Source organism: Hemiscyllium ocellatum, chromosome 36, assembly GCF_020745735.1.
Source record: "Hemiscyllium ocellatum isolate sHemOce1 chromosome 36, sHemOce1.pat.X.cur, whole genome shotgun sequence".
NCBI classification, from domain to species: Eukaryota; Metazoa; Chordata; class Chondrichthyes; order Orectolobiformes; family Hemiscylliidae; genus Hemiscyllium; species Hemiscyllium ocellatum.
The window spans coordinates 7,927,949-8,158,282 of record NC_083436.1 but is presented as its reverse complement, the minus strand read 5'-3'; the positions used below and the strand labels follow the sequence as shown (position 1 = coordinate 8,158,282).

At 42.4% G+C, this 230,334-nt stretch overlaps 3 protein-coding genes across 3 annotated transcripts; 2 read left to right on the top strand and 1 right to left on the bottom strand.

Annotated features, from left to right (window-relative positions):
* Window positions 1-46,587: 46,587 nt before the first annotated feature.
* Window positions 46,588-83,484, top strand: ccna2 (cyclin A2). The gene is made up of 8 exons (XM_060851325.1): window positions 46,588-47,015; window positions 54,122-54,356; window positions 65,219-65,331; window positions 68,486-68,709; window positions 71,342-71,546; window positions 72,278-72,391; window positions 78,871-79,004; window positions 82,279-83,484. The coding sequence occupies exons 1-8, from the start codon at window positions 46,818-46,820 to the stop codon at window positions 82,340-82,342; spliced, it is 1,287 nt and encodes a 428-aa protein (XP_060707308.1). The 5' UTR covers window positions 46,588-46,817; the 3' UTR covers window positions 82,343-83,484.
* Window positions 83,485-94,226: 10,742 nt separating this feature from the next.
* exosc9 (exosome component 9) lies at window positions 94,227-167,249 on the bottom strand. The gene is made up of 12 exons (XM_060851366.1): window positions 167,133-167,249; window positions 159,054-159,148; window positions 150,615-150,734; window positions 143,874-143,976; window positions 140,612-140,749; window positions 123,221-123,303; window positions 119,690-119,822; window positions 108,196-108,288; window positions 104,603-104,745; window positions 102,516-102,691; window positions 102,356-102,434; window positions 94,227-96,104 (listed from the first exon to the last, which is right to left on the bottom strand). Exons 1-12 carry the CDS (start codon window positions 167,196-167,198, stop codon window positions 96,005-96,007), a joined length of 1,329 nt encoding a protein of 442 aa, XP_060707349.1. The 5' UTR covers window positions 167,199-167,249; the 3' UTR covers window positions 94,227-96,004.
* A 46,413-nt stretch (window positions 167,250-213,662) lies between these two features.
* On the top strand, window positions 213,663-213,989 carry LOC132833279 (small integral membrane protein 43-like). Its single transcript, XM_060851442.1, has one exon. The coding sequence runs from the start codon at window positions 213,663-213,665 to the stop codon at window positions 213,987-213,989; it is 327 nt and encodes a 108-aa protein (XP_060707425.1).
* The last annotated feature ends 16,345 nt before the right edge of the window (window positions 213,990-230,334 follow it).

The following is a 230,334-nucleotide window of genomic DNA, read 5'->3' as shown; positions in this document are numbered from 1 at the left end:
TAGGACCAGGAGTGGAGGCCGTGATACAAAACTGTGCCTGCCTGGTGCAAGGTTATCTCTCAGATTAAAACAGTCGTGGCATTTGAAGGAAGCAGGTCAATGTCCTCCCTGCTCTGCCATTGTAATCGCCACCGTTTTGTCTCCATTACCTCATACACGCTATCTCTCCTCCTGTTCCAGATTCCAAGGTTCATGCTCTACCACTCTCGCAACTGCCTGCAACATCTTCCCTCACTCTGTCACCCACCCAACCTCCAACTAACCCTGCATAAAGTTAAAAAGGTTATAGTCCAACAGGTTTAATTGGAAGCATTAGCTTTCAGAGCGCCACTCCTTCATCAGGTGGTTGTGACAAACATCTGATGAAGGAGTGGCGCTCCAAAAGCTAGTGCTTCCAATTAAACGTGTTGGATTATAACCCTGGTGTTGTGATTTTTAACTTTGTACACCCCAGTCCAACACCGGCACCTTCAAATCATAACCCTGCATACCCTCAACACTGTCTAATCACTTGTCTGAGACACACCTCCCCAACAATAATAGCTCTGCCATCCACCACTTCTCCTGTAATACCTGTGTCTCTCTTGTACTAGGAGAAAAACAGTCCCTAGTGGGACAGGAAGATTAAAGACAGTGGTGGGCTGCCTGACATTCAGCTGCTTATATGAATAGCATTTGGACTCTGACAACCCCGAGAAGCTGACTGACAGTTTCCAAGCCTTCTGTTATCAGAGTCCACCTTCTACCTACTGTGCCAGAGACACCACCCCCCTCCCCCCAACCTTCCGAAAAAAAAGCAAAAGCTGTTCGCCTTGTCCTGATTGGGTCCTGCTGACAGCTATGACTAACTTAATTCCAACAAGGCAAGGCTGAAGTAATATGAACTTCATATTGCGGCATAGGGCAAAAAGGTAAGGCAATTCAAGGCAGGATGTGGCAGGCATTCAGGTAGACACAGAATAACACAAGTGATGAGTCTGAGATGCAGCCTGGTTGAATAAAAGTGACCAGTTTGTAGCATTTAAAAGTTTTTCTTTAAGTAATGATTCCACATTGAATAATAAGATGCTGGACATTGGAGAAAGTAGCAGTGACGTGGAGTTGTAAGATGGGGTATAGCGAAGGACATGTAAGCATGTATGGCTTGGTATTTAAAACAAGGCTAAACTTAGTAATGTACAGTTGTATGTGCAAGCAAGTGCCAGATATGCTACCTATGTGCTCTGAGAAACATACTTTGTGTTTACTGTCCCATTATGTTCATGATGAAAGGCATCTCAATGTCCAGTACATAAGCTGGGTGCTTGTCCCTGAGCACACTTGCTGTAGCATTACATCAGTGCAACCTAAGGTGCAGAAACGTCCTATAAGGTGGATCTGAGATGTTCCATGAGCGTTCTTCAAGGCTCGCATGTATCAAAGACCAGGTTTGTTGATGTAGGGCATGTGTGGGCAGTGTCCATGGAGCATGTTCTGAGATGGTGGTGCACAATGTCATTTTCAAAGAACAGCAAGAAGAATTGTTGGGTACCCATTCTGCTTTCCATTTTCTTGACATCTGACTTGTTTGGTATGTTTGGTAAGACAAAGCTTAAAATTAATGAAACTAGTTGAGTCATTAGGATTGTTAACAAATCACTTAACAAGTAATAATTCCCTTTTAATTGGTAACTCATTATTACCTACTGAGAACTTCCCCATGTTGTTTTTGAAAATCATAAAAAAAAGAGTGAGATGCTCCCAATGTCAAAATCAGCCTCCCAAGACTTTTCATTTAATATGCTGTCGCTCAGGTTTTGTGCAATGTGCTATATTGTATGCTTTAAATTAACACCGCTACCAACATAACTAGATACTTCTCAGTACTTCTTGACTGTGGACCCGTGCACATGCATTGTGTTTGAAGCCTGATCTGTAAGTAAGGCTTTTCCACTCCTATGCACCATAACATGCTTTCATTTACATATGTGCATTGCGGTTAATGAAATAAATGTTTCGTGTAATCTGTCTTCTTTTGATCTCTTGATGTTGGAATTAAACTTGTATAATGCATATTGTGATAGTGTGTTTTTAAAATTATATAACTATTTGTGTATTACGTATGTATTACATTATAAGTGTTATTTCTGGATGTATATACTGATCTGATTCATTTTCTTCCTCAATGTGAAGGCAAGTGGCAATGATGATACAAAGAGTGTACATGGATATATAAAAACAAAATAGACAAAATAAGGATACAAACTGGTGAATAACTGGGCAAAAATCTTAGATGGGAATAATGTGAGAAAATGTGAGGTTATGCACTTTGTTAGGGAAAAAGAAAAGAGCTGAACATGTTTAAACAGGGAAAGACAGCAGAAAGCTGTTATATAGAGGCATTGAGAGACTGGCATACCTGCTCAATCAGGTAATAGGGAAGACAAATTAAATGATAGCCTTTACTTCAATGAGAATGGAGTACAAAAAGTTATACAAGGAATCAGATGGACCACACTTAGAATAGTGTGAACAGTTTTAGCTCCCTTGCAGAATACTGAATGACCTGGACAGAGTGGATGTTGGAAAGATGTTTCCATTGGTAGGAGAGACTAGGACCTGAGGGCATAGCCTTAGACTAAAGGGAAGACCTTTTCGAGTGGAGATAAGGCAAAACTACTATAGCCGGACAGTGGTGAATCTATGGAATTCACTGCCTCCGAAGGCTATGGAGGCCAGATCATTCAAATATCTAAGACTGAGATAGATAGGTTCCTGATTGTCAAAGATTACAGGGAGAATGGAATTGAGAAATTTATCAGCCATGATTGAATGGCAGAGCACTCGATGGGCTGAATGATCTAATTTCTTCTCCTATGTGTTATGGTTTTACCTTCAGAAGGATGGACTGGCATTAAGGCGGTCCAGAGAAGATTTGCTAGGTTGTTCCTGGTATGGAGGAATTGGGTAGGCCGAGCCTGTCCTCAGTGTCATAGAGATATTCAATAAGGAAACAGACCCTTCGGTCCAATTAGTCCATGTTGACAATATATGTTCCTAATAGTCCTAGAGATGGAGAAGAAAGGATTGCGAGGATGATTCAGGAGAGGAGTGAAAGTAATAGGGTGGTTGTTATGGGGGACTTTAACTTTCCAGATATTGACTGGGCAAGCTATAGCTCGAGTACGTTAGATGGGTCGGTGTTTGTCCAATGTGTGCAGGAGGGTTTCCTGACACAATATGTAGACAGGCCAAGAAGAGGTGAGGCCATACTGGATTTGGGTCTGGGTAACGAACCAGGCCAAGTGTTAGAGAATTGGAGGTAGGTGAGCACTTTGGGGACAGTGACCACAATTCGGTGACTTTTACTCTAGTGATGGAGAGGGATAAGTGTGCACTACAGGGCAAGAGTTATAGCTGGGGGCAGGGAAATTATGATGCGGTGAGGCATGACTTAGGATGCGTGGTTTGAAAAAGTCGGCTTCAAGGGAAGGGTGCAATCGATATGTGGAGCTTGTTCAAGGAGCAACTACTGAGTGTCCTTGATAAGTATGTACCTGTCAGACAGGGAGGAAAGGGTCGTGTGAGGGAGCCATGGTTTAATAAGGAATTGGAATCCCTTGTTAAAGGGAAGAGGGCGGACTATGTATAAATGAGGCGTGAAGGTTCAATTGGGCCGATTGAGAGTTATAAGGTAGCCAGGAAGGATCTAAAGAGGGAGCTAAGAGCAGCAAGGAGGGGACATGAAAAGTCCTTGGTTGGTAGGATTAGGGAAAACCCAAAGGCTTTCTATAGGTATGTCAGGAATAAAAGGATGACTAGGGTAGGAATAGGTCCAGTCAAGGATAGTAGTGGGAAGTTGCGTGTGGAGGCTGAAGAAATTGGGGAGACACTGAATGAATACTTTTCGTCAGTATTCACTCGGGAACAGGACATTGTTGCTGATGTGAATATTGAGTCACAATTAATTAGAATGGGTGGCTTTGAGATATGTAGGGAAGAGGTGTTGGAAATTCTGGAAAGGGTGAATATAGATAAGTCCCCTGGGCCTGATGGCATTTATCCTAGGATTCTCTGGGAAGCAAGGCAGGAGATTGCAGAGCCATCTCGATTTTTATGTCCTTGTTGTCGACAGGAATAGTACCAGAAGACTGGAGGATAGCAAATGTGGTTCCCTTGTTCAAGAAGGGGAGTAGGGATAACCCTAGTAACTATAGGCCGGTGAGTCTTACCTCTGTTGTGGGCAAAGTCTTAGAGAGAATTGTAAGGGATAGGATTTATGAACATCTGGATAGGAATAATGTGATCAAGGATAGTCAGCATGGTTTTGTGAAGGGCAGGTCGTGCCTCACAAACCTTATTGAATTCTTTGAGAAGGTGACTAAGGAGGTGGACGAAGGTAAAGCGGTAGATGTGGTGTATATGGATTTTTGTAAGGCGTTTGATAAGGTTCCCCATGGTAGGCTTCTGCAAAATATAGGGAGGTATGGCATTGAGGGTGAGTTCGAGGTTTGGATTAGGAATTGGCTGGCTGGAAGAAGACAGAGGGTAGTAGTTGATGGTAAAGGTTCATCTTGGAGTGCAGTTACTATGGTTTTCCACAAGGATCTGTTTTGGGACCATTGCTGTTTGTCATTTTTATAAATGACCTGGAGGAGGGGCTAGAAGGTTGGGTGAGCAAGTTTGCGGATGATACGAAAGTCGGTGGAGTTGTTGACAGTGAGGAAGGATGTGGCAGGTTACAGCGACATATAGATAAGCTGCAGAGCTGGGCAGAAAGGTGGCAAATGGATTTCAATGTGGGTAAGTGTGAAGTGATTCACTTTGGTAAGAGTAACAAGAAGATGGAGTACTGGGCTAATGGTGGGATACTTGGTAGTGTGGATGAGCAGAGGGATCTTGGTGTCCATGTACACAGATCTCTGAAAGTTGCCACCCAGGTAAATAGTGCTGTGAAGAAGGCATATGGCGTACTGACTTTTACTGGTAGAGGAATTGAGTTCCAGAGTCCTGAGGTCATGTTGCAGTTGTATAAGACTCTGGTGCGGCCGCAGCTGGAGTATTGTGTGCAGTTTTGGTCGCTGTACTATAGGAAGGATGTGGAGGTACTGGAACGTGTGCAAAGGAGGTTTACCAGGATGTTGCCTGGTATGGTAGGAAGATCGTAGGAGGAAAGGCTGAGGCACTTGGGGCTGTTTTCATTGGAGAAAAGAAGGTTGAGGGGTGACTTGATAGAGGTGTACAAGATGATTAGGAGTTTAGAAAGGGTTGACCATGAGAATCTTTTTCCACGTATGGAGTCAGATATTACGAGGGGGCATAGCTTTAAATTAAGGGGTGGTAGGTATAGGACTGATATTAGGGGTAGATTCTTTACTCAGTGAGTCGTGAGTTCATGGAATGCCCTGCCAGTAACAGTGGTGGACTCTCCCTCTTTATGGGCATTTAAACAGGCATTGGATAAGCAAATGGAGGAAAGTGGGCTAGTGTAGGTTAGGTGGGCTTGGATCGGCGCAACATTGAGGGCTGAAGGGCCTGTACTGCGCTGTATTTTTCTATGTTCTATATCATAAATTACTCTTGACCCATTTGCCAGCATTTGGCCTATAGCCCTCCAAACCCTTCCTATTCATCTACCCATCCATATCACTTCCAAATATTGTAATTGTACCAGCCTCCACCACTTCCTCTGGTAGCTCATTCCATACATGCATTACCCTCTGTGTGAAAAGGTTGCTGTTTAGATCCCTTTTAAATCTATCACCTCTCACCTTAAACCTATACCCCCTTGTTTTGGAATCCCCCACCTTAAGAAAGACCTTGTCTACTTACCTTATCCATGCCCCTTCTGATTTTATAAATGTAAATAAAGTCACCCCTCTGTCTCTGATGCTCCAGGGAAAACAGCCCCAGTCTACTTAGTCTCTTCCTGTAGCTCAAACCCTCCAACCTTGGCAACATCCTTGTAACTCTTTTCTGAACCCTTTCAAGTTTCATAACATCCTTCCTATAGCAGGGAGACCAGAATTGCACACAATACTCCAAAAGTGGCCTAACGAATGTCCTCTACAGCTGTAAAATGATGTCCCAGCTCCTAAAGTCAGTACACTGACCAATAAAGGCAAGCATACCAAATGTCATCTATACTGTCCTATCAACTAGTGACTCCACTTTCAAGGAACTATGAACCTGCACTCCAAGGTCACTTTATTCAGCAACACTGTCCTGATAAAGGAGCAGCGCTCCGAAAGCTAGTACTTCCAAATAAACCTGTTGGACTATAACCCATCCCAGTCCAACACCGACACCTCCATCTTATGCATACCAGACATAAGCTTCCTTCGTATTAACCAAAACCTCAATTTCTTCAATCACCCTGAATTCCCTACACCCAACAGCCTTGCCCCTTCACCCTTACAGTATTGAGGGATTGAGAGACCTTGTGCATGATTCACAAAAGCTAGCATACATGTTTGTCAGGTAATAGGGAAGACTGATGGCCTTTATTTCAAAGAGAATGGGGTATAAAAAATTGTACAAGAAATCAGTTGGACCAAACTTAGAATAGTGTGAACAGTTTTAGCTCCCTTTACCTTTTGAAAGACGGACTGGCATCGAAGGCATCCAGAGAAGGTTCACTAGGTTAGAGCTGGAATGGAAGGATTGGTTTGGAAGGTTGGGTAGGCTAGGCCTGTAGTCATTGGAGTTTAGAAGAATAAAAGGCGATGTTATTGAAGCAGGGTCCTTGGTAGGATAGATACTGAGAGATTGTTTCCCGTTGTAGGAAAGTGTGCGGCCAGAGGACATAATCTCAGAGTAAAGGGTCACCCAGTTAGGACAGAGAAGGAGGAGTACAACTTCTCTCAGAGAATAGTGAATCTGTGGAATTCTTTCCACAGAGTTTTGAGGCAGTTTCAGAATTCTGAAGAAGGGTCACTGGACCCAAAATATTAATTCTTTCTCTCCACAGAAACTACCAGACTTGCTGAGTTTTTCTAGCAATTTCTGATTTTGTTACAGAGAAATTGTTGCCTGCCAACAACTGTGTGATTGGTTCTCAGGTACCTCAACTACTTAGAAACAGGTAAAAGATACATAGAGAGCAAGAAGTGTTCAGTTCTTCCCCAGCCCTCAAGAATGATCTGCTTGTTCTCAGCACTGAAAACTCACTGAAAGAAACCAAATTATCTTTCCTACACCAATCATATGCTGTGACTTTTAACTGATAAGCAAGAGATTTGTTATAAGTGAATTACCACCTTGTTTCTCTCAAAAACCAGTGGAAACATCTGGAGAAAGATGATTGAACTGTCCAATCTTTCCCCTGTCATGACTTAGCACAAGGATGACTTAGTTTATCCCTACTTGTTTGTGTGTGTAAGAAAAATTTATAAAGGAATTAAACTTTCAGTTGATAGCATATGCAGATAGTTTATAATTATTTACCTGTAGCTAAAGTCAATCACTTGTAATAAATAGTCATTCTTGTTCAGTACAGAAACCTGGTCTAATCTTTCTATCAATCTGGGTCTGAAAGTCAGGTACTTTGGACAAATTTGTGTACTTTATAAAACCTTTAACTGTGGTGATGATGCTGGGACTAGTAGGGTGTGGTTTCCAACATTGCTACACCAGTGAATGGTAACATTGTGAGGTTGAAGATGGTCTCAATATGACAATGACCATGTAGATGGTTGGAGTCAAGCCAAGAGTGTATTAAAACAATCAAGTCTGCAGATAACAAAGGTATGGATGAGGTTTTCAGCAGAAGGCGAACTAAGGTCTGGGTGAAATCAAATGATGTACAGGATGTCTTCACTGATGTTAATGTTTCTTTATTATGTACATGGCTGGAGGACCTGTCTGAAGTGTTGCTGTGACAGCTGGGTGTGACAGTGGCTTTCCAAGGGATGCTACTGATTGTGAAGGTCAGGGACTACTAGCAAGTACTTTCTTGCTTTTATGTTGCATTTTCAACATTTTACCAGACTTTGTACTGAGCAAATGAGTTTCCACATTATAGAGCAGAGACCGGTGCAAGTGGCACAGAGACCAGGAACAGCAGATGGTGGTACTGTGAAAATCTGTCACACAGTTCACTTGTGATTTCTGAACGCAGTAATGTCTTCCTGCAGATATTCTCAATAACCTACACATGACTTAAACAAAAGATATCCTTACTGACCAACATAATTTTTTTGTCAAATTGCTGGGTGTGGGGTATGGTTCTCATTCTCTAATGATCGAATGATGCAGGAAAGAGGCAGCATGCAGCATTGTGGATTACCACCCCTTCTTATTAGTTATTACTAGCAAGAGAAATGAGGCACTTAGAATTTATACTTCATCTGTTTACTTTGACACATCTCATAAAAGTTAACACCTAATTGTTGATTTTCCTTTTCCCAGCAAACTGAAAAACTAACAAGGTGACAGATGTTTCCTGTGTTGCTAAAAAAAAACTTCAGGAGGAAGCTGAAGTGGGTCATCCACTCAGCGCTTAGGGTTGACGTTGGTTGCAAATACTTTGACTATAGTCTTTTGCACTTATGTCCTGGCTCCCCCATTATTGAAGATGGTAATATTTGAAAACCTTCCTTCTCCAGTGTGTTGTATAATTGTCCACCCGTATTCATAATTCAAATCATTAGATTTGATGCAATGATTATGTAATTGCTTAGCTCTATTTATCACTTTGTTGCTTATGCTGTTTGGCAGACACATGATCCTTCATTGTAGCTTCACCAGGTTACACTTAATTTCTCGATAGTAAATGAAAAAAATCCAAAAAAACTGCAGATTCTGGAAATCAGAAACAAAAACAGAAATTGCTGGAAAAACTCAGCAGGTCTGACAGCATCTGTATAAAGAAAGCAGAGTTACCATTTTGGGTTCAGTGACACTTCAAGACTGATTGTAGCTAGGAAATGATTGGTAAGTATGCTGGAGAAGGGATGGGCCGAGGAGTAAACAATAGGTGGAAATGGAGCCCAGAGAGAGAGAAACACAGTTGGATGGGCAAAAGAATGGGTAAAGGTCAGCCTGGGAGAATCAATAGCAACATCCACTAATGGGGACCATTTGTGACAGACAATGGATACTTTGTGGTAGCAGTCCATGTGGTGACCAGGCTAGTGTGTGGAGGTTAGTGTAAGGACATGGGAGAAGTCAGGCCCTAAAATTATTGAACTCGGTATTGAGTCTAGAAGGTTCCGATGTAGAAAATGTGGTGCTGTTCTTCCAGCTTGCACTGGCTTCTTTGGAGCACTGTAGCAAACCCAAAACAAAGATGGGAGTATTGTGATGTGTTGAAGTGGCAGGCAACTGGAGGCTCAGGGTCATTTTAGGGACAGGACATAGGTGGCTGCCCAGTCTGTGCTTTGTCTCCCTGATGTAGAGTAGGTCATATTATGAGCAGCATATCTACTGGTTATGGATTGTGGTAGAGTACAGTTTTGCTTCTACTCATGGCTCACAGCACCTCATGAATGCCCAGTCTAGAGCTGCATGATCTGTTTGAAATCTGTCCCGTATAGTATGCTGGTAGTGCCACCTGAAACAATGGAAGATATCATCAATGTAAAGATGGGACTTTGTGTCCACAAGGACTGTGCAGTGGTCATTCTTACACATACTGTCCTGGACAAAGACAACTGCAGCAGGCAGATTGGTAAGGATGAAGTCAAGTATGTTTCTCCCTCTTGTTAGTTCCCTAGTCTAGCAGCTATGTCATTTAGGACTCAGTAACTTAATTAGAAGTGGTGCTACCAAGCCACTCTTTGTGATGGACATTAAAGTCTTTCATCCAGAGTACACTCTGAGCCCCATCCTTCGTCCAAGTGGTGTTCATCATGGCATAATACTGATTTAGCAGTTGACGTTATAGGGGTCTATGTGGTAGCTGGTAATTGGGAGGTTTTCTTGTTCGTGTGTGGCCTGATATCATGAGATTTCAATGTTGAGGACTCCTTTCAACTGAGTGCCAGTGGGACAGGACATAGCCAGGGTTGCTGATACTGTTGTCTGGGACAACATCTGGTGGTATGATATCGTGAGTATGACTAGGTCTGACTATGGCAGGAAACTCCCTGATAATTACTACTTACTACCTCCATCTCACCTTAGCTGATAACTCAGTAAGCCTCCATGTTGAACACCTCTTGGAGAAAGCAATAAGTATGACTTCATATCTATCTACCCTTTAAGAAATTTATAAATGTCAATCTGACTGCCTCTCATTGCTCCTTGGGCAGTCCTGCCATCCTAGGAATTCATATAGTGAATTCTTGTTGCACTTCTGCTATGGGAAGTGTATATCCTTCCCAGTATAAGGGGACTATACCTCAGGTATAGTCTCAGAAATGTCATACAATTGAAGCAAGATATCTTTTACTTCTGTTCTCATACCTCCTCTAATTTCCTATCACTATCATATTAGATTAGATTCCCTACAGTGTGGAAACATGCTCTTCGGCCCAACAGGTCCACACTGGCCCTCCGAAGAGTAACCCACCCAGACCCATTCCCTACTCGACACTTACCCCTGACTAATGTACCTAACACTATGGGACAATTTAGCATGGCCAATTCACCTGACCTGCACATCTTTGATTTGTGGGAGGAAACCGGAGCAAACCCCGCAAACACTGGGAGAATGTGCAAACTCCATGCAGACAGTCACTTGAAGCGGGAATCGAACCTGAGTCCCTGCCGCTGTCAGGCAGCAGTGCTAGTCACTGAGCCACTGTAACTTTTAGTGACTTATGAACAGGGGCATCCAAGATCCCTGTGAAAAACTACCAACACTTCAGATCTCTGACCACTTAAGAAATAGACTGCACCTCTATTCCTTATGCCAAATTGAAATGGATTTTACATCTCAATCAGATGTGTAATGATCAACATTATTGAGACAAACTTTTTGTTCCATCTTTATTAATTTATTCATATTTCAATTCCTCCCATAGCTGTGGTGTAATTTGATCTCACTTCTGGCACATTTGGTCAGGTATCTGGATTGCACCTATGTCTCACCTCCCCTTCACTAGGTCTCCTTGCCCTCCTCTTCCCATTATCTCTGACAAAAAGCAGTCCTCCAACCAAACCCTACTTAATCTTCTCACTTCCATCTCTCCCCCCACACATTAAGTTCTCATATTCATCATCAAACAGGTTAGAATGCCACTTAGCCAAGAGTGCCTAAGACGAGAAAGTGATGAAGAATTGTTTTTGTATAGTCTAAATAACAAAACTTTTCATGTTTTTACCCTTGTGTAAATACAAAGCCAAATGTTCCCTTTCTCTGCTACGTCTTAATGGTGAGATCCTTGACAAGCCAGTTTCTGGCTCGCCACAAAATGGAAATCTGAGAAGTTTAACTTTCTGGAGATGGCATTTTAATTCAGTTTACTAAGGTGCGTATTGATTTGTCTCTTTTCTTTGCCCTCTCTGCTTCTTTATCTTATTGAATGGAGGGACAGAGTTGTTTCTCTCTCTCTCTCCACAGATGTTTCTCTCTCTCTCCACAGATCTTGCCTGAGCTTCGTGTTTCTAGTTTAAATTTCACATTTCCAGCATCCAGTGTTTTGCTTTTGTTATCAATGCAATTTTGTTGTTTCTTTCTTTTCTCCTTGTGTTGTGAATTACATTGGCATTACTATTGGGGTAGGCTTTTATTTAGTGTCTCTGCATTGGATTGCAGCTGAGATTGAAAGTTCAGTGTAAGAGTAGGTCAAACCTCTGCCCTCAAGTGTGGTTTGGTGTTCCAAGTCATTGCAGATGAAGACTGTCCATAATGGATTGTCAGACCTGGGCCAAAATAACAGGCCAGAAAGCAATGGGCAACCTCAAATGAGTCATTTAGGGAACTGCAAGCTGAATGCTTTGCCTGTCTTGCAGTAATCAGCTGCTATCAAGGGTCACATCTCTTTAAGGAATGGCAGCCTGCTGCCAAGACATGTCGGCAAAATGGACGTGTGACAACTCTTCAGTCTCAGGACTGCCACTGGGCGCCACTGCCTGATCTCTCCTTGAGCCCTCAGAAAGGCCACCAGTGTTCACCAGGCAATCTTGCTATATCCTGGAAGGTCCAGCCACAGCTAGTAAAATGACCACCTAGGTGGAATAATTTACATCTGGGCCCCCCAGCAATAGAATACCACAATAGTGGAAGATTACATATGTCCATACCCTTCCCTCCTGTTTCCCACCCCCACGATCTCCTTTCCTGCATATGGTGATCATGTAAAATTCAATTCAACAAGGGAGATAAAAGTTGAATGAGAGGGAACCCCACCACAATCCTGTGAACCTTTATTTTTGAGCTGGTAAGTGTACAGTTTTCCCATATGAAATAGCTGGCAGAAAACCTCTATCATAAGCATTCTTAAAATGCTGATGACACACATGAAGAACAAACCACTTCAAAAGAACAGTCATAATTGGAAGCTACAGCTTCTTCTTTTAAGCCGCTTACATAAACAATGAAGAGAATAAGTAGACCATGTGACCCCTCAGCCTACACCACCATTTAATATGGTCATGGATAATTATTGAGCTCAATACCCTCATTCCACCATCCCTCATATCACATAATCCATTTAGCCGTAACTATATTTAATTCCTTCTTGAAAACACAATGTTTTAGCGTCAACCACTTTCTTATGATAGTGCATTTTACAGATTAACCTCACTCTCTGGGTGAAGAAACTTCTCATCTCAGTCCTAAGAGATTTATCCCTGTCCTTTAAAAACTATGAACTGGCCTCCCCCACCATCTAGAACGTTCTTCATGCATCAAACCTGTCTAATCTTTGTTGGAATTTTATAGATTTCTATGAGATCCAGCCCCCTTCATTCTTCTAAACTCTAGTGAATACAATCCTAACTGACTCAATTCTCCTCTTAAGTCAGTCATAGAGATGTACAGCACAGAAACAACTCAGCCATGCTGACCGCATGTCCAAATCTAATCTGGTCCCATTTGCCAGCATTTGGCCTACTTCCCTCTAAACCCTTCCTATTCATATGCCCATCCAGATGGCTTTTAAATGTTGTAATTGTACCAGCCTCCACAACTTTCTCTGGCAGTGCATTCCATACAAGCACCACCCTCTGTGAAAAAGTTGCCCCTCAGGTCCCTTTTAAATATTTCCCCTGTCACCCAAAACTTATGCCCTCCATTTCTGGACTTGCCCACGTCTATTTACGTTATCCGTTCTCCTCATGATTTCATAAACCTCTATAAGGTCACCCCTCAGCCTCCGATGCTCCAGGGAAAGCAGACCCAGCCTACTGAACCACCCTGACAGCTCAAATCCTCCAACCCTGGCACCATCCTAGTAAATCTTTTGTAAACCCTTTCAAGTTTCACAACATCCTTTCAATAGGAGGGAGACCAAGATTGTACACAATATTCCAAAAGTGACCTAACCAATGTCCTGTACAGCCGCAACATGACCTCCCAACTCCTGTACTCAATGCTTTGTCCAATAAAGGAAAACATACCAAACGCTTGCTTCACTATCCTATCTACCTCTGACTCTACTTTCAAGGAAATGTGAACCTGCACTTCAAAGTCTCTTTGTTCAGCAACACTCCCTAGGACTTTAACATTTAGTGTATCAGCCCTGTTCTGATTTGCCTTTCTAAAATGCCTTTATCACATTTATTTAAATTAAATTCCATCTGCCATTCCTCAGCCCACTGGAGATCCTGTTGTACTCTGAGGTAACCTTCTTCGCTGTCTATTACACTTCCAATTTTGGTGTCATCTGCAAACTTACCAACCATACCTCCTGTATTCACATCCAAATCATTTATATAAATGATGAAAAGCAGTGCATCCAGCACCAATCCTTATGACACACCACTGTTCACTGGTCACAGTCTGAAAAGCAACCCTCCACCACCACCCTCTGGACTTCTACCATTTCAGGAATCAATTTGGTAAACCATCACTGCACTCCCTCTGTGGCAAGAACATCATTTTTCAGATAAGGAGATGAAAACTGTACATAATATTCCAGGTATGGCCTCGCCAATTATTCCTGTACTTGAATGCTGTTGCAATGAAAACCATCATATAGTTTGCCGCCTTTACTGTCTGCTGCACCTACATGCTTACTTTCAGTGACGTGATTCAGTGGTGCATGAGAATACCCAGGTCTCGTTGAATATTCCCCTCTCTTAATAATAATCTGTCCCCGGTTTGCTGCTGACTTCTGTTCTTGCACTCTCAAGTCCTGGGCTCTATCTAGTGGCAGGGGTTGGTCTGTGCAGGGACTGTAGCTGATAACTGTACCAACCAACTTCTGCCATTAGATGAAGCCTGGTCAATCCAAATGTACACTAATGTGGGTGAGGACATCTTAACAGTTGTACAAAATTATGCTAGAATTGTACTTCTTTTACTACATATTCAGTGATGCATTTTACATCCTAACTTATTTCAGTTAGGAATGCAAAGTGCTGCCATGTTGCTACATTTTTGAATTTGTATTATTAATAGTTTTATTCTGAGTGAGAAATGCCTTGAGGAACCTAATCCCAGCTTTAACAATTTTGCAATAAGAACCTGTGATTCACCTAAAGTTGTTTCACCTAAAGTCTCAATTTTTAGCTATGCAATCTCTATTTTAAGTGAAGTCTTACTGGAGTGTACATGAGCAAAAGTCACACTGAGTTAGTTTAATTCTGTGATCTTGGTGAGTTATACATGTAGACAGAGTTCAAAGATTTAGGACTGCAGTCTCTCTGACTCATACCCCGTGTGAATGTAGTTCCCAGCTGGGAATACAGGATTGTGGAGTTAGTCCTGTTGAGTGCATTTCTGACATCAAGGTTTGGACATCATGCCTAAATAATACACTTGCCCCTCATGAATGATTTCAATTCTTCTGGGCACTGTGTTCTCCCAATAGAACATTCACATTGAAAGAATGAAGATTGAGCACAATAGTGATGAAGATGTTCTCAGGCTGCATTCTGATATTGATCAGCTGGTAAATTAGGCAGAACAATAGCAGATGGAATTTAGTCACATTATCAGGATGTGATGTATTTTGGGAGGTCTAATAAGGGAAAGATATACACAATGAATGGTAGGTCACTCAGGAGTAGTGAAGAAAAAGGAAATTTGGTGTAAAAGTCCATAGACCCCTGAAAGTGTCAGCACAAGTAGACAGGGTGGTGAAGAAAGGCACATGGGATGCTTCCTTTCATTAGCCAGTGTGTAGACTATAGAGCAAGGAAGTATTGTTACAACTTCATAAACATTGGTTAGGCCACAGATGGAATGCTGTGTGCAGCTCTGGTTGCTGCATTATCAGAAGGACATGATTATATTGGAGAGGGTGCAAAGAAGATTCACCTGCCTGGGATGGAAAGTCTCAGGTATGAGGAGAGACTGGATAGAGACTGTTCTCCCTCGAGCACAGGAGGCTGTCAGTGATAAAGCACCTATTCAAGACGGCTCAGGGATTCCCAGATGGACTCGACCTGTAAGCCTCTCTTGGTTTGTCCCAGAGATCGTACTCTGTGGTAGTCTGGAATATAAAACTTTTACAAACAGTTTAGTTTAAATTATTACCTTTATTTACCAATGGCATCAATGTTACACTATAACATAGATACCAACAAGGTTCTAAAGCCATTAGCAGAGTCGTGGTGCCAGCTCTTACCCCGAAGAGCTCTCTCAGGCTATTCCCCTTATTGCTGCAAACCAACTATTTATGAAGGTGGTTCACCACCCCCTACGCAAGAGCAATAAATGTTGACCTTACCAGCAATACCCGTGAATCATAAAAGATCTGTAATTATAAAATGCTTTCTGTGACCACAGAACATCACAAAGTACTTCACAGTAAATGAAGTGTAGTCCCTGTTGTAATGTAAGAACGTACGCACAGGAAACTCCCTCAACCACAAATGTGGTAATGACCAGATCATTTTTTTTTTGTGATGTTGATTGAGGAATAAAAATGCATCAATTTTAAAGAAGAATGACACTTCTCTGTGATGAAAAGGTCACAGTAGCAAACCTACTGTCCAGACATGAGAGGAAGAAACTTGCTGTTGACTAAATGTGCAATGTGATGGCCCACAAGCTCAGCAGCAGGAGCACTGTTCCATGCTCATGGATTCACTGTAAGAAATAAGCTAACCACATCATGAATGGTGAATACAGTTGTACATTTATGGCACAGATAGGTGGCATGGTGGCTCAGTGCTTAGCACTGCTGCCTCTCAGTGCCAGGGACCCAGGTTCGATTACAGCCTTGGGTGACTGTGTGGAGTTTGCACATTCTCTCCGTATCTGCGTGGGTTTCTTCTGGGTGCTTTGGTTGCAGGTTGGGTGAATTGGCCATACTAAATTGCCCATTGTGTTCAGGGATGTGTAGGTTAGATCCTTTAGTCAGGGGAAATGTAGAGCAATAGGGTAGGGGCAATGGGTCTGGGTGGGATATTCTTTGGAGGCTCTGTGTAGACTTGTTGAGCCAAATAGCCTGTTTCCACACTATAGAGATTCTGTGATTCTATGGTTTTGCTGTGCTAATCATCCCACACTTCGCTGTGTCTTCTATAGCTGACTCCATCACATCACATTGCTCTTCACAACCCCATCTTTTTCTTTAAGCGCATTTCTTAATATCTTCGAGTATCCATTCACCACTGCTATTCATTTATGCTTTAAAAATATACACAATTGTATGCTGTCTGTGATAGTCACTCTCTAAAAGCACTGCTTCCGTCAGGTTAATGCATGCTATTCTGGCACTGACAGGTTCAGTTATTTTCCTAAAGAGGACCCAACATAGAATTCCAAGGTATAGGACCACATGCTGAGTAACACACTGAAGCCTGGGGGAAAAAAACACCATTGAAGGGCTTTCTTCATAATGTTTTGAACCCCTTGTAGCTTGTTTTGGAAAGGTTGTAGTTTCTGGTCATATTTGGGAAATACTCAAATTTTGCATTTGAACGGAGGAAACATGATTTTTAACTGTATTTCCTGTAATGTTTGACTTTGTAAAGTACTTAGAGATAATTTAGAGTTAAAGTATACTCTTCCAAAAAGGGATAGGATATGGAAAAATATTGGTTGGTAAAATTAAGGAAAATGTAAAGATGTTTTATTAGTACATTAGAGGAAGAGGATGACTAAGAAAAGAGTTGGTTCTATCAGAGATGTATATGGTAACTTGTGTGAGTATGTTGAAGAAGTGAGCAGAGTTCATAATGAAAGCTTGTTGGCTTTCAAAGTGTAAATGGTTGTGGATAAAACATGTAGACTCAGTTGACTACCATGTTGGCCACTCCATCAAAAAAAATCATAGAAATGATATAGCACAGTCTGGGTCCTTTTTTGTTTGTTATTTATATAAATGACTTAGATGAGAATATAGAAGGCATGGTTAATAAGTTTGCAGATGACACCAAAATTGGTGGCATAGCACAGTGAAAATGATTTCTAAGATTACAAGGGGATCTTGATCAAATGGGTCAATGAGTTGAAAAATAGCAGATGGACTTCAATCTGAATAAATACGAGGTATTGCATTTTGGTACAACAAACAAGGGTAGGGCTTACACAATTATTTGAGTAATGTTGTAGAGCAGAAGGACCCAGAAGTACAGGTACATAATTCTTTGAGGTTTGTGTCACATATAGGTGGTTAAAAAGGTGTTTGGTATGCTTGCCTTCATTGCTGAGTCTTTTGAGTACAGGAGTTGGGAAGTCATGTTAAGATTGTACAGGATATTGGTGAGGGCCATTATGGAATACTGTGTCCACTTCTGATTGCCCAGTTATAGGAAGGGTATTAAGCTGGAGAGGATCCAGAAGAGATTTACCGGGATATTGCCGGGTATGGAAAGTTTGAGTTATAAAGAAAGGCTGGATAGGCTGAGACTTTTTTTTACTGGAGGATAGGAGGTTGAGAGGTGACCTTTTAGATGTTTATAAGAATATGAGGAGAATAGATAGAGTTCATGGTAGTTGTCGTTTCCCTAGGATGGGGGATTTCAAGGCGAAAGGAGAAAGAATTAAAAAAAGACGCGAGGGGTATTTTCTTTTAACAGAGGGTGGTTTGCATGTGGCATGAACTTCCTGAGGAGTGGATATGGGTATACCTGCAACATTTAAAAGACATTTGGATAGGAAAGGTTTGGGGGGGTTTGGGCCAGGAGCAGGCAGGTGGGACTAGTTTAGTCTGGGCTTATGTTCAACATAGACCAATTGGACCAAAGGTTCTGTTTCCGTGCTGTATGGCTCCATCATTTAGACATAGTGCTTATAAAGTACCTGGAAGAGTGGCCGTTGCATGTAGTTTTGCTATTAGTCCATTAGTGAAATCTAAGTGAACTTTAGATTAATAAGGGCATTCCTGGAATTGACAAAAGCAACTGGTGTTACATTTCCCTTATCATCTTCCTCTGCTCATTTGCCTCCACATAATTGTCTGCAGTCAAGATGTATAAAGTATCTTATTCCTCCTATGAGTCTGAACTATGGTGTGCATTGTTATGTAGTAATAGTGACCACAACATTTTATGTTGTTATGGAAAAGGAAAAGGACAATTTGCAAAAAATGGTTTTTGATAAAGGTAAGGCAGAATCCAGCCAAAATAGACTGGGAACAGCTACTTGACAGTAAATCTAGAGCAGAACAGTCAGAGATGTTCAAAAAGGTACTAGGGGGAATACAGGCCCAATATGTCCCCTTTGTAGAAGCCCAGAGAACCCTGGATGTCCAGCTATATTCAGGTGAGAATAAAAAGGAAAAGAGATTTATAATAGGTACAAATGGAGCAAAACAAAGGCGATCGTAATGGATTACAGAAAGTGCAAGGAGTAACTCAAGGAAGTAAGTAGGAGAGCAAAGAGGGGGCAAGTAGGAGAGCAAAGAGGGGGCAGGAGAAAATGCTGGCAGGCAAGTTCAGGGAAAATTCAAAGATATTCTACAAGTATATCAAGTGCACAGAATAACCAGGGAAAGGGACCAAGGGGACAATCCGAGTGTGAAGTTAGAGGACATTGGTAGTGTGTTAAATGAGTACTCTGCATCTATCTTTACTTGGAGAAGGAGTATGCAAATACATAATTCAAGAAAATGAACTGTGAAGTTTTTGAGCAGATTGGAGGTATTAGAACTTTTGGTAGATTGAAAAGTGGACAAGTCCCCAGGTCCAGATGAGTTGTATCCCATGCTATTGTAGGAAAGGAAGGAGGAAATTATAGGGAATCAGACCCAAATTTTACATCAACTCTGGCCACAGGACTGGAGGAAAGCTCGGTTCACTTTATAAAGGTGTTAGAAATAGACATGGAAACGAGTCAGCCAGTGAGTCTAACATCAGTGGTAAGGAAAGTAATGCAGAAAATAGTGAAGGAGGAAATTAATCTCCATTTAGAAAGGAAAGGTTTGATCAGGGATAGTGAGCATGGCTTTGTCAGAGAAAGGTGATGCCTAACAAATCTGGTGCAATTTTCCAAGGTGACCAAGCGCTTGAGTGAGGCTAAAGCAGTTGATGTTTATATGGATTTCAAAAGTCATCTGACAAGGTCCCACATGGAAAACTGACAAAGCAGGTAAAAACTCATGGAATCCATGGTAACTTAGCAAGATCGATCAATGATTGGCTTAGTGATGGAATACAGAGGGTCACTGTATAAGGCTATTTGTGTGACTGGAGCCTGGTATGCAGTGGTGTACCAGAGGGATCAGTGCTAGGTCCCTTATTGTTTATTGTATTCATAAATGATATCAATGGGAATATGGGAGAGATGATAAGTAAGATTGTAGGTGACAAAAATATTGGCTGGGTGGTTGACAGTGAGGAAGAAACTGTCAGGCTTGAGAGGATATAAATGGATTGGTCGGATGGGTAAATCAATAGCAGATTGAATTTAACCCTGACAAATGTGACGTGATGTGCCTTGGTAGAAGGAGCAAATTAAAGGAGTCCTTAATGAATGGCAAAATAATAGTAAGCTTAGAGGAACAACGGGATCTTTGGGTGTTTGTTCAGATATCCCTAAAGGTGGAGAACATGTTAATAAGGTAGGTAAGAAGGAAAACAGGACACTTGCCTTTATCAATCATGACATAGAATATCAGCAGGGGGTCATGTTGGAGCTGTACAGAACTTTGTTAGGCCACAGCTGTAGTACTGTGTGTAGTTATGGTCATCACAGCATGTGATTGCACTGGAAGGGATGCAAAGGAGATTCACCAGCATGTTGTTTGAGGAAGAACATTTCAGCTATGAAGCTCAGATAAGCTTGTGTTGTTTTCTTTGGAGCAGAAATGGTTGCGGGGGGAACTGATCAGGCGTATAAAGTTATGAGGGGCATGGATAGGGTGAAAAGAGAGCAGCTGTTCCTTTCAATTGAAAGAAAATAATAAAGGTGCATCATTTTAAAGTGAAAGTCATTTAAGGGGATTTGAGGAAAAACTTTTCACCCAGAGAGTGGTGTGTGGCTGGAACATACTGCTTATGTGTTTTGGGATGTGCACTTGCTGTATCGTAATATTCAAGGCTATGGGCCTAATGCAGGAACATAGAACTAATGTAGAACTAATATTTTTGGTAATACAAATTTAATAGGTCGAAAAGCCTCTTCTGTACTTTGAGAACATAGTACACTAAAATCATGCTGAACACTGACAGAATCATCGAATCCCTGGAGTGCAGAAAGAGGCTATTTGGCCCATCAAGTCTGCACTGACCCTCTGAAGAGCATCCCAACCAAACCCATCACCTCCTCCACCCCAACCCATAACTCATTTTTACCACAGTCATTCTACCTAACGTGCACATCCTTATATGCTACGGGGCAATTTTTAGCAAGGTCAATCCACCTACCCTGCACATCTTGGGACTGTGGGAGAGAACTGGAGCACCCAGAGGAAGCCCATGCAGATAAAGGGAGAAGGTACAAACTCCACACACAGTCACCCAAGGCTGGAATCAAAACAAGGTCCTGGTGCTGTGAGGCAGCAATGCTAACCATGTGCCACTGTGACCCTCTAGGCTATTGTACATGGAACTATACTGATAACTAGACATTGGGTCATCATATGGTATTCATGTAGCACTGTGAGCTTTATTAGTCAAGTTCCTTAGGCTATCGGCCAGGTTTGGAATTAGTATTTTTGTTATCTCTGATCAAGTCCTTACTTGTGTTTAGAGGTCCAAAAAGTGACCTTGGATTGTCACAGCACAAAAGCATTGTTATAGCTACCTGGTAACTTTCTACATATCCATAGAACTGTACTTTTGTGTATACATGCCACCTGTATATTTTTGCAGCTCTAGCAGTTCCTAAAATTCCTAAAATTCTTGTATATTGATGTGGGTTTTGTTGGCGAAGCCAGCAGTAATTGCCCATTACTAAACCTTCAGAACAGGATGATGAGCTGGTTTCTTGAACTGCTGCACTCCATTAGGTATAGATATTCTCTTGCAGTGCTATTGAGAATGATGTTCCAGGAATTTGACTGCATAATGTGAATTAAGGATAATTTTGCTCCATATTTGGATGGTGTATGGGTTAGAGGGGAACTCACCAAATGGTGGTATTCCTATACATCTGTTGCTCTTATCCTACAAGGTGGTAGAGGTAATGGATTCGGAAGGTGCTGATGAATTGTTCTGGATTAGAGTGGTACTGGAAAAGCACAGCAGTTCAGGCAGCATCCGAGGAGCAGGAATATTGACTTTTCGGGCAAAAGTCCTTCATCAGGAATCGAGGCGTGTATTTCTGAAGGGCTTTTGTCCGAAACGTCGATTTTTCTGCTCCTCGGATGCTGCCTGAACTGCTGTGCTTTTCCAGTACCACACTAATCTAGAATCTGGTTTGCAGCAACTGCAGTCATTATTTTCACCATGTTGGTGAATTTGTTGCATCCTTATGAATTTTTAAAGAGGAAGATTCCCGCCTCAGGCGACAGACTGTGTGGAGTTTGCACGTTCTCCCCGTGTCTGCGTGGGTTTCCTCCGGGTGCTCCTGTTTCCTCCCACAGTCCAAAGATGTGCAGGTCAGGTGAATTGGCTATGTTAAAATTGCCCGTAGTGTTAGGTAATGGGGTAAATGTAGGAGTAAGGGTGGGTTGCGCTTCGGCAGGTCAGTGTGGACTTGTTGGGCCGAAGGACCGTTTCCACACTGTAAGTAATCTAATCTAATCTAAAGATGGGCACAAATTTAGTGTGCTGCTTTGTCATTTTCTTCAATATTCATTCAAAGAGTATGGGCCACACCAGCATTTACTACCCAGAAAGCAGTTAAGATTCAACCCAATGTTGTGGATCTGATGTCATATGCAGGCCACACCATATAAGGATAGCAGATTTCCTTTTTTAGTTCACTTATGTCCTTTAGATGAGTTTTCCAACAATTAACAGTGGTTAATTAGGTTAGTCTTATCTATTACACATACTTTAAAATCAAATTAAACTGTCACCATTTGCTATGATGGGATTCAAGCCATGTCTCCAGAACACACGACTGGAGTTCTGGATTATTAATCATGTGATTTTAGCACACCTCCCCTGCTGGATTAGATTACTTACAGTGTGGAAACAGGCCCTTTGGCTCAACAAGTCCACACTGACCCTCTGAAGAGCAACCCACCCAGATCCATTCCCCTACATTTACCCCTTCACCTAACACTATGGGCAATTTAGCATGGCCAACTCACCTAACCTGCACATTTTTGGACTGTCGGAGGAAACCCACGCAGACACACGGAGAATATGTAAACTCCACACGGACAGTTGGCCGAGGTGGGAATTGAACCCGAGTCTCTGGCTAACCACTGTGTCACCATGCCGCCCAGTAGATGGTGCTAACCTTCTTGAACACTGTTGGAAATGTACTCATTCAGGCAAGCGGAGAATACACCAGCACTTTATAGACTGACTTGTGCTTTATAGATGGTGGAGTCGAAAGGTGAATTACTCACTGAGAATTCCAAGTAGGTTGATTCAGGTATGTGGATTCCTACTTGGGTGCAGTTGATGACCTACTAAGCCTACTAAAGAAGTAAACCTGAATACCTGCTCACTCTGACTGACTTCATTATAGACAAGCAGGAGGCTGGAAGAACACAGTAAGCCGGGCAGCATCCCCGAAGTGGAGAAGTCAATATTTCGGGTGTAACCCTTCAGGACCCTTCATTTAAGGCAAAGTTCCATGTCTGCTATGTCTCAATGGTAGAGGACAATATACAACTCTAAGGGATCACAGGGCCCTGTTTGTGGTGTATGTTCATGACTTGAACTTAAATGTAGGGTGTATGGTCAAGAAATTCATGGCTGACACAAAAATTGGTAAGATGGTAAATAATGAGGAAGATAGCCATAAACTGCAGGAGGTTATCAATGGACTGGTCAGCTAGACAGAGCATTGGCAAATGGAATTCCACCCAGAAAAAGTCTGGAGGCACTAACAAGATACTACACTATGAATGGTAGGGCCCTGCAAAGTATTGAAGATCAGAAGTACCTATATACATATCCGCAGATTCCAGAAGGAAGAAGAAAGGTAGATAAAGGAAGCTTGCAAAACATAAGCAGTATTTAGCTATTTACTTGGGTTGCCATAGCCTCCAGTGCAATGGGTCTGAAGCTAGAATATGGAATTAGTGTAATCAGATGTTGACCACATGGACAGGAGGATCCAAATGTCTCAGTCTAAGCTGAGTCCAGTCTGAACTGGAAGGCGACCAATGTCCCATGTGGAAGGTTTGCTCGAGTAGTTCGAGGGGGTTTAAACTAGTATGGCAGAGGGGTGGGAACCTGAGTTGTATACCAGAGGTGAGAGTTGATGCAGATGAGGCAATAGCAAGAGGTAGACCAGCTAGTGGGAAGGATTTTCCTGGGAAGGAACCAAGGGATCAGTTAAAGTGTGTTTGCTTTAACGCAAGGAGTATCAGGAATAAAAGTGATGAACTTAAGAGCATGGATCAGTACCTGGTGCTATGATGTTGTGGCATAACAGAGACATGGGTTTCTCAGGGGCAGGAATGGTTGCTGAATGTTCCAGGGTTTAGAGCATTTAAAAAGAATAGGGAGGGGGGGAAAAAGAAGAGGGGGTGTAGCACTACTAATTAGAGAGGGTATCACAGCTACAGAAGTTACCATTGTCGAGGAGGGTCTGCCTACTGAGTCAGTATGGGTGGAAATTAGGAACAGCAAGGAGCAGTCACCTCGTTAGGGATTTACTACAGGCCCCCCAATAGCAGCAGGGAGATGGAAGAAAGCATAGGTCGGCAGATTTTGGAACAGTGCCAATGTAGTAGGGTTGTTGTAATGGGTGACTTTAACTTTCCCAATATTGATTGGAACCTCTTTCAGGCAGAAAATTTGAATGGAGCTGTTTTTGTAAGCTGTGTTCAGGAGGGCTTCCTAATTCAGTACATTGACAGGCCGATGAGGGGAGAGGCCATTCTAGACTTGGTGCTAGGAAACGAGCTGGGGCAGGTATCAGATCTTGTGGTGGGATAGCATTTTGGTGATAGTGACCACAACTGCCTCACATTCTACATAGCTATGGAGAAGGAGAGGATGAGGCAAAATGGGAGGATATTTAATTGGGGAAGAGGAAACTATGATGCATTTAGACATGAGTTAGAAAGCATGGACTGGGAGCAAATGTTCCATGGTAAAGTCACTATAGACATGTGGAGACTGTTTAAGGAACAGTTGTTGCGAGTGATGAATAAATATGTCCCTCTGAGACAGGCAAGAAGGGGTCAGATAAAGGAACCTTGGATGACAAGAGTGGTGGAGCTTCTTGTCAAAAGGAAGAAGGTAGCTTACATAAGGTGGAGGAAGCTATGGTCAAGCTCAGCTCTAAAGGATTACAGACAGGCGAGGAAGCAGTTCAAAAATGGTCTGAGGAGAGCCAGGAGGGGGCATGAGAAAGGCTTGGCAGAACGGATTAGGGAGAACACAAAGGCATTTTACATTTATGTGAGAAATAAGAGAATGGTCAAAGAAAGAGTCGGGCTGATCAGGGATAGCAGAGGGAACTTATATGTGGAGTCTGAGGAGGTAGGGGAAGCCCTAAATGAGTTTTTTGCTTCTGTCTTTACGAAAGAAACGAACTTTGTAGTGAATGAAACCTTTGAAGAGCAGGTGTGCATGCTCGAATGGATAGAGATAGAGGAGGCTGATGTGCTGAAAATTTTGTCAAACATTAAGATTGACAAGTCGCCAGGCCTGGACCAGATTTGTCCTCGGCTGCTTTGGGAAACAAGAAATGCGATTGCTTCGCCACTTGCGAAGATCTTTGCATCCTCGCTCTCCACTGGAGTCGTACCTGAGGACTGGAGCGAGGCAAATGTAATTCCTCTCTTCATGAAAGGAAATAGGAAATCTCCAGCAATTACAGACCAGTAAGTCTCACGTCTGTCGTCTGCAAGGTGTTAGAAAGGATTCTGAGGGATAGGATTTATGACCATCTGGAAGAGCATGGCTTGATTAAATGCAGCCAACACGGCTTTGTGAGGGGCGGGTCATATCTCACCAACCTTATCGAGTTCTTTGAGGATGTGACTAGAAAAGTTGATGAGGGTCGAGCTGTGGATGTGGTGTATATGGACTTCAGCAAGGCATTTGATAAGGTTCCCCATGGTATGCTCATTCAGAAGGTCAGGAGGAATGGGATACAGGGGAACTTAGCTGTCTGGATATAGAATTGGCTGGCCAACAGAAGACAGTGAGTGGTAGTAGAAGGAAAATATTCTGCCTGGAAGTCAGTGGTGAATGATGTTCCACAGAGCTCTGTCTTTGGGCCTCTACTGTTTGTAATTTTTATTAATGACTTGGATGAGGGGATCGAAGGATGGGTCAGCAAGTTTGCAGATGACACAAAGGTTGGAGGTGTCGTTGACAGTATCGAGGGCTGTTGTAGACTGCAGCAGGACATTGACAGAATGCAGAGATGGGCTAAGAGGTGGCAGATGGAGTTCAACCTAGATAAATGTGAGGTGATGCATTTTGGAAGGTCGAATTTGAAAGCTGAGAACAGGATTAGGGATAGGATTCTTGGCAGTGTGGAGGAACAGAGGGATCTTGGTGTGCAGGTACATAGATCCCTTAAAATGGCCACCCAATTGGACAGGGTTGTTAAGAAAGCATATGGTGTTTTGGCTTTCATTAACAGGGGGATTGAGTTTAAGAGTTGTGAGATCTTGTTGCAGCTCTATCAAACTTTGGTTAGACCGCACTTGGAATACTGCATCCAGTTCTGGTCGCCCTATTTATAGCAGAGATGTGGATGCTTTGGAGAGGGTTCAGAGGAGGTTTACCAGGATGCTGCCTGGACTGGAGGGCTTATCTTATGAAGAGAGGTTGACTGAGCTTGGACCTTTTTCATTGGAGAAAAGGAGGAGGAGAGGGGACCTAATTGAGGTATACAAGATAATGAGAGGCATAGATAGAGTCGATAGCCAGAGACTATTTCCCAGGGCAGAAATGGCTAACACGAGGGGTCATAGTTTTAAGCTGGTTGGAGGAAAGTATAGAGGGGATGTCAGAGGCGGGTTCTTTACACAGAGAGTAGTGAGAGCATGGAATGCGTTGCCAGCAGCAGTTGTGGAAGTGAGGTCATTGGGGATATTTAAAAGACTGCTGGACATGCATATGGTCACAGAAATTTGAGGGTGCATACATGAGGATCAGTGGTCGGCACAACATTGTGGGCTGAAGGGCCTGTTCTGTGCTGTACTGTTCTATGTTCTATAACCAGTAAATCTCTTCACCCCCTACCCAAAACTTACTTTCACACGGCCATCTTTCATTCCCTCACCACCCACTAGCTCAGGATTTGGCAACTCTCATATCAATATGGGGTCACAATGAAAAAACTTTGGGAAGCACTGTTCTAGCAAGCTGGGGATGTCTGCCATCATCTGACAACCCAGGTTTCCTGAAGCACTGGTGCCTGGCAAGTCAAGGAAACCCAATCTCTGGCTCCAAGTTCTAAAGTGAGTACTGTCTTCTGTTCTCTTTCCGCTGTCAAGCCATAGGTCTCTGATTGCTAGGCAGTTGTTTCCATCTCTGACATCTTGTTGCAAGTCTGAACTGCAACTTGTTGCTACTGATTAAATTGCTCCTTATCTAAAGCAGCCAGAGCACCAACCTAACCTCACTTGATTTACAGAACCTCCAAAGTGTAGAAAGTAAATTCTCATCAGCATCGGTTCAAGAAGGCAGCTAAGCACCACCTTCTGAAGGGGTAACTAGAAATGAGCAATAAATACTGGCCAGCCAGTGACACCAAGTCCCATGAGTGACTAAAACAAAAGCACTGTAAAAAACCTTTTCCCCGCTAAATACCTAAGAAGTGTGCACAAAGAAGCTGTTTACAGTATTTTCATGACATTTCATTAACCCTATCAATTGCTATTATGTTCTTACCTTGCTTTCAATTGAAAGTTTCGGGAAGGTCAGGAAGCCTGTGGAGGAAATGTTAAGTTGAACAATTACCATGTTAATGGGAAATATGCCACCCCTAACAGTTTTGCATAACTAGCCTAACTTGCTCGTGTTAACTGCAGATGTTGGCAAATTGAAGGAAGCTTCCTGACATGATCACAATTCTTGTTAAAGCTCTGTCATCCCTCCTCCAACGTGTACCCAAACCCATGCACTCCACCAGCTTAAGCAGCCCTCAGTTATGTTGGAACTCCAATGAGCTATGCGACGACACCATTTGCCTCCTGCTATTATGGCAATGCAGGTTCAATTAATGGAAATACTAATTTTTGACTTATCACTTGTCTTATCACCTTATATGTATTTAATATGATTAGGATGACCAAAAGGTTATTTAACGTATATGAATGAGGTATTAGTTACACAGGTGTATTTTCCAGTTTGCAAGAGAAAAGGATACTAAACAGTGGATTTTGCGTGTTGAGTAAAAATATGAAATTTTGTAAGCCTTTTGTACAAGAGATAAACAGATGTTTGCCTCAATTAAAACAGGCCCGAATTATTTTTTATTTTGAACAATTACCCAGTATCTAGACCAAACCCCAGAAGAGCTCTGCTTATTTACCTTAGCTGTCTGTTGGTTCCATCTGGCTCTGGCTTGTTTCTGACAATTAGGTAGGTAAACAATACGTACCTCTTTATTTCAGATTGTTGATTACTTTAAAAACAGATGGAGGCAATAGTTTTAATGAATAGGCACAGATGTAACTTGTATTCACGTCAAAATGTTCAAAATATAATTTTCTGAGAGATGTGGTTGTAAAATAATTCACAAACTGTATCAAAACCCATTTACAATTGGACTGATTAACATCGCTCTGCAGTATTCTGAAACATTACTAACTTATTTTACATAATCTCACTTCTCAAGGTTTCTATAGAAAGGTACACTGTGCTTCTACAAACTTTCCTTTTAAGCTGTTCAAATAAATGTTTTTTCTAAAATACCCTGGATATTCTGAGTATAATTTCACTGTACTCTCAATGTACACGGAAATGTCAGAAAATCTCAGAAAATAATCTCGATTTTGAAATAGAGAATACATCCTACATTTCTTGTTGAAAACCATTCTTATTCTTAAGCAACTCAATTAGGTTTTATTTTAAATGTCTTGTATATGCGGAATAAATGATGGTGTAGAATTTAAGAAGAAAGTGAGGACTGCAGGTAACTGGAGGTCAGAGTCGAAAAGTGTGGTGCTGGAAAAGCACAGCATCCGAGGAGCAGGAGAATTAACATTTCGAGCATAAGCACTTTAGACATTGCTAAAAAAGACCTGAAGTCAAAACTTTTATTCTTCACTCATCAGAACTGAATCACAAGAAAACTAACTTTAAAAAGGAAAGTATAATTTATGAATCACACAACATGAGGTTGTAATCCAACAGGTTTATTTGGAATCACTAGCTTTCAGAGTGCTGCTTGTTTATCAGGTGGTTGTGGAGTGTAAGATTGTAAGACACAGAATTTATAGCAAACGTTTAGTGTGATGTAACTGAAATTATATTTTGAAGAAGATCTGGATTGCTTGTTAAGTCTCTGATCTTTTAGAATGACCATGTTGGCTTCAGTTCTTTCATATGTAAATTGCAAAACTTCTTTAAAAGTTACATTCTCAAGTGAAGATACAGAAAGCCTACATACCAGGATGTCCCATAGTATAAGGGACCCTGTGTGAGAACCTCTGGCTATGTTGAAGGCATCTTGAAACCCATTGTACAGGGGACCCCAGCTTCTGTCACAACACTACAGATTTCTTGCAGAAACCTAGCACCCATGGACCGGTCGAACCGGGAACATTCCTCGTCACAATAGATGTGTCAGCACTCTACACCAGCATCCCCCACAATGATGGCATCATAGCAACAGCATCACTACTCAACTGCCAATCTCCAAGCACCATCCTACAACTCATCCGCTTTATCTTCGACCACATTTTTACCTTTGACAACCAGTTCTTCATCCAAACACACAACAGCCATGGGGATGAAATTTGCACCCCAATATGCCAATATTTTCATGCACAGGTTCAAACAAGACTTCTTATCTATGCAGGACCTCCAACTGACACTATACATCAGGTACATTGACAACATTTTCTTCCTCTAGACCCATGGTGAAGAATTACTGAAAAACTACACAGTGATATCAACGAGTTTCATCCCACCATCAAACTCACCATGGACTACTCTCTACTATCTGTCTCATTCTTGGACACATGCATCAATATCAAGGATGGGTACCTCAGCACCACACTCTACCACAAACCCATGGGTAACCTCACAATGCTACACTTGTCCAGCTTCTACCCAAAACATATTAAACAGCCATCCCCTATGGACAAACCCTATGCATACACAGGATCTGTTCAGATGAGGAGGAACGTAATGGGTACCTGGAAGTACTCAAGGATGCCCTCATAAGAATGGGGTACGATGCTCAACTCATCCACCGCCAGTTCTGACATGCCACAGCAAGGAAACATAATGATCTCCTCAGGAGACAGACACGTGCTGCAACCGACAGAGTACCCTTTATTGTCCAGTATTTCCCAGGAGCCGAAAAACTACGCCATGTTCTTCACATCCTGCAACACATTATCAATGAAGATGAGCACCTTGCCAACACCTTCCCCACACCTCTACTTCTTGCCTTTAAAAACCGCCAAACCTCAAACAGATTATTGTTCGTAGCAAACTGCGTGGTTTTCAGGACAATACCATACAACACCAGAATGTTGACATTGATACCTCCATTATGCGTGGCATCATTTCCCACCATATACGTGGCAGGTACTCATGCAACTCAGCCAACGTTGCCTATCTCATAGACTGCAGGCAAGGATGCCCTGAGGCATGGTACATTGGCGAGACCAAGCAGAGGCTACAGCAACGGATGAATGGACACCACAGAACAATCAACAGCCAGAAGTGTTCCCTCCCAGTCAGAGAACACTTCAGCAGTCTGGAACATTCAATCTTGGACCTTCTGGTGACTGTCCTCCAAGGCAGACTTTGGGACAGGCAACAACGAAAAGTGGCCTGAGCAGAGGCGGATTGCCAAGTTCGGTACCCACGGGGATGGCCTCAACCAGAGCCTTGGGTTCATGTCACATTACAGGTGAGCCCGTTGCACTATGTACATACACACATGCACAGACACTCACAAACACACACACACACACACACTCCTACAGACCCATACACTCTCGCAGGCCCTCTCTCATACGCTCGTACATACACTCCCACTTTCACTTCTGCACCCTCTCACAGACTGAATGCGGAGTGAATTTGTACTTGCAGAATTACATTTTACTTTGTTCAAACACAGCATTAATCCATGTAAGATTCTATAAATCTTTTTTTAGATTAGAATCAGTCTGACCATTGTGGCACAGAGGGCAGCTCACACCTTCGATACATTATCTGGGCCAACATAACACCAATTGTTAAAGTTCACTTGAGAATGTAACTCTTAAAAAAGGTTTTGTGATTTACATATGAAAGAATTGAAACCAACATGATCATTCTAAAAGATGAGAGACATAACAAACAATCCAGGTCTTTTTCAATATATAATTTCAGTTACATCGCATTGTAAACTTTTGCTATAAATTCCATGTCTTACGATTCAATCAATAAGCACATCGACCTGGACCCAATATACCGACCACTGAAACGGACAGCTGGAACTGACAACCGGAAACGGCAGATTCAAACCACTACAAATGCCGGAGGAAAGATCGCAGAAGCGCTTCACAGGAGGGTCCCAAGCACTGAGGATGTCACCTAGACAGGGGACGAAACGTCTGCAACACAAATTCCCAGCTCAGCGAACAGAACCACAACAACGCGCACCCGAGTTACAAATCTTCTCACAAACTTTGAGTGTATGTTTGTTTCTGGGGAATTCTTTTGTAGACTCAGTCAGGATGTAACAGGGTGAGATGCTACTGGACTGGCTTCATTGTTCATTTCCAAGTTCAGCACCATGTTGGCTAATATTACCTTGGAAAGTTTCCAGGAGGCATTTTTTTTATTTTTGTTTAAAATCTATTTCCAGATTCTTTACATAGTGAAAACTGATTTGACTTGGTCAAGTCCTGTTCTGTTCAGCATAATAGAGACTTTTTGCATATTTCTTACTGGGGCACTTTGAAGAAGTATCATAAAATGGAGCAGCCCTGCTCCTCAGTCCAGCCATAGTCTCTGTTGTACATTGTAACATTCATATGGGTCTCTGTAATTAGTATCAACAGCTATCAAAGGCTATGTTGTGGACTATTTGTTTCACCCATTCTATTAGCAGGCTCTGAACACCACTCAATGCAGCAAAACACCTTATAAATATTTAGTAAGCTTAATTATGGAAATACTGCATGCATGGACTCACTCTATTGGAATAGAATAGAATCTCTACAGATTTGTTACTTTGGCACTCTTTAGTTTGGCACAAGACCTCAAAACTCACCCTGCTAAATTTGGGTTTGAAAATCTTACTGACTGGGAAACTTGTTTCTGTTTTGTTTAAGTAGTACTTTAATGAACCTCTCATATGGCCTTTATAAGTTTCTGCTGACCAGATGTCGAGTCACAAGAATTATTTTCTTTTGTATTGTAACTGCTTTGGAATCCTTTGGGGGCAGTTGCAGCTAGGGAGTTGCCATGGCTACAGTTGGCACTTACTAATGCAGAAAGTGAAGCCCACAGCTGTTTGACCTATTATGCTTGTCAGATGATATTTCAGTTCGTGTTGTTATTTCATCTCAAATGATAAATCTCATAAAAAGAACTGACAATTGGATCACCTTTGATGAGAGCTAGTAAGATTGTCTTGCCACAACCATATACCTTGAGCCGGAACGTGTTGTAAAAGATTTCTAAATCTCTAGCAATAACTATTCTTTGCTGATACTACTTTATTACCTCCGGATTCACCTGGAGAATATTTTCTTTAGGCCTCTCCCTATTGTCATCTGCATGTTGTCCCTTAGTGGCAGTCTGTACAGATTCAGGTTGTTCTCTATATTTATTGTACAATTATGATATCTATTGTACAACTCTACATCCGTTACATCTGTTGGATCCTATGACAACATTTGTCCTGTCAGATTGTCTGACACAAGGGAAATTTCCTGGAGGTTTCTCCTGCTTCACAGCAATCATTTTGGTGGAGGTGCATCAAAAAGCATATTTGCATATGGCAAGGTCCCAATCACAAGGCATCTGACCATCAAGGCCACGACTGAGTTAAAATTTCCTCCAGTTGGATATTGAAAAAACTGAATTTATAAAACAGTATTTCCCCCAGAGGTGACAGGAAGGGCAAATAACCTGACAATTGGCCCTAGCAAGATAGCTTCCACCATCACCTTCAGCAATCATGTTCTATGCAGAAAGATGCTTGGGTGACCTTCCTCAAGTGGTCAATCCACTATTGACCCAATTCACCTGCCTTCCTGGTATTTGAAAAGGTAGCTGCTTTCCCAACAGTGTCCCAAGCTCGGGATAATTAGGTCTCTGGTGTAAGCAGGGGCTGGGAGTGTGACAGGGAGACCACCAAAAACCAATCCCTTGCCCTTAGCCTGTGATACCCTCCCCCTTCCTACAACCCTCACTCTGCAATCCTTCCAAAATCTCCCACACACCACCATCCCAACCCCTGGACGTGTCCTGCCATCAGCAGGACAGGTCTAACAAAGATAGCAGCACAATGGCATGAAGTAGTGAGGGAATTGCCCTCAGAGTCCTTAACATTGATCCCAGACACCGTGAATTTTTTTTGCACAGGTCAAAGATGGCCAAGGTAACCTCCTGCTGATTACCATATGCTGCTCACCTTGTCTGATGAATCAAGGCTCCGCCATGTTGAACATCATTTGGATAAAGCACTGAGGGTGGCAAGGGTACAGAATGTACTTGGGTGGGGGTTTTCAGTGTCCACCACCAACAATGGCTCTGCAGCAGCTCTACTGATTGAACTGGTCAGGTCCTAAAGAACATTGGATGTGCGGCAGGTGGTGAGGGAAATAACAAGGCAGTAAAAGGTACTTGACCTTATCCTCACCAATCTGCCTGCCACAGATGCATCTGCCATAACATGGCAATGGACCCCCAAAGGACAGTAAGGTATCAACCTCCAGCAAGAAAACAAATGAAAGGAACTGAGAAGGAGGGACAGGCAAAAGAGGAGGAAAATGTCACTGGCGCAGTGGCACAACAACCGACTCAACCTCTACTTGGATGGACAGAACCAATGGAGGAGGAGGAAGGGGCGTTGGAAATGCGATAGGTGGAAGGAGGTCAAGGTGAGGGTGATAGGCCAGAGTGGAGGAAGGGGCGGAGAGGTCAGGAAGAAGATTGCAAGTTAGGAAGGCGGTGCTGAGTTCGAGGGATTTGACTGAGACAAGGTGGGGGGAGGGGAAATGACGAAACTGGAGAAATCTAGGTTCATCCTTTATGGTTGGAGGGTTCCTAGGCGGAAGATGAGGCGCTCTTCCTCCAGCCGTCGTGTTGCCATGGTCTGGCGATGGAGGAGTCCAAGGACCTGCATGTCCTTGGTGGAGTGGGAGAGGGAGTTGAAGTGTTGAGCCACGGGGTGGTTGGGTTAGTTGGTCCGGGTGTCCCAGAGGTGTTCCCTAAAACGTTCTGCAAGTAGGCGGCCTGACTCCCCAATATAGAGGAGGCCACATCAGGTACATTGGGTGGTGCAGGTGAATTTGTGGCGGATATGGAAGGATCCCTTGGGGCCTTGGAGGGAAGTGAGGGGGGAGGTGTGGGCGCAAGTTTTGCATTTCTTGCGGTTGCAGGGGAAGGTGCCGGGAGTGGAAGTTGGTTTGGTGGGGGGGTGTGGACCTGACGAGGGAGTCACGGAGGGAATGGTCTTTTCGGAACGCTGATAGGGGAGGGGAGGGAGGGGAGGTCCTCCTGGCAGCAGAGAAGGACCATTTCCAATACAGTACAACCCAAATGGCCTCCTTCTTCAAAGACCGCAATTTCCCCCAGACGTGAACGACAATGCACTCCACTGCATCTCCTCGACTTCCCGCTCCTCCGTCTTTGAGCCCCGCCCCTCCAATCGCCACCAGGACAGAACCCCACTGGTCCTCACCTACCACCCCACCAACCTCCACATACATCGTATCATTCGCCATCATTTCTGCCACCTCCAAACGGACCCCACCACCAGAGATATATTTCCCTCCCCTCCCCTATCAGCATTCCGAAAAGACCACTCCCTCCGTGATTCCCTCGTTAGGTCCACACCCCCCACCAAACCAACTTCCACTCCCGGCACCTTCTCCTGCAACCACAAGAAATGCAAAACTTGTGCCCACACCTCCCCCCTTACTTCCCTCCAAGGCCCCAAGGGATCCTTCCATATCCGCCACAAATTCACCTGCACCTCCACACACATCATTTACTGCATCCGCTGCACCCGATGTGGCCTCCTCTACATTGGGGAGACAGGCCGCCTACTTGCAGAACGTTTTAGGAACACCTCTGGGACACCCGGACCAACCAACCCAACCACCACGTGGCTCAACACTTCAACTCCCTCTCCCGCTCCACCAAGGACATGCAGGTACTTGGACTCCTCCATCGTCAGACCATAGCAACACGATGGCTGAAGGAAGAGCTCGTCATCTTCCGCCTAGGAACCCTCCAACCACAAAGGATGAACCTAGATTTCTCCAGTTTCCTCATTTCCCCTCCCCCCAACTTGTCTCAGTCAAATCCCTCGAACTCAGCACCGCCTTCCTAACCTGCAATCTTCTTCCTGACCTCTCCGTCCCCACCCCCACTCTGGCCTATCACCATCATCTTGACCTCCTTCCACATATCGCATTTTCAACGCCCCTTCCCCAAGTCCCTCCTCCCTACCTTTTATCTTGGCCTGCTGGACAGTTTCCTCATTCCTGAAGAAGGGCTCATGTCCGAAATGTCGATTCTCCTGCTCTTTGGATGCTGCCTGACCTTTTGCGCTTTTCCAGCAACACATTTTTCAGCCAAGGTGCAAAACTTGACCTACTCTTGGGAAATAAGGCAGGGCAGATGACTGAGGTGTCAGTGGGGGAGCACTTTAGGACCAGTGACCATAATTTTTTTGGTTTTAAACTAGTGATGGAAAAGGATAGACCAGAACTAAAAGTTGAAGGTCTAAATTGGAGGAAGGCCAATTTTGGTGGTAATAGGCAAGAACTTTCAAAAGCTGATTGGGCACAGATGTTCACAAGTAAAGTGATGGCTCGAAAATGAGAAGCCTTCAGAAATGAGATAATGAGAGTCCAGTGAAAGTATATTCCTGTCAGTATAGGGAATGCTGGTGACAAAAAGAAATTGAGGGTTTGGTTAAGAAAAAGAAGGAAGCGCATGTCAGCTACAGACAGGATAGATAGAGTGAATCCTGAGAAGAGTATAAAGGCAGTAGGAGTGTACTTAAGAGAGAAGTCAGGAGGGCAAAAAGGGGACATGAGATAACTTTGGCAAATAGAATTAAAGAGAATCCAAAGGATTTTTACAAATATATTAAGGACAAAAGGGTAACTAGGGAGAGAATAGGGCCCCTCAAAGATCAGCAAGATGGCCTTTGTATGGAGCCGCAGGAGATGGGGGAGATACTAAATGAGTATTTTGCATCAGTATTTACTGTGGAAAAAGACATGGAAGATATAGAATGTAGGGAACTAGATGGTGACATCTTGAAAAATGTCCATATTACAGAGGAGGAAGTGCTGGATGTCTTGAAACGCATGAAATTGGATAAATCCCCAGGACCTGATTAGGTGTACCCTCGAACTCTGTGGGAAGCTAGGGAAGTGATTGTTGGGCCTCTTATATATTTGTATCATCAATAGTCACAGGTGAGGTGCCGGAAGACTGGAGGTTGGCTAACGTGGTGCCACTGTTTAAGAAGGGTGGTAAGGACAAGCCAGGGAACTACAGACAAGTGAGCCTGACGTCGGTGGTGGGCAAGTTGTTGGAGGGAATCCTGAGGGACAGGATGTACACGTATTTGGAAAGTCAAGGACTGATTAGGGATATCAACATGGCTTTGTGCGTGGGAAATTATTTCTCACAAACTTGATTGAGTTTTTTGAAGAAGTAACAAAGAGGATTGATGAGGGCAGAATGGTGGACGTGATCTATATGGACTTCAGTAAGGCATTCGACAAGGTTCCCCATGGGAGACTGGTTAGCAAAGTTAGATCTCATGGAATATAGGGAGAACTAGCCATTTGGATACAGAACTAGCTCAAAGGTAGAAGACAGAGGATGGTGGTGGAGGGTTGTTTTTCAGACTGGAGGCCTGTGACCAGTGGAGTGCCACAGGGATCAGTGCTGGGTCCTCTACTTTTCGTCATTTATATAAAAGATTCGGATGTGAGCATAAGAGGTACAGTTAGTAAGTTTGCAGATGACACCAAAATTGGAAGTGTAGTGGACAGCGAAGAAGGTTATCTCAGATTACAACGAGATCTTGAGAAGTGGCAGATGGAGTTTAATTTAGATAAATGCAAGGTGCATTTTGGGAAAGCAAATCTTAGCAGGACATGTACACTTAATGATAAGATTCTTGGGTGTGTTGCTGAACAAAGAGACCTTGGAGCGCAGGTTCATAGCTCCTTCAAAGTGGTGTCACAGGTGGATAGGATAGTGAAAAAGGTGTGTGATATGCTTTCCTTTATTGATCATTGTATTGAGTACAGGAGTTGGGAGGTCATGTTGTGGCTGAACAGGACATTAGTTAGGCCACTGTTGGAATATTGCGTGCAATTCTGGTCTCCTTCCTATCAGAAAGACGTGGAACTTGAAAGGTTTCAGAAAAGATTTACAAGGATGTTGCCAGGATTGGAGGATTTGAGCTATAGGGAGAGGTTTAATAGGCTAGGGCTGTTTTCCCTGGAGCGTCGGAAACTGAGGGGTGACCATATAGAGGTTTACAAAATCATGAGGGGCATGGATAGGATAAATAGATAAAGTCCATTCCCTGAGGTGGGGGGAGTCCAGAACTAGGGCATAGGTTTAGGGTGAGAGGGGAAAGATATAAAAGAGACCTAAGGACAACTTTTTCATGCAGAGGGTGGTGCATGGAATGAGGAAGTGGTGGAGGCTGGTACATATGCAACATTTTAAAGGCATCTGGATGGGTATATGAATAGGAAGGGTTGGGAGTGATATGGGCCAGGTGCTGGCAGGTGGGACTAGATTGAGTTGGGATATCTGGTCGGCGTGGACAAGTTGGACTGAAGGGTCTGTTTCCGTGCTGTACATCTTTATGATTCTATGCTCTATACCAACATGATTAGTGAAGTGCCAATCAACGGGTGGGAATCAAAAAATCTCCCGATCAGATCTGGAATCAGGCAGGACTGCCCACTCTCTACTGGCTTCTTTGTGTGCTGTGTAGAAGTCCATCAGGAAGGATGCGAGTCTAGGCAACGGAGGCCTGCAGATCGAAGGACCTCTAAACATGGATGACATTGCCATTTTTTGTTCGGATCTGCTGTCAGTGCGCAGACTCATGAGCATCTATAAGTGAGACAGAAACTGGGCTTTTGGGAGGACCGCCCCCTCGCCAGTGTGGGTAAAAATCTAGTCATTAGGTGTGAGGCACTTTCTCTGATGCTGTACCGGCCCATTCCCAGAACCTGTGTCGGTGCAGTCACCGAAGCAATCGCCCACTTTGTGTGGAGGTCTAAGATAGACCATGTCTGCAGGGAGACCATGTATTGCTTGGCTGGTGGTGAGAAGGTCACTACCTGTGAGATCCTTTCTGTATTCCCAGACCTTCTGCGCCACTGCAGGCTGTCCTCAAATTTGGGGGGGTGGTTTTTTTTGGATAGAGACAGTTACACATCTTCTGGAATGTGCTTTTGCAAAAGAAGTCTGGAGAGAAATGCAGTGGTTTTTGACACAGTTGGTCACAGACGGAGACTCCACATGTATCCTCAACCTCAATGACCCGGGAGCCCAGCATACCTATGTAAGAGATAACACTGAAGTATTTGAAACAATCTTCATTCAGAAATGCCAAGAGGATGATCCAACTTGGCCTCCTCCAGACATCCCCAGTGTCAGAGATGCCAGTCATCAATTTTTCAATTCATCCACATGATACCAAGAAATGGCTGGAGACATTGAATACTGCAAAGGCTGAAGATATATGTTCCAGAAGTTGCCACACTTCCAATGTTTCAGTACAACTACCAAACAATGTGGAAAATTGCCCAGGTTATGTGCTGTCCACAAAAAACAGGACAAATCCAACCCAGCCAAATACCAGCCCAGCAGTCTCCTCTCAATCATCAAATTATGAAAGGTATCATAAATTAGAGGACCATAGAGCTGCTCTCTCATTGTAGAGAGATGTGTGGTTGATTTTAACCTGAGGGTCATTATGCCTCGGGCGAGGGGCAAGGTTGAGAAGTTGGGGCCGTCATGGTGAATCCACACTATTTGTGTCTCTCTGCATCTTAAAACTAGCAGTCCAGCCAGCTGAGTTTGTGTTGTGCACATTTTATGCCTATAAAAGAAACACAATGGGTAACAATTTTTATTTTAAAACTGCAAAACCGAGTTGGTGACATGCTCTGAAAACAGTGATATGATGAATAGAGTGTTTCTGATCAAATGAGCAAGGGAAGAAACTGGAAAAAGGTTAGAGGCTACAAGAATCCTTTGCAGAATAACAGGTAGATTATTTACATTCTGCAATCAAAAAAATTATCTTCTTGGTAAGTGTTCTCGTTAACCCTTAACAATAAATGTAAGTGGTAATGCCTCCAGCCATTTTCATTTCAGTAAAAACATTACTGGAAATTTCTCAAGCCCTGTGTTGCCTTCGGCAAATGGTTAATACTGTAAGACGAATGTATCTTATGGATACTAACAGTATTAAGAACTGGTTTTATAAGTTACCATTAGTTTTGTTGAATGTAGGCTTTATGTTTAAGTTGTTTATTAGTTGTAATCCTTAAAAAGGGGCAAGTAGAACTTATTTTCTCCATTTGCTTCCGTCATAACATTTCACTCTTTTTAAGTATTTAATGTATAAAATATAGAGAAAATAGTTTTTTTGCAACAACTTACAAAGTAAAAAGTTTAGTCCCATTTGAATTCAATATCGTGCTGAGAAAAACTGGAATACCAAACAGATTCGTTGAACTTTCGATTCCCCGGCCCCCAATATCTCATCTTCACCATGGACATCCAGTCCCTATACAGATCTATTCCCCATGGCAAATGCCTACAAACCCTCCATTTCTTCCTCTCCTGTTGATTTAACCAGTCCCCCTACATTGACACACTCATTGGTTGGCGGAAAAGGTCCTCACCCTCAACAACTTCTCCTTTGAATCCTCCGACTTCTATCAGACCAGAGTGGTAACCATGGGTACCTGCATGGGCTCCAGCTGTGCCTGTCTCTTCATAGGGTACATGGAACAGTCCATCTTCCGTAGTTACACAGGCACCATTCCCACCTTTTCCTCCACTACATCAATGATTGTATTGGCGCTGCCTCATGCTCCCACGAGGAAGGTGAACGGTTCATCAACTCACCAATACCTTCCACCCTGACCTCAAGTGCACATGGATTATCTCCGACACCTTCCACCCCTTCCTGGACCTATCCATCTCCATCTTCGGCAACCGACTCAGCGCGGACATCTATTTCAAATCCAAAGACTCCCACAGCTACCTTGACTACACTTCCTTCCACCCCACTAATCTCTGGATATAACGTATTATCCACCGCTATCTACTTTCAGACCCCACCGCCAAAGATATATTTTCCTCCCCATCCCTATTTGTGTTCCGCAGAGACCACTACCTCCACAACTCCCTTGTTAGGTCCACACCCGGCACCTTACCTTGCCACTGCACCCACACCTCCCCTCTCACCTCTGTCCAAGGCCCCAGAGGATCACTTCACGTCCAGTGGAGATTTTCCTGCATATCCACCCACGTTATCTACTACATCCATTGCTCTTGATGTGCTCTCCTCTATATTGGGGAGATAGGAGGCCAACTCGCGGCGTATTTCTGGGTCACATGCACCAAATAACCCCACCACCCTGTGGCTGATCACTTCAACTCACCTTCCCACTCCCCCAAGGACTTGCATGTGCTGGGCCACTTCCACCGCCAAATCAAAGCCACCTGCCAACTGGAGGAAGAATGCCTCATCTTCTGCCTTGAGACTCGTCAACCACATGGCATCAACCTCGATTTCACTAGTTTCCAAATCTCCACTCTGCCCACCTCATTGCAGATCCAACCCTCCAACACAGCACTGCCCTCTTGACCTGCCCTACATATCCATCTTCCTTCCCACCAATGCACTCCACCCTCAGCACTGACCTATCACAATTACCACCCCCCCTCACCTGCTTCCAGGTATCGCATTTCCACCTATCTTACCCCCCCCAGCCCCACCCCCACTACCCTATTTAACTCTCATTCCCCTTCCTCCTCCACATTCCTGACGAAGGGCTTCTGCCTGAAACATCGACTCTCCTGTTCCTCTGATACTGCCTGATCTGCTGTGCTTTTCTAGCACCACCCTTTTCGACTCTGACTCTCTAGCATCTGCAGTCCTCACTTTCTCCAAAATTCATTGCAATGTAAAAATAATCTGGTTACTTTAGATTAATTGATTCAATCAATATAATATTGTTGGTGACAATGCTTATTTTTGCAATGAAATAACGTTAACAGTGTTTAAGTTTGATTTTATTGGCTTCAACAACTGTGATGCAGCTATTAGTTTTCTGCTGAATGTCAATTTCAATGTTTCCTATTGCTGCTCTATATTATTATTAGGAGCATAAGAGCATTAGCCCATTTAACCTCTGAAACCTGTTCCATTGTTCAATTATCTGCAACCTTATCTGTGTTAGTTGCACATCCTTTAACACATTTAGCCAAGAAAATCCATCAATCACATTTAAAGTTTATGATTGATCTCAATTTTGTCATTTGCAGAAAAAAATTTCATTATTTATTGTAGAATGGTTTCCTAATTTCACTCCTGGAAAGTCTAGTTCTAATACTTAGATTAAACTTTGTTTAATGGAAGCATGTCTTCACTCCCTTGCAGTCTAGTGCTCTAAACATAAAAGCCAGGTTTCAGCATTTTTTCATGAAATTTTAATAATCTATTTACCTGAATCACTAACATGGTCATAGAGATATACACAGGAGGCTCCCAAGCACTGAGGATGTCACCTAGACAGGGGACGAAACGTGTGCAACACAAATTCTCAGTTCGGCGAACAGAACCACAACATAGAGATATACAGCACGGAAGGGACTCTTCGGTCTAACTCATCTATGCTGACCAGATATCCCAACCCAATCTAGTCCCACCTGCCATCACCCAGCCCATATCCCTCCAAACCCTTCTTATTCATATATCCATCCAGATGCCTTTTAAGTGTTGCACTTGTACTAGCCTCCACCACTTCCTCTGGCAGCTCATTCCATACATGTATCACCCCGCATCAAACATTTGCCCCTTAGATCCCTTTTATATCTTTCCCCTCTCACTCTAAACCTATGCCCTCTAGTTCTGGACATCCCCCACCCAAGGGAAAAGACTTTTTATCTATTTATCCTATCCATTCTGCTCATAATTTTATAAATCTCTATAAGGTCACCACTCAGCGTCCGAAGCTCCAGGGAAAACAGCCCCAACCTATTCAACCTCTCCCTATAGCTCAAATTCTCCAACCCTAGCAACACTCCTGTAAATCTTTCCTGAACCCTTTCAAGTTTCACAACATCTCTATGGATATCCATCATTTCTAGATTTTAATGTTTAGAAAGTACTGTGGGGCTAACCCAGCACTGCAGCCGCAGATATGCTTATTTGTATTAGTGCCAATCCCCAACAGATAAATTGCTAAAATTTGTGGTAGCAAGGTCATCTGGCTGTAAAATCACCCATCATATCCAAAATTTACATTTAAGGAAGGTGATCAATCAGCATTGTGATGACCCCACATTTCACGGGAAAACCCAAAAGAGGAAGCAAGTAAGTACCCTCTTCTGTCCTCTTTGAGTGAAAAGTAAATGATTTGCATACATTGAAATCCATTTTTGCTTACTTAAGGTGAGGAGGCAAGGATCAGAGAGGGCTTTAGAGGGTTACAAGGTAGCCAGGAAGGAACTGAAGAATGGATTTACGAGAGCTAGAAGGGGGCATGAAAAAGCCTTAGTGGGTAAGATTAAGGAAAAGCCTAAGACATTCTACACTTATGTGAGGAACAAGAAGATGACCGGAGTGAGGGGCAGAGCCGATCAGGAATAGTGGAGGGAACTTGTGCTTGGAGTCAGAGGAAGTAGGGGAAGTCCTTACTGAATACTTTGCTTCAGTACTCACTGCTGAGAGGGACATTGATGTTTCTGAGGACAGCGTGAAACAGAATGATATACTAGAACAGGTTGGTGTTAGGAAGGAGGATGTGTTGAAAATTTTAAAAAACATAAGGATAGGTAAATCCCCTGAGCCAGATGGGATATATTCTAGTCGAGAGTGTGGTGCTAGAAAAGCACATCCGGTCAGGCAGCATCCGAGGAGCAGAAGAATCGATATTTCGGGCATTAGCCCAGATCCTAGGTTACTACAGGAAGCGAGGGAAGAGATTGATGATAATCTTTGCATTCTCACTGTTTGCTGGAGTACTGCCAGATGTTTGGAGTTTGGCAAATGTTATTCCCTTGTTTAAGAAAAGGAATAGGGATAATCTTAGGAATTACACACCAGTCAGTCTTACGTCAGTGGTGGGCAAAGTATTGGAGAGGTTTCTGAGAGACAGGATGGTTACTTGGAAAACTATAGTTTGATTAGAGATAAAAAGTGAGGTCTGCAGATGCTGGAGATCAGAGCTGAAAATGTGTTGCTGGTTAAAGCACAGCAGATCAGGCAGCATCTGAGGAGCAGGAAAATCAACGTTTCAGGCAAAAGCTGAAGAAGCTTTTCCAACACCACTCTAATCAGGGCTGATAAGTGGCAGATGGAGTTCAACCTGAAAAAGTGTGAAGTCATTCACTTTAAAAGGTCAAATTTAAAAGAAGAATACAGGGTTAAAGACAGGATTCTTGGGGTCCATGTCCATAGGTCCCTCAAAGTTGCCACCATTTTGATAGGGTTGTTAAGAAGATGCATCGGGAGTTGGTTTTCATTAGCGGGGGACAGAGTTTAAGAGCGCGAGGTTATGCTGTAGCTCTATAGAGCCCTGGTTAGACCACACTTGGAATATTGTGTTCTGTTCTGGTCACCTCATTATAGGAAGAATGTAAAAGGTTTAGAGAGGGTGTGAGGAGATTTACCAAGATGCTGCCTCATGGAGTACATGTCGCATGAAGAAAGGTTGAGGGAGCTAGGGCTTTTCTCATTTGGGCGAAGAAGGATGAGAGGTGACTTGACAGAGGTGGACAAGATGTTGGAGAGGCATAGATAGAGAAGATAGCCAGAGATGTTTTCTGATGACGGAAATGTCTATCACTGGGGCCATAATTTTAAGGTAATTGAAGGAAGGTTTAGGGGTGATGTCAGAAGTAGGTTCTTTACTCAGAGAGTGTTAGATGCGTGGAATGCACTGCCCAGCAGTGGTAGTAGAGTCAGATACATGAGGGACATTTAAGCGACTCTTGGGTAGGCACATGGAAGTTAGTACAATGAAGGGTATGCAGGTTAGTCTGAACTTAGAGTAGGATAGAAGACTGGCACAAAATTGAGGGCTCAATGGCCTGTACTGTGCTGTGCTGTTACATGTTCTATTATTTTGCCCTTTCACTTAATCTATCAACTTTTTGGTTCTATTATTGCAGAAAATAATCCCAACACATTCAAGAAATTAACCTTTCTGAGACAGGTCTCATGCTATATGAAGCTTAAAAAGCCTTTTTAAAATCAATCTGCCTTGACTGTATGCTTGTTTTAACTATATTTGTGCAAATACCATTTCACAGCTGTTCTTAAGGTAACTATACACAACTTCCACTACAGATTTAAATATCTTTATATTTCTTAATTCTACCCACAAAGTCTCCAATATCTACTTATTTCTTGTTCTATCCATTCTTACTGAAGTAATTTCATCCTTAATCACCAAAAGTACACTTCTGCCTTTACCATTTTCCTTTCTTTCTTATGCATTTTCCATCCTGCTATCGTTAGTTTGTAGTATAGTGGACAGTGGATAAGATTATATAAGATTACAATGAGATTTGCTCAATTGGGTCAATGGGTTGAAGAATGGATAAATGTGACCTATTGCATTTTGGTAAAACAAACAAAGGCAATAGTTATACAAGTGAAAGCAGGGTATGATGTACATGATGCAACAAAATCATGACAATGGGACTTTCCTCCTTGTTTTGGAAAATCTCCTCTCCAGCCACCTCAAGTCTTACTTTATCTTGGCTATATTCCCTCTCTTCTCCCATTCACAGCTGTATAGGATGCTAATTCTCTAGCTGCTAATTATTGAATCCCCAATTGAGTTATTGAATTGTCTAGATTATACACATCGTGTTGTTCTCGAGCCAACATTTGAAGCTTCCCGGCTGATCTTCTCTCAAAATCACCTCACTCAGCACATTAGTGCTGCCTTCCACAGAGTCATCTAGCACATAAACAGACCCTTTGGTCCAACTTATCCATGCTGACCACATGAAATAGTCCCATTTGCCTGCATTTGGCCCATTTTCCTCTAAATATTCTTATTCATGTACCTGTCCAAATGTCTTTTAAATGTTGTAACTATAACTCCATCTACCATTTCCCCGGCAGTTCATTCCACATACAAACCACCTTCTGTTACAAAATTGCCCCTCAAGTTCAATTTAAGTCTTTCTCCTCTGACTTTAAAACTATGTTTTTAAGTGTTTAAGTAATTTTTAACTCCTCAATCCTAGCGAAAAGACCTTTGTTTTTCACCTTATCTCTGCCCCCTCATGATTTTATAAACCCCTCCAAGGTCACCCATCAACCTTCTAAGCTCCAGTGAAATAACTCCCAGTTTATCCAACCTCTCCTTATAACTCAAAATACTCCAATCCTCGTCCCATCCTTGTAATTTTTTTCTGCATCCTCTCCAGATTTCAAATAATCCTGTTGTACTATAACTTAGTGTCATGTGACTTCTGACTTTATCCACCCAGCCCAACACTGGCACCTCCTTATCATTATATCTGGTAATTACTGGACAATCCTGACACTGGCTGTGAACTGTTGAGTTTGCCTGTGATATGATTTGTGGTAGAGCAAAATCGCTAATACTTGTGATAAAAAAAAGTTTTTTAAATGAAAGGTCACCCTTTTCAGACACATGTTGGAATCTTGCCTCAAGGCAGTGGAGGTGGAGTCATTGAACATTTTTAAGACAAAGATAGATAAACTTTTATTAAGCGATAAAATCAGAGGTCTTTAGGGACAGATCAGAATGTGGAATTTAAAACAAACAGATTAACCATGATCTTTTTAAATGGCAGAGCATGTTAAGTGCTCCTATATAGGCTCAAAAGTGAAGAATGCACTAAACTGCACAAAACACCTTTTTCTAGTACATTATGAACGGACACTTTGAAGAAAATAGTAAAATAAATGGGAGAGGTGCAAGTGACAATGTAAATGTGAACTGTTTTCGGTTTGCTAGTGGTATGTTTACCCTGATGCTGACATATTGCACTTATATTTCTCTATCCCCATGAAGGCACTCACTCGCTGTTTTCACCTCAAGCAACTCTTTCCTTCCCTGCAGCCGTTTTCTTCTTCTTTTGATTGACAACCGGGACCGCGCGAATAATAAGTAGGGCGGGGGGGTGAAAAAAATTCAAATCTGAAACGGAACCGACGTGACCCGCGCGGCGAGCACCCATTGGCTGGTTTCAATTGACGCGGGACACTTGAACTGAATGGGTTTATATCGGTTGCCGGTGGTGACGTCTTGACCAGTGTGTGTGTGGGGGAGGGGAGGGGTATTAGAAACAGTAATCGAGCAAACTGTCCCAGGCCGCTCGCGGGGGTCGGGTTGGGTGGGGGAGGGGAAACAATTGCCCCAGTCGTCCCACGCAGGTGGTGGGGGGGACGGATTATAGAGCGGGACCTGGCCGCCGGAGGTGGACCTGGAGCTGGCCTGTCTCCTTTTCTCAAGTAACGGGGAGCCTGGACACAGGAGAGGATACACAGCCCGGCCTGATTCCGATTTTAATCCGACCGTGTATTTTACCCGTGTTTTTTTTAAAAGGAGAATATCGTACAGTTTTTTTAAAATTTTTTTTTTGACTGTGGCCCCTTTTTAAAATCCCGGAGCTCGAGGATGTACCGGGCTTCTCGCGACGCTGCCTCCAGGGAAAACGTGCTGCCCCCCGGCGTGAAAGCCGCCAGCTGGCAGGATCAGGAGGCGAGAGGCCGGGAGCGGAATGCGGGCAGAGTGGCCACCCCTACCCCTGTCGGGGGCAGGAAGGTGCTCGGAGTGTTGCACAGTAACCAGGCTTTACAGCCCCACCACAAGTCCGTAAGTAAGGAGGCAGGTGCTGTCACTGGGTGGGCGATGCAGGCACCAGCTTGTTGTTGGTGGTGGTGGTCTGCGGTATCGATTACAATGAGGCGAAGGCCAACACCAGTGAGATATATCATCCGACAGTTTCTGGAAGGTGTTATTGAATGGTATAAAAGTTCAAATTGCCCCAGCACCATTCAGTTTCCGTTTTGCAACGGCTCACAACTACCTTGATTGACTGTCCTCTCGCGTTGGAAATTGAAGCCTTTACGTTGGTCCATGTTGCTGGCCGTCTATTCACAGCAGCAGTTCCTTGTTTGCGATTTTATTAAATTATACTTGAGCATTTTTAAAAAAATGCTCCGCACTTCAATTTTCCATCAGCTCACCAGCCGAAACGACCTAGTTGCTAGGCGTTCCAATGGCTTCTCATAATTTTGGTGTAACGAAAGAACTTCACATTAAAGCGTGTAGGTGTGATTTTTATTTTGTACATTAAATGCTCATCTCTGCCCGCTCAAGATGTTGGGGAATCGTTACTGAATGTTAGCGTGGTTGCTGAGATTCTGTGGCTCCGGAAGGAGTGAATTTGTGAATCGCAACCACACTGTCTATAACTTGTCAGTGATGCTACTGGAATGGGCATGCTCATGATAAAATGGGTAAATATGGGCAAGTCAAGTACTCTATTATTCTATGTAATAGTATTTTAAATAATCTTTGTTCAAATGGGGGGGGGCACCTCATGAATTTATCGTGCATGCGTAAAGTTCAGGAACAGTTGACTGATCTTGGTTGCCAATAGAAAAGGCTTTCTATAGCCTTTCGTGGAGCAATGTAGGCCTTTGTGTTCTATGTCTGAAATCCTCGGGAGTCAAACGCTTCAAGTTTATCAATCAATGTAATAATCGTGGTAAATCGAGGTGTTGCACCTGCAAAATTCCAGCAAATAACTAAGAGCTGAGATTTGGAAGCCACACTCTTGTTCTCTCATCTGCACTAAGTTAAATTTATTGCATGTTTCTACAATCTTGTATCGTAAGGAGGATGTTGCGAAACTTGAAAGGTTTCAGAAGAGATTTACAAAGATAATGTCAGGGGTGGAAGGTTTGAGCTATAGTGAGAGGCTGACTAACCTGGGACTGATTTTCCTGGAGCCTCCGAGACTGAGAAGTGATCTCTTAGAGGCTTAAAATCATGAGGGGCATGGGTAAGGGAAATAGACAATGCCTTTTTCCTGGAGTACGGAAGCCCAGAGTTGGAGGGCATAGAATATTACAGTGCAGTACAGACCCCTCGGCCCTCTCTGCTGCTCCGACCTGTGAAACCAATAGGTTTGGGGTAAGAGGGGAGAAATTTAAAAGAGACCTAAGGGGCAGGTTTTTCAGAGGGTGGTGCGTGCATAGAATGAGCTGCCAGAGGAAGCGGTGGAGGTTGGTACAATTACAACATTGAAAAGGATGGATATATGAATAGATAGGGTTTAGAGGGATATGGGCCAAGTGCTGGCAAATGGGACTGAATTAATTTGTGATATCTGATCAGTGTGGGCGAGTTGAACTAAAGGATCTGTTTCCATGCTATGGATCTCTATGATCCTATGAGTCATAGGTGATTCTGCATTTCACCTCAGGAAGCTGAAAATTTGTCACAATCAGCACTTTGTATTTTATCCAAATGAACCCAGATAGAGGTGTTAGAAATATGTTGGTGAGGTAGATATCGCAATTGAACTGAATTTGTCTCAGTTTGGTTTTCAGAGCTGAAAATGTGTTGCTGGAAAAGCGCAGCATATAAGGAGCAGGAGAATCTACATTTCGGGCATGAGCCCTTCTTCAGGAATGAGGAAAGTGTGCCAAGCAGGCTAAGATAAAAGGTAGGGAGGAGGGATTTGGGGGAGGGGTGTTGGAAATGCGATAGGTGGAAGGAGGTTAAGGTGAGGATGATAGGTCGCAGTGGGGGTGGGGGTGGAGAGGTCCGGAAGAAGATTGCAGGTTAGGAAGGTGGTGCTGAATTCGAGGGTTGGGACTGAGACAAGGTGGGAGGAGGGGAAATGAGGAAACTGGAGAAATGAGTTCATCCCTTGTGGTTGGAGGGTTCCCAGGTGGAAGATGAGGCGATCTTCCTCCAGCCGTGTTGCTATGGTCTGGCGATGGAGGAGTCCAAGGACCTGCATGTCCTTGGTGGAGTGGGAGGGGGAGTTGAAGTGTTGAGCCACGGGGTGGTTGGGTTGGTTGGTCCAGGTGTCCCAGAGGTGTTCTCTGAAACGTTCCGCAAGTAGGCGGCCTGTCTCCCCAATATAGAGGAGGCCACATCAGGTACATTGGATGCAGTAAATGAAGTGTGGAGGTGCAGGTGAATTTATGACGGATATGGAAGGATCCCTTGGGGCCTTGGAGGGAAGTAAGGGGGGAGGTGTGGGCGCAAGGTTTGCATTTCTTGCGGTTGCAGGGGAAGGTGCCAGGAGTGGAGGTTGGGTTGGTGGGAGGTGTGGACCTGACAAGGGAGTCATGGAGGGAGTGATGTATATGGAGGTTGGTGGGGTGGTAGGTGAGGACCAGTGGGGTTCTGTCCTGGTGGCGATTGGAGGAGCGGGAAGTGGAAGAGATGCAGTGAAGAGCATCGTTGATCATGTCTGGGGGGTAATTGCGGTCTTTGAAGTAGGAGGCCATCTGGGTTGCTCGGTATTGGAACTGATGCGGCGGAGACGAACGAACTGGGAATATGGGATGGTGTTTTTACAGAGAGCAGGGTGGGAGGAGGTGTAGCCTAAGTCGCTGTGGGAGTCAGTTGGTTTATATTAAATGTCCTTGTTGATTCGGTCGCCCGAGATAGAAATGGAGAGGTCTAGGAAGGGGAGGGAGGAGTCTGAGATGGTCCAGGTAAATTTGAGGTCGGGGTGGAAGGTGTTGGTAAAGTGGATGAACTGTTCAACCTCCTCGTGGCAGCACGAGGCAGCTCCGATACAGTCACCGATGTAGCGGTGGAAAAGGTGGGGTTGGTGCCAGTTTAGCTGCGGAAGATGGACTGTTCCACATATCAGATGAAGAGGCAGGCGTAGCTGGGGCCCATGCGGGTGCCCGTGGCTACTCCTTTGGTTTGAAGGAAGTGGGAGGATTGGAAAGAGAAGTTTTGTTCAGAGTGAGATCCAGTTCAGTCAATCAAAGGAGGGTGTCAGTGGAAGGGTACTGGTTGGTACGGTGGGAGAGGAAGAAGCGGAGGGCTTTGAGTCCTTCGTGATTGAGGATGGAGGTGTACAGGGACTGGATGTCCATGGTGAAGATAAGGCGTTGGGGACCAGGGAAGTGAAAATCGTGGAGGTGGAGGGCATGGGTGGTGTCCCGAATATAGGTGGGGAGTTCTTGGACTAAGGGGGTCAGGACTGTGTCGAGGTATGCAGAGATGAGTTCTGACGACCCCTTCTCCCACCTCCAACAAGCCCCATCCACCTGGACGCTCCATGCTGGCCTCTTACCTGCCCTCGATCTCTTCATAGCCAACTGCTGCCGCGACATTAACAGCCTCCAATCTCTCCACCCCTCTCACCCATTCCAACCTCTCACCCTTGGAACGTGCAGCCTCCACTCCCTCCGTTCCAACCCCAATCTCGCTATCAAACCGGCAGACAAGGGAGGCGCGGTAGTAGTTTAGTGCACCGACCTTTACACCGCTGAGGCTAAACGCCAGTTTACGGACACCTCCTCCTACTGCCCCCTTGACCATGATCCCACCTCCCACCACCAAACCATCATTTCCCAGACCATCCATAACCTCATCACCTCGGGGGATCTCCCATCCACCGCCTCCAACCTCGTAGTCCCACAACCCCGCACCACCCGTTTCTACCTCCTGCCCAAAATCCACAAACCTGACTGCCCTGGCCGACCCATTGTCTCAGCCTGCTCCTGCCCCACCGAACTCATCTCTGCATATCTCGACACGGTCCTGTCCCCCTTAGCCCAAGAACTCCCCACCTACGTTCGGGACACCACCCACGCCCTCCCCCACCTCCATGATTTTCGCTTCCCCGGTCCCCAACACCTTAACTTCACCATGGGTATCCATTCTCTGTACACCTCCATCCCTCATCACGAAGGTCTCAAAGCCCTCCACTTCTTCCTTTCCCGCCGTACCAACCACTGACGCCATCCTTCGACTGACTGAACTGGTCCTCACTCTGAACAACTTCTCTTTCCAATCCTCCCACTTCCTCCAAACCAAAGGAGTAGCCATAGGCACCCACATGGGCCCCAGCTATGCCTGCCTCTTCGTAGGATATGTGGAACAGTCCATCTTCCGCAGCTACACTGGCACCACCTCCCACCTTTTCCACTGCTACATCGATGACAGTATTGGCACTGCCTCGTGCTCCCACGAGGAGGTTGAACAGTTCATCCACTTTCCCAACACCTTCCATCCCGACCTCAAATTTATCTGGACCGTCTCAGACTCCTCCCTCCCCTTCCGATACCTCTCCATTTCTATCTTAGGCGACTGAATCAGCACGGACATTTAATATAAACCGACCGACTCCCACAGCTACCTAGATTACACCTCCACCCACCCTGCCCCCTGTAAAACCGCCATCCCATATTCCCAATTCCTTCATCTCCACCGCATCTGCTCCCAGGGGGACCAGTTCCAATACCGAACAACCCAAATGGCCTCCTTCTTCAAAGACCGCAATTTCCCCCCAGATGTGATCGACGATGCTCTCCACCGCATCTCCTCCACTTCCCGCTCCTCCAATCGCCACCAGGACAGAACCCCACTGGTCCTCAACTGCCACCCCACCAACCTCCATATACATCATCTCATCCGATGTCATTTCCGCCACCTCCAAATGGACCCCACCACCAGGGATATATTTCCCTCCCCTCCCCTATCAGCGTTCCAAAAAGACCACTCCCTCCGTGACTCCATTGTCAAGTCCACACCCCCCACCAACCCAACCTCCACTCCCGGCACCTTCCCCTGCAACCGCAAGAAATGCAAAACTTGCGCCCACACCTCCCCCCTTACTTCCTTCCAAGGTCCCAAGGGATCCTTTCATATCCGCCACAAATTCACCTGCACCTCCACACACATCATTTACTGCATCCACTGCACCCGATGTGGCCTCCTCTATATTGGGGAGACAGGCCGCCTACTTACGGAATGTTTCAGAGAACACCTCTGGGACACCTGGACCAAGCAACCCAACCACCCCATGTCTCAATATTTCAACTCCCACCTCCCACTCCATCAAGGACATGCAGGTCCTTGGACGACTCCATCGCCAGACCATTGCAACATGACGGCTGGTGGAAGAATGCCTCATCTTCCGCCTCGGAACCCTCCGACCACAAGGGATGAACTCCGATTTCTCCAGTTTCCTCATTTCCCCTCCCCCCACCTTGTCTCAGTCCCAACCCTTGAACTCAGCATCACCTTCCTAACCTGCAATCTTCTTCCGACCTCTCCGCCCACCCCCCCCCCCATCCCCACTGCGGCCTATCACCCTTACCCTAACCTCCTTCCACCTATCGCATTTCCAATGCCTCTTCCCCAAGTCCCTCCTCCCTACCTTTTTATCTTAGCCTGCTTGGCGCACTCTCCTCATTCCTGAAGAAGGGCTCATGCCCGAAACGTCGATTCTTCTCCTTGGATGCTGCCTGACCTGCTGCGCTTTTCCAGCAACACATTTTCAGCTCTGATCTCCAGCATCTGCAATCCTCACTTTCTCCTCAGTTTAGTTTTCAGTCATGTACTTCTTTGTAAAAAGTAGAAAGTTGCAAATGTTTGCCTCTCCTGCTTCTGAGTCCATCCTTCAATTCTAGAGCTACTGCAAATGCTTTTAAAAACATACTTGTTAAGATTGAAGTAAGATTATGCTACCACATTTGAAAATGTCTGTCCTTAAAATAACTTGAGTTGGCTTCAAGAAAAGCTGACAGTTTTAAAGCAATCACAAATGTTGTTTAAGAAATTAGATAATTAAATATTAAGTAAGGAATTAAGCTTTGCTGAAAAAGAGACATGATATTGAAGTTTTCTTGCCTTACACTCTGCAGGACAAACAAAAAGAACATCAAATTTCAGAGGGAACAACAATGTACACTGTATTTTTATAAAAGAAAATATGCTGATTGGTTTGCACATCAGTTCTGGTCAAGTCTTTGTCATGGAAAATACCATGGAATCGTTGTTCTTTATGGCGTCCAGACATGCTGCCATTTTCTGAAACTCTTCTCTGCTCTCATGCACTGTGCAACTGACAGTTAATTTGAGCTTTAATGACCACTATACCCAATTAGATGGTGGTGTCATGGATGCCCTGTAGCCCCATCTCATTGATACCTTTTGGTTTTCATGCAGAATGCATTGAATGACCCCCAACCTCTTTGCATATTTCTGATATGGAATATATTTGAATCTGCAGCCATGTATATGAACTTCCTTACCTAAATGTGCTCCATCTCTTGCTCAAATTCAACTTTGAGACTAAGCAGTCTCGTGAGCTCCTTTTTCCTCAATATGCTAAGCCAACCATCACAAGTCGACAAATGCCTCAGGATTCCTACAGTTTCATATACTTGAAAATTTCGTCTTATTAGCATTTTTGTAAATGGGATTTGACTCATTTGCTCATTGTCATACACCCCATTTCCGAAACAAAAGAGAACAGTTATCCTGCAGGATAGATGTTTATCCTGTTTGGTGGTGTTCTCTGTATTGTCTATAAACTCAACTGGACCCGTTTGACTGGAAAATGTCTAGTCTACTTCAAACTATCTTGGAAGGGTAAAGTGTCTTGACATTTTGAACAATAGATGAAGCAGGCTAATTTGTGGTGTTACTATACAGTGGTATTGTTCACTAACCGGATGGTGTTCAAGCCAAGAAGATGATCGTGCCATAAAAATGGTATATTCTTATGGCAACACCTTGACCGAACTATTGGCATCCTTTTCTTCAGTGTAAATTGTTACTGTCTCTGAAATATGACATTCTTGCACCTGTCCTGCTGATTTGCAAGATTTAAAAAAACTTAATGTTTTTTTTCTCTAGCAATACTCCAGTTCTATATTAACATCCCAAAATCTGTACTCCCATTTCATATTTCTAAATTGAACTTGCAGGTTTCAACATCAGGATTTAACTGCAACAATGAGAACTGTGGTCATCTACCGGCAGGAAAAGCACCAGCAAAACCATCATTCACTATCCATGAAGATGAACCTGATGGTGCTCCATGTCGAAGTACAAGTAATAATGCAGGAAATGTTGCAAACCTGACACTAAATTCAACTGTACTATCACTTGGAAATTGCAAACCTTTGGCTTCCATTGAGTGTGCTGCAGATGTTAGCTTTGGTAAGTTTTTTTTTATTATATCATGTGGTTGATCTGAATTTTACTTAATTAGGTCAGAAGTGAGGATGTTCATCCGTTAAGTACAATCTGCAACTCCATGGGTACTGTAGCAGCTTACAGCTTGAATAACATGCCATTGATCCCACAATTTTCCCACTATCTACATTTTGAGGATTACCAGGAGCCAGCCAGTTAAATTATGCATACAAAAGCTAGTCAGAAGCTGGAATTTGTGGCATGTAATTGCTGACCTCCAAGTCATTTCTATCACCTTGAGGGTACAAATCAGGAATATAGTTTGATTAAATACTGTCTGCTTAGTGTGTTTGGTACAACCAAAATTCACTCTGTCTATGGCAATGAGTGGAACAGCACTTCATTCATCCTTTTGAACCTTTTATTTCCTTCATCACTGACAGCAATGCGCACCACAAGTTGTCATGGGACATTTAGTCAAACCCTCCTTTTTTCTTTGACAGTGTCTTTCAAATTTGTAGCTACCACCATCTTAAAAGAGCAATGCGAGGACTAACTTCTTTCTGCAAGCTATAGATCATCCTGACATTGAGTAGTGTTTCCAATCCTATGCTGTTGCTAGACCAAAATTCTGGAATTCCCTAATAACAACTTGAGTTTATCTGCCGCAGAGCACCTCTCCTCCACCATCTTCTATTGGCGATGAGGAACAGAAAGCAAATGCTGGCCTTGCCAGTGACTTACTCATCCCATGAAAAAAGTCTTCAATAACTTGCTGTTTGCAGCATGTCGAACCCTGGGGCAAGGGCATCAGGTTTAGATTTTTTTGGAGGTTGATGCACTTGCTATAAAATATTCAGCTTTCTTTTTTTTTTAATTACAACTTTTCACATGTGTTTTCCCCTTTTGTGGCAAACTTATTGAGGTAGATGTCCAATGAGCTTGTAGTCCTTTATGTAAAAGATGGAAGGTAACTGCTGGTTTTCTGTTTAATCTAACAGAATCCAATCTAATGTAGTTTTTTGACCGTATTCTTGAGTTTTGTAAATTGTATCTGAACGTTGGATGTGGGTATGTTTCTCTGCTTTAGCAGCCAATCTGAAGATAGAGTTTTGTAGTCTGAAGAGCCCAAATTGCAGTGGTTTTTGACTTTTAACAATGTAATCTTAGTTATTTGAGGTGGTTGTGGTAGACAAAGACACAAGGTTCCCTTGAATCTACACGCCAAAGCTAAAAGCAAGCAAGCAGTCTTCTGACTCTTACTTTATCAATGTAGTTTGTGGTTCTGTTTTATTTTGCCCCACTATCTCTGTATTCATGGTCATACAGCAAATCTGCTTAGCCCATGTCCCTCTAACATTCCTCCTTAATGGACTTGTCTAAATGAATACTACTGAAATGTAATAACTAAGAAATCTAGAAGTAAATCTAAAAATAAGTCTAAATCTCAGGAACAGCTGCAAGATCCACATTACACCATTTTAGAATCTAGAATTTTTCACCAGCTTTGGTTTATGTAAAATTCCTTCTGTACTGAGTAGATATAACTTGCACATTTTTGTTTATAGACCATTGATTTTCCTCTGAATTGATTGCTTTTTCTAGTTTGTAACTTCATTAAAATTGAAACATGAATTCAGTTTCTTCTAAATTAAGACGTGAGCTCCGGCAGTGATCCTTGGAGCCTTTAATTTTCCCAGACGTAGTCAATCAAGCTTATTCCTTGAACTATCTTCTATTTTATTTCTAACTTTGGTGAACTTGTGTGGAAGATCATGGCATAGCAGTACAATATCACTGGAGTTATAAATCTCGCTTGCTTGCTGGAGGATTTAAATACAATTAACAAATTTGAAATGTAAAGCTAGTAATAAATCCATGAAACTAACTATCATAAAAATCCTTTTTTATTTATTCTTGTTGAAGGAAATCTGTCATCCATAATTGGTCTGGCCTAGATGTGACTCCAGATCCATAGTAATATAGTTGATTGTTCATTGCCTTTCTTAATAAAAATCTTGCAAGCAACTCAAGGGCAGCTAGGGATAAACAGCAAATGTGCTTATATTCAAGATGGCAGCAAAATAGGATGTAGGGTTTGATAACTGCAGCTTTGAGAGAGGACCAGGTTGCAATAAAATCCAAATGGTGAACTGAGAGTATCTCCTGGTTGTGAGTAATTATTAATAACTGTGGAGACTATTGGAGACTGAAAGGTAAAATTTAAGTATACCTTACAATTAACTTCCCTTGACTAGTGTCTTAGTTTTTTTTTGAGAACACCTCATGATTCCACTACTTTTATTCTTGTTGTAAGCTTATTACATTCCTAAACTATTGCAATAATGTGAGAAGATGCATTAGTTTAGTTCACCAAGCATTTTGTGACTTTGATACAATATCTCAGGATGGGCAGTTGATGTGTTGGAAATGCAGAAAATTGAAGATCTGAACAGTGGTGTAATCCAGGAGATAAGTATCCATAGCTGCAGATACTGCGGGGAGGGTGTGGAGTGGTATCTGGTTGCATTGTATCAGGAGATGGTGATATCCCTTGAGATCAGATGTTCCAATTTGATCACTGATCTCTGGAAAAGGATGTTTGTGTGACTGTACTTAACGACTGCAACAACTGTCCAACCAGTTTGAGATTCATTCAGTTTGAGTGTGAGGCTGCAGGATAATGAGCTTTCTGACCATGCCACTGCAGTACAGGAACCAATTCAAGTCTCTGGAGCAAAAAGAAAGTAATAGTAGGTAACAGTATAGTGGTAGGTAGTTCCCCGCAGTAAAGAGCATGAATCTAGAATTTTGTTCCTATCTGGTTCTAGGATTCAGGATATCTACTTGGGACCAGGGAGGGAGGATCCAATTTTCATGATCCATTGGCTACCAACAGCATAGGCAGGACAAGGAAAGAGGTTCTGTACAGTCGGTATGATGAGCTTGGTACCAGATTAAGAAACAGGACCTCCAAAAATGCGAATCTCGTGACTATTTCCTGAGTCTTGTGCAAATTAGCAGAGGGCAAATCAAGTTAGAGAAATGAATGTGACTCAGTCTGATGTGGACCAAGTGGATTTCATTTGTGGCCCACTGGCATCAATACTGGGAAAAGTGGATGCTGGACCATTGGGATTCCACTTCAACAGTGCTTGGGGCTTCAGTGTTTTAGACAGCTGCATGATTAGAGAAGTTTTGAACTAAATATTGGGATCAAATTTAGGTAGATGAGGTCAGTCAAAGAATTGAGGCAAGGAAAAGATAAGTATATAGAAAATGATGAACAAACTGACAGGGAAAGTGTGTAAATCCAAGAACAAATAAGGCTAGATGTTGTAAAAGTAATAGAAGATAAGACTAATAACTGCATATAACATTTGAAATAAATCTTCTCAAATAGGTGTTAGTTAATAAAGACAAAGCAGGGCACTTAGACAAAGGATCGAAGTAATTGGGTCGCTTCGACATGGTTTTGTGAAAGAAGTATTTTTAATAAATATATGTTGGAGCTTTCTGAAGAAGCAACTTGTGTATTGGATGTAGGGGCATTGGTGATGTATTGAGATTTTCAGAAGGTGTTTGATACGTGCCACTAAAAATGGTTACTGCAGGAAATGAAGGCTTAAGATTTACTGGGATGAATAGAAGATTGTCTAACAGAAAACAGTAGCCACAAAAAGGTGCAGGGTATCACAGACTGGACTGCATTTACAAAACTAACACCCATAATGGACAAGTTTTCTCATGAAAATAGACTGTATGTGCTAGGAGTTTATTCATCTATTATATGGAGTTTGGATGGGTGAAGGGGCACATCATTGAAGGTAGGAAACATTTCTACACCCACCTGTCAAGACTAAGTATAGAACTAGGGGGTCACTGCTTTAAAAATGGCACCAGTGAGCAAGTCACATGGTTCCAGGCATTGATGTCATCATGTAGCCTTTAACTAGGAACTAGGGTCCAGTCAAAGTCAGAGTTGTAAGCACAGAAACAAACCCTTCGGTCCAACTCATCCATGCCAACCAGACGTCCTAAACTGATCTAGTCCCATTTGTTAGCAGTTGGCCCATATTGCTCTTAATCCTTCCTATACATGTACCAATCCAGATGCTTAAATGTTGTAATTGTAGCTGCCTGCACCAGCTTCTCTAGCACCATTCCTTTGCATGAAAAAGTTAACCCTAAAGTCCTTTTATTTTTAAAAAAAAAACTTTCCCTTCTCATCTTAAACCTAAGCCATCTAGTTTTGATTTTCCCTACCCCACCCTTGGCTATTCACCTTATTTTGTCCCTCATATGGGCGGCACAGTGGTTAGCACTGCTGCGCTCACAGCGCCAGAGACCCAGGTTCAATTCCCACCTCAAGCGACTGTGTGGAGTTTGCACATTTCTCCCCGTTCTGCATGGGTTTCCTCCGAGTGCTCCGGTTTCCTCCTCCAATCCAAAAATGTGCAGGTTAGGTGAATTGGCCATGCTAAATTGCCCGTAGTGTTAGGTGAAGGGGTAAATGTAGGGGAATGGGTCTAGGTGGGTTGCGCTTCAGCGGGTCGGTGTGGACTTGTTGGGCCGAAGGGCCTGTTTCCACACTGAAATCTAATCTAATCATACACTCCTTTAGAAGAAGGCCATTTGGCCCATCAAGCCTATATCAACTTTCCAAAAAGCATTCCTGTAATCCTGTATTTTCTATGGCTAACCCACTTAGCCTGCACACTATGTGCAATTTAGCATGGCCAATTCACCTAACCTGCACGTCTTTGGATTGTGGGAGGAAATCCGAGCACTTGGAAGAAACCCACATAGCCATTGGGGGGGAACTGTGCAAACTCCACACAGATTCAAGGATAGAATTGAACCTGGGTCCTCAGTGCTGTGGGGTAGTAATAATAACCACTGAGTCACTGTGTTGCCCTTGTGATTTTATAAACCTCTATAATGTCACCCCTCAGCCTCTGCTCCAGGGAAAATAGCCCCAGCCTATTCAGCTCTCCCTATCTCCCTATCGCTTAAATCCTCCAATCCTGGCAACATCCTTAAATGTTTTCAGAACTGTTTCAAGTTTAACAACAACTTCTGTACAGCAGAGATCAGAATTGGTGAAAGCCATTTTGGAATACTGCATTCAATATCCTCCAAACAGTTGTTGGGCTTGGGGTGAGGGACTCCTGGAGTTAGGAGGGTAGCAGGCCCAGAAATTTGGGTAGAGGTATGTGAGACGAGTAGAGCCCTCGGCGGAAGAAAGATGAATGACAAGGTAGGCAAGGCCATTCCCCAATTGGTGTCTTTTTCCTTCTTCTCCACTGTCTGCATTAATGATAGTTAACGACCCAGCTACAACAGCCCTCTGTGATAAAGAATTCCACAGAATTGCCTCACTTAGAAGAATTTTCTCCTCTGTCTTAAATCAGCCTCGTATTCTGACAGGTATTCAGCCCAAAATTATTTACAGTATCCTAGGTATGGTCTGACTAGTGTATTGTATAATTTTAGTAAAACTTTCCTATTGTTATACTTAAATTTCTTTTGAAATAAAGGCCAGTTATTTTCTTTGCCTTCGTTATTGCCAATCCAGTTATGTGCTGGTTAGATGGGTTGGCCATGGTAAATTGTCCATTGTGTCTGGGGATGTCAGTTAGATTGTTTCCCATAGCTAATCTATGGGGTAACAGGGACAGGGTAGGTGGGTGGGTGTGTTAGGAAATTCTTCGGAAGATCCATATGGACTTGCTGGGCTGAATGGCCTGTTTCCATGCTGCAGGGATCTTGGTTCTGCCCAACTTGGATGCTAGCTTTGAATTCATGGGTGAGGACTCCCAAATGCCCCTGATTTGTAGGGTTTTTTTTTGCTGTCTGTCTTCATTTCCGTTATAATTCAGCTCCTTTTTAATCTTCATGGCAAAATACATACAATTGCATTTCCTCATTGTATTCCATCTGCTCAATTTTTACCCACCAGACTTTGTGATATCTTTAACACTTGCCTGCTCACTATTTTTATTTGAAAACTTGGCCATAGTATATCTACTTCCCTTGTCTAAGTCAATAAGAAAAGTAATTGTGGTCCAGCACTGATCTTCGTGGCATACCATTAGTTACAATTTGCCATCCTGAAACGCCCTTCTTATTCCTACTGCATCTTCTGTTAGTTAGCAAATTCTCTATCTGTACTAATATATGTCTCTAACAAGGGCCCTTATTTTGTTAAGTGGCCAAGTTTGGTACCTTCTCAAATGTCTTCTGAAAATCTAAATATATTTGTTTAGCTGCTTTCCCTTTTTTCTCTTGCTTGTGACCACATTAAAGCTCTAGTAAATTTGTCAGGCATGATTTTACCCTTCATGAAGCCATACTGACTCTGCTTGATCATATTATGTATAATCAAGTATTCTGGTGTTGCCTCCTTTTACGATAGACTCTTTAACATTTTGTCAACAACAGATATAAGTCTAACTGGCCTCTAGTTTGTTTTTGGTCTCCTTCCCTTTTGTAAATAAATGTTACATTGGCGCTTTACAATCCTCTGGGACTTTTCCAGAATTCGAGGATTCCAAGAAGATTACTACCAGTACATCAACTATCCCTCTAGCTGCTTTCTTTTTAATATGCATCCCATTCATATCAAAATGACTAGAATAACAAAGCAAACATGTACTGCTGAGGTTTTAGAAGGCTCTGGTGAGACCACATTACAAAAAATGTGAGCAGTTTTGGACCCTGTATCCAAGAAAGGATGTGCTTCCTATTTGCACATCTCCATTGAACTCCACCCACCCCCACCCCGCAATCAACTCCAATCAATGTTCCTTAGTTTTTGACACGTCCATTCCGGGGAAGAAGACTGACTATCCACACTTCAAGTTTTATGTATTTCGATCAAGTTGCCCTCAACCTAGACACTCTAACAAAATCAATCTTAGCATATCTAGCCCCTCATTATAGTTAATACCTTCCAATCCAGGCAACATCCTTTTGCGCACTCTCTCCAAAGACTTCATGTCCTTTCTATAATGTGAGGACACAGAACTTCAGAGTTCTCCAAATGTGGCTGAAAATCTCCATACAGCTGCAACTTTACTTGCCAAATTTTATAATCAATGCCCTGACTGATTTAGAGTCATAGAGCCCTACAGCATGGAAACAGAACTTGCAGTCCAACCAGTCCATGCTGAACATAATCCCAAACTAAACTAGTTCCACCTGCTTGCTCCTTACCCATATCCCTCCAAATATTTCCTGTACATGTATCTATCCAAATGTCTTTTAGGTGTTGTAATTGTACCCACATCTGCCACTTCCTCAGGAGGTTCATTCTACATACAAACCATCCTCTCTATAAAAGAATTGTTTCTTACATCTTTTTAAATCTCTCTCCTCTCACCTCAAAAATATGTTCCCTAATCTTGAAATCCCCCATCCTAGGGAAAAGACAACTAACATTAACTCGATCTATATCCCTCATTAATTTATAAACTTCTATCAAGTTGCCTTCAACCTCCTACACTCCAGTGAAAATAGTCCCAGTCTATCAGGTCTGTCTTCATAACTCAAACCTTCCAAACCAGGTAACATCCTCGTAACCCTGCACCCTTTCCAGCTTAATAATATCCGACTAAAACTGGACACAGTATTCTAGTAGAGATCTCACCAATGTCCTGTACAATCTCAATGTGATTTCCCAATTCCTATTCTCAAAGGACTGAGCAATGAAGGCAAGGGTGCCACACACCTTTTTAACAACCTTGTCTAATTGTAACACAAACTTCAAAGAATTATGTACCTGCACTCCAAGGTCTCTGTTCTACAAACCACACAAGGCCCTACCACTAATTGTCTAAGCCCTATTCCTTGTTGCATCAAAATCGAATACCTCGCATTTATCCAGACTGAACTCCATCTGTCATTTTTCAACCCTTTGACCCATTTGATCAAGATCCCTTTGTAATCTTAGAAAACCTTCTACACTGTTCATTTTGCCACCCTGAATCCCATGTGACCTAACTTTGTTAATTAGTCCACCATGCAGAATCTTGTCAAAGACTTCACTTAAATCCAAGTAACTAATGTCTCCTGCACTGCCATCATCAATCTTTTTGGTAACTTCCTCAAATAACTCAAACAAGTTTCCTTGCACAAAATCATGATGACTATTCCTAATCAATTTTTGCCCCTCTTAAATATCAATTAATCCTATCTTTTATAATCACTTACAACAATTTACCCACAACCCAAGTCAGACTCGGTCTGTGGGCGGCACGGTGGCACAGTGGTTAGCATTGTTGCCTCACAGCACCAGAGACCTGGGTTCAATTCCCGCCTTGGGCAACTGTCTGTGTGGAGTTTGCACATTCTCCCAGTGTCTGCGTGGGTTTCCTCCGGGTGCTCCAGTTTCCTCCCACAATCCAAAAATGTGCAGGTTTGGCCATGCTAAATTGCCCATAGTGTTAGGTGAAGGGGTAAATGTAGGGGAATGGTCTGTGTGGGTTGCTGTTCGGAGGGTCGGTGTGGATTTGTTGGGCCGAAGGGTCTGTTTCCACACTGTAAGTAATCATCATCTAATCATCTAGTATACAGTTCCCACATTTCTCCTTGCAACCTTCCTTAAACAGATGTACAACATTAACCATTTTTCAGTGATTGGGCACTTCACCTGTAGTTATAGATGATGCAAATATTTCTGCAAAGGGTCTCACAACTTCCTCTGTTACTTCCCACAATATTCCTAGATGCACTCGATCCACCTTTTATATACTTTAAGACCTCTGAACTTCCTCGTCTCTAATGTGAATTGTTTTTAAAACATCAAAGTTTATTTCTCTGCATTTTCTAGACTCCATTTCTTTCTCCACAGTAAAAGGTGATGCAAAATGTTCATTTAGGACCCCTCCTATCTCCTGAGATTCAACACAAAGGTGACCTCCTTGATTTTTAACAGGCCCTACGTGCTGTCTAGTTACCCTCTTGTTCTTGATGTATTTGTAGAATCACTTTGGATTGTTGCATGATGGAGTGTTTTCTGCTAGCCTGGACCGATTAAAACAAGAGATTTGACACAATCCGGGACAAAGCAGTCTAAAGTCAAGGAATCATTGCCTCTACCTGCACTGTAGGGATTCTATCAGCCAGAGTCTGCACTGACCCTCCCATTTTTGGGCAATTAAAATAGAGGTAGCACAAGATGCCTGCAAATTAAAGCAAGATACCTTGGAGGTTTGTGGAATTAGATGTAATTAGACAATAGCATAAGTGAGAATTTTTAAATCTGTTCTTTTAAGGAAGTGCCTCTGTTGAACAACATGTAGATCACTGCTGGGTGAGCAGGAGTTGAGCTATCTGCAACAGATTTTTCAATTACTTCAAGTTTATGGAAAATCAAATGAGACACCTGCCAGGAGTTTGGGATAGTCAGCCTTGCGACAACAGAAGTCCAGATGTAAGGTTAGGGAGCAGTGGAATTAAAGGCGGAAAATAGGCTGTCTTGAAACATGCATCCATGCCATCACTAAATTTGGCATGATATAGCTTGTCTTTGGACTCTTTCCAGCATATAGGGTGGAGTTAGTGGCTAAGAAACAAACCTTGGGACTCACTTGTGGTGTAGTTCAAGTCCCACCTGCTCCAGAGGTGTGTTATTGCATCTCTGAATAACTTGATTAGAAAATGTGCTGCTTTTTTTTTGAAAAAGCAACAAACAAAGCTTGTAATAGGGACTGTTGGGTTGCCAGTCACTGGAATGTTGGAGGGAGAAAATAAACATTCTGACCTGATAAATGAAAGTAAGGAGAACTGGTGAGGTAGAGCCACCCTTTTGTTTCAAGCTTGCCATTTCTTTTGTTACTGTTCATCATCTGATCTGGTGTCCACCTAGTCACAGGACTGAGCTTGCCTTGTCAAAAAATGCAAAGCTTTGCAGCAGCATGCTATCTTATTGGCACTGTTGAATCCAGGAGAAATAGTGATTATTTACTCACCTAAAGTAGTGGATTTTCTTTCTTAAAAAATTTTTCTTCCTATCCCGCGTGACTGATTTCCATTTTTAATTTCCTTCATTGTCAGCTCAAGCTGCTCTAAGCACGCTGAAGTTGAGAGAGAAACACTTAAATCAAGCCGTTGGGTTACCTGTAATGTACAGTTTGTTTTCTGTTATGAAAATATGTCTAACGGCACTCATTAATAGTTGCATTGGATTTTGTTCAGCTGAATTAGACAGGCATTCCATACGTCAAACTGAATTTAAGGAGCTTGAAAAATCGTCACTGTCTTAATCTAATGACTAAGTGTAAAGAAGCAACTCATGTAAACAAAAGCAAACAATGTGGAGAATCAAATTTTTGTCATTACTACTTTTTCTTTGTTGGATAAGGTAAGCAAACTTTACACACGAACTGGAGTGGAAAGGGCAGCTTGTCTTGTTCTAGAGTGACACTGGCTTTCAATTCTGCTGGTAATACTGTGCAAATGATATTAACAACCTACATAGTGCAGGGATTCATCCCTGTAGAGAAAGTTATCCCTATCAGTAAAGACACACAACTGTTCGTTTTGGTCCACTTTAACCAAGCATTTTACCCTAAAGTTGACCAAAGAAATGATGTGTGACGCTGATCTGATTGAAAGCAATTATTAATCACGCTGATGCAAAGTGACTGTTCATGTTCTGTGATATTCCTACATTTTACTGGAAGTTTCCTATTGTTTTGCATCTAGTGTTAAAGATGCATTGGTTGAAAATGTTTGCAATTATTTACAAAAACCTGCACACGTCTGCGTTCACATAAAGACATTTAGCAGCAGAATGGATGTTGATCATATTAACTCGCTGTACAGTTGTAAAATGATTCCTGTTAGAGTAGGAACCTAATCAGCTTTGTCTGTCTTTTAAGATTCCCCAATGGTGTTGGATATGTCAGTATCTTCAGTTGAAGAAAAACGAGTACATGCTAATGTATTACCTGAATACGCAGATGACATACACAAATACCTAAGAGAAATGGAGGTAAAAAAAGCAGCTCATTCTGGGCATATCTATACTTGGATTCATATTTGGATGTTTTGAGCCCACTATACACTTGTAAATATATGCATGAAGTTTTTTCTTCCTTTTGTTGATGCTAGACTTGTGACTGACACTTTTTGACCCAAATGATTCTTTTATATGACTTTCTGTTGGTATGTCATGAAATTGACGAATTTTCACCAAGTCTTCAGAGTGTCTTCTAATAATTGAGTCTTTGGATTATAGCTTTTAGCCCAGGAATGTCAAAATGGCATTTGGAGGCTCTGAGGATGGCCTTAATTGGGGTGACACGTGGCCCCATGGTTAGCACTGCTGCCTCACGCGCTAGGGACCCGGGTTCAATTACAGCCTTGGGCGTTTTGTTTGTGTGGTGTTTGCACCTGCTGTCAGTGCCTGTGTGGGTTTCCTCCAGGTGCTCCAGCTTCCTTCCACAACCAAAAATATGCACGTTAGGAGGATCAGCCATGCTAAACTGTCTACAGTGTCCAGGGGTGTGTAGATGAGGTGGATTAGCTATGGGAAATGTAGGGTTATGGCGATGGGATATGACGGCTGAGTTTGGGTAGGATGCTCTTCAGGAAAGTCTGTGTGAACTTATTGGATCAAATGGCTTGATTCTACACTCTCTGAATTCTATGATACTTAAATAGAGATCTGCTAATTCATAAAACTGCAACCAAATCTAAGACTTTGATTATTTAGAGGTCCCCTCCACCCACTGGTGATATTGTGACCAAGGAAAGCTATACAGGCATTTCCTGACTTTTAAATTCTTGTTTGTTCAGTTAATGTCTGGTTGCTAACAAGTGAGAACCAGGTTGAATTCAAAAAAGAACTGAGGCAGTGTTTGAGACATCAGCCAACATCACAGAATCCAAAGACCTCTACTGGTAGATAAATAATAAAAGGCAAGTGAGAAGACGCATTGGGCTTTAGATCAATATGGAAGTTTCCACATGAATGTAGTGGACATAGCTAAGGTGCTATATTAGTACTTCCTTCCTTAACAAAGACGAATACAGATACTATTAAAATCATAATCAAAGATGAGTGAAACACTTGACGGGCCTGAAATGCAAAGAGGTGTTAAGGTGCTTCTGTTTAAAGGTTCTGATTCATCAAACAAGATCAGATGTGGCTGACCGTACTGAGGAAATTGCAGAGACAGTGACAAGGATCTTTAGTTCTCTTTCAATGCAGAAGTGCCAAAAAGTCTGGAATTGCAAAGATTGCACCCTTCAAAAAAAAAAATGACGTAGGGACATACTCTAAAACCGCAGCCCAATCAGTTTAAATTTGGCAGAAAATCTTTTACAAACAATTGCCTGAGGCATACTTAAATCTTGTCAACAGTACCCTCATGTTCTGAAGCTGAGAGTATTGTGGAGGCATTGGTAGTGATTTTAAAGGGATCAGTGGAAAATGGCTAAAGTAACACACCTATTTCAGAAGGGAGGGAGGCAGAAACCAGGAAATTGTAGGCCAGTTAGGCTGACCTCCATTAGTAAGATTTTGGAATTTATTATTAAGGGTGAGATTGTGGAGTATTTGGAAGTGCATGGTAAAATAGGGCTGTGTTTGCTCGTTCTGTCATGCCTAACAAATCTTAGAATTCTTTGAGAAGATAATGAGCAAATTTAGACTATGGAGAGCCAGTATATATGATCTATTTAGATTTCCAAAAGGGCTTTGTTACTGCACAGGTGGCTATTGGGACAAGGAACTAGGCAGTGATTAGAGGGTGGCTGATTTTGGCAGAGAATCTGCACAAATGGATCTTTTTCAGAATGGCAGCTGGTATGTAGCAGAGTTCTTCAGGGACCACAACTATCTCATTATATATTAGCAATCTGAACAAAAACTGGGAGTTGTCATCTGTAAGCTTAGCAACAAAGATAGGTGAGGAATAGGTTATATTGTACATATGAAGAGGCTGTAGAAAACCTTGGGCAGGCTAGGAGAGTGGGCAAGTGTGAGGTATGCATTCTGATAGGAAGAATAAACATTTTAGAATATTTTCTAAATGTGGAAAGGCTTCAGAAATTTGAAGCACAGCAGGGACTTGAAGAATCCTGAACAATGATTCCTTCAGATTAACATGTTATGAAGGCATATGCGGTGTTAGCATTTCAAGATGGCTAGATTATAAGAGCACAAACATATTGCTGAGGTTGTACAAAAGCTCTGGTCAGACCACATTTGGAATATTTGTGAGCAATTTTGTGCACTGTCAAAGGAATTATTTGTAGACCAGAAGAGATTTGTAAGAATGATCCTGGGGATGAAGGACTTGTCTTGTGAGGAGAGGCTGGGGACTCTGGTTCTGTGTTCGATCATACTTGGAAGGGTGAGGGTGGAATCTCAATGAAATTTACAGAATACTGAGGCCATAGATTTGCTTATGGGGAAGGTCTTTTCCATATGAAAGACTAGGGCCCAAAGGCACAGCCTTATAAGTGTTGACTCTTTAGAACTGAGGTGAGGAGGAATTTTTTCAGTCGGAGGTTGGTGGCACTCGCATTCACAGAGTACTGTAGAAGCCAAGTTATTGAGTGTATTTACGACGTTACCTTCTTGAATGGTAAGGGAATTGAGTGTTATGGGAAGAAGGCAGGCGAATAGGGGTTGAAAAGCATTAACTGTGATCAAATGTTAGAGCAGCCTCAATGGGCCAAATTCTGCTCCCATCTCTCATGGTGAAAGTTACAATGGAGTTTTTTTTTAAAAAGGTAAATTGTTATAACTAATCTAAATGTTATGTAATAGAAATGATTGAGGATAATTGAATTGATGTGATATACATGGAATACCCAAAAGTATATTGAGGCTTTCCAGCAAATTTGAAGCCCATGGATTAAAAAGAACAAAGGTAACATGGAAATTGTTAACAACCAGATTTTGTAACATTATGTGCTAATTAGAATAGCTGTGATCTTGGCTACTTAACAACAATAACTGCATTGACAATAGGTTAATTTTATATCTGGGCCTATCTTGTGTTTTATCTGTTGCTTTAAGTTTATTGTGTGTGAAGGAGGATTTTTTGGGGGAAAAAAAAATGAGCATGGTCTTCATGAAAAGATGATTTCTGATTAAAGCTGATATCTTGCAATTTTTCTCCCTTACTGTTTAGCTGAAATGCAGGCCCAAAGCAGGGTATATGAAGAAACAGCCTGATATAACTAATAGTATGAGGGCTATCCTTGTTGATTGGCTTGTGGAAGTTGGTGAAGAATACAAATTGCAGAATGAAACCCTATATCTTGCTGTAAACTACATTGACAGATTCTTGTCATCCATGTCTGTCCTCCGAGGGAAGCTCCAGCTTGTAGGAACTGCTGCCATGCTGTTGGCATCGTAAGTATAAACTTCACTAAAGAGGAACTTCGATTATCCGAAGGACTCGGGTGGGGCGTATTTCGTTCAGTTAATTGAATGCCGGAGAACATAGTTTAGCCAATTATCAGGACCTTGAGATTTTGCCGGACTATCCGAATATTGGATAGTCGAATGCTGGATAATTGAGGTTCGTCTGTAATGGGTTAGTTTAAATTTTAAGCTGGTTTACTTCTCTGAATTTTCCAGGCTTCTGTTTTTGATCTTAGTTTAATTTTGGCCTTTTAGTTTTTCATTTGTCATTGGGTGCCCAGTTGTGACCCATTTTCAGTTCCCTAATCTTGAATACTTTATATTTTTGAAACTTTGAAGACCATCATTTTCACTTATTTCCTAACCTTTTTTTTGGTGTTAATCCGATATGAATTGAAGGTTCTAAATTTGAAAAGTTTTTGGTCAACAAGGTACAGCACTAAAATTTTATAAATTGACCTAATTTGCAATTTAATGAGAGCATTGAAGTTAATGCTGTTGCCAAGCTATGCCTGTGAGCGAACTCGGCAAATCTGCATAGATTTGGAATTGACCCCGTCAGAACTTTGAGCAGTATTGCTGGTTGGCAGGGTTCATAGTCGATTGGGTAGAAGTGTTGGACAGACTCTCTTTTTGTATTTAAAGTTGAAAAGGCTCTTGGACTGGATGAGATGCATCCAAGGATTTTGAAGGACGTGTGTGGAAACCGCAGTGGGTCTGGCTGAAATCTTTCAGCCTTCCCTAAATTCGAAGGGTCAGACTGGAGAATTGCAAATATTATAGCCTTGTTCAAGAAGGGTTGTAATGATAAGCCTAGTAAGTACAAACCAGTCAGTTTAATTTCAGTGGTGGGGAAGCTTCTAGAAACAATTATTTGGAATCAAATTAGTTGCATGGAAAAGGGTGGGGTCGTTAAAGTCAGTATGGGTTTCTAAAGGGGAAAGTCCAGTTCAAACAACTTGCTGGAATTTTTGGAAGAAATGACAAAGCTCAATGAGGATATCACTGCAGTAAACATGGACTTTGTGGCCTTTGATATAGTGCCACAGACTTGAGGAAGGTTATAGCTCATGGAATAAAAGGGTCCGGAGCAAGTGTGTACAGATTGGTTAAATGATAGCAAACAACAGAATAATAGTCAACAAGTTCTCTAGCTGGATGTGGGTTTGTAGTGGAGTTCCTTAAGGGTGGGTATTGAGATCTATACATACTCATTATCTAGATTTTAGTTGTGTAGGGGACAATTTCGAAGTTTGCATATGACACAAACTTTGAAGAATTGTAAATTGAGGACAGCACAGAACCTTAGAAGAACATAGACAAGTTGGAGTGGGCAGGTATGTGGGGAATGAGTTTCAGTGCTGAAGTGTGTGGTGGTATATTTTTGCCACAACGATAGGCACAGCATGGATAATATAATTCTATATAAGATGAATGCAGGAGCAAGGGGACCTGCATGTGTATGTGCACAGGTCATAAAAGTGAGAAGACCAGTAGAGAAAGCAAAATATACAGTATTCTCAATTTTATTAATAGAGCCATGGTAAGAAAGTAAGGAGTTGTCGAACTTCTAAAAGACACTTGCTAGACTTGTGTATAATTCTGGGTGCCACATTATAGCAAGGATGTGAATGCATTGGAAGAGTGTACAGAAGTGGTTTACAAGAATGGTTCCAGGGATGAGGAGCTTCACCTAATGAGGATAGATTGAAGTTAGGACTCTTAGTGAGAAGAAGGTTGAAGGGGGTCTGTTTTGTGGCTTTCAAAATCATGAGCAGGCTGCATAAGGTAGATGGGAAGAAACTGTTCCTGCTCACGAGGATCAGGATATGGATTTAAAGTTATCTGCAAATCCAAAAAAGCAAGGGTGAAGTGAGGAAAATCCTTTTTCACTGAGCAGTTAGGGTATGAATTCACTGTCTGGAAATGTGGGAGCAGGTTCATTTAAGGAATTCAAGTGGCATTAATAATTTGGATAATAGTAATATGCAGAGATATGGTGGGAGGGAAAAGCAGGAGACTGACGTTGGGAGATGCTCATTTACAAGCTGGTGCATTCAGGATAGGCTGGAATGGCCTTCCTTGCGCTGTAACACTTGAGATTCTGGGTGCAGTGCATCCTGCAAGAGGAAGGAGCATCAGCCAGAAGTTATGGTGCATGTTGGAACTGGTTAACATGGGGAGGGAAAGGATTAAGGACCAAATACCAGTTTCAGAAGTGAAGAAAATGATGATTTTGATCTTTTTACAGCCCGTAATGTCTTTAGAGTGCATTATCTGATAGGATAATGTAATTATATTGCATAGAAACTTCAAATCTAATTGGATGTTATTTGGACAATTCAGGTTTTTGAGAAGAATGCGTTGGGGGAATTAAATTTGACAGCTGTTTGATTGACATAGTCAAAATGGACCAAATGACCTCTTAGACGTCTATCTGCTCTGTAACATGCATCTTTCTAACTACATCTTTTTGGTGCGAAGGTGGGGAATAGAATTAATGTTGCACTGAAGTTATTGTTTCTTATTTGCAATCCTATTCTGACAAGCTATTTGTCTTGATTTATACTGCCAATGTTATTACTTTGAAAAGCTTGCTAATGGGTTTTACTTCCTGTAGAAAATTTGAAGAAATATACCCACCGGAGGTTGCCGAATTTGTGTACATTACTGATGATACCTACTCAAAGAAGCAGGTTCTACGGATGGAACATCTTATCCTGAAAGTTTTGGCATTTGACTTGGCAGCACCAACAATAAACCAATTCCTTAATCAGTATATTGGACGTGAAAAAGCCAGCAGTAAAGTTGAGAGCTTGTCTATGGTAAGTATTGTGCAGGTTCTGTTGTAAATGTCATGCATCCAAGTCCACTAAATCAGGCGATCTTTTTTAAAATGTGGAGTTAAAACTACCTTGGGTTCTGAAGGACATTTCTTTTGGCCTTGTTTCCATTAAATGTAAAATGGGGTCGTTGAATAGTCAGTTTTTTTTTTACTATACAATTTGTGTCCTCGCTAATTGGCAAATATTTATTCTAATTCCATTTTCCAGCATTTGGCCTATAGCTTTGTATGAATGACATTTTCAACTGTTCAACTAAATTTTCAAATGTCGTGAATTCCTGCCTCTATTGCCCTTTTTTTGCTTTTTAGGCAGAGTTGGAGATGTACAAAGCCCTCTGGATGGATTTTTGTTTCTTCAAATCGCTGTAAATCTCTTGCACTTTAAAACTCTGCCTCTGTCTGCATTATCTGGATTGGAGTGATTTTAGCTAATATAAACGGCTGGAGAATTTTTTTTCATGATTTAAGGCTTCGAAATTTTAAACCCTAGTGGGCTGTGAATTTTGTAATCCCAGATCTTCAAGATGTTGATCGTATATGTTGGCATTTTAAAAAAGTGGTTAGAAAATAGATTGGGAAATGGGGTTTTGTTTGGTTGAATTTCAATTGTGATTTTAATAAAAGATGAAATAGGCATACACAGCCTCATATGTCTATCTCCTGTTCCTACTTTGTTTTTAACCAGAATATTTCTTTGTTCCCTTTTGACAGTACCTAGCAGAGCTCAGTTTGATTGATTGTGAACCATTCCTAAAATACCTGCCTTCAGTTCTTGCCGCATCTGCCTTTTGTTTGGCCAACTATACAATATCACGAACTAGCTGGGTAAGCTATGAATGACCTTTATTTGCAAATTCTCTGAACTTTTCCAACAAATCAAACACTTCTGGCTGGAAGTGTGCTTTAGGAACTGGCTCATTGGCTCATTGTGTGGACTGATTAAAAGTCATGGCTAAAATGTGGAATTTCTTAAGTGAACAATCCTACTTGTTAGCAAGACATTGCTGACAATACTATTCAGTGGCACCTTAGATATCCTCGAAGAAAGCAAATGTACAGAAAAGGAATTTGGATAATCTATAAATTTGGTTCAGTCTGGCAGTTTACAGCCACTGTCTGTAAAGGGAAGGAAGCGACTTAAGGTACAGCAAGTAGGTTGCTGAGCATGCTTCAACCCTCCGTGACCATGGTAGGTGTGACCATTGTACAAATATGAAGCAAGCTACCATCTTTAATGTGCAATCATCCAACATGGGACAAATTTTAAACAGTTATGGCAACCACTTAGTTATGCTGGAAACAGAACCATAATTCGTAACATTATGGCCTGATCATTGCTGCATTCTTTGACAATTAACCCAGGAAATGCATAGTTATTCATGAAGTTAGTCCACAGGACAACAACAGGCTATTTAGCCCAACTAGTCTAACCTGATATTAATGTTGTAGAAAATGACTCCTGCCTTTCATTTAATCCCATTGGCATATCCTCTATTCCTGTTCATCCCTTGTCTTAATGTGTTTTCCCCTTATGTGTCTACATTTATTCACCTAACTATGGCTCATTGCAGCAGGTTTTGCGCTTATTAACTTTTTTTGAGTAAAGAAATTATTGTAAAATCCCATCTTTTCACTGTTTTGAATTTATGGCTTCAACAATTTGAGTCTCCTACAAGGGGAAGTAGTTTCTCTATGTTGCTACTTTTATTTTTAAAAAGCCCTTTTTTAAAGAATTCGAGATCATCCTTCTCGATTCAAGTTCCAGCCTGTTGGGCTTTCAGGGATATGTCTTCTCCTTGTAAATCCTTCTTACGTGTTTTTCAGTACTTTTTGTTTTTGGTTCCAATGTGCACAGTCTGTCAAGGGTGACCTGACTCAAGATTTTTGTGACAAGTTTTAAGATGATGCCTCTGGGTTTTCAATTAGTGTTTTGTATATTTTTATTCAAACAGTGATATTTGTGACACTAGGAAAGTTCTCGTGATGTTAGACTATCATGGGGCTCTGCATTCACTTATTTGGAAGATGGATTAAATGCACATACAGAGTCATAGAGATGTACAGCATGGAAACAGAGCCATTTGGTTCAATTTGCCCATGCCGACCAGATGCCAACCCAATCTAGTCCCATTTGCCAGCATTTGGCGTATATCCTCTAAATCCTTCCTATTTATACACCCATCCAGATGCATTTTATATGTTGTAATTATACTCGCCCCCCCCCCCCCCCCTCCACTTCTTGCACAAATTCCATACATGCACTACCTTCTGTGTGAAAAAGTTACCCCTTGGATCCATTTTATGTCTTTCCTATCTCAGCCTAAAACTAATCCCTCTAGTTCTAGACTCCCCTACCGAAGGGAAAATACCTTTTTCTATTTATCCTGTCCTTGCCCCTCATAATTTTATAAGCCTCTATAAAGTCACTGTTCAGCCTCCGACGCTCCAGGGAAAACAGCCCCAGCCTGTTCAACCTCTCCCTGTAGCTCAAATTCCCCAACCCTGGCAACATGCTTGTAAATCTTCTCTGAACCCTTTCGGGTTTAACAACATCCTGATAAGAGTGAGACCAGAATTGCACACAATATTCTAAAAGTGGCTAACCAACGTCCTGTACAACCATAACGTGACCTCCTAACTCCTGTACTCAATACTCTGACCATATCGACTGCCTTCTTCACTATCCTAGCTACCTGCAACTCTACTGTCAAGGAATAGGAGCCTGCACTCCAGGGTCTTTTTGTTCAGCAACACTCATGAGGACCTGTATAAGTCTTGCCAGTTCTGTATCCAAATGGCTAGTTCTCCCTGTATTCCATGAGATCTAACCTTGCTAACCAGTGTCCCACGGAGAACCTTGTTGTACGCCTTACTGAAGTCCATATAGATCACGTCCACTGCTCTGCCCTCATCAATCCTCTTTGTTACTACTACAAAAAAACTTGCATTTATGAGACATGATTTCCCACGCACAAAGCCATATTGACTATCCCTAATCAGTCCTTCCCTTTTCAAATACATGTACATCCTGTCCCTCCGATTTCCTCCAAATCTTCCCACCACTGATGTCAGGCTCACTGGTCTATAGTTCCCTGGCACTGCCTTATCACCTTAAACAGTGGCACCACATTAGGCAACCTTTAGTCTTCCAGAACCTCACCTGTGACTATCGATGATGCATTTATCTCAGCAAAGGGCCCAGCAATCACTTCCCAAGCTTCCCACAGAGTTCTGGAGTAAACCTGATCATGTCCTGGGGATTTATCCCACCTTTATGCATTTCAGGACATCCAGCGCTTCCTCCTCCGTGACATGGACATTTTTCAAGATGTCACCATCTATTTCCCTCCATTCTTTATTTCCAAGTCCTCCTCCACAGTAAACACTGAGGCAAAGTACTCGTTTAGGAGCAGAAGTAGAACTTTCGGCTTGATCCTCTTCAATAAAATTATGGCTAATTTGTGTTCCAAATTTCGCGTTCACATGTACCCTTGATGATCTTCGATTCCTTGCCTTGAGTCTATCTGCCTCCACCTTTTTTTAAAAAAAAAATTCAATGACCCCATCCTTTGAGAAAACAGGTCCTGTCCTTGAAAGGGCAGTGCTGTATTTCTGAACCTGCCCAAAGTGTAAGTATCTTTTCCACCTTATCATTACCATTCAGGATTTTGTAAAATTCAAACAAATCACCTGTCGCCCTTCTAAAACTGCAGTGGAAGCAACCTTAGTTTGGGAGAGAATTCCAAGATTTTGACCCTGTGTCAGTAAAGGAACAAAGATGTTTCCAAGTTAGGATGGTGATCAATCCAGAGATTACTATTTTGCAGTTCTGCTCTTTAATTAGTACTTGTTTCAAGGTTTGTGCGAAGATTTGTAGCTCAGGTGCTCGTTGTTGTGGTTCTGTTCGCCGAGCTGGAAGTTTTTGTTGCAAACGTTTCGTCCCCTGGATAGGCGACATCATCAGTGCTCTGGAGCCTCCTGCGAAGCGCTTCTTTGATGTTTCTTCCGGTATTTATAGTGGTCTGTCCTTGCCGCTTCCGGGTGTCAGTTTCAGCTGTCCGCTGTAGTGGTTGGTATATTGGGTCCAGGTCGATGTGTTTGTTGATGGCGTTTGTGGATGAATGCCATGCCTCTAGGAATTCCCTGGCTGTTCTCTGTCTGGCTTGCTCTATGATAGTAGTGTTTTCCCAGTCGAATTCATGTTACTTGTTGTCTGCGTGTGTGGCTACTAGGGATAGCTGGTCGTGTCGTTTCGTGGACACGATATTCCTAGATGTGATAGTACAGAGAACACCGAACGGAGAATTCACCACAAGGGTACACAGGAAAACAACACACACAGACCAAGTCCTAAACTATGAAAGTAACCACCCCAACACACAAACGAAGCTGCATCAGGACACTATTCAAAAGAGCCACAACACTGCAGTACACCAGAACTGCAAAAAGAGGAAGAGGAACACCTATACAAGGTATTCGCCAAAAACGGATACCCGCGCAACTTTATGAACAGATGCCTAAGAGACAGACCACGGAACGAGGACATGCCACAAACAAAAAGGACTAGCCACACTACCATACATCAGGAGCGTTTCAGAACTGACAGCCAGACTACTGCGACCCCTAGGACTCATAACGGCACACAAACCAACAGCCACGCTCAGACGACAACTCACTAGAACAAAGGACCCGATACCCAACATGAGCAAAACTAATGTAGTTTACAAAATACCATGCAAGGACTGCACAAAACACTATATAGGACAAACAGGAAGACAGCTAACAATCCGCATACATGAACATCAACTAGCCACGAAACGACACGACCAGCTATCCCTAGTAGCCACACACGTAGACAACAAGCAACAGACTGGGAAAACACTACTATCATAGGGCAAGCCAGACAGAACAGCCAGGGAATTCCTAGAGGCATGACATTCATCCACAAACTCCATCAACAAACGCATCGACCTGGACTCAATATACCAACCACTACAGCGGACAGCTGGAACTGACACCCGGAAGCGGCAAGGAGAGACCACTATAAATACCGGAAGAAACATCAAAGAAGCGCTTCACAGGAGGCTCCAGAGCACTGATGATGTCGCCTATCCCGGGGATGAAACGTTTGCAACAAAAACTTCCAGCTCGGCGAATAGTACATGTTTCATTACTTTAGCAAAACCTCTCCTTATCCTGCACATGTCATTAGCATTGACATGGACTATAACTATTGAATCATCTGTCCTCTCTCACGGTAAGTTCTTCAACCAGAACAGCAAGCTTCTCTCCTGCAGACAACACCGCCCTCTGGGATCATGCTGTTTGCTGGAATAATTTGGATGTGTCGGTGTTGGACTGGGGTGTACAAAATTAAAAAAGCTCAACCCCAGCTTGTAGTCTAACCGGTTTATTTGGAAGCACTAGCTTTCAGAACGCTGCTCCTTCAGGTGGTTGCGGTGTATAAGTTCATAAGACACAGAATTTATAGCAAAAGTTTACAGTGTGATGTAACTGAAATTATATATTGAAAAAGACCTGCATTGTTAAGTCTCTCATCTTTTAGAATGAATGTTAGTTTCAGTTCTTTCATATGTAAATCCCAGAACTCTTAAAGTTGCATTCTCAAGTGAACTTTAACAATAGGTGCCATGCTGTTCTAGATAATTTATTGATGGTGTGAGGCTGTCTGTGCCCCGATGTCCACTGATTCTAGTCTTTTTTTAAAAAAAAGGATTTAAAGAATCTTGCACGGATTGATGCAGTTTTTGAGCAAAATAAAATGTAATTCTGCAAGTACAAATTCACCCCACAAACGTGTGTGCACGTGGAGGGGGTGGAGAAGTGGGTATGAGTCCGAGAGAGAGTACATGTAGAAGTGTGTGTCCCGGTTGAGGCCATCCCAATGGGAACTGAACTTGGCTATCAGTCTCTACTCGGCCACTTTGTGTTGTTGCCAGTCCCGAAGTCCACCTGGATGGTCACCCGAACGTCCCAGGCTGCTGAAGTGTTCTCTGACTGGGAGAGAGCACTCCTGTCTGTTGACTGTTGTGAGGTATCCATTCATCCGTTGCCGTAGCCTCTGCTCGGTTTTCGCCAATTTACCATGCCTTCGGGCAGCATATGAATTAGACAATGTTGGTGGAGTCACATGAGTACCTACAGCATACATGGTGGGAGGTGTCTTCATGTGTAATGGTGGTATCTGTGTCAACACTGACAAGTCTCAGCATCGACCATGACAAGGTTGTATGGTGGGGAGCGTCTGTGTGGAATTTGCACATTCTCCCTGTGTCTGCATGGGTTTCCTCCCACCGTCCAAAGATGTGACAGTCAGGTGAAGTGGCCATGCTAAATTGCTCATCATGTTAGGTGTATTAGTAAATATAGGGTAGGGGGGATGGGTCTGGGTGGGTTACTCTTCAGAGGATCAGTATTGACTTTTTGGGCCAAATGGCCTGTTTCAGTGGTGGAACTGTCACTACTTGAGGATTGTTTTACTACAATAATAGCATAGTGGTTCAGTGGTTAGGACTGCTGCCTCACAGCACCAGGGACCCGGGTTCGATTCACACCTCTCGTGAATGTCTGTACAGTGAGTTCCTCCGGGTGCTCGCGTCCACAGTCCAAAGATGTCCAGGTCAGGTGAATTGGCCATGCTAAGTTGCTTGTAGTGCAATTAGTCAGGGCTAAATGGAGGGGAATGGATCTGAGTGGGTTACTCTTCGGAGGGTCCATGTGCCTGTTGGGCCGAAGGCCTGTTTCCAGACTGTAGGGATTCTAATCAATAACCCTGCTTTGTTAGTAGATCAACAGTAGATGCATGTTTTATCCTTGGTGAGTTCCACCAGTTTATTGAATATTCTACAAACTCTTCTACGGTACTATTGCCAATTTAATTGTCAAGGCCTATATGAAGATTAAAGTTTCCCACAATTATCACGCTACCTTTGTTTCAAGCTCCAATCATTTGTTTTATCATCTGTCCAACATTATAATAAGCTTAAACTTACCCAGTTTCTTGATACTTCTAACTCTCTCTCTCTCTCCTGATTCTACTTAATGAGCTTCTGAGGCCAGATCACTTCATATTAATGCTTTTCTTGTCATTTACCATCTGAGTACCCCTCTTCTCGTTTTGTTTCAAATATTATGTAGCCGGGCAACTTTGTTTTCCCCATCTATGATCACCTGTAATTTTAGACTTTTTGCTTTAGATGTGCCATTTGCCAGATGCTATTGTGTTTAGATTTAATGAAGGCAAAGTATTGTTTGCAATAATTTCAATTCTATTTTCTTTCTAGCCTAGATCATTAGCTCAATTGACAGGATACGTCTTAGAAAGCTTAATGCCTTGTGTGACAGACCTTCACCAAAACTACCTCAAAGCACCCGAGCATGCGCAGCAAGCAGTACGGGAGAAATATAAGAGCTCTAAGTAAGTACAATACTAGCTGGCAACTTGTCAATGAGCAAAGATTTGAAATTAAATTCTGGTTGGTTTGTTATACTTGCATATGTTACTTCTCATCCATAAGTTTTAAAACTTTTTTTTTAGAAAAGCTTGTTGGATAACAATTATGTTTTGTTTTCCTTTGCCAGAATTTATTTTTAAAGCAGTGATATTTGAGATGGGTAAAAGAAAATGCAATGTAACGAATTGCATCATAAAGGGAACTATCTTTTCAATAAAGACTAGTGGGCCTTACGTCTGCTGTTGGAAAAGTTTTTTTGGAAAGGATTATAAGAGGATTTATATTCAACTAGCAACCAACAATTTGATTGGAGATAGTCAACATGGTTTTGTCAAGGGCAACTCTCATTGAGTTTTTGTTTGAGAAGGTGACCAAGCATGTGGATGAGGGTAGGGAAGTTAATGTGGTGTCCATGGACTTCAGGAAAGCCTTTGATAAGGTTCCACATGGTAGGCTTTTGGAGAAAATGCAGAAGCATGGGATTGAGGGTGATTTAGCAGTTTGGATTAGAAACTGGCTTTCTGTAAGAAAATAGCGAGTGGTGGTTGATGGAAAATATTCAGCCTGGAGTCTAGTTACTAGTGGTGTGCTACAAGGATCTGATATGGGACCACAGCTGTTTGTCATTTTTGTAAATTACTTGGGCAGAGGCGTAGGTGGATGGGTTAGTCAGTCTGCAAATGACATTAAAGTCGGTGGAGTGGTGAACAGTGTGGAAGAATGTTGCAGGTGTCTTGGATAAATTGTAGAATTGGGCTAAGAAGTTGCAAACTGAGTTCAATGCAGATAAATGTGAGGTGATTCACTTTGGGAAGGATAACAGAAAGGCAGAATACTTCATCAATAGAAAGATTCTTGGTAGTGTTGATGTGCAGAGGGATCTTAGTGTCCATGTACATAGCTCCATGAAAGTTGCCATCCAGGTTGATAGTGCTGTTAAGAAGGTATGTGGTGTGTTCGGTTTTATTGGTAGAGAGATTGAGTTCCGGAGCCATGATGTCATGCTGCAACTGTAGAAAACCCGAGTGTGGCCTCACTTGGAATGTTGTGTGCAGTTCTGTTCGCCCCGTTACAGGAAGGATGTGGAAGCATTGGAAAAGGTGCCGAGGAGATTTACCAGGATGTTACCTGGTCTGGAAGGAAGGTCTTGAGGAAAGGCTGAGGGATTTGGGTCTGTTCTCATTGGAGCGAAGACTAAGAGGGGATTTAATAGAGACATACAAGATGATCAAAGGATTAGATAGGGTGGACAATGAGAGTCTTTATCCTTGGATGGTGACATCTGTTTGTATGAGGGGGCATAGCTGCAAATTGAGGGGTAATAGATTTAAGACAGATGTCAAAGGCAGGTTCTTCACTCAGAGTGTTAAGGGTGTGTGATGCCCTGCCTGTCAATGTAGTCAACTCGGCCACATTAGGGGTATTTAAACAGTCCTTGGATAAACATATGGGTGATGATGAGATTGGGGGGGGGGGGGGGGGAAGAGAAATGAGCTTAGATTAGTTCACAGGTCGGCACAACATCGAGAGCCAAAGGACCTGTTCTGTGCCGTATTGTTCAATGTAAAACATAAAATAGGGTAGAACATCTACTGTTCAACTTTCATCCAATTAGGAGTGGAAATCCACGCTCTTTTTTGGAGATTGTCCCCATTATTCATTATTTCATATTTCAAATGAGATACTAGTGATCATTGTCAAAGTTGTGTTGCCTGTGGAGAAGCTGATGTTTGATTAGCTTGTACTGCTACAGTTCATGTGGTGGAGGTGCTCCCACAATGCAGTTAAGGAGTTACAGATCATTCACCAGTGATAGTGGAGAGTTGATGGTGTATGTCTGAATCAACAAACAATTTGTATTTCTATCATGTTTGTAGTTTCACAGAAATATTATCAATGGACTTTTGACATAAGGCCACAGATGTAAATATTAGGTCAGGTGACCAAAAGCATTACCAAACAAGCAGGTTTTCAGGAATATCTGAAAGGAGGAAAGCAAAGCTGAGAGGTTTATGATGGGCATTTCAGACTGTGTTGCTTTGGCAACTGTCAAAGCAGCTACCAATAGTGAAGCAATGAATAAACGCATTGCTGGACTGTGCAATTAAATGAGTTGTCGAGGTCTCAAGTTATGTGGTACAGGAACTAGATCAAGGGTCAGAACTTTAAATTGTTGCCGCCTATAAATGGGAGCCTTTATGCATTAGGGAGCACAGGGGTGATGGGTGAACAAGTTTTGGTACAAGTGAACATGTGGGTGGCAGAAATTTAGATATTCTTGAGATTATAGAGTGGTTGAATGTGGGAGGCTGAGTGGGCGTGTGTTTGGATAGTTAAGTCTAGAGTTAATACAGGAAAGGATAAGAGTTTCAGCGAATGTTTTGAAACTATTGTGGCTCAGTGGTTAGTACTGCTGCCTTGCAGCACCAGGGACCCGGGTTTGATTCCAACCTCAGGCGACTGTCTGTGTGGAGTTTACACGTTCTCCCTGTGTCTGTATGGGTTTCCTCCGGGCACTCTGGTTTCCTCCCACAGTCCAAAGATGTGCAGGTTAGGTGATTAGGCCAGGCTAAATTGCCCCTTAGTGTTAAGTGCATTAGTAGGGAGTAGGGGAAATGGTCTGGATGTATTACTCTTTAGAGGGTTGGTGTGGACTTAGTGGGCCAAAGGGCCTGTTTCCACATTGTAGGGAATCTAACCTAAAAAAAATACTGAGGCTGTTTGGGACATTCTGAAGAGCCACTTTTAATGCTCTCCTCTCAGTTAAAAGGAACAGTTTCAACAATTTCCATTTTTGGATTGCTCATCTTGCCATCAAAAAGGGCTGATGCAGTTTATAAACTAGTCCATAGTAGAAATAGTTAATTTATACATTACATTACTTTCATGTTTTAGTGACTTCTATAAAGAGGAATACATTCAGTTAGTTTATTCACCTTCATCATTTGGGGCTACATGAAATACACAGTTTTAGCTGGGATCCTTTATAAGAAATTGAATCTGTCAAGTCCAATTACTGGTATTTAGCTGCTGAATTTCTGTTTTTTTGATTTAGTCTGTATGTGATATTGTTGATCCAAAAACCTATCTAATGCATGAGGCAAATAACGCTGCCATTGAACTGGATAAAAAGATTGGTAGTGCACAACTTTTGCCATGTTGATTTGAGCTTTGTGTGATAAGTGCTGAAGCACAAAAGTCACTTGTCTCATTTTGATAATGAATTTTCTCTTGCAGGTATCATGGGGTGTCAAACATTGACCCACCACTTTCCTTGGACCTGCTGCTTTTAAAACAGTGATGCTGTCAGCCTTGTTTAGTGTGTGTATATATTGCATACATTTGTAGAATCTGAAGAGTATTTTTGTACAGCTCAGTATTTTAAACGTAATGTGGACTTTGACCAACCTGCCACTGCAATCTCCAGCACTGGATAGCTGCAATCTACACCAGTAGTAATTTGCAAACTTTTGTGGGATAATACAACAGGTGAAATATGTTTTATACTTGTACATTTCTGAATTATGAACTCGTGCAATCCCATTGTATACAACTTTTATATTTTAGAGTTAAATTAACCAAGCCCAAACGAACTAATAGGATATGTTTTGTTAATTCACTTGGTAAAACTATGTGCGTACAATTTTTTTATCGCAAGTAGAGTATTAGGTATCTTTTAAAGAATGCCGATGTATTATTTTATAATGATCCTGACTGGCTTCTTTCAACCAATGTCAGTTGAACAAAAATGTCAATTAAACATGCCAAGTGGGTAAAGTATGGCCAGTCTTGCCCGGTGTACTAATTTAGTAAGATCTAATGGTGCTTCCACGATTTGAGGGGGAAAATCTTTCGAATGTGGATTATAATGACTGCAATATAGGCCTGTTGGGGTATGCTCAATATTATGTCCAAACACAATCCTCCAATTTAGCTAAACAAGCATTTGGCATACACTTGTTGAGGATTAATTACTTTTGCTTATGATGTCCAATTCCATTGATGCCATTTCCCTACTGCTTGTCAGTTGAGGTTAAAATTCTTGAACTATCATAAGGAGATTTAATTCGACCCTGTTTTTGATTAAAATATGCCTTTACCAGAAATCTGTCCTCTTTTGAATAAGCAAACATGCGTTAACATCAACTTTTGAGCTTTCTTCTTCTTCACTCTCTTTCAAAACTTTGGCCTTTTGGATTGAGATATGTGATGGGAAGAGGAGTTGCTATTACAGTTGGACAATCAATACATGAACACTGATTTGTGTTTTTAGGTGTATACTCAACCTTTTTGGTTGCACTAAACTTCTTTCTTTGTGCCTGAAAACCATGGCATAACTAGGCAGGGAAAAATCAAGCCCTTGTTACCATGCCTATTTGAATGGCTTCCAATGTAAATTATGGAATATGTAACAAATTCACAAATAAACATGCATTCAGTTCACTTGTGCTTGTGTGTGAATGTTGGATTCCATTTTTTTTAAGTATTACTTGCATTTTCATTTAGGTTCTTAAACTTGTAACTGCTTCAAACTGCACTTCGTTTTTATATTTTGGTACTTTTTTGAGGCCAAATACATTGTGCTTTTCTGGAATACAAATGACCTGACCGTTGGTAAATAAGTAGTGTCTAAGTTTGTGGATAATAGTGTAGCAATGCAGTAACTAGTGAGCAGGATTATAACAGCAGAACACTTTTGGTGCAAAAACAGGGAGATGCAATTTAATTTAAGTTAGAAGCAACTCCTTTGGAGAGACACTATAATAATGACACTCTGAGGTATAGTGCAAGAGCAGAGGGAATTGTTAAATGTAACCATGAATTTGATAGGACAAGTAGTGTTTGGAATATTTTGGTTTTTGTATGTAATATTATTTACAAAACCAAGTCATGCTCCGCCTCCAAGATGCTGATTTATGTTTCACCTGAAATTAACCAAAAGTAAAAGTCTGAACAACACATTGGGAAGATTATTGAGGTCCTCCAGAGGATTCTGAGGAAGTTCACAAGGATGCTATTCAATTTTGTAGAGTGAATGAAAAAGGATTGGGATTGTTATTTAAAGCAGAAAGTACTAAATGGTTCAGTAACTACAGGTCATAAGTAATTGCCATTGTCTTCAGTCCCTGCCACAAGTTGTTCCCTTGCAATACCTAAGCATTCTACCAGCCTTCCACTACCATTAGGTCTCCCTACTTTCATATTAGTAAAATTTTACACCTCTTCCCACGCTGTCTCAGATGCTGAATCCTCATTTCTTTTGTGATCAGCCACTCTTAGCTAGATCTGGCTATATTAGGTGAAGCACAATAAAAGTTTTTGGTCACAACTGTTCACTATTTCAAGATAGCCCCTGGCTTATTTTCACTACAAACTGTCACCTGAAATCTCTAACTACCATCTTTCCCAGCTTCACACCCAGAAAATGCGCAGAGCCAATTTGATAACTAAGATCAAAACTATTCAATGTCTGCGTGGATTTCCTCCTACAGTCCAAAGATGTGCAGGTCAGGTGAATTGGCCGTGCTAAATTGCCCGTAGTGTTAGCTATGTTAGTCAGAGGGAATGGGTCTGGGTGGGTTACTCTTTGGAGGGTCAGTATGGACTTGTTGGGCCAAAGGGTCTGTTTCCACACTGTAGGGAATCTAATCTAATCTCGTTGGCTGCCTCTGCATTGTCAGTCTCTTCAAATCCTTAAGTGCAAAACTCCCTAAAATCTGCTGTGATTCATTTCCAAATTTCTTTCAATAGTTGCTGTATTTTGCAATTCCCATTAAACCTTCTTAACCACCTGACATGCTTTCCTGGTTCTCATGATAAACTGAGTCAACAGTTCTTTTGCCTCTGTACTTCAATTTTAAAGCTGCTATCCTAACCCATAATCTACATTCATCCTCATAAACAACCACACTATCTTCAACTTACCCCTGACTTCAAGTCTTTGACAATATCATTTTCCAAATCATGTCCACCTTCAGCTTAAATTTTAATCTCTTCAATCAGGTTATATCTGTTATCTCAAACTTCTAATAAAAAAAATCCTGTGCAACTATCTGTGTTAAACTATCATATTTCTTGATCTGTATGCAGACTTTAATACAATGTGACCACAATCATCTTCAAAAGCCTCCTCTCCCAATCCACATGACCAGGACTGTTCTTGACTCTTTTCTTTAATGTATTGAGTTTTTCCAATCATTTTCTCATTAGCGTTTGGTCATAAAGTTGTATTAGTCGGCTCTCCCATGCAAACTCTTGTTCAACAAAAAAAATCAGGGAAGTTAAGATCTCCAACACTTCTGAACAATGTCATTCATCAACACCTGCTTTTACTGACAAGTCAATATTCAAAAAAATGAACTTTATCAGGTTGTCTCTGATTCAGCATTTTAAAAGTTAGCAACACAACTTTCAAGGTTTTACTGAGTAATGGTTTCCATTCAGATTTTAAATATTTTGTAAATGTGCAGATCACTTTTTTTCAGAAAACCCATGCATCTAGTACCAAGATACTGAAAGGTGTGATCAAACCATTTTGAAGTCAGTTTGATTTTCTTCACACCCAACTTTTGTTTCTGCTTTGCATCCATAATTAGTCCCTTCCACATGTTTATGGCATTCATATTCACAGCTGCTTCACTGACATTCACATCTTTATGGCCTTGCTATCTTCACCATTTGTATCACCTGATAAGCTATTTTTTCATTCACTTCTTTGCATTCACTTTACCCATTCATATCCCCAGGGTCTGATTCTTTCTCTTGCCTCTTGGAGCTGGATACAGAATGCCACAAAGTCACTTGGAACTTACCTTCGGCTCTTTTTTTTATTAATCACACTGACTTATCCAACTCTATCCACACCACTTGAAGCCTGAGTTTTAAATAAAACCTTCACATGCTTGGCCTAGCATGTCCCTTGTACACAATCCGTCAAACCTCTCAACACAGACTTGATAAAGTGTGGTGGGCAACTAGTTTAGTCATCCTAGTAGACCATTTAAATCTGTCCTGTTCTTTATTAAAATTTGAGATGTGCAAATGCTAACCATTTTAACGTCTTGCTTATTGTTGGAGTTGAGGATAATTATGATCTTTGATTTATCACCAAGATGGAGAAATCTACCTACTGCTTCCCACACCTCTACCAGCCTACTAGGCAAACCTCCTTCAAGCTCCCCTCTGCTCTGATCACAAAATTAACGTTGTGCTTCCTCAAACTTACTCCCACCAAATAGCTGTCTATCCAGTCACCCATCCTGGTGCTCATGCTAACTGATCCTGTTCACTCTTAAAGGGAACAATTATCTCTCCTTTTTTAAATTTGCCATCTTCACCCCCTCCTCAAAAACACTTTTATACCATCATCTTTGCAAACTACTGCCCTGTCTCCAACATCCTGTTCCTCAATATGTTCAATTGTCTTTTAAATCTGTGTCCATCTTTCCTAGTGCTCCATATTTGAATTCTCTTGTGTCAGGTTTCCACAGTTATCATAGTATCAAAACACTTGGGCTATATTTGCCCCTTTTAGTTCATGTGATTTTGGAAAAGGTAATGTTCCCTTTCCATCATTATCTGGCCATAGCCTCTGACATGGTTACCACATCAATTATCTGTCTTCTATCATCCAACTAGAGGAAACAACATTTGACCTTTTTCCATTCCAGCATGCTGTCTTTGTGTAGAGTGATCTGCATACAAATTAATAGACCATTTGTACCAGCAATCCTTCATCTCTCCTCCTTTTCAACCATAGAGAGTTCCCCCTCAGCACCTTTTTATATTTCAGTAAGATTGTCTTTTGTTCTTGACTCCAATGATTGTACCAGAAGCAAAGGTCTGGAGAAACTCTGGTCTTTGGAGAGAAAAACAGTTGATTTGAATCCAATAGGACTTCAATGAAACAGAAGTGCAGAACTACTTCAAGATGAATAAAACCTGGAAGAGATGTGGCAGTGAATGAAACACAAAAACAAAGTAGAATGGATGTTCACTTAACAACTATGGGGAGAGAAAAAGTTATCAGACCTGCTGAGTTACTGTAGCACTCATTACAAATCACCAGCATCTGCAGTACATTGCTTTTATTTTAATGCAATTATGTCCTTTTATTAGAGACTAACATGATTCACAACATTCTTGATGTGTTTTCAACAATGCACTATATACCTGTAGCAAAACATTTCAACCTTTTATATTCCATTACTCTAGCAACAAAATACACCATTCCAATTTTCTTCCTAATCACTTGCTGTACCTGTACACTAACTTTGATTCATGCACCTAGATCCTTCCATGCCACAGATTTAGCAATATTTCTATTTAAATATGTTGCTTTTCTGTGGAAATATTCACATTTTCCCATATTTTATTCCTTCTGTTTTTTCTTTTCAATCCCCTCACTTAAGGAATCTGCAAAGGGATATACAGAGGGACCTCGATTATCCGGCATTTATTATCTAAATTTTTGATTATCCGGACAAGATCGCAAAGTCCTGGTGCTTGGCTAAACTGTGTAATCTGGCATTCAATTATCTGAACAAAATATTCCCTGCCTGTGTCATTCGGATAATCAAGGTTCCTCTGTAGATGTGCCCTTTTCATAACTTGCACATCCGTCTTGGCATCATAATCAAATTTGGCAACCATCATTTAAGTCACTGTAAGATTGTGATTGTACTGATCTGTGGAATCATACTCATTACATCTAGCCAACCCAAAAATGATCCATTTCTACTTTTGTTTTCCTATTAACATAGCATTGGTTGCCTAACCGGTTACATCCCTGTACATACATTCTAGCTACACCTTCCTCTATTCTTCTTCATTCTTGTTCTATTCACTAATCTTTGTGGATCTTGTCAAATGCCTTCTGGTAATATACCACATACATGAGTTTCCTTTTATCTATGTTGCTTTGTCAAATAATTCTTAAATGGTAAACAATTTATTTTCCTCAAAACCATTGTTGATTTTTGAAATGCTCAGCTACAACGTTTTGAGGAAAGTACCAGCATCTGTTAATCAATAGGGTTTGATTTCAGCCTCCGGTGACTGGGCCTGTGTGGAATTTGCACATTCTCCCTCTCTGTGTGGATTTCCACTGGGTGCTCTGGTTTCCTCCCATAGCCCAACGATGTGCAGGTTAAGTGGATTGGCCATGCTAAATTGCCCACAGTGTTCAGGGATGTGTAGTTTAGGTGGATTAGCCATGGGAAATGTGGGGTTACAGGGGGAGGGGTAGGGGGATAGGCCTGAGTGGGATAATCTGTGTGTTGGTGTGGACTTGTTGGGCCAAATGGCCTGTTTCCACACTGTAGGAATTCTATATCAGATGTTAATTTAACTGGATTATAATTTCCTGCTTTCTGTCGTATTTGCTTGAATAGAGGATGCGCAACTGCCATTTTCTCATTTTTCCTTTATAAATTCCAACTCTCTTAAAGGACTGTTGCTTACTTTAACCTTTTTTAAGTATTTGCAGAAATATTAAGTGTTATCTGTTTTGGATGTAGATTTGCTCCCTGAACTGCAAGGTTCATTTCCAGATGTTTTATTGCCCTACCAGGTAACATCTTCAGTGGGCCTCAGGTGAAGCACTGCTGAAAATTCCTGCTTTCTACTTATATATTTGGGTTTCTTTGCATTGGTAATATCATTTCTTATTTCCTGTCATCACCACAGAAAATGACATCACCAACCCAAAGAAACCCAAACATATAAATAGAAAGCAGGCATTTTCAGCATTGCTTTGCCTGAGGCCCACTGAAGATGTTACCTAGGAGGGCAATGAAACATTTGGAAATGAACCTTGCTGCTCAGTGAGTAAACCTACAACGAAAACCTCAACCCGAGCTACAAATCTTTTCAAAACTCACTAGGTAATCTGTTTTTATGTTTCCAGGTAACCTTCTCTCGGACTTAGTCTCCATTATTCTTTGTCAATCTTTGCTCTTTTATATTCTGACCAATTTTCTGATATACCACGAATCATTTCTGAAATGTATACTTTTCCTTTAAAACTCGATAACGCCTTTAGCCTACTTAAGCCACTGGTCATGATTTGGAGATGCTGGTGTTGGAGTGGGGTGTACAAAGTTTAAAAATCACACAACACCAGGTTATAGTCCAACAGGTTTAATTGGAAGCACACTAGCTTTCGGAGCGACACTCCTTCATCAGGTGATTGCCTGAAAGCGTCGCTCCGAAAGCTAGTGTGCTTCCAATCAAACCTGTTGGACTATAACCTGGTGTTGTGTGATTTTTAACTTTAAGCCACTGGTGAATGTGTCCTTTTCTACTGTTTTTTTTCTAATTGGAATGAATCTTTATGAAATATCTCCTTATAACCACAGGCGAGGTGTCAGAAGACTGGAGGTTAGCTAATGTGGTACTACTATGTAGGAAAGGTGGTAAGGAAAAACCAGGGAACTATATACTGGTGAGCCTGATATTGGTGGAGGGAATCCTGATGAACTGGATTTATATGCATTTGGAAAGACATTGACTGATTAGGGATAGTAAACATGGTTTAGTGCATCAGAAAGCATGTCTCACTAACTTTATTGTTTTTTTTTCAAAGAAGTAACAAAGAAGAGGGAGGGCAGAGCGGTGTATTGATCTACATAGATTTCAGTAAAATGTTGGACAAATGGTAGACTGGTCAGCAAGACCACATGGAATACAGGGCCAACTAGCCATTTGGTTACAAAACTGGCTCAAAGATAGAAGACAAGAGGGGAGTGGTGGAGGGTTGCTTTTCAGACTGGAGGCCATAAGGATTGGTAATGGGTCCAGTGCTTTTTGTCATTTATATAAATGATGTGGATGTGAACATAGGAGGTATAGTTAGTAAGTTTGCAGATTACACCAAAATTGGAAGTGTAGTGGACAGCAAAAATGGGATCTTGATCAGATGGGTCAAGGAGTGGCAGATGGAATTTAATTTAGATAAATGCGAGGTGCTGCATTTTGGAAAAGCAAATCTTAGCAGGACTTATACATTTAATGGTAAGGTCCTGGGGAGCTTTGTTGAACAGAGACCTTGGAGTATAAGTTCTTAGTTCCTTGAAAGTGGAGTTGCAAGTAGATAGGTTGGGGCTGTTTTTATCTGAAGCACTGGAGGTTGAGGGGTGACCTTATAGAGGTTTATAAAATGAGGGGTATGGATGGTGTAAATAGCCAAAGTCTTTTCTCTGGAGTGGAGGAGTCCAGAACTATACCATTCCTAGAATTAGAATCCCGACAGTGTGGAAACAGGCCCTTCAGCCCAACAAATCCACACCAACCCTCTGAAAAGTAACCCACCAAGAACCATTCCCATACCCTATTATCCTATATTTATCCCAGACTAATGCACCTAACCTACACATCCCTGAACACTATGGGTAATTTAGCATAGTCATTCAACTAAACCTGCATATCTTTGGATTGTGGGAGGTAACCGGCTCACCCGGAGGAAATCTACGCAGAGACGGAGAATGTACAAACTCCACACTGTCACAAAGCTAGTCCCATTTTTTTTTAACTAAAAGCTGTTCCTTGGCTCAAGGAGACTCTGTCCTTTTTTTCTCAGAGGGGTAATAAACCGGGCCGGGCTCCGATCAGTCTGGTTTGGTACAGAGATGAAAAGGATCCTTTTTTGTATGTAAACAGATGAGACTTCAGGCCAAAGTGGTCATGTTTTAGAGGTAACCTGTATAATGAAAGGACAGTGGTTAGCTCTCTAGCTGAGCTGAGCAGCTTTAGTTCAGTATGAACTGGTGAGGAGTTCAACAGTGAGCTGTTTCTACCCTTCAACTTCAACCTATAAGCATGTGCTCCATTTGTACTGGGTTTTAAAGGGAGTTTGCTTATTGGGACTGTTGTATATATTCGGAACAGCATAATTGTCTAATTTGGACAGACTGAGTTCTGTAGGGGTTCTTTATTCTGCTCTGTGTTTCATTGTGTAATTTTGTCAATAAATTTTTGCCTGTTTTAAAATCCAGTAGTCAATCTAGCTAACTTCGAGTAGTTTTCACTTTACACTTACCGAAACAAATTACAAAGTTGTGGTCTGGGACTGCCTGCTTAAGAACATTTTGAACGGTCAGGCTTGGTCCATAACAACACAGTCACTCAAGGCTGGAATCGAACCGGGTCCCTAGTACGATGAAGCAGCAGTATTAACTACTGAACCACCGTGTCATTCCCCCACTTAGTTAGCTGAGCTATCCCTCCATCTTTCCCAGCTTTTCGTCTGTCTGAAATGCCACGTACCCTTGAATGTTTAGGTTGTGGCCTTTGTCATCTTGCAGTACTGATCTGATAAGTTTCAGATCATACCTGTACTTTACCTGAGATGTCAGTTTATGTCCTGTTGTAATTACCACATATATTCAATTATAGAACCTTCAATTTTTAATCATTGTTGGAGTCTGTGGCATTATTTGCTGTACATGGCCCTTTTCCTGCTCTGGGGCAAGTATGCTTGAACCCAGACTTCCTGGCTCAGAAATTGGGGCACTCTGTGCCACAGGAGCTCCAGTTTCTCAAGATAATCTATCTGGCCAGCATGGACAAGTTGGACCAAAGGGTCTGTTTCCATGTTGTACAGCTCTGTCACTCTACTGTCCTTGGCCCAACAATTTTTAGCTGCTTAGGATTGGAAGGTTATCAAGCCGGAAAAGGTTCTGGAACAAGTCATAGAACTGGATAGGCTGGGACTTCTTTCACTGCAGTTTAGGAGGTTGAGGGCTGACCTTATAGCGGTTTATAAAATCATGAGGGGCATGGATAAGGTGAATGGCAGGTGTCTTTTTGCAATGGTTGGGAATTTCAAGACTAGGAGGCATAGGATGAGGGGTAACTTGTAAGCTTAACTACCTATGTCCATCACTTCCTCGAAGTTCAATCCACACACTAACCACATTTGGATACAGATTTGAAGGGATATAGGCCAAGCACAGATACATGGGACTAGTGTAGTTTGGTATTAGGGTTGGCATGTTTTTACCAATAAGTCAATTTCTGTGTTGTATGACCATCAAGAGGTCAGAAGGGGGATGTTTGCTGATTGCATAATATTCAGCATCATTTGTGACTTCTGAAATACTGAAACAATATTCTGATCTAAATCTGAATCTGGAGATTGATTCTTTTTTCAATACTCTATTCTATGCCTTTTATTTAAAATCCTTCAAGTGTTGACAATCCATTTTATCAAATGGCACTTAAAGCAATAACCCACACACTCACTCTCAGTTTGAGTTGCTGGAAGTCAGAAGCCTTTAGGAGGGATCTTGTGGTGGAGTTAGCATCCCTCCTCCTGGGCTGGGTGAGCCAAGTTCAAGATCTGGACAACATCCAGGTTGTGCTTAGTGGCAAGTAACATATGAGCCACTGAACTGCATGGCAATTATATATTGCCTGAGTTAAGAGGCAATCTTGAGTGTTTCAAGGCATTAGAATGAATCTAACAATTGCTCCTTGATATTCAAAGGTATTGCCATCACGCAATCCCCACCATCCTGAGGGATTACCATTGATGAGAAACAGAAATGGGACAAACTATAAAAGTACTACAGCTACAAGAACACATTACATTAGGACTTATGCAGTGAGCAACTCACTGTCATATCTACTCTGCTGACCTGGATGAGTGGTGCAGTTAAGAAGTTTAACACCATCCAAGAAAAATTAGTCCATTTTACGGGCACCCAGTCCACCACCTTCAACATTCACTCCCTTCACCATTGACACTGCTGCCACTGTGCATCAATCGTCTACAAGATGCACTGCAGCAACTCTTTCTAATCCATGACTTGCACCACTTACAAGGCAGCAGATCCATGGGAACACCACTACCTGCAAGTTCCTTCCAAGCCACACAGCATCTCGACATGGAAAAATAACCACCATTTCTTCAATGTTGCTGGGAAAACTTTGGAACTCTATAATGGCCTTGGGTATATCACTACCCCAAAGACAACAAAAGTTTTTAAAAGACACTTAGCAGCACCACCACCACTACTTGCCATTAAAGATAGTTAGTGTAAAAAGTGAGGTCTGCAGATGCTGGAGATCAGAGCTGAAAATGTGTTGCTGGTTAAAGCACAGCAGGTCAGGCAGCATCCAAGGAAAAGGAAATTCGACGTTTCGGGCCAGAGCCAGATTCCTGATGAAGGGCTCTGGCCCGAAACGTCGAATTTCCGGTCCATTAAAGATAGTTAATATATAATGGCCCTTCCAGTGACATCCACAGCCCGTGAATTCTTTTTAAAACTCTTGCTTTAAAATACTCCTTAAAAGCTTTCTCTTTGACTTGCCTTTTGACCAGCTGTGATAGTATTGTTTTATTTTTCTAATGCTCCTCAATTATTTTACTTTCTGGTGCTAAATTACATACTTTGAGACATTTTAGTATGTTAAAGATGCTGTTTGAAGTTTGGAAAAACAATTTAAACAAAAACAAAACAAAATCCCAACATGTATAACCTGGTAAAGTCACCATTGTCCAGATTCAGGGATGCGGATATTGGGAACTTTGCTGGTATTGGCCATTGGAAGGGAATAGTGGATAGTTCTAAAGAGTTACCTTGAAAGGTGAAATCCAGTATTGCAGCCAGGTATACCAGTATTTATGAGCAGTCTTGATCCTACAGTTTTAAAATACACACTCACCTTGTAGCAACAATGAGTTAAGGTCTCAGCCATTACTAGTATTTTTTTGGATTAGATTCCCTACAGCATGGAAACAGGCCCTTCGGCCCAACAAGTCCACACCAACCCTTTGAAGAGAAACCCAACCAGACCCATTTCCCTACCCTGTATGGGCAATTTAGCACAGCCAATTCACCTGACCTGCACATCTTTGGACTGTGGGAGGAAACCAAAGCACCCGGAGGAAACCCATGCAGACACGGGGAGAATGTTTGTGTGGAGTTGCACAGTCACCCAAGGCTAGAATCGAACCCAGGTCCCTGGTGCTGTGAGGCAGCAGAGCTAACTACTGAGGCACTGTGCTGCCGCTGCAGCTAACTGGCACCTGATTTCCTGGGCAGACCGGAGTTTATTATATGTTGACGAACAAATCAAAATTAACATGTGACATTCACTTAAAAACGCACGAAAAGAAACATTTACCACAATACAGGAACATTTCAACTTGAAAAATAAATCAAGTTTATTGAATAAAAGTCTGCAAGGAGAGAATATTGAAATAAACAATTTGCTCAGCTTTAGTGATACAAGATACTCATTCATTTATCTAGTTATGGGGGTGGGGGAGGATCTGTTAGCTTAGTTGGTGAAATGGCTGGTTTGAGATCCAGTGATTCCAAAAATCCAGATTCAATTCCAACACTGGATGAGGACACTATGAAGCTCCTATCTTCCCAACCTCTCCCCTTGTTGGAGTTGGTGTCCCCCAGGTTAAATCACCACCAGTTGTCTCACCTCTAATGAGCGCAGATCAATGGTTGGTTAGGATTATGGCAACTGTACCTGATGAATCTTACCAGCTATGGAGAGAGTTAGAGGGATTGGGAACAAAAGTCAATTCAAAATCTCTCCTGATGGTGCCCAATCGCCTACATTCTCAAGCTCACTGGAGACCAATGAAAAAGGCTCTCTCAGTGCTGGCCAGTTAAAGACAGAAGGTTGGTCAGATACCCAAAAGTTTGGTCAGCAGCTCCAATGGAAGTAGTAGGCATCGCAGCAACAGGCAGAATCTGGAGACACCTGTAAATGGCAGATGAAATCATTAAGAACTATTTGGGGCCTCAGCTGCAAGGTTCTCATTCTGGAGTAGGATTCCCACCACAGCAGATGGCTACAGGGTGGTGACATGCAAGGAAACAAAGGGGGTCTCACTGAAAGTACTGCCCTCCAAGGACTTGACAATATCTACCTGTGCTGCTGCTACCTATTTGCCACTAATTTGTTACCCACCATCATTCTACCGCTGACTCACATCTGGCAAGATCACATCGCAGCAGTAAAAATAATCATCTCACTGACCAGATAGCAACCTTTCAGATCTCCTACCTAGCCCACTTCCTTAAATTTCCATCTAACTTTCCCTCCAGAGGGGGGCAGGACAAATAAGTCAGTGGGTTGACACAACCAAGATCATCAGAGCAATACGTTCCTAGCAGAAAGGTTCATGAGTAACCAGCACCTCACTCCCAATGCAGGCCCTTAAGGAGCAATTAATAGCCCTCTATCTTCTTCCTTGGCTCAGTATCCATTTTTCCTTATGCCACTGAAGTGCCTATAGGTATATGATGATGAAAAAGGGATTTCAGAAATGCTTATTGTTCATTACTCTGCACACAAAACAGAAACTCAAAATGGAAAGCACAGTGAAACATAATGGTCAGATTCTGAATGATTACACAAGCCTTTAATTGTAAGAATGAGTAATTCAGAACTGTTCAGTCAATTTCAAAATTTCTCCACAGGACTTTGTTCAAGAAAACAACATTTTAAACAGGCCAACAACATTTAGGCATATTAACAGACTTGATTGAACAGAGGATTACAAAGGCAAGTTTAAAAAGTTGAGGAATAAAGATAAAATTTACTTCATATAGGCTCTCATGGGCAATATCTGTACAAATGGCAGTAGTTCCATTGAACCATTAATTAGCAACAAAGGTGGAACTGCTAAAATAACCACAGGCATAATGAATTAAAACTTAAAATCCCTGAGAAGTAGCCACCCGGTATCGATAAATGGTTAGCAAAGACCCAAAAGAATATTTAAATGAATTTATCCAAATAAAATTTTACACGCTTGAAATAGTCACTTGTTACAAATAAGCAAACGTAAAGAATATCAATTCAAACCCATTTCTTACATTTGCAACGGTGCAATTTTATATGTCTCCTCCAAGGATAAAACATTAACATGAATAACAAAGTAATGCACTTCAGTATAGCTTCAAAAGGTTCCATCGTTATTTCACAGATAACATCACAACTGGGCTCCTTTTTTCTTCTGTTTTTTCTTGTTTTTATTGTTTGGCACCACTTTATTTGTTGATATTTGCTGGGTGTCTTCAGAATTTATTTTTCTAAAGTATAAAACAAAAACAATTGATCATCAACTTCAGTAATTAGGTCAAATGCGTTACTGATTTAGAAAAAATTCATCAACTGAATGAAAACTGGAACATTTCATCTACATCTACTGTACTGAACCCTTTCATAATTTTAAAAACCTCTCTAAGATCACTCGCAATGTTGCCTTTTAAAGAGAACAGGAACCCCAATTGGTCAGCCCTGGTAAGTTTTGTTCATTAGTTTTGGTCACATCTTTGTAAATGGTCTTTTGCACACTTTCTAACATCTTTATGTTTTAAAAACGTGCAAATCACAAACAAGCATACTATACATTCATGGTCTAAATCAAGGTTCCATACAAGCTTAACATTCAACGTTTTCGCTTCAGAATTCTGTTCTTCTATTTATGAACCCTAATGTTTTGTTTTTATATTTTATAGGTTTTTTAATCCACATAACTATTTTTCATCATTTCTGGATCTGTACCCTCAGATTCCTTTAACATTTGAATTCATGGCTGCATGCAAGGACTTCCTTACACGGCTTACCAGCCTCCAGTCTGCACTGAAACGGAGCAGTCAAATGGCATTTCTTTGGCATTTTGCTTGAGAAAAAGGGACAGGTTTTGTATTACAGTCTGCCACAAGCCTGCACACATTAGGATTCCTGCAGGGTCCACGTGTTATTAGTTGGCCTTATGGGTGAGCTTGTAAATAGGAGCCATTTGTTTGATGTCAAAATAGGGCCCAATGTCATCCTGCAGGATAACGGCTGGCGTGGTCAGATCATTTCTCACTGTATTGTGCAAACTCACAAAATAGGCCGAACCATCACTTTGGGAGCTGTAAAGTACCCAGTCTCCCCAAGATTACCGTGGAAAGTTGAAGGTATCCCAAACACTAACAGCAGCAGTTACGGGACTTCTGGGACGCTGCTATCAAGACAAGTGTTGATACTGCTCTGCACATCATACAAATGAATGATTGGGGATATGATTTTGAATGTCTGTGTAATGCCAGTATCACAGACCCTACATCCAAATGACTGGTCACTTGTGTGAAATGACATATCCCTTCGGCTCTTTCAGACAAGGTAGATACTGACTGTTCCCAACCAGCCCGTGACGTTGTCCAGTTATGGAAGTAACCCTGAATAAGCCTGGAATTGCATTTGCAACTAATTTAATATTATCAGTCAAGCCCTGCAGTGTGACACACTTGTAGCTTCCAGTACGCACATGTAATATACAGAAGCCTGCTTTTTGCAGACAGATATATCATTCATTCTATGGTTCATTTCTCAACAATGCTATGACCAAAATCAGTCAACCTGCCTGATTTAAACAAAGCTCGATAATTAGAGTCAGAGAGATGTACAGCACAGAAACAGACTTTTCAGTCCAACTCATCCAATCTGACCAGATATCCTAAAGTAATCTAGTCTCATTTGCCAGCATTTAGTCCATATCTCCCCAGACCCCTCCTATTCATAAACCCATCCAAGTGCCTTTTAAATGTTGTAATTGTACCCGCCTCCACAACTTCCTCTGGCAGTTCATTCCATACATGTACCACCATCTGCATGAAAAAGTTGCCCCTTAGCTCCCTTTTAAAATCTTTCGCTCTTGTCTTAAACCTATGACTCTAGTGATGGACTCACCTACTCTGGCGAAAAGACCTAGTCTATTTATCCTATCCATACCCCTATGATTTTATAAGCCGCTATAAGATCACCGCTCAGCCTCAGACGCTCCAGAGAAAATAGCCCCAGCCTGTTCAGCCTCTCCACATAGCTCAAACCCTCCCAGCCTGGCAACATCCTTGTAAATCTTTTCTGAACCCTTTCAAGTTTAAGATCTCTCTTCCTTAACTGCCAGTTAGCATTAATTGTTGAACTTCTCATGTCAACCTATCAGCATGCTTCCTCATACAATATAAATGTGGTTTCCCTGCTGGTCACTCGGGTGTTTCCTATCTTTTTGGTGGTGGAAATTGAATAAAGATTTGTGCTCTTTGCGTCTCTCACTGTGTCTCACACCTGCACACACACACTATGGGCGCTGGGGAAAAAAATAAGCACTACCGCAGTTAGGCGGTAGTGTGGGGGAAATGAAAAAAAAAGACCAGGATTGTAGCCCTTTAAGAAAAAAAATAAAAAAATAAGAAAAAAAAACAGGAGTGTCTGTTTGATCTCGCAGCATCACCCTTTGTGAAGGGCATTGCTTGTCACTGGCCACTCGGGTGTTTCCCATCTTCCTGGTGGTGGAAATTTAAAATAAAGATTTGTGCACCTTGTGTCTCACACCTGCACACACACACACCATGGGTGCTGGGGAAAAAATAAGCACTACCGCAGTTAGGCAGTAGTGTGGGGGTTAATTAAAAAAAAGAGAAAAAAAAATTAAAAATGAAAAAAAAAATGTGGTTTCCCCTGACATTAGTATATCTTTGCGAGTTGTCCCTATAAGTGCAAGATGAAAAACTTTGACAAGATACATCGTTAACAGAAATATTCCTTTGTGCTAACACATTTAGACTCATCTTCCAAGAACTGGGTGGCTCCTCATTAAAATATACAACTTCATACTTGGGTTTTGAATTACATTGCTACTTATATAGCCATTCAGCAAGATTCATTACTGATATCTATTTCGGAACATTAGATTAGATTACTTACAGTGTGGAAACAGGCCCTTCGGCCCAACAAGTCCACACTGACCCGCCGAAGCGCAACCCACCCATACCCCTACATTTACCCCTTATCTAACACTACGGGCAATTTTAGCATGGCCGATTCACCTGACCTGCACATCTTTGGACTGTGGGAGGAAACCGGAGCACCCGGAGGAAACCCATGCAGACACGGGGAGAACTTGCAAACTCCACACAGTCAGTCGCCTGAGGCGGGAATTGAACCCGGATCTCTGGCGCTGTGAGGCAGCAGTGCTAACCACTGTGCCTCCGTGCCGCCCACAAATTCTTTCTTAGTATTTGTCATCACTCTCAAACTTTGATTCCAGAATCCAAATTGTTAAGTAGTGATCAATAGCAGTTCCAACTTCAGCACCAGCTGTGGCTCAGTTGAAGGCATTCCTCTCAATTTACAAGATTTGAATCTGAAAAGCCTTCCAGAGGTCCAAGCATAAAATTAAAGTTGACACTCCAGTGCATTATTGAGGGAATGCGGCACGGTTGGTTGGTGCCACACGGTTGGTTGATGCCACCTTTTATATGTGATATTAAATCAAGGTCCAGTTTTCTTTCAAAGGTAAACATGCTGTAGCACTATTTTGAACAGTAGCAGTGGAGGTTTCCCAATGTCAAAGACTGCAGATGGAGGCTGCTTGGCCCAGTAAGTTTGCACTGATCCACTGAGGAACATCTCACCAGACCTACCACACCCCCAACCCCATAACCCCACATTTACTAATCCACCTAGGCTGCACATCCCTAAACACTACAGAGCAATGACCAATTCATCCAGATCTACACATCTTTCCCATAGCACCCAGTCAAAAGACATGCAGGCATATAGGATGAACATGCAAATTCCACACAGACAGTCACCCAAGGCTGGAATCGAACCCCAGTCTCTGGCGCTGCGAGGCAGCATTGCTAACCACTGAGCCACCACGCCACCCTTAATCCTAGAATTATAGAATGCTTTTACAGCACAGAAGACAGTCTTTACATTGCACCAGCATGTCACACAGTTCGAATCACCAGCCTTTACCCTGGAGCCCCGAAATTCATTTTCTTCAAATAATCATTCAATTCTCTTTTTTAAAAAAAATAAAAGACCTCTATATCAAATCTTACCCCAAAACATCTGAGTTGTATATTCCAGATTCTAACCCTGCTGGAAAAGCTATCCTGCATATCACCGTTCCTTCTGTGGCCCATCGTGTTAATTTGGTGTCTCATGCTGCTCTATTTCTCTCCTAACAAGCACAGCCTTTTTCTTACCTACTCTGCCCAAGTGCTTCCTGATTTTGAACAGGGGCCAGTATTTATCCTTTCATCAATACCACATGAACAAATTGGATTATCATTACATTAGTGTTTCAGAGCGATTGCTGTATGGAAATATGCTAACAGGTTTCATTCATTACAAGAATGACTACATCTTAAAAATACTTATCAATGCCTCGAGGTCCTGGCAGTGACGGCCACAGTGACGGTCACAGCCATAGAACAAGACAATGAAGTCTACCTTCCTTTTCTCTTCCCAATCCTCGTGGAAGACCTTGTGCCACCCAACACCACAAGATGTAATTTAACACCTAAGTGTTTCTGATTTATTCTTGGTAGTTTTGAGATACTCAACCTTTTACTTGTCTTCTACCAGTCATGAATCTATCAAAGGCCTGTGGAAGTCGCTGAATATCCAATGCATTATCCATGTCTATTTGTTCTTTCAAATAACTCAATAAGATCGGTCAAGCATAATCTACCTTTTTGAAATCCATGCTAAATATTCCTTATTACCTTTTCAGTTTCTATGGCAACAATCGAGTCAGTTAAGGTAATACAAATCTTGGTACCTGCAACAAGAATTCTGGTCCCAATAAGCGAATGATGGGAAAGCAAAACAATGCTACAACAGGCAATCTTAGAATGTGCACAGCCTGTATGTACCTGTTCCTTTAACTTCAATGTTACACATCTTTTTACTCACTTATGGTGTCTCATTATCAGCTAGGTTTGACCTTGTTCTATTTCAAAGTTAAATATATTTCTCTGAACTCACTATTTTTAAACATTTCCTGTCATTGTTCTCTCTTTATATACCAATATTTTTCTTCAGTTTACGTTCCCTAGTTCCATCCTCACCATTTTTTTTTAAACCTACCACTGGGATCTCGATTCCATTCTGAATCAGGTGAAGCCTCTCAGAAGTACAGTTTCTTCCAGTCCCAGAATCCAATAGACTGTACCATTTGTGCTCACCAATATTAAAATTAAAATTAAAATCTTGTAGTCCTAACATTGTGAAATTCTGAGAAATTCACTGCCAGAGGACTATAACAGCACCTGATCTCCACAGATCCGATTTATGCTCAAATCTGGACTCTGCAGCATACCCAAGCAGCAGGCTCCATAGGAGTTCATGTTTAATGATTCCATTAGACATTATCATGCTAGAAGGTGGCATGGTGGCTCAGTGGTTAGCACTGCTGCCTCATAGCACCAAGAACCCAGGTTCGATTCCGGCCTCGGGCAACTGTGTATGTGAAATTTGCACATTCTCCCAATGTCTGTGTGGGTTTCCTTCAGATGGTCCGGTTTCCTCCCACAGTCCAAAGATGTGCAGGTCATGTGAATTGACCATGCTATTTTGCCCATTGTGTTAGGTGCATTAGTCAGAGGGAAATGGGTCTGGGTGGGTTACTCTTCAGAGGGTCGGTGTAGACTGGTTGGGCCAAAGGGCCTGTTTCCACACTGTAGGGGAATCTAATCTAATCTAACGTGAGCTGATTAAAAATACTGGTATTACTGCTGTGTGATGACTTATTTAGGGCTTCTTGCATAGTCCTTTAAATTCAATGGGAGGTTCTTCAGGCAGTCCCAGTCCCACTCCCCTCCCACATGTCCCCAACAGCTCCATTACAACTACCATCTTCCTGCCCCAAACTGAAGTCCAATTGATGGTGCAAGCATCAGGGAAAAATCTCTCAGGCACTGTTTCTGACATTGATGGAATGGAGGTACTGGGGCATAATTAAAATTCTGATTCAATAAAAATATTAACACTGTTACAACTAAAAACTATTTCCCTGTTATTCAGCTGAAAATAAACCACAGGCACGTCGAACTTGTGCATCAAAAGATGAAGATGATTGTTCAAAGGGCCAGGGTGATGGATGCTGAAGGGTCAATGAAAGGTCCTCCAGCATTGCGGGTTGCTGATTCACGATGGAGAAAGAGAACGCACACACCCACATGGAGGTACAATGGAGACCAGGTGGTTTTTAAAATTTCATGCAACCACAATGACTTGGCCATGACCTTCTTGTCCAGGAGAGAGCCAGCTGCAGCAACTGTAACCAGGCAGAAAATGATGGGCTGTGGAGTGTGAATATGTGATCGATCGCAGCTTTGGAACCTTCCACTTCACTCCCAACCTTCAGCTAACCATTGCCAGCACTGCCAGCCAAACCTCCCAGGTGGCATAGAAATAATTTGCCTTACTTAACCGCCAGTTGGGTTTTAAGTTTTAAATAAAAGTTCAAATAATTCACTTAACAGGTTTTGCAACCCACCTTCCTTTCTTTTCTGTTCCTTCTGGTTCCAGTATTACAACCTCCTCTTCTTCACTGTCTGACAGTTGGATAACCTCAGCTTAGACAAAAAAAAGACAAGTAGTTAGCAAGTCTTCAATTCTAAACCAAACATTAGACCATGCAAGTGTGCCACATTTACCATCTGTATGTCGGTTTGCCCTTTCATTATCAGTGCCCAAACTCTGGGCACCTGGTTCGGGAACAATATCCTCTTCATCTTCTTCCTCTTCCTCCAACTCATCAATCATCCATTCATTTTGGATCCCTTCCCCAATTTGACCTGTTCCAGGAGCACGCACAATTGGTTTTGGAATACTGTTTCTAGTTAAGAAAAGCATTACCCGAGCAGCATAAAACCTTCATCAAAAAACAATGTATGCTATACTTTCTCAAAACTATATTAATTGCTACAACTGATGGGTACCTAAGGTTTTAGTACATTGAAGTTTCGATACAGCAGTTTACAAATGTAGCCTTGGTTCACCATTGTTGTTGTTTTGTACTCCACAAATAATGAGATGGTGCCCTCATTTCCTGTATTACTTCCATAGCCTTCTGCCATGTAACCCCTCTTTGCGAGTGGTATGTACCTATATATCTAAATACGCCTAGTGCTTATAAATACAATACATTTACATAACATGCCAGAAGTAAAATATCAAAATCTGAGACATCCATCATTATTCCCTATACCTGCACCAATTTCCAAAAAGTCACATTGGACTTAAAACATTAATTCCATTTCTTTCTCCACAGATGCTGCCAGACTCACTCCACAACTTGGAGATCTTATGCCTTGTACAAAAAGGTGTTTAATCCTGTTGTCACTGTTGCCCATCTATCTATACTCTTAAAGTCAGTACATTTTTCTTTCAAATGAAGATCTTCCACTTGTTGATATCTAATTGCTACATTTCTCGAGGGAAGCCTTCAGGTAGTCGGAAATGCAAATTACCCTGCTTTACATCAGGGACTGCACTCAAAACTTAACTGACAGCAATTCACCTGAGATGTCATAATATCTTCAAGAATGTATTCTAATGCAAGTAACATGGTTTTATCGTATATAATCAGGCCATTCCATTCGTCAAGTCTATATCAGCGTGGATGCTCCACAAGAGCATCATTTCATCTGATTTCACCTCACTCATCAGTCACAACTCCAAATTACTTGTCAGCCGTAGAACAGTTAGATATGACAAAATTATTAGCGGATGTTCACTTTGTACCAATTCCATGATGGAATCAGAAGCTGGTGGATTTTGTAAAACGCTATGTTGACATTCTGAGGGAGGAACTGAGGGAGGAACTGAGGGAGGAACTGAGGGAGGAACTGAGGGAGGAACTGAGGGAGGAACTGAGGGAGGAACTGAGGGAGGTACTGAGGGAGGTACTGAGGGAGGTACTGAGGGAGGTCTTTACACTTCTTTAGGTGTGGCCTTTCAGATGAAATGTTAAACCAAGGAATGTAAAAGAAGCCACTGAACTCACTTGAAAAAATGCGAGTTATTATCCTGGCTAATATTTATCTTTCAGTTAACCCGATTTAAAGAAACATCATCTAGTAATTACTACATTGCTTTTTTGGGATGGTGCTGTATGCAAATTGGCTTTGTTTGCTGCATTGTAACATTGACTATACTTTTGTATAGCCCTTTGGGATGAATCAAGGTTGTGAAACAGGCTACATAAATGCACGTTTGACTTCCCTTTTTTCCCTCGTTCAAACACAGTGGTGGACTTTGCAATTTTTCTTTTTGCTGCTCCAGAACATTATATGCAACATCCTAGCATGTTTGATGCACACAGACTTATGTGGTGAAAGTGAGGACTGCAGATGCTGGAGATCAGGACTAGAGTGGTGCTGGAAAAGCACAGCAGGTCAGGCAGCATCCGAGGAGCAGGAAAAAAATCGACATTTCAGGCAGGAGCCTTCATCATGAAACAATGAAGGGCTCCTGCCTGGAACACCGATTTTCCTGCTCCTCAGAACCTGCTGTGCTTTTCCAGCAACACTCTAACCTTGGCTCTGCATGCAGACCTATGTTAGAAATCAAATTAGAAGTTTAAACAAGGATTTGAATGAGAGTTTTAACATGATGGCAACAAATGATTAAATTGAACCATTAAAAATGTAAATATAAAGCTAATTCCAATACAGGTATAAATTTTTAAAGCAAATTAATCTTCAGCTTTAAGTTAATACAAGTAACAAGTAAAAGATACTGTCGTGTGGATGGTTCAGCCTTTGATACAATTTCTTCAACTTGTTCTTCAACACCGTCTGTAGCCACTGAAGCTTCATCCAGCTTAAAGGCAGTGATTCGTTTATTTGGGATGGATTCTGCAAAACCAAACTTCCCACCTTCCTTCCTGCCCAATGCAAAATTTAGAGATAATTTATTAAGCTTCTGCATAAAATCTTGGGTTTACAATTATTATGAATAAATTTGCTTGAGCTTCGTTTTACAACTTAACATTCACCATTTACTGGAAGGGAGCCAGGACCCTGCAGTACACCATGTGAAATTCCATGATGTGGAGGTGCTGGTGTTGGACAGAGGTGGAGAAAGTCAGAAGCCACACAACACCAGGATATAGTCCAACAGGTTTATTTGAAATCACAAGCTTTGTGAGTACTGCTCTTTGTCAGGTGGAGTGAAGAGAAGCACACAGGCACAGAACTTATAGGCAGAGATCAAAAGATTGTACAGAAGGTGAGAGTGGAGTGTCGACAGGCCAGATAGGAGTGTTCCCTCCCAGTCAGGGAACACTTCAGCACTCAAGGAGATTCGGCCTCCAATCTTCAGATAAGTGATATCCAACGTGGCCTTCGAGATACACAACAGTATAGAATCACTGAACAGAAACTGATAGCCATGTTCCATACCCATAAAGACAGCCGGATTCATGAACTTAGGCTCATGTCGCGCTATATGTAACCCCACTATACTGTTCTCTATCTGTAAAATCTTTACTGTCCTAGTGGTTCTGTTCGCCGAGCTGGAAGTTTTTGTTGCAAACGTTTCGTCCCCTGGCTGGGAGACATCATCAGTGCTCTGGAGCCTCCTGCGAAGCGCTTCTTTGATGTTTCTTCCGGTATTTATAGTGGTCTGTCCTTGCCGCTTCCGGGTGTCAGTTTCAGCTGTCCGCTGTAGTGGTTGGTATATTGGGTCCAGGTCGATGCGTTTGTTGATGGAGTTTGTGGATGAATGCCATGCCTCTAAGAATTCCCTGGCTGTTCTCTGTCTGGCTTGCCCTATGATAGTAGTGTTTTCCCAGTCGAATTCATGTTGCTTGTTGTCTAAGTGTGTGGCTACTAGGGATAGCTGGTCGTGTCGTTTCGTGGCTAGTTGGTGTTCATGTATGCGGATTGTTAGCTGTCTTCCTGTTTGTCCTATATAGTGTTTTGTGCAGTCCTTGCATGGTATTTTATAAACTACATTAGTTTTGCTCATGTTGGGTATTGGCTCCTTTGTTCTAGTAAGTTGTTGTCTGAGCGTGGCTGTTGGTTTGTGTGCCGTTATGAGTCCTAAGGGTCGCAGTAGTCTGGCTGTCAGTTCTGAAATGCTCCTGATGTATGGTAGTGTGGCTAATCCTTTTGGTTGTGGCATGTCCTCATTCCGTGGTCTATCTCTTAGGCATCTGTTGACAAAGTTGCGCAGGTATCCGTTTTTGGCGAATACCTTGTATAGGTGTTCCTCTTCCTCTTTTCGCAGTTCTGGTGTACTGCAGTGTGTTGCAGCTCTTTTGAATAGTGTCCTGATGCAGCTTCGTTTGTGTGTGTTGGGGTGGTTACTTTCATAGTTTAGGACTTGGTCTGTGTGTGTTGTTTTCCTGTGTACCCTTGTGGTGAATTCTCCGTTCGGTGTTCTCTGTACTATCACGTCTAGGAATGGGAGTTGGCTAACCTTTTCTACTTCTCTCGTGAATCGGATGCCTGTGAGTGTGGCGTTGATGATCCGGTGTGATTTTTTCTATTTCCGTGTTTTTGATGATTACAAACGTGTCATCGACATATCTGACCCAGAGTTTGGGTTGAATTTGTGGTAGGGCTGTTTGTTCTAACCTTTGCATAACTGGGAAAACATTACTATCATAGGGCAAGCCAGACAGAGAACAGCCAGGGAATTCCTAGAGGCATGGCATTCATCCACAAACTCCATCAACAAACACATCGACCTGGACCCAATATACCAACCACTACAGCGGACAGCTGAAACTGACACCCGGAAGCGGCAAGGACAGACCACTATAAATACCGGAAGAAACATCAAAGAAGTGCTTCGCAGGAGGCTCCAGAGCACTGATGATGTCTCCTAGCCAGGGGACGAAACGTTTGCAACAAAAACTTCCAGCTCGGCGAACAGAACCACTACAACAAGCACCCGAGCTACAAATCTTCGCACAAACTTTGAATCTTTACTGTCCTGTTTTGACCCATCACCTTGATAACTTGTTATGATCTCTCTAACTAGTTTGTACAGTTTTGGATTACTTATTTCTTTGGTTAGACCCTCGGCATGCTACCCCTACACCGATCATATTATTCCAGCCATTTGGTTTGGTTCCTGCACCATCTTATTTTTAATCTTTTGTAATTATCTCTCTGCCTCAATTAATCGAGTTTTAGGTCATCCCTTCACTTGCTATTTAGCTGTTGACACTTCACTCACACCGTCTGACACTTTCGATCAATTGCAGAGACTTATTAATCAATCTGTCGACACTCCACTCTCACCATTTGTGTGATCTTTTGATTTCTTTGCCTATAAATATATGCTTGTGCACTTCTCTTCGCTCCACATGACGAAGGAACAGCGCTCCAAAAACTTGTGATTTCAAATAAACCCTGTTGGACTATAATCTGGTATCATATGACTTCAGAATCCATCAGAAAACAGCAGAGAACCTGAACTATTCACTTCCAGGAGAATTATCTTATATAAAACAACAGACTCTGGTGCACTTGTGTCAGAGACCTTTTATGCTGGAAGTTTCTACTCTTCAAGACTCTTCAAGTTGAAATCCCACCCCAGGCATGATCGAGCCCTCCTCAATTTTCATGAGGTCAGGCCAGCTTTAAACAGTTGTAATTAATGGCACCTCAGAGTTGTGATGAGGTATAACTCTCCATAATGGAATCTTTTAAAAGGTTCTCTTCCCCAACCCCATCCATAAGCAAGTCAAGATACGCCCTTCCTCCCACCAATCCACTTCATTCCCCATTCACTCTATAAAACCAATTGAATCCTATAGTGCATGTTGGATAAGTGAAAAAAAAATTTGAAACTTTCATAAGTTTTTGCTACGTTTACAAAAACTCCTTGTCATTAAAGGTCTATCATCCAGACCCTTTGAAAACTTAAAAGCAAAAACTGCAAAGCACCTGAACCCATCCAATGTTGAATTAATAAATTGTGAACCTGACAGTGAACAATGAGCCAGAGCTGTCAATCAAGTTGGGGCTCAGGTATTTTCAGAGTCTAATAGTTTTTTGGGCTCAATCAAAACTACAGAACAAGGCAATTTAAACATCCTGCTCAGCAGCTGGTAGCTCTTTCAGTCTTATCCAGGGTCAGTTTGTCTGAATACTGCTGTCATCCACCCTCAGCAATGAGCACTCCATCCTGGTGAGCACATTCTTCTGAAGCGGGTAGACTGAGCTGGGAAGGTTTTCAACTCCTATTCCCTACCCTGAGGATAAAAATCTCATCCTGACTCTGCCTATTCACATATCATTAGAACTCCAATCTAAAAAATTAATTTATTTTCAAAGCAGCATTTTTCACAAAAAATATTAGGAGTTTAACATCAACTTGCCTGACTTTCTTATCATTTTCCAGAGCTTTTTGCATCAACTCTGTGATTTCTGCCACCTTAACACCGGCTATTTTAGTACAACGAAGAACCTAAAATAAAATGATACAATTATTGCTCTTCCTTGTTCCCATTTCTCCTGGAAATGTTGATTTTTGTAGGAGTCCGTAGCATTACCTCATCCAATTAATTATTCTTTTCATGATATCCTAGATAGCACACATCACTATAAAGGGCATCAAAGCTGAGCTTCATCTTGTCCTATCATTCATATGTATATAGCCATTATGAATGGCTGATTTATACAAATAGAAAAAAAAAGTGTTATAAATTCAAGTAGACCCTACAACAATCTGTAGTATCTTCAAAGTGGTAAATGTCTCAGGCATTTGATATCAAGATCAAGCTTTTAATCATTTGCCCTAAGAAGCTTCAGAAGCAGGAAAGAGGTTGTGAAGCCAAGGGGTTTGGGAAATTAATTCTATAGCTCAGGAAAGCAAAACTCTGAGTGATGGAGCAGTTAAAAAGAGGGAATTTATAAAAAGACTAGTAAACAAGTATGGAGATCTCAAGAGGTTGTAGGGTTTAAAGGGGTTCTAGACATGGGGACTGTGCAAGGCCTTGGAAGAGTCTGAAAATAGGGCTAACATTTTCAAAATGGATACACTGCTCAAGCAAGGTGACAGACAACACCACCTCAGCATCATTCTTAGAAATGGGTTCAGAACCATAATATTTCAACTGACTGACCATCAAGGATGAAATGATGGTTTTGGCTCCACTTTGCATTAAGCCTCATCACCACATGCACTTCATTCCACACCTCTATTACAAACACTTCCCTCCTCCCACCATATGATTCTGTACAAATCACAATGCAAGGAAGAACCTTGCCCGGGGTGGGGGGGGGGGCTTAGCAATGGATTCAAAAATTAAAATCACAAGCTGGCTAGTCACTGTCTATTTCAGCTACATTTACATTTATCTGCATTTGATGGAATGCAGTTAATGGTGTTGTCAATCAGCTATTTCCTAGGATTTTCATGCTATGCAGATAATTGCCCTCTCTCTAGGCATATCTGACATTTTGGACTTTGTTAATCAGATTTGAACACGGACAGTAATACTGAATTAACGCCTATACTTTACCACCCAGTGGAAGGGATAGCAAGTTGAGAGGGGTGAATCACAGAACACAAGTGATAGGAGATGAAGTTGAAAGGACTGTCCACAAAATGGCTCACTAGGAGACAAGCCTGGCTGCAAACTCGGGTAGGGAGGGCAGAAAGGGCAATTCTGGAGGCCCAACCTTCCACCAAAAAAAAACATCATCAACTGTCAAAGTCAGAGATGTATAGCATGGAAACAGACCCTTCGGTCCAACTCGTCCAGGCCGACTAAATATCCCAAACAAATCTAGTCCCACCTGCCTGCACTTGGCCCATAATCTTCCAAACCCTTCCTATTAATATATCTATCCAGATGCCTTTTAAATGTTGCAATTATACTAGCCACCAACATTTCCTCTGGCAACTCATTCCATACTCGCACCACCCTCTGTGAGAAAAAGTTGCCCCTTGGGTCTCTTTTAAATCTTTCCCCTCTCACCATAAACCTATGCCCTCTAGTTCTGGACTCTCCCACCCCAGGGAAAAGAATTTGTCTAGTAATCCCATGATTTTATAAACCTTTATAACGTCACCCCTCAGCCTCCGATGCTCCAGGGAAAACAACCCCAGTCTATTCAGCTTCTTCCTGTAGCTCAAATCCTCCAACCCTGGCAACATCCTTGTAAATCTTTTCTGAACCCTTTCAGGTTTCACAACATCTTTCCGATAGGAAGGAGACCAGAATTGCATGCAATATACCAACAGTGGCCTAACCAATGTCCTGAACAGCCGCAACATGATCTCTCAACTCCTGCCCTCTATACTCTGATGAATAAAGGAAAGCATTCCAAATGCCTTCTTCACTATCCTATCTACCTGCAACTCTACTTTCAAGGAGCTATGAACCTACACTCCAAGGTCTCTTTGTTCAGCAACACTCTCTAGAACCTAGAGGGCGGCATGGTGGCACAGTGGTTAGCACTGCTGCCTCACAGCACCAGAGACCCGGGTTCAATTCCCGACTCAGGCGACTGACTGTGTGGAGTTTGCACGTTCTCCCCGTGTCTGCGTGGGTTTCCTCCGGGTGCTCCGGTTTCCTCCCACAGTCCAAAGATGTGCAGGTCAGGTGAATTGGCAATGCTAAATTGCCCGTAGTGTTAGGTAAGGGGTAAATGTAGGGGTATGGGTGGGTTGCGCTTCGGCGGGTCGGTGTGGACTTGTTGGGCCGAAGGGCCTGTTTCCACACTGTAAGTAATCTAATCTAATCTAATTAAGTGTATAAGGCCTGCTAAGATTTCCTTTCCCAAAATGCAGCACCTCAAATTTATCAGAATTAAACTCCATCTGCCACTCCTCAGCCCATTGGCCCATCTGATCAAGATCCTGTTGTAATCTGACATAACCTCCAATTTTGGTGTCATCTGCAAACTTACTAACTACACCTCTTATGCTCACATCCAAATCATTAATGTAAATGATGAAATGTAGTGGACCCAGCACCGATCCCTGTGGCACTCCACTGGTCACAGGCCTCCAGTCTGAAAAACAACCCTCTACAACCCCCTCGGTCTTCTACCTTTGAGCTAGTTCTGTATCCAAATGGCTAGTTCTCCCTGTATTCCATGAGATCTAACCTTGCCAATTAGTCTCCCACGGGGAACCTTGTCGAACGCCTTACTGAAGTCCATATAGATCACATCTGTCCTCATCAATCCTCTTGGTTACTACTTCAAAAAACTCAATCAAGTTTGAGAGACATGATTTCCCACACACAAAGCCATGTTGACTATCCCTAATCAGTCCTTGACTTTCCAAATACACGTACATCCTGTCCCTCAGGAATCCCTCCAACATCAGGCTCACCGGTCTATAGTTCCCTGGCTTGTTCTTACCACCCTTCTTAAACAGTGGCACCATGTTTGCCAATCTCCAGTCTTTCCGGCACCTCACCTGTGACTATCAATGATACAAATATCTCAGCAAGACGCTCAGCAATCACTTCCCACAGAGTTCTAGGGTACACCTGATCAGGTCCTGGGGCATTATCCATCTTTATGCATTTCAAGACATCCATTACTTCCTCCTCTGTAATATGGGCATTTTTTTAATGTGTCACCATCTATTTCCCTATATTCTTTATCTTCCATGTCCTTTTCCACAGTAAACACTGCTGCAAAACACAACATTTAGTATCTCCCCCATCTCCTATGGCTCCACACAAAGCCCGCCTTGCTGATCTTTGAAGGGCCCTATTCTCTCCCTAGTTACCCTTTTGTCTTTAATGTATTTGTGAAAAAAAAACCCTCTGGATTCTCCTTAACGCTATTTGCCAAAGCTACCTCATGACCCCTTTCTGCCCTCCTGATTTCCCTCTTAAGTATACTCGTACTTCCTTTATACACTAAGGATTCACTCAATCTCTCCTGTCTGTACCTTACATATGCTTCCTTCTTTTTCTTAAATAAACCCTCAATGTCTTTAGTCATCCAGCATTCCCTATACCTACCAGCCTTTCCTTTCATCCTAACAGGAATATACTTTCTCTGGATTCTTGTTATCTCATTTCTGAAGGCTTCCCATTTTCTAGCCATCCTTTTACCTGAAAACATCTGCCCTCAATCAGCTTTTGAATGTTCTTGCCTAATGCAATCAAAATTAGCCTTTCTTCAATTTAGAACTTCAACTTTTAGATCTGGTCTATCCTTTTCCATCACTATTTTAAAATAAATAGAATTATAATCACTGGCTCCAAAGTGCTCCCCCGCTGACACCTCAATCACCTGCCCTGCCTTATTCCCCAAGAGTAGGTCAAGTTTTACACCTTCTGTAGTCAGTACACCCACATACTGAATCAGAAAAAATTCTTGTACACACTTAAATTCCTCTCCATCTAAACCCTTAACATTATGGCAGTCCCAGTCCATGTTTGGAAAGTTAAAATCCCCTAACATAACCACCCTATTATTCTTACAGATAACAGATTCCTTACAAATTTGTTTCTCAATTTCCCTCGGACTACTAGGGAGACTATAATACAATCCTAATAAGGCGATCATTCCTCTCTTATTTCTCAGTTCAACCCAAATAACTTCTCTGGGTGTATTTCCAAATATCCTACCTCAGTACAGCTGTAATGTTATCCCTTATCAAAAACGCCATTCCCCCTCCTCTCTTGCCTCTCTTTGTGGCATTTGTATCCTGGAACATTAAGCTGACAGTCCTGTCTATCCTTGAGCCAGGTTTCTATAATTGCTATGATATCCCAGTCCCATGTTCCCAACCATGCCGAGTTCATCTGCCTTCCCTGTTAGGCCCCTTGCATTGAAATAAATGCAGGTTAATTTATCAATCCTACCTTATTCTCTGCTTTGTCCCTGCTTGCCTTGACTGTTGGACTTTTTTCTTTTCTCAACTGTACCAGTCTCAGATTGATCTCTTTCCTTTCTCTTTCCCTGGTTCCCTGCCCCTCCCCCCACATTCTAGTTTAAATGCTCCCAAGCAGCTCCAGCAAATCTCCCTGCCAGTAATTAGTCCCCTTCAAATTCAGGTGCAATCCATCCTTCTTGTACAGGTCACTACTACCTCAGAAGAGCTTCTAAATGATCCAAAAATGTGAATCCTTCTCTCATACACCAGCTCCTCACTGATGCCTTCATCTGTTCTATCCTCCTATTCCTGCCCTCACTAACTCGCAGCACCGGGAGTAATCCAGATATCACTACTCTCGAGGACCGCCTTTTTAAATTCCTGCTTAGCTTTCTATATTCTCCCTTCAGAATCTCATCCTTTTCCACTCTTATGTCATTGATTCCAATAAGTTCAATGACCTCCTGCTGGCCCCTCTTCCCCTTGAGAACATTCAGCATCCTCTCAGACATCCTTGATCCTGGCACCAGGGAGGCAACACACCATTCTGATGTTTCACTGCTGGCCACAGAAACGTCTGCCTCTGCCTTGGACTGGAGTCTCCCCTAAAACAACTGATCTCTTGGAATCCGACGTACCTCTCATTGCATTAGAGCCTGTCTCGATACCAGAAACTTGGGTGTTCGGGTTATATCCCCAAGAGCTGAAAACGTGTTGCTGGTTAAAGCACAGCAGGTTAGGCAGCATCCAAGGAACAGGAAATTCGACGTTTCGGGCCAGAGCCCTTCATCAGAAATGAGGAGAGGGTGCCAGGCAGGCTAAGATAAAAGGTAGGGAGGAGGGACTGGGGGGAGGGGCGATAGAGATGTGATAGGTGGAAGGAGGTCAAGGTGAGGGTGATAGGCCGGAGTGGGGTGGGGGCGGAGAGGTCAGGAAGAGGATTGCAGGTTAGGAGGGCGGTGCTGAGTTCAAGGGAATCGACTGAGACAAGGTGGGGGGAGGAGAAATGAGGAAACTGGAGAAATCCGAGTTCATCCCTTGCGGTTGGAGGGTTCCCAGGCGGAAGATGAAGCGCTCTTCCTCCAACCGTCGTGTTGTTATGTTCTGGCGATGGAGGAGTCCAAGGACCTGCATGTCCTCGGTGGAGTGGGAGGGAGAGTTAAAGTGTTGAGCCACGGAGTGATTGGGTTGGTTGGTCTGGGTGTCCCAGAGGTGTTCCCTGAAGCGTTCTGCAAGTCGGCGGCCCATCTCCCCAATATAGAGGAGGCCACATCAGGTACAGCGGATGCAATAGATGATGTTTGTGGAGGTGCAGGTGAATTTGTGGCGGATATGGAAGGATCCCTTGGGGCCTTGGAGAGAAGTAAGGGAGGTGGTGTGGGCGCAAGTTTTGCATTTCCTGCGGTTGCACGGGAAGGTGCCGGGACTGGAGGTGGGGTTGGTGGGGGGTGTGGACCTGATGAGGGAGTCACGAAGGGAGTGGTCTTTGCGGAACGCTGATAGGGGAGGGGAGGGAAATATATCCCTGGTGGTGGGGTCCGTTTGGAAGTGGCGGAAATGACGGCGGATGATACGCTGTATACAGAGGTTGGTGGGGTGGTAGGTGAGAACCAGTGGGGTTCTGTCTTGGTGGCGGTTGGAGGAGCGGGGCTCAAGGGCGGAGGAGCGGGAAGTGGAGGAGATGCGGTGGAGGGCATCGTCGATCATATCTGGGGGGAATGTGCAGTCCTTGAAGGAGGAAGCCATCTGGGCTGTACGGTATTGGAACTGGTCCTCCTGGGAGCAGATGCGGCGGAGACGAAGGAATTGGGAATATGGGATGGAGTTTTTACAGGGGGCAGGGTGGGAGGAGGTGTAGCCCAGGTAGCTGTGGGAGTCAGTCGGTTTATAGTAGATGTCTGTGTTGAGTCGGTCGCCCGAGATAGAAATGGAAAGGTCTAGGAAGGGGAGGGAGGAGTCTGAGACAGTCCAGGTGAATTTGAGGTCGGGATGGAAGGTGTTGGTAAAGTTGATGAACTGTTCAACCTCTTCGTGGGAGCACGATGCAGCGCCGATACAGTCATCGATGTAGCGGAGGAAAAGGTGGGGGTGGTGCCAGTGTAGTTGCGGAAGATGGACTGTTCCACATATCCTACAAAGAGACAGGCATAGCTGGGACCCATGCGGGTGCCCATGGCAACTCCTTTAGTTTGGAGGAAGTGGGAGGATTGGAAAGAGAAGTTGTTCAGAGTGAGGACCAGTTCAGTTAGTCGAAGGAGGGTGTTGGTGGAAGGGTACTGGTTGGTGCGGCGGGAAAGGAAGAAGCGGAGGGCTTTGAGTCCTTCGTGATGGGGGATGGAGGTGTACAGGGAATGGATGTCCATCGTGAAGATAAGGTGTTGGGGACCGGGGAAGCGAAAATCATGGAGGAGGTGGAGGGCGTGGGTGGTGTCCCGAATGTAGGTGGGGAGATCTTGGAATAAAGGGGACAGAACCGTGTCGAGGTACGCGGAGATGAGTTCGGTGGGGCAGGAGCAGGCTGAGACAATGGGTCGGCCGGGGCAGTCAGGTTTGTGGATTTTGGGCAGGAGGTAGAAACGGGCGGTGCGGGGTTGTGGGACTATGAGGTTGGAGGCGGTGGATGGGAGATCCCCTGAGGTGAGGAGGTTATGGATGGTCTGGGAGATGATGGTTTGGTGGTGGGAGGTGGGGTCATGGTCAAGGGGGCAATAGGAGGAGGCGTCCGCGAGCTGGCATTTGGCCTCAGCGGTATAAAGGTCGGTGCGCCAAACTACTACCGCACCTCCCTTGTCTGCCGGTTTGATGGTGAGGTTGGGGTTGGAGCGGAGGGAGTGGAGGGCTGCACGTTCCGAGGGTGAGAGGTTGGAGTGGGTGAGAGGGGTGGACAGGTCACCAAGAGTCCATCACCCCCTACATTTTCCAAAAAACATATTTGTTTGAAATGGGGATTGTCACAGAAGACTCCTGTACTACCTACCTACCTCTCTTACCTTTTCCTTGAGTTAACCCATCTATGTGACTGTATCTGTGGCTTTCTCCCTTCCTATAACTGCCATCCATTAGACCCCCTTGCTCTTGTAAATTTCTCATTGTCTTTGTTTCTCCAACCAATCTATTCGATCTGATCGGATTTCCAACCAATGACATTTATTGCAGATATAATCCTTAGTAACGCAAACTCTCCCTAAACTCCCACATTCAACAATAAGAACATATCATTCTACTAAAGCTATTTTTGCTTCTTTCAATCTTGGATACAGAAAATAGCACTGTCTTATTCCTCTCAAAAACACTGCTCCAGGCTAACTAAATACTTATGGCTTATACTTTTAAGTTTAATCAAGAGACGTATCTCAATAAAACATATAATCAAGGAAGAACCCATTCTATTCACAACAATAAGGCCATACTTGAAACTATTCACTTATTAGATTAGATTAGATGACTTAGTGTGGAAACAGGCCCTTCGGCCGAACAAGTCCACACCGACCTGCCGAAGCGCAATCCACCCCTACATTTACCCCTTCACCTAACACTACGGGCAATTTAGCATGGCCAATTCACCTGACTTGCACATCTTTGGACTGTGGGAGGAAACCGGAGCACCCGGAGGAAACCCACGCAGACACGGGGAGAATGTGCAAACTCCACACAGTCAGTCGCCTAAGGCGGGAATTGAACCCGGGTTCAACCACTGAGCCACTGTGCCGCCCTTATCTGTTGCTGTGCTGTGACTTCTCCCAATTGGGCTCCTCCAAGATCAGTTGTAAATTTCACTTTGTTAATTTTTGCCAGACGCACTCCAGAGGTCCAGTGATACAGCAAAGGCAGTAACTGTGCAGGTTCACAGCTGTGTCAAGTTAACTGTATGGGTTTCTTTCTCTTTCTCGCTGTCTCTCTCCCTTGCACTGACTATCCATGTGCTGCCTTTGTCTGTTCCTCTCCCTTTTAAAAGTGCTGTTGTTTTGACATTTTTTCTCTCAAGTTCTAAAACAATGCAACAGCATATAAAACAGTATTTGCTGTTCCTCGAATCGAGGAAATCACCTCCAACACCTAAAATACCTCAAAAAAAAAAGGAACAGCCCTCTTACAGCCAGAAATTCTTCCCGTCCTCCATCTTGGATTACCCAGAATCCAAGAACTTTAATGTATGGCAAGGGACTGCCGATGTGTTTTGAGCTGAATCTATTTTCAACTTTTATGGCATTCTGTTGCAAAGCATCAACACTTTACAAGTATCACTGAAGGATGAAAGTAATAGAAATTATTCTGGAAACTAGAATTGCTCTTAAACCAAGAATCCATTACACAAATTCTTCAAAAAAAAAATTCCAGCAGTTCTCATCATGCAACCTAATGCCCTCTACCTATCTTCCACTGCACCTCATACCACAACTTAGTTCTGACGGTCACCCACCCTTCCTTCTTCACCTACCATGCTAACTCATTGAGTACCCACCTGCACTCTTTCATGCAGCAAATATAGTTCTACTACTCATTTATATATTGCAGGCTAAACTTCATTGACAAGAGCATAGTCATTCATAGAGACACATTTTGATACTTATTGACTGGTCTTGGAAAGTTAATAGTTCCAAGGGTATATGCACCTTTTAGTTGCTAATCTTTTCCATAGTTACAGTCAAGGTGTCAATAACCTAGTGTAAAGGGCCTTTGTTCCACAGACAGCCAAATCCTGATTACCGGAGCAGGGTCACAGAATGGGAGGATGGTGGATTGACAGAGTATGTAGGCAAGCACTCACCAGCTATTCCTGAAGACAGCTGGGTTATTGAGAAATATCCTTACTACTATATAAGCATAGATAAGATCTTGCCTGTTGACATTTATGAAATGTATTTTAAAACCATTGGGCTGGTTAAAAATGGATATATTACTTCTTGATAGGAATAAAGATTACAAAATGACTAATGTCACCCACTTGCAGCTTGTAAAGTCTTCCCCACTTTCCCCATTCTAGGCTGAATCCAAATGTGAGTGCAACTTTCTCAATGGTTTGAATATCAAAAGAAAAACAGAGTGAAAAATCATTGTTACACATTTCTCCACTGGAATGCAGGAGTATACACCTTTAAATATTGTTTTTGATTGCCAATTCAAGGTCGTAATGTCTTGTCGTGCTTTCATGTATGTTAGGGTCCTATTGAAAGCAATGAATCAATAAGTACATGCTATCTTCAACTAAAATTAGTGGAAAAACCAAATTGCATCACAATCATAGTTCCTATTATTTTGTATAAATTTGTATCTAAACATCAAATCAATCTACAGGAGAAGCCTGGATGATGCAGTTTGGTGCACAGCTTTTAGAAATAGCCTGTAACTCATCCCTTTTTGCCTAATAGACGACAACCTTTCAAATGAAAATGCTTTCTATAATCGTTCAAATGGAAATGGGCAGCACAGTAGTTAGATTCCAATCTTGGGAAACCGTGTGTGGAGTTTGCACAGTCTGCCCATGTCTGGGCAGGTTTCTGCCAGGTGCCCTGGTTTCCTCCAACAGTCCAAAAGAGGTGGATTGGCCATGGTATATATGCGGTTACAGGAATGGGTGGGGGTGTTGAGTTTGTGTGGGATGCTCTTCAGAGGGTAAATACACATTTGAATGGTCTCTTTCCATGTTGTAAGGATTCTATGATTCTAGTCTTCAATATTAGGATGTCCATTACACTCTTGTCATGTTAACATAAATGGAAGTTACGTTAACATAAATGGGAGTTACGTTAACATAAATGGGAGTTATGTTAGACAATGGGACAATATTTCTGAGAAATCTGTATCTAAACAAAATAATCCTATGCAAAGAGAGAGGAAAAATGGATCTTTATAAGTCTTTAAAAAAAATAAAGAGAATACAATAGTAATAATGTGACAGCGTAAACACAATGCAAAACAAGTATAACCAATGTTGGGAATTGCACTCCCAGATTTTTAACAATTTAAAGGCAATTGGAAACAATTTTCACATGAAATTGCTTCTAACATAGGAACAGTTTACATCTATGAAGCATATTCCAAAACCTCAGGAGACCCAAAACAGTTTACAATAGTTGGATTAGTTTCAAAAATGCAGTCAACTGTGTAAGGTTCCTCAAACAAATGGTCATTTAATTTATTTCCATTGAATTTGGCTGAGTAAAGAATGTCAACTAGGATTCTTTAGACTCAGCTGAACAACCTAACATCCCAAAGGCAGCATCATTCTCAGGACTGTAGACTGTTACTTGTGGGGTACAAGGGCTAAGTCTATAACTGTTCACAATCTAGATAAACAATCTAGATTTGAGGACCAAGTATAATATTTCTAAATTTGCTGCTGACACCAAGCTGGGAGGGAATGTAGATTGTGAGGAGAGTCCATGGACATTTCACATGGACTTGGACAGACTAAGTGAATGAGCTAGAATATGGCAGTTGGATTAGAAATTCAGAATTCCTAATGAAGGGCTCCAGCCCAAAACGTCGATTTTCCTGCTCCTCGGATGCTGCCTGACCTACTGTGCTTTTCCGGCAGCACACTCTCAACTCTGATCTCCACTAGATTACAAATATAGCACACTGGCCTTGGAAATTCAATCCTTGATCTGGTTCAAGATATTCTAAGATTTCTGGAGAGTAATAACTTTAAGGAATATGGCGATGGCACAGAAAATGTGCATTGGGGAGATGACCAGCCATGATCTAGATTAGTAAGGCAGGCTTGGTAGGCTAAGTGACCTCCACCTATTCCTAAGCTCCTCTAATAACGCAGCATCTCTTTAATAATGAAAGATAAATAATATGCTCAAAACATACAGCACTTCAACATTTGAGAAAGAACAGAAATCTTTAACATCACAAAAAAAATTATTAACTTTATAGATAAAATTTTTAAAATCTGAAGATAAATAATGTTAATCTGATCTTTTTCCATTTCAGGTGCTGATTGTCCACTGTACAATGCCAGCATATCAGTTTAAGAAAATAAAAGTGCACACATGTGCTGACTACTGACCTGATCTTTTAGAAGCATTATGCCACCACTGGACTGAATAGTGCATAGCTCACGGTGTTTGTTCATGGCAATTACTAGAAGTCCATCCATGACACGTTCCTCATGTTCGATTGGATCTACCAATAGGTAGGTTCTATATAAAATAAAAACTACTCAAGATACAGAAGGAAGGGTCCCTATCCCATTCTTAGCATGTTCTCATGTCCTTTTGATTTCTTTCCTACAGAAGTATATTCCAAAGTCTTGTGTAAAAAAAGTACCTCCTGCTTGTCTTAAATATTTATATCAGTTTTTAATGACACAACCAAAGCAAATGTGTGACTTTATGGCTATTTTATAATCATTTTCATGTCTACAGAATCCCTTAGATCTTTAATTTAATACTATATCTCAAATATCCAATTGTTTTGGATGGAAGAGTTTTTAGGATATAAAAAAGGAACAAATTTCCTCTTACGCATTTAAATCTAAAATGTAGTTTGACCATAAGAATCATGCCTGAAGCACCAGATTTTCTATCCATTTTAAATCAAGAGGAGGAACATTGAACTGCTGTGGGATACAAACCAGATCCTCCCTTCCTGAGTTTATTCAATGATCCCTTGGTCACGATTTATGTTCAAGCATGAAAGTGAAAAATCTGCAACAAATTATCTATTGTCATTGTATCTCAGGTTACAATTACCTTCGTTAAACAAAGGAAGAAATTGGATATTCACAAGTTCATCATTCAAGGTAAATCAAAGCAAGCAATGCTACAAAATGCAAAGATTCCAATTACTTTTATACATTTTTGATTGTGGCAAAGTAGCAAAGCCAAAGATTGCAGCTTGCAATAACTACTGGGTTACAATTGACCTGGTTTTTTTGAAAAGGTGACAAAAGTTGTGGATAGAGGAATTTCTACATATGTTAATTCCAGAAATTCCAGAAGGTCCATCAAAAAAAAACTTAGCTCCAAATGTAGGTCACAGACAGAGGACAAGCTTTTTATTTACTTGGTTAATTGGTTAAGCAGTAGGAAACAGAACAGACATTCTAATAAACAGGATGTGACTTCTAACATGTTAGATGTATGTATGTTGAGGCTTCAATTATTCACTGTACAGTTTAATGACCAAGATGATTTGATAGAAAGCCATTATCCAAATGCCAGCATTGTAAGTCATGGAAACGGAAGCTTAAAATTATGAGGTGATATTAACTGATCAAGTGAACAATGAACAGATTTCAACATAAAACATGAAATCACCCACTTAAAACTGGACAGACAGGCTACTTTATAAACTGCGAAAAAGTTAGTAACAGTGGCTATCCTAAGAAACATTCCAAAGATTAATAAAAATGTGTTTAACAGACACAGAAAATAAAACTGATGGAATGTTAGCCTTTATAACGAAAGGACCTGAATACAAGGTGGCAGAAGTTATGTTTCAGCCCTGGCTAGATCAAACCTGTGTTTATTCTGTGCTTGTGCCTTAGGAAGGATAACTAATCCTGGGGGAAAAAGTGCAGTGTACGCTTACTTGAAGGATACCCAGATTTCAAACGTTAAATTTTAAGGAGGTTATACAAAATAGGGTTATGTTTCCCTAGAATTTAGAAGATTAAAGGGAGATTTATTTGAAGTTTTCAAGACACTAAGGGAAACAGGTAGGATAGATTCTGAGAAAAAAATTATGCTGGCTGAGGAGTGATATTGGGGGGGCAGTCTAAACATTATAGCCAGATTTTTCAAAACTGAAATTAGGCAAGAATTTCTACGGAAAGGGTGGTAAAGTTTGCAATTATCTTCCATAAAAGGCCTCATGCTTCATCAATTGCTAATTAAGTCCAAGAATGTTCGATGTTGTTAACCACAACTATTAAGAGACATGTAATAAAAGAAGACATGTGAAGTTTGGTCGCTGATCAGCCATGATCGCTTTGAAAGATGGAGCAGAATCAAAGGGCTAAATAGCCTGCTCTTGTTCCTAGTGTACAGACGTTTGCACTAATAGGTGGAACCCTCATCTAATTGGTTCTGTAGCTGCTGCCACGCTTTCTACAAATGGTTGAAAGAACAAAATTAACTCACATCCTGTGAAGTCAGCAGAAATCCTATTCAAGAGCTCGCATTTTTCTAAAAATTAAGGTTATTTGCTGCTCCCCTATTGAAGTTACAATAACATTTTACTGCAAAAGCTGGTGTACAGCTATTTATTTATATTAAACTTGATTGAGGTTTTGAAGTAACAAAGAGGATGGATGAGGGCAGAGTGGTTGATGTGATTGACACGGAATTCAGTAAGGCGTTCAACAAGGTTCCCCATGGGAGACTGGTTAGCAAGGTTAGATCTCATGGAATACAGGGACAATTAGCTATTTGGATACAGAACTGGCTCAAAAGGTAGAAGAAAGGGGGTGGTGGTGGAGGGTTGTTTTTCAGACTGGAGGCCTGTGACCAATGGAGTGCCATAAGAATCGGTGCTGGGTCCTCTATTTTTTGTCATTTTAATAAATGATTTGGATGTGAGCATAAGAGGTATAGTTAGTACATTTGCAGATGACATCAAAGTTGGTGGTGTAGTGGATAGCGAAGAAGGTTGCCTCAGACTACAACAGGATATTGATCAGATGGGCCAATGGGCTGAGAAGTGGCAGATGGAGTTTAATTCAGATAAATGTGAGGTGCTGCATTTTGGGAAGGCAAATCTTAGCAGGATGTACACTTAATGGTAAGTTCCTAGGGAGTGTTGTTGAACAAAGAGACTTTAGAGTGCAGGTTCATACCTCCTTGAAAGTGGAGTCGCAGGTAGATAGGATAGTGAAGAAGGTGTTTGGTATACTTTCCTTTATTGGTCAGAGTATTGAGTACAGGCGTTGGGAGGTCATATTGCAGCTGCACAGGACATAAGTTAGGCCACTGTTGGAATATTGTGAGCAATTCTGTCTCTTTCCTATCAGAAAGATGTTGTGAAACTTGAAAGGGTTCAGAAAAGATTTACAAGGATGTTGGCCGGGTTGGAGGATTTGAGCTATAGGGAGAGGCTGAACAGGCTGGGGCTGTTTTCCCTGGAGGCTGAGGGGTGACTTTTTAAGAGGTTTACAAAATTATGAGGGGCATGGATAGGATAAATAGACAAAGTCTTTTTCCTGGGGTCGGGGAATCCAGAGCTAGAGGGCATAGGTTTAGGGTGAGAGGGGAAAGATATAAAAGAGACCTAAGGGGCAACTTTTTCACGCAGAGGGTGGTACGTGAATGGAATGAGCTGCCAGAGGATGTGGTGAAGGCTGATACAACTGCAACATTTAAAAGGCATTTGGATGGTTATATGAACAGGAAGGGTTTGGAGGGATATGGGCCAGGTGCTGGCAGGTGGAACTAGATTGGGTTGGGATATCTGGTTAGTATGGACAGGTTGGACCGAAGCATCTCTATGACTCTAAAGATTAAAATTAAATATTTTTTGATCCACAAGGAGAAAAAATATTATAAATTTTTCACACGTGAGATAAAGCAGCACAAGAAAGCAGCAATGTTGTACATACCCTTGCTGGAAGAAGGCAAAGCTGACCGCAATGGGCATGTGATGTATGCTCAATGGAATTGGATCACGTTCCTCTGGGCTGTACTAGAGATAAAAACACTGTTAGGAGCATATTCTTTGATGCTGAAAATTATTCAAATCCAAAATCACGAGTTAGTACAACAGGTTCTCACAACAAACAACAAGAAATACTCAGACTCTCAATGAAATGATTCGGGTTTCTTTATTTGTGCTACGTCACTAGGTAACGTCTTTCACATACAGAGATACAATTTCAATCTGTTTAAAGAGAGAAAAAAAAACTGGAATCTGAAATAATAAGTGTTGAAGAAACTCAGCAGGTCCGGGTGAGTTTTAGGAAAATTTTAGATTGTGTCTGTAGGTACCAGTGAGCAGCCATATCAACATAGACAGTTTCTTGAAAGGGCAAAAAAAAAAACTTCCCTTCCTCCCAAACCAGTTAATTTGAATGGTAGTCAGTCTTGGAAACCAAAACCATGGGTTGATTCCTATTTTAAGGCTGTATTTTCAATGAGCTTCATGGTAGATCTACTAGCATGACTTTTCTCAGGCCATCTCCAGTTCCTTGCCTTAGTAATTATGCAGCCTGCCTCTTTCAATTCTTCTCATGCTCCAGGAGCAGTTAAATTCCCACTGCTGACAGAATCTTCTGGGACATACAGGCTACTGGTGGCACGGTTAAAGCCCAATTTGAATGTTGGGGGCCAGGAACTATATCGCACACTATCCTCAAAAGAAACCAAAATGTCTCAGTAAGAGAAGCTGACATTCCACATTTGAAATAGGGAACTGGAAGTTCTGGTAGGCAGGATGGCCAAGAAGATCACCATTCTTTTGAAACAGATCACCAGAGAAGGTCAAAACACCAAACACAGCCAGTCTGGACACAGAATAGGCAAGTGTGGTTTCCAAGTTCAGACAGAATGCAAAACAATGCAGGAAAGAGACCAAATGATCTTCTGCATCTTCTTCCGTTAACTCATTATCTCTGTCACGACATTTTACCAACGATACCGGTCCCACCAACATCCATATTGCATCCAACATCTCCACTCGATGAATTGCACCAACTTCATTCGCCACAATTACTAACCCTTCCTGCCCTCTGGCCAAAAGTCTATGCAAGGCTGGCAGTCACCACTTAACTTCAAGCTAAGTGAGCACCAAGAATTGAAGCTAAGGACCAAAAGATGCAGCCAGGCTAAGTGCACAACATTGCTGTGTGACCCTGTGTAATAAAATGATTTGGCAGGAGCATGCAAGCCAAAGGTTCCCCAAGTTCAAAGTCATGTCCTGAAGCGCTGAGAAAAACCTCAGAGAATGCTGGAGAAAGTCAGCAGATCTGGCAGCACCTTCCGAGACAGAAATTATGCCAATATGACTGTCTTTCAGAGTCTGACACTTGTATGCTCATCAAGATCACAAAAATGCCTCTCTACTCCAGAAACAGAAATTAATAAAGGTGTTAGAAGTAACACGCCAGAAAAGTCCATGCTTTGTTTAATTGTAGCGTTGGGATTGAGGCCCAGAGGCACTGTATATCTAGTAGAGCTTTGGACAGAATAGCAAAATAAAAAAAAATGAAAATGGGTGAAAAACAGGTATGGCGCACAGCAAAGAAGTAGTATAAATAATTCCTTAAAAAAAAACCTCCGTGTGGGTACAATGGCCAGAATGGTTTGGTGAGCTGTTCCAAAGGGTTTCTTGGAGTTAGTTGACAGATTGCCCACCTTAGAGGGACACTGACCCATGGGTCTCTCCGTAACCACAATTCAGTGGAATAGTATCCAACTTATTGTGTGCCACTAACACTTGGACCAAAATTGCAGACCAATTAATGAAGTTTAATACTACCAATGCTTCCCCTTTATCATCCTACTAGTTACAACCTCAAGTATCTCTCAAAGACTTGTCAAATGTGATCTCCCTTCCATAAATCTGTGTTCACTCTATCCTTTCATACTACAACTTGCCAAGTGTCCTGTTGTTATAGTAAACGATTTAGAGTTTTTCCAACTACCACTATCAGACCAACTCGCCAATCATTCCCATTTTATCTCTCCCCCTTTCATGAATAACAAGACTGTATTTTCTATCTTCTAATCAATCAATTCCTAAAGTACTGTCAACTGCCAATGCACCCAAGTCTAGTCTTGCAGTTATTTCCCCTAATCTACTTTAGCCATCACACCCTTCATATTTACATAGTTTACTGGAACAGATTCTGGACCAGTGTTTCAGAATTAATTAAATTACTCCAATTAAATATCAAACTATCATATTAATTAATATTCTTCTCCAGAGTCTTTTATTTCTGGTTATTAATTACCCCTGTTCCACTGCATTATATTAGATTTAAAATATTGTCATTTTCCTAGTTGGCTGCTTGACATATTATGAACAGTGATGCTGATGTGTCTTTCAGAAGGATTTGTTTTGAGCTGTTTCTCTTGTTGAAAGCTGTTCCAGTGATACCGGAATATCTGCTCCAGAAACAGCGGGCAAATAATTGTGAGCTCCCTGAGTGGTTTTTCTTAAATTCGATAAAAGCAGCATGAGTGGGTGGAGTCAGGCTCACACAGATCAGCATTTTAATTTTGTTTTCAATTGACGTCGTGGATTTTGGGAGTTGGCTTTTTGAAACTGCTAATAGAGCTAACTCTGCTGCAGCTAAAAGTTTCCTATTGCTAGATTGTTTCTTTTGGTGTTCCTTTCTCTTGGACTGGAGATAGCGCGTGAAAAAAAAAATCTGTTTTGCTGAATTTGCCTTTGCCAAGAGTATGTTTATGGGATGCTGCTTTAAAGGAACAGTTGATGATTAGTAGTTAAATACTATATGTTGTTAAGTATTTCAATAGAGTTAAAGTTATGCCAATTTTTTTGTGTTTTAACTGTGTTGTAAGATTAAAGTGTGTTATGTTTAAACCCTAGTAGTTTGACCAATCAAATTCCATCAGGAACACAGTGCCTCACAGTTGCCTTTAAATTTGATAAAAGTTAGATTTTAGGCTCTCTCCTATGTTGATGGGGTTTGGTCTGGTCCAGTTCAGAAAGCAGTATTTTTCCTGACCCTTACGCCGATTTTGTATCAGTTCTGAACAGTTTGGTGCAGTTTAGAAATGACAAAGGGGAAAGGATGACAGAGCTCGCATCAGACCAGCGCCCCTGCCCAGTTCTAGTGCGACCCCAACATTACAGAGACAAGCAAATAATGCTCGAAGCCTCTCGAGCACTGGGGAAAGATCCCCAGGCTATGGTATATAAAGGATAAAAAAATTACGCTTTTTCAGGACTTCTCCACGGTAGTGTTTCAGAAGCAGAATGCCTTTGGGGAGGTAAAAGAAAACGGCTGAGGGACCCGAATAGTCAGTATTCCGTGAGATATCTGGTGATACTGCATTTCAGCCACAGAGGGTCCACGTTCAACTTTGATTCGCCGGAAAAGGCAAAGGATTTCTTGGATGTTCCAAATTAGACTGATTGGCCTGAATTATATGGACAATTATTTTATTCTGCCCTTTTTGTCTGTATCTTGCCTAGTTTATCTGGTTGTTTTGGGGGGGGGGGGGGGGTGATCTTGTTTTCCCTTTTAATCTATGTCAGGATTACAATTTTATATAATTTTCTTCTGCCTGGAGTGCCTAGGGTTACAGTATGGAAGGGACGGGTTGGGTATGCATTTTTTAGTCATAAGATACTGGTGTTTGTTTTTCTTAGTTGGTGGTGTCTGGGGTGGGGGCATGGCTCCAGCTAGGAGGAGTCATGGTGGGATTAATAGGTGGTACGAGCCCCACCCCCCTCCCCCCACTCCGTGAACAAGGGGGAAAGGTTTCCTTTCAGTTATGTTTTTATGTTGTTACGTTGTAGAAGTAGTTGTTAGCAGTTTTGATTTAGTAGTTTTAGAAGTTGCATTTTTGAACCTGTGTGAACCGTTTATGGTTCTCACTTGGCACGCCAAGTGTGATTCTTCCTCCCGGGGGATCTTGGATTGTTTCGGACGATCATGGCTAGCCATTCATTTAAATGGTGTACCTGGAATGTTAAGGGAAGTCACGCACCAATCAAGGGAAAGAAGATACTGTCAAGCCTTGACAAAGACAAGATCGATGTAGCCTTATTACAAGGGACACACTTCACCGATAAGGAGCATTTGAAGTTGCAACAGGGAGGATTCGGCAAGGTGTTTTTCTCATCTTTTAACTCGAAAAGTAGAGGAGTGACTATTCTCATCCTGAGGAACCTCCCATTTCAAATGCTAGGCCAAATAAAGGATAAGTGCATGCGAATCACAATACTTAAAGCGTTAATACATGGAGAGGAGTAAGGGATTCTGGACGTATACTGCCCCCCGGCACATCCTTTAAATTTGTAACAGATGAGCTCTCCAGATTGATGGCCCTTGGGGCACGCCATACAATTATAGGGGGTGATTTCAACCATATTATGGACCCAGAGGTGGACAGGATGCGTTGGGGTCTTGTGGGTATATCTCCACAATCTAGGCAGTTGGTGGACTTGAACAGGGAGTTGGGGTTGGTGGATGCATGGAGATATCTTCACCCTGAAGGTAGGAATTTTACCTTTTATTCTAATCCACGTAAGTGCCATACCAGAATTGACATGGTTTTTGTCCCCTCTGCCTTTTTGAACTCGCCACTGTCTTGCAAAGTAGGGAACAAGCCATTTCTGACCATGCAGCAGTGCATATGGAGGTTAAGGCCAGAGGTAGTGAAGCGGATTCCTGACATTGGTGGATGGACCCTTTCCTCCTGAAAGATAGTAAGTTTATAGAACTTTTTTGCAGGAGTTTAAAATTTTTTGGGATATCATTTCAGGTACAGCCAGCAACCCATCAGTGATGTGAGAGACTGCCAAGGCCCACTCACAGGATCTGATTATTTCTTACTCTGCAACCTGGAAACAACAGAGGGGAGAACAGCAATGTCTGCTCAAGGCTTGCTTGAAGGCGGCTGAAGTAGCATACTTTGATAGGCTGCCCATAACTAAATTACAGTGGATTACAGCCCTTAGGGCCACTTTGAATGCTGCACTTACCCAAACAGCGAAGTCTCTTGCGAGAGAGAGAGAGATTATTTGAGTACGGTGATAAGCCAGGTAGATATTTAGCGTACTTGACCAGAAAGAAGAATTCTCCCCTATCTATTACATCCATTACAGAGTGTGCTGGTACTCTGACTTGTATTGCTAAAAAGATTAATGCAGCATTTAGGAAGTTTTATTTTGAGCTGTATCAGTCAGAGGGCTGTGAAGATAGAATGAGGAAGATAGAGGCCTTTTTTAAGGCCCTGGACCTTTCACATGTAACCTCAGCGCAGATGTCCTTTTTGACAATGCTAAAAGTACAGGAGGTAGTAAGGCTGCTCCAGAGTGGTAAAACGCCCGGGCCAGATGGATTTCAAAGTGAGTTTTATAAAGAGTTTATAGACAAGCTGGCCAACCCACTCCTGGAGATGTAGAATTATTCAGTCAGGACTGCCTCCCATCCTCTCAAAGAAGCAAACATCCCTCTTATCCTCAAGAAAGGGAAAGCCCCAGAAGATTACACTTGGTACATGCCTGTATCATTACTGAACGTGGATTTTAATATCCTGCTGAAAATGCCAACATTAAGGCTGGAGAGGGTATTGCTTTTTATTGTAAAGGAGGACCAGAGGGATTTTGTTAAAGGTCTTAGGCCTACCAACAATATTAGAAGAGTATTAAATATTGTTTAAGTATGTCAGCAAAAAGCAATACCGGGTTTAGTAGTCTCCCTAGATGCAGAGAAAGCATTTGATCGGGTGGAGAGCCGTACCTCTTTTATATGGTTTGGTCTTGGACAGGTTTTCACCAAATAGGTGGCAGTGCTGTATAGTAACCCAAAAGCAATGGTGCTAACTAATGACATAAGGTCAGACAGTTTTAGTGTCAGCAGTGACAGCCGTCAAGGTGCCCTCTGTCGCCACTATCACTATTGGTGATCGAGCCGCTGGCAGAAGCCATTCAGACGGATCCCAATATAACTGCCCTGGAGGTAGGGTCAGGCTGGCATAAAATTACTCTTTATGTGGATGATGGCCTTCTCTTTTTAACTGATCCAGTGACATCTGTGCCCTGCTTAATACAAGCGATCAATCTATTTGGTTTGTTTTCAGGATAAAAAATTAATTTTATGAAATCAGAGAGCCATACCAGTACGGCCAACTTTGGGGATGGAACCAGTTTCCTCTTTTGGTGGTCACAGGGAGGTTTTCTGTACTTAGGCATTTTTATTCCCCCTGTTTTCGATCAATCATATAAAGCCAATTACATGCAGCTACGAGAGGCAATTAGGCAGGACTTTCAACGTGGGAGGATCCTCTGATAATCTTGGTTGGGCAGAATAGCTTTGGTGAAGATGAATGTTCTTCCTTGCTTATTATATCCCATGAGAATGCTCCCTTTGATGCTGCCAAGGCAAACACTTCATAGCTGGCTTGGATGTTTTATTTGGCATCATTGACAGCCTCTTATTAAGTTAGATAAATTGCAGCTTTCACAAGGGGGGGGGGGGGGGTCTAGATTTTCCAGACTTTAGGAAGTACCAACTGAGTTCCTCGTTATCTTATGTGGCTGAATGGGCCCGTCAGCATCCGCGATCAATTTGGTTAGACATTGAGGCCCTCCCAGACAAAATTCTCCTCATGAACTTGTTTATGGACAAGATGAAAACTTTCACGGATCACTGTAAAAACCCGATTGTCCTAAACACAGTTAAAGCTTGGAGAATGATGCGGCAGGGCGAGGATAATTTACCAAATACCTCCCCCTTCACTCCAGTCCCTGTACACCTCCATCCCCCATCACGAAGGACTCAAAGCCCTCCGCTTCTTCCTTTCCCGCCGCACCAACCAGTACCCTTCCACTGACACCCTCCTTCGACTGACTGAACTGGTCCTCACCCTGAACAACTCCTTTTCCCAATCCTCCCACTTCCTCCAAACCAAAGGATTTGCCATGGGCACCCGTATGGGCCCCAGCTATGCCTGCCTCTTCGTAGGATATGTGGAACAGTCCATCTTCCGCAACTACACTGGCACCACCCCCCACCTTTTCCTCCGCTACATCGATGACTGTATCGGCGCTGCCTCATGCTCCCACGAGGAGGTTGAACAGTTCATCCACTTTACCAACACCTTCCACCCCGACCTCAAATTCACCTGGACCGTCTCAGACTCATCCCTCCCCTTCCTAGACCTTTCCATTTCTATCTTGGGCAACCGAATCAACACGGACATCTACTATAAACCGACCGACTCCCACAGCTACCTAGACTACACCTCCTCCCACCCTGCCCCCTGTAAAAATGCCATCCCATATTCCCAATTCCATCGTGTCCGCCGTATCTGCTCCCAGGAGGACCAGTTCCAATACCGTACAGCCGAGATGGCCTCCTTCTTCAAGGACCGCAGATTCTCCCCAGATATGATTGACGATGTCCTCCACCGCATCTCCTCCACTTCCCGCTCCTCCGCCCTTGAGCCCCGCCCCTCCAACCGCCACTAGGACAGAACCCCACTGGTTCTCACCTACCACCCCACCAACCTCCATATGCAGCGTATCATCCACCGTCATTTCCGCCACCTCCAAACAGACCCCACCACCAGGGATATATTTCCCTCCCCTCCCCTATCAGCGTTCCGAGAAGACCACTCCCTTCATGACTCCCTCGTCAGGTCCACACCCCCCACCAACCCAACCTCCACTCCCGGCACCTTCCCCTGCAACCGCAAGAAATGCAAAACTTGCGCACATACCTCCTCCCTTACTTCTCTCCAAGGCCCCGAGGGATCCTTCCATTTCCGCCACAAATTCACCTGCACCTCCACACACATCATTTACTGCATCCGCTGCACCCGATGTGGCCTCCTCTATATTGGGGAGACAGGCCGCCTACTTGCGGAACGTTTCAGAGAACACCTCTGGGACACCCGGACCAACCAACCCAACACCCCTTGGCTCAACACTTTAACTCCCCCTCCCACTCCACCAAGGACATGCAGGTCCTTGGACTCCTCCATCGCCAGACCATAGCAACACAACGGCTGGAGGAAGAGCGCCTCATCTTCCACCCGGGAACCCTCCAACCACAAGGGATGAATTCAGATTTCTCCAGTTCCTCATTTCCCCTCCCCCCACCTGGTTTCAGTCGAATCCCTCGAACTCAGCACCACCTTCCTAACCTGCAATCTTCTTCCTGACCTCTCCGCCCCCACCCCACTCCGGCCTATCACCCTCACCTTGACCTCCTTCCACCTATCACATCTCCATCGCCCCTCCCCCAAGTTCCTCCTCCCTACCTTTTATCTTAGCCTGCTGGACACACTTTCCTCATTCCTGAAGAAGGGCTTATGCCCGAAATGTCGAATTTTCTGTTCCTTGGATGCTGCCTGACCTGCTGCGCTTTTCCAGCAACACATTTTCAGCTCTGATCTCCAGCATCTGCAGACCTCACTTTCTCCATTAAAAAAAAGTAATCGACTTTAATGAAGCAGGAGTTGGTCCATCTTCCAAAACCGTTTATCTGAACCTCATAGCTCAATACAAAGCCTCGATTGCTTTCTCTCCTTCCTAACTCACTCCCTTCATTGGGGAAAACCAGCCTTTAAATATATACCCAACATCAACATCTCTCATCTTGGGAGCATGCCTGATTTATTTCAAGAAGCCAACATTCACATCAGTGTCAGATTCACTTTTGCTAAAGAAAATGGACAAATGAAAACAGACAGATGCCACAAACTAAAATTCACATCCCAACGTTTAAGTTAGGAGGCTTCTTTCTTTCGGAACCTTCAACAGGTTTTCACCAGAGGCTTTCACTTAGGTACAAAAAAAAAGCAGTCCAATGATTGACCAGTTGTTTTTAATCAAACTCAGCCTGGATACTTTTTTCCTCTCCAATATTTGCTCCAGAATAGCTGTACTACTCTCAAACTTTACTCAATTGCACACTTTGTGGAATATAGATCACCAATCCCCTTGGACTGACATATGTAACATTTTATACATATGATGCCTTTGGAGCCCTTCATATAACAAGATCTGGGATAAATACAACACAATGTTCACTATATTAATGAGTACAAGAGTTTCAGCAACCAGTGTTCTTCATTGCACTGCTAGCAGTTTTGGCTTCCAAAGACAAAATTCTACTTTATCCATTCTCTTTCATAATATTCCATATGAAATAACTGCACTGGAAAATCCATATCATTGAAATTAGCCTTTAAAATTGATTTGTTCTTTTTAGTTTTGGTATTTCTGAAACCTGAGAATTTCACTATATATTTGTCTTTTAATTTAAGAAAAAGTTTGGTCCACCCTCAACATGTCTTCAATCTTCAGGTTTCTCATCATAAGATCATGCTCCAACATATTAAAGCACGGATCCAGTCTTGTCTCCAAGCCTAACCAATTGAGGTATTCAACAAGGCTTTGAAGCTGCTCCATTTCATCTTTGAAGGCATCAATGTCTTTTTGGACTTAGCACGAACTATAATGGTGCAATTGACACTCTCCAAGTAATGATGTTGATGTTAAATCACATGTGGCGCATTTGCTTTATCTCCAAATCTTTGTATTCAAAAGCACTAGGAGCCCAACTTAAATTCCTACCCAATTTGATCAATAACATTCTTTCAAATGCATGTGACAAGCCATAAAAATATTGTCTACACATATCATAGAGACGCCCTAAAATCTTCTCTGCCACAAGAATAATAAATCTTTTAGAACGCTCCTCCTATGCAAAGCCCAATTTTAAACCGAACTGCCCTTACTAAAAAGTCTCATATTCAGGAACGGCTTTTCAATCCACAAACAAATTATTCAACTTTGAGAGTTTACCTTTGATGATGCATGCTTCCTTCAGAAGCTGGAGTAAACATCTCCAAAACAGCTTATTCTGTGGGAAAGCTGTTTTTATAACTATGGACTTGTACCTCTATTAATGAGTAGTGAAAACAGCCAAAAACGATTAAAACAAAAATCACTTTTCCTGCTGTAAATGGTTCCGATTGCCTTATTGTTCAGGCATTCCTCTGGTTATGAAACTAGCACTGACGTTATGGGTCCTAATTAGTAAAACTGTTTCTAAACAGATACATCTGTTCAAAGTTTGAGAGAAGATTTGTAGCTCGGGTGCTCGTTGTTGTGATTCTGTTCGCCGAGCTGGGAGTTTTTGTTGCAAACGTTTTGTCCCCTTTCTAGGCGACATCTTCAGTGCTTGGGAGCCTCCTGTGAAGCGCTTCTGTGCTGATTCCTCTGGCATTTATACTGGCTTGAATCTGCCGCTTCCAGTTGTCAGTTGCTGTCCACTGCAGTGGCCGGTATATAGGGTCTAGTTCGATGTGTCTGTTGATAGAATTTGTGGATGAGTGGCACGCCTCTAGGAATTCCCTGGCTGTTCTGTTTGGCCTGCCCTATAATAGTGGCGTTGTCCTAATCGAATTCGTGTTGTTTGTCATCTGAGTGTATGGCTACTAGGGATAGCTGGTCGTGTCGTTTCGAGGCTAGTTGGTGTTCATGTAAGCGGATTGTTAGCTGTCTTCCTGTTTGTCCTGTATAGTGCTTTGTGCAGTCCTTGCACGGGATTTTGCACAAAATACTACATAGGACAAACAGGAAGACAGCTAACGACCCGCATCCATGAACACCAACTAGCCACGAAACGACACGACCAGCTATCCCTAGTAGCCATACACTCAGATGACAAACAACACGAATTCGATTGGGACAAAGCCACTATTATAGGGCAGGCCAAACAGAACAGCCAGGGAATTCCTAGAGGCATGGCACTCATCCACAAATTCTATCAACAGACACATCGACCTAGACCCTATATACTGGCCACTGTAGCGGACAGCAACTGACAACCAGAAGCAGTAGATTCAAACTAGTATAAATGCCAGAGGAATCAGCACAGAAGCGCTTCACAGGAGGCTCCCAAGCACTGAAGATGTCACCTAGAAAGGGGACGAAATGTTTGCAACAAAAACTCCCAGCTCGGCGAACAGAACTACAACAACAGATACATCTGTGGCAGAGAAGATACTGAACACCTTTAATCAGCAACCTCCAAATATCCTATTAATCCCTTCTAGTTGTATAACTCTTGCTCTTTAGGTTTTATCTTCAAATCTATTGGCAGTTATAAGCATTCGTAATTACAGTGACTTCTGCTTATGCCCATTGCCAAAAGAGTTTGGCACTTCTCTTGCTTTTCTGTCACCTCATCAGACTGTGACCTCTCCTATTGTGGTCTTTCTGGATTACTCCAGTCAGATTGCCTACTAAATTTCCTAAACCACTATCTTTGATCTTGTCTTCTTCCTAAATATATCCTCCGAATCATCACTTGAACTCTACCAATGTTTTCTTGTTCTGAGTCCTTGCACTCCTTTTGCAAATCCATTGACCTCACCTCTTGTCCTTCCTCTTGGAAATGTAACTAATTTTTGTACTGTTCCACTCCTGCAGACCTCAGTGCTTGTCCGACTATCATGGCCTTTTCTCATTATTTAATCCTTCTGGACAGTATACCAATGGGAACCCATTTTAGGCTGACAGTCATGAACAGTACATGCATTAGCATCAACCTCAAACTATCACATGTTCCCCTCAAATGCAACTCGCCATTATCATCTTCTTACATTTTCAGTATATGAAAATTCATAATTCACCGCCATAATTTAAGAATGTGCTTTTTCGACTTGGATACCTTATTGTTTTAGATTCTTCCCATCACATCCTATCATTTTCCCCAAACCTCTCCATTCACTCTGCCCCAGTCCCTTCGATTAGACCAAGAGTTGCGAACTGAAGTCTTCCTCAGGAACAGTCATACACAAAGTCTTAATACTCTAAATCTTTGATGCTTCAGCTCTCATAAACCATTGCTACCATCATATAGCACCTTTTAGGTGGGCAGAAAAAGTGAATCTAATTGGGCTGAGCAATGGCAGATGGAATTTAATTCTTTTTGGAAGGTCTAATAAAAGAAGGTTATATAAAATGAAAGGTAGATTCCTGGGAATTATTGGGGAACACAGCCCATATATCCCTGAAGGTGTCAGCACACGTAGACAGAGTGATGAAAAAGACACATGGGATGCTTGCTTTCATTAGCCAGGGTATAGAATATAGGAACACGGTAGTCTTGTTACAACTTTATGCAATATTGGTTAGGCCTCAGATAAAATTCACCAGAATGTTGGCTGGGAAAGTATCAGATATGAGGACTGACTGGATGGGCTGGGTTTGTTTTCGTTGAAGCACAGGAGACTAAGGTTGGGGTGGGGGTGATCCGATTAAGGTATACAAAGTTATGAGAAGCATAGACAAGGTAATTGTGTAAATTGTTTTCTCATGGCAGATGCGTCTAAAACCAGAGGGCGCAGGTTTAGGGTGAGAAATAAGTAGGTTAGAGGAGATGTGAGAATTTGCTTTCCACCAAAGGAGCGGTAGAAAAATGGCACATTATGCCTTACAGGGTGGTGGAGGAGGCATGCACTATCACAATATTTAAGAATATTTCTGGACGAGCACTTCAAATGCCAGGGCATAGTTGGCTATGGATCAAGTGCCAGTAAATAGGATAGTGTAGTTTGGTCAGTGTTGGTCAACATAGACAGGTGAGGCATAAGGTTTGTTTCTATGCTGTATGACTCTAATAGTCAAGCCCTCCAGGGTCAGAGGATCATCACGTTCTCAATCTTATTAGATGCACTACTATTAATCATAGGGAAATAACACTTTTCAGTCCTATACATTCCTGCATGTTAGGATAGAAAGTTCTAGTTTAATTGCGACAAGAAATACATTATGCAAAGCTGGCACACTTAGAAAGGACAAATATAGACTTGCAATTATGAGGCAATTCTAATACTGAAAACCAGCATAAGCTTTTTCAAAATGATGATGAAAGGAGATAAGGAAAAAGACAAAAACAAACTTCTGGAAATGTAAAATAAAAACAGAAAATGCTGGAAATATTCAGCAGGTCAGTAGAGGGAGAACAGAGTTAACAATCTAGATTGTATGTTAATGGTAAGTATTGCACATTCTGTTGTGGAATTTGGAGGCAAATCTACCTCTGACTGACCACTTTAAGGGCTAGAATTGGGCAACAAGTAAGTGTCCTATCCAACACTTTCCCTGCTGCACATTCAGTTGCTGTGGGGTAAGGTCTAGCAGGCACACATTGATGGTGCAGCAGCCTACTTTACACAGTTGCCTGCCAACCTACTTGCCTCTGGGTGGGCTGTAAAATCCATGCCAACATATTCATTTCTGCCTTCATAAGTGTTGCCAACCTGACTGACGAATATTTTCTATTAAATATATTAGTTTAAAATGCATTCACAGGACATAGACATGTTGGCTCAGACAATTTTTGATCAGAAGGTGGCACTCATCATTGAAACTACAGCAGTGGCGGAGTGGGTTATGATGATTCAAACAGACAATGCTGGAGAAACTCATGTTTGACAGCATCTGTAGAGGTAGAAACAGAGAGATTGTTTCAAGGCTTTTATGAATCTCCAGGCCTTCCTACTCTAGGTGCTGTTCTGACTAACACCAAAACTAATTGCTCACTGTAAAGCAATTTCTTCCTCATATTGATTGTTGATCCTTCATATTTCTTGTACCTCCACTCAAAAAGCTGATGGTTTATTCATCTACATTTTCAGTTGACTTGCTGCTTCTTGACTTCCTTTCCAAAGTTTCAATTTGCTAAAGTCACTACCATCCAGGCATGCCCTCTTACTTCTGTCCCAGCCTATGCATCCAATGAAAATTTAGCAACACTAACCACATCCTAAGTAAAATACTTGTTCATTATTCTTGACCTCTTTCTCCAAACACTTGTCAATCTTGTAAACAGGACAATAATTTGTCTTGAATTCCAAGGGTGTCAAATTTAGCGAACAGTTTCTGATGGAAAACTTGATTAAACACGTTCTGGGAGTCCAAATAAACCAAATATACCCATAGACACTCCTCTATTCCAGTCACCTCTTAAAAAATTAATCCGGTACATGAGAGAAGATCTATCCTTAGAACTGCAATGGTGGTCTAGATTAGAGTGGTGCTGGAAAACCACAGCAGATCAGGCAGCATCCAAGGAGGAGGAAAATCGACGTTTCGGGGAAAAAAACCCTTCATCAGGAATAGAGGCAGGGTGCCTGCAGTGTGGAGAGATAAATGAGAGGGGGGGGTAGGGTGGGGAGAAAGTAGCATAGAGTACAATAGGTGAATGGGGGTGGGGATGGAGGCGATAGTTCAGAGAGGAGGGTGGGGGAAGGTAGCAAAGAGTAGAATAGGTGAATGGGGGTGGAGATAGAGTTATAGAGGTGTACAGCATGGAAACAGACCCTTCGGTCCAACGCATCCATGCCGACCAGATATCCCAACCCAATCTAGTCCCACCTGCCAGCACCTGGCCCATATCCCTCCAAACCCTTTCTATTCATATACCCATCATTCCATTCACGTACCACCCTCTGCGTGAAAATGTTGCCTCTTTATATCTTTCCCTTCACCCTAAACCTATGCCCTCTAGTCCTGACTCCCCGATCCCAGGGAAAATACTTTACCTATTTATCCTATCCATGCCCCACATAATTTTGTGAACCTCGATAAGATCACCCCTCAGCCTCCGACGCTCAAGGGAAAACAGCCCCAGCCTGTTCAGTCTCTCCCTGTAGCTCAGATCCTCCAACTCTGGCAACATCCTTGTAAATCTTTTCTGAACCCTTTCAAGTTTCACAACATTTTTCCAACAGTGGCCTAACCAATGTCCTATACAGCCGCAACATGACCTCCCAACTCCTGTATTCAATACTCTGACCAATAAAGGAAAACATACCAAACACCTTCTTCACTATCCTATCGACCTGCGACTCCATTTTCAAGGAGCTATGAACCTGCATTCCAAGGTCTCTTTGTTCAACAGCACTCCCTAGGACCTTACCATTAAGTGCATAAGTCCTGCGATGATTTGCTTTCCCAAAATGGAGCACCTCACATTTATCTGAGTTAAACTCCATCTGCCACTTCTCAGCCCATTGGCCCATCAGGTCAAGATCCTGTTGTAATCTGAGGTAACCCTCTTTGCTGTCCATTACACCTCCAATTTTGATGTCATCAGTAAACTTACTAACTGCACCTCTTATGCTTGCATCCAAATCATTTATGTAACTGACAAAAGTAGAGGGCACAGCACCGTCCCTTGTGGCACTCCACTGGTCACAGGCCTCCAGTCTGAAAAACAACCCTCCACCACCATCCTCTGCCTTCTACCTTTGAGCCAGTTCTGTATCCAAATGGCTAGTTCTCCCTGTATTCCATGAGATCTAACCTTGCTAATCAGTCTCCCATGGGGAACCTTGTCGAACGCCTTACTGAAGTCCATATAGATCACGTCTACTGCTCTGTCCTCATCAATCTTCTTTGTTACTTCTTCAAAAAACTCAATCAAGTTTGTGAGACATGATTTCCTACGCACAAAGCCATGTTGACTATCCCTAATCAGTCCTTGTCTTTCCAAATACATGTACATTCTATCCCTTAGGATTCCCTCCAACAATTTGCCCACCGGTCTATAGTTCAATGACTTGTCTTTACCACCCTTCTTAAACAGTGGCACCACGTTTGCCAACCTCCAGTCTTCCAGCACCTCACTTGTGACTATCGATAATACAAATATCTCAGCAAGAGGCCCAGCAATCACTTCTCTAGCTTCCCACAGAGTTCTAGGGTACATCTGATCAGGTCCTGGGGATGTATCCACTTTTAACCGTTTCAAGACATCCAGCACATCCTCCTCTGTAATCTGGACATTTTTCAAGATGTCACCATCTATTTCCCTACAGTCTATATCTTCCACATTCTTTTCCAAGTAAATACTGATGCAAAATATTCATTTAGTATCTCCCCCATTTTCTGTGGCTCCATACAAAGGTCGCCTTGCTGATCTTTGAGGGGCCCTATTCTCTCCCTAGTTACCCTTTTGTCCTTAATATATTTGTAAAAATCCTTTGGATTCTCCTTAATTCTATTTGCCAAAGCTATCTCATGTCCCTGTTTTGCCCTCCTGATTTACCTCTTAAGTATACTCCTACTTTCTTTATACTCTTTTAAGGATTCACTCAATCTATCCTATCTATACCTGACATATGCTTTCTTCATTTTCTTAACCAAACCCTCAATTTCTTTCGTCATCCAGCATTCCCTATACCTACCAGCCTTCCTTTTCACCCTGACAGGAATATACTTTCTCTGGATTCTCGTTATCTCATTTCTGAAGACTTCCCATTTTCCAGCCATCCCTTTACCTGCGAACATCTGCCTCTGATCAGCTTTGGTAATAGTTCAGAGAGGAGGGTGGGGGAAGGTAGCAAAGATACAATGGGTGAATGGAGGTGGGGATGAAGGTGATAGGTCAGAGGAGGGTGGAGTGGATAGGTAGAAAGGAAGATAGGTAAGTAGGACAGTTCATAAGCGCTGTGCTGAGCTGGAAGGATGAAGCTGGGGTGAGGTGGGGGAAAGGGGAATGAGGAAATTGGTGAAATCCACATGGATGCCCTGGGGTTGAAGTGTTCCGAAGCGGAAGATGAGGCGTTCTTCCTCCAGGCGTCGGGTGGTGAGGGAGTGGTGGTGGTGGAGGCCCAGGACCTGCGTGTCCTCAGCAGAGTGGGAGGGGGAGTTGAAATGTTAGGCAACAGGGTGGTGGGGTTGATTGGTGCAGGCCCTGCCTCTATTCCTGATAAAGGGCTTTTGCCCGAAACATCGATTTTCCTGCTCCTTGGATGCTGCCTGATCTGCTGTGCTTTTCCAGCACCACACTAATCTAGACTCTGGTTTCCAGCATCTGCAGTCCTTGTTTTTACCCTTAAAACCGCAATGCTGGCTCTCATTCACTGAAAAATTTCAACGCGTTCTGCACTCTATCCATAATTACAGAATAACTAACATAATGACATATGTTAGGTCATTAGATCTGTAAATCCCTGGTTTCCTATCCCTACATTCTTTAATAGCTAGGTGAAAGAGTGCATGAAAGAGAAAAAGGTAAAAAGAAAATTGGCTAAAATGTAAAAGATAATACAAATGGAATGAAATGGGAGGAGACTCAGATAGAAACAGTTGCACAAATTATGTGGAGTCAAATGGCCTGTTTGTACACAGTAAATTCTATGTAAATCTAATACTTAACAGAAGTGTTAATTAATTACCTTTAAATGTTTGATTACCAAATTATTTGCAGACATTTGTAACCAACTACGTTCTCCAACTTTAAAGAATAAAGACTTTTCTTAGTACTCACCACTGTGACTTCTTCTCCTTGAATAGAAACATCAGGTCTTTTGAAGTGAGACAATGCCACAATAGCTGCTATGCTTGCAACATCAATAATGTTCCCATCGTGGTTTAACAAATGCAAGTCTACACGTATCTGCCACACCTTAATAAAAGAAATATGAACATTTATCTACTTATTTTACCTGGAGTATTTTAGATTCAAAGGGAGAAGAGTGTTTAGAAATTTCTAAAACATAAGTTGATCAAATGCATGCTTAGCTAACTTCATAATATGAATGTCTCATGATCATTTTTGATAACACTTTAGGGGCAAAGACTCATTTCAATATGTTTTTTAAAAAAAATTATTTTGCAGGACATCTGAATTTTCTTGGGTCACTCCACAAATTGTGGAAACAAGCAGTTTCCAACAGGAAAGATCACTGGCTGGCTGCACAACATTACAACAACTAAAAAAGCATGGTACATGGCTTGCTCTGGCACCTTTGCCATCAAACATCAAGTACCCCTGTGTTAGGCTTGAAAGGTAAGGACTTTTTCCCGACTACAAGTTTAAATCCTTTCCCTGCCAAAATTTCTCATACATGAGTGTTCCTCCTCTACTATTCAGCAATATCGTCTTAAAATACACAAAAATATTCACCCTACATTTAATTTTCATATTTAATATAACATTTACTAACTCGCGTTGATATGCATGAAATGTAATTGTCTTAACGCAGACAGAGCATGTTAGAAGGATCATATCTACACAAAACTTCAAATCACCTTATTTAATTTCTCTGGTGTGGATACTGTTTGAGTTAGATGCAGTTAATAGTGAAGAAGGTTTGTCAAAGTTGCACTGACATTGCTACTACAGTAGCAAGAATTCTAGAATGCTATAGACAGTTCAGCAGGGAAGTCAACAACATACAACAGACTTCTATAAAGCACAAACGTTTTTCAACAAGGGGCCACTAAGGTCATATGCCACTGATTCTAACTATTTCAGCATTGAGAAATGCTGAGAGGAAACCAACTTTTTAAAAAAAAATGTTTGATTCCTGCTTCAATCAGGTGAAAAGTCATCTGGAACAACATTCACAGATGCTCCAGCACCTGCAGTGCAGTTACATGTAAATCTCATTTTCTGCCCCTTATTTTAGTCATTGTCAAAGGAGAAAAGAAAGACTCCATCAACGTTGAACTGCTTCATATTAAGAGTCTGTTGTGTCCTTAACTGCTTTAATCGAGAGTTAACTTACTGTTAATTAGACAGATATGGCAGAAAATTTGAGCACAGCTAGGTCTTACAAAATGGTTAATAAATAAACGACTAAATAATCAGTTAGGTTGTGTTAGCTTAGGAAGGAGTAATTGGCCAAGATATTAAAGGAACTTTCAGTTTCTCAAAAGATCTTCTGACACCCAACTGAGCAAGTGATGGGGACCTTGGAACAATCTCATTTCAAGTTTAAAGCAACTTGTGGTGATTTTGATCTAGAGAATTCAAAATTATTTTTACATACTTAATTGATATTTACTCCACTTTTGGATTATACTACTTAACCAAAACATGCAAATATCAAATGTTAAAAGTAATCATGACTTTGTCGACTAATAAATGATCCACTCTGAGGTACAGCTTCATCTTTAAATGGATTATTCTATTATTAAAAGCCTTGTACTCCGTATAGCAGCTGTGAACCTCTGACAGTAGCTAGAAGGCCAAACAGAGCATTGCATCTTGTCAGTTGGAAATACAGAGAAGACCACAGTCGTCAAATGATCCAATAATTCAGTTTTCAGCACTAAATTTTAACTTCGCCTCATTCAAATTACCAGACAATACAAATTTTAAACAAAGAATGCCTGAACTATTTCTTTAGGACTATGTTCCTTGCCTTGGCACAATTTTAATGTATTTTATTTTCTGATTAGGCAATCACTTATATTTAGGTAATACGGGTAAATAGGGTCAAAACTTTGGATCCCATCTTAAAGTATTCCCATACAAAGTAACTATTTTGGCAATGAATGTACTACAAACAGGAACCTGGATATCCATGTTAACAGTCTATCTGACCAGTCGGTCATACTGCTGCTTTCACTAGGGATATATTACAAACAAAGGCATTTACTCAGGACCATAGGAGAAGGTTGCACATTGATGAGGGTACTCCTCTCCACCGAACATTCACAACAGTATTGCAGAATAATTCATGCCCTCATTGTTGTGAGGGAGAGGGATGAAGCTCTGGGCTCAAGTCACTACTGTGGTCTTGCGCATGAACATTCAAGGCTGATACTCCAGTGCAGTACTGAGCAAGCACTGGACATTTGCTTCCTACAGGAGACATTAAATCAAGGCCCTACATTTCTTTATACCTGATGTGCAAGATCCTAAGGCATTACTCTGAAGAAGTGTCCTAACCAATATTTATTTCAACATACCAAATATTTATCTGGTCAACATAAAAACAAATTAATTGGTCATTATAACATTGCTGTTTGTGGAAGAATGCAGTGTGCAAATTAGTTGCTAATATTTTCTAAATTGCAACAGTGACTACAGTTCAAAAATACATAATTACTGCAAAAGGACTTTGGGAGGTCCAGTGGTTGTGAAAAGTGCTATATAAAATAGTAGGTATGTACTTATTTCCTCTAGTAAGGGCAGATATCTGATTGAAGGGATTCAAATTTAGAGTTCTGTGAGAGAAAAAAAAAAGTGGATTTGGGAAGCAATGATACTTTCAAGGACTTGAGAGGAAAGGAAGATTGGAGGTGGATGGCTGTTTCCAAAGACGTTAGGATTCAAAAATTGAGCAATAACATAATAATGTTTGCACTGAGAGAGGACAGAGGCAAGTTTAGAAGAGAATCCAAATTAAACCTCAAAGAAGATGATGAACCTCTTAAAAAGTTAATAAAATTATTCACAAGAATTTAACTATTAGAAGTCAATAATCTGCAACTGGTTTTTAATAGATCGATTGTGGGGGAGTACGTCTATTTTTAGGTAAGGCTGCTGTTGTAAACTGTCTTTTGGCTGAACTATACCACTTGAGGAAAGATTTTTGTACGCGCATAAATCTGCAGGCAAAATAAATAAAGATAATTTAAATGCATCTAAATATTAGTGTGGTGAACTGTACTTTTGTTGAATGTACAAATCCATTCATCTTGCCCAGCAACCATTGCCTGGTCTGCCTGAGATGGCGGGCAGTAGGGAGACAGGTTCTCAGACGCATACCATACCTGTCATGAGAACATCTTCTCACCTTTGCACCTGCTACAACACATAGGGATTCTGTGTCTATGCACTTGGAATTCCTCAGACACCTCTCCAGCAGTCGGTTTAATTTAACTAATAGCTCAGATTGCCTGCAAATCAAAAAGTTAAACAATATTATTGCAAAATAAATTTTCCCAAAAATAGTAAATTTCAAATAAGTGAAAAATGAATGTTACAATAATACCTTAAATTCTAACACCAGCAACCAAGAAAGTAGAGTCCTGATCAAAATACAGGGAACTAAGACAGTGATGGACTCAGATTGTCAAGAATGAATTGGGAAACCTTATAGAGTCACAGATGTACAGCATGGAAACAGACCCTTCAGTGCAACCCGTCCATGCAGACCAGATATCCCAACCCAATCTAGTCCCACCTGTCAGCACCCGGCCCGTATCGCTCCAAACCCTCCCTATTCATACACCCATCCAAATGCCTCTTAAATGTTATAATTGTACCAGCCTCCACCACTTCCTCTGGCAACTCATTCCATACACGTGCAACCCTCTGTGTTGCAAAGTTGCCCCGGTAGGTCTCTTCTATATCTTTCCCCTTTCACCCTAAACCTATGCCCTCTAGTTCTGGACTCTCCAGCCCCAGGGAAAAGACTTTGCCTATTTACCCTATCCATGTCCCTCAATTTTGTAAACCTCTATAAGGTCACCCCTCAGCCTCTGATGCTCCAGGGGAAAAAAATACACAAATTAGTTATAACAATTATTCATTCCTGACTGAATAAAAATAAAAGAAGAAAGGTGGCTCAACAGCTCGCCCGAGGATGGGAAGCATTTTAGAATTCATTAGAAAAAAGGGAAAAAATTTGATCAAGTAGGGAGGAAAGAGAGTACAATTGCAGGCAATGTAGAAACTGAGTGCAAAGCTTCTGTAAATGTGTGAAGAGAAAAAGACAAATATAGCCATCTTTTAGTTAGAATCCAGGGAAATTTTAACTTATAGCAAAGATATGGCAAAAGAATTAAACATACACTATATCCTCAAAAATAGCACAAACCACTTTCCAGAAATATTAGGGAACCAAGGATCTAGTGAGAGGGCAGAATCTAAGGAAATCAGCATTAATAAGAAAATGGCACTGGGAAAATTAAAGGGGTTAAAGACTGACAAATTACTGGGGTCTGTTAGTTTAAGTCCCTAAGTACTAAAAGAAGTGGTCATGGACATACTGGATGCACTCTAGAACAGTTCCAAAAATCGGAGGGTGACTAATTCCACTATTTAAAAAAGGTAGGGAAAGAGAAAAAGAAAGAGAATTACAGATAAGTTAGCCTAATATTAGTTTGGGGAAAATGCTGGAGTCTGTTATAAAAAACCGGATACCAGAACATTTGCAAACCATTAATGGTATTGGACAAAGTCAGGTCAGGTTACTGGGTGGCACGGTGGCACAGTGGTTAGCACTGCTGCCTCACAGCGCCAGAGACCTGGGTTCAATTCCCGCCTCAGGCGACTGACTGTGTGGAGTTTGCACATTCTCCCCGTGTCTGTGTGGGTTTCCTCTGGGTGCTCCGGTTTCCTCCCACAGTCCAAAGATGTGCGGGTCAGGTGAATTGGCCATGCTAAATTGCCCGTAGTGTTAGGTAAGGGGTAGGGATATGGGTGGGTTGCGCTTCGGCGGGTCGGTATGGACTTGTTGGGCTGAAGGGCCTGCTTCCACACTAAGTAATCTAATCTAATCTAATTATGAAAAGCAAATTATGTTTAACAAATCTACTGAAGGCTTTTGAGGATATAACTAGTATATTCGATAGGGGAGAACTGGTGGACATGGTGTATTTTCAGCAGGATTTTGCTAAGGCCAGTCGGCAAAATTAAAGCACAGAGAACATTAGGATAATATATTAGCACCGATCAAGAACTGATTGACAGACAGGAAGAAAAAGAATCGGAATAAATCAGTCTTTTTATGACTGGTAGGCAATGACAAGTGAAGTACTGCAAAGTGTGTGTTTGGGTCCTCTCAGTATATATAAATGACTTAATGAGGGAACAAAATACAACATTTCTAGGTTTGTTGACAACACAAACTAGACAGGTTTGAGTGTTCTGAGAAGGCTGCAAAGAGGCTGGAAGGTGATTCAGAAAAATTGAGTAGATGAACAAACACATGATAGATGCAGTGCAACGTGACTAAATGTGATCTTAAATGTTGGCATGAACCATTTAAGTAGGGCCCTGCCTCTCAATGTGATATATTGGCAAGTGTGGATGCACAAAAGGATGTGTTCCCTTATATATCAGTCTATGAAAGTAGACAGGCAACATACAATTGGGAAGGCAAATGGTATATTGGCCTTCATTGCAAGAGGATTTGAATAAGGATGTGTTACTGCAGTTATACAGGGCCTTGGTAAGTCACATTTGCAGTGTTGGAGGGCAATTTTGACCTCCCTACCCAAGAATTATACAATTGCTACAGTGGGAGAGCAACGGAGGTTCACTAGGCTGACAGAGGGGATGGTAGGACTCTAAATGAGGAGGAATTGGTTTGGTTGCATCTATAATCACTAAAAGGATGAGAAAGGATCAGATTGAAATGTACAAAATTCTAACAGGGCTGGACAAACTAGACAGAGGGGGGAGGTTTTCCCTGATTGTCCTCTGGTTCTAGCCTCCCCTCAGAACCAGAATAAAGGACAGATCAATTAGGGCTGAGATGGGGTAGCGAACCTATGGAATTCATTAGGTATGGTGGTCAAGTCATTAAATATGTTCATAAAAGATGTACTTTTAAGATTTTAAGTGCAACTGATATTGGGAGAAATTGGGAATATGGCATTGAGAAAGAGGATCAATCATGACCATATTGAGGGGTGGAGTAGGCTTATAGGGTTAAACAGGCAACTCCTGCTCCTAGTTTGTGTAACAAATTGGAGAGCAAAATTGCCACTACTTGGCACAAAGGTCAAACATTTACTCCCAATTGTAGGAGATTGCTAATTTGCTTATTGCAGATGAACTAATTTCATTTTGGTGCAGACAGAAGAGGCTCTCATGCCAGCTGGGCTAAAACACTTTTCAAAAGATTCCTATAACATTCTCAAAATTAATGTTAAACTGATCATTTGATTTCTGCCTCCCTTCATAAGTGATGGGGTGGCATTTGAAATTTTGGAATCTAAAAAAGGTACAAATCTTGACCTAGAAAGCTTTGAAAATTATGGTAATTCACCTGCATTTTCCTTACCTGGCTCTTTTAAGGTTTTTACCCAAAACTATCTATCTTTAGAAATGTATGTAATGTCCAACATAATTCTTAAATTCTTGAAATTATATGATGTCCTTGTCCTTCTAGATGGAAGTGCTGGAAGGCTTGCAAGGTGCTGTCTAAGGAGTGACTTTCTACAGTGCATCTTGTGGACAGTACACACTGCAGCTAATGAGTGTCGCTGGTGCAGAAAGTTGATGTTTGTGGATGTGATGCAAATCAAGCGAGCTGTTTTGTCCTGGAGTAAAATTTCAAGTGTTATTGGAACTGTACTCATCCAGGTAAGTGGGGATTATTTCACCACACTCTCAACTTACATCTTGGATGGTGGATATGCTTTGGGGATTCAGGAGAGGAGTTACTCACTTCAGGATTCTAGGCCTCTGGCTTTCTCTTATAGTCACAGCATTTATATAGCATCTCAGGTTTAGTTACTAGTCAATGGTAACCTCAAGATGTTAATACTGAGAGATTTAGTGATGGTAATTCGATTGAAAGTCAAGAGAAAATGATCAGATTCTCTCATGAATGTCATTGCCTGATATATGTGTAGTGTATACATTGCTAGCCACATGTCAGCCCAGACCTGGATCTGTCTTTAACGAGTCCATAATTCCTCTTTCTCAAAGCATGTTCCCTTATTATACAGCGATATATCAAGTCCCAAAATTATTAGTGTAAACTTGGGTTCCATTAAAAGATGGATAGAATCACATATAGCCTCAAGTTTACTTTGTTTTTCTATATTTGTGAGAGAATGTTAAGGGAAGAGTTTGGTTTCATTTGAGTTTTGATTGTGATGACAGTGTTTGAAAATGGGTTTATATACAAAATACTTCTTGCCTCATTTAAATGTGTGAATAGTTCAGTGCTTTAATAAAACAATGATAGAAGAGAACAAAAATAGGCTAACATGACACAAGGAGACAGAGCAGTTTCCTTTTAAGAAAGAGACAACCATCCATGTGAGGGAGGATGCAAATTTCTGTCAGGGAGGACAGTCCTATGGCAGCAGAGATACTGTTAGCTTCGCAGTACCAAGCAGTTTGGTCTAAAAAAAGGCTAAAGTGGTTTAATGTCAAGAAGAGAAAGTTTCAGAAGCAGAACACTGGGGAAGAGCAGTGTAAGGAATGTGTTAAGAACTATTTGAGCGGCATCAGCATTAGCAGTCTCAGGAAGAGACTTTAACTAAAGAAGCTCACATCTTGTGAATACAGAAGTTTTCCAGAAAGAAGTCAAATTCTGCCTTGTCAACCAACAAGAAACTGTAAAAGTAGAAATCGGGTCATCTTTCATGGAGTCTTAAATATTTGTAAGGTTAAAAAAGGATAGAACCTATATTTCTGATATTTGTATCAAGACTGTTTCAACTACTTCTTGTAGTCTGTAAAATGTTTTTTTCATATGTTAAGAGCTTTGATAATCTTTTGTTAAAAGTAAATTGGAGCTTCTTGAGAATGTATTCAACGATGGACTACCACGGGCACCAAATTGCAAAAGCAAACTCATCATCTATCAAGCCAGGTTTTACTCTGGGTTCTGATTATGGTCAAACCTGAATTTTTGACCAAAGTTAATTAAAAACAGAACAAAAATCCTCTCATACAATGAAATACCCTTGAATCTATCAATCATTGAAACACTGACCTAACTAGAGACACAAAGAGGGATTCAAGTCCAGTCTTGCCTTCCTAGAAAAGGTGGCCATATTTAATTCTCAGCTGAAATAAAAACTCAAAAATAGGCATCATCATTCCCACTTTGAACTGACTGGCCCTACATTATTCCAACGAACCTCAAGGAATGATTCATTCTTTAGATTGGACACGTTACAGTTGATTTTAAATGTTAGTTACTGCTCAAACTTCACTGTTGGAGCTGTTGATAATGATTGCACTATTAACATTTTCTTTATTGTCCTGTTACCAATTTCTTTTGCCTTGCAATGTCATCTTTTTCTCATTTATTCTTATTTGCTTTCCATCCAACAAAGACATTCCTCTTTGTACTGAAGAGGAGTCACTGGACCTGAAACATTAACTCTGCTTTCTCTCTACAAGATGCTGCAAGACCAGAGTTCTTCTAGCTGTTTTTGTTGCTGATTTCCAACAATTCTTTGATTTTTCATTCATCTTAGTTGATCCCATCCCCGGCAGCCATATTTGCTTAAAATCTGCTACACCACAAACATTTTCCACTGGAGAGAAAGGATAATTGATTAGAAATAAATTTAGTTCACAGATGTTGCCTGATCTACGAGTAGTTGTAATATTTTCTGTGATTTTATGATCATTAATTCACTTCCTACAATGCCCAAAGCTAATGAATTCAAAATGATGTGGATGCCATCTTCATGTCGTTTTTACAGTTATACGGAAGGAGAAATCCTTGCCTAATGCTGAAGATTCTGTTACATTTGTAGTACATTTCAATTTTTACAAAAGGATCACCGAATCAGGATATACTTTAATGCAAGTCCTGAAAATAAAAACAGAAAATGGCAAGTGACTGTAGATTAAGAGTAACACTTCAAGTATAAAATGGTATCTCGTAAAGAATTCACCCAATCTGCCTTTGGACTGCAAACTGTGGAACAGACATGCTTTAAATGTAGTATACTAAGTTGGAAGGAGGATCGATAAGTCACTTTTTTAACTGGAAAGAGTGTTTGTGTGGTACTCAGTAGCAGAGGAAAGAAGAGACACATTGAATCTGCTATGCATGTACAAGCATGTGCTGTGGAAGGGGAGGTGTTATTGGTGATGGTGTGGTGGGGAGGTGGGTAAGGGAAAATCAAAAGGTAAACTGGAATATCACAGAGGGAATGGTCTGCTCAGAACATGATGTTTTGTGGTAGCTGAAGGTGGCAAAAATGGTCGCCGATGATCTTTTGAGGTGGAAGGAGAAGACAAGGTGAACAAATTAATGTTTCTAGGAGTGAGCAGCAGGAATGAGACCAGAACTACAAGAAATGGGATGGAGACTAACAGCCATAACGAATCCTCAATATGAAAGGCTCCATAAGTGGGGGGAGGGGGTGGGGGGTGGGAGAGTGGAGTATAATTAAGGTCGCTGAGCAAGAAAAGAGAAGAGTCAGAGATGGTCCATGTGAAGGCAAGGGAATGGCAGAAATTGGACGCAAGAGCGATTACATTCTCAAGGTATTGGCAAGAGCAATCTTAAAACTGACACTTGCATGCACATGTATAATGTGCAATCTCCAAGGCATGCAGCCCAACTTTATTTGGGTGGAAACAGTGAACATTTAGTTTTGACAACTGCACTATCAGCTTGCATTCAAATGAATATTTTTATAAGTGCATTCATTGGAAAGAGAAAACAAAAGGTACAAACACAAAGTAACAGTAATGCACGGTATCAAAAGCATTTTCTATCTTCACTAAAGGGAACAGAAACATTCAAATGTCAAAAGGAAAACAGGTTGGTAGTGCAAAATTATAAATAATTGTAATTTTTAATTGTTATCTGCACCAGACTAACCTGCCAGCTTCAAATGTAGGAGAAGCCATTGGAGAGAGCTCCAAATTGAAGAAAATTATGCCTTCTGTAGGCCGACTAAGTTTAGGAGTAACAAGTTCACATGATACTTGTGCCAGGACCCTGAAATGACAGTTAAAGACAAATTTAGCATCTTTTATTCCAACTCCAGAGAAAACAAAAACGTCTCTGCATAATAATGGACAATAATAAAAAAATCATACTCCAATGCAACACAGTTCTGCATTATCAAAAATCCCCGATTCTAGATTTAAAATGCTTTAACTCAAGGCCTCCTAGGTATTCAGATAGATGTTACAAATCTTGACATGATTCAATGAGAAACAAGGGGCTTTCTTGCTACCTGATAAAATAACTTCGTAGCAAAAATAATTGAATAAAGAAAGGTAGACAAAGAACAAGTTTTTATTTAGTCACCTCCTGGTAGTGTCTTCCTTGCTAGCATGCCTTTTTGTTACTACTCTACAAAACAATGGCTCTAAACTTAGAACTGGCAGCTCTCTGGCAGAAGCCTGGTTGCACTTGGCATCCCGGCAGAAAACTGCAAGCAAGCACTCAGGAAGTAGTGATACTTTAACTCTCAAAGCTACAGTTCACCCATATCTTCAGAACACTAAATCTACAACAGTGAGTAAAGTGGGGTCTTTCCTGGCTATATGTTTTATTGAGATCTACCTCTTGATTAAACTTTTAAAATATAAGCCCTATGTATCATATTAGCCTGGAAGCGTGTTTTTAAGAGCAATAATATGATGTTATTTTCTGGGTCTGTAGATTGTGAAGGATAAAGATGGCCTTTAGTAGAGTGATGTGCTCTTCCTGTAGGATGAGTGTGTTAAGGGAAGAGTTTCCATGTCATTGATGATTATGTCTGCAGGAAGTGTCTTTGGTTGCAAATCCCATTAGACAGCATGGATTGGTTAGAGCGGTGATGGATGGCAGTTATAGGAAGGGAGAAAACCGGCAGATACAAATCAGGTTAACTCCAGGAGAGGTAGGAGAGGTAGAACAGGTTGTGCAGGAGTCTCCTGTAGCTATCCCCATCTCAAACATGTATGCCATTTAGGAAAATGTTGAGCATGATGGACTCTCAGGGGAATGTAGCACGAACAGCCAAGTTTCTGGTATCGAGACCGCCTGGAATGTAATGAGGGTTACATCAAGTTCCAAATGCTCGATTGTGATTGTGAGCCCCTCAAGTCAGAGGCACAGACAGATGTTGCTGTGGCTGGAAGTGAAAAATAAGAATGCTTTGTTGCCTCCTTGGTGTCAGGATCAAGGATACCTCAGACAGGATGCAGAATGTTCTCAAAGGGGGCAGGGAGGTCATTGGAACTAATGACATAGGAAGGGAAAAGGATGTGATATTGAAGGGAAAATATAGAAATTTAGGTCGGAATTTAAAAAGGAGGTCCTCAAGGGTAGTAATATCTGGATTATTCCCAGTGTTATGTGCTAATGAGGGTAAGAATAGGAGGGTAGAGCAGATGAATGTGTCGCTGAGAAGCTGGTGCAGAGCAAAAAGGATATTTTTGGATCATTGGAATCTCTCCTGGGGTAGAAGTGACCTGTACAAAAAGGATGGATTGTACATGAACTGGAAGGGGACTAATATACCGTCAGGGAGATTTGCTAGAGCTGCTCGGGAGGATTTAAGCTAGTAAAGGCATGGTGGGGTGGGACCCAGGGAAATAGGGAGGAAAGAGATCAATCTGAGACTGGTACAATTGGGAAAAGGAGCAAGTCAAAACAATCAAGGCAGGCAGGAACAAAGCAGACAACAAAGGTAATAAATTAACCTGCATTTATTTCAATGCAAGAGGCCTAACAGGGAAGGCAGGTGAACTCAGGGCATGGTTAGGAACATGGGACTGGGGTATCATAGCAATTACAGAAACGTGGCTCAAGGACGGACAGGACTGGCAGCTTAATGTTCCAGGATACAAATGCTACAGGAAGGATAGAAAGAGGGGAAGAAACAAGAGAGGAGTGGGAATGGCATTTTTGATAAAGGACAGCATTATGACTGTACTTAGGTAGGATATTACTGGGAATACATCCAGGGAAGTTATTTGGGTGGAAGGGAGAAGTAGGAAAGGGATGATCACTTATTGGGATTGTATTATACACCCCCCAGTAGTCAGCAGGAAATTGAGATCTCAGCTTTCTGTAAGAATAATAGGATGGTTATGGTAGGGAATTTTAACTTTCCAAACATAGATTTGGACTGCTGGTGTTAAGGGTTTAGATGGAGAGGAATTTGTTAAGTGTATACAAGAAAATTCTGATTCTGTATATGGATGCACCTGCTAGAGAAGGTGCAAAACATTGACCTACTCTTGGGAAGTAAGGCCGGGCAGGTGACTGAGGTGTCAGTGGGGAAGCATTTTGGGGCCAGCGATCATAATTCGATTAGTTTTAAAATAGTGATGGAAAAGGATAGAACAGATCTAAAAGTCACAGTCCTAAATTGGAGGAAGGCCAATTTTGGTGGTATGAAGCGAGAGCTTTCAAAAGTTGATCGGGGCAGATGTTCACAGGCAAAGGAACAGATGGAAAATGGGAAGTCTTCAAAAAAAAATTGAGATAATAAGATTCCAGAAACAGCAAGTCTCTGTTAGTGTGAAAAGCAAGGCTGCTAGGTGTAGGGAATGCTAGGTGACTAAAGAAATTGAGGTTTTTGTTAAGAAAAAGAAGGAAGCATATGTCAGGTATAGACAGAGATCGAATCAAACTCTTTAGAAGAGTATGAAAGGAGTATATTTACAAGGGAGATCAGAAGGGTAAAAAGGGGACACGAGATAGTTTTGGCAACTAGGGTTAAGGAGATTCCAAAGCGATTTTATAAATATATCAAGGACAAAAGGGTAACTGGGGAGAGAATAGGACCCATCAAGAATTAGCAAGGCATTTGTGTTGCAGACGTTTCGTCCCCTGTCTAGGTGACATCCTCAGTGCTTGGGAGCCTCCTGTGAAGCGCTTCTGTGATGTTTCCTCCGGCATTTATAGTGGTTTGAATCTGCCGCTTCCAGTTGTCAATTCCAACTGTCCGTTTCAGTGGCCGGTATATTGGGTCTAGGTCGAAGTGCTTATTGATTGAATCTGTGGATGAGTGCCATGCCTCTAGGAATTCCCTGGCTGTTCTCTATTTGGCTTGTCCTATAATAGTAGTGTTGTCCCAGTCAAATTCATGTTGCTTGTCATCTGCGTGTGTGGCTACTAAGGATAGTTGGTCGTGGCATTTCGCGGCTAGTTGGCGTTCATGGATGCGGATCGTTAGCTGTCTTCCTGTTTGTCCTACGTAGTGTTTTGTGCAGTCCTTGCATGTGAATTCCTAGAGGCATGGCACTCATCAACAGATTCAATCAATAAGCACATCGACCTGGACCCAATATACCGACCACTGCAGTGGACAGCTGGAACTGACAACCGGAAGCGGCAGAGACAAACCACTATAAATGCCGGAGGAAACATCACAGAAGCGCTTCACAGGAGGCTCCCAAGCACTGAGGATGTCACCTTGACAAGGGACGAAACGTCTGCAACACAAATTCCCAGCTTGGCGAACAGAACCACAACAACGAGCACCTGAGCTACAAACTTTGATTAGCAAGGCAGCCTAGAACTGCAGGAGATGGGGCAGATACTAAACAAGTATTTTACATCAGTATTTACTGTGGAGAAGGACATGGAAGATATAGAATGAGGGGAAATAGATCGTGACATCTTGAAAAATGTCCAGGTTACAGAGGTGGTGGTGCTGGATGCCTCAAAACACAAAAGTAGATAAATCCCTAGGAGCCAATCAAGTGTACCCTAGAACTCTGTGGTAAGCTAGGAAGTAATTGCTGGGTCCCTTGCCGAGATATTTGTATCATCGATAGTCACAGGTGAGGTGTCGGAAGACGGGAGGTTGGCTAACATGGTGCCACCATTTAAGAAAGGTGGTAAGGACAAGCCAGGGAACTATAGGCCGGCGAGCCTGGCATCAGTGGTGGGCAAGTTGTTGGAGGGAATCCTGAGGATATACATGATTTGGAAAGGCAAGGACTGATTAAGGATAGTCAGCATGGTTTTGCGCATGGGAAATCATGTCTCACGAACTTGATTGAGTTTTTTTCAAGAAATAACGCAGACATGATTTATATGGACTTCAGTAATGTGTTCAGCAAGGTTCCTAATGGTAGACTGGTTAGCAAGGTTAGATCTAGCCATTTGGATACAGAACTGGCTTGAAGGTAGAAGACACAGGGTGGTGGTGGAGGGTTGGTTTTCAGACTGGAGGCCTGTGACCAGCAGTGCGCCAGAAGAATCCGTGTTGGGCCCTCTACCTTTTGTCATTTATATAAATGAGTTGGATGTGAACATTGGAGGCTTAGTTAGTAAGTTTGCAGATGACACCAAAATTGGAGGTGTAGTGGATAGCGAAGGTCAGAATACAAGGGGACAAGATGGGCCAGTGGGCCAAGTAGCAACAAATGGAGTTTCATTTAGATACACTTGAGGTGCTGCATTTTGGGAAAGCAAATCTTAGCAGGACTTATACACTTAATGGTAAGGTCCTAGGAAGTGTCTCTGAACAAGGAGACCTTGGAGTGCAGGTTCATAGCTCCTTGAAAGTGGAGTTGCAGGTAGATAGAATAGTGGAGGCGGTGTTTGGTATGCTTTCCTTTATTGGACAGAGCATGAGTATAGGAGTTGGGAGGTCATGTTGCAGCTGTACAGGACATTGGTTAGGTCACTTTTGGAATATTGTGTGAAATACTGATCTCCCTCCTATTGGAAGGATGTTGTGAAACTTGAAAGGGTTCAGAAAAGATTTACAAAGATGTCACCAGGTGGAGGATTCGAGCTACAGGGAGAGGCTGAATAGGCTGGGACTGTTTTCCCTGGAGTGTCGGAAACTGAGGGGTGACCTTAGAGGTTTATAAAATCATGAGGGGCATGGACAGGGTAAAAAGAGAAGGTCTTTTCCCTGGAGTGGGGGAGTCTAGAACTAGAGAGTATAGGTTTAGGGCAAGAGGGAGAACATTTAAAAGGGACCTATGGGGCAACCTTTTCATGCAGACGGTGGTGTGTGTATGGAATGAGCTGCCAGAGGAAGTGGAGGAGGCTGGTACAATTGCAACATTTAAAAGGCATCCGAATGGGTAGTTGAATAGGAAGGGTTTTCAAGTGATATGGGCTAAGTGCTGGAAAATGGGAGGAAATTAATTTAGGATATCCAGTCGGCATGGGCGAGTTGGAATGAAGGGTCTGTTTCCGTGCTGTACATTTCTATGACACCATAAAAGCAGATGGATAGGGATTAGAATCAGCAGAGCCAGAGTGCAGGACCACATCAAGTATTGAACATTTAAATGAGTCTCTACTCATTAGGTTTAAATATTAAGGGCTAGTTAGTCTTTTGAGCCTGTTCTGCTTTTCAATAAGATCATGACCAATGTTCTAACTAGATTTAACTTTCCCATCATTCCCTTTTTGCTTAATTCTCTTAACATTAAAAAATATATAGTTTCTCTCCTGATATATTCATAACTTTGCATCACAACTTTCTGTAGCAGATAATTCCAAATGTTCACAAACATATGGAGTGAAGAAACTTCTCCGCATTTCAGTCCTAAATGACTAATTTTTAATTCACACTGTGACACCATGTTCTAGCTTCCCAATTAGAGGGAATATTTTCTCAGCATCCTGAGGATTGTGCATTTCCATTAAATAATCTCTCATTCTTCCAAACTCCCAGGAAAGTAGGCCTAGTTCACTCAATTTCTTGGTACTACACAATTCCCTTATTCCAGGAGGAAGTAAACTTTCCCAATAGGACATTATGTCCCTAATTGGACAAGGAAGCCAAAACTTCTGGAGTCCTCCTGCTACGTTCTCATCAATGCACTCTAAATTGCATTCAGATGTTTTTACACTTTCATTCCAAACCCTTTGTAACAAAAGCTAACATATCATTCCCTGCTTAATGCTTGCCGTATCTGCAAGTAAACTTTGTGATGTATGTGTATGGTAACACAAGTTCCTCTGAATGCAAAAATTTTTCAATCTCTTTCTGTTCAAAAAGATGTAATTTGTTTTTATTAATTTGCTTATCAAAGAGGATAATTTTAAATGTTAATACGTTGTGTTCCATCTGCCACATCCTTACTCACTCAACCCATCTCAAAAACGTTGCATCCATTAGCTCCCCATATCCATCCTAGCTGCATCCTCAAACATTTCTAACAGATTTGTGGAACAAAATTTTCTTTCTTAAAATCCATATAGCCTATGTTTAATCATATGATTTTCAAAGTACTATGTTACATCATCTCTAATAAATGCTCACATTTTGCCGACTGATGCTAGATTAACTGGTCAATAGTTTCCTGCTTTCTCCTAAGTAATGCCCATTGTTTGCTATCTATCAATCCTTGGAATCTGACCTAGAATTGAAGCAAGTCCAGAAGCTGAACCCAGCTGCAGAAATAGTTGATGCATATCATTTTAAAAACCTTAGAATGCAGGTTGTTAGGTCTAGAGGATTTGTTCCCAATTAGTCCCATTAACTTCTCTGGGACAATTTCTTATTATACTGATACGTTCTTCATTATTGCTAGACCCTTGACTCTTCATTATTTCCAGAATATTTTTGTCTTCTACCATGAAGTTAGATGTAACATATCTAATCTCTTGTCATACAGCACGGAAACAAACCTTTGGTCCAACCAGTCCATGTTGACCATGTTCCCAAACAAAACTAATCTCACCTGCCTGCACTTAAACCATATCTCTTCAAACCTCTCCTTCTCATGAACTTATCCAAATGTCTTTAAATGTTGTAAATGTACTGCATCCATCACTTTCTCTGGCAGTTCATTTCATACACGAACCACTGTGTAAAAAAAGTTGCCTTTCATGTTCTTCTTGAATCTTTTTCCTCTCACCTTAAAAACATGCCCCCTAGTTTTAAACTCGCCCACCTTAGGAAAAAGACACTGGTGATTCACCTTACCTCAGCTCATGATTTTATAAACCTCTTACATTCAGTGACAAAAAGTCCCAGTCTTTCCAAACTATTTTTGTGTCAAATTTACATGTTCCACTGAAGGTATGTTGACATAATTTTCTTTCATCAGTTGGAGTTTATTTTTCTCCAAACAATACACCTCGAAAAAATACACCTAATGGACAGATGTCTATGAAACACATGTAAGATATGGTCCAAAAAAAGAACCAATTAAGATATGGATTCAGATCCTCAATAAACAAATGCTTTTCAAAAGGATCTGTTAACATTAGCAATTAGAGCAAATTCTTTTTCATATTAAAATACAGTGGGCTTGTTTTAATTAGAATGTTTTTAAGAATATTGTGTAACTTCTCAGCTATTCTGGTGAATTTGTCAAAGTTATCTACTGTGAGGAGCATTCACAGCAGTTTATTGTATGTACATTGGCCCAAATCCTCCTCAATGAGAAGGAAGATCTTACTAAAAAGATTTATCAGCTGTGTCATCACAGAGAATCATCCAAGCAGGGAAATGTCTCAAGGAAGAGTCAAGTAATTGTAATAACACCGAGTTAACACAACATGGCTGAAGTTTGCACTTTGGGTATGCGTTCACTTCTTTCACCTGTCTTTGTCTCTAATGTGCCTATTCCTACTTTCACTAATCCAGCCCTGTTATAACCTTTGGCAATGTTTATACAATCTATTGAGCATGCTTTGCTGGTCTACACTAATTCTTTCTTTCTATTTCTTGGGCTTCTTTTGCTGAACTTAAAAACACAACCTTTTTTGAAAAGTTAAACATTAAGCCTTTTTCTGCGATCAAATATCATCTAACTCTTATTAGCCACAATCAGACCACTTCTCCTGTAGGTTTTTTTGTACCTCAAATGTACATTTATTTCATATCAAGTTTCTCTTCTTTAATTGCTTGTCTCCAGCATGGGATTAGAAATTTCCACCAATTGAATACTGGGAGGGCCGAAGCCATTGTTTTCAGACCCACACCTAACTCCAGATTTATGGAGTACAAGCCTTACTTTCCTCAAAATGCCACCCAGCCCCCAATTCTCTACTCTTCCTTGCCAATAAATCTACATTAAGAGAACAGATGACTGACTTTCCTGAAGCTTCTGCTGGCACACCTCCAACTGATGAAAACAACACCTTTGCCCTTCTGTCTCTCCACTTCGTTCCTTCTTAAATGTGGTACAGGTACCGGTGGGGCACATGGAAGAAAAAGACAATTAAAACTTGGCTGCCCAATGCCATGGCACTGGTGTAACAGTCCACCTCAGCTTCCACAAACAAGTTTAAAATGCACCAAAAAAAAAGACAAACTGCACAAACTCAAACACACTTTTGCAGATTGTATAAAATAAAGAACTACAGGTATCTAAAAAAATTGAGTTATTTTACCTTGTTTTACCCAGTTCCACAATACAACATCCATATTCTGTTCCAAATGTTATCTTGATATTTCTATAGTCATACGTCTGTCTTCCATCAAGACGCTGTAGGTTAAAAATGCAGGGTATCAGTCACTTTCTGAACAAAATAGTCATAGTCTGCAGCAATTCTGTAACTAAATTCCATCTATATTCATGATGGATTATGGCTTGGATTTGACGACACATTTATATCTTCTTTAATGGTAAAACAGAATTCAACCCCACCCCATAACAACTTTTAAAAAAATCAAAAAATCATTGAGGCAAAAAATCATTGATAGCTGCTGATTAAAATAGAAAAGAACAGTATTTCTCAACATTAGAGCATAGTCTCAGAATAAATTAAAACTGAGATAAGGAGGAATTTCTCCTGAGGTTAGAGTGTATTTGGAACTCCTTGCCTCAGTCCGCTGTGGAGGCACAGTCTCCCACAGTATGTTTAAAACTGACAGATATATTCTTGGCCAGTGAGGAAACCAAGGATTACAAGGTAAGGGCAGGAAAGTGGACATGATGAATGTTTGATCAGCCACAATCCTAATGAATGGCAAAGCAGACACAAGGTGCCAAGTGGCTTTTTCTGTTCCTATTTTTTAAAAGGTCTTATAAATGGCATGTAGAACTTGCACCTTATTTAGAAGAGGAAGGTGGGATATGGGTCTTGGAGTAATAATTTGAAGACATGATTCAAATCCTACCATAGGATCAAATCATATCTCAAGTGTGAATTCTTTGAAGATGTGGCCAAGAAGCTAAGTTACAAATCACACAACACCAGGTTATAGTCCAACAGGTGTATTTGGAGGTACTAGCTTTTGGAGCGCTGCTCCTTCATCAGGTGGTTGTGGAGAATAAGATTGTAAGACACAGAATTTATAACAAAGGTTTACAGTGTGATGCAACTGAAATTTTCTATTGAAAAAGACCTGGATTGTTTGTTAAGTCTCTCATCTTTTAGAATAACCATTTTTGGTTTCAGTTCTTTCATATGTAAATGATAAAACTTTTTTTAAAAGTTACATTCTCAAGTGAACTTTAACAATTGGTGTTATGTTGGCCCAGACAATGTATTGAAGGTGTGAGCTCCCCATGTGAGACTGTCTGTGCCACAATGGTCAGACTGATTCTCATCTATAAAATGGATTTATAGAATCTTACATGGATTCATGCAGTTTTTGAGCAAAATGTAATTCTGCAAGTACAAATTCACTTCATAAACTTATATGTGTATATGCGTGCATGGGGGGGGGATGGGGGGGGGAAGATCATAAGTGTCTGTGAGAGAGTGTGTAAGTGTGATGAAACCCATGTAGGACTTACACACTTAATGGCTGGGCCCTGGGGTATGTTGTCAAATAGAGACACCCTAATTCCTTGAAAGTGGCGTCACAGGTAGAAGATATTTGGCATGCTTGTCTTCATTGGTCAGACCATTGAGTGCAGGGAGTTGGGAAGTCTTGTTATACAGGACATTGGTGAAGTCAATTTTGGAAAACTGCATACTGTTCTGATCACCTTGCTATGGCAGAATATTATTAAATTGGAAAAGGTGCTAAAAAGACTTACAAGAACGTTACTATGACTTGAGGGATTGAGTAAAAACAAAAATCACAACACCAGGCTTTAGTCCAACATGTTTATTTGGAGCTACCTGATGAAGGAGTAGTGCTCCGAAAGCTAATGTTTCCAAATAAACTTGTTGAACCTGGCGTTGTGCGATTTTTAACTTTGTACACCCCTGTCCAATACCCGCTTCTCCACATTCAGGGACTGTGTTCGAAGGAGGGACTGAATAGGCAGACACAGTTTTCCCCTGGAGTGAGGGAGGTTGAGGTTTTTAAAATTATGAGGAACACGCAAAATAAAATAGCCAAGGTAGTTTTTAAAAGGGATTTTAAAAAGAGACCCAAGGGGCAACCTTTTTCACACAGGGAATGGTGCATATTTGGAAATAAGCTACCAGAAGAAGTGGAAAATGCAGGTACAGTTATAACATTTAAAAGACATTTGGACAGTGTTAAGAACCAGACCAAACCTTCTCAAAATATATTAAGATAGTACAGGCTATTTTTTTTCATATTTTGAGAATGTTAGTGTAAAGCATTGCATTCCAGATGCAATTCAAACTACTCAACATTAAGCAAAACATTATTTTTACACTATAGTTAAAACACAGACAACATAAAACAAAATTGGCTTAACTGTAACTGGATCAAAATGGTCAGCAAAATACTACATATTAACTTAACATCCCATAAACACACCCTTGGCAATGGAAAATTCAGTAAAACAGATTGTCTCACATGCAACTCTAGCAGCAGGAAGAGAACCCCCAGCTTTTAGCTGTAACAAAGACAGGAATAAGAGCTTCCACATCTAACTTCAAAACCTCAGTAACCGCAGAAAGCTAAAACTAAAAATCCTGGTTTGTGGGAATGTAACCCCACCCATTCAGGTTGCTTTAATTGTTCTAATTTCCCCCCCCCAAACCCAAGGCTTTCCTAAGCTGTTTACTCTATTGGCATTGAGCAGAATGCTCTGTACCTCTATCTCAACCTTTCTTCATTTAAAAAAAGCCAGGAAAAAAATACACCTCTTAAAAGCCATAGTATTGTCACAACAGGCACACGAACAGGAAAGGTTTAGACAGATATGGGCTAAGGACAGGCAAATGGGACTAATTTAGTTTGGGAAGCCTGGTCAGCATGGATGAGTTGGATTGAAAGGTCTGTTTCTATGCTGTATACTCTAAATCCATATTCTTGCTTTCAAAAACAGACAAGTTCATATTATAATCCAATAACGATAAAATACAGAAGAGGCTAATCAGCCCAACAAGTCTGTACTGCCAAACATATACTACTTACACTAGACTCACTTTCCCACACTAGACCAATAGTCTTGCATGCTATGGCACTTCAAGTGGTCATCCAAGTACTTTTAAAAGGGTTGTGAGGTTTCCTGCCTCAACTAACCTCCCAGACACTGCATTTCCAGACATCCATTTTTCCTTAAAATCACCTCTGAACCTTTTGCCTTTCAATTTAAAATTATTGACCTTTCAACTAAGTGTAACAGTTGCTCTTGATTTAGCTTCTCCATGCCCCTCAATCTTATACATCTCTATCAGATTTCCCCCTTGCGTTTCTGTTACCCAAAACAACCAACCCAAGCTTAACAAGCCTTTCTTTGTAGCTGAAATGCTCTATCCCAAAAGATCATAAGATAAAAAGGAGCAAGATTAGGCCATTTGGCCCACTGAATGGCGGAGCAAACTCAGTCATGGCTGATATGTTTCTCAACCCCATTCTTCTGCCTTCACCCCATAATCCAGATTCCCTTACCAATGAAGAACCGGTCTGTCCTAAATACTCGCTGAAAATGTGTTGCTGGTCAAAGCACAGCAGGCCGGGCAGCATCTCAGGAATAGAGAATTCGACGTTTCGAGCATAAGCCCTTCTGATGAAGGGCTTATGCTCGAAACGTCGAATTCTCTATTCCTGAGATGCTGCCTGGCCTGCTGTGCTTTGACCAGCAACACATTTTCAGCTGTGATCTCCAGCATCTGCAGACCTCATTTTTTACTGTCCTAAATACTCAATGACTTGGTCTCCACAGCCTTCTATGGCAATGCGTTCCAGAGTCACCACCCTCTAGCTGAAGAAATTCCTCCTCAGCTCTGTTCTAAAGAGTCATGCGGTCACTGAGGCTGTGCACTCAGGTCCTCCTCTCTCTGACTACTGAAAACAACTTCTTATACCCACTCTAAGCTTCCCAATATTCTTGAAGTTTCAATGAGACACCCCTTATACTTTTAAACTCCACTGAATGCATGTGCCCCAAGTCTTCATATGACAAGCTCTTCATTCCCCAGGGTCATTCTTGTAAACCTCCTCTGGACTCCATCCAAGGTCAGCACACCTTTCCTTAGATACAGGGCACAAACCTGCTCTCAATATTCTAAATGCGGTCTGACCATACAGCCTCAACACTACAGGGAGAGAGTGAGGACTGCAGATGCTGCAGGTCAGAGTCAAAAAGTGTTGGGCTGGCAAAGCACAGCCAGTCAGACAGCATCCAAGGAGCAGGAGGGTGGATGCTTCAAGCGTAAGTTCTTCATCAGGAATGAAGAGCCTATGTTCGAAACATTAACTCTCCTGCTCCTCCGATGGTGTTTTTGACTCGGATCTCCAGAATCTGCAGTCCTCACTTTCTCCTAGGTGATTATGATTTACGGTGAAACCTCTTCCAAGGATGCCTACCTTATAGATATCCTCCTCCCTCTACAAGGATCTCAGTGAGTGTCTCTCTCACTGCACTACCCCACCCCCCAGGTCATCATCTCTGCCCTGAAGCTCTTCAGCCATATCCTGAAGCAAATGCTACCACAGCCACATCTCCTTCCTCAGCGTCTGCCTATGCAACTGAGTGATCCTGCAGGGACTCCAGACCACATTCAGACCTCCACAATTTGGACCTGACCAGGACAACCACTACCTACAGCAAATCCAAAGTCTCCACATTCCTGATGAAGAGCTTACGCTCGATACGACGATTCTCCTGTTCCTCGGATGCTGCCTGACTGGCTGTGCTTTTTCAGTGCCATACTTTTTGACTCAGCCTCACCAGGACATGCCTGCTTTTGTATTCTAGCCCTTTTGAAATGTGCTAACATTGCAGTTAGGAAGGCAAATGCAACCTCCATAGATACTGCCAACTTTTCCAGCAATATCGGTTTTCCAACATCCGTAATTCTTTTAGCTAAGTGAAACTGCATGTTAACCTTAAGAGACTCCTGAACTAGGACTTCCAAATCACTGTGCTTCAGATTTCCGATTTTCCCTTTTAGAAATGTGTCTACACCTCTACTCTTCTTACCAAAGTGCACAATTTCACTTTCCTACATTGTATTCTATTTCCTTTTTTTTTGCCCACTCACCTATCCTGTCTAAGTCCTTTTGCAGCCTCATTTCCTCAACACTACCTATCCATCCACCTATCTTTTTGTGTCATCTGCAAAATTAGCAACAATGCCCTTTGTTCCTTTGTCCAGATCATTAATGTAGAATGCGAGTAGTTGGGGTCCCAATACAGACTACTGTGGAACTCCACTAGCCACCAGCTACTGAAAAAGATCACTTCATTCCTACTCTCTGCGTTCTGCTCGTCAGCTGATCCTTTATCCATGCCACTGCCTCCCCCTAACACTATGGACTCTTATCTTACTTAAAGGCCTCCTGTGCAGCACCTTGTCAAATGCCTTCTGGAAAACCAAAGCGATCATGTCCACTGGTTCTCCTTTGATTAACTTGCTTGTCACCTCCTCAAAGAATTCTAACAAAGTTATCAGGCATGACCTCCCCTTGACAAGCTCACAGGAACAGAGAGATTTGTCCAGAGATCCCTGAAGGACAGGTTAATACAGTCTGGTTGAAGATTTGTAGCTCGGGTGTCCGTTGTTGTGGTTCTGTTCGCCGAGCTGGAAGTTTTTGCTGCAAACGTTTCGTTCCCTGGCTAGGGAACATCATCAGTGCTATTGGAGCCTCCTGAGAAGCGCTGCTTTGATGTTTCTTCCGGTATTTATAGTGGTTTGTTCTTGCCGCTTCCGGGTGTCAGTTTCAGCTGTAGTAGTTTGTATGTGGGGTCCAGGTTGATGTGTCTGTTGATGGATGTTCTTGCCGTTTCTGGCTGTCAGCCAGACTACTGCGACCCTTAGGACTCATAACAGCCCACAAGCCAACTTCCACACTCAGACAACAACTCACTAGAACAAAGGACCCAATAGCCAGCACGAGCCAATCTAACGTAGTTTACAAAATACCATGCAAGGACTGCACAAAACACTATATAGGACAAACAGGAAGACAGCTAACAATCCGCATCCACGAACATCAGCTAGCCACAAAACGACACGACCAGCTATCCCTAGTAGCCATACACTCAGACAACCAGGAACATGAATTTGACTGGGAAAACACTACCATCATAGGACAAGCCAGACAGAGAACAGCCAGGGAATTCCTAGAGGCATGGCATTCATCCACAAACTCCATTAACAGACACATAGACCTGGACCCAATATACAAACCACTACAGCTGAAACTGACACCCGGAAACGGCAAGAAGATCCATCAACAGACACATCAACCTGGACCCCACATACAAACTACTACAGCTGAAACTGACACCCGGAAGCGGCAAGAACAAACCACTATAAATACCGGAAGAAACATCAAAGCAGCGCTTCTCAGGAGGCTCCAATAGCACTGATGATGTTCCCTAGCCAGGGAATGAAACGTTTGCAGCAAAAACTTCCAGCTCGGCGAACAGAACCACAACAACAGGTTAATACAGGACACTTGCTTTTGTCAGTCATGCATTAATATTATCAAAGAGAGGTGATGTTGGAGCTGTACAGAACTTTAGTTAGGCCATGCTGGAGTAATTTGTGCAGTTCTGATCAACATTCAATAGGAAGGATATGATTACACTGGAGGAGGTGCAAAGGAAATTCACAAGGATGTTGCCGAGTTGGAAGCAATGACTCTGTGTGGGTAGAGCTGAGGATTTGTGAAGGAAAAAAACCCTGATGGTTGTTGTGCACAGTAGTCAGGATATGGGAAAGAAAAAAATAAATCAGGAGATAGAAAAGGCAAGAAAGGCATTGTTCCAATGATCATGTGAGACTTCAATATGCAGATGGACTGGAAAAATATTTTTGGATCTCAAGAAATGAAATTTCTGGAATGTCTTCAAGACATTTTTGGGGGACAAGTATTGGTACAGCCCCCTAGGGAACAGGCAATTCCAGATTTGAATTGAGCCAGACTGATTAGCAAGAGCAAGGGCAAAGAAGTTGTAGTGAGAAATGACCATAATATGATGGAATTCACCTGTAGTCTGAGGGGGAGAAACTGGAAACAAATGTAACAGTATTACAATTGAGTAAAGATACCTACAAAGACATGAGGGAGGAGCTGGCCGGAGTTGATTGGAAGGGAAGTTTAGTGGAACAGACAAACATAAATTTGCAGCCATATTCACCTATAAAACTTCAAGTGACTACACTGCAAAATTAATATGAACCATTTTGGGGCTTCCAAGGGTTTATTATTAAGATACAAATGCTTTGTTTATTTAAAACAAAAACTTGAGAAAAGATGCCACCTCTGAAACTTCCTAGACTTTTTGAGGATAATTCACATCAATGAAAATCTTCACAGCACAGACCATGATCTAAAAAAGCCCAGAGAACTTAACGGAAGTACCCGTATCCTGACAGAGAAAATGCTCCCAAATTAGTTGCATGCATTGGAGAGAGTCAAAATGGTGATCTTCCTCTACTCTTGTAGCGGGATGGCAATTAGATTCATTAACAAGCCATTTACCCACAAACTTTAATGGTGATTGAGAATTCACATTAGTCACCCACACATCAAACCCTGGCAAGATTGTGAGCAGTCTACCGGGATCTCTCATTCACAGATACTCACTGGAGGATTTAACATTGATAGGGAAAATGGAGGGCTGAAGCCACACACTTCTTGTTGCATTTGAACCAACCCTGCTTTCTCTCATCAGTTTCCGTGGTTAAGGTCCTGAAGCATTAAGAGCATTAATCACCTCTTACCCTCAAAAATCTCTTTCACAACAGAGGACCCCTACACTGACAGTGAATATCCCTGTCCTTCCCCACTCACACTGAACACTCTGCACTCCACCCACTATACACTACCACCAAGCCCTTTATTCACATGAACATACATACCCTAACTCTGGACACTAACACAGAGCTTTCAGTTCACAGACCATAGGTCACCAGTTCTTGCCACATAATAAGCACTTGCTCAGTATTCAAAACCGACCTTCTCCTCACACACAGCACTAGCCCACAGGCCTCTGCTCATGTCAACAAAGCACCCCATTACAGCTCCATCCCTCCATTGGCACATGACAGCGCAGACCAGCTCCTACAACCGGGGCCTGGGGCAGCATCAACAAAAACCTCGGCTGAGAATTAAACACAGGACGGGGACTCGGGTGGTACCTGTCTCTCGGCGATAGCCTGGAGAATGAACTGCCTCTCACAGTTTGATAACGGAGTCTCCCTCATGGCGGAGCGACAACCGCCTCCACACTCAACACAAACAGGGACCGCGGCGCCGGGCTGACGTCATCAACACGCGACAGTCACCAAGGCGCGTCACTTCCTGCCTCCCCACCACCCACACGGAGTGTCCGAGAGAGGGATCGGAATAGAGCAGCAGCTGGGTCTGGGACAGGGACAGGGACAGGGACAGGGATAGAGATAGAGATAGAGTGAATGGAGCAGGGAGAGGGATGGGAATGGAGCAGGGAGTGGGACTGTTGGGATGGGAATGGAGCAGGGAGTGGGAGTGGGATGGGAATGGAGCAGGGAGTGGGAGTGGGATGGGAATGGAGCATTGGACGGCATATTGAGTATAAGAGCTGCCATGTCATGTTAAAATTGTACAAGGCATTGGTTCAGCCTCATTTAGAATACTGTGCACAGTTCTGGGTGCCACATTACCAAATGGATGTGGACACTTTGGAGAGGGTGCAGTGAAGGTTTACGAGGATGTTGCCTGGTATGGAAGGTGTGAGCTATGAAAAGAGGTTGACTAGGTTAGGTTTGTTTTCATTCGAAAACAGGAGATTATGGGGGGACCTGATTGAGGTTTACAAAATCATGGAGGGTATAGACAGGGTGGATAGAGATAAGCTTTTTTCCAAGGGTGAAGGATTCAATAACGAGAGGTCACATGTTCAAGGTGAGAGGTGAACAGTTTAAGGGAGATACACGCGGTGTATACTTTACACCGAGGGTGGTGGGCGTTCGCAACGTGTTGCCAGCAGAGATGCTAGAGGCAGGCATGGTAGATTCATTTAAGATGTGTCTGCACAAATATGTGAATAGGTGGGGAGCAGATGCTTAGGAATTGGGCAACAGGTTTAGACAGTAGATTTGGATCATCTCAAACATGGAGGGCTGAAGGGCCTGTTCCTGGGCTGTTAACTTTTTTTGTTCTTTGTTCAAAAAGACTTGGGTGTCTTTGTGCATGATTCATTGAAAGTCAGTATGCTGTTATAACAAGTAATTGAGAAGGCAAACAGTAATTTTGCTTTTATCAGAGAAGGATTTGAGTATAGGAGTAAAAATGTCTTGCTGCAATAATATCAAGCCTTGGTGGCTCTTGTGGCACAATGTCAGTGTCTCTCGGTGAAATCCAGGATCAAGAACCACCTGTCCAGGAAGTATGTCATAACATATCCAAACAGGTTCATTAAAACTTACTATGGGGCATTGGTGAGACCACACTTTGACTATGAGTATGACTGTTGTCATGCTTGTTTAAACTGTGGGACAGCTTTCCCAATTTTGGCAAGAGGTCATGATTTAGGGAGCTGTGCTTGTCAGATTGACCGGGCAGGTTATGTCAATGTCATGTTTGAATCCATTGCTATGTCTGGTAGTTCATTTAGCTTTATTCTCATTGATCCAGATCTGCCAGTCACTGGTGAGCCTATTGTAACTGTGCAACACATTACTGACTCTATCCCGCCCCTCATCCCCAAAGACTAGATTTCCTGTCCCAACCTTATCAGTGAGCCGACAATGAAGCTAATCATGCAGGTCTACATGCCCTCTGTGATGTACGTACAACTGGGAAGGTCTATAAAAGTTGATGATAGCAATATGGAAACCAGGAGTAAGAGTAGACCATTCGTCCTTTCAGCCTGCTCTGCCATTCATGGCTGATCTTCTATCTTAACCTCAAATTCCTGCTTTCTCTCCATACTCCTTTAATATCTAAAAAAAAATTATCTGTCTCTTCATTGAATATATTCAGTGACTTGGCCTTCACAGCTTTCTGTGGTAGCAAATCCCATGGGTTGACCACCCTCTCGTTGAAGAAATGTTTCCTCATTTCAGTCCTATCCTGAGATTGACCCTGGTTCCAGATTTCCCAACCAGGGTAAACATTCTCCTTCAATCCAGTCAGTCTACCCTGTCAGAATATTGTACATTTTCATCAGCTCCGCTCTCATTCTTCTAAATTTTAGTGACTAGTTGGAGTGCTGTGGCATGGTATGTGCATAGAATTTCTTGTTAAAATCTTTCAATCCTATTTTAGCCTTGAAGACGCAAAAAAGGTTAGAGTTTTTTTTAACTCATTTTGCAAGGTTATAATATGTAGCTTCCTTGGAGATGAATCTGACTTTGACATTGACAGTTATTTCTAATTGGAATCAACTTCAACTCATATGACAGTCCTGCCATCCCAGGTAGCAGCTGAATGGACGTTTGCTGCAATCCATCGCAGGCAACCATATTCTTTCTTCGGTAGGGAGACCAAAACTGCACACAATACTCCAAATGTGGTCTCATCAGGTCCCTTATTGATTGCAGTAAGAAACTACTACTTCTAAACTCAAGTTCCTTTACAATGAATATACTGTTTGTCTTCCTAATTGCTTGCTGCAACCTGCCTGTTTAGATTCACTGGAGCAAGTTCACCCAGATCCCTTTGTACATCCACATCTCCCAATGTATTACCATTGAAATAAAATTCTCTCTGTTTTTCACCCAAAGTGTATGATGTCACGTTTTTCCACATAATGCTGCATCTGTCATGCATTTGCCCACACACATTTTACAGCTCAATCAGCTAGCTGAGTGTTTCAAAGTTTTCTAGCATTCCTGAACTATTGCAATTTTTAAAATTTGGTTTTCTTTTACACTTTATTTTAAAAATGTGTACTACTTGGCTATTTGCATGCAGAAAACGTCAGTATAGTGGGTATTCAAGAAGCAAAGGACTCATAATTTCACAGATGAAGCCCCAAGTAGGCTTCTGAGTGAGGTGAAAGTGAGAATTAACTGTATCCTTGAAAGCAGAAAAACAAAAGTGTTCAAGTAAGTAAGCATCTTAGCCTGGATATAGTATGAGAAGTGAGTGAAACAATGCCAAATGAAACTAAACACGTTGGAGTGCTGTGGCATGGTATGTGCATAGAATTTCTTGTTAAAATCTTTCAATCCTATTTTAGCCTTGAAGACGCAAAAAAGGTTAGAGTTTTTTTTAACTCATTTTGCAAGATTATAATATGTAGCTTCCTTGGAGATGAATCTGACTTTGACATTGACAGTTATTTCTAATTGGAATCCCTGGTAACAGCAGCCTGCAGGCTGTCTCCAATGTTCACAAAATATGTCATTGAACAACGCAGAAGGAGCTGGCATTATTTTAAAAATTTTCATTTGCTCTTTTATGGAAAGTGCTCATGAATGCTGTCTGACTGAGGGTGATGTGTTATTCATAAAGAGTCTTTCTGAACAGTTCAAATGGACTAGGTAGCCAGTGGGAAAGACCATACTTTCCCACTCATCAATCAGATGTGGGTTCGAGTTAAGGTGACATAATCAACAGCAGAGTTCATTTATGTGACAAATAGCATTGTGAATGTTTCCTTCTCCAGGTCCACGTTGTCCTTGGGCATCTAAGGTGCTGATGGAGAAGGATTGTTGGCAGTTGCTGAGGGTCCGAATTGGGTAGCTGCAGAAGAAGGGGAGCCAAGGTTTCAGAGGAAGATGGCATTGATATTTTTAATCAAACTGTTGAGACTCATTATGAGTGACAATCGGACTTGAACCTGGACATGGAGTTGTGTAATTTAATGAGGCAATCTCAAAACTTTTCCACTGATTCAATTCTAGATTTTAAAAAAAATTGATCAACCTGTTCAGGTGTTTGGAGCAGCCGGGTTCTGAACATGAGCCTTCTTGCTTAGATGTAGGGACATTACCACTGCGCCACAAGAGCCCAGGAAGATAGTATGTGACGACAGGTAAATGTCTGTTGACACCCAATGGATCAAGAGTATCAGCAATCTACATGTGAAGGCAACTGTGGTCCTGCTGATGAGATTCTGTTCTTCATTTAAAAAAAAAACTTTAGGTTGTCAAAGAAGGCAATGTCTGTAATGCTATGGCTACTGCAGAAGAAAGGCAGTCTGAAATATCGGACATTGAGGAACCTGCGACTTCTGACCAAAAACTCTGCTCATCACCAGCAAGTAAAAGAACACCAGGTGTGTTTCGATAACAAGGATAAACTGGATAGTGTGGATCAACTTGGTTAGGTCTTCCTGAACTGATGACCTGATAATATGGTGCATGGACAGTGTCAGGCATCTCGCCATTTCCAACTTGCTGTGAGAGATGTTAAGGACCAGGTTAGACCCCCTCAAAATATTTCATAAAAGTAGCCCAGACCCTAATTTTGCTCGTTGTTTTAAGCAAGTGTAAAATGGATATTCTCGGAGCAATGCAGCTAGCCCAACCACTTAGTTTTAAGCAAAACAATTTTTATTTGCAAGATTTTCAAATGAAACACAAACAATAGAGACCAGAAAACATAACCTATCCGAAAACCCAACAGATTATCCCAGCTTAATGATGCTGTTCCAAATTCCTACAACAATCCCCATAAACACCCCTTCGCAAAAAAAGGTAAAATCAAAAACAGCTACATGGCAGAAGGTGTTCCAAGCTGAATCTCTCTGACATCTCTCTCACCTGTAACACTTTCTTCTGTGTAGTGTTTCCTTTGGATTCTCCGCTAACAACGGACCAGCAGCTCTGAACAGCCAGTGAGCCTGACGTCGGTGGTGGGCAAGTTGTTGGAGGGAATCCTGAGGGACAGGATGTACATGTATTTGGAAAGGCAAGGACTGATTCGGAATAGTCAGCATGGCTTTGTGCGTGGGAAATCATGTCTCACAAACTTGATTGAGTTTTTTAAGGAAGTAACAAAGAGGATTGATGAGGACAGAGCAGTAGATGTGATCTATATGGACTTCAGTAAGGCGTTCTAGGAGAAAGTGAGGACTGCAGATGCTGTAGATCAGAGCTGAAAATGTGTTGCTGGAAGAAGGGCTCAAGCCCGAAACGTCGATTCTCCTGCTCCTTGGATGCTGCCTGACCTCCTGTGCTTTTTCAGTAAGGCGTTCAACAAGGTTCCCCATGGGAGACTGATTAGCAAGGTTAGATCTCATGGAATACAGGGAGAACTGACTCAAAGGTAGAAGACAGAGGGTGGTGGTGGAGGGTTGTTTTTCAGACTGGAGGCCTGTGACCAGTGGAGTGTCACAAGGATCAGTGCTGGGTCCTCTACTTTTTGTCATTTACATAAATGATTTGGATGTGAGCACAAGAGGTACAGTTAGTAAGTTTGCAGATGACACCAAAATTGGAGGTGTAGTGGATAGCGAAGAAGGTTACCTCAGACTACAACAGGATCTTGATCAGATGGGCCAATTGGCTGAGAAATGGCAGATGGAGTTTAATTCAGATAAATGTGAGGTGCTGCATTTTGGAAAGCAAATCTTAGCAGGACTTATACACTAGGGAGTGTTGGTGAAAAAAGAGACCTTGGAGAGTGAGGTTCATAGCTCCTTGAAAGTGGAGTCACAGGTAGATAGGATAGTGAAGAAGGTGTTTGATATGCTTTCCTTTATTGGTCAGAGTATTAAGTACAGGGGTTGGGAGGTCATGTTGCGGCTGTACAGGACATTGGTTAGGCCTCTGTTGGAATATTGCATGCAATTCTGGTCTCCTTTCTATCAGAAAGATGTGAAACGTGAAAAGGTTCAGAGAGATTTCCAAGGATGTTGCCAGGGTTGGAGGATTTGAGCTACGGGGAGAGGCTGAACAGGCTGGGGCTGTTTTCCTGGACCATTGGAGGCTGAGGGGTGACCTTATAGAGGTTTACAAAATTATGAGGGGCATGGATAGGGTAAATAGGCAAAGTCTTTTCCCTGGGGTGGGGGAGTCCAGAACTAGAGGGCATAGGTTTAGGGTGAGAGGGGAAAGATATAAAAGAGACCTGAGGGGCAACTTTTTCACACAGAGGGTGGTACGTGTATGGAATGAGCTGCCAGAGGAAGTGGTGGAGGCTGGTACAATTGCAACATTTAAGAGGCATTTGGATGGGTATATGAATAGGAAGGATTTGGAGGGATATGGGCCGGGTGCTGGCAGATGGGACTAGATTGGGTTGGGATACCTGGTTGGCATGGATGGGTTGGACTGAAGGGTCTGTTTCCATGCTGTACATCTCTATGACTACTAAAAACCAAAACCAACCTGAAAAAAGCTGAGCTGGGAGATCTGGCCACTCCCATTTCGTTGTACAAGTGTTTTTCTAAAACTTGAAACTTGAAAGGCATCTTGGCAACTCTGCCTCATACAACAGTTGAAAAAACTCAAGGACAACACAACCTTCTTAAAGGAGCAGCATCATCACAGAGACCCTGATTAATTTGGAGAATAACAAAGAATTTGTAGTGGGTATTTTCTCCAAAACCAATGTGTAGTCACCTGTGCCAAACTCCTTCAGTAACATATTGAATGACATCCTAAACCTGTATATTTGAAGAAACATGGAAAAATAGTAGTACCATTTAGCCCTTCAACTTAGTCCACCATTTGATATAATCATAGCTGATCATCCAACTTAATACCTTACTTCTGCTTTCTGCCCATGCACTTTGATCCCTTTAAACCTACGAACTGTATCTAACTCTTTCTTGAAAGCTTTGAATGTTTTGCCCTCAACCACTTTCTGCCACAGGCTCACCGCTGTTTGGGTAAAGAGATTTCTCCTCACCTCCTACCGTGTATCCTTGGACTGTGATGCCTGGTTCTGGAATCTTGGAGTAGATAATTGATCTTTCTGATCAGCAAATAGGTATGGTGTTTGAGCCTTCTTCCTTGTGCATGCTTTGTTTCCTCTCCCTAGCTAATACAGCCATGTTATAGGAAGTAATTTTACAGAACTGACACAGTGAACATGTCTCCATGTCACTGTTTGAATCAGCAAGAGGTAGTGCAAAGGTAGTTTGTTATTTTGAAATTAACTTATAGACGTCATGTTATCTCTCAAAATGTTTTTATAAACCATGGTAAAAAGCAAAATTGTATGAGTGAATTCTACTGTGTTGAAGATTTATCATGCAGCACTTTTAGAAAACATTGTAAAAAACCCAAATTATTTTAAAAACATGTAAAAGTGGATTTTGCTGTACTGCAGACCTATATCACCTGCACCTCTATAAAATATACCACACAGCTCAATCATATTACAAAGTTCAAACAAATTCTAACTTTTAAACCATCCTGGAGAGTTAGAGATCATTTGAAAATCTATTTAAACATGAAAATTCTTTCAGCAGACCTTCATGGATTCTGTGATCCAGCTACTTCCAGTTCTGTTTCACTATCACCATCTGTTGACCTGGTCCTATGCCTGCAATTAAGTCCTTTACCCAGAAACAAGCAATTATCTGGGACCTTTGAGATTATAAACAGATCTATAACAAAACCTCCCACTGTTGTAGAGAATTACACAGCAGGTCTGGGCAGTGTAAAACTGATGATTAGACCATTAAATTTCCAATGATATGCTCTGCATGTGCATGCAATGGGATTTCTGATGCCCTCCAATCTTTTGCCTCTGAAGGTATTAGAAAATCAGAGACATTATGAATTGTAGTAGCAATTTTTATATAACTATTGTTGGGCCATTTCAAGAAAGCAGTTAGGTGTCCACTATTTTTCAGATACAGGCTAGTCCTTCCCTAATGGATATTTGTGAATCGGATGTTTATTTTGTAACAATCTGGTAGTTTCATAATCGCCATTACTTATAGTAACTTTTTATTTCAGGTTTATGAACTAAACTTAAATTCTCCAACTGTGTACTGACATTTCAACTTTCTCCAGGCTTCTGAATTAATAGTCCAGAAACATAGCCACCAAACTATTGTTCTCATGGGAACTATCAATACCAAAGAACCGTAGTAGTTCAAAAAAAAGTGCCCACAATTATAATCTCATAGCAACTTGGACAAACTTGAGACTGCTGGGCACATCCTGAGAACAAACCTTTTTGGAAACAGCAGGAAATAAAGTCTGTAATCAAATTCAAGAAAAGTCCTCTTTCTCTACCTAAAGCAATTGAGAAATTTCCAGAACATCATGGTTTCCCCAAGGCTCATAATTATCAAGCTGACTGGCAAGCTACTCAACTCTGTCATCTGAGGAATTTACGAAGTTCCCTTCTGACAGATTCATTGGGCCTTATTTTATCTCACACAGGAGATATTCACTTATAGAGAGTTAAGATTGGACTAGATTAACTCAGTGCTCACCAAATGTTTGCTAGTATATTCCAGACAGCAACTTTCTGTGAACAGATATGTTTCCTTGGGTCTATTCTATTGTGGAGTCTAAATCTATAAGGAGGGCCTGAAAGTGTGTGTAACTTCACTTGGTTGTGGGTACGGTTTCAGGTTTTCATACACAATGTTGCAGTTTTCAACTCTATTATTCAGCTATTTGAGTGAATTAAATGGCAAATCTATATAGGCCAGTGGTAGGCAGTAAGTTCTCACCCCCATTAGTACCTCCTCAGATTGAAGAGCTGGGACATCATATTTGAAGGGCATTTAGACAACACTACACTCATTCTAAGCCAGGAGCATTGTTGGAGCCAGTGTTGGCCTTCTCAGAATCCCAGAGATGTCTCACAGTAAGGCCCAGATTTTATTCGGTCTAGTCTGTTTGTCCAGAAAAGAAGGAGGATCTTTTCCCCTTGGCACGGCAGAGAAAGGCCACCACCATCTCAACCATTCTTTGATCGAGCTTGCACACAGCATTGCACATTCGGCCCATCGGCCCCACACGAGAATCTGGATGCAGGTTAGGAAAAGCATGATTGATATCTTGTGTTCCACAAGGGTAAGTGGCAATGTCCTTGATAAGGATGATGACACCACCTTGGGGCCTTCCAAAACAAACACGAGAGAAGATACCTGAATGTTTCCTTGTAGTACTGACTGATTTTGAGCCCTATGGCAAATTGGATTGCCTGTTCCTATTAACGACATAAATATTGTGGCTGCAAGAGCACGTCAAATGCAAGGAAACCTGTAGCAATTAACTGAACGTCTGACTCTGCCAAAAGGCTACCTCAGATGGTTACTCCTTCACCAGTAAGCAGAAGCTATTCTTTACTACTAAAATTGCCACTTGCAGAGCTGCCACTTCTGATCACTATTTCAAAGTCAGGATGGTAAGTGGTTTGGAGGAAACTTGAAGATGGTGCTTTTCTGATGTGTCAGCAGCTCTTGCCTTCTAGGTAGAAGTGGTTGTGCGTTTGGAAGATGCTGAATTTCTGCAGTGCATCTTGTAGATTGTACACAATGCTGCTACTGTGCATTAGTGGTGGAAGGAGTGGATGTGGTGCCAATCATATGGGCTTATCTGGTGTCGAACTTGTGTTGTTGGAGCTGCACTCAGCCAGGCAAATAGAGAGTATTTTCCTGAAGAAAGGCTTACGCCTGAAACGTCGATTCTCCTGCTCCTTTGATGCTGCCTGACCTGCTGTGCTTTTCCAGCAACACATTTTTAAGCTAAAAATAGAGAGCATTCCATCACACTCCTGACTTGTGCTTTGTAGTTGATGGACAGCCTTTGAGAAGTCAGGAAGTGAGTTACTTGCTCCAGGAATCCTAGTCTCTGACCTGCTTTTGTGTTATATGGCTTAAAATCTGGAATATATAAAAAAAAATCTGAATACAGTCCATTGATGTCTCGAGTCCTTATGCACTTTGAGATTTACCTTCCAAACCTGCTGCATGTTGCCTTGCTAAACCATTTGCCCAACATTTTCCTTCCCTGGACTTCTTTCTGAGCAGTAACAACACTATAGTGAGGTCCATACTGTGTGGTCAATTGCTCAGGCATTGTGAGATGGCAATCAGCCCACAATGTACTATGGCTCCATAACTTCCTGCTGTAGTAATATTTATAAAACTCAACTTTTAGAAGCAAGTCAATCAAATTTATTAAATCAAAAGCTTTTGGGAGGGGCAGCGCAATTCTGACCCTAACCATGGACTTGACCGCGCCATCTCTCCCTGAACAACAGGTACATCAGTTTTTATGGTCTGGATGACGTGTACAACAAAAGCCCGCGAAAGATAGTTTCTCGTGTTCTGCGCAAGTGCACAGAGATCGCTGATTCTGGGAGTGACGTACCACACCATTGTGTTCTGTCAATATTTCTTCTTTAGCTAGTTTCTGTTTTCAGTCCCCCCCCTTGTGGTCCGATACATGCAATCATCAGTGGGGACAGAAATGGGGTGACTCAATGTGGAGGCTAGCACCCGGCATAATTCTCGCTGTCAAAACTTTACAACATCAGTTAAGGACAGCTATAACAACGCAACAAGCGAGGGCAATAACAATGAACTTGATGAAGACATGTAAAAGGTACAAGCCCTGAGATCCACCTTGCAGCCATCCTAGCCACCCTGGGGGATTATAATCATGAAACTGTTTCCCTTCCTGCCAGATCTTATCAGCCTCCAGGCAGATCTGATCCGCTACGTTAGATATATTGCCCGAGGCGTCCAGAATGTATGTGTAGCACTCAGGACCAATAACAGCACAGGTGTCACATTGTGCTGCTAGCAAATAGTCGAGGGCCAAACGGTTCTGCAACACAACAGTAAGGGTGGCAATAACCTCAGCTGACACCTCGGAGATGGCTGCACTAACAGCTGCAAAGCCATCGGCAGTCTCCTTAGCCAGCCTTTCCAAGGTTGAGGCCACATTGATCAGTTCCCTAGCAACCTTAGCAGTCCCATAGGCGGAGGAGGTGATCATAAAGAATCGCTCAGTCTCAGTAATGGACTGTTTGGATTGATGTAGGTGTAATTGCATTAGAGTATGTTGGATGCACGTAGGGACCGGGACTTTGTCATTCAATCTCCAGACACCTTTCTCGTCTGGCGTAGCCCCCTGCACTTCCCACCTGGCACATTCACGCTCAGGGGTATCAGCGTGCAGTTGGGAAATGATTGTGGTGGGGTCATCCTCAGCAAAGATGGCAAACAAAGGTCTCTAGGGCTGATTGAGCAGCTTTATTAGCTGCCTGGTTCCCCCTAAAAATGTGCCACTCGGAATTCTGTTTATCTGGTTTCCTCTTGTGGGCCTTGACCTTTAACACTGCAGCCTCTGATGGGAACTCGCTGGCCTCCAGTCAGGTCTTTATTATCTGCCCCTGTGGTGACAAATCCCCATCTTCCCCAAACGGTCATGTAATCACGGACAATCCCGAATGTGTACCTACTATCAGTGTAAATGTTAACCCTCTTCCCTGTCGCCACCGTGAAGGCCTGGTGAGGGCCACTAACCTAGGCTGAGAGGCCTCCCTCTATTCTGCCCGCTTGGACAACTCATAGTTCCATGTTCATTACTGCCCATCCTGTTCATGCCAAACCATCCACATATTTCCATGAGCCATCCACAAACAGGGTCTCATCTGATGCCTCCATGGGTACATCCTTTATCCCACTTTCCTCCACTTCGTCGACATGTGGTTCACCATCACCTAATATCCTTTCTGCTGAGTTTTCCTGGGTACTTCGTACTATGGTAATGGATTTGGTTGTTGGCAAAAGAACAGCCTCCCATTTCGCCCCTCTCATGTTAGAAACCAAACGTAATTTTCCTGTATTTAACATTTCTACGAGGGTGTGTTTGGTATGTAAAGCAATATTCCCTGTCATCACAATAGGCTGACTGACCCTGACAGCCCATGAGGCACAGTCTAAAGCAGCTATACATCAGGGCAAACCGTTCACTAAGGACCCTCAGCACTAGAGTACTACCCTATAGGTCACTGTTTATGGACATGGAGCTTCATCACCACTGCTGAGTAAAAACCTCCCTTTTCGTTGCAGGAAATGTGGAAGTTTTTACGAGCATCTGGTAATCCCAGTCCTGGTGCTGACATTAACTTGGCTTTCAGTTTTGTCATCTTGCTCGAGTCCCCAGTCAACGGGGTCTGTTACAGGTTTACCCCCTTTTACCAATCGTTGTATGAGCTTGACAACTTTGGCAAACTCAGGGGTAAAGTTCCTGCAGTAATTGAACAAGCCCAAGACCTTTCTCACACCACGGACTGTCACGGACCTTGGCACCTGTTGTATAGCTGTCTTCCTGTCTACAGGCATTTCTTTCATGCCTTGGGAAATTAGATGTTCGAAGTAAAGAACGCTAGTTTTCCCAATTTGAGCTTTCTTTGGGCTGGCTTTTAACCCTCAGTCCTGCAAGTGCTTCAAGACTAAGTACAGCACCTCCTGATGTTTTAGTTTGGATTCAGAAGCCAGGTGGATGTTACCAACGCATTGGAGTATCATACTGCCGTAGGGCAGGTCGATCTCCCTGCGTGCCTCACAGATTACATGGTGAAAGATGGCTGGACTATTATGGAATCCCTAGGGAAGTCTGGTCCAGGTGTACTGTTTATCCCCGACAGTAAATGCAAACTTATCTTGCGAGTCGCGATGGAGGGGGATAGAACAGAATCCATTTGCAATATCCAGTATGGTAAAGATTTTGTGGGAAGGAGGAGAGTCCATTTAAGAATATGGATGGACTGACGACTATAGACTATAGTTTAGGAGTGACCCTGTTTAGGGCTGTATAATGGATAGTGAGATGGTAACTTCCATCAGGTTTACTGTCCGGCCATGTGGGGACTTAGTAGTGCTCATAGTGTCTCGGAGAATTCCCCTAATCCTTCCACAATTTCCACAATGGCCCTTCTGGCCTTTAGTTTGATGGGGTATTGGTGATGTGGCTTGTGTTCCGGTCCCTCCATGATTACCGGGTTGATTTTAATCAAACCTGTATCTAATTTAGTCTCCACACATGCCCCTGGGATGGAGGCACAAATGGCCCCAAAGCTGTTGTCCTAGAGCTACCAATCGCGTCCTGTAGAGGAGGCGACTTGGATAATGCTCAAGCAGCTCACATAAGTCCCCATTTTGTCCTTTCTCCCATCGGGACGGGGCCAGATTAATTCACCTTTCCCACAGTCTATAAGGACTTTGTACTCCTTCATTAAATCATTTCCCATAATAGTTCCTTCATTACTTTTATATCCATAAAATTGCATCGGTATATACAGGTTATTGATTTCTGCTACAGTGGTCTCACTCAAGTATACAAGGGTATGTTGTCCATTAATCCCCTTCACATAAATCATTTTGTTAGTTATGGGCAGGGGGAGGTCAGTAATAGATGTGGGGGCTCCTATGTCCACTGGCATCTCACACTGTCTGGCCCCTCCCAGTGCAGTCACGTAAATCCTTCCCTCCTTGTCACCCGTGCCCATGATGGCTGCCGGATGTCAATCCGATGTACTCTCGGTGTTTGTTGGTTTGCCGTGCTTTTCCCAACGAGTGCCTTCAGAGTGGCCCCTTTTGCCACTGAACTGACAGACACAAGTGGGCTTCCCGTTGCTCTGTTTCCTCCCCCTGCAATCCCAGACAAAGTGGCCTGTCTTGCCGCAATTATAACACGTGGACTTTGTCTTTGTGACAGCACCTAGGTTTTCCTGTTTTATGCGTACGGTAGGGGTTTTCCTCCTGTGTCCTCCTTAACGCCTGTTGCCCATTCTACCCAGACGTCATAGTCTTAGAGAACGACGGCCCCCATTTTTAGGACTGCCTGGTGTGCGGGAGACAGTCTGTCCTTGAGAGCCTGAATGTACGCCTGGTCAGAGTGGACTGTCTGGGGAATCCCTGAGCATTCTGGATAGATCCTAAAAAGTCATTCTCCATATTCGGAGGTGCCCTCCCCTTTCTGTTGTTTGGAGTTTGTTATTTTTGCCAAATTGGTAGGCGGTTTCCCCATAACACACTGGATTTCGGCCTTAAATCTGTCTTGCTAAACCTCGATATCTCCTTTAATAGGGGTGCCCTGGGTCCATCTGCCTCTCCTATAATCTTCATCTCATTGCTGTGTGGCATCGGCTATGTAAGACCCATCAGACAGTAGACACCACTTGTCCTGGGAGCGTGCAGCCTGGACCAGTTGGTGGATATCCCTTAAATGTAGTTGGTGGCCCACCCAGCTGGTATCTAATTCAGCCCAAACCTTTGCATTATTACTGCAGGGCTGGAAGCGACCCAGGGAAGCTACAATTGGCTGCAATTCACCTAGTGTAAAGAGCTTATATTTTACATTTGCGTTAGCTCCTTCCCCATTGCAAGTTACTGGGGCCGAGTGTCGTCCAAGGGGTGCAACTGGGCCTTCCCGGGCATTATAAGGTGGCAATGATCCCCATTGACTATCCTCTAGGAACTGATTTTTCTTTTCCAGTTCCCTCAGTTGGGATTGAAGGCGGTCCATTTCTTTGTGGATTCCAACGTCTGACCTATGAGGCCAGTCAATTGATGGACCAAAAAGACGCCTATTTTCTTGGTCTTTACCTTTCTTTTCGCCCATGAGGCAATTTCACTGTTGATTTAAGGTCTGGCACAGATCCGACCCACTCTTTCTCATCTGCCTAATGAGTGAATGTTTGTCTATCATATACTGATTAATGTGAGACCCCAGAGTGCCCACAGATTTCCCTATCCTGCCATAACACTGATAGATTTATACTCACAGATCCTCGGTCGGTCGATCACATTTACTCACCACCCACGACTGCTGCATGTTTTCCCACTGGCCACGTTGCACTTGGAATCATTCCTATCAGAGTCTGGCAATACCTGTTTTAAGGAGTGATACTTTTACCCGTATCCAGCTTATTTAATCTAGGCTTTTATCTCAGGCAGGAACAATCACATTGGCATCTGAGTTAAAAATCACACAACACCAGGTTATAGTCCAACAGGTTTAATCGGAAGCACTAGCTTTCAGAGCGCCGCTCGTTCATCAGGTGGTATGATTTCAGCAGTGCTCCCTAAGGGCATTGTGGGTCATCCCACAGCAGGTGGTCTGCAATGGTTCAATAAGCCAACTCACCACCACCCTGTCAAAGGCAGCTCAGGATAGGTGATAAATGCTGGCCAGCTAGTGACACCCACATCCCACAAAAATGAAGAAATAATTTTTAAAAAGCAGGGTCATGATCTCTAGCTCTCCTTTTAAAAGCTATTTCTAACAATCTCTCTTATGGGACTGTATGCAATCCATTTATCATTTTATAAACTTCTGACATATCTAATGTAAGCCTACCTTTTTTAAAGGTAAGAACTTTAGTGCATGAGGCATATCCTCAAAACCAAGAGCATGAGATGTGGAGGTGACAGCCCAGTGATATTATCCAGATCCGAGGTAACGTTCTGGGGACCCAATGTCAAATCATGCCATGGCAGAGGTGGAATTTGAATTCAGTAAAAATCTGGAATTAAGAGTTCAATGACAATGATTGTCTGGTTCCCTAATGGTCCTTAGGGAAGAAAACTGACGTCCTTACCTGGTCCAGCTCCACAGCAATGTGGTTGGTTCTTAACTGCCCTCTGGGCAATTAGGGATGGGCAATAAACGATGAAGGGTTTTTGTCTGAAACATCGATTTTCCTGCTCCTCGGATGCTGCCTGACCTGCTGTGCTTTTCTAACACCACTCTAATCTTGACTCTAATCTCTAGCATCTGCAGTACCCAACTCTACCATGGGCAATAAATGCTGACCCAGACATTCAGCCCATGAATTATTAAAACAAAAATCAATTGAGTCACCTGCCATTATGCCCTGACGAAAGCACCAATCACTTTTACCAATTCTAAAAGGGAACATAATACAGTTAGTGTGTGTCAAAGCCTGGACATAAATCCAAAAACTCTAAATCCTTTCCTGTAACTGTCTAACATTGCTGCATCCTCAAGGCATGATCACCTGCAGGCCACTTTCCTCACATATTATCTCAAACATGTATTCTTGAGCAGTATGCCTATAGACCCAGGTTCATGGCATGGCACTTGCTCACAATAAGTAATAACTGGCACATGCACCTAATTTTATCTGTTCAACCTGCAATTTATCTGTCCGACTGATTTGGTCTGAATCACTAACCACTGTGCACATTTTCTATCAGATACAAATTTAACAATGGTTCTATTTAAACTCTCCTCCATATCATGAAAGGAAATGATGAACAGCAGCTGGAAGCCCTCTGGATCTTTGCTTGTGGCTAGGTCCATACGATCTATTCCTCAGTTCACAACAATGCTGCATAATGATCCCAATCAGCTAACTACCCCATTCTAAGAATTCTTGAAGAAACATTTTTTAATAGCCAATTGTACAGCACATTATTAGGCACTTTTCACATTCAAAGCACACAGCATCAAGGAGGCAATCTTTACCAGTCTGGTTGTTTCATTAAAGCAGAGTGCAGTTGTATTTATCAATTTATCAAAAGTTCAGTTAGGTTAGTGAGGTAGGTTTTATTCTAAAGCCATGTTAAATAGCCCAAAAATAGCGACCAAACTCTCAAAGTGAGCACATGTTAAAATATTTTCCAACAGTTTCCCAAATAAAGAAATTAAATCTCATTAGCTTATTTATTTTTCTCCGATATAATGGGACCACATGATTCTCTTCCCATCTGTGGGAACCAACCTAAACTTTAATGAACAATTGAATTACACGAATGTATGAATAATAGCAGACCATTTATGGATCTGGCTTTCTATTCATGGAATATTGCAAGATCTGTGTATTTTATTATCTTGGCCATTCAGTTGCACTGTGTTGGGGAGTTATATATAAAATTAGTTCAATAATGGCGGTCACAGTTAAACATGTTATGTCTTAGTGCAATACACAACAAAAAGATGACAACATGGATAGGCTAGAATTCTTCTTAATACCATTTGTGACATTAAGGAAATTGTATATTTGATTTTGAGGAAGCTTGAACAATTTGAAAGATTGCTCTATGTGTTCATATCATATTAAGGAGCAAAATTACTTAACTTGGTGTGTAATTAGAAAATGGCACCAAAAATGTACTTGGGAACAAAAGGGGGAACTCGACCCTAACCAAAGACTAACCAAAAATTTGGAACAAATTTTTCTGAAAGAGATTAAAATGGGAGTTCGGAATGAAGTAAATGTTTTTCTCACGACAGCGGAACCCATTTAGTGTCTAAACGATGTTGCCCTAAATAGAACCAAGTATTATAGCCTATTCTGAAGTTAATGAGATTCAATACACATAAAAGTACCGTAAAAGGAACAAGATTGAGAGGGCATAGATTTAAAGTAATCGGCAAAAGAAGCAAGGGTAAAGTGATGTAAATCATTTTTCACTGGTTTATAAAATAGACAAGATCTTTTCCCTGGGGTGGGGGAGTCCAGAATTAGAGGGCATAGGTTTAGACTGACAGGGGAGAGGTTTCAAAGGGGCTTGTGGGGCAATCTTTTCACGCAGAGGATGGTGCGTGTATAGAATAAATTACCAGAGGAAGTGGTAGAGGCTAGTACAATTACAAACTTTAAAAGATATCTGGATAGGGATATGATAGGAAGGGTTTAGAGGGATATGGGCCAAGTGCTGGCAAATGGGACTAGATTAATTTCAGATATCTGGTCAGCATGGACGAGTTGGACCGATGAGTCTGTTCCCATGCTGTACATCTCTATGACTCCAAGTAATTGGGATTTGGAATGCTCTGCTTAGAAGAATGATGGAGGCAGGTTCAACTGAGGTATTCAACATGGCATTGGATGATTATATGGATAAAAATAATGTATAAGGGTATGGGAAAGAATCAGGAATTGAGCTACAGTGAGCTAAATGGTCTCCTTCTATGCTGCAACACTTCTGTAACATTATGGCATGACTATAAATGAGATTATACTGAGAACTGCATGCTGGGAAAGGAAGTAATTCCAAAGTGAGATTTTATTTATTTCTCAGATTTGGGTGTCACCGGTCAAACCAGCGTTTGCTTCCTATTCCGAACAGCCCTCATTAAGGTGAGGAATGAGCAATGCCTTGAAACACTGCAGTCCTTGGGTTGATACACTTCGTGTTGTTAAGAAGGAAGTTCCAGGATTTTGATTGAGCAAAAGCGAAGGAATGGTGTTATAATTCCAAGACAGGATATGTGTGACTTGGAGAGAACCTTGCAGATGTCCAAATGATTCCCTTGTCCTTTCAGATGATAGAGACCTTGGATTTGGAAGGTGGTGTTGCAGAATCCTTGGTAAGTGATGTGGATTTGCTTCCTGATGTGGCAATACTTATTTTATTCCTTGTAACATTAAAAAAAAACAGGTGTGGATCTCAGGGTATTGAAAAATTTGCTACAGTTACAATTATGTACAAACCTGACATTACAATCACATCAGAGTCTGGGCTAATATTAAGTTAATAGGTTACAACAGGTTACCATTCCATGGATTGCCACCTTGCTGTGGGGGAAAGGCTTGAGTGTTCCATTGAGTCTGAGAGCAATACCATTGGAAATTATCAGCTCCTGGCATGGTCACCTATGATGGTACGGTCAGAGGGGAGGGACCAGACAAAGAGGAATCCAAAGCATGTCCTTAACAGTGATTCAGGTGAAAGATATCCATCTGATATCAGCAGCTGCACAGCAATAGAGAGATCCCCAATCATCGAGGCTTCCTTGCTGCTGGAACTGGACCTACCTTCTGTCGAGGGTTGTGTATCCGCTGATGTGTAAAAGCATTCCCATGTTAAAAGATGTCCCTCACAATACACCAATGACAATGACGACAGCATTGAAAAGAGATCGGCATACTTTCAATAGATGAGGATTCACGTGATCTGAGGTAAGATGGAAAATGTGATCTTTATATTGTGATGCTTCAGTGATCTGAGGCAAGATGGTGTATGTGATCTTTATACTCTAAGGTCACATGATGTAATGCAATGACATCATGAGCATGGCCCTTAAAGGCACACTGATATATTGTGTCTCTTTAGAATTTAGAATTAGAATTAGAATCCCGACAGTGTGGAAACAGGCCCTTTGGCCCAACATGTCCACACTGACCTTCCAAAGAGTAACCCACCCAGACCCATTGGCCTATATTTACCCCAGACTAATAACCTACACTATGGGCAATTTGGCATGGCCAATTCATCTGATCTGCACACCTTTGGACTGTGGGAGGAAACCGGAGCACCCGGAGGAAACCCACACAGATACAGGGAGAATGTGCAAACTTCACAGAGACAGTTGCCTGAGGCCAGAATCGAACCTGGGTCCCTGGTGCTGTGTGGCAGTAGTGCTGATCTACTTATCATGAGACATAAGAATGAATTGCTGCGGTGCATCTTATAAATGATACACATTGCTCTCTCTGTACATTGGTAGGAATGAATATTCAATAGTCTTTCAGATTATACTCTCAAATTAAAGAAAGTCTTTTTGCAGTCAATATGGCTCAAAGATAGACATTAACTTCATGATACATTTCTAGGAAGCCAAAAGAAAAAATAAAATCAAGACCACGGTTTGAAGCAAAGGCAATTATCTGTTAGTAAGGATGTCATTCTTTTTCTTGATTCTTGCATTCTGGAATGGCCAGTATTTATTATCCATCTTTATTTGCCCTTGACAGAGTGACCCATTTCAGAGGGCTGTGAAGAGTGAACCACACTGCTGTAGGTTTGGAATCACATGTTGGCCAAGCCAGGTAAATTCCCTCCTTAAAGGTGATTGAGATGAGTTTTCGCAAAGTCATAAGACCATTAGAAATTGGCAGTTGACTACTTTGAGTCTGCTCCACCATTTAGTAGGATCATTTTTGTGTTGTTTGCAAATTTGGATACAGTATATTCCTTCCCCCAAGTCATTCATATATATTGTAAACAGTTGTGATCCCAGCACTGATCACTATGGAATCCCACTGGTCACAGACTGCCAATCAGAAAGCGAACCCCTTACCCATTCGTTGTTTCCTGCAGTAGCTAATTCTCTATCATTAGGTAAAAACAAGGACTGCAGATGCTGGAAACCAGAGTCTAGATTAGGGTGGTGCTGGAAAAGCACAGCAGGTCAGGCAGCACCCGAGGAGCAGGAACATTGACATTTCGGGCAAAAGCCCTTCACTGGCCCCAATTCTCTATCATTGTCAATATACTACCTCCAACACCATTGGCTCTTATCTTATGACTTAACCTTTTCTGAGGTACTGCAGCTAATACCTTCTGGAAGTGCGAAAACAACACATTTACCAATTCCCTTCTATCACTCTGATTGAGGCTTCCTCATCAGGGGCAAAATATTGATGTGGATTGAAAATTGGCTGACAGGAAGCAAAGAGTAGTGATAAACGGGTCCCTTTTGGAATGGCAGATGGTGACCAGTGGGGTACCACAAGTTTCAGTGCTGGGACCGCAGCTGTTTACAATGTACATTAATGATATAGATGAAGGTATTAGAAGTAATATTAGCAAATTTGCTGATGACACAAAACTGGGTAGCAGGATGAAATGTGAGGAGGATGTTATGAGAATACAGGGTGACTTGGTCAGGCTAGGTGAGTGGACGGAAGCATGACAGATGCAGCTTAATGTGTGTAAATGTGTGGTTATCCACTTTGGTGGTAAGAACAGGAAGGCAGATTACTATCTAAATGGAATCAAGTTAGGTCAAGGGGCAGTAAAACGAGATCTAGATGTTTTTGTACATCAGTCAATGAAGGCAAGCATGCAGGTACAGTAGGCAGTAAAGAAAGCTAATGGCATGCTGGCCTTCATAACAAGAGGAATTGAGTATAGAAGCAAAGAGGTCCTTCTGGTGCTGTACAGGGCCCTGGTGAGACTGCACCTATAGTATTGTGTGCAGTTTTGGTCTTCAAATTTGAGGGAGGACATTCTGGCTATTGAGGGAATGCAGTGTGGGTTCATGAGATCAATTCCCGAAATGGTAAGACTATCATATGTTGAAAGCTTGCAGCGACTGGGTTTGTATACACTTGAGTTTAGAAGGATGAGTGGGGATCTGATTGAGATGTATAAAATTATTAAAGGATTGGACACTCTGGAAGCAGGAAGCATGTTTCCACTGATGCATGAGTCCAGAACCAGAGGACACAGTTTAAAAATAAGGAGTAGGCCATTTAGATCAGAGTTGAGGAGAAACTTCTTCACCCAGAGAGTGGTAGATACATGGAATGCTCTGTCCCAGAGGGAAGTAGAGGCCAAGTCTCTGGATACTTTCAAGAAAGAAATGGATAGAGCTCTTAAAGATAGTGGAATCAAGGGTTATGAGAAAAAGGTAGGAACAGGGTACTGATTGTGGATGATCATCCATGATCATAATGAATGTTGCTTCTGGCTCTAAGGGCAGAATGGCCTCCTCCTGCATCTATTGTCTATTGTCTATTGGTTGAGACTTCCTGGAAAGATTTGAATAAATTTGTCAGACATAGTTCCCATTCCAATACTGATTCTGCTCGATGAGATAATTTTCCAAATGTTCTGCTATTACTTCCTTAACGATTGATTCCAGTACTTTTTCAATAATTGCCAAGGATACAAGTGGGACTAGCTTTATACTCCCAAATTTTATTTCTTGAAAGGATTCTGGGTAATCCAAGATGGACGACGGGAGAAATTTCTGGCTGTAACAGGCTGCTCCTTTTTTGAGGTAGTTTAGGTGTTTGAGGTCATTTCCTAGAATTCCAGGATCAGCAATTATTGTTTGATATGCTGTTGCATTGTTTTGGAACTTTGGAGGAAAAAAAGCCAAAACAACAGTATTTTCAAAAGGGAGAGGAACAGATAAAGACAGCACATGGTGAAGTCAGTGCAGGAGAGAGAGAGAGGGAGAGAGAGAGAAAAAAAACAATCTACAGTGCTTCCTGACACAGCAGTGAACCTGCGCAGTTATTGCCTTTGCTGTTTGAATTAATGTATCGCTGGACATCAGAGTGCGTTTGGGAAAATTAACAAACAGTGAAATTCATAACTGATCTTGGAGGAACCTGTTTCAGAGAGGTCACAACCCAGAAACAGATAAGTGAATAGTTTTAAGTGTGGCCTTGGGGCCTAGCTGTAAGTCTATAGTAGTGAATAGAGTGGGTTCTTTCTTGATTATATGTTTTATTGACATATATCTCTTGATTAAACTTAAAAATATAAATCATAAGGATTAAGTTAGCCTGGAGCAGTGTTTTGTTAAGACAGGGCTATTTTCTGGGTCTGCAGATTGGAAGAAGCAAAAATGGCCTTTAGTAGAGTGATATGCTCCTATTGTCGGATGTGGGAGTTTAGAGAGAGTTTATGTGTTACTGAGGATTATATCTGCAATAAATGCCGTTAGTTGGGAATCCTATCAGATCGAATGGATCGGTTGGAGAGACAGTTAGAGGCAATGAGGAATTTACAAGAGCAAGTGGGTGAAATGGATGGCAGTTATTCGAAGGGAGAAAAGTCACAATAATGGGCAAACTGGAGGAAAGGTAAGGGAGGTAGGCAGGTAGTGCAGGAGTCTTCTGTGGGTATCCCCATTTCAAACAAGTATGCTTGTTTTGGAAAATGTAAGGAGTGATGGATTCTCAGGAGAATGCAACACGAACAGCCAAGTTTCTGGTATTGAGACTGGCTGTAAAGCAATGAGGGGTATCTTGGGTTCCAAGAGATCGATTCTGTTAGGGTATTCTCTAGTCCGAGGCAGAGACAGACATTTCTGTGGACAGCAGCAGAAATCAGAATAGTGTGTTGCCTTCCTGGTGGCAGGATCAAGGATGTCTCAGAGAGGGTGCAGCATGTTCTCAAAGGGGAGAGGGACCAGCAGACGGTCATCGTACGCATTGGAACCAACGACATAGGAAAGGGAAAGGTTGAGATTCTGAAGGAAGAATACAGAGAGTTAGGTGGGAATTTAAAAAGGATGACCTCAAGGGTAGTAATATCTGGATTATTCCTGGTGCTATGAGCGAGTAAGGGTAGAAATAGGAGGATAGAGCAGATAAATGCATGGCTGAGGAGCTGGTGTATGGGAGAAGGATTCACAATTTTTGAATCATTGGAATTTCTTTTGGGGTAGAAGTGACCTGTACAAGAAGGATGGATTGGACCTGAATTGGAAGGGGACTAATATACTGGCAGGGAGATTTGCTGGAGCTGCTTGGGAGGATTTAAACTAGTAAGGTGGGGGATGGGACCCAGGGAGATAGTGAGGAAAGAGATCAATCTGAGACTGGTACAGTTGAGAAAAAAAGCAAGCCAAACACTCCGGGCAGGCAGGGACAAAGCAGAGAACAAGGTAGGACTAATAAATTCAGCTGCATTTATTTCAATGCAAGGGGCCTAACAGGGAAGGCAGATGAACTCAGGGCATGGTTAGGAACATGGGACTGGGCTATCACAGTAAGTATAGAGATGTGGCTCAGGAATAGACAGGACTGGCAGCTTAATGTTCCAGGATACAAATACTACGGAAGGATAGAAATGGAGTCAAGAGGAGGGGGAGTGGTGTTTTTGATAAGGGACAGCATTACAGCTGTACTGAGGGAGGATATTCCCAGAAATACATCCAGGGAAGTTATTTGGGTGGAACTGAGAAATAACAAAGGGATGATCACCTTATTGGGATTGTATTATAGACCCCTAAGAGGGAAACTGAGAAACAAATTTGTAAGGAGATCTCAGTTATTGTAGTGGTTCTGTACGCCGAGCTGGAAGTTTTTGTTGCAAACGTTTCGTCCCCTGGCTAGGAGACATCATCAGTGCTCTGGAGCCTCCTGCGAAGCGCTTCTTTGATGTTTCTTCCGGCATTTATAGTGGTCTGTCCTCGCCGCTTCCGGGTGTCAGTTTCAGCTGTCCGCTGTAGTGATTGGTATATTGGGTCCAGGTCGATGTGTTTGTTGATGGAGTTTGTGGATGAATGCCATGCCTCTAGGAATTCCCTGGCTGTTCTCTGTCTGGCTTGCCCTATGATAGTAGAACACAGATAGTAGACAGAGAACAGCCAGGGAATTCCTAGAGGCATGGCATTCATCCACAAACTCCATCAACAAACACATCGACCTGGACCCAATATACCAACCACTACAGCGGACAGCTGAAACTGACACCCGGAAGCGGCAAGGGCAGACCACTATAAATGCCAGAAGAAACGTCAAAGAAGCGCTTCGCAGGAGGCTCCAGAGCACTGATGATGTCTCCTAGCCAGGGGACGAAACGTTTGCAACAAAAACTTCCAGCTCAGCGAACAGAACCACTACAACAAGCACCCGAGCTACAAATCTTCGCACAAACTTTGAGATCTCAGTTATCTGTAAGAATAATGGGGTGGTTGTGGTCGGGGATTTTAACTTTCCAAATATAGACTGGGATTGCCATAGTGTTAACGGTTTAGATGGAGAGGAATTTGTTAAGCATGTACAAGAAAATTTTCTGATTCAGTATGTGGATGTACCTGCTAGAGAAGGTGCAAAACCTGACCTACTCTTGGGAAATAAGGCAGGCCAGGTGACTGAGATGTCAGTGGGGGGGGGTGGGGGGGGGGTACTTTGGGGCCAGTGATCATAATTCTATTAGTTTTAAAATAGTGATGGAAAAGGATAGACCAGATTTAAAAGTTGACGTTCTAAATTGGAGAAAGGCCAATTTTGACGGTATTAGGCAAGGACTTTCAAAATCGGTTTGGGGACAGATGGTTGCAGGTAAAGGGACAGTTGGAAAATGGGAAGCCTTCAGAAATGAGATCAGAGACAGTATATTCCTGTCAGGGTGAAAGGAAAGGCTGGTAGTTGTAAGGAATGCTGGGTAACTAAAGAAATTGAGGGTTTGGTTAAGAAAAAGAAGGAAGCATATGTCAGGTATAGACAGGAAAGAGCGAGTGAATCCTTAGAAGAATATAAAGGCAGTAGGAGTATACTTAAGAGGGAAATCATGAGGACAGAAAGGGGACATGAGATAGCTTTGGCAAATAGAATTAAGGAGAATCCATAGGGTTTTTACAAATAAATTAAGGACAAAAGGGTAACTGGGGAGAGAATAGGACCCCTCAAAGATCAGCAAAGCAGCCTGTCTGTGGAGCCGCAGAAAATGGGGGAGATACTGAATGAGTATTTTGCATTAGTATTTACTGTGAAAAAAGAAATGGAAGATATAGAATGTAGGGAAATAAATGGTGACATCTTGAAAAATGTCCATATTACAGAGGAGGAAGTGCTGGATGACTTGAAACGCATAAAAGTGGATAAATCCCCGGGACCTGATCAGATGGGCCAATGGGCTGAGAAGTGGCAGATGGAGTTTAATTCAGATAAATGTGAGGTGCTGCATTTTGGGAAAGCAAATCTTAGCAGGACTTATACACTTAATGGTAAGGTCCTAGGGAGTGTTGCTGAACAAAGAGACCTTGGAGTGCAGGTTCATAGCTCCTTGAAAGTGGAGTCGCAGGGAAGCTAGAGAAGTGATTGCTGGGCCTCTTGCTGAGATACTTGTATCATTGATAGTCACAGGTGAGGTACCGGAAGACTGGAAGTTTGTTAGTGTGGTACCACTATTTAAGAAGGGTGGTAAGGACAAGCCAGGGAACTATAGACCAGTGAGCCTGACATCGGTAATGGGCAAGTTGTTGGAGGGACAGGATGTTCATGTATTTGGAAAGGCAAGGACTGATTAGGGATAGTCAACATGGCTTTGTGCATGGGAAATCATGTCTCACAAACTTGATTGAGTTTTTTGAAGAAGTAACAAAGAGGATTGATGAGGGCAGAGCGGTAGACATGATCTACATGGACTTCAGTAAGGTTCCCCATGGTAGACAGGTTACCAAGTTTAGATCTCATGGAATACAGGGAGAACTAGACATTTGAATATAGAACTGGTTCAAGGGTAGAAGACAGAGGGTGGTGATGGAGGGTTGTTTTTCAGACTGGAGGCCTGTCGCCAGTGGAGTGTCGCAAGGATCGGTGCTGGGTTCACAACTTTCCGTCATTTACATAAATGATTTGGATGTGAGCTTAAGAGGTATAGTTAGTAAGTTTGCAGATGACACCAAAATTGTAGGTGTAGTGGACAGCGAAGAAGGTTTCCTCAGATTACAAAGGGATCTTGATCAGATGGGTCAATGGGCTGAGGAGTGGCAGATAGCATTTAATTCAGATAAATGCGAGGTGCTGCATTTTGGAAAAGCAAATCAGAGCAGGACTCATGGACTTAATGGTAAGGACCCAGGGAGTGTTGGTGAACAAAGAGACTTGGAGTACAGGTTCATAGCTCCTTGAAAGTAGAGTTGCAGGTAGATAGGATAGCAAGGAAGGCGTTTGGTATGCTTTCCTTTATTGGTCAGAGTATTGAGTACAGTGGTTGGGAGGTCATGTTGTGGCTGTCCAGGACATTGGTTAGGCCACATTTGGAATATTGCATCCAATTCTGGTCTCCTTCCCATCGGAACGATGTTGTGAAACTTGACAGTTTTCAGAAAGATTTCCAAGGATGTTGCCAGGGTTGGAGTATTTGAGCAATAAGGAGAGGCTGAACAGGCTGGGGCTGTTTTCTCTGGAGTGTTGTAGGCTGTGAGGTGACCTTATAGTGGTTTATAAAATCATGATAGGCATGGATAGAGTAAATAGACAAGGTCTTTTCCCTGGTGGGGGAGTCCAGAATTAGAGGGCATGGGTTTAGGGTGAGAGGGGAAAGATATAAAAGAGACCTAAGGGGCAACTTTTTCACACAGATGATGGTGCGTTTGTGGAATGGGTTGCCAGGTTTGGAGGTTTTGAGGATTCCAACAGTGGCCTAACCAGTGTCCTGTACAGCCGCAACATGACCTCCCAACTCCTGTACTCAATACTCTGACCAATAAAAGAAAGCATACCAAATGCCTTCTTCACTATCCTATCTACCTGCGACTCCACTTTCAAGGAGCTATGAACCTGCACTCCAAGGTCTCTTTGTTCAGCAACACTCCCTAGGACCTTACCATTAAGTGTATAAGTCCTGCTAAGATTTGCTTTCCCAAAATGCAGCACCTCACATTTATCTGAATTAAACTCCATCTGCCACTTCTCAGCCCATTGGCCCATCTGATCAGGTCCCGGGGATTTATCCACTTTTATGCGTTTCAAGTCATCCAGCACTTCCTCCTCTGTAATATGGACATTTTTCAAGATGTCACCATTTATTTCCCTACATTCTATATCTTCCATTTCTTTTTCCACAGTAAATACTAATGCAAAAATTCCCACCTTCCAAAACTGACTAAGTGTACCTTTTACGCTTGCATCCAAATCATTTATGTAAATGACAAAAAGTAGAGGACCCAGCACCGATCCTTATGGCACTCCACTGGCCACAGACCTCCAGTCTGAAAAACAACCCTCCACCACCATCCTCTGTCTTCTACCTTTGAGCCAGTTCTGTATCCAAATAGCTAGTTCTCCCTGTATTCCATGAGATCTAACCTTGCTAATCAGTCTCCCATGGGGAACCTTGTCAAACGCCTTACTGAAGTCCATGTAGATCATGTCTACCGCTCTGCCCTCATCAATCATAGAACATAGAACATAGAACAATACAGCACAGAACAGGCCCTTCAGCCCATGATGTTGTGCCGAACATTTGTCCTAGATTAAGCACCTATCCATGTACCTATCCAAATGCCGCTTAAAGGTCACCAATGATTCTAACTCTGCCACTCCCACAGACAGCGCATTACATCCTCCCTATACCTTCCACCCTTCACCTTAAATTTATGTCCCCTTGTAACACTCTGTTGTAACCGGGGAAAAAGTTTCTGACTGTCTACTCTATCTATTCCCCTGATCATCTTATAAACCTCTATCAAGTCACACCTCATCCTTCGCCGTTCCAGTGAGAAAAGGTCTAGCGCTCTCAACCTATCCTCGTACGACCTATTCTCCATTCCAGGCAACATCCTGGTAAATCTCCTCTGCACCCTCTCCAAAGCTTCCACATCTTTCCTAAAGTGAGGCGACCAGGACTGCACACAGTACTCCAAATGTGGCCTTACCAAGGTCCTAAATAGCTTCAACATCATTTCACGACTCTTGAATTCAATCCCCATCCTCTTTGTTACTTCTTCAAAAAACTCAATTAAGTTTGTGAGACATGATAGCCACGTTGACTATCCTATATGAATAGGAAGGGTTTGGAGGGAAATGGGCCGGGTGCTGGCAGGTGGGACTAGATTGGGTTGGAATATCTACTCAGCGTGCTGAAGGGTCTGTTTCCATGCTGTACATCTCCATGACTCTGTAAGAGAATAAGGTGGTCTTTGAGCAAAAGGCAAAGGCAAAGTTGCCATAGATGAAAGGAGAAGTTGAGAAGAAGAGTCTTTCATGGTAACCTCAGCCAATGTGGAAAAAGAGCCAAGTGTTACAATTAGCCATAAGTTATATAGATATTAACTATTTCTCAGTTGTTATGACCATGGCCAGAAAAGCTTCCTGTTGATGTAATTCCACCACGCCATGGACCACAGCGTGAAATAAGAATATGTTTCCGAGTTGCTGAGATGGCCAATTAAATACATTCTCTATATCAGCTTCTAAATAAAATAGTTGATCAACTAGGTTTCTTTAATAATTGCAATTATTGGTTTATTATCAAAACAGAACATATTCAATGAAAATGCAATCACTGCATGACATACCAGTTGGTAATGTGGAAGTGGAAATGTCTAAAACTAAATAACTCTGGAGACACACTTCAGGAGAAAAGGGGAAAAAGTGGATTTTTCTCTGCAGGGGTTCAGTCTGTAAAGTATACTTTCTGGGAACTAGGGTTATACTGTACACACACACACACACATCTTGTTACTTGTACTGTTGAACCATATCAGTTATCAATAGTCATATGAATTCTAGGACACGTTGTTTTAAGAAAAACTCCAACAACTACTGTGACCTTTGAGTGACCTCTTTTTTTATAAAGCCAGTCCGCTATCTCTAATAAATGTGAAATAAATCAGTTTCCCCGTAATCCTGAAAACTTAGGTCCTCCAGGAAATATTAAACATGAAACATGTTTGCAACAGAATAAGTAACGCATAAAAATGCAAATGTTCTTTTGAGATTTCTCAAGAAGATAATTCACTCTCGCCACTCAAGCTAACTGTGAATTACTTTACGTGTAGAAATGACATGTTAGTGTCTGCAAGGGAAACTGGTGAAGAAACTCACAAGAATGTGGTGCACAGTAAAGCATTTAATAATGTCATGAATGATGGCCCAAAGAATGCGATCTGAGCGTTTTGTTATATTGCCTTCTCTGTTGGGCAGTATATGGGCTGTCAGTACAATATTGCTACAAGCAGTTGAACATGTTTTAGTCTTACTCAGTGCAAGATGCAACAACAATAAGGAACTATAAAAAAAATGCTACATAAATCTAACAAAGGGTAATTAGATTCATATAACCTTTTATCATGTTAAAACATATGAAAACACTTACTTATTTGACAGTGTGGTATATATTGTTATGTTGGAAAATACCTGTACATGAAATCATAATGGAGTGAATAAATAATCAATAATTACAGCAAGTGTTTTATTAACCAGCACTTATGGGACCAGAGTGTGTTGGTTGATCAAATGTTCTGGATAATCAAGACGTCGACATAATCAGAGCAAAACCACTCATTAAGTATTAGAAATATAATGCAGGGGGTATATGCATCATTGCTTTACTTTATTCACAGAATAATTAACATAAATAATAATGCAACCTTGTCCTAAATAAAGTTTACTAGTGGAGAGTCTTCTCACTCACACACTGAACTGACTCCTTGGACCCTCGTGGTAGACCGCAGTATTTGAAGAGAAATTGATTTGAAATTGAATCAACTATTGATATTTCATGTAGCCATTTGATTGAACAGCAAATATATTTACATTGTGGTAAATAACTTAAAAAGCTGTAGTAACAGGATAGTATAATACAGTAATGTTCGTGGTATAGAGGTGTATAACTTTTGCCAGTTTTTTGAGAGTGCTGGTTCATAAAGTACTAGTTAAAACAAAGTTTGCTAAATCACTAATTGGGATAGAGGGAAAATGAAAGACATTTTATTAATTGTATTGACCTATATCAATTGTATTGTTCACATGACCAGCTGGGCAGGACATCCACTTCATGTCTCTTCGGAGAATGGTGCCTCCAATAATACAGCAATATTGTCTGCTATACAACAGCACATTGGCTGAGCTAATTTAGCACTGATCTTCACCATTGGCTTTTGTAAACAAGAATCTCACACAGTCACTCAGCATATGAAAATAATTTTTAGACTGGTGACCAGGAAACACATTTTTTGTTGAGTGGTCCTGCCTACTATCAGGCTACTTCAGTTTGTAAATATGCTAATTTACCGATGATATCCCATTTTGGATGGTGACAGCATCACATAGAATTGTGATGTCTCTTCTTTGCTTACGTACACTTGCCAATATTCACAACTTACATGTGTGTGCCTGTGTCTCTGGCAGTATATGTCTGGGAGTGTGTGTGTGTGTGTGTGTGTTTAATGGTAGGTTGTATTAGGCAGATGTGGGTGTACTGTACCTTTAAGAGAGTAAAAGCTAGCAGTGGCAGCACCAAGTGTTCTCAATAAGACACACTGTAATGTGCTCCAGCTACTGGGGCAGCTAGTTGCCTAGAAATGGCAAAACAGATTTGAATTAGGCTGATCAGTTTAAATTAGATCACAGTGTGGAAACAGGCCCTTTGGCCCAACAAGTCCACACCGACCCTCTGAAGAGCAACCCACCCAGACCATTACCCTATATTTACCCCTTCACCTAACACTACGGGCAATTTAGCATGGCCAATTCACCAAACCTGTACATTTTTGGACTGTGGAAAGAAACCGGAGCACCGGAGGAAACCCACGCAGACGCAGGGAGAATAGGCAAACTCCACACAGACAGTTGCCTGAGGCAGGAGTTGAATCTGGGTCTCTGGCGCTGTGAGGCAGCAGTGCTAACCACTGTGCCACCATGTTGCCCCTATATACCCTGAAAAATACCAAATTCCAATCAAGTTTAAATTGAGTAAATTGACAATCTTAAAAGCCAATCCAAGGTTTTGGGATTTAAGACCACGGAAAATTGAACAGTTGGGAGGAGAATTGTCACAAGTTCAACAGGTGTAGACTGCTGGTCAGAACTCTCTGAGAAGTACCTGACTCGAGAAGAAGTTTACATAGAGAGAAGCTTCAACACTGACCTGGGGTTGGGGGGGACAGAGAGGGAGCAATCTACCGATGAAGATAGAGAAGGATCAACTGCTGGCCGGTTTTAAAATTTGAATTTTCTGTAAATCTTAATTGTGAGTATTATCAGACTATTATTATGGAAGGGAAGATAAAAGATAGGTTAGAAGAAGGAATTGTAAATAGTTGTTAGTTAATTATTCTCTGTTATTAATAAAGGAATAAAATTGTTAATTTTTACTTTAAATAGTTCTTGACCACTCCAATTTTTACAGATTACTGCACGGGATAAATCTTTGCTGTGTTGCTGGTTTTAAATTAAGCAGGAGGGTTTAGCCCGTGTCTTAACTGTTGGCACAATGCCGCTGTAAACTATCTGCTCATATTTTTGTGGAACAGAAGTGCTAGCAACTGAGTAAATTGACATATCATTGTTTCATTGTAAATATGAAATATCAGTGTTTATTCAGTATGGAACATTCACAAGACAGGTGGAGAAAAGGAAGCAGTCAGCAAATTTACAAGCAGAACAACAAAGCTGCTTGACACTGGAATTCTGTACATAACAGCAACTTGCAGTTACATGATATCTTTAGTGTGGGTAAACATCCTAATGATTTCACAAGAGTGTAAACAGACAAAGACTGGTTTTTCCATATTTGCATGAAGGCTTTCTTACTTTTGGGAAATAATGGGAAAATGTTGAAGAATTAGCAGTCTAATTATGAATGTTGAACCATGTCATGGATACTCCTTCCATGGCCAACTAGTTCTGGGGTGGAGCTTCACTCTGGAGCTATGGCTCAGAGCAGGGTTGCTAATTGCTGCGTGACAAGATCTCCTCACCAAAAAGTGGCACAGAATCAAAGAAAGGGACGTCAGGAAATGTGACCAGCTGCTTGGTCAAAGAGGTAGGTACAAAGAAAGGCCATTAAGAAGGTAAGATGGAGAGCTTCAGAGAGGGAATTCTGATGATTCAAGCCCAACTAAAACAAGGTGGTGAGAATCTGGCTCTCAATATAACCTGGACAATGGAAAATGACAAAATTTAAGCAGCATAAAGAGAAAGAAGAGAAGAGAGGCGTCATCATTAATGTGAAAGTTACAGTCCCAAAGGGAAATCATAAGCCAAGATAGTGAAATTTACTGAATGACCCCCAGTGAAGGACAATGTTTCGCTTTTTATAACTTTTAATGTGAATCAGAGCCAACTCAAATTAAACATGAATTAACAGGCAAGTGATAGTTCAGATAGACATAAATTTCACTTTAATTTGTCCATATAACAAAAATAACCTTATGCAATCAGAAACATTCCTCTTCAGCATGGATGGCATTATGTAGCTGCACGTTTCTGCAATATGCTGTTCTTCATTTACTCAACAGCTCAGGAGCTCTGTCCAACTTTCATGAATTTCATTGGCATAATTATTTTCAACAAGGTACATTTCCCAAGATCTTTATCCCTCTCTTTATCCCTTATCCACAACTGTCCCGATGGTGTAGCTTTCCACAGAAGTTCTCAACTAAGTAACCACTAAATTACACCCCAGTTTACATTTTGACCACTTTGGGAAAACATCCAGCCCACTGATGTATCTGGACTTTTCATAGAGCTTTCCAAGTATTTGACATTTTTAATCAACTCAAACAGAGGATCCAAGTACTCTCTGCCAAACAGTAAGACTGACCTAAGACTGATCTGCTTCTTCTCTTCACGAGCATTCTCGGTGTTCCTCTTTCTGACTCTATTTTATAAATTACATCTATATCTTAACTTTGTTATTTATACTGTTTCTTGGTCAATAGTTGCCAGGTGACGTGGATCAGTGTTTGGTATTGTCCAAAGAAAATTATAGTTGATCCCTTTACAATTGATGCAAACTCTTTAAAGTCCTTTTCAAACATTCTCATAAGCAATACTGAATTTCCGAGACATTTTAAATTGTTATTTTCATCCCTCGAGAACACCAATTTTGTGACTATTAGCACAGTGTCCTGACTATCACCATCTGCTTGGTACTTTTCAGGTCTTATGGTTCTATTCCCCATTTTAATACAAATTTAAAGACCACCATCAAATCCAAATCAAAAAGACCAACTTACTAAACAATTCATTTTCAACTGTATCTAATATTAACAAAAATAATTGTGAATTACAGATGTGCAACCCTAATGCATGACTTGTAGGCTCCTGTCTCTATCCCAGTTGGTTATAGTGAACATGTTTTGCGAATACCATTTGCTGCTGTACATGATGGCAGGTATAATAGGATAATGATATGACGGTTTACCTTATAGATATTAAAGCCTCAGTGGGTAATGACCTGATTTCTACTTTTAAAGTTTCTTGTTTGGTTGGCAAGGCTGTACTTGGTTTCTTTGTGGCAAATTTCTGTATTCACAAGATGCTATCCTTTTCAGTCAAAGTCTCTTCCTGAGACTCTTAACACTGATGCAGCTCACATATTTCCTTAAACTCCTCTTCCACAGCATTTTGCTTCTGAAACTTTCTCTTCTTGACATTAAACCACATGGGACTTTTTTTGTCAGACCTTTGGAATGTGAAGCGAACAGGACCTCTGCTGTTCTCTCTGATAGAGGCTTGCACCTTCCCTAACCTTCTAGTTGATTCTGTTTTTCTTAAAAGGAAACTGTCTTTGTCTCCTTATGTCATAATGCACCTTGTTGGCCTATTCTTGTACTCTTCTAGTAAAAAGTGAGGTCTGCAGATGCTGGAGATCACAGTTGAAAATGTGTTGCTGGTTAAAGCACAGCAGGTCAGGCAGCATCCAAGGAACAGGAAATTCAACGTTTCGGGCCAGAGCCCTTCATCAAGAATGAGGAGAGTGTGCCAGGCAGGCTGCACACTCTCCTCATTCCTGATGAAGGGCTCTGGCCCGAAACGTTGAATTTCCTGTTCCTTGGATGCTGCCTAACCTGCTGTGCTTTAACCAGCAACACATTTTCAACTTGTTCTCTTCTATCCTTGTTTTGCAAAAGCACAGAACTATTCACATGAAAGCTATTTTTTTTGCCTGATTTAAATGGATGTAAACTCATTTCCAAATACTGTCAACACACTTGGAACTCAAAAATAAAATTAAAGTCTACCCTTAACACCCACACATATAGAGAAACAAGCCCAAGTAAAGCTATATGTGGTTCTGTCCATTTTCAGAACACAAGTTTCCAATAATAAATGTTTCATAACATAACTATATTAATAATTATTTTTTTGAGACTTTATATTTCTCTGTGTAATAAGAGGGAATGCTATGACCAAGGACAAATCCATGTCTAGGCTGACAAGTGGCTAGCAACATATACGCCACACATATATCAGGCAATGACCATCTCCGACAAGAGAGAAACTAATCATTTAATTGAATTACTACCGCTGAATTCCCCAGTATCAACATTCTGGGGTTCTCATGAACTTGAAACTAAACTGGACTGGCTATATAACTACGGTAGCTATCAGAGAAAATTAGAGGCTAGTGGGTAACTCTCCTCCTGAGACCCCAAAGCATATCCATTTTCCACAAGGTATAAATTGGGAGTGGTGGAATTTAATACACGCCGTCGAACAATTCTTCCGTCACCTCCGCCTCCGAGCTTACTTTCACAATCAGGATTCCCGCCCACCTTCCGAGGACCCCTTCGCCCATCTCCAACACACTGCATCCACCTGAACACCCCGCGCTGGCCTATTACCCGCCCTCGACCTCTTCATTTCCAACTGCCGCCGGGACATTAACCGCCTCAACCTGTCTATCCCCCTCCCCCACTCTAACCTCTCACCCTCACAACGCACAGCCCTCCAATCCCTCTGCTCCAATCCCAACCTCACCATTAAGCCAGCGGACAAAGGGGGTGCAGTGGTAGTCTGGCGCACTGACCTCTACACTGCTGAAGCCAAACGCCAACTTGAGGACACCTCTTCCTACTGCCCGCTCGACCATGACCCCACCCCCCATCACCAAACCATCATCTCCCAGACCATACAGAACCTCATCACCTCAGGAGATCTCCCACCCACAGCTTCCAACCTCATAGTCCGGGAACCCCGCACTGCCCGGTTCTACCTCCTTCCCAAGATCCACAAGCCTGACCACTCTGGCCGACCCATTGTCTCAGCATGCTCCTGCCCCACTGAACTCATCTCTACCTACCTCAACACTGTCCTATCCCCCCTAGTCCAGGAACTCCCCACATACATTCGAGACACCACCCACGCCCTCCACCTCCTCCAAGACTTCTGTTTCCCCGGCCCCCGATGCCTCATCTTCACCGTGGATATCCAACCCCTCTACACCTCCATCCGCCATGACCAGGGCCTCCAAGCCCTCCGTTTTTTCCTCTTCAGACGTCCCCAACAGTACCCTTCCACCGACACTCTCATTTGTTTGGCCGAACCGGTCCTCACCCTTAATAATTTCTCCTTTGAATCCTCCCACTTCCTCCAAACCAAAGGGGTAGCCATGGGCACACATATGGGCCCCAGCTATGCCTGTCTGTTTGTTGGCTACGTAGAACAGTTGCTCTTCCGTAGTTACACCGGCACCACTCCCCACCTCTTCCTCCGCTACATTGATGACTGCATTGGTGCCACCTCGTGCTCCCGCGAGGAAGTTGAGCAATTCATCAACTTCACCAACACATTCCACCCTGATCTTAAATTTACCTGGACCATCTCTGACACCTCCCTCCCCTTCCTGGACCTCTCCATCTCCATTAATGACGACCGATTTGACACTGACATTTTTTACAAACCCACCGACTCCCACAGCTACCTGGATTACACCTCTTCCCACCCCACCTCTTGCAAAAATGCCATCCCATATTCCCAATTCCTCCGCCTCCGCCATATCTGCTCCCAGGAGGACCAGTTCCACCATAGAACACACCAGATGGCCTCCTTCTTTAGAGACCGCAATTTCCCTTCCCACGTGGTTAAATATGCCCTCCAATGCACCTCGTCCACATCCCGCACCTCCGCCCTCAGACTCCACCTCTCCAACCGTAACAAGGACAGAACGCCCCTGGTGCTCACCTTCCACCCTACCAACCTTCGCATAAACCAAATCATCTGCCGACATTTCCGCCACTTCCAAAAAGACCCCACCACCAGGGATATATTTCCCTCCCCACCTTTTTCCGCCTTCCACAAAGACCGTTCCCTCCGTGACGACCTGGTCAGGTCCACGCCCCCCTATGACCCACCTTCCCTCCTGGCACTTTCCCCTGCCAACGCAGGAACTGTAAAACCTGTGCCCACACCTCCTCCCTCACCTCTATCCAAGGCCCTAAAGGAGGCTTCCACATCCATCAAAGTTTTACCTGCACATCCACCAGTATCATTTATTGTATCCGTTGCTCCCGATGCGGTATCCTCTACATCGAGGAGACTGGGCGCCTCCTAGCAGAGCGCTTTAGGGAACATCTCCAAGACACCCGCACCAATCAACCACACCGCCCCGTGGCCCACCATTTCAATTCCCCCTCCCATTCTGCCGAGGACATGGAGATCCTGGGCCTCCTTCACCGCCGCTCCCTCACCACCAGACGCCTGGAGGAAGAACGCCTCATCTTCCACCTCGGAACACTTCAACCCCAGGGCATCAATGTGGACTTCAACAGCTTCCTCATTTCCCCTTCCTCCCACCTCAACCTAGTTTCAAACGTCCAGCTCAGCACTGTCCCCATGACTTGTCCGGACTTGCCCTACCTGCCTGTCTCCTTTTCCACCTATCCACTCCACTCTCTCCTCCCTGACCTATCACCTTCATCCCCTCCCCCACTCACCCATTGTACTCTATGCTACTCTCTCCCCACCCCCACCCTCCCCTAGCTTATCTCTCCACGCTTCAGGCTCACTGCCTTTATTCCTGATGAAGGGCTTTTGCCCGAAATGTCGATTTCGCTGCACTTTGGATGCTGCCTGAACTCTTCCAGCACCACTGATCCAGAATCTGGTTTCCAGCATCTGCAGTCATTGTTTTTACCACAGTGGTGGAATAATACCCACTTGCCTGGATGAGTGCAGTTCCAACAATACCTGTAATTTGACTCAGTTCAGGACACAACAGTCCACTTGATTGGCAATACATCCCAAACATTGATTTCCTCCACCACCGAGATTCAGCAGTAGTACATACCATCGGACGTACATTCCCCTCCCCTCCCTTGTCTGCCTTCCACAGGGACCATTCCCCTGGGACACCCTGGTCCACTCTCCCTTCATCTCCATCATCACACCCCCCCACCCCCCTAACAGCCCCATGGCACCTTCCCATGCAACCGCTGAAGGTGTAACACCTGCCCAGTTACCTCCCTCCTCAGTATCTAAAAGCCCAAACATACCTTCCAGGTGAAGCAGCACTTTACCTGCACTTCTCACAATGTAGTCTATTGCATTTGCTGCTCACTATGTGGTCTCCTCTACATTGGGAAAACGAAGCATAGACTGGTTGACTGCTTCGCAGAACACCTATGCTCTGCCTGTAAAAAAGACCCTGAGCTTCCAGTCGCCTGCCACTTTAATACCCCACCCTGTTCCCTGACCAATATCTCTGTCTCAGGCTTGCTGCAGTGCTCCAGTGAAGCTCAGTGCAGGCTGGAAGGACATTGCCTCATTTTCTGCTTGGAGACCCTGCAACTTTCAGGACTCAATATCGAGTTCAGTAACTTTAAGGCTTGAACTTTCCTATGTCCTCGGCCCCAGCCCCAAACACTAGGCCTTGTGATCACATCGTCTGCTATTACACACAGCCCATTGTCAGCCACTAACAGTCTCCATTAACAGCTGTTCTCTCTGTTGGCCAGATCATTATCCACTTCCTTGTTCAACTGTTCTTCTCTAGCTCGTGCTGATGAAGGTGATGGTGTATCTTCAGTAAGGCTGGCTTTAATTGGCAGAAGTATTTCCAATTCTTCATCACCTACCATAAAATATCAGGACAATATTTAGGTTTTACTCTGAAAAGAGAGAAGAGACAAAGTTATGGGAAGTATCGGTTATGTTGCATTATTTGCCTTCGATGTAAACAATAATAACACACAAGGGTTGTGAAACAATATGTCTTTATTTGAACATAGGATTATTCACGTACATTGTTCACTAGGAGATAATGTAGAGCACATCTGAACCCTAGCAGATGGAGTTTAGTAGGATAAGTCTAATGTTATTTTGGTCAGAAGAATAGAAAGGCAACTGTACTCTGGTGAAAGTGAGGACTGCAGATCAGAATCAAAAAGTGTGACACTGGAAAAGCACAGCTGATCAGGCAGCATCCGAGGAGCAGGAGAATTGACGTTCCGGGCATAAGCTCTTCATTAGGAATTTGGGGGTGCCCAAGGGGGCTGACAGATAAGTGGGAATGGGGGTGGGGCTGGAAGGAAGGGTGCTAAGAATGCGATAGATTGATGGTGAAGGGTGATGGTGATAGGTTGGAGTGGAGGATGAAGCAGATGGGTGGGAAGGAAGATGGACAGGTAGGACAGGTCAAGAGGATGGTGCTGGTTGGAAGGTTGGATCTGAGATAAGGTGGAGATGGGAGGGATGAGGAAACTGGTGAAATCCACATTGATCCCATGTGGTTGGAGGGTCCCAAGGTGGAAGATGAGGCGTTCTTCCTCCACCGGGTGGCTAGGATTTAGTGGTGGAGGAGGCCCAGGACTTGCATGTTCTTGGTGGAGTGGGAGTTGAAGTGTTCGGCTACGGGCCAGTAGGGTTGTTTAGTGCATGTGTCCCAGAGATGTTCTCTAAAACGTTCTAAGAGTTGGCATCCTGTCTCCCCAATGTAGAGGAGACCACATCAAGAGCAATGGCCTCAGTAGTTGAGGTGTTTGGATGTGCAGGAAAATCTCTGCCAGATGTGGGAGGTTCCTTTGTGGCCTTGGATGGAGGTGATGGGAGAGGAGTGGGTGCAGGGTTTATACCTCTTATGGTGGCAAGGGAAGGTGCCGGGAATGGAGGGGGGTTGGTAGGGGGTGTGGACCTAACGAGGGAGTCGCAGAGGGAATAGTCTCTGCGGAATGCTGAATGTGGTGGGGAGAGAAATAAAACTCTGGTGGTGGGGTCTGAATGTAGGTGGCAGAAATGGTGGAGGATGATGTGATGCATGCGGAGGTGGAAGGTGAGGACCAGGGGATTCTCTCCTTGTTGTGATTGGAGGGGCAGGGTTCAAGGCGGAGGTGCGGTAAGTGAAGGAGACGTGCTAGAGGGCATTGTTGACCATGTGGGAGGGGAAATTGTGGTCATTGAAGTAAGAGGCCAACTGGGATGTTCTGGAGTGGAATTGATCCTCCTGGGAGCAGCTGCAGCAGTGGAGTTGGGAACAAGGGATACCGTTTTTACAGGAGGCAGGGTGGGAGGAGGTGTAGCGCAGGTAGCTGTGGGAGTCGGTGGGTTTGAAGTAGATGTCCATGTTGAGTTGGTTGCCGGAACTCTAATTTGGAGTTTAGAAAAATGAGAGGAGATCTGTCTGAGGTAGAAAGATAATAAAGGAGATTGACATTGTAGATGATAGGATATTTCATCTTTAGAACAAGAACTTTAGGATGAGCAGTAGCATATTTAAAACAGAGATAATGAGAATTATCTCACTTTCACAGTAAAGCTGTGAAAGTGTGAAATGTGGCACATCAAGTAAATTTAAGGAGGAGATAGACAGATTTTTAATTGTTAATGGGTTGAAGCATGAAGGAGAGCAGGCAGGAAAGTGGATATAAGACTGAGGTGACACCAACCAGTATTGACTGGCAGAGTAGGCGTGAATTCCTGCTCCTATGGGTTATGTCTGTCTGCTGTCTAGTGGCTGCTTTAAACTGCACAACAAATTGTGAGATTAACATTTCACATCCTGTTCAGGAACATAATGATTGACAGCAGTTGAAAATACATTCCCTTAAAAGTATATGCTATTGTATCTCACATGCTTTTTCACCCAGAGGGTGATGGAATCTGGAACGCACTGCCTGTAACAGTGCGAGAGACAGAAGCCTTCATAACATTTAAGAAACATTTTGATGTGCATTTGTGGTATACAAGGCTAAGGCCAAGTGCTGGAGGATGGGATTGGAATACTTCGGTGATTGTTTCAGACCGGTGCAGATATAATGAGCTGAGGGATTCTTTTCTGTGTTGTGGATCACTCTGACTATGAGTGTATGCTACAGAGAGTCAAATGCTGTGTTTCAAAATTATGCCTGTCATGATGAAGTAGCCAGCAGACAATGTCTACGATGTGGGATTTGGGAAGGGAGATTTGGAATAGTGATGCGGATGAGGAGGAATATTCCAGGATATCACAGATTGTTATTGTGCAGAAGTTGGATCCTTTGTTATTGTGGGAGAATGAAGGGAACCTGGGAAGGGGGTTGTTGAGTGTAGTTAAGATAGAGATGATTGGGACTTCAATAGAGTATTTTATCACTTGACAATTTTAGTGGATTCATCAAACTTTTGCTATTTTTTTACTTAAGTCCTTGGAGCTAAGATCTTGGAATTAACTTTGCAACTTCTTCTCACAATCAATGAAAGTAATGCCTGAAGGCATTCTGGTTCCTTTCTGGTTCAATATGTGCACCAGAACCTCCAAAGCAGCATTCAAGGACTATCTCAATCTCGCAGTCAATATTCTCAATAGAAACTTTCTGTACTCACGAGAATGCTTCTTCCCTTTACTTGGAGCTGGCTGACATTAAGCTGTATTATTGAATGGGTATGTTGCCACTGAGTACCCAGGAAGCACAAACTACAAACTCGGCTCACAGTAATCAGTATGGGGAATAAATATTCGTGTCAATACAACTGAATATGTGAAGTGCAACTGACCCTTTTACGGCATTCCTATTTTTCTATGCACTTGAATTCCTGGAATGTCTTTTGTCTGCATGTAACAACTACATGCAGTAAAACCAACTGCTTCCATTGAGGAAATCTATATGTATTGCTGCAGAGGATAAGGAGTTATTTTTTACAGTTGCTGTGCAATCGCATCACCTGCACAACTTCAAACTGAACAGTGAGTTGATCCAATTCAATTTTTATAATTTTTCAATTGTCGTAGTCTGGCCCATTGGTCTTTATCTTGTGGAGGCTGAATGCCAGCTCTTGGACACTTCTTCCCACTACCCCCTGGATCATCACCCCACATCCGGACATCAAACCATTGTGGCCAAGATTGTCACTGACCTCCTCCAGAGATCTTCACACCCCCGCCTCCCCCCCCCCCCCCCCCCAACTGCCTCCAACCTGGTAGTGCCCCAATCCCGTACATCCCGCTGCTAACGCCTTCCCAAAATCCACAAACCAGACCATCCTGGTAGGCCCATCGTATCAGCCTATTCCTGTTCCGCTGAGCTCATCTCCTCCTACCTTGACTCCATCCTCTCTCCACTTGTCTAGACCCTGCCCACCTATATCAACAATTGCTCTGATGCCCTCCATCAGATTGACAATTTCCAGTTCCCTATCTGCTTCCTGTTCACCAGGGATATCCAATTTCTCTATACCTCCATTGCCCCCCAGGGTGGTCTGAGAGCTCTCAACTTCTTCCTTGACCTGAGACCTGAACAATCTCCATCCACTGCCACTCGTCCTCACTTGGCTGAACTTCTTCTGTCACTGAACAATTTCTACTTTAATTCATTCCCCTTCTGCCAAGTCAAAGGACTTTTAGATTCCCTATGGTATAGAATAGCTATCGACACCCACATGGGTCCCAGTTATGCCTGCCTCTTTATGTGGAATGATCCTTGTTCCAGTCTTACATTGTCCTTCTCCCACAACTCTTTTTCTCAGTACATCGACGACAGCTTCAGTGCCTCTTCATGCTCCCACCAGGACCTTTGAAAATGTGTTCATTTGCCTCCAAATTCCACCCCCCATAACTTTAACACTGCCCGTTTCTGACATTTCCCTTCCTTTCCTTGACCTCTTTGTCTCTATTTTGGGGAATAAACTGTCCACTGCCATCCACGACAAAGCTACTGACTCCCATAGCCATCTTCAGTACAGCTCGTCACACCCCAGAAGCTGCAAGGATTCCATCCCGTTCTCCCAGTTCCTTCACCTATTTCATATCTGCTTGGATGATGCCACCTTCCAAAACAGAGCTGCTGACATGGCTTGTGTCTTCCATGTCTGTGGTTTCCCACCCATTGTAGTTGACAGGGCCCACCTGTGCTTCTGCCTTGCCTTTCCCATCACTCACAACAACATGATTAGATTCTCCTTCTCCTCACGTTTTATCCCATCAGCCTCTGCATTCAAAGGATCAGTCTCTGCCATTTCAGACAACTCCAGCAGAACGCCACCACCAAAACACATTTTCCCCTCACTCCCCCATCTGCATTTCACAGGGATTGTTCCCTCTGGGACACCCTAGTCCATTCCACAATCACTAACATCATCCTCCCTCTCCACGGCACCTACCCATGTAACCATAGAAGGTGTAACACCTGACCCATCACCTCCTCCCTGCTCACCATCCAAGGGCCTCAACAGTCTTTCCAGGTGAAACAACATTTCACCTCTGCCTCCTCCAATCTTTTGTATTGTATTGGTTGCACCTAATGTGCCTACTCTATATTGGAGAAACCAACCACAGCTTGGGTGACTGTTTGCGGAACACCTCTGGTCTGTACAAAAGCATGACCCCGACCTTCCTGTAGCTGGACATTTTAACTAGGCAGTTAACAGCTTTCCAGACATAATATTGGGTTCAACACCTGCAAATTGTGAACCAAGTCCCCTATTCTTCCCTTTCTTTAAGTTTGTTACATCCTGTTATCATATCCTCTCACCCCTCTCCCCATCTCAGTGGGACTGCCTGTCCTTTCAAGTCTGGCAGGAGACACGCCATTGTTCTGCCATTCTCAAATTCCAATCACATAACCTGAACATTCAACAACTTATCTCCACCTGTACCCTACACCCGCACCCCATCCCCCAAACTGTAGCATAAATGCTGACCCCCTCCACACTTCACTTCAGCTCTGATGAAAAGTCACCTCGACTCGGAATGTTAACTTGCTCTCCACGGATGCTGTGATCTCCAGCATTTGTTGCTTTCTGTACAGATTCCAGCATCTGCCGTAATTTTTACAGCTTTTGTTTGGCTAGGGAGCCAGCCTTTGGAGTTTGTTCCAGGCGCTCGCAGTCCACCTGCAATATCCATGATGGAATTGTATATGAGGAGGAAGAAAGAAAAAAACTTGTCACAAGAGTTTGAAGCATTTAAGAGAATACGTGCCGTATTTGGATAGAATGTACAGTGTAGAAGCAGATTAACAATGGCCCATGATCACGTTTCTAACCCACCTTGCTTCATTACTTCTAACAGTCTTCCCTTCCATTCCTTGTTTGTTTCACATGTTTAAGTGCATTTATGCTGTGAGACTGTAAGAACACAGGAAACAGAACCTGGAGTACACCATTCAGTCCTTTGAATCAGTCTGTTGTTCAAAGAGATCACAGTTGATCTTCCACTTCAACTCCATCTTTCTGCACTATACTCGTATCTCTTGCTGTTTTGAAATATGTAGAAATTTATCAATCTTAATCTTAAACTCAATGACTGAGCCTCCCACAGCCCTCTACAGCAGGGATTTCACTCACTCAGTCATTCAGCTCTACTAATGCACATGGGCAGGTTCAACATTCTTGCCATGCTTTGGATAAAGTAGTTTCTCTTTAAGTCTTTTTTGGATTTACTAGACTCATTTTGATAGCGAAAGTTGACAGTTGATGAGGAAGAATATGTGAAATGGAAGAAATGTCAAATATTTCTGTTTTTAATATACGTTTATTTGCATGTTACTATCATGCAAAATGGTAACATACAAATAAAAGTATGTTAAAAATATACTTTTATTTGCATGTTTAAATGTGTGCAACAAAAATGTGTGAAAATTAGTTCAAGCTATTTTAGAAAATTATATATTGATCATAGAGAAACTTTGTCCAGTTTCTGCGCCCTGAATTTGTCAAAATTTTAACTGGGAATAGAACTGAACAGTTTTACAGCGGTCCAGAAATTGCAGACAACTCACGGTTAGAGTCAAGAGTTGCACTCAGTACCATCATGTTCCTGACAGTAGGTAAGCATGATAACCAACCCTCATATTAGAATTTGCAGAAAAACAGAAGGATGTTATTGGTGAAAGAGTGAACAACTAGCTGACCTTAATGGTAAATGTGGAATATTTTAAGATGGCACCAATGCTCCAGAATTTGTTGACAACGTTATGGCAACTCCTGTCAATATTGGTGCCTGGAAGTCTAGCAACTTGTATTAGATTAGATTAGATTACTTACAGTGTGGAAACAGGCCCTTCGGCCCAACAAGTCCACACCAACCCGCCGAAGCGCACCCACCCAGACCCATTCCCCTACATTTACCTCTTCACCTAACACTACAGACAATTTAGCATGGCTAATTCACCTGACCTGCATATTTTTGGAGGAAATCAGAACACCCGGAGGAAACCCACGCAGACACAGGGAGAATGTGCAAACTCCACACAGTAGTTGCCTGAGGCGGGAATTGAACCCGGGTCTCTGGCGCTGTGAGACAACAGTGCTAACCACTGTGCCACCGTGCCGCAGTGAGGAAGAGATATGATTCATGACAAATTTGAACAGCATGTCCTGCTCCACTGAACAATTACCATCTTGCTTTAGACTTTTCTATTGTGTATCGTAAAATTGTGGGATTTATAGTTTAAGAGCATTGTAATCCTACTGTAGGCACATCAGACCAGCACTTCATGTTAGCTTGTTAATGGACGAAATCTGTGTTTCCAACATGAAACATGGATACCAGAAACAATCCAATAAAATTATGAATCATTCCTGCAGGTAATAGAAACATTTGAACAAAGAATAAGGATAGGCCATTCAGCCCTTCAAATCTGCACCACTATTAAAGAAGATTGTGATTGATCTGATTTTAATCTCAGTTCTGCATTCCTGCATATCCCCTTGGTAATCAAGAATCTACCTCCTTGTGCCTTTAAAATATTTACAAATTCTGCAAAAAAGTTCTTCTCAAGGAAGGAAAATTGTTGAATTGTTCCTAGATTTTCATCAATGTTAATTTTTAAATTTTATATCAAAAGGAAATTAATTCAGGTCATTTTCCCTTTATCTATGGTTTTCTTTGTACTCCTGGTTCATACAATTACCTATCCATCATTCAATGTGATTCTAGAGTTTAAATTTAATAGGTTGAGGAAAAAGATTATTGGTCCCATGATGCTAGATGCCTTATTGACCATGCCGCTGGGCTATCGCCTTGTACTTTGAAGCAAACAGAAGCATAAAAATTAACTGAAATTCAAAGAAACGTAGAAAGAAATTCTTGACTCTAACCATGAATTGTCTGCAATTTCTGGACCTCTGTAGAACTGTTTAGTTCTATTCCCAATTAAACTTTTGACAAACTCAGGGCACAGAAACTGGACAAAGTTTCTATATGATCAATACATAATTTTCTAAAATAGTTTGAAATAATTCTCACACATTTTTGCTGCACACACTTATATTGCAAATTTTAAAAACATCCATATTTCATGAATAGAATCTGACATTTGGAGATGTATCTAACATCCAAATACAACTGGCAGAATCAGACATCATCTGGAATATGAGCTTACATTTTTTGATTCCAGATACAAATTAAATGAAAACATTTTAAGGCTAAATTCATGTTAAATAATTGTGGAGAGTTTGTGTTTGAGGTTAACGTATTCGCATTGTGCAATTTTATGTTACATTCCTGCAACAGAAATTAGATTTTGCCGTCAGTTGGATTGTGCATTACATCTTCAAATGTGTGAAATAATCCGAAAATGCATTAATATTGATGTGCTCACAGGGCAAAAAGATGCCTTTGTGGACATTTCAATGTAGAAAAGTGCAAATAGATGATTGCATCACATTCACTCGGAAGTAAATATTACAGATGTTCATCACTTCAATTATACTAATTCACAATTTTGTATAAAATGATAAAGGTTTTTGTAGAAAGGCCATAAATACATGTAAAATACAATTCATTAATTGTAAAGATGTATGGTGTGAAATAATAGTGTTGAATGTTGCTTTCTTTTGTTTAGTTGTAAATATTGTGTAGATTCTAGCTTTCACAATGTGTCATGTTTTAGATGTTGGCAGTGTGGAAGTAAGCACTTGTGATCGTCAGCCAATCCAATTGAAGGGGCTGTTCTTGATGAATAATATATTTATAGGAGATTTCTAAGAATAGTGAAGAGAGATGAAGGGAATTGAAATGATACAGGACCAGATAAAGAAGACCCCTTTCACTGGTTGAGAATGTGAAACCAGTTAAGCATCTGATTGCAAACTATGTTATAGCTAAACAAACCCTATTCGTATTTGTACATTCAACTTTCCATCACGTTATGATCAAAGAAGTCAACAGAAATCCAGGAATGTGAATTTCATATTACAACTTCACACGTCTGGATGCCAAGATGAGTGATGGACTAGAAATTGATGTATCGATAACGACAGAAATGATTTATCTATTGAAGGATTATACTTCAGATTACAAGTCCTCTCATGGCACATTCAGCACAGTCTCTTTGAAGTCTCCACTCACACCAGCAAAAGAGGACAGTAAGGATTGGGGATACAACCTAGTAATATACCTGGCTCTCTTCTTCCTTTTGTTGCTTTTGCTGGCTTTATTTCTTTTTGTGGTCATCAAGCAGCTGAAGAATTCAGTAGCAGCTGTTGTGTGGCAGCCTAATCGGTCTGTTAGAGAACCCTGGAGTGCAAACAGAGAGCAGGCTGTTTAGAAACAAGCTGAATTATCTACCACCGTTATCCACAGGTTTCCCAGCAGTGACAGGTAATGTGAATGATAAACAAATTTATTTTTTTTTCTATGTTCTCCAGAGTCACTGTGTTATACAGAATGGCTGTACATCAGGTTCTTGCAATAATATAGTATTACACATGTGTGAACACTGCAGAAGGTAAATTTACTTAATTCTGACAGCAAGTCACCAGCAGATTATTAAAGTGATGAAAACATTGCATGCGTTAGATCTTTCTGTCTCTGATGGGAGCCTGTACATAATTTTAATGGTTTAAATTTAAAGAAGCTGAAGAACAGTAAGAATTGATCACAAGATCGCTGTGTTTTAAATCTTAGACTATACTGCTGCCATGGGTATTGCAAACAGTACTACAAAGAGAAAGAAAAGTGACACAATACTACACATAAAATTATGAGCCCTGATCTAACAAAATTCATCAAAATGTCATGAAGCTAAAACATAACCAAAGAACACATTTCTTTTGTTCTTCTAGCAATCCTTCAGTTGTGACGCAGACACTGTGAGCATGTTGTCCAAAAAACAATCAACTAGTTCATCGTTTTAGTAATTATTTAGTTGGAAGCAAAAGGACATTTAAGACTTGGATTGTCATCAAGTGGAGCCATAGTGCATTGAAAATAGATTTTCTACATTTTATTTATTTGTCATAAGAGATTCTGACATCCATATTGCACGAAAATATGTGATATACAGAGGAACCTCGATTATCCAGTATTCGATTGTCTGAATTTCGGATTATCTGAACAAGATCGCAAGGTCCCGATGCTTGGCTAAACTGCATTATCTGGCATTCGATTATCCAAACAAAATACTCCCTGCCTGTGTCGTTCAGATAATTGAGGTTCCTCTGTAATTAGTATTTAGCAACATGGTTAAAAAAGACACATTTTGTTGAAGCTTGACTTTTTCAGCAATACTCCAAGATCTGTATGACCAAATAACTATTCAGCAACTTGCTGCACTGAAATTTCCAGACAGCTACTCCAGAAATATGATGGAAACTGTGTTTACAGCAACATCTATATCGCGGCACGGTGGCACAGTGGTTAGCACTGCTGCCTCACAGAGCCAGAGACCCAGGTTTAATTCCTGCCTCAGGAAACTGTCTATGTGGAGTTTGCACATTCTCCCCGTGTCTGCATGGGTTTCCTCTGGGTGCTCCAGTTTCCTCCCACAATCCAAAAATGTGCAGGTTAGGTGAATTGGCCACGCTAAATTGCCCGTAGTGTTAGGTGAAGGGATAAATGTAGGGGAGTGGGTTGCTCTTCGGAGGGTCGGTGTGGACTGTTGGGCCGAAGGGCCTATTTCCACACTGTAAGTAATCTAACCTAAACTTTTAATTATGTAGCATCATTAATGTAGTGAAACTTCCCGTGTTGCTTTCCAGAAACTATATAGAACAAAGTACAATACTGGGCCACATAAGGAGATATTGGGCCAGGTTTCTGGGGATGACTCCAGAGCCATTTTAAAACGGCAGGCAGGACCTGGTTCCGGGATTCCTGCCCCTGTTTGTGACACCAGCATTTTTGCTGGCACAAGATAGGGCACCCAGCACTTCCAACCTGGCCAGTTTCATTGGTGGGCTTGATATCTCTTGGCTCTTCATAATTTCCATGAGGTAGAACCATGCCCTCATGTATTGTGGCCCCTCAGAGGAGTTGTGAACTATAGTCTGAATCTGGGGATCTTATTAAAGGTATGTTTAATGAGTCTTCCATGTGCCCCACAACTAATACTCATGCCCCCACCCGCCATGCCAACTCAATCCTACTTATTAAGAGTTAGACAAAAAGAGAAGAAAGAGAGAGAAAGCAGCTTGCAATATCCTTGCTGTTATCAATCTGTACTGCTTTCTCTCGCGTTTTGCCTAAAGGCTGCTGTCCCCTTTGTGGATTGTGACATCGGTACCATTATTTCATTTCAGGCTTCCACCTCTGAGTATGTGCAGTTATCATACAAATTAGAGTAGAGCAAGAGGTATATGTTTCTTCATACCTCACTGAGTTTCAGTGTCTCTTGATTCAAATAGTATATCTGGAGCAGCCAGCATCATGCATGTGGGTCATCTGGGTTTGTTAGATGCTCACAGCAGTCATTTAGGTCAATCCTATCTTTTTAAAAACCATGTTAGTCCACAAAAATATCTGGTTTTAAAGTAAAAGCTGAAATTAATGATGATGTGGCAGAAGGATGTTTTTCTGACCAGAGATCTGTGACAATAGTGTTCCACAGGGATCAAGTGCTGGGACCCCTGGTGTTTGGAATATATAGAAATGATTTGGAGGAGAATGTAAGTGGTCTGATTAATACGTTCTCAGGCAACACAAAAACTGGGGAACTGTAGACAGTGAGGAGGATTGCCAGAGAATACAGTAAGATATGGATGGGTTGCTGACTTGGGTGGAGAAATAGGAGATGGCATTTAATCGGAAAAATGTGAGGTGATGTATTTTTGGAAAGGTTTAATGCAGGAGGAAAGCTTACTGTAAGTGACTGAACCCTTATAAACATCAATATACTGAGGGAGCTAGGCTTACAGGTCCACAGTTCCCTGAAAGTAGCAACACACGTGGATAGGTGACAAAGAAGGCATATGGTATGCTTGCCTTCATCAGTTAGGACATTATAGCTAAAAGTTGGCATGTCTTGTAGCAACTGCATGGAACTTTAGTGAGGCCACATTTGGAATATTGTGTATAGTTCTGGCCACCACACTACTAGAAAGGTATGTGGAGGCTTTGGAAAAGGTATAAAAACGGTTTACCACATTGTTGCCTAGTTTAAAGAATTAGCTATGAGGAGAGATTGGACAAACCTGATTTGTTTTCATGTCAGAGGCTTGGGGGGAGTGGGGGGTGGGGGGGGGGGGGGATTGCGACCTGATAGAAGTTTACAAAATTATGAGAGGCGTAGATAGAATGGATAGTCAGAGTCTTTTTCCAAGAGTAGAAATGTCAATTATTAGGGAACATAGGTTTAAAGTAAAAGGGAGTGTGTTTAAAAGGAAATGTGAGAGGTAAGTTTGTTTGTTTTACAGAGAGTGGTAAATGCCTGGAATGCACTGCCAGGGGAAGTGGTAGAAGCAGATACAATATCAGTGTTTAAGATGTATCTTGACAGAGACATAAATAGGCAGGGATTAGAGGGATACATACTGCATAAAGGCAAAAGGTTTGTAGTTTAGAAAGGCATTATGTGTCAGCACAGGCTTGGTGGGTTGGAGGACCTGGTCCTGTGCTATACTGTTCTTTGTTCTTTGAATATTGACAGTTGGACTCCTCCATCGCCAGACCATAGCAACATGACACCTGGAAGAAGAGCGCCTCATCTTCTGCCTGGGAACCCTCCAATCACAAGGGATGAACTCAGATTTCTCCAGTTTCCTCATTTCCCCTCCCCCGACCTTGTCTCAGTCCCAACCCTCGAACTCAGCACCACCTTCCTAACCTGCAATCTTCTTCCTGACCTTTCCGCCCCCACTCCCACTCTAGCCCATCACCCTCACCTTAACCTCCTTCCACCTATCGCATTTCCAACGCCCCTCCCCCAAGTCCCTCCTCTCTAGCTTTTATCTTAGCCTGCTTGGCACACTCTCCTCATTCCTGAAGGGCTCATACACAAAACATTGATTCTCCTGCTCCTTGGATGCTGCCTGACCTGCTGCGCTTTTCCAGCAACACATTTTCAGCTCTGATCTCTGGCATCTGCAGTCCTCACTTTCTCCTAGTCCATTTTCACTACCATTGTTATAATCTGCATAATTACGGTGTGTGTGCGTCTGTGTTTTTGTGTATGTGCAAGTATGTGTGTATCCATATGAGAGACAACAGGATCAAGCTTAGCTTGCTAACAAATGATAATGGACATCTATTTCGATAGTGGAGAATCCTCGCTGTCCTACTCAGCCCGGACAGGACTCATTGCTCTCAGGAAAGGAATAATTGGAGATTGAGAAGTATAAAAACTAAGTGATATTTGCTTCCTTGTTTGGAAGAGTAAAATACATTAAAGAAAGTCTGGAAGCCATTTGGAATAGTTTCATCTGTAGTAGTAAGTCAAATTGTGTACATTGATATAAACTTTGTGAATATACACCATATTGAATGTATCTAATGTTTGTTATGGTGTATGGCCCCTCCTTCTCACTGAAAACCTAAAATACTGTGTCAAACTGATGGTGTCAGTTGGTAATGAAAACAGGTGAGTGTCACGACAGAAAGAACTAACAATTGATACCCCTACAGAAAATCTAAGCAGTTCAGCTCTTGCATGCAACAAATAATGCTCTGGTTATGATTCACTCAACAATCTCCATGTAACGACAAAAATGGTTCTAATTATTAATAACATGGATACATAAGCATTGTGTGTTTTGCTGTGGCATTTTGACCTGACAGCAGGATTTTTTTTATATTTTAAGAGTTTGTAAGTGATAATGGACAATAGGTTTTCTCATGAAAACTGCAATAATTGATTTAAAGCAGCCCACAGCAGGGTCTGTTGTTCATTGAAAAATGGGCAGAACAGGTATGGGGATATAGGAATGGCTCAGAATCCCTCTGAATTTCTCCCAGTGCACCAAGGGATGCATAGTGTGTTGTGCAAGGGCTTCAGGATCCTGGGGCAACCTCGTGATGAGTCATGGTCACAGAGATGTAGTGCAGAAAAAGGTGCTTCAGCCCTTTGCATCTGTGCCTGTCTCGGAGATAACAGTGTAACATCACTGTGACTTCACCTGATGAAGGGGCAACACTCAGAAAGCTTATGATTTCAAATAAACCTATTGGACTATCACCTGATTTTGTGTGACTTCTGACCTTACCTGTATAACTATAAGATACAAGCTTGTATGTGTATAGAACTGTTTAGATTTAATGTATAATTAATAGTGTTACTTCGAAATTTAATCCTGAAGATAGTCTTCAAGGACTGGGAGGAGTGTAAGCAAGTCAGTGACACTGAAAGCAGACATGTGTGAGAAAGACAACAGCAGTAGAAGGTAAAATCCAGCAGCAAGAGAGTCTCTACCTGTCTCTACCAGCTAAAGCCAAAATGCTACCTCACAGAAATAGGTGATCTATGGGTGTTTCATCTGTGTCTCTTTTGATTGGCTAAATGGTATAATTCAGGAATAATATTGCAGTGAAAGACAGTAATTAGGAAACTCAATATCAAAATACGTAACATCTAGATTGATTAAATAACATAGGGAATGGCTGGACAGGCAAGTTATTGCAGGTAGGTGGGAGCTCGTTCACAACATGTTAGAAATTCCATTTGAGAGAGAGCTTTTAAACCAGTGCCCTCCACTTAAATAAGGGAAATTACAGAGGTATTAAGAAAGCACTGTTAAGAGTAAGCTGGAAAAGTGGACTTACGGGAAATTCAGCAGATGAGCAATGGCAGGCATTTGAGCGGATATTTCACAATGCTCAGCAAACACTTATCCTGGTCAAAAAGAAGCACTTAATGAGAAGCGATATCTCTTTGTGGTTAACAAAGATGGTCAAGGAGAGTGTCAAAGCAAAAACTATGGCATAGAAAGTAGCAAAAACTAGTGGGAGGCCAAAGGATTAGGATTATTATAGAAACTGCCAGTGGATGAATAAAGCTCTAACAAAAAAAGGAACAAAATTGATTAAGAAGTACATTGACAAGAAATGTAAAATAAGACAGAAAGAAACATTTTTTATATATCAAGGAGTTGAGGGCGATGAGGAGTTGGCACGAAAGAGGAATTAAGGCCAAGGACAGATCAGCCATGATTTTATAGGATGGTGAAGCAGCCCTGAGCAGCTGAAACCTCCTGCTCCTAGTTCGGATGTTCTTGACTTTGCCTTCTCCTTGTCCAATATTTCTTAAACACAAAATCATCATGTATACCATCAAACCAGATGATAAAAGATGTTGGAAATCTTTCTTGTGTATAAGTTGGATTGCTTTGGTATAAATAAGGTACCATCATGGTTTCACTAGAAAAGTGGGACCAGCTGCAAGAAAATTTGGGACTATTATTCAGAGATTGAATGATGTGACTTTAATAGGAAATGTGACAGAATTGTGTAAAACTTCCAGCAAGATCTATCACAACATTGAGGACAACTATTTTACCTCGGTTCAGGTTGTTTAGATTAGATTCCCTATAGTATGGAAACAGGCCATTCGGCCCGGCAAGTCCACACTGACCCTCCGAAGGCTAACCCACCCAGACCCATTTCCCTCCCCTATATCTACTAATGCATCTAACACTATGGGCAATTTAGCATGGCCAATTCACCTGATCAGCACATCTTTGGATTGTGGGAGGAAACCCAGGCAGACACAGGAAGAATGTATAAACTCCACATAGACAGTCGCCCAAGGCTGGAATTGAACCCTGGTCCCTGACACTGTGAGGCTCCAGTGCTAATCACTGAGCCACCATGCCACCCATAAAAGGCATGTTGAGGCGTGATTCTTGCTAGGCAGCAATCAGTTGTACATTAAGGAGGATGGTTGTTAATGACCTTGGTTTGTTTGTTAATATGCAGCATTCTGTCAGACTGATAAAAGCCCGCCCAACTATGATAGGGCAAAAGTGAGGACTGCAGATGCTGGAAACCAGAGTTTAGATTAGAGTGGTGCCGGAAAAGCACAGCAGGTCAGGCAGCATCAATCGACCAAAGGTGATGCCGAGAATCTTTGATGGGGAAGTCAGAACAGGTCTCTGACAACTTCAGCTCCGCAATGGCTGCAAAGACCCTCCATGTTGGTTACTACACCACAACATCACAGGGCAAAATCCCTTGGCGCTACCCTCTGCAATTCTCTTCCCTGGACATTGACATCCTATAATTGCCAACCATTGAAAAATCCTCACAGCAGCTCTCTGATCCACTTGCAGGATGCTTAGGAAGTTGAGACCTCCCATTGCAGAGTACACTGGCATTGAGAAATAAAATTAGAAACTGAAAGAATTGCGGATATTGCAAATCAGAAACAAAAGCTGAAGTTCTGAGGAAAGGTCTCTCAACCCGAAACGCTAACTCTGATTTCTCTCCACAGATGCTGCGACCTGCTGAGCTTTTCTAGCAATTTCTGTTCTTGTTTATGATTAGCATTCGGTTCTATTGTACAGGGTTACAGGAGCACAGTGAAAAGTTTACAATGCCCACCATTTACGGTGCCATCTTAGTTACAACAGACCTAGGTATAAAATTCTTAGGTTAAAAAATAGAAAAATGAAGAAATAAGTTAAAAATTTAACATTACAATTCTTCTCAGTATTAAGTAGTGAATAAAAAATAAAGTTAAAAGTTCCAAATAAGTCTTTCATTAACTATGGTCCTGCAGTGACTCCACGCTGGGCTTTCCCATGAGAGCTGAAAATGTGTTGCTGGAAAAGCGCAACAGATCAGGCAGCATCCAAGGAGCAGGAAAGTCGACCTTTCGGGCATGAGCCCTTCTTCAGGAATTCCTGAAGAAGGGCTCATGCCCGAAATGTTGATTCTCCTGCTCCTTAGGTGCTGCCTGATCTGCTGCGTTTTTCCAGCAACACATTTTCAGCTCTGATCTCCAGCATCTGCAGTCCTCACTTTCTCCTTTCCCATGAGAGGTCAATCTCTGCCACACTGGCCTCTAGAGTTTGACCAGTGCTGGAAGGTTACTGCAAGGTTACTTTGCGCGCAGGGATAGGCATCCAGCTCATAGTCTGAAAAAGGCTGTTCACTTGCTCTCTAGGTACATACCTGGATACACATTGCATCACTGCCTTGCCTAGCTCTGCCACACTGTCACACAGCTAGGCAGCTTGCCTTGCCAGGCAACACTCTTTACTCAAGGATGCATCTAGTTTTCTGTATGGCAGTGTACTACATCTATGTCATGCCTGCACCATGTGCCAGCAGCTTAGGTGACAATCACACTGCATGTACAGCAGGTTAGTGCCATATTTTATAGTACGAGGGGATTCTTTACCACTGACATCAATGAGGCACTCATCAGTCAGGGGTCCTGCACAGTAAGTCAGGCCAGTCTCCAATATCAGTCCAGGGAATTGGCCATGCTCAGCCATCCAGTCAGGTGGACCAGCAGAGTGAGACTCTCGTCTGGGAGGTGGTCAGTCCTGTGGCTAGTGGGAACTAGTGTGGGGATTTGGGCCTGCAGGCTTGGACAGGGGGTGGGGCATGGGTGATAGTTGTAAAGGTGGGCAACCATACCTACCACATGCGGTCACCTTATATGCAGGGGTAGCATGGTGGCTCAGTGATTAGCACTGCTGCCTCAAAGCGCCAGGGACCTCGGGCAACTGTCTGTGTGGAGTTTGCACGTTCACCACGTGTCTGCATGGGTTTCCTCCGGGTGCTCTGGTTTGCTCCCACAGTCCAAAAATGTGCAGGTTAGGTGAATTGGCCATGCTAAATTGCCCACAGTGTAAGGTGCATTAGTCAGAGGGAAAGGGGTTTGGGTGAGTTACTCTTGGGAGGGTCGGTGTGGATTTGTTGTGCTGAAGGGCCTGTCTCCACACTTCGGGATTCTATGATTCTAAAAGGCAGACAAGCTTGTGAAAGCAGTTTGGTGGGGATATGTAGAGGTATAAAGCAGATGGGGCTTATGAGTACAGCAAACAGGAAAGGGATCTGGATGTTTGACACCTCATTTGTACATAGAGGCGGAGGCTTGAATCCACTCTAAGAGCATTCACTGTCACCTTCCATTATGCTGGAAATCGAAACCATACAATGTGAAAGAAAGAAGCTGTGACCAGCCCTGGAGTGAGCAGGGTAAGTGCCTTGACCTATGGGGGAGAGGGCTGCACAGCATACTCATGTCAGGTCCTTTAGAAGGCAACACTATTGCACACAGAGTATAAACTGTACAGGATACATCCCTCATTGATGACAATGCATTAACTCCATTTCAGGGAGGCATGATGGCTCAGTAGTTAGCACAGCTTCCTTACAGCAGCAGGATGTCAGATTTGATTCCAACGTTGGGTGGCTGTATGCAGTTTGCACATTCTCCCCGTGTCTGCATGGATTTCCTGTGGGTGTCGTGGTTTCCTCCCACAGACCAAACATGTGCAGGTTAAGCGGATTGGCCATGCTAAATTTCCCTGTAGTGTCCCGGGATATGAAGGCTGCATGGATTAGCCATGGCAAATGCTGGGTTATAGGGATAGGATAAGGGGGTAGGTCTGGGTTGGATACTCTTTGGAGGGCTGGTGTGGACTTGATGGGCTGAATGTCTGCTTCAGGCTGGGGATAGGACTGGAACTCCTGTGATAGGACAAGAATGTCCCACTAGGCCGAGACTGCCCCTCCTGGACAAGACCAACACACCAGGAGACTGGCCTGCCAGGCCTATACTGCCATTCTGAATTATTGGAAGCCACCTCATCACTAGGCCCTGGAAAGGAAGAAGACTCCTTCCACCAAAGTCATTGAGAGAAGGTGGCTTCTGCAAATTCCAGCAGCCCTGCGTGGAGGTCTACTTGTGGTGCGAAGGTCTCGTCTCAGCATGGAGATCTCATCCTTGCTTCGGAGGTGGCTTCGGGATCTTCCAACAGCCCAGCATAGAGGTCTAGTCCCCGGCATGGAGGTCCAGTCCTGGCATGGTGGTCTAGTCCCGGCATGGAGGCCCAGTCCCGGCATAGAGGCCCAGTCCCGGCATGGAGGTCCAGTCCTGGCATGGTGGTCTAGTCCCGGCATGGAGGCCCAGTCCCGGCATGGAGGTCTAGACCCCAGCATGGAGGTCCAGTCCCCAGCATGGAGGTCCAGTTCCGCCATGGAGGTCCAGTCCCGCCATGGAGGTCTAGTACCAGCATGGAGATCCAGTCCCAGCATAGAGGTCTAGTCCCAGCATAGAGGTCTGGTCCCAGCATAGAGGTCTAGTCCCAGCATAGAGGTCCAGTCCCAGCATGGAGGTCTAGTGCCAGCATGGAGGTCCAGTGCCAGCATGGAGGTCCAGTGCCAGCATGGAGGTCCAGTCCCAGCATGGAGGTCTAGTCCCAGCATGGAGGTCCAGTCCCGGCATGGAGGTCTAGTCCCGGCATGGAGTTCCAGTCCCAACATGGAGGTCCAGTCCTGGCATGGAGGTCTTAGCCTGGCCCTGCATGGCGGTTTTGGCCCAATTTCCCAACGTACCCTGAACCCAGGGGTCGTTAATTGACCTGTGATGAATTTTTACTTCTTTCTCTTCTTATTTATGACTTCTGTCATTAATTCTGCTGCCGTGGTATGGTGATGTAGAGTCATAGAGATGTACAGCAAGGAAACACATCCTTAGGCCCAACCTGTTAATGCCAACCAGATATCCTAAATTAATCTAGTCCCATTTGCCAGCACTTGGCCCCTATCCCTTTAAACCCTTCCTATTTATATATCCAACTAGATGCCTTTTAAATGTTGTAATTGTACCAGCCTCCACCACTTCCTCTGGCAGCTCATTCCATACACGTACCACCCTCTGCGTGAAAAAGTTGCCCCTCTGGTCCCTTTTAAATCTTTCCCCTCTCACCCTAAACCTATGCCCTCTTGTTCTGAACTCCCTATACTAGGGAAAGACCTTGTCTCTTTACCCAAGCCATGCCTTCATGATTTTATAAACCTTATAAAAATCTTTTCACCGTATATGTTTGGAAATTTACACTTGACAATAAATTCTGTTCTATTGAAAACATGGGGAGGTATCCTGGATGAGTGAGTAGAGAGCACAAAGACATTGCAGGGTTAGTGGTGTGGGAAGCTGAATGGGAACGAGACTGAGTGAGGGAAAGTGTTGCATGGCAGTAAAGAAAGTTAAAAAATCACACAACCCCAGGTTATAATCATCAGGAGCAGTGCTCTGAAAGCTAGTGCTTCCAATTAAACCTGCTATAACCTGGTGTTGTGTGATTTTTAACTTTGTACACCCCAGCCCAACACCAGCATCTCCAAATCATAGTAACGAAAGTGGTAGAGCAATAACTCTTGCTAAGAAGTGGTGTAGCGGCAGAGATACAGTGGGTGTGAGGTAGCAGAGAGAAGGGTGTGACACTTATTCTGGTGAGGAAAGACCTTTGACCTTGCTGTTGCACTGCCAGCCACTCCTCTGGAGACCACACTAACGTGGATGGTGAAATCAGACCAGACTGCAGAGGTCTGATGGCATGGTCTCCTCTGCAGGTTCTCTGAGTAGATGTACATCACTCTGTTCATTCACACCTCCAAGACCCTTTCACAGAAATGTGGCACTATTTTCCCCTTCCCAACACATGATTGGTGAGCAGGGAATGTTTGGAATGCCAGCCCTCATCTGAGTGCAGAGCTGCTTTTCAAATATACACCCGGGATGCTGGTAGATTTGTACGGTGGCACAGTGGTTAGCACTGCTGCCTCACAGCGCCAGAGACCCGGGTTCAATTCCCACCTCTAGGCGACTGACTGTGTGGAGTTTGCACATTCTCCCCGTGTCTGCGTGGGTTTCCTCCGGGTGCTCCAGTTTCCTCCCACAGTCCAAAGATGTGCAGGTTAGGTGAATTGGCCATGCTAAGTTGTCTGTAGTGTTAGGTGTAGGGGTATGGGTGGGTTGCGCTTTGGCGGGTCGGTGTGGACTTGTTGGGCCGAAGGGCCTGTTTCCACGCTGTAAGTAATCTAATCTAATTTCTGTAGCAATTGGAGAGTTGTTTCAAGAACAGTGGGTGGTAGAATGGGGCTAGAGGTGGGAGGAGTACCATAGGGGTGGGGTAGGTCATGAATGAGTCAAAGTTTGGTAAGACATGTCAAGTGATCATGTGAGGCCTCATAGAGAGAAACTCATGAAACTGAACCCTGGCCAAAAATGTAGTAAGATTCGGCCCCCCTGTTTCTGGGCTTTAAAATGGATTTAACAATAAATGCCTGCTCAGTCAAGCTTTTTCCTTTGTTGTGCAAGGAGATTAAATAACAGACTCACCCTCCAGCAGTGTTACCATCTATCCCATTGACTACAAGCACTTGTTTTTATAACTCCAGATGAAGAGTTCAATTACTGTCTAAGATGCTTCAGGGATCAGAGGTATGATTCAGCTGTAATAAAAAAAAGCAGCAAATCAAGTTTCATTGCTTTATGCAAATATGCAGAACTTCCATCACCATTTTGTCAATGACTCAAAAAAAAATTATTCCTTGCAAAGTGTGTTGCACATGGCAAAATAATTTTGCTGTATTCATATTATTGAATTGCCTTCTGCTAATAAATAAGAATTAAAAGCAAATCTTCACAAAAACACTTACACAAATTTACTGAACATTTACAATATAAATCCGAAATTCATGTCCTGATTTCCCAGGCTTGAATCAATAATAGAGCTTGAAGATAGGTGAAAGAAAATATAGTTGCCTGTTGTTCTGATAGCAGTGACCTGGCAAAAGAGGAACAATAATTCACCATGAATAGAGGAAATGTTTCTGGGGTTCATCTACCTGGAACAAATGAAACCTAGCTGACACGTATTGCAATGGCTCCAGGAATGTTCAGAAGACTATCATTGTTTTTCAAGCGGTAATTGGCTGCAGCTAAAAGTATTTGCGTTTGCTATTCAAAGTAATTTCATGGATAATGGTGATGGAAACCCATCTAATCATTTGCATTTAATACAGCTTCAGAGGGAACAGTTAAGTGTGAAAATCTTCTTGTGTTGATAGCGATTTACTGGAGATAAACAGCAGCCTATAATGATAGCACATCAACTTTGATTTAATTGAAGAAATATTACATTTTAACTGAGAGCTTTTATTTAAGCTAAAAATTGAAACAGTGGCAGTTTATCATAAAATGTATCATCCAACTACATATAAACATATATATTAGATGTAGACACACACATATATACAGAGGAACCTCAATTTTCCAAATACCAATTATCTGAAAATTGGATTATCCAAAGATCTCAAGGTACAGAAGCATTACATCAAAGATGTGTGCCCAACGCTGATCGCGGTTTTTTGTTTACAGTGATTAGAAGTGCTGCTGAGAACAGTCCTGGACAGGTGGGAACATAGGCACTGTCTCTAAATGACTGATCTCCCACCCCATCCCCACATTTTCCCTGGAGTTCTGCACAGGGGTGTACCCTAAGCCTCCCTTCCCCAGATAATCTGTCCAGTATTGTCCTGTACAGGGCAGAGGTGGAACCATCAAAACGTTGCAGTAAAAGGCTCTGTGTATGTTTGTGTGTGTCTGCGCACTATTTGGAGATTCACCCCTCCCCCCCCCACCCCAACAAAAGGCAAGAGCAGCAGCAGAAGTCTTGTTGCTGGTGTCCAGTCCGGCTGCCCCAGAGGGAGGTCGCGGGTCACGCGGCGGGGTGGGGTGCGGCCGGGGAGCACGCAAGAGGCAGTGTTGGATGGTGTTTGGGCAGCGGTGTCGGATGGGCTTGGTGTGGTGTTGGGGGCGGACTGGGGGTGGTGTTGGACAGGGTTGGGGGAAGTGTTGGGGGACGGGGCTGGGCAGGTTGGGGGTGGTGTTCAACGGGGTTGGGGGGGTGTTTGACGGGGTTGGGGGGTGGGCTGGGGGGTGTTAGATGGGGTTGGGGGGTGGGCTGGGGGTTGTTGGACGGGGTTGGGGGGGTGGGCTGTGGGGGGTGTTGGACAGGGTTAGGGGACAGTGTTGGGGGATGGGGCTGGGCAGGCTGGGGGCGGTGTTGAACGGGATTGGGGGGTGTTTGATGGGGTTGGGAGGTGGGCTGGGGGGGTGTTAGATAGAGTTGCGGGGGTGGACTGGGGGGTGTTGGATGTGGTTGGGGGGGTGAGCTGGGGGTTGTTGGATGGGGTTGGGGGATGGGCTGGGGGTGTTGGACGGGGTGGGGGGGTGGGCTGGGGAGGTGTTGGACAGGGTTGGGGGTAGGCTGGGGGATGTTGGACGGGGTTGGGGTGTAGGCTGCGGGGTGTTGGACGGGGTTGGGGGGTGGGCTGTGGGGGGTGTTGGACAGGGTTGGGGGTAGGCTGGGGGATGTTGGACGGGGTTGGGGGTGGGCTGGGGGGGGTGTTGGACAGGGTTGGGGGTAGGCTGGGGGATGTTGGACGGGGTTGGGGGGTGGGCTGGGGGGGTGTTGGACGGGGTTGGGGGGTGGGCTGTGGGGGGTGTTGGACGGGGTTGGGGGGGGGTGTTGGACAGGGTTTGTTGGGTAGGCTGGGGGGTGTTGGACCGGGTTGGGGGGTGGGCTGGGGGGGGGTTGTTGAACAGGGCTGGGGAGATGTTGGATGGGATTAGGGGTGTGTGCTGGGGGGTGTTGGACAGGATTGAGAGGGTGGGCTGGGGGGGGTGTTGGAAGGGGTTGGGGGAGTGGGCTGGGTTGGGGCGTTGGACAGGGTTGGGTGAGTGGGCTGGGGGGGTGTTGGACGTGGTTTGTTGGGTGGGCTGGGGGGTGGCGTGTTGGACGGGGTTGGGGTGGGCGGGTGGAGGCTCGCGCGGGGTGTGCTGCTGCCTAATCTGAACAGGGAGCAGACTTAATAGAAAACTCCAATGCCCAGAGTAAAGGCATTGAATCGATTAACTGAATAATCAATTATCCGAATGAAATAGTGCCTGCCCCTCTTGTTTGGATAATCGATGTTCCCCTGTCGTCCCGTGTTGGGTGTGCACTCTTTTCACAAATATTATTCCTAATTGTCACAAGACTTTGTGCAAGAATTTTGCTGTCAACACTTCTATCAGAATTGCGTACTGCTCCGACTCAGGGATGGCAAGTCAAACCAAAATAGCCTCATTAACACTGGATTTGAAACACAATGCAATCAAGATATTCAACACCCCTCAAATTTGCCCAATTGTTCCTAATAAGACTTTATGAACAACAGATCTTGCACATCAAGTTAAGAACTTAAACAAAAATTAACCATTTATTGTAAATAATGTAACTTTCAGAGAACACAGATAAACAACAAGGCAATCTAATTAATATCTACGATGTGAGCCCAATCTTCTTTGATGATAAACCTCTCATGCAGCAACAGTTAAGGGATACCTTTGTAAAAATGAAAGAGTTGCATTTGCTAGTTTGATAACCATTTCAATGATAAATATCAGGCCTTCGTGAAATCTTTAGATGACAGGTAGTATTACAGCTGAATAGAGTTGAATATCTTGCTTGAATTCGGAAATAATCAGAAATGCAAACAACTACAGTAGTCCTCTGGAAACTTTGACTTATTTGTTATCGACTAAAATTCTTTCCTTTGAACATACCTCTAATTGTTAACAATTTTGTAAGTTAAAGAGAGCAAAACCAAAAAAAAGCAATCCAGAAGCTTCCTTAACAAGCGTTGCTTCCTTTTTCACCATTCTCTGTGATTGACTGACCAGCCCCAACCTCCCTTGATTAACAATTCATCATCCAACCAACTGCCAGTCCTGTGCACAGCAACATCTCAGTACCAATTCATCTGCACTGTCCTTGGAGCAGTAATTAACCTGCATTATCTTTCCAGGGCAAAGGTGAGGACAGAAGATGCAGGCGATCAGTCTCTAGATTAGAGTGGTGCTGGAAAAGCACAGCAGGTCAGGCAGCATCCAAGGAGCAGGAAAATTGAATGTTTCATTCCTGATGAAGGGCTTTTGCCCGAAACGTCGATTTTCCTTCTCCTCGGATACTGCCTGACCTGCTGTGTTTTCTCAGCAACTCTCTAATCTAGACACTGCATTATCTTTCCAGGCCAGTGCCTAACAACAAACATTTGTCATTAATTCCCTCCCGTTTTTAAACATAAACTACTGTTTAAAGTTCAATTCTCAACTTCAGTTTCCATTCCAAACCAAAATAGAGAACAATAAAAGTCGTGATGTTTTTGATAATACATTTATGATGTAAAATCATTGCTGTGAGAAAAATTGAATGCATTTCAACATTTTAATCAGCTTGTTGTGGTGTAGTTACAGGCTACCTACCATTGGTGTGCCATGGTAACTCAAACCTAGTAGCGATTTTGTTTTCAACAGATTTTGAATTTTTTTCTCTGTTATTTAAGCGTCTGATGACCATTTTATTGCTTTTCATCCAATGGATTGGATTTACTTGGACCTCATTTGCTCTCTCTACTTTCCTGGTGGCATATTGACCGACTTTGAGTTATGAGCCAATTCTAATTATCACAATAACTGGCAACTTTTGAAAGCAATTAAACGTCATTATACCTTACAAATATATAGTGTTAGCTCTAAATGGCTCATTATGTGCCTCAGTTTAAGTAAATATGAAGTTAAATTTGCAGTCAAAATAATTATGAACATTTCTGATTCTTGAAAGACAAACTGCTGGTGAAACTTCACATCAGTTCATTAGTAACTGTAGTAGTAAATG

Coding starts and splice junctions, on each gene's coding strand:
- LOC132833279 (XM_060851442.1), top strand. CDS start 213,663: ATGAGTGATGGACTAGAAATTGATGTATCGATAACGACAGAAATGATT.
- ccna2 (XM_060851325.1), top strand. CDS start 46,818: ATGTACCGGGCTTCTCGCGACGCTGCCTCCAGGGAAAACGTGCTGCCC. Junction 47,016..54,121: donor TACAGCCCCACCACAAGTCC/GTAAGTAAGGAG, acceptor TTGAACTTGCAG/GTTTCAACATCAGGATTTAA. Junction 54,357..65,218: donor TGCTGCAGATGTTAGCTTTG/GTAAGTTTTTTT, acceptor CTGTCTTTTAAG/ATTCCCCAATGGTGTTGGAT.
- exosc9 (XM_060851366.1), bottom strand. CDS start 167,198: ATGAGGGAGACTCCGTTATCAAACTGTGAGAGGCAGTTCATTCTCCAG. Junction 143,977..150,614: donor CCTACATTTGAAGCTGGCAG/GTTAGTCTGGTG, acceptor TTTGATTTGCAG/GCAATCTGAGCTATTAGTTA. Junction 119,823..123,220: donor TTTGCCTTCTTCCAGCAAGG/GTATGTACAACA, acceptor TATTTTATATAG/AACCTACCTATTGGTAGATC.